At 39.8% G+C, this 259,826-nt stretch overlaps 3 protein-coding genes, 2 long non-coding RNA genes and 1 other non-coding gene across 6 annotated transcripts; 3 read left to right on the top strand and 3 right to left on the bottom strand.

The window, feature by feature from the left end:
- The first annotated feature begins 6,350 nt into the window (after positions 1-6,350).
- On the top strand, positions 6,351-18,969 carry aktip (akt interacting protein). Its single transcript, NM_001292673.1, is given in 10 exon segments — positions 6,351-6,436; positions 12,003-12,112; positions 12,435-12,643; positions 13,251-13,315; positions 13,417-13,517; positions 14,467-14,555; positions 15,836-15,934; positions 17,069-17,176; positions 17,509-17,569; positions 17,954-18,969. Coding segments are annotated over 9 exon segments (885 nt in total). The 5' UTR covers positions 6,351-6,436; positions 12,003-12,070; the 3' UTR covers positions 18,065-18,969.
- A 1,246-nt stretch (positions 18,970-20,215) lies between these two features.
- rbl2 (retinoblastoma-like 2 (p130)) lies at positions 20,216-53,446 on the bottom strand. The gene is made up of 22 exons (XM_007889455.2): positions 53,201-53,446; positions 49,996-50,126; positions 48,502-48,705; positions 47,195-47,259; positions 39,766-39,894; positions 38,476-38,636; positions 37,721-37,785; positions 37,096-37,282; positions 34,678-34,844; positions 34,317-34,429; positions 33,918-34,021; positions 33,376-33,513; positions 32,562-32,726; positions 32,317-32,428; positions 31,661-31,921; positions 30,958-31,235; positions 30,036-30,212; positions 29,519-29,590; positions 25,378-25,480; positions 24,088-24,302; positions 22,528-22,692; positions 20,216-22,195 (listed from the first exon to the last, which is right to left on the bottom strand). Exons 1-22 carry the CDS (start codon positions 53,330-53,332, stop codon positions 22,025-22,027), a joined length of 3,315 nt encoding a protein of 1,104 aa, XP_007887646.1. The 5' UTR covers positions 53,333-53,446; the 3' UTR covers positions 20,216-22,024.
- A 1,479-nt stretch (positions 53,447-54,925) lies between these two features.
- Positions 54,926-152,269, bottom strand: chd9 (chromodomain helicase DNA binding protein 9). The gene is given in 39 exon segments (XM_042340366.1): positions 54,926-58,941; positions 59,978-60,082; positions 61,809-61,946; positions 62,692-63,102; positions 65,541-65,813; positions 66,041-66,201; positions 66,615-67,529; positions 68,022-68,230; positions 68,543-68,750; positions 69,016-69,052; positions 69,320-69,377; positions 69,889-70,018; positions 70,908-71,011; positions 71,752-71,841; positions 72,183-72,285; positions 72,288-72,338; positions 73,315-73,514; positions 74,067-74,263; positions 74,871-74,981; positions 76,325-76,504; positions 77,130-77,297; positions 77,877-78,072; positions 79,472-79,682; positions 80,004-80,259; positions 80,950-81,093; positions 81,582-81,758; positions 82,213-82,456; positions 83,805-83,926; positions 84,573-84,710; positions 85,289-85,375; positions 85,536-85,653; positions 86,526-86,581; positions 87,432-87,500; positions 87,991-88,140; positions 88,560-88,680; positions 90,726-91,069; positions 132,006-133,409; positions 133,611-133,738; positions 152,218-152,269. Coding segments are annotated over 38 exon segments (8,622 nt in total). The 5' UTR covers positions 133,656-133,738; positions 152,218-152,269; the 3' UTR covers positions 54,926-58,050.
- On the bottom strand, positions 146,591-146,663 carry trnaa-agc. Its single transcript has one exon. It is a non-coding gene; the product is annotated as a tRNA-Ala (tRNA).
- A 22,605-nt stretch (positions 152,270-174,874) lies between the features above and the next one.
- Positions 174,875-175,704, top strand: LOC103176091. Its single transcript, XR_487565.2, has 2 exons — positions 174,875-175,182; positions 175,330-175,704. It is a non-coding gene; the product is annotated as an uncharacterized LOC103176091 (long non-coding RNA).
- A 17,513-nt stretch (positions 175,705-193,217) lies between these two features.
- LOC103176090 lies at positions 193,218-199,548 on the top strand. Its single transcript, XR_487564.1, has 4 exons — positions 193,218-193,307; positions 194,639-194,677; positions 194,927-195,022; positions 199,322-199,548. It is a non-coding gene; the product is annotated as an uncharacterized LOC103176090 (long non-coding RNA).
- The last annotated feature ends 60,278 nt before the right edge of the window (positions 199,549-259,826 follow it).

Below are 259,826 nucleotides of genomic sequence, written 5' to 3'. Positions count from 1 at the left end.
AGTCACTGTTCTGTAATTTCCAGTTTTCTTGCACTAGTTCTGCGATGATACAGCAGTACCCACCTTTATGGGTGACATGACTGCATCAGTATTATTATGGGATGCTTCTGCTCTGGTGGTAGACTGGTGCCAAACGTAATCCATGAGTGTATTCAGCAGGTCCTGGAGCCACTTTCCTGGTACAATTCATCATCATTACCCAGGAGCTAGGCTGAACCCAGACTACCCGAGCTTGTGTTTCTGACCTGACCCAGCTTCTGCCCTATGAGATTGCAACATCCAACAAAATAAGGCTCAATTGCAATTCTCAATGTCCTTCAGAAATCTCTACAAATAGAAGTGCATGTGTCTGTACATTGTAACCGTTCAGCATTCTCTGACAAGACATTTCTAACCGTAACAAAACAAGTCAGTGAAAAAGCACCACCTAAGAAATCCTAATCAGCAAGAAAGAAGCCTAAAATGGAAAACTTCTCAAGGATGAAGAAAACTAAATTAGTAAATAAATCTTACTGAGCTTGCAAACGGTAACTGCTATCCATTATTGTTTTTATATCCTGTAATATTCAGTGAAGACTTTTGATCTGTCTTCTTTTAGATAAGCATATGTAAAGGAAAACGTGCTTTGTTCCCAGAGCTAAAAGAAATCCTTTAATCTTTAATGAGTAAGAGGGATCCTGTCAATACCCATGTTCAAAATGAGAATGTTCCATGTAAAAGTTTTCAACGATAGCTTTTTAAAAAATAATTTGAATTAAATATATCGAAAAGGACACCTGAGAATGAGCTATAGTCTATTGCAATCTCGCAGGGCAGAAGCCCTACAGCACGCCGATTGCTAAAACTAATGATGTTTTTGTTAAACCTTCAGAGCAAATGTAACCAGATCTGTCATGTTAACATTGTCAAATGATAGATTTTAATGTCATAAACTGATAGTGTGATATGATTGGTAGCTGGAATGCAACAGATCTCGGTATACTATTAGAAGCAGTTATATTTTAGATCTTAATTGGTATGAAATTGTTGTCTTTATTTTTGCCCTAGGTTTTGGCAGTGATAACTGATATATCGGTGTCATTGAATAACAGTGATAAACTTGCATGCGTACTGAGAATTGAGGACAGCCAGGTCAGTTGAAGGACTTGAACCATAAATCTCATTCTTCAATCTGATGGTCAATTCACAGTTTCCTGGTATAGTACTTGTGCTCATATGTTACTGCCCAATTAACATGTTATGACTTTGGCAAAGGGCTCATGATTTTTAATCTCTTTTTCCCAGTTAAGTTATGTCCAGCTATGGGAGTTGTGTTATCATGGAAAGCTTTGAGGAGAACTTGACCACAATGTCAATCCAAATGTAAAAGCAACACAATGGTGTGTGTGAAAATGACTTGCATTGTGCGAATGAAAACCCCAGCTTATTAAATCAAGTTATATAAATTGAGCTCATGGTTATTTTATAATCCATGCTTAAATACATATTTCTTATGATTTCTCAGCCATCCGCTAAATATTAATATCTTTAGAACAAATTTGTTAACTGAATGTTAAGGGTATTTGGCCACTGTATTTTAGGTGACCATGGGAAACAATTCAATTATACCAACTCACTACTCTATTACACCATAGAATATCACAGTATACTATCAGAAGCTGTTATATTTTAGAACACTGTTTTTTAAACTGCACAGAGGCAGGCTAACAAAAAAGAATTGTCTAGCTTTAAAAATAGCATAGCATCTGTCCTTTGCTGGTTAGATAAAATGAAAATATTAAATGTTATAACTCATTTAATGAAATAAGGAGCCATTGAAAGAATCAGCACATTTATCTTTTAATTAACAGTTATTAACAGTAAGTACAGCAAACATCCTTTTATTTTTTTACCAGAAACGCACAAGGACTCATAAGGGAAGCCAATCACTTGTGATCTAAAATATTGTTGGCGTGATTTTTATTATTTTTATCTGCAGTGTCTTAGTGGAGCATAAACAATGATATAACATTTCAGGGATCAGAAGGAATAGTTATTATTGGGACTAGAAATAAATAGCCCATTGAAATATTTCTGTGACATTTTGTCAGGTTGCTAACAACATGAATTAATATGCATCATCATCCCCTTTATTTTCTCCGAGAGATTTGCAGACTAACTTTATCAACAGTAACATTATCAAGAGCTTTCCTTGAGAGCACTGGTCTATCACATTCACATCTGTGAATCCTCAACACTTGTCACTGTCAATCAAATTGCAATAATGTGCAGTTGATTTGCTCATTTGGTTTAATAAAATCTCATCACTTATTTGCATTGCAGTCATTATACCACATAATTGCTGTACTGAGGTGCAAGTCAGGCAGACGCCCAAGGGGATGAAGAGAGACTATTGCTATATGAACAATTGCTTTTTGCCTTTGACTCTTCCCCAGTCACTCAAACCTAAATTTAATATTATATTTTAAGCAAATTCTTCTCAAACAGGCTAACATCATTATTACTTATTAGCAGGGCCTGAATTGACTTATTTTTTTTAGTCTTGCGTCAAAAGTGTCAACCCCAATTGTGTTTGGAAGCGGTAAGCACCTTTTTTTTAACTGCCATTTTAAATAAATGAAAATTTAAATCTGAGGTGAAAGTTTTCTGGGAAGATGAGTGATATAAAATAATGCTGGATTACAGCCATCTCCAGTGGGAGTACTTTGTCAGATCGTTGTACAATAATGATTATCTCGCAATTGTTCTTGATCCACACACTAAACCAAAGTCTACATTGTGTGGTAGCACACAGCAAACCCGACATCTCAGAGCTGAAGTCACAGACAGTTATGTGTTGTGACAGTGAGGACATAAAAAGATCTACAGAATATGTAAATACAAGGGAGGCAGCTGCAGCAGAAGGATCAATGTGGCTCATTATTTTGGATTTAAGCAGCTTTCCTACTAGAGTTAGTCAGTTAGAAATGTGCAAACACACTGGAAGAGGACTAGGTGAACAATGTGTTAGAAGAGTATTTTTGCTTCTGTCTCTGGAACTTGAGTTCCGATCTCGCCCTGACAGGTGGATGAAAGCTCCTTCCTTCCAAAAACCAAGAACCCAGTTTTCAAGAGTTTGTCATTTTTGCATAACTTTCTTACATCTCCACTTACACTGTGACAAAGTTGTGTTTTTCCACAGATGCATTAGTTTTGAAAGACAGGGTGGTGTCATTTCCAGGGAAGTGACTAACCGGGAAATCTTGTGCTAGTAAATGACAATAACTCAACCCAGTACAATATACACGCTATACATGATTTCACAAACCTCCTCCAGCCCATTCACTTTAGCCTAATAAAATGGCTTGACCTTCTAAATATGCATTTCATCCAATAATAATAACAATCATTGCATTTGATAGTGTGCCTTTCATGTCAGAAGGACATCTCAAGGTCTTTCACAGAATTTATTGTAATGTGTATTTTGTAGGCAACTGCAGTAGCTGATTTGTACATACCAATGTCCCACAAACAGCCATGAATTAAATGACCAATTCTGTCTGGGGGATTATTGGCCAGGACACCGGGAGAAACTTATTTCTCGCTCTGAATAGTACAATGGAATATTTTAATGTCCATTTGAACAGACAGATGGATCTCGGTTCAACATCTCATCCAAAGGATGGATACGGTATGTGTGACTTTCCAGTTGAACCAATGTCCTACAAATACTGCATGACAAAATTATGTACAGCTTAACCAGACTTGAATATACTGTATCACCTACAGCAATACATTCATTGGATAGGGTAGCATATATAAGGTAATAGATAGTTGGCAGTAAGTTACTATGCCCTAAATCCATCAATCTGTTTGATGACATTATAAACTATGAAAGTCAAGTTTGAGTGATTTGTGAATGTCAGGTGAATGATATGAGTGAATCATCACCTTAAACTAATTTCCACAGCAGTTACTGTTCCTTTTTTATAGGGTGCTTTGTAGGTTGTGCATCATGTGAGGGTTACCCACTGCTGAGATTGTCTGCATACAGTATTTAACAAGAAATGATTTCAAACTATGTATTTTGTAGGTGAACATGGCTGCCAATTTGCACACAGCAATGTCCCAGACACAACGATGAAGTTAATGATCACTTTTATTTGGGAGATTGTTGGCTGGATACCAGGAGAAACTCCCTTCTCTTTTGGGACAGTGCCATGGGATCTTGAATGTTCACCAGAAACAGGAGGGAGATAATATTTTAATGTATTAACTAGAGGATAATCCTTCTGATCCTCAGCACTGCACTGGAGTGTCAAGCCCAGACTACGAGCTTAAAATCCCAGTGTGGGGCATAAACTGGTAACCTCCCAACTCAGAAGTGAGAGTCAAACAGGTATATTTCAAATGTCTTGGCATATTTGTTCTTGCCCTATTTGTTCTAAAGTTGTGTGCCTGTTTTGGTTTTCTGTTTTCATCGGTTTATAACTATCAGATACTCTTCCAACAGAACTCTTGAGTGGACTGACGGGAATTAAGTGAATTGGAAGCCACTGTTAACAGGTACAAGATATGGACTTAATTTAGTGATTCAGTATCCAAAGAGATTGCAGCTGCTGTATTATTAAAAAAAAAAGTTCCGTCACCTACATTTCCTTTACATTATCTCTGTCCATCTCTATGCTGCTGTACGGTTCTGTTGGTTATACAATAGTTATACTGTGTGACGCAAGCAGTAAATGGGCTTCACTGCACTCATCTGCTGTTGAGATTGACTGTGTGTCTGTCTGTCTCTTTCTCTATGTGTTCCAGCATTTTAACTACTGAGCTACAGGACGCCACAAACATCATAGCTATAAACTATGTTGCTATTGCATCAGTGTTCAGGGATGGGGTGTGGGATGGGCAGTCTAAAAAGAGTTGGTTTAATTTCTGTGTTGAAGCCTTCGAATTTTCTTTTCTCCCTTCGATTGTGAGAATAAATCTTGAGAGCATAGATTTAAAATTAAAAAGCCTCAAGCAGCACTGGAGCTTTCAAATGTTTTTTTCTCTCACGGTGCAGTGGATAACACACTCACAATAAAGGAGGTTAATGCTGTGTCAATTAACTGAATAAATATTTTCTTGGGACCAGAATTGGAGTGAAGATTTGATAGGTATAGATTGAGATGAACAAATGGTCCACAATATGTAATAGTTTTTGAGGTATTTTACCCATATATGTGGAGGGAAAGAGGGCAGGGTTGAAGAGGGGGAATTATGAAAGCAAATGCATATTCTGTACTTTTGGAATTATTGAGTTTTTCTGTAAAATTAACCTTTAAAAAGCTATGGTCTTTACAACAAAGTATTTGTCAAACCATTTTGCGTGTGTCTGCGTTTCTAAAATGCACCTTTGCTTCATTGCATGTCACGATGTTTGTCATAGGGTGTCAGAATAATGCCCAATTCTTCTGACTCTTTCCTACCTTCCATTCAGTGTTTTCCCAAAAATGTACTGTAGTGTTTATTAAAGCTAAAATTTTCTAGAGGCATATTGTTCTTTCAGTTTTTCTTTACTATTAGGATGAAGATTTTATTATACCATTGCATTTATGTAGCAACTTTCATGGAAAATAAAAAGCATCCAAGGGCTTCACAGCAGAGACATTTTTTTATGGGTGGTGGGGGAATGTGGAAGGTAGTTGGATGTCTGACACATGCAGAAACCATGCTTAAGGGTATCCAAACCAAACTGAGAATTTCATGCGTCCCGTCTCCATGTGGGAATCCCAGAGATAAATTGTTGGAATGGAATGCACACACTCCTAAATATTAGAATGAAGTGAATGTTGCAATGCAGGCAAGTAGTGAGCAGAAAAATAATAATAATCATCCTTGCATTTAAAATAGTGCCTTCTCGCATCTTCCGAGACGCCTCAAAGCTTTTCACAGAATATACCGTAAGTTGTACGTTTTATTGTTAATTCTTATTTGTGGGCAAAACGCAACAAAAAACAATTGCGCACAGCAGTGTTCCCACAAACAGTCGTGGATGGAGTGAGCAATTTATTACACAGCAGTGTCCTCTGGACCTTTGTTTCCTTTAAGCTTTGCCCAGTTAGGTATTGGACAGCGTTTGGTGCAGGAGCTGCTTGTGGTGGGTTCAGCCACTAGGCGGCGCCTCACTGTTTATTACCTGCACAGACGGTGTCACATGATCCACGAGGAGTCACGTGATCCCGCCCCACCCGTGCAGGGAGCAGTGGCTCGCTAATGATTGACAGGAAAGCCGGCCAATGGCGCGGCTGCACCGCCAAGGCCGGCGCGGAAGGAGCCAATGAGCGGCGTTGCGTGGGGGGGGAGAGGCGGAACTTCCGGGCCGGGTCGGGTTGAATCAGCGCCTCGCTGGTCTGGTCGGTGCAGAGGAGGAGATGGTGGTGGTGACGGGTCCGCGGCGCGGGACGCTCAGCGGGTAAGTAAAGCTCGCGGGCCGCGCTGTGCTGCGGCCATGTCGCAGGAGGTACCGGTCGCCGCCCGGAGTCGACGACAATGTTAATACACCGCTGTTTTGACAGGACCTCTCTCTCTCTATCTCCGATTACCTTTCGCAGCCATTTAAAGGGCGGCAGGTTTCGTCGCGAGCGGCTGTGGGCGGGGCCGGCGGTTGACGGACTGGCCTGACCCGGCTGATGGACAGGCGGCTCGGCCAATCGCAGCGCGATCCGCACCGACTAACCCGCTGTCTGAGCCAATCACGCGAGGCGTTGGGGAGGGGAGGGGGGGGGCGGAGCGGGCCGGGCTGCCGGCTGGGTGCTGCTGCGCATGCGCCCCTCTGTCTGTCTGTCTGTGGTCATTTGCCAACCTGCACCTCAGACCACCCTGAATTAGGTAAGCGGGACCCACCCGTCCCTCTCTTGAGGGAGAGAGTGCAGCCCCCAATGCATTCCCCGACAGTCTCTCTTTCTGGGATTTATTTCCACGGTGCCGGTGGGATGCAGCCACGGAATTCTCAGCTTGGTTTGGAGACTCTGCATTAAAGCGAAGCGCGGGGCGGGTGGGGCAGGGGCGGGGTGGGGCAGGGGTGGGGTCGGGGTGGGGCAGGGGTCGGGGCGGGGCAGGGGTGGGGTCGGGTTTCTGCCCCCGTCAGGCGATGACATACTGGTGATGGGTCCTGCCTTGTCGAGACGTGTGCGCTTGTGCATTCCTGCGCTGTCGAGACGAACACACCGGGGCGGCCCCTGCGGCAGCCTCAGCCTGCACCTTGGGCTATTCTGACTGATTTTTCTGCTCGTGCCCCACTCCCCAGTGTTAAGAGGTTATTAAAAAAAAAAGCGCCCTCAACCATTTTACCGACCTGACTCAGAGCAATGCAAAGTTGGCGGCTTTTCAAGTCGTGTGGCAGCTCTGGCGCTCCGGGGCGCTCAGCTGTGTGAAGGGCGAGTTATTGTTGTTGCTATCTTTCGTTCAACTGTGTGGTTTTTTTTGCATTGTGTGATTGCGATTGTTCTCCGAATACGTTCCACATCTCACTTGATATCCGATGCTCCCGCTGTTGCTTTGTGCGTTCGTTCTGCCAGGCTGTCTCTCACCAGAAGTGTCAAGATCCTCGTGCTCACCTACACCTCATCTCCCCCTTCATGCCCTTGAACACCATCAACTCAGTGCTCTGAGATGCTATCCTGCGTGAAGCATTCTATACAAATGTAAATTGTAAAGTCTTTGTGACATCCACGGGTGTGGATTAATGGAGTCCCCCACTTAGATGAGTTGCTTATTTCTCAAAGTATGCCAAGACGGTGGATGTAAATAAGCATTTGTTTATCTTTTCCCTATCACAGTGATTATGGGGAGTGGGCAGGAGGAATGTGGTCGTCGGTTTGCGAGTGCTTCAGTTTGGTATCAGTTCCATTTTGTTTTGCTCAATTATACTGCACACGCCTTGATAAAGCAATACCTGCTTAGAGCAATGCAAAGTTGGCAGCTTTTCAAGTTGTAGTGCAGCTTTGCATCATACTGTAAATATTTAAGTGCATGACTGCAGTGCTTAATTAATCAATCAGCAATTGAATGCTAATTGAGTTTTTCTGACAAGCTAGTAGAACTATCAGTAATGTTAAAAATCTAGAGATATTCTGACAGGTAGAACAGTTATCATCATCAACAACAAAATTACATTTATATGCCACCTTTCACATCAGAAGGACATTCCAAGGCATACCCAAGCTGTGGGGTTGAAATTGAGGGGGGGAGCACATGGGGATTATCTTGAAAAAGAGACCATTCAGAGGTCTATAAAGTGTATTTTGCACTACCTGGAACCCATGCTCTTTGTCTAAAATGTATTTTGATCCCTGGCAAGCGGCACCAAAGCTAATATGCTACCCTAGCTTTACGATATGCTATGGAATTGGTAAATTACTAGAAGAAAATTTAAAGCTAATCTGGGCTGTAAGATGCAGTATAACAAGAGAAACTATTTCCTCTGGTAGGAGAATCCAGAAAAAGGGGTTCATAATCTAAAAATTAGAACTAAGCCATTTAGGAATGAAGTCAGGTTGCAATTTTTCACCCAAAGGGTAGTGGAAATCTCGAACTCTCCCTCAATGTGGATGCTGGATCCATTCAAGTTTTCAAGACTGGGGTGGATAGATATTTGTTAGGTAAAGGTATCAAGGGATATGGGGCAAGGGCGAGTAATTGGAGTTGAGGTACAGATCAGCCATGATTTTATAGAATGGTGGAACAGGCCGAAGGGCCGATTGGCCTACTCCTGTTCCCATGTTCTTATAATTCTGTCGTTTTTTTTCCTGCGATTAGAAAATTTGTGGTTTGAATTTGCATTATGTGTACGCTATTCTGAGGATATCGTTATATTTTGCCTTTTATTTTATTCACCAAATAGGAAGTTAAGAATGACCTTTAAGTGGCTAGTAATGAATGGAATTAGAACACCTATCCCCCTTCATAATTACTGGAGTGGCATCAGAGGAAAAAAATTACCCAAGTGGGGAGAATTGCTGGTAATATATTTAGACTAATGCTGCCTATGCATATCAGTGGTGTGTGAAGATTCTGATAAATTAAAAATGCTGTAATTTTAAAAGGTGTCTGCGAGCCATATTAGCTTCACGTTAACGTAGCAGCATTTTATCGGTAATTTTTGTGGAACAAGCAAAAGCCTCCCAAGAGATTGACAAGTGTGCAGAATCCTGGAGTTGTGAATTTCATGTGTGCCTTGTATAATGCATTCAGCAATTGCAATTACAACTGCAACAAAAAAAAACACACAATTCTGTGTAATTTGATCAGGTAGTTCTCCAACAGTGATTGAGCAGTGGGAGCAGATCCAACTGTTAATTTGCAGTGCTGTAATTTTGTTCTCTGCCTCGACACCTATTACTTCAGGTACTCGCGAAAATTACAAACCGTGTTTTGATTGAAGAATGGTGCACCAACCATTGTCAGCAGTGAATAGGTCACAGCTGTTTTTTGCGTGAGGTAAATTTCCTAAAATGGCTTGAGGCAGGTGCAAGTTCACGAACTTGTGAAATGTGAAGCTAACAATCCATGTTCAGAGCATTAATTCATGCATTGGCACACGGGTTTGGAAAGGAAACTATTACATTATTCTCAGGATGAGAAATTTTATCCAGACTTTGTCCTGACAAGTGGGTGTGAGGAGGTTTGAGTGCCAAATAAAGAGCAGTTAATTGCGTGTCTCCTCCTCCACACGCTAATTCTAAAGGTGTTCAACCTACTCCGGTTAAACAATCTGCTGAGTCACAGATCTGAGCATTGTGAAAAGTGCTCATGATGGGAAACTGCAGCTTCTGATTAAGATGATTTGACCTTGCAGAAATATACTTTGTTAAAGAAAATTACATATTTTGTAACTTCTTCTGCAAGGCAGTATCTTATCTGCACTGATAAGACCTACAAAATAAACCACATCCTTCCAACAGCCTTCCATTTTCCTTCTTGAAAATGGGATTTAACACTAATCACCTGAAAGGATAAGACGAGAATCATTCTAATCCAAAATAGTATCTATGTTCAATAAACCAGGGGGCCTGCAACTCTTTTCATGTTATTCGTATGCTATTTGCAGTGTTATCAGCAGGGATTTAGTGCCATGCAATCTTATGGGGTCGCTTTGAGTCAAAGGCTGTGTGTTCTAGCCACAAATTGTGATTTTGAGCTCGGCCTTGGCTAACACTCCAATCCCAGGGCTGGTTTGTGCTCCCTTGTTGGAGGTCCTTTGGATGAGACATTAAATTGATCTCCTGTCTGCCTGTTCAGATGGACATTGAAGATCCTATGGCATTATTCGTAAAGAGAAGAGACTTTCTCCCAATGGCTTGGCCAACAGTCTCTCAACTAAAATTTGGTCATTCGCTTCATGGCTGTTTGTGGAACATTGCTGTTTGCAAATTGTCTGCTGCGTTCACCTACAAAATAAAGTCACCGCACTTTGCAGTATATTCTGTGAAGTATTTTGAGACATTCTGATATGAAAGGCGCTATAATCGAATGTAAGAATTGTTTTGAGATGTGATCAATATTCTAAATACGTGTGCTCTAAGTGCACTTTAACTACACTCTCTAAAGGTGTCCTTAAATTGTATAATTAACTATGAACTGGATTTAATTATGAAATAAAAAATCAAACCTTTGGTAGTTATTTACATAATTTAGATAACCAATAATATCCTCTTTAGTCGATGCATGCTATGCCCGTGTCTACACATGGTTTACACATGGTTCTCGATAGACTGATGTTTGTGCAGCCTCCACTTTGATATGTGGAAGTTCATTGCAGCCAACAGTGTTTTCATAAGGGGATTGAGTAAACTCTCGCTCCCGTGGAGTACATCTATTGTGGATCCAGGGAGAACGTTTTAGGTCAGTTCTTAAATTAGAGACAAACCTCTCTAAAATGGTTTATTTTTGGGTACACAATAAGCACAGTAGTTGATTTCCCTTATGGCCAAAGAAACAAAATTCTGGCTAATTCTATGAAGTTGGTCTGAATTGTCCGTCTATTGCTATATTTTGCTAGAAATCTACTAACTAAACCTGCTGCTCTATATGCTCGATGACATATTGTACTGCATAAAACCTGTTTGTGTTGCAGAGCATGTTACATAACAAAGCACAGTAAATATATACCTGCTTAAGAAATGAATACCCGTGAATGTATTATAATATTTCAGGAGGTTATCTGAATCCTGAGATCAAATTGAGTATCTGAACACATATTTCAGGAGGTTATCTGATTCTTGAGATCAAATTACAGCTCTGAAGTCCAGATATTTGTGTTGTGTTCTTACTGTTCAGGCGGGGAGTGCTCATCCTAGGTTGCATACATGTTGCTAGAGGTTTATATTTAAAAAAAACAGTTTGAGAAAACACGACATACAGTTTTGTGTTGTCTTATTCCAACCTTTTTGGGGTAGTTTTCATATTTCTGTCAGGACAGTAGCACAATTTCAACAAAATGATCTTAAGGGACAAAACTTCTGTGGTGTTACAGCCACTTATTTTGCAGCTGGTTTATGTTTCTAAACTTGTGTGACTGGAGCACATATCTGGACTGCCAGATGATCCCTGCCTTGCGTGGCTGGCAGCGTGCACCGCCATCTGCTAGAAGTTGTCCAAACTCACTTCCTGAGCAATATGTTTTTTTTGGTGATGATATGACGTGTGCCTCTGAGACTGCTAATGTCCTTCTAGTCCTTTTTCATTTGTAGTTTTCATGCCGTTTAATGCTTATTTCAAATTCCTTATTGGTTTCCCTCTCGTCAATATGTTGTATCGTGTTGCAAAAGTGAAAAGATTGTCTGGTTAAACTTGTATGTCCAATGACCTGATGGCCTGTTTTTTTTAAAAAATCCATTGATTGTGCTACAGGACAAACTTGCTTTGCTGGTGAATCATCCCGGGGCTAACTCGGCTGTGTTTTGAGAAATCTTCGTACTTGACATGTTGGTTGACTGCAATGGGAAAGATATAACAATTTAGATTTTTTTTTCTTCCAGAATATAAAGTGGACTAAAGAGGTTCAACGGGGCGTGCAGTTGAATTGGAGGTGACGCTGGTCCAAGTGATGAACCCTTTCTGGAGCATGTCTACAAGTTCTGCTCGTAAGGTAAGAAGAGCTGGCTTTATTTTCATAAGCTTTCAATGTAAACTGCGAAAGGGGAAGCTGTTTGCTTCTATCAATTTTCAGTAGCTGGAACTGGAGAGTCGAGTGAGTTGAGAGTTGCTACGCTGGCTAAAATTGTCTTAATACCAGGACAAGTAATTCCATGTGTGGATTGCCTTTTAGTTTGTTCGTTGCATCCAGTCTGCACCCTGTTATTAGGTAATACACTTTCTATGTCTCATCCTCTGCTCGCTACCTCATTAGCTGAGATTGAGAAGTTGAACCCTTTATTACTCAACCATTTTGTTTCTTCTCTTTTCTACAGAAATCTGAGAGTGACGAGAGGGGTGCTCCTGGAGAACAGAAAACTAGCCCTCCACGCACTTCAGTAGTCAAAAAGCAATTGCCCGCTATTCCAAAAAATGCAGTTCCTGTTACAAAACCCATTTCTCCTGTCCCATCTGCACCATCGACAAATGGAACGCATGCTTCATATGGTCCTTTCTATCTAGAGTATTCACTCCTCGCTGAATTGTGAGTTATCAGCTTTTATCATGGTCCTTATTGTTAATAACAGTCAAACATTGTCTTAGCTGTTAGGATGTGTTTGTATTGTAAGTTTTATAACAATAATTCTGTGCTGTACTTCAATTATACTTCATGCCTTGTAATTTATTTTGATAATAATAATAATCCTTGTATTTGACATAGCGCCTTATCACGTCGGGAGCACATCCCAAGGCGCACAGTCAATCCACTTTACAATATATTCTACAAAGCGCTTTGAGACACTTCAATGACTGTAAAAATGTAATTTTGTTGTTGTATTTATCAGCAAAACGTAGCAGCCAATTGCACATAGCAATATCTCACAAACAGTCATGGATTGAGTGACCAAATTTATAAATTCAATCTTAAAATGCAAATTAAAACAAGCCTTTCATTTTTAGCTTCCAGAGTACTGCCCAGTGTGCTGGAAGCTAAAATTTCCAACTTTTGTGTGTCTAATCACTTTCCTCCCTCCCATTTACTTAAATCTATATAGTAACTTGCTAAAGTTTAAAACTTCCTGCTATGCACGTGATACTTTCTTTTGAAATGTGCAATCTTGGTGATCTATTCAATTGTTAATATTTTACAGTACTTTAGTTGTAAAACAGAAGCTGCCTGGAGTATATGTACAGCCTTCATACAGTTCTGCTTTAAGTAAGTCTTCAAGCCAAACATTTCATGTACGGTTTAACTTTATATCTGTTTCTTGTCCCCTTTTCATTGCTAGTTATATTGATTTTGTATCTCTTTACCAGCGTGGTTTGGGGTGATCTTTATAAGACATGGCTTGTATCAGGACGGTGTGTTTAAATTTACTATTTACATCCCTGACAACTACCCGGATGGAGAATGTCCGGTAAGTAATGTCGCTCTGAGCTGTGATAAAATGTTTGCTTGTAGCATGCACTATTTGTTTTTTTTAAAAAAACTTGCAAACCTTTTTATCTATAATCCTTTATAAAATAACATTTTCTGCGCTGAATACAGTGATGATGTAGAAATGAAAGAAGCTACAGAACAATTTGTCCTAGAATAGAAAACACAAAATAACTTGATGAAAACAATCGCTTTACTTGCCCCATTACACTGAGGGCATTGATTTCTTCACTCCCTACATCACTACATTAACATGATTTTCAAAAGAAATCTGCGATATGGGATTTAATTGGTGGACTATGGTGGCTCCTGATGAATTATTGAATTGACCAAGACAGTGATCAGGAATATACAATACAAAATTAAATTTGTATAGCACCGTTCACGACGGGAGAACATCCCAAGGCGCTGGACTGTCAGGGATTTGGACCCAAGCTGGGGGTTGGGATCGAGGGTAGGCGGGTGACCGAAGACTTGGTCGAAGAGGAGGGTTTTGATACTCCTTGAAGATTGCAAGAGAGGGAGCGAGGTGAAGGGAATGTGGGATGGAGTTCCAAAGGGTGGGGGAAGAAAGGCTGAAGGGCCGACCGCTGATGGTGGGGCGGGCCGGGCAGGGAAAGTGGAGCAGGCCACAGCCTGCTGAGTGGAAAGCGCAGGCAAGTTGATATGGGGTCGGCAGGTCGCAGAGGTAGGAAGGAGCAAGGCTGTGGAGGGCCTTGAAGGCGAGGACGAGAATTTTGAACTCTATCCTCTGGGGGGTGGGGTGGGGGAGCCAGTGGAGCCGAGTGTTATCCCATCTTTGGTTCACTGCTGATTTAACTTGTGTGGGGGTGGTGGGGAACATCCAATATGAGGAAGAACAGCTTTGGTAAATTCTGAAGAATTGTTCTCTAATTTAAGATGTTTCAACTTTATGTTCTGCATTTTAGCGTTTGATGTTTGATATGCCCGTCTTCCACCCGCTAATAGATCCAGCTATTGGGGAATTAGATGTAAAAAGAGCATTCACAAAATGGAGGTTAGTATTGCAATTTTTTTTAAGCAGCTACAATTCTGACTAATCTGTAACACATGATTTAAGTTGCGATGTCTCTCGCTCCATTAATTCTATTCATGGGAGCTGTGTGCTAGGTAATGGTTAATGTTCCATATGCCTACATTAATAAAACTTGATTTGAGATCAGAAGCTTCTTTGTATGGACTCAGACCTGCAGTTACCGTACAATGTTTTGGCTGTTGTAAATTGTTCACTTTTTTTAACCGAACACTTCAGGTTGGGAGGAAGCAAATGTGTACTCTTGTAAATGGTTAGGTAATGGCTGGAATAAGTTGGGTTGCTGCAGTCTACCCATGTTTTGTGGGTATTTTCTTTGTCTCAGTAGGTGGGTTTATGTCAAAACAAAACCTGAATAATTGAGCCTTCTGTGTAACAGTGCCATTGTTGTGAACTCAACAGGACTTATTTCACTTTGAAGCTGTACCATTTCATGATTAGGATATCTAAATCAAATGCTGAGCTAACCAGGGGGCACTAATGATCACATTAGTAAGTAAGTATTGTACTAAATTCTTGATCAGTGACTAGCCGCACTACATCAATTGTAGTCTGTTCATTTGTACAGTATTTGAGGCTTTCATGGAAGTCTCCCAACACTGCCAGGGTTTCTGGTGATTTGGAGTACATAAACACCCACTTATTTTTAAAAACCTTCATTTACTGGGATTGAGAATAAATTGAAAGACAAAACATAATGGTTTAAGTGTTTTACCCTCCTCTTTCTCTCACCCCTCCCACCCCCAAAACATGCTGATCCCAGTCCATGGAGGTGGTTCTTTCATCAATGCTACATGAAAAAGCTGTCTTAATTAACCGTACAGCACTAATGATCACATTAGAGATGGTTGTATCCATCTGTCTATCATGCTTCCCCATGGTTGATTCTGACTAGTTTTGCTATTTTTGTATGTGTATTTGCTTGGGCAGTTGGGCACTCTGATTTATCAAATTGATTAAGACTACAATATGGGTAGTTCAAAACTTAAATCCAAATGATGATTTTACATTTGATATCCTTGCATTTACGCCGGGACATGTCAAGTACTTCGATACCATGTTTAAGGGCCTATATAATCTACTGTTTTGTGAGTGTGTATTTGTTCCCAGAGATGAAGAAATCTGCCCCTTTTCATATATTTCTTCTACCCTTTAGTTTTGTGAAAATTGAAAATGAAGACATCTTACTGATTACATGAAAGCTTTCTAAGTGCTGTGTTGCTATGGTTATTTTCTTCCCTCAGGCGGAATCATAATCACATCTGGCAGGTACTGATGTATGCTCGCCGAGTGTTTTACAAGATTGATACAGTTAATCCCCTGAACCCCGAAGCTGCAGTTCTGTGAGTTTGGAAAGAAAATCCACTTTTTAAAAACTCAGTTCTCCAAAGGCTTGCTTTTAAACTTGTATGTGACTAGAGGCTTAATATCTCCTTCATGGATACGATTAGGATTAACTGAATTAAATTGTTTCAGATAGAATCAGCTACCAACCGTTAGTATAAAATCTTTTTTTTNACAGTAGGCTTAGTGAGGCTATTTGTCCTATTGTACCTGTGATGTGAACAACATTTAGTTCAAAGGGAAATTGAGTGTGTTGGTATCCTTGCATTGTATAGCAATATTCAATGCTCTTGTGAAGCTAGAAATTAATTCAGTCATCCCTTAACAATACAATGCTATCACAATTCTGTCCATCTTGAAATTCAGTGATATTCCAAAGCTGACTGAGTGTACTTAACACTTGGAATTATCCTGTGACTATAGTAATTTTTTAAAAATGAAGTCCCTTCCTGAACGTTCAGTCCTATGAGCAGAACACTTTTAAGTCGCATCGCAGTACTTTATGTAAGTGCATTATTACCAGATCTCCCATAGTACTATTTTTGGCAATTTAAAGAGAAGTGAAAAAGGGAAGCGTGACATTATTGTCTGTTCTATTGTAGAATTAGTGTCAACTTTGCAGTCATTTGGCAAGGAACTGGTCCAAATGAATTTAAAAAGACAGTTTGACAGCAGTTGGACTGCTGAATGCACTGGGGTAATGTGTTAGAAGAGCTTGTTGGACAACTTTTATCAACCACGTGCCTTTTTAAAATGAATTGCCAGAGTGGGTGGAAATTGTTGTAGAATCAAAACGAACCTGAACTGAGAAGCTAGCATCGCTGGGAAGAACATTACGCTTTGGAAGAGCTTGAAGATTTTTTTTGTTTTGCTGGGGCTTGTGCTGCACTACCCAGGGTGTGACAAGATACCGGATTGCTAGCGTTCCTTAAAACATAGCGAGAATTTACCCTTGTGTGTCATGTATAAAATCAGGGTTTTTTTTAAAACCTTATTTAGCAACCATTCTCTCTTACTATTTTGCTAACTTGCTCAATTGATGAAAATATTAAAAGGATCTTTCTGTTCTGTAAATGACGAGAGCAGCTAAACTGCCAAAATAAATTGATAGAAAATTTATCTTTTGTTTCTAGGTATGAAAAAGATATTCACCTATTCAAAAGCAAAGTAGTCGATAGTGTGAAACTGTGTAATAGTCGTCTCTTTGATCAACCTAAAGTGGATGACCCCTATGCAATTAGGTAAGCTGAACAGCATTGACTTTATTTAATTGAAAATATTGGTTCACTTCCATTAAATATCTGTCAATAATAATTTATGACATTTTTGAATTGTTTAAAGGTTAATAAATACTAATTGTGCCTATAAAAAGTTAAAGTAGTTTCATGAAAACTCAATAAAAAATGTTCCCACTCCCAAATAGTAAATGATCATGTGATTTCAATAACCTTTCACACAGTAATTTATATATGTGGTAGATTCCCCACCCTAGAAACGTGAGGATTTAGATCCTAACTTGTATATGGTTATTCTGAAAACAATTAATTTCTTATAAATAAAATTTTCCCCAAAGCTTTTCACCTTGGAATCCTACAGTGCACGAGGAAGCTAGAGAGAATCTCTTAGCTCCAAAAGTGAGTCATTTTATTTCTTTCCTGTCATATTTTAAAACTTGCATTTATATAGCTTGAACCACATTAAGCTTTGTGCTTGAGCTTTGAGTTTGCACAATTGGGACTCTTGAATTGCAGCATAAATGGGATTATTTTGTCCAAAACTCTGCTTTTTACTCGTAGTTCAAGACTTATATTTTGTTATTGTGGCATAATACATTTTGTAAATATTTGGATTTTTAATTTGTTTTTATTGTGACATTTTGTAATGCTGCTTTGAGCATTGTATAACTCTAAATCAGATCTGAACTACAGCTTTGGGTACATGCAATGGTTTATGCAGTAAAGACTTTATTTGTATTTACAAAAGTGTGTATATCAATTTATAAATTGTTTTTTGCCTAGAAAAAAACTGAAGAGCAGCAGACCAAAACCATGCATGTGTCTGGTCTTTCATGGGTAAAGCCTGGTTCAACACAACCTTTCAGCAAAGATGAAAACACTGTACAAACCTAGTACTTTCTGTCATCAGCACAGCAGGCACTTTCTACCCGAAAAAAGGGATGTGGACAAGGAGAGCTGAGGTGACTGTTTCTTGAGGGTGCAGACGTCTTGACTTGAAGGTTTTTTTTAAAACTGACTGTAAAAATGTAAAACTGCTGAAGAGGGATTCTTTCGTGTAGATTTATAAAATTTTAAACTTGGCAGTTCAACTTTTAACAGTTTGTAAATTGTTGTTTGGAACTTCTACCTACGTAAATTTGGCAATACAACTATCATAATTCTGGTGGATTTGGTTGGTGAATTGAATGTTTTTGTATTACAAGTGATACCATTCTGCATCACTGCCATTGGTGATAGGGAAGATTTTTTTTTCATGTTTTGGGGCTGGTGATGAGGTAAAGATGTCAAGTTTAGACGGTGAGCAATCAGGCAAATCAATGATTTTACATAGCTGATTTTTGACAGTATTTTTGCGGTTTTCATAAGCATCATGTTTGGGTTTTCTATTGTAAATATGTTGGTATGATTCTGTAAATAGCTCATTTGAAGCCCAATCGGCACTTTGAGGTAGAAATGACAATGGTGCTGGAGGTGATTGTGGCACAGTGGTGCTTCCATTTGACAAAAACTGGGAGTTTGTTTCCATATGTGTGCAAGTTGCTCTGTCACTCAAGCACACATTGGAATTTATTTCAGTCAGTGCTGTATATGAATGTGTAAACTAATTTGATTCAGAAAACTACTTCCAATATTAGTTTGTGTTCTGATAATCTTGTGCAATAGACCAGTAAACAAAGTTACATCCTGTTTTATTGCATTAGGTACTTTATTGGGGTGCATTTTAAGGGGGAGGTATTTGCTGCCTAGCAATGAATGTCTAGTGGCTTAACCCTTAAAATAAAATTAAACCTGCAATGAATGGCTTTTTGCATCCTTGTTTCTTTGGATTCATGTACAAGTTGAACTTGGAAATGAGGGATGGCTTCAAATGACAGAAGTTACTCCCCATCACCTGAAATACTCCCCGCCCCATCTACATTCCACAAGAGAAATGGAAGACAAGTGTGGAGGAAACTGACTATGGCTGCAGACACCACTAGGTGGCACTCTGTATGTTAGCTGTTATTTGGTCAAATTGTTTAATATTTGCAGAAGTTGTGGGTAAGGACACTACTTATTGGTTTCTGATGTCCAAAGGCGTTACAATACATTGAGTTTTACTATAGTTTTAATCTTAAATTCAATTTTGGAACATTTGGAATTCTTGTCCTGTGGGGTAGTGGGCATGCTCAGTGTTTAAAGAATTCTTGACGAATAAGTTAACATTTTTTTCTACAGCCTTTTTAAAATCTTATTTTGGTTTCATCATTAAACAAGTCCAGGTGAAAGATAGGAATATGCATTTGGACTCTTCCCATGTTCTGTTAATTTGCTTAGTTTCATTCAACAGCTACTTGCATCAGGATTGCCATCAACAACAGGGGCAAACATCTTGATTTCAATAAGATGTTTTCATGTTAAGTTGGATCAGAATGTATCTGAGGTACTTTGATTCGATGGTTGCTAACCAAGGACATTACAAGATTAGGGTGATGGGGTTACATGTTTGAGACTAAGTGCAGTGACTGAGTGTGGATTTTAATCCTGTGAACACCACAGAAATCACTACATTGAGCAATGCATTCTCTCACCAAAAGGGGCTACTGTGGTCCCATGGTGAGGAAATCTTGCAGAAGCCTACAATCATAGTAAATTTACCAACAATACAATTATCTCCACCTAAACTGAAGGAAGTTTTCATTTCATTAAAACACAAGGCACATGGAGTTCTGTAGCTCAGTGGTTAGAGCACTCACCTCGGTAGCAAGAGACCTGGGTTCGATTCCTGGCAGGGCAAAACCTTGAGCAAGTTTCTTACTCCACACGCCCGATAATAATCCCTCGAAAAAAAACAATAAGTTGGTCACTTCAATCCACGACTGTTTGTAGGACACTGTTGTGTACAATTGGCTGCTGTGTTTCACCCATGAATATACAGTCAATTCACTTTACAGTATATTCTGTGAAGCACTTTTGAGATGTCTAGAAGATGTGAAAAGAGCGATATCAAATGCCAGGATTATTATATCCCCAATAAACATCCAAATAAAACAAGACAACCAGTGATGTTGAAAGTGTTTATGAATCAGATTTGGTCAAATTAATACTCTTGAGATTCAACGTTTCACTTTACAGAAATGCTTAAAGCAGATAATTATATGAAATGACAAAAAATTTCTACTAAATGCTGCTAGTTCTTTAAAATGCTTATGATCGTAAAACACTCAATACTTCATTGAAGCTTCTACTCTTTATAACTGAATCGATGTGTACAATTGAATACATATACAAATATTTGTTTAAAAAAAGATTTCACAACTTTTACAGAGTGACAAGGATGTAACGACTTAATTGTTTTAAAAGCATCAGTTATTTTGATAAACATTTACCTTGTTTTCAGATGTCACTTACCAGAACAGTACTCAACTGATGAACAAATTGTGTACTTTATCCATTTTAATGCAATTTAATTTGAGGTATGGAGCATTTTTCCATTGTTAAAATGTTTGAGAAACTTAAAACAGGAGAATCTTGTTCTATAAAATGGGGAATTTCTCAGATTTAAAATTATAGCATTAGTCTCACACCTTTCCTAAGTCACAGGGAGAACAAGTAGCAAAAAGCCAGAATGAGGGGGTGATAACTTGCAATCTGTTAATTCTTACACCAGCTGAATCTGTTAGTAACGTTTGAATTTGGTAAATATAGCAAAGAACATCCAACATCCACTGAGTAAGATCTGATTTGGCTGGTTGCATTTTTAGTGATCACTTTACCTCAACGTAAGTAAATGTTTGCAGTTTGTCAAGCTCTACCATGTGCTATCAATAGAAGTGCTATTCTATTCCTTCCTTTCAATTTGACAAGATTGACATGCACAAATGCAATCTCACCCTGGAACAGAATCTGTACAACACTTGAAAAACTAAGTGTATTATGTTTCAATCTTGATAGACAGAGAATGTGTTCATAATGTTTTTTAAAAATTCTAGCAAACCCTGTTAATTTTTCACTTCTAACCCTGGATATACTAAGGCAATATTGTTGACTCATGAGGCATCTCAGTGTAACTCAGCTTCAGCAGAAAGCATTTGTCTTAGATAATTCCCCCTGGCATATTTAAACATGTTATGTATGCAGTCAATTTCCTTAGTTGGGCTTTTTTAATACTCAGTTGAAAGTCATCTAAAATACTCATCTGAATAATCAAACAAAACAAGTACCCAATTGTTACATGTCATAGTGATAATATGACTCAGATTTGTATATTAAACATGATTCCCATGAACTGTTTTCCATATATTTCAATGAATATAACTTGCACCTCATGATGTCTCTTCATATGTAACTGTCAGTTAAATCCTAGCAACTTTTTCAACTGATGTAGCTCAAACTGTTCATGAGTCACATACGTGGCTCAGTACAAATCTGGGTTTGACAGCACTACTAAGGTATCACTTTTCATAAAAGCAATAAGCTGTTATAAAAATTGCAGTGAACTAACTAACTGACTGCTTCACAACCCTGCTCTTTAATCTAAAAAGCATTTAAGCGCTTTTGCCTTCAAAACTATTTCATGAACAGCAGGCTGCTATTCCATGCAGGAAATTTGATGGTGGTTCAAAGTAGCTGATCCTTGTTACCCCTTCAATTTTCATTTCTCTGCAGGATGCTTAACACTGTCCCTATAACTTTCACAAAGTTAGGACCCGGCTTGCAATCCAGCACCACTTTTCAAAACGTTCAGTGACAGGTTCCAGGACTTTTGCCAACAGGTACACACTGGAAAAAGTCAAAGGTCAGTACGAGTGCAGGGTTTGCCAAATCTGTACTATTTCATAGCAAGTGATCAGAAATATATACCAGACTGAATCAGTGTGATCCTCTGTCATTGGCTACATCTTGCAAGCGCCTCAACAGTGCAGGGTGATTCTCTTGACAGATCCTCTTGGCTGGTAGTTCACTGCCATCATCCAATGAAAAGCCACGCTTCTTTGTCGGAGTTTCACCAGATTTAATCATGCTATTAATGTCTCTCAGTCTCTGCAACCAAAGAAAATCAAATGAACACCAGCAGTTACACATGGATTGAAAACAGAAAATATGCACGAGTTACTGGAATGTTAGTAGTTGGACAGGCAATAGATTAGTCATTTAAAGCTTCGCTGTGTTGCTAGAACTTTGAGCTGTTTTCTAACTTTATACTTTGATGCACTTGTACCACTTGCAAACAAGTGTATAAATAAAATTCAAGTGAACTAAACTGTCACCCAGCAACAACAGCTTGCACTTATATAGAGCTTTCCATGCAGGGCAGCATCTCAGAGCGCTTAAACAGCAGGCATTAAGATGAGTTGCTTGAAATCAGCACTTACCTTAGATGGACTTCTGCTGAAACAGTAGAACATTTTTTCCCTTGGTGAAAGAGCACCTCCATTCTTATGTGGTGAAATATAAATGGAGTGATGCTGAGAGAGTAAAACTCGCCGTGGTGATCCCATCCTTACAGATGGGAAAGGGGATAAAGATGAAGCTTCACCCTGAGTAAATAAACACACATTAATCTCAGACCTGAATTCATTCATATTCAAAATAATTTTTCATAAATTTGGAATTGGGAATAAAATCCCATTCATCTCATTACTGTGCAGTATTAGGGCAGCTGCAGTGAGACGAGATTGGGGATGCCCTTGTTCTAATTTCAGGTGGAAGAATGGATATTAAAAAATGCAACTACATATCAAGCTGTGTGCTCATTTTACCACACTGCTCTTTGCATAGAATTCATTTGTATAATGAACTATATAATTTAACTGTGCCCTCATGACACCAATAAATCCTTTGGAAGAGATGTTAAATTGATGTCCTGTCTGCCCTGATCAGGTGGACATTAAAAATCATTCACCATTCAAAAAGAGAAGGGAGTTTCTCTCGAGTCCTGCCAACAATTCTCCAGACTAAACAGGTCATTCACTTCATGGCTGAGAGTGCTGTGTGCAAATTGGCTGCCATGTTCACCTACAAAATGCTTTGCAGAGATGTGTCAACGTGACACACGCTATAGAAAATGAAAAGATTATTACTTTAAAGTGTGCTGTGGAACTTGGCAAAAAGTGCTTACAGCACCCTCCTGTGGCAGTAAATGGATTCAACAATTTACCCATTTGTCTTACAGTACTTTTAAATGAGGTGGATGTCAGTGTTTTGTTCCCCAATTTCAGGTGAAGGAATGGACACTGAGAAATCCTGCAAAGTATAAAAGCTTTCTATGATCATTTTACCACACTTCTCTTCAAGATTAAGTGAGATGAAAGATGAAATATAATTAATTTATATAAACACATTCCAACATTAATAACACAAGTTCACTTACAGGAAGCAAACTTACTAGGGTGTGAACCCCAGCATTTGCTGGCCAAGAAACAAACGGCACACAGAAAGCCAGCAGGCTCCATCATGTTTCGAAACATGTCTTTTATGACTGCAGCACATGGAGCATAACGCAGCTGCCTTACGGATCCCCAACTCCCATTTTATTAATGCTCTTCTACTGCATATCAAGTGAAAGGATATATTGGACTTGAGGAATTTTTTCCAGAATTGAACAAGAGAAGCTACACAATTTATACTTAAGAAAGAAGCCCAGCAGGTTGCGCATAACTGGGTCTCAAAAATCATAATGGAAATCTTCACACACAAAATCACAGTCAATCCACTTTACAGTATATCCTGTGAAGTGCTTTTGAGAGGTCTCAGCAATGCGATAATGCACTATATCAATGCAAGGATTTATTATTACCTTTCCACCCAGAATAAATACAGGATATACAAATTATGCCCTGTAGGTCATCAATGTAAGTTTTTTTTAATGATTACACTTAGATAGTGTAACTAAAAATTCTATTCATATAATTGTGAAGAAACCAATATCTTACCCCATTATCTAGATTTGATGCTGAATATTTCAATGCAAATGCTTTGACACGTCTTATATAGATGTTGTTGTAGAATTGAATAAGGTCCCCTCTCTCCTCCTCTTCCATATCACTGTTGGCTCCGGCCAGTCGAGTTGGGGTAGGTGGTGCACTGTTAGGATGTGGTACTGGAAGAGTGCTATTCGACCTCATGTTTGGACTGGAGTCTCTGCTGGCTACACAGAATAAAACGTAAAGCTGCATGGAGTGAAGCAACGACTTGCATTTATATAGGACTCCTGACGCAGGACAGCTAAACAATGGTCCCGTTTGATGCCATGACGGGGATAAAGTGGGGGTGACCGTAGGCACCGTGCACTAGGAAAGTCTTCAGGTGTGATCTGAAGACTGGTAGAATGTAGCATAGCAACTGCTTTCTGACCTCTGCAAATTTTTCTTTAAATATTTTTCAATAAAATGTTGGGAATTTGCAAGCTAGTCTGAGGGTTGGGACAATGGCAAACCTGTTGAACTTTGCTCTTTTGGTTGTATGATCTCTTCCCTTGTACACATACCGACTTGTAAATATGTCAATGTTATTTTAAACCGGTTGCAAGTTACCAGATCATTTTGTAAATGTTAGGATACTATATGGAAAACTAATTTACTTCACAATATAAAATGCAACAAACAAGAATAAAATATCAGAAACCAGACAGAAAATTCAAGGCTGTAATTGCTGCGTCCAGCTGATGGCTGTAAACCACAACACAAAAGGGAGTACACAAGACAAAAAGGCTATACAACACAACACATTTATGAGGAATATTATATTACTTTAGCATGCACCAAGACAGTAGAACAAGAGGACACAGGTTTCAAGTTGTAAAGGGCAATACCTGGGCACATACGAGAATTTTTTATATATAAAATCAGAATAATTAACAACTGGAACAGATAATAATAATCATTGCATTTGATATAGCGCCTTATCACATCAAGATGTCTCAAAGTGCTTCACAAAATACATTGTAATAATTTATAAATTTTAAATATATTGCAAAGATTGCCAGGAAAGGTAGTTGAGACCAGGACACTGGACTCCTTTAAAAAGCAGCTTGATGCTGCTGTGATTGTGGGGTAATCTTGTAATGTAATGATGGTCGCAATAAAATGGGTCTAGAGTTGAACAATGCAATGTATCAAAATGATAAAACAAAATACAGAAAAAAAAATCAAATCAAAATTAGTTTGTGCCAATGCCCAACTAAATGCATAAAAAGGAAAAACAAATAAGTCTGAGAAACCTACTCCGATCTCTGCTGATCTCGGATGGTGAACCCTGGCGGCCACTCCCATCACTACTGCCAGATGTTCGTCTTCTGCGAGCTTTCAACAATACACTCCTGTAAACCTTCAACAGCAACAACAACAACAACAAATTAACATTGTAAAGCACCTTTCACCGACAGAGAAATACAAAGCAATGCACGATGAAGAGAACTGGCAAATCTAATGTTAGAATGGTTTAAATCATGGTGAGTAATTATGATCAAAGGTTTATTAAAACAGAGTAATCCAGATCACAGCAACAAGTTATTACCTTTGCTAACATACTAACTCAAGCACTGAAGAATTGAGCTCACAGTCCACATACAGGATTAGTGGGAAGTATATCAAGAGAACACCTTCATTAAAACCATCTATGTTCCCCGACCCTTGTGTTATTTCTCTACGTACCCATTATTTCAAGGACCAGTTTGTGAGGATACAGAGTAGCAGTGAGGGAAACTACTGAAAGGGAAACTCTTAGAATTTAGCCCAATCATTTCAATGACTCCTTTGGGATGGCTGTCAGAATTCTGAGTCTTTCTGGGAAAGTGAGGCTGGTGCAGAGTTTGTGAGCTACATGCCAGGTTTCTCACAATACCAGAGGTTTGGGGTTATCGTGGATCACTTTGCCATCATCTTTTCAACGTTGGGTAAATTTAGGAGCCATAATACAGTGAAGCTTACGTATGCCATGCTAGACCTCGGCAGCAAACCAAGATCATCTCATAGCCAAAGTGTCACAAATCGGCATTACGTATGCTGCTGAAGATGCACTTCACCCCATCAGGTGCTTTATTCAGTTGCTAGGTGCCAGTAACACTACTACGTTCCTGAGGGTTGCTTTGTCAACTCCCCAACCCCTCACATAGCCTACAATATACAGTATTTTAACTTCACTGTGTTTTATTGCTTCAGTTGATTCAGATCTAAAGCACACAATGGACTAATATGGAAAGAATGTAAATGTGTTGCCAGTGATTTTTCACATTTTATTTCCCCAGGTGTCAGGCTTTTGTGCTTGGTTGGAGAAATAAAAGGCAACAAAAAAAATGATTTTCAGAATTGCAAAACTTTTAAAGCAATAAATAGACAGACAATCTCACCCTCCAAACCCTGGATTAAAATCCATGTTGTATAAATGCAACATGTAAATTTTGCTGGATTTTAAAATGCTGAAATTTACATTATATACCTGGCATATTTTATGATGATTTTTATGTTGCGTTTATACAGCCTGAAGTAAAGATGCTTTTCACACTGATTTCAATTGGGCCAAGAGAGTTTCAATGTAATGCATGGTCGCAGAACACCAACATTGTACATTGGTTTTAATATTACTTAACTAGAAGTAAAATGCAGCTTCCCAACAAATGGAATTCGTTATCTGTTTAGACCAACTAAGAACCTGTTTATACTCATTCAGCAGAACTGGTGAGCCATTAACTGATCAGATTTCAGAGTTAAAATCTTCCACCTCTTTCCCCAAATATGTGCAGAGGATCACTCCAAAGCAAATCAGTAAAATTATCTGAGGCAAATTTTTCTTTGCTGTTTTCAGCCAAAAATCAAACATTCACCAGGCTAATATTTTAAAATTGACAAGTCCATATTTTATCTTTATTCTACATCTTTTGTTACTTTCTCCATTCTTTAGGTCCTCTTGCTTTATGTACTCATCTCCAGATTGTGAATTGAATCTGGCATGTAATATTTCCTGAGCAACTGCTTAAATTTAGTGATACAGCACAGAAACAGCAGTCTAATCCTGGGGCATCACATTCAGTTTTGGTAACCACGATCTGGACGTAATAAACACTCTGGGGTGTGATCAGAACCAGAGTGTGATTTGCTCAAGAACGACAGATTTCCTGCAGAACTTATCGAGTGTGAAATGGAAAAATGCATTAATTTAGGGCACATCATACTTCTGCTAGGATGTGTGGAGAAATGTTGGCCAGAAGAGCAATTCAGCACCTGGAATGCTGGTATCCTCTTGGCAGTCGCTGTCAAATAACTGAGGCTAGCAACGAATCTTAAATTGTAAAGGTTCATAAAATACTAGTTCAAGCAGGCAAGTGTAAACTGGACAGCAAACAAATCTGGGCTACTTTTCCATATCTTCCCATGTTAAGTTACATAATGGCATTTTTAAATAACGTTTTATCAAAATACATGCCCTCACACAGAAAACATGCTCATTCAACCATAAAACAAATTGTAGAGCATGAAGTATAATTGCTTGCACAGAATATATAGAAATACATAGAATGATACAGCACAGAAACAAACCATTCAGCCCAACTAGTCTGTGCTGTTGTTTATACTCCATACAAGGCCCCACCCCTCGTATTCTTCTCCCCTATACCACTCAGCTTCATTTCCGCCTGATGTATAAAAATATAATCATTAAATTTATGAATTACATTTATCAGTTCCATTGGATCAAATGTCAAGGAGAGAAGCGCACACATCCAAGACACTTTTGATCTGTCCTGTTATTATAGTATTCTGTAATGGAAAATAAGCTTTATGTTGGCTGCAATTTCTGGCTGAAAGGCAAGAATTTTGAGTCATGTGATAATACACTACTTTTAGTTCTGTCACCAACAGACTTCTACAATGAAAAAAACCTGGCAATAGGAATCAGAACAACACTGAAGCACCAACAATATGGAAATAAGGCTCAAAGGACCACTGTTACCATTTCTGGTGACATTGCCATTTTTTTAAAATTCATTAACATGACTAAAAGAAGCTTTAAAAATGCAACTAAAACTGAAGGTTATGAAAAATGGCAAACAGCAAAGAGTGTTCAGTTTCCTACAATGTAATTTGTTTATAAAATGGGAATTTGCTGAGATATAGATACATTCTACATGTATTGTATTGGAAATAAAGGTTGCTCTCATGTTCAGGTACAACAGGACCTGGTTTCCGTAGTCCAGATACAAGAACTTAAACAGATCTGCAACTCAACTTTTTACAACGTCCTTGTATAATCCTACAATGATGCCAGTTCTTATGGACTACCCTCATACAAGATTTTGCACTGTAATATACAACAACTTGGATTTATATAGCGCTCTCCACGCCGGACGGCAGCTCAGAGCGCTTCACAGTAACGGATCCTGGGGCTGAGCCAGGGGCAGGGGAGGAAGGTGATCAAAGGCACGGTTGAAAAGAAAGGTCTTCAGCCGAGACGTGAAAGAGAGGCTGCGAGGCGAAGGGAGTGAGGAAGGGAGTTCCAGAGCCTTGGGGCATAGTGGCTAAAGGTACGGCTGCAGATGGTGGAGCGGAGGACTCAGGGGCAAGGAGGAGGCCAGACCCAATACAATAACACAATATTTTGAGATTTGAAAACCATTCAAAAGTGAAGTCTGAATTGCTGTCAGAGACTTCTGATCTGTGTTGTTAGCATTGCCCACATTAACCAAAATTTGATTAAACAGTAATCCCCAAGTTGGAAGAGTTTGTTTGGGCTCTGCAGCAGGGGGTATGAATAAGTGAGCTTCAGGAGGTTTACGAGTGCTTGCTACCAGCTAATGTTATTCCTTCTCACGCACCTCATTTAAAATCTTGCTCCAACTAGCCAAGTTTCAGTAAATCTTGCAAAACCTGAAGGCAAGTTTACTGTCTTACATTTGTTGTACAGCAATCTCGCAGTACTTCACTATTAATTGCAGTCAAAAGATTCTCTGGGGACAACTTTGACCACTTTATGTGAGAAAACATTTGCTGCTTTTTTGGATTATTTTTAAGTTAAATCGTGCAAATAAACAATAACAATTTTAACTTGAAACAAAAGTGCATTTCCCACCCCACCCATCCCAATTGCATGTATTCCTTAAAGATAGCATATTGGATTGTTGAATATTCTCCAAATTCTGAAGTTTTATAATCGAGTGATGTGAAAATCGTTTAAACAGTCGTTCCCCAACTTGTGACAGTTTTTGTAAGCATGGCAATAGTCTGTTCAAATACTTTAAAAGATATAGCATAAATGCAAGCACAAACAGCTGATGTAAGAAAGAATAGTCAATAGTTAGTTTGTCATATCAATCGACTCATCGCACAAAAAAATGCAAGAGTCAGAAAAGGGTAATAAAGTGGTTTCACATACGTTGCTGCTGGCCTGAGGCTGGGTTCTGTAACTGTGCATGATATTCTGAAAGGATTGATCTTCTTTCGTCACCTGAAAACAAACGTTTATTCTCAGTTGGGCTCATTTGTGCTGCTCGAAAATGTGCGTTTTTCCTGATTCTCATTCACTTTTCTCCTCGAAGATGCCACTTATGATATCTCACCCAAGTGACCTCAGGTATATCTTCGGTATGCACCGACACAGCGAGCGTCTGCAGACTATTTAACCACGAGAAGGATGCAAACAAACATGCAGAAACACAACCATCAGGGCTCTGACCTGAGCGGATGTCCCCCACCTCCCCATCCCAGGAGACTTCTCTCTCCAAGCACAGCTCTGATTGAGATGAGTTAACACACCACAGGCCTATACTTGGACCTGCGACCTTCTCACCTGCATTGATTAATATTACAAGAGGTGCCTTTAAGCACTGGGCAATCAGGGAGCATATTTCACTTATCGTAACTTTAATGAGGTACTCAAATGTATAATTTACCTTGGCCATTATATAAATTGCACACATAAGCAGCTGATCTAAGTGCCGGTCAGTCATAAGGTCAGTGCAGTTGACCAGAGTGTATTCAAAACATGTCCAGATCTTGCTCCTCAAGTCATCGGAAATGTCGAGTTTTGCACAGAGATGTCGCAGGCGGACACTTGCCAAATGATAAACCTAGTTGTTCAAAGCAAGATATAAATGTCTGAGCTTGCAATAAATGATCACATACAACTACAATATTTGTATATTACAACATATTTAGTACGAGCTGCTGAATGAGTACTTACTCACAGAAAACAGCTAGTCCTTTAATACAATCTACATCACTTCCATTTGACAGTACCCAAGTGTCTCATTTTCTTAACACATTTTCAGTAAATTAATTCATGAGTGACAAGGTGTCAATTCCAAAACTTATCACCTCTGTATACTGCTGATTTAAGTATAGGGTGGAAGAGTATAAAAAATGATTACTTAAGTTCCAGCAGTTCAAGATTGCTTGTGGAACTCAGAACTTTTAATAGTTATAATCCGTTCTCAGTTGAATATCAGGAAATCACAGCCACAATGAGCAACATTGCTGCATCCAGCAATTATCTTGTAATTAAAGCAGCGTCCCTATTGGAAGTTTACATACAGTAAAGAACTTCAAATCCCGAGTAATAATAATCCTTGCCTTTGATATCTTCACATTGGGAGGACATCGTCACAGGATATACTGTAAAGTGCAGCATATTTTGTAGGTGAATGCGGCAGCCAATTTGCACACATCACGTTTCCCACAAACAGCCATAGTCTGATTAACTGATTTTATTTGGGGGAATTAATGGTCAGGACACAGGGAGATAGAGCTGACAATGGATGAAAAAACATTCTGTTTCTCTGCACTGATATCATTTAAAAAAAAAAAACAACATACCTTTCTAAAGACTAAGGCGATAGAGCCTGTCTTTTTGGGCCTGTTTGCCATCATTTGCTGCTGGTTGTATCTCTGCTGTCCTGGGGACAGGGAGACTTGTTGAAATGGCACCTGGCCTGCGATGTGTACTGGAGTGCCAGCCAGCTGCTGGGTGCTTAGGCTGCTGGAAAGTGTCTGGGCAGTGAGGGTCTGAATGTTACCAGCGACAGCCTGGGTCTGCCCACTGACACTGAACTGCACTGGAATGAATGCAATGCTTCCACTTTCATTTGCGATACCTGGAAAATATAAAGCCAAGTAGGGATCAAAAAAATGTTTCAACACGACTTTTCAATCCCTCGTTGGTAATAAGACGTTTAATGCAATTGTAATGTATTTAGCAGAAATAGCTTTTTAAGCTTGCACAACTCACATAAAAATCTTGAAACCTAACAACACTGACAGGAATAAATGTAAAAGCAATGTAAATATTTGTAACAAGATTTTCAGTTTTCTGAGCTCAGAAGAAGAACTTCCTTTAAAGGGCTACCAACTGGCTGTAATGACACTAATTGCTTACGATTTGCGGGGAAATTCATTCGGGATCTCAGTAATACAACACAAACAAAATCTACATCTGAAAGTCGGCTGCTGAAATCTAACTGAAGTACTCGGAGGCTCAAGCTGTGAGAGGTATTTATTGGAAAGATATGAAGTGACCTGCCTTGAACTGGTATTATGGTTGCTGTTACAGTTGCAGTTGCCATTGTGACTAGCGTTTGCCTTGGGAGGTGTGTCACCGGCACAGCCTCGGCGGTCACGCTCTGCACCGGGACCACACTGCCAGCTTGATGCTGGGAAACCCTCATCGAATTGGTCGAAGAGTCCAAGGTGGTATCAGCATCAGCAAACAGCCTCCGCCTTGCACTCCCTGCGTTGGGGGAGCTGTACCGATCGTGCAACGTAGTGGGTGAAGCAGTCGTATCTGGGGGGGATAAAAAAAACAGCAAGAAAAATGGGTGGTTATATTATTAGCACAACAGAGAAAAAAAACATCAACATAATGTAGTTGTTAGAGGAAACTGGGGTTGCCACAAGGCGCTGTTTATAGTTATTTTTCTTCCTCGCACTTGAGGGAATTGGTGTTTCCCAATTGGTTGCAGTGTTCACCTGCATAATAGTCACCGCACTTTACAGTAAATCCTGCAAGGCGCTTTGAGACATCCTCCCGACATGATTAGCACCATTTCAATTGCAAGGTTTATTATTTGATAATAAATAGCTTGATTCTAGCATTGCATCCCAAGAAAAATTCTCATGCGTAGCCATTCTCAGTGAACGGCAATGCCGTAGCGAGTTTGTTTGAAGCGAGTCACTTACCTTTCCTGCTCCCATCAGCACGGACCTCCTTTAGCCGTGCATGAGGGAGTGGGGAGCTGGGCAGGCTGCTGCCAGTGTGCTCTGCGTTCTCAAAATAATATGATGGCATCACCTAAACCAAAGCACAAATTGTAAATTTGTTTGCTGGCTGAAACCAATAAATCGGCAGCGTCATCTTTCAAAGACAGAGTCAGCGTTTTGTATTTAGGTTAACGCAAAAATCAGAAAGGAAAACAGTCCCTGACCTCCTCACACGTCGGAACCTTGTTTTCAGCGTTTTTAATTCCATCCCAGAGAGGTGAGTCTTGCTTCCATGCCATATTTTCTAGGATTGTTTCCTCAATATGGTTGAGGCGTTTGACCACCTCCCTGAACAGACCGTCTTCAGCCCTAATAAGCACCTCGATCACCTGTATAAAATGGCAGATGCACAGGCTTCAAACAATCAGCTTCCAAAATTGCAACAAAATATTCAAAGAATTCCCCACTGCGACCATCACCTCAGATGACCTCTTACTGTAACCTGGTGCTCTGAGCCCACAATTATCTGATGTTATTATCCACCCATCTGGGAAAGAAAGTTTCTACAAACAGAATCATTTGGGATTGTGTGCAGCACACATTTTGCATTTGGATTGATTTGCTCCTCGTGTTCTGAGTGAGGGAGGTCAGTAAATCACAGGCATTTTCAGATTGAGCAAATGATCTTGGGATGAACATGCGCTTTGGGACATCCTCCCGACGTTAAAGACGCAATATAAATGTCAGCAATATAGATGAGCACCAATCAAAACTGAACCTTTTTTATAATCACCAAACTAACGGATGTAGCAGCAAAAACCTGTGGAAAAATTGAGATCTATTTTTTTNAATCCAATTTTCTTCCCTCCTTTGCTGACGGCAGTAACTCAAATCCTGGGTAATTCCAGGAGATGGCAGTGGTGATCTTGTCCAAGTCGCCATTCATGTGTTTGCCTGGAGAGATGGCTGGAGGGAAGAGAAATCCTTCAGCAGGTCCTGAAGAAGGCAATGCTTCTAGATTGCTATCGCTCTGCTCACCTTGTAAAAATGATAGGGTGGAAGGTCAAAGATATCCATGATCCACATAAAGTCTCCTGGTGGTTTATAGGAAAAGATAACTATTTCAAGGCAGCAGGCAAGAAGTGAACGATGGAATATGTCTTGTTGCAGGATTCCCTGGGTGAGAAGCAGAGACAGATAATCCATATTTATACCACATTTATATATATATATATATATATAACAGTTCAGTTGGGTTTTTCCTATAAGTTATTTTCCTGTAAGTGATGAGATGGAACATCAGGAGAAACAACCTCATTTGTAGTGCAAAGTTTAAAGCACGACATTTTCAATAAAAATGGTCCTGTGGACAGTGCCTACTAGGCAACAAAATTGATCGGGAATTTGTGGAATCAGAATTGTGATTCTGTTGTCACAAATGCTGCATGGCAGGGAGGAGGGAGAAAAGAAATGTAGGATATCATCTCAACGTTGTCCTATTGCACAGGGTGACTACAAGTGGAAAGCACTCTTCATTTCTAAAACATTCAGTGCATTTTTAGCTGTTAATGTACACTTACAGTCAGATCTATCTCTCCCAACCTCCTCTTTTCCTGCTCGATAACCGCTTCCAGGACTTTGTAATAAAGAATCTCGGCGAGCCACAGGTATTTAGTAGCATAGTCTGTGCAACAGTAAGAAAAATTCAGTTATACAGCACCTTTCAGATATTCACAGTTGCAGTGAAACACCAACCATATTAACAGGCCTGTGATGCACAACCAACCAGAAGATATCATCTCTTTGTACAGAAATGATGTACCACATCACAGGTAAGAATGCCCTCCATAACTCAAACTCATTTTGAAGGCAGCAAAGTCAACCAGCATGTAATGAGTTTCTCCCATAGAGCAACAGGAGCAACTACTGGAGGTATACAGTCCAAAGGAATAATTTTGTTTAGTGTAATCTGCACTGACCTATAGAGTAGCCAGAGTGATCCTTGGTAGACTGTGTATAATGGTGACAGAATACTTCCCCCATCTGTTTGACTCTGTGAGCGATCGGCAGTGTGGGATCTCCAGAGCAGGACCTGTTGAAAGGGTAAATGCATCATCACGTATCAGAAATGGCATTCCATCAGAGTCGCTCTGCACAGCCACAAAACGAAATTAACATCCACAAAGCATCGTAATACCTTTACACCACAAAAAAATAAAGAATACAAAGATTCCAGCTCATTCCTCCACACTGATGGTGACAATAATGGGAAAACTACCTCTCATTACGATATGCACTGAAAGGCCTCTGCATTTAATACGCATTCAGAACATTCCTTACCTGAAAATTTGTAGTAATCTCTCACTGGGTGCATTTTTCAGCCCCATTAGCATGGCGTGAAGACGACTAACACACTGCGTTGCAGAGGAAATGGGGGTCGCACATGGGTTGCTTTCCTTCATGTATCTGCGACCAGTCAGTGGTGTTGAAATTGTGTGTGCCTTGGACTGGGGGAGAAAATGCAAAGTTATATGATGATCATGGTCATTCACTCGAATGGATCTGATGATTATCTCAACATTTTATGTGCAAGTAGAATATTGTGCAAAGAGAATGCACTTGAGCAAAGCGGGGCATACTCAGTGAGAGATGAGTGCTTTGAAAGGTTTACTAAAACATGTGCAAAGAAATAGCCCAGAAAGACACAGGTGAACTTAGCAAGTCTTCCCTTCAGATCTGGAAGTTTAGAAAATTTATATAACATTAAGATTGAAATAGCATCTATGACGTGAAAGACTGGCTAAGAACGTTCCACAAATCATGAATAATTTAAACAAAGCGAGTCTTGTTATGCAGACAAATGCGGCAGCTAATTTTACTACCAGCAAAGGCCATAATACCAATTAATCTGATTTTTTTTGGGATGGTGGGGGGTAATTGTGAAATTGGGTTCAAGCGTTTGTCAGAAACCACACCAAGGATATTATTAAAACGTTTTATTAGCAATTATAAAACTACACAGGCATAAACATCACATTACACCCAATGCATTATCATTACTCGTTCCTGCTTAAATGACTACTGAAGCACTATCTTAACAAAATGCACTCAATACTAAAATTATAAACATATAAAAAAATTATGTGATATATGAAATGTGCCTAAATAATCTCTAACAGTTTTGTATGTATGCTGGGTGCATGTTTTAGGATGTAGGAGAGATACTACCAAACAGGCAGGAAGTCAAGACAAAGTTCCAAGGCTGGCACAAAAGTTAAACACCGTCCCTGGTGTGCTGCTGTCTGCAAACGTCTCTTGGTAGTCCACTCCAGCAAGGGCTGAACTTGTCCTCTTTGTGGTCCACTCCAGCAAGAGCTGGACTTGTCCTCTTGCCCTCTAAGCCTCTCTTCTTCCTCTCCGTAGAGGTTCATCCCCTTCCTCTCGTCCCCTTCCTCTCCTCAAGAGGCTCAAATACTTCTAAGTTTTGGCTACCGTTTTTTATACCCTTTTTTGCCAGCCATCTCCTTTCTTCTCATTACTTCTTTCAGTAATTCATTGTGCTCCTTTCTGACTCTGTCCATGTGACCTGCTGATCTCAAGCTTTTCCTCAGTTTTAATTGCTAATTTTGTATACCTACCCACACAGTTGGCCTCCCATCCATTCCTTGGTCCAATTATCCCAGGTTCCTATCTCTCCTCCCCGTAGGTCACATGCCCTTGTAAGCGCAGATGGCCTACCATCCATCCTCCCGATCCAGCTATCCTTATCTTCCCTGACCATGGGTCGCATTCCAGTGTACTCAGCGCCTTGGGACGGCCTCCCGACATGAAAGGTGCTACACAAATGTAATCTTGCTGTTGTACTCCTGCCTAGCTCGGTGTCTCTTTACTCGGATTGTGAGTATGTGTGTGTGTGTGTGTGTGAGAGTGAGTGTGAGTGAGTGTGAGTGAGTGACATGCATGCCATATGGCAGTTTTTATTTCTTTCATTCATTCTACTTAATTCATCTATTCACTACATGATCAATATTAATGATTCGTATACTATAATCCCAACTATTTACAGCATGGGGTGAATTTGGACGAGGAGGAATATTTGTCTTGGGCCAACTGGAAAATCTCTAAGTGTTATGTGAAATACTAGCACGATCCCTGCCTGAATCAGTACCTGGGTTTAAAGATTCACTTGAAAGAAGGACAAAAATTTGGAATAAATTTCTGAATTTAATATAGTAGCTTATCACATCCAAATATCTCAAAGGATTTAATGAAAAGAGTTCAGATTTTACTTTCATGAGGCACTTTATATTCTATTAATCCTGTGGCTGCCCCATTCATATATCTGATGATCATGTTGTATTTCAACCGTTTCCCTAACATCAGCATTGGGTCAAGCACAGAATGCAAATTAAACATTATTTTGCACTAAACTAACAGCCCAGCAAATACTTTTCACTCCATGACAATTGTAGGGAGTACAGCCTGCGAGAGAGCAGAGATCTGCACTAAGATTTCATTAGCGGTTACCACTCAGTTCATTTCTGGGCTCGGCGTCCATCACTGCTTCACAAAAACTGACTAATCCCTACAACTATTCGCCTCTGAAGACAGACACTGGATCATACTGGGTTTGCAAAAGCAATTTGCAACAAAATCTTTTAAACTCCCAGATACAAACTATTGGATGGACCGTGTGTCTATCATTGTGTATACTAATAGTAGCCTTTGATGTTTTGCAGTGTCCTTTCATCCTCTTACCTTTTGAAAGTGGTGCTGAAGATTATGCTTGACCTGCAGCCTTTCGACGGTTTCTGTATTGGACATGCTGCTCAGACACCTGTGTGAGGTTCCTATCTCCTCATCTGCATCGTCTCCCAGGAAAATCCTTTCATCGAGATTTCCCACGGTTAACACATACTCCTCGTAGGCCTTGTTAATGGCTTTGCTGAAGCAAGAAGGGGGAAACAATAACCAGAGGCATCTTGAAATAAAACCAACCCTCTGTGCAGATCTATTTAAAAGATTGTTAATCCATGTCAAACTGGAATTACTCCAAGATATGGTTAGGGATGATTCTGACCCACTCCATCCAGTGAGGCATTTCAGTGAGAGAGAAAGGGAGAAAAAAAAATCAGGTGCTTCAATAGTAGAAAGATACTAATCCTGTTATTCAGGGTCGACTAATGATTCAAAAACAATGCCAAAGGAATCAGCAAATGGTACTTAATTGACCCAAAAACAATGGTTAGATCAGTATATTGCCTCGGCTATTGTTGAACATATTACTTAAAATAATCAAGTTTGTGGCAAAATACTTTAACATCCACGAAGCATATACATATTGTGAAATCCAAACTAGCGTGGAGATCGCTGCATGACTTACAAACTGTCTCCAAAGTTCCCGGGATCCAGAAAACCAGTTAGAGTTTCTCCTTTTCCCTTCAAGATCTGCAGTCAGAGTAATAAATACGCACTTAAATAAACCGCAAGCCAAATAAGTTACCCATTGTTCAAAACAATATTGTACTTTTAAAACCCTAAAATTGTGTAGATGGCACTTGATGATGTTTGGGAAAAAATCTTGTGATGAGCTTTTTTTTAAAGTGTGTATTTTAACAACAATAATCAGTTGAATTATGATAAGACGTGTGGAGTATTCAGCTCTAAAATCAATTAATTTACACAGAGTTTAGGCTCACGGCCTTGAGTTTCCACAGTAAATTCCCAATCACAGTCATGCTCTCATGGAGAGGTCACATATTTCTGTGGGGTCTGGTAGAATGCACAGGAAGCTGTACTGCCATTGCATGGGGAAATATTCAGGAGGAAACAGAGCATGGTATCTACCTTAGGCAGGTGAAAGAGAGAATGTTTTCCCTTACCTAAGAGTAAGATATGTTTAAAAAGGGATAACAATATGGATGTGCATAGAACTGCATTGAGGTTTTATTTATAATGTTATTAATATTTATATACCTTTTCTGCCAGTGCCAAATAGCTGAGCCTGATTATATACCTGGTGTGGATCATTATATACATTATCTGAGCTGAAAAATAGATTTACAAACTGTACAAATCATGATAAAACAGTGAAACGTGCAGGTGATAACCTCCAAGAATAAAATACACTGGTCAAACCTTTCTTTCAAAAAGCTTTCGGATGTATGGCTTCCAGTAATGCTGCTTAATGCCCTTAGCCTCTAATTCCAATCCATCATGCAAAGAACACAAATCGTCAATGATACATGGTGGCTCTGAAGGAGGTTTATAATCTTTATTGCCAAAGTCCTCTGGTAGCCCTGAAGTGAAGAGAACAGTACAGATTACACAATTGCTGCTCTCATCACCACTCTATTGTACTCCATCTGAATGTTCATAATAGACTAGAAGCCTTTGTCTGTCTTTTCTACAGGAGAGGAAAATCCAAACATCTATTGAAATTTACGCCTGACCCTGATGACAGGAACTTACTATGTGAAAAATCCTGTGTTCCATACCTTGTCCTCTTAATCCATTTTAAGAATTAATGTTACTGCCAGACTACGTTGTCTGAATATCGTACTCAGTCTACAAAACGGTTACAAAAGTGATACAAGCTGCTTATACTGTTTAATACCTTCTTGAGTGTAAAGGTCTATATAGCTTCAAAATACTTATTAATGGAACTGTACAAATTTATGTTCAATCCTAATTTGAATAAACTAAATCAGAATTAAAGAAATGTACAGTGCCAAATATTCAGCCAGAGTTTCATTACAAGAAAAATATCCTAAATATCTGCGGACACTGAAATTCTCCTGTGGATAACTGCAGCTTATATATATATTATTAAAAAATACATAAGTAAAATCAATTAAAATATTAATTGATCAGATGGGATGTGACTGGAGAACTATAGTGCTGACAAGAGCCTTCCCTTAGACTTTTATATTGCTGGAAGTGATGGATTTACACTTCCCACCCCCAACACAAACTAAATGTGACCGCACACTACCTTAAATATTAAAAGGAGAAATTTTCCTTAATGTTCTTGGGTGACCCTATTTAAAAGGAAGCATTTTTTCTTATCTGACCTCAGGGAAGTGACAACATGGAGCTGACAATTGGCTTCAGTAACTCTGGGTTATGAAAGAGAAAAATCAGACAGGTTCAACGTCCTGATTGCCATCACTGGTGCACATATATATATATGTATAGGAAATATATATATAATAAATGTGTGAGGGTAAGATAGGTTTGGCAGTTTTGCCATAAGCTCTGGAACCATATCACAGAAGATGTAGAGAGATTACAGATAAATTTGTTAATAGGCAGCTTTGTGACAACAGCATTTCTTCACTTCCCCCCACCCACCCACCTCCATGAATAGCCATAAAGATCTTTGTACTAAAGATCACAGCTTTGCGATTCACAAAAGCTTGGACCTACCTTTGAACGTGGCATTCAGCAAGTCTCTGCGGTTGGAACAGAGCAGTGCGTTCCCAAACACTAGATCCAACGCACAAAGCAGAAGGTGGTACGAGTTAACCAGGTCATCACTGATCATGGGGAAATTTCCTATAATAATAAAAGAGGCACCGTTGCTTTGATGACGTTGATTGCCCACAAAAAGGTGAAAATCATTTTTATGCAGAATTTTAGAGTGTCTAGAATTTTCGCAAATTTCAAAGTCGGTTTTCCATAGTTCTAAAAGCTACAGAAAAACATTCAAAATTAAGGTAGTATTTTAGAATTCACCAAATTCTGGATGCTCTGAAATAATATGTAAATCTAGGCACAGGTCGAATTTCTTCCCCGTAAACAAACTATTCTCACCAATTATCAAATGTTAACAGTATATTTCAATTGCTAATTTTGACCGAACCAATAAGACATTGATGTACATTAACACTTTTGTACTTGTGCTACATGGTATTTTATTTCCTTCCTAAGTCAATGAGCTTATCAATTCATATTAGCAATGTGAACCTACCACCTACTGGGAGCAAAGAAAACGTTTCATTCTGACAAAAAAAGTCTTAATATGTTATTTTGCTCAGTGCCCTGCAGCCAGCTCGTGTCTGCAATACAACGCAATTCAATGGGCTGTCAATCTACATCACATCACTCTACGCCAACGTCCATGATATTTATTTTCAAATTGTTCAAGAATCTAGACAATAATTATAATGCTTGCATTTGATATAGAGCTTTATCATGTCTTCGAGACGTTCCAAAGCGCTTCACAGAATATACTGTAAATTTACTGCATATTTTGTGGGCGAAACACCCATTAGACAAAGTCTAATCAGGCAGTGACATCTGAAGGGGGAAAAAGAGGATGGAATGGACCACTCTTCTGGTATAAATCTGTCTTATAATATTTGCCTTGATGAAATAGCCTGCTTCAAGTGGACTGTAGTGAAAGACTGGCTTACTGAATTGTGGCTTATATGTTTTTTTTAAAAACTACATTTATTATGGAATAACAGGATGCAGCTGGAGATGACTGGAATGACGACAGATGCCTTACGAAATTGAGCATGCTCAAAGCTCCAAGTGACTGGGGGAAAGTGAAGTACAGAATCAAAGAACAAATCACAGATTTTCATAACTTAATGCATGCTCCATCAACCAGCAATTCAGCAATTATCGTCAGGCCAAGAGCTAGAAACATCTGGTTCTTTAAGGGCAATAGTGCACAAATGTAAGGTAACCATGCAAAAATGTAAGGGCAATAGTGCACAAATGTAAGAGATGCATTGTAAAACCTTTTTTCAAGAATTTGTAATGAAAGATTTTCTAATTTGTCACCAACTTGACAGCTTTTTAACATTAAAAATTCTTTCATTCTCCTCCTGCTGCAAGATTTAACATAATATTATAAATGTGAGTTAGGAAGATATTTAATTGATAAGCTTATTCTGCAAAGGGCATCAAAAAAACCCAAGATAATCGACAATAAGTTGGTCATCCATCGATGAGTCAACCACAATGATTGAATATCAAAATCTGATTAACTGTAACAACAATATAGTGTCCCGAAACACTTTGTGGCAAGGATATGGCAAGTATAAACATGGTTTAAACATGAACTGTATGGCAAGCATAAACATGGTTAGTCTTTGTGAAGTCTGAAAAGCTAAACACTGCTGTCCAATATCAATCTCTTCATGTTACCTGTGAATACATTAAACTCCCCTAGCTCTGTGTGCCATCCATTCATTAGACACAGGCCTTCCATGGTGTTGAGCAGAAACCCTCCCACTACGTTCCACCAGTTTTGCAAGTAAAATAATCAATACTGTAACAACATCTACAGGGATGTTACTGTTGTTTTACAATGGGAGAAAAAAAAATCTGAATGACCCACTTGCAGACGATTGAGCAGTGCTTTGATCCTCAGCACATGAAACAGCAACTTGAATACCTAGACTCAAAAACTAACATAAAGGTTTATACACCTCCACCTGACCGCCTTGGGTCAACTTAGGATAATAAAGCAGAACTCAGGCCCCTTTGGGTTTCAATTCAAACAAAATAATTAAAATAAAATCACTCATTCCAGAAAATTTGCACCATTGTAAGTTAATGCAGTATTACATTCCACATTCTATAAGCAATTTGACAATTCATTTAATGAACAAGTGATCTGAAAAATTGTCTCTGAAACAGTGATTTGACCTGAAGTTTAAACAATTTTCATCAAAAATGATAAGGCTAAATTAATTATCTGTCCATTACGTTTCCATTAGTTGCTTGCTGCACAACCTTTGTTTTGTTTCAAGAAACAACACCAGTTTTAATTGAACGGACACAAGAATCAAAATGCGAGCTGCATTGCTGATAGCGTTTGGATTTAGCTGAAGTATTTGATCATTAGATTATTGTGCACGATGATAGTAGGTGGACAGTAGTTACCATAATTTACAATGAACTATGACGCAAATAAAGCGATTTTCAACCAACTTACATGTTGCCGACGGTGGATATCAAAATAATGTGCTGCAAAACCACTCTAATGAAAGGTGTCACTGCTGGGCTATAGGCCACTGGGCACATCCTACAAACAAGCCTGGACTTGTTATATTTGTGGTGTTGCTATGATGAAGCAGAAAAGGGCGGTGGTACAGAAACAGGAAGCCACGATTAGACTCACAGCATTGGACCGTGTTGGTCCCTGTGAACCCTTCGTCACCAGTAAGTGATGAAGAAATTTAGGCCAGAAATTCCATCTCGTTTCAGCCTATCAGACCATTTTATCTTAAAATGTAAAACTTGCACAACATTGAAGAGCAGCATCGCCCCCGATTTGACAACAGCACTGTGGGAGGTGCTGAGACAAGGTCAAGAGATTTCAGGCAGGAAAAGTAGGACTTTTCTGCTCTCTGCTCAGGTGCCTTTGTTGACATAAGATTTCCTTCCATGTTGCTGGCTTAGCTGCGTGAAGCTCTGTGACGTCCACACGAAATGTAAGCTGTTGCAAACATGTAGCAGCGGCGTGGGAGCTGGTCTCGCATCTGCCCTCTGAGCTGCCTGCGAACTGGGGGGGAATGCTTGGTGGACGAGGATCTAAGCAAATTTGATAAGAACGTACATTTATAGAATTCACTTACAAGGAGAACACAACTGCACGGCGGCTTCCACCAATGTAAAGCTTTCCCCTTTATTTACATTTCTTCTATCACTTAACCACCAGCCCTGAACTATTTATTTAGTGGCTCCATTGACGCAATACATAAAGAAGCTAGGATGACCTGTTATTATTATTAATCCCTGTTAATAGACATGCTCACTGAGGAACTTGTGAGTGACAGAGCCAAGTGCTGCTCCACATATTAATCATCAAGTTTCCACAGGAATTCAGCAAAGATTTGAAAATGATAATCTCTTCGACTGGGGCTGAGAGATTATAAAAGCATGTTTTATTTGTTTGCAAATATAGTTACCACTTTGCTCAGAAAACTCTGAAGTACTTTGAAGCATTGTATCAAATGCAGGGATGAAGATAGGATTATTGTTATATAAAGGGAGTATTTTACTCTGAAAATAACATCCATTTTAAGTTGTGGATTTCTAAAACATCTTTAGATAGAGTATTAGCTTCTTCACTTCACCCCAGCACCAGGTTATCAACCCTTGAGAAGTTTGTTTTAAATTTTAATTCAGGTCAAACTTAAGATATCTGAGACTCAAAAACATAAAGGTCCCATGAGGTGAATGTTTCCACAGCTGTACTGCAAACGCAAACATTGACTTTCATGATAATTTACACATGCTTAATAGGGAGATTTGGCAATCGCTCTGATTTCGTACAAAAAAACATCAATTGATGGCGATCATATTCATCCAATTTCCTGCTAAAATCAGCAGGAAATCTCTGACTAGAAATCCTCTTATTCCAAAATTTTCTGTTCTGTGCTCCGCAAATTATTTCAAAACCTGCTGCCACTCACTTTCTCTGCGTTGTAGGTGAAGTGAAAGAACATTTACAACAACAACAACAACAAGATTCCATTTATTGAGCATGTTTAAGATATTTATCTTCGAGTTTAGGATTATTCACTGTAATTTGCTCACATCATATCTGCTTTAGCTCAAACAAGTCTGGATTGAACATGAAGACACGTTGAGAACTGAGGTAACAAAATCTACTCAAAAGTCAAGAGATAAAAGTGATGTCTGTACAATTAGAACTGTGAAAACATGGACTTACTATACAATGGCTTCCCCTTTTCCAAACACCAGCGTTTAGTTTTTAATACAAGTAACAGAATACAACTTACCGGCCCTTTGTTTTGCTTTTTATCGGTAAACATTTAAAATACTTAATTTTACTTTTTCTAAAAAGAATTCAAGCCAAACACTCAAGCCGTGCCTTTTCCCTTTCTTTTCCTAAAAATGCACATCACCACAAGAGTTCTTTAGAACCCCTTTCAATCAGAAGGAGTTGTGAATCACTTCACTCACAAAATACACAGTCAATCCACTTCACAATATATTCGTCAAAATGCTTTGTGACGTCTCAACGACATGATAAGGTGCCAGGATTATAATTATTTTCATCATCAATCAGTAATTAGGCACAAATTGGTACTGTGCAGTAATTTATCTTTTAATACTTGATCTGCACTTATGTAGACTGTTTCTAACAAGCTTCCTTACCTCAGCATTGAGAGCTGCAGGAGGCTTTTACATTCTCTGCAGGATGTTAACATAATGAACTTGAATACTGGAGCTCCGGCACTCCTCTACGGCCAAAAAAAAACTTGGAAAGCTTTTGCAAATCAATCGTGAAGCGGAAAAAAAAAGTTAAAGAAAGGAATAGCTCAAGCTTTCACTGAAGATTACGACTGGCTGAAGCCGAAATAGGGAGCAGACAAGCCTGTACAAGTCGACACAAATCTCTGTCAATACAATCAGCGCTGACTGCCGAGTCCATCCCAGTTACAGCGTGACCAAGCTCTAAGAGACCCAGCTGGAGTCTGTTGATGCTAAAGAAAAGAGCCTGGCAAATGGTAACGAAATGTCATTGTACAATTAAGTCTTCAGCTACATTTTCAGCTGAAACCAGACTCCCTATCCAAAGTCAACAAAAGTGTGACATTCTAATCCCTGTAACCATGCTGATGGGATGGCAAACAATTTTCCAAGTGAGTTTACTGCAGAGAAACCAGATGGATCGTCATGGATAAGGTATCAAGTCTTCAGCAGCAGGTATCCTTATTACAGTGCTAAATAAATAAACACCCTGCGGTGCATGTTTAGAACTCTGATCTGCCAGCCTGAAACGCAATGCTCCTTTTCCTTTAAGAACTTTTTTAAAAAAAATACAACTGCAAAGGGGTAAGTACTGTATTAAGCCCTAGATCGGTCTCACACTTTTAGTTTAAATCCCACAGAGGCCTTTTTCATCCATTTAAATCTGGGGAAAAGAGTGAAGCAGACACACTGGGGCAGAGGGAGCAAGCGTAAGGCAAACACTCTCCATCGGTGACGGTGTGAACAATTTATCTTCACAGGAACCAAGACCTAGTTTTTGGTTTCTGGCCAGAATTTGCGAAAATACTCAGCAGAGCCTGACAGACAAAGAAACGTCTTAATATGTTATTTTGATCAGTGCCCTGTAGCCAGCTCCTGTCTGAAATACAATGCAATTCAATGGGTTGTCAATTTACATCATATCACATCACTCTACACCAACTTCCGTGATACTTATTCTCAAATTGTTCAAGAAGAGCAATTGGGTAACTGGGTGGATAACAAGACAGTGAAAAGATGAGAAATAAACTGGTCCTCGTAGTGAAAGAGATACAAATTTTCAGTCAGTTTACCAACTGTTCTTTTTAAATTATGTAAAGTATATATAAATCAGTCATATCCGTGCTGGTATTTACGACCTTCACACTTCACCCTACAGATTTCTGCAAAGTTCGGAAAATAGGATAGCAATCGCTGCGAAAGCAAATTAAACACCAAAATAAACTCTCCGCCTTTTTATTAACTGAGTAACTACTTCTAAAAAATTTATTTAGTGAGCCGGGGGGGATTTACCCTGCTCCCATAACCAACAAGAAGAACTTGTATTTGCATAGCGCCCTTCACGCCGGGGCAGCATCTCGCAGTAAGCAGCCTCACTTACAGCACTGGTGTCCTATGGACCCATGCAAAACACAGTACATCTGCTGGCGCTGACTAAATGGCTTCCGGCATTAAAATATAACATGGCATTTGAGGTGCTGGACTCAGACGGGACAAGTTCAAACAATGTACTTTTTTTTCCCTCTCAGGTACGTCATATTAAACTATTCTGGTCAGGTTACAGTATATGAAAGAGTAGGATGCTGATCTTCACAGCAGCCCCTCAAAACAGCTAAACTGCATTCTTGACGGATTTCACCATCAGATATACAATTCACTTTACAGTCTATTCTGTGAAGCGCTTTGAGACGTCCAGAAGACATGAAAAGCGCTATATCAAATGCAAGGATTATTATTATTGGCTACCTCAGTAAATGGCAACCTTCACCGCTTTTACGATAAGTTACATTGATTGAAAGCATTAAATAACTTGGGAGGAACCTCATGGACGCGATGCATTATGCGAGAAGGAACAGAGTAGGTTAGGATTTCACTTACAAAATTCCATGGGTTTAAACCACCACAAACACAAGCTCAAAACTCTCAATACAAATTAACAATGATCTTCATTCATTAGCCTCTGCTCCCTAAACAAACATAGCATTAAGTAACCATCAATAAATATGCCACAAAATGATTTACAGACATTCAAGGAAATGTTTCGTGTTTTCTTTGGAAAATTCAATTTAGTTGTAATCCAAAGCCAAAACATTTTACAATAACAATATAAATGTATTTAATTATCACAAGGTAGGCAACTTGTAATAAATTTGTTTTACTTGAAGCAAAGGTGCCCAACCAAACAGGGTCCAAGTATTTTAACCTTGGAGTTAAAGTTAAAATACTCTCACATAATTCAGTAAAAATAATATTAAGGTTTGTTTGGCTGTAAAATATCGTTAACACATTTCACATCAAAACCTGTGAGATGTCCTCCTGACTTGAAAGGCATTACATCAAAGGAAAGACTATTTATTTCATGTGGACATATCTAATTCATTGATTACCTAAGGAAAAAAAACATATTACACAGACGCAATAAAAACCTGAAGTTTAATCACTGGCTGGTGTAGAGTTGTAGACGCTGTCACAGTAAGGCCAAAATGATTCACCAATAAATGTTTAACGTAAACTGTGATGACAAAATAATCTGCTATTCTTATCAAATTTAATAATTTTCTGCTGGAGGTTGACATCAGGTCATCTGCAAGTGGCTCATGATGGGTTAATAACTTACCTTTGGTCTGTACAAACAACACCCAACAGAAGTTAAACACTTCAGAGACTGTACAAGGTTGCCGTCTACAGAGGGAAGCAAAAGAAACATCTTACAATCAGCAGGCTGTACAATTCACTACATGATAAACGAGCACGGTTTTCTAAACAAATCACAACGAGAATTCACTTTTGGTTAAAGACCTCTCCAAATAAACTGTACATTTCTGACTAAAGACTTCACAAGTTTTGTTAAATGTAGCGTGAAGCAGTGAGAACAAAAAGTCCTTGTTATTAATATGGGCACAAAGAACATCCAAAGTTTTTGAGAGTTTTCACAACTATTTATGACCATGGATCTACACTTTATTAAGAATGCCTGAACATAATATTTTATTATAAGCTACATTTGCAATTCATATCCTCCTGCTGTTAAAATACTTTTTATGAAGTGCTTTGCAGCACTGGGGATGGGTTGGCTTATGTCTTCCCGTAAATATAAATTGAAAGATGAATGAAAGATTTAAAATTTCTCCTCATTTGTTATTTTATGTTTTTCAAACAAAACTAGGCATACTTAATTACCTTCTTTCATCATCCTATTAACCTAATAATTTACTTTTTTTTAAAAAAGCACATTGGAATAAATCCACAATTTGGAAAAAATGTTTAATTGGCCCTCTCTTTAAGACATCCATTGCACTTTTTGAAAGTTATTATTTCCCAAATACCTGTCATAGTTTTGTAGCTATTGACAATACTCCTTGCATTAGCTATACCATCCTTGATGTCAGGAGGCTGTGTCCCAAAGCAGAATGGACTGTAGTGACTTTGTTTTGTTGGCAAACTAACTAATACTGATACACAGTTTCATTATGAGTTTCTCTACTGTGTGTTCTATTCAGAAACTCCAATGGCCACGATTCCCTTTCACTGATTGTGTATTTTTTTTTATTTTATTTTTTTATTTTTATTTCTTGTGGGATTTCATGTCAGAGTTTCATCTCTTCAGCTTGTACCAACCCTCATTTACTCATCTTAACAAAAAAAACAGAAAAAGGAATAATTCAATTTGTAAAAAGGAAGCGTCAATTAACCAGAGGAAAGTTTTGTAAATGAAGCAGAGCAAGTAACTGAACTTCAATTTTCTAAAGTTTCATCCACAAAATATACAGTCAATTCAATTCACTTTACAGTATATTCTGTGAAGCACTTTGAGACGTCTCAATGATGTGATAAGGCGCTATATGAAATGTAAGGATTATAAGTTACTTTATAGTTTAGACTTCATTCCCACCACACCCCACAATTGCTGAATTCAGATCTCACCTCTGTTTACGGCCTCTTTGCTGCCGTGGTGGTGGTTCTTCTTGTGGGTCCTTAAAAAGGTGTCGAAAAATAGGTTCGTATTTCTTGAAGATGACAGCAGAGACCGCAAAGTTCCTCTCTAGCTTCTCAGTACGCTCTCGGAATTCCTGCGGCAGATTCGCCATATCTGCCCATTTCTGCATTTTATTGAAAAATGCAATCAAACTGGTACACAAAAAAGAAACAAGTGTGTTTAGCAGTTGCTCAGTTCCTTAAGTCACAGCACTGAAACATCTTGCATTTAGTGTATATAGCACCCTTCATGTGGGCTAGCATCTCCGAGAACTGAACAGGAAAGATTACACTCGCAAGAGATAAGCCTCACTATAAATAGTCCTTTCCACATTTCTCTCTAAATTTGTCAGACACGAATGCTTTACTATTCTTCTCTTTCAAATTTAGCTTAAAAGGTGAGCTTCTCCCCAAAAACTAATGTACTAATCATGTAATGCCTGAAATCTCTCTCTCTCTTAGTGTGGGAATGTGATCTCTGGTGACAAGAATAACACACAGGAATTAAACTAGGCAAGTCTTCTAATTCCCCCTCAGTTAAGTGAATGAAATGACTTGCATTTAATATTACTATCTACACAGATTAGCTGGGCTGGAAATGGCCGATCTCTATGCTGTAATGTTGATCCATGCATTTGCATTTTGATCTTCTATCTCTGCACATTTTCGTTTCGTTTTTTAAGATCACAAACAGCAATAAAAGTCTGATTTTAGCCACAGCCTTTAATCGCAATACATTGCCAATTGCACACTGATACTTTTTGTAACATAGTATTGAAACTTGAGAAGATTCACTTCATGCTCATGACTATCTCTCCTGGGGTGGGAGGGAGAGGCATTATTCAAAAAAAAATTTCCTCCAACTTATTACAGTACTTTGAACTGCAGTTTTCTCTTGTCATTATACTTGTCATTATGCTTCCGAGGCTAGTTGGCAGTTTTCTCAGGGTACTACTGATCAACGTAATTGTTGCTCAATATTGGCTGTTGTAATTCAGAATGTGTAGAACACTCGATTTTGTTTTATAGTTCTTAAAATCTTGGTGCATAAATATTTCATACTTATTTCCTTCACTTCCCTGGATGATGTTAAGAATTTCCTTCCAAAACACCCAGTTTCGAGCAAGTGCTGGACTTTCACAAAATGGGAATTCAAAAATATAAAGCGCTGCAAAGGAAATTAAAACTTCTTAAAAATTTAAGGGACCACTTTAACTTATTTGACTGTAGTAAATAATGTTCCACTTAGAATAACACATATTATGAACATTAAAGCGCAAACAGCACCAGATCCTCCATTGTAAATGCAAACAAGATCTCTCGACGTGTGATAAGACTACAGTTATCCTATCTAGCCTGTCTCTCCCCAGCTTCGATACAAATTTTTAAATAAATCACTGTTTGAAAGAAAAGTCATATTACACACTTTTTTTTGTACTTTACCTGAGTTCAGCACAGTACAGGATCTTCGTTAAGGAAACAAAATTCCCCTCTACAGTTCCTCTTCCCACTGACGGCACGGCTTTTCTGCACGATACATACAAGGCACAGGCCAACCAGTGAAGGTCGTCTCCCTGAAATTATACAATACTTGTCACAAACTCTGTCCCCTGGATGTGGATGAGTTCTCCCCGACCGTCTTGTTCAGCTCGGGTACCTGAACTGACGACATTGATGCCACAGGTTTGAGTGCTTTCTCACAGAGAAGTCACAGCTCCGCACTAATTCCAGGACGATTGCAATTATGGAGACTGAATCAGCCAGTGGTTTTCCACTGGATTTTTAAGCAACAGATAGTCATAGAGATGATAGATTGTACAGTGGGTCTTGGATAAATACTCTCTTTGAACATTAACTAGTATTTTTAACTCATTAACCAGTAGCTTTGAGACTTCTCAATGACGTGATAAGGCGCTATGTCAAATGCAAGGATTATTATTTTTGTAGCATACCAATAATTAAAAATCCTGTTTGTATAGGATGATGACTAAGAGATTTAGCTTTTGTTTTTAATAAAAATATATAGAATAATTTAACAATAAATTTCGGTAGGCTAATAAAAAAATTGGGAATTTAAAACTGGAGATATTAATCTTGCATTTGTTATCGCACCTTCGACATCAGGAAATCTCAAGGCACTTTGAAGGATTTTCTATAATGTGTAGCAACTGTGTGTTTTGTGGGCAAAAACAACAGCCTATTTGTGTATAGCAATGTCCCACAAACAGCGATGAAGTTAACGGACACCAGGAGGAACCCTATTCTCTTTGTGTCCTGGTATTTTCAACATCTCCCTGAATCGGTGGACAGGACCTTGGTTCAACATTTCATCCGAAGAACAATCCAGCATTGCATTGGAGTATCAACAAAGTTCTGACCTGGACTCAGAGAATGAGTGCTACCAACTGAGCCAGGCCGATCAGAGCATTTAGGGAAATGCAGGAACGCAAATCCACAGAACATGCCAATTTTCAGGTTCGTCAACAGGGATATCCCACAGCTGCTTCAAGTCTGTGATCATATACCAGAGTTGAATTTGTTCAGCTGACAAAGAACAAACAAAGCCTAATGTATTAAAGCTTCCTTTTTAGGCACATTACTCTAATTACCTCCACTCGACTCCTTCATTTAGTTAGTCAATCCTTCAGTTAGTCAAATTTTGTTTTTCCTGAAGACTAAGGAATGGAAACAGCCTACGGCTAACAATAATAAATAATAATCCTCGCGCTTGATATAGAGCCTTATCACGTCATCATGACGTCTTAAAGTGCTTCACAGGATACAGTGTAAAGTGGATTGACTCCCAATTTTGTTGGCGAAACCGAGGTACAAACCAAACACTGTATCCCACAACAACATGCATCCAAATTTCGCTTTGCCACAATATTTAATAAGATAGTCTGTTTTCATTGGGGTTCGTGACTGTAAAAGACTTGCATGCTGTTATCCTAGAAATGGAAACATTTTGAAAACAGAGATGAAAGCGATATAACAAGCAAACTGTTCCACTTCCTGGATTTAATCAAACACGATCTGAGCTTACACAACCACTTCCGGACGCAGTGTCGAACGCTGCACCTGGCGAATAATTTCAAACACAATCTCTCAATTTTACTAGACGATGATAGTAAATCTTATCACTGGATCCGCTCGGGGCTCCGTGCAATTGCACGAGCCGTAGCGCCTAAACTGCGGGCAAGTGCGAGCTCTCTCTCCCTCCCTGTCTCTCCCCGTACCCTGGCTGGCTCGAGAAGGCAACAGGGGGGGAAGTAACGCAGATTACGAAAGGTCACATTACAGCCACTACAGTAAGCGTTGGTGGCTGCACACTGAAACTATCAAAAACATTGGTCTGAAAACCACCGTATTACTACTACTACTACTAATAATAATATTCCTTGCATTTGATGTAGCACCTTTTCACGTCTTCGAAATGTCTCAAAGCGCTTCCCGGGATATACTGCAAAGTCAATTGCCCACAGCAGTGTCCCACAAATGTGGAATGGGGCTGCATTACAAGCCTGTACACCAGCCTGTAATACAGCACTGCCCGAGCCTGTACACCAGCCTGTAATACAGCACTGCCCGAGCCTGTACACCAGCCTGTAATACAGCACTGCCGAGCCTGTACACCAGCCTGTAATACAGCACTGCCCGAGCCTGTACACCAGCCTGTAATACAGCACTGCCCGAGCCTGTACACCAGCCTGTAATACAGCACTGCCCGAGCCTGTACACCAGCCTGTAATACAGCACTGCCCGAGCCTGTACACCAGCCTGTAATACAGCACTGCCCGAGCCTGTACACCAGCCTGTAATACAGCACTGCCCGAGCCTGTACACCAGCCTGTAATACAGCACTGCCCGAGCCTGTACACCAGCCTGTAATACAGCACTGCCCGAGCCTGTACACCAGCCTGTAATACAGCACTGCCCGAGCCTGTACACCAGCCTGTAATACAGCACTGCCCGAGCCTGTACACCAGCCTGTAATACAGCACTGCCCGAGCTGTCAGCAGGACCTTGTTTATTTACTGAAGCAGATGTCATGATGTCAGTTCAGGGTCCATCCCGCCAGAGACAGACAGGTACACACAAGGGGACACACACACACACACACACACAGGGGGACACACGCACACACACACAGGGACACACACACACACACAGGGGGACACACACACACACAGGGGGACACACACACACAGGGGGACACACACATACACACACACACAGGGGGACACACACACACACAGGGGGACACACACACACACACAGGGACACACACACACACAGGGGACACACACACACACAGGGACACACACACACAGGGACACACACACACACAGGGACACACACACACACAGGGACACACACACACAGGGACACACACACACACAGGGACACACACACACACACAGGGACACACACACACACACAGGGGGACACACACAGAGTGACAGACACATACACACAGACACACACAGGGGGACACAAACACACACAGACACACACACACACACACAGGGACACACACACAGGGACACACACACAGGGACACACACACACAGGGACACACACACACACACAGACACACACACAGACACAGGGAGAAGTCCCCAAGTCCCGCAATCCCCTCCCCGATCACCTCCAGGGTGTAGTTCTGGCTGATGCTCTGGTAACTGGCCCAAGCCTCGTCCTTGGCGGCCTCGTCCATGTTCAGCTTCTGGCACAGCTCCTCGAACCTCTCCCGACTCCGGCGACAACCCTCGCCCGTCATGGCGGGGCTCCCCCCGGGGCAGCGGGGACACTGCCTCCCCTCCCCTGGAAGCCGGTGCGGTCACCGGGGCCGGGCCCAGGGCCGCCCGCGCTCGCGAACCATTTAAAGCGACCGAATGACAGCTCACGGTCCTCCGGGCCCCCGCCGCTCATTGGCTGCTTGCTGCGTCGAGTTCCGCCTCCTCCCTCCCTCTATTGGCCAGCGCCGCCGCCAATCACCCGCTCTCACCAATCAGCGCCCAGTCACCGCCACCACGTCAGTCCTCCGCCCACCACGCAGCCCCGCCCTCCTGCCCTACGTCAGTCCCACACCCAACACGCAGCCCCGCCCTCCTGCCCTACGTCAGTCCCACACCCAACACGCAGCCCCGCCCTCCTGCCCTACGTCAGTCCCACACCCAACACGCAGCCCCGCCCTCCTGCCCTACGTCAGTCCTCCTCCCACCACGCAGCCCCGCCCTCCTACCCTACGTCAGTCCCACACCCACCACACAGGGGATTGATTGATTGATTGATTATTGATAGCCATCATCACAAAGCATCTGTTTATTTTTAAAGACAGATAGTAATCCTTCATACAGCGCCTTATCACGTCCCGAGAGAAGTCTCGAAGGCGCTCCACGGAATATACAGTGAAAAGTGAATCGACCGTATACATTTCATGGGCGTAACGCGGCAGCCGATGGCGCACAGCAGCGTCCCCGCAAACAGCCGTGGGTTGAAGTGACCGCCTCCGTGTTTTTTTTTACAAAAAAAAGGAATTATTACCTCCCGGAAAAGCGATCCGCCAATCGGCCGGGTTCCCACTCATTTCTAGATTAACAAGCGGCGTGCGGAGTAAGGAAACTTGCCCAACATTTCGCCTCTGCTCGGGAATCGAACCCAAAATCTGGGTTGCGAGGCGAGTGCTGTAACCTCTGACTCCTTAATAGTACGATCAAACGTTTTCTCTAATACGAGCGCAATTTGGTGTGTTGGGAGTTTGCTATGTGCCAGCAGTAGCGAATGCTGTTTTTTTGGGGCGCCACTGGACGTTGTTGCAGCATAATTTGTCTCCCTACACAGCATTTGGAAGGGACTTCAAATCTATCGGCCCGAACTCCTCAACAAAGGCAGATCCCACTGGACAAGCACCGTGATGGAATGGTAAATATATATATATATATTTATATATAAATGGTAATATATATATATTTCACAGTAATACAACTTCTTCTGTTTTCTATAATAAAGAAAATTGTGACAGGCATCAGTAAAGTCATTTTAAAACTGAGTGAACGCCTCTTGTTTTAGGTTGAGCAACTTCTATTTTTAAAAAGTAAAACTCGTTCATTATTTTAACTCAGGACTGACCAGCAAAATACTAGTTTTGTTTGCTGTTCAAAATATTCTCAAAGTCCAATATGTCTTTGTGTATTTAAGTGCTGAAAAACAGTTTTACTCTCATTTAGGACTACTGCAGGTCTTCTCATACGACCTCCCCTGTGAAACTTCCACAATGATCAAAAATAAAGAGCGAAAGACCATCCAACATTAAGTTTTCGTAGATTAAACATGGGATTTAGAATAAGAGTGCACAGACATACATCATGGGTAGTCAAAGAATAGGTTTAATAAAAATAATTAAACTTCCATTTGCTCTATAGAACTTCATAGAAAGTAATTCAATAAATTACAAATGACTTAAGACTCATTGTACTACAGAAAGCCAATTCAGACTACACAGAATACAACCTGCAAGTACTGCAATTGTCCAAAATAAAAACAGACTTTAATCACCAAGCTTCCGGCAACATAATTAAATACATGGTCAGAGCAGCTACCAAAGCTTGTCTTACATAACTACTAATACACATATTCAATTCACCAAATCATCAGTGATCCTGTTAATGGCAGCATATATTAGTGTAATGTTTCGTGGTTTTAAACTCGCTTTGACCAAAGTTTTATTGGTGCATTTCTTCAGTCACCAATTCTTATAGATCTTATATATATATCATTGTTGCCTCCTATAGCTTTAGCTTCTTGGATTTTTTTTTAAATATTGGAAACAGGACCACCAAAAAGTCGTACTATCTGAACACTATTAGTGTGAGACAGTGAAAATAAGGGAAAGGGTTATCAAATATAACTGGAGGCAAAAGGAAACAATGTGGCTTTTTACATACATTTCTGAAAGTTCTGGCCTGTCAGCTCTCACCAGTTTAATAGTGTGATGATACACACTTTATAAGTAGACCTCGGGGGACCCATTTATATACAGTAATGTTTCATTTCCGTCAGAAGGGGCAATTCAGTATATAAAGAAACCAGCAAATATTAATTAGTTTAATGCTGATGAAGTTCAGCAATACAGAATACACAAAAAAAAAGTTTAAAGTATTCTTACTTATCCTGCTTGCTCCTTAAAGCTGCAGTATTTCCTTTTTGGCTGGCGTACATAAATTGAATCAAAAAAAATCTAAGTAGCATCCCACATCCACATATTCCAGCCTTCAAAGCTACCACTAATTGCTTTCATTGTGAATACTTGAATTTCAAACTAGTACTGTAGGAATTACTTACAAAAGTTGCAGTTATCCATAAGTCTTTAAAGTACATTCTTACATCTGTCTAACTGCTTGAGAGGACATACAATCTACACAAGCGTCTAGCATTTTTTTTAAAAAAGCTAGAATTTCTCTATTTATACTCCTGCTCTGTTTAAGTGCACAATGCCAATTTTTGTTAAGTGTATAGTCCTGCAATTCATACTCCCTAGTTTCACCAGTGTGAACAATTAAATCTATTAATTGTTCATCTATCTGTGATCTTTAACCTGTATAGATCTACTCCAAAGCAACAAGCTTCCATTAAATGCTTTTTGTTCTGCAACGCACGTACCCTTCTTAAAATATTTGCTCTTATTTAAGTGCACAAAGACGAAGGAAATCAGTTACACTCTTGGCAGGAGAACAATGTATAGAAAATAGAGGGCTTGGAGCACTGGTCTATAAAGACAGGCAAAAAAAGGAATACTACAGCTTTAAAATGCCTGCATGTTAAACCTCTCTTTGTAAACCGTTGTCTTGTTTTTAAATTAATACATTTTTAGCTGTGAAGTCAATATATATTCTCAATACTGCAAATGGCATAACAGCCTTTGCTTCTAGTGCTCATTTAATTGTGCGTGTAACACTGTCTGATTCCGATACTTGAACCCCAATTTTTGATACCTTTTTCCAAATACCAGTGACTGCAGAGAGAGAGAGAGATACCTTGCCTTGTATATAATATTGTAATAAACAGAATTGTACCGGCAAATCTCAAGAGTAAAATGCATTTGCAATGCACTGACAATAGTGCTATATTCTATTTGTTCCATTTTTCTGGTGAGTTTGTCATGTGAGGAGAGTTTTTTGTTCAAATGCTGTATTCAATAAATGAGGTAAAACTGCCTTTTTGGCATTGATTGGTGCACGGTGCTGGTGGTAAATAGGGGAATCATTTGATTAGCATTGGATGCTCCCAACCCCTTTGAAACAGAGGTTGGCAATGGGTTCTATGGTAAGGTGATGAGATGCATGCCAAACATTATTTCATTGCAGCGAAAAAAAATAATTTACCTTTGCTACAGTGAGCTAATGTACTGCTATGCAATGAAAATAAACACTGAAAACTGTAGAATAAAAGTCATCATTTCCCTCTGTATCCATGTATTAGACCAATAGAGTTGTTCCTGCATTTATTTTTTGGCAGGAATGCAATCTGCCATTTTTATATTCACAAATGGGTTAAGATAATGACGTTTGGGATCAAAGCACCCTTTTTGGACACTATTATCCACTGACTAGCTCTGAAACAGCGACTAATCATTCGCAATGAAATGAATGACCAAGCAGAATATACTAAACATCCTATTGGAGACAGACCCTCCCTTTTTTAAAAAAAATACTTGCAGAAAGAGCAACAACATATGCTTGGTGAAAGCGCTCATTCCAATAGTCCATGCCGATAATGCTCTAAATGACATTTTCAAAAGCTGCAAAAAGAAAAAAAAGCATTTATAGATGTCTATTTCTGTAAGCCATCTAAATTAGCCCAGCTGAGGTAATAAATAAATAGCCTGCTTTGTGGCTGATTGGAAAACGCTTTCTTTCTTCCAAATGACCTGAATCTTAAAAAAAACGACAATGCTTCACAACACGACAGCAATAAAATGTGAATTTCTGTTCTGACTGTTGCCATGTTGTTTTATCCAGATGCACAGTATATTCTACAGTTTCAATGACATTCATTAGCTGCCTGGGTTATTGCTTTGTCTCCTGCAGTTTGATCTGTGTACTGAAATGAGTGTCAAAGAGGTTGTGAATCTATATACAGTAAGTTAATACGATATGCATAAAGGTATTCTCATTTTTCCTAGTTCACACCAAATATATTAAATATACGTCTCTCCTGGTGCATTTTGTTTTAATTAAAATTAATCCCCTAAAAAAAAATTAACAACTAGCACTGTGATGCTCCATTGTGTGTTACCACCAATAGCACACATGGGTCTGTCTTGCTAGCCTTCCAAAACAGCTTTACATGCAAGGTACCATTGAATACATCGTACCTTTAAATAGATACTGAAATTCTTTTCAGTCAATCACAAATGAATGTTTATTTTTTTTTAAAATCGTCACTGGGCTATTTACAATGAAACAATTCCAGTGCAAGCTTAAATATAATTCAACATCAGTCTTCTTCACTGGAATCAGAATCATCTGGATGAGTTGTATCGTCACTTGTGGATAAAGATGCTTCTTTCTCGGATCCATCATCGCCGCTGTTTTCCTGTGACGTGTTCTGCTCTGTTCGCTCTTGCTGTTCCGCTGTCTCTTCGGCAGGCTTCGACGTGGTTCCAGCTGTACTCTTATCAGTCTGTACGTCAAACCTATTGGTCTGAGAAAAACCTGGGACAGATAGGTTAAGGCCTGGAGGGAGAAGTATGCTTGGATAAAGCATGCTGGACAACAGCAGTGGATTAATAGCAAGAGGATTGCTGGATGCTGCTGATGCAGAAGCACTTGTGGCTGGGGTAATCTTCTTAGGAGAGGAAGTAGAAGAACAGCTCGACACAGAGATTTCACAACAACTGTCCACATTTTGCTTTTCTGTCCTTTCATTTGTCCCATCTGTTGGCTTGAAGTCTGTGTTTCCGCTTCCCTTTTTATCCCCATGACCAGTGTCTGAAGGTTTATTTAATAAGCCTCCCATGCCAAACAGGTTGGGCAACCCCGTCATATTAGAAAGCATCATCGGAAACATTGAAGCCAGAGTTTTGTTGTCTCCTGCGGTGGATTGGAGACCGCCGGTGGATTGGAGAGCTCCAGGGAACCCCATCAACCCCGCTGTCAGCTGCAGAGATTGCAGGTTCTGAAGGTTTTGCTGCAAGCTCTGGAGGCTGGTTAGGTCCATCCCAGCAAGGAGTCCATTAGTTACTAAGGGGTTGACTGTCATGGCTGCGGCAGCCACAGCAGCTGCTTTGGTGAGTTCACTTTTTGGACGTCGGCCTCTCCGACTCACTTCCTCCCGTACCACAGGCCCTGTGAGGATTCGATCAAACATGCTTTCTGGCAGGTATCCCTGGGGAAGAAAAAAAATCAGCATCGTCAACCACTTCACCAGTTGCACACTACACACTCTAAGCGATGATAAAAGTATATTCTTTCCACTGCTGTTCAGCTTTCATGTATGAATAAACAGGTTGTTCAAATAGGGAAACCCTTTGGGGGCCCTGTCAACTTGTCATTACAACCACCACAATGGCAATTTAGTCTTCTCTAGCCCTACTGTGTATATTCTGAAAGTGTAAAGATTTCATTTAAATGTTTTTCATAATACTATTAAGAAAGATTTGTGATTTGAACCTGGGACTTTGTTGGGGTTTTTTTTGGGGGTGGAGGTGGGGTAGGTAAGAGAGTCTGCTGAATTTCCCACCTCTTCTTCATCCTTCTCTATCAGAGGCTCCGTTACATCAGCAACATAAATGAGATAACTAACAAAGCAATGGACTGGAAACAGCCACTGCATTGAGGGAAGAACAGATGATGAATTAAGCAGGACTGGTAGCAGTAAAACATACAAACAGGAATAGGATATTCAGCTCCTCGAGCCTGTTCTGCCATTCTATAAAATCATGGCTGATCTGCACCTCAACTCCAATTACCCACCATTACCCAGTATCCCTTTCGTACCTTGACCTAACAAGTGTCTATCCACCTCAGTCTTGAATATGTGAATGCATCCTCTACCATCCACAGCAAGTTGGGAATGAGAAACTTTAGCTCTAATTTTGCGATTAAAGGTATTAGTGGTCTGGGGCAAGAAGAAGCTGACGAGACCTGGCAGACGATTGAAGGGCTGTGAGCCTCATCAACCAATTCAGAATCAATTCAAAGCAAAAACAAAACATGTTCTGCTTATAGGACTTCACTGACAATATATTTTCAGTGTCTAAAGTTTCACAAACACGTGTCAATCAGAAAAAGGCTCTAATTTGGTGGTCAAACTAATGCAATTGTCACCTAAGAGAAATAATGAATTCTCAGAAGATTTTCGAAAGGCAGAAATGTCACCTGTCAAACTTTTGTATCAAAAAAAATCAAAACACACGTCTTACCGACTGCTTCACTACATCGGCCCATTCTGGTGCAATTCCAAAATCCAGATTTTCTTGCAGCCATCTGCCCAGGTCTTTGATTGCAGGAGCCAGTGAGCCACCCACCTAAATTAAACAAAACCTTGCAGATCACAGGAAATTCAACCTTTACGATACGCTCTACTAATCTTTTATATCTCGGTTCCTTGCATGGATATTTTTAGGGAGCAAATGCTTCAATTTTTTACAATTATGTTTAACAGGCTTTTTCAGAAAATATACTGCATCTCCAATTATCTCCTATTCCAATTCCCTACATTTGATTTTTTTTAAATTCCACAAAATCTAGTCCATTCACTTCACAGTATATTCTGTGAAGCGCTTTGAGACGTCTCAACAACATAATATATCAAATGCTGGGATTATTATTATTTCATAGAATTCTCTTTCTGTCCCAAGGGCAGATCATGGAATGAACTTAGGACTCTCAACGACACTCCACATGGGCTAACAGATTTACTTGGCAGGTTGAGTCGTTTCAGCTATTCACACCTATGGCAATTCACTCTATTGTTTCGAGAGGAAGCGACATCAAACAACAATAGAGGTAAGATTTGAAACGAGACCAAGACTGCCTCCTTTAAAACTTCTAGTAATAAAATTGTAAAAATTGCAGGATGTTCTACTATGAATGTTGTACGTAGGGAACTGCTAAGATCCTTTTTTGAAATGTGCTTTAATTCCCCCCCAAAAGGCAATTACCGAAAAATTTACTCCAACAAGGGAAGATATTAATTACTGCACTACATGGATAAGCTACATGGAAGATTAAGCATAAATGAGATGGTCATAAAGTGCAGAAGTACAAGGCTATTTAAAACTCAGTTGCGAGCTTTATATCAGTAACTCCAGTAGCTTATCTGAACACCCTGATTAACCGATTAACAATTGGAAACACATAACAGGTTGTAAATGAGCCAAATAAATATTTTGTGTATGTGTTTGTGAGGGGTGGGGGGAAAGAGATGTAAGATTATATTTGTGAAGCTTACTGTTTTTGAGGTTTTTAATTAGTATACCTTTAAAATATAACCAAACACTTATAATCTTTTTAGTATAGCATTCCTTAGTTATTGGGGCAGGACAAGGCTGTGTGTTTTCAATGATTCACTCAGGGCCCCTGAGAGGGAACATGTACCAGCCAATTAGCGTTAGCTAAGGTAAAGATATATTGTCTTGACCCCGGTTGAGGTCAGGTTCTGATAACTTTCCCTCGTCCAGTATCTGAGTGGATGTCATCCTCCCATTTAAGAATTGAGCACAGATGTGAAAACAAGGGAGCTCAGAGGTAGAAACTCACTCATGGACATCTGCTTCTCTCAAGACTAAGAAACAGGAAGATGTCAGAATCCTCCCAATTAGCTGTCCATATCTCTTTCTCCTTTTCAGTTATTTTCCCAAGCGAAAAGAGCCTGCCAAGATTGCTAGTAGCCTGTGAAGGGTGGGGGCTATCTCTGTGACAACGGGAGGTGGAGTTAGAAACACATAAAAGATGCAACTTTGGAACAGTTGGAGTTGTCGTAGAGGATCAGCACACTTTGCAGTGGAATCTATATTGATTCTACTGTATCTATGGTCTCAGTTTTAAGAATACGTTAAGCTACTTGTATTACTTAATAAACTTTGGATTATTACACAATCATACAGGTCGTCTCCATCCGAATCTCTTATAATAAGAGAGAAGTACTGATAATTGTCAAACAAACCAAGTACCATCAGTTTAGATTTTCATACAGTTGAAACACTGAACTTGTTAGCCAGTCATACTCCCTGCAAATTAGCAAAGCTTTACCTTTTTGGCATTTCTTCTGTTTATAACTGGCACTCTTTCTTCTCCAGTCAGGCTTTTCACATCTATTTTGTTAGGATTTCGGCACCGATGCCTTTTTTGCTTTGGTCGTTCCCCCAAAATCTCAGATCTATCTGTTTTCTGAAATAAAAGTCAGAGGTTTAAACTGTACAAATGCAGCTTAGAGCAACATGCACTGTACAAAGTTCTGTAAAATACAGCACAGGGAAAATGCGTTAGGAATCATGCATTCATCGTATCCTGGGGCGACAACAAGAAAGTCACATTAATCTAGAATAATGATAACTAAAGGCACGTCTATTTTAGTAGTTATTCTGAACGTTTGAAATTATACTCCTACATAGTATATACACTGCTGTGCACAATTGGCTGCCGCGTTTCTCCTAAAAAATATAGTCAAGTCATGTCAAGAGACGTGATAAAGCACTGTATCAAATCAAGGATTATCATCTTTTGCTAACAGGTGTGACAAGGGACCACGAACCAAGTGATTGAAGAATAGCATTGCGGCAGAATTTGAAGAACACATTTTATCTTCACAAGAATTGAACCCCCAGAACGGACTCATGAAGTAAGCTTCATGGAAGCGTTTAAGTGCACCAGCGAATATGTCCCTCCATTGACTTGTGGCTGATGTTCTGCGTTTTCATTCAATTCAGTGCCCCTTGCTGCGGAGGCTATGGGAGATCCAATACCAGAATGGATCCAGGCCAGTTGACCACTGAGAAAAATCCAATTCTTTTCATTCAGGGTTTGACGGTAAAACAGGGAAACTGCAGAATCTCCTTGATCTTTTTCCTCACCTCTGACTTTTTTTTAAATATAAAAAAACAACACTGCAATAGAAAAATATATGCAAACTTACATGTTGAAGTGCTTTATTGCGATTCATAAAAAGAATGTCTATGCCTTCCACGTTCTTTTTCCTTCCTCTTTTCTTCTTAATTATTGGCTGGCCATCCATGAATGCTCCATTTGTGCAGTGTCTGGATATCTGATGAGAAGTACCTGCTGATTTAGGATGAGGAATTGGCCCAGGGGTGTTACCAGATAAGTTAGCATTGAATAACACTGAGGAGGAGAGAGGAGCAGAGCTGCTGGCTACCAGCAAAGATTTGGAAAGGTCTACAGCCATCTCCTGGCTGTTATCAGAAGTAGAATACAAATCATGCAGCTGTGCCATGTAATGCTGCTGATCTGAAGTTCCTTCTTCTGTTTCAAGTGCTCTCTTCTGAGTGAGCCTTTGCTTCTGAAAAGTTAACTTCAATCCACCTTCCTATTAAAACAAATGCTAATATTAAAAACTGCTTTCCACAGAAAAGTGATTTGCTACTGCTGCTAGCTTAAGCATTTACTTGCTTGAATTTAGCGTTATCGACTGGAAACATGTTTAGGCAAAATATGAAAGTGTCATTTGTAACTTTAAAATCTGCACTTAAAACTGATGATATTTATTATTACATACATTTTCAAAGTAGGATAAAATTATTTTAAAGAATATTTATAGAGAGAAGAATGCTACGTCTGGGTTCACCTTCTAAATAATACACAGGAAAAAAATGTTTGTACCGAGCTGTTAATTTTTTGATGTTCAAAATTGTTCAAGTCCACACAATTAGATTTTCACATTTGAAACTGCTTTACACTGATGATTACGACCATTATGGTTTTCCTTTAGACTGCCAAACCTGTCGCACACTGGAGCAGAGAAGCGATCAGTGCATGCAGAAACCTCTCATTCCCTCAGCACAAAGGAGGTACAGAGGGCAGATTTGGACACCGATATAAACACAGTCTGCATGTGTTGAGAAGAGAGAAAATATAAACAGCCATGGGAGAGTCACTGTAAATAGAAAGTCTATTATCTGGGGCTCCTGTTATTGCCTGCTTGTTATTCCCCATAAAATGCCAGTAAGACAATATGAATAGCTTCACAGTATATTCAGTGAAGCACTCTAAGATGTCTCGAAGATGTGATAAGGCACTATATCAAATGCAAGGATTATTATTATTATATGAAAATCTGAAGTACTATACGGTGAGATGATAATTTGTTGTTCGCTGCAAACATCCCTAAGACGGAGAAGAAAAAAAAGAAAAACTACAAACGTTTACGTGCAATCGTAAACAAAAGCTGAAAATGCTGGATCTGAACGGTATTTAAAAGAGCAAAGGCAGGTTGGAAGTCTTATCACACTTCTAATGAAGAGTAACAGGTGAAATGTTAACCTTCAATCCTCATCTTCTCTTTCAGACGCTGATTAACCTACAGTACACTCTTTTATTTATTTATATTTACAATTATTGCTCTCCTTATTTAGGTTCCCCTTGCCATGTGCTACAGGTGGCTTGGAAGCTCTGAAGATGTCCCTCTGCCAACACAGCTTTGTAATCACATACTAGGATGGAAAAGTGCTTGAGAGCTCCTTAGATCGACCCATCCTCCATCTCTGTGGGGATTCATTTATGCTCTGTGCCTCCCCTCTGATGGTTTGGCTGATACTGAGAACAAACTGTGCAGAAAACTTAAGATAGTGGGGAACCATTGGCTTTAGCCAATTGGATCGCGTCTCCATACTACCGCATGCCAATCTACTTATATACCATATCACTATGTATGTTTTTAAACAGGCAATTGAAGTTCAATGAGAAGAGATTACAAACTATATTGGGTTAAAGTTTCGAAGTTACGAAATTATTTATCTGACCACTTAATGTTGACGGAGTGAGTATAGCTCATGGCCTACCTAATTATCAACACAGGCTGGGAGGGGGGAAAAAAATTGATTAACTATTTCTAAAGATTCTTGAGATGAAGTTTGTGCTTCTGGATGTTTTTATGGCACCAACACACCTTCTTCCAGTGAGAACAATTTTTTTCCCAAAAAGGACCAAGTGTATGAAGATATAACTTCTTACCAAGTAAGGCAGAAAATATATGAGCTGCTAAAAATAAGAGATGGGTGATTTTTTGGGGGGAGGAAAGCATTTGCTGATTTACCAATCAGACATCTCAACGTATTCCTATCATTCTCACTTTTGAAAATAAGCATACAAGAATGCATTCATTTGAAGGAAATTCAAAAATGCATTTAAAACGGAATTCCCTTTTTCGTCATTAAATATGCTTTAAAAAATATTAATAATTTGTCTGGCAGATTTTGTCATATTAAAAGAATTAAATGTCCCTTCATCCTACAATTGTTGGTGAACACAAGAGGCATCTGATGTTACTGATGACTGGTAAGCTTCCCACTGCTTATGCAGCAAGGACCATCCTACCTGTTGCAATAACTACCTTCTGTAGTTATTGCAACAAATATTGGAGCATGCTGTGCCAACAACCTTCACTCAATAGGAGATACGTTTATGTTATATTAGATAGGGATCCAAAGTTCAAAGGCCTGCAACACAGTTGGAAATCACAAAATGCAAAGCATTAGGAAAGCACTGCTGCCACGAAAGCCTTGAGAATTGCCAAAGGGAAAAGCAGAAATAAAGAATTGTAAATGTTGTGCATTACAATACAGCTCACGTTCTGATACACACGTACTTTAGAATGTTTTAAAGCACAAAGGAGTAACGTATATAAAGTGTGCGAAGGAAGTAGTTCAGAGTGAAAACGCTGCTGGCAGCCAGATGCAGAGAAGCATGCTGCACACTGCAAAGATCTGCAATTAGACTCAGATCCAACAGTAATAAAGATGAACATACGTCATTGATTTTCACTGTAAACTCCTTTTCTCGCACATGCTTCTTCACCTTTGTGAACTGCGACAAAAGAGAATTATCTTCTTTAATACTATGGCTTCCTGATGTTACAATCGCGGTGTCACTGAAATCTCCTGTGGCTGAAGGGCTATCGAGTAATTTTGTTGTATAAGAGGAGGTCACAGCGTTGTAATCATAACTTCTTCTTGATGGAATCCAGTGCCCTTTCAGCACTAAGTGGCATATGCTATCAATTCTGTTGATTATTACTCGATCCTATGTGTAAAACAAAAACAAACAGCCTTAGAAATTGCTTGCAAACTCCGTCAAGTAGTTTGAATACATAACTTTCTGAAACATGATTAGTACTCCCAACTGGAAACATGAAACAAGAAACATTATACCATGCTTTTCCTGAGTAAATTATGATGATCAGCGACACTTGTCAATTTGCTGCAGAACACTAAATAGACCAAAATGTGGTCATTAATCTTGATGCCTACCTTTGGCCAGCAGGAGGCAGCAAACCTGTGTCTTTCTTGCAAAAACTGAATGTCAGGTTTTCCACCGTCTGGCAGAAAGCTGTCCTGTGTCTCATCGTGCGTGATACTGAGAGATGCTACACTATCTTCGTCAAAGGTCTTCAAGTGCTGTGGTGCTTTGCCTTTTAAAAAGACACAATTGATCTTAAGTTATATTAGTATTTACAGACAGTTCTCACTATCCCTATTGTCATAATGGATTCGAATATCAGCAGTTGCGAAATTCCTCTCGCTCTTAAATGTACTCAACACATTTGCAATAGAGCTTTCCTGTTACAAATGCATGTCATCGAAAGTTACTGCACTCGGGAGGAATTTCTTGTCCTCAATGGTACGGTGCTAAAGTACTTTACAATGACTAGATGCAATCATTTGAACTTCTGAAGATCCATTTATATTGGCAATGCCATTTTTGGAAGGACTGTCTGTTAATAAGTCATTCTTTAGCTGCTGCAAAAATCCTTTTTACCATTGGATGATTTCACACAAATAACTGGCTTAATTAACAAGGTCACACTTCACAGGATGTACTTACAGCTTGCCTTGGTGTGTTTATCATTGCTGTCGCTATCACTGTCATCAGACGAGGACGAGGAAGATGACGAGGACGATGATGAAGAGGACGAGGAGGAGGAAGAGGAAGAGGAGGATGAGGACGAGGAGGAAGATGAAGAAGATGAAGAGTTCGATGACCGCGATGAAGAAGATGATGAGGAAGGTGACGAAGTTGACGAGTTGTCTGAATCAGAGTCTGAATCCGAGCTGGGATCTGAGCCTCGCCGCTTGTGTTTCCGTTTGTTGAACACAGAGTTTGGTGTAAGTGGCTGAGTCCTTGCTGCAACCATGTGGCCGTCCAAATCGGTTTCCATTTTAATCCCAGTCTTCGGGTCTAATTTGTGATGGACTTGAAAGCCGTCTGAGGCACTCCAGTGATCGGATTTCAATTTGCTTTTGACTTCAGCTCGCACGGGCTCTTCGTCATCGGACGAACGCGGCTCCTTTTTCACGTCGGCCGCTTTCTCACATTTTACAGTTTCAGGCTCACAGTGGCTTTTCTTCTCCTGTTGCTTGAGCTGCACCTGAAGAGGCGACGGCAATGACTGGTACTGATGGTGCAGGAGTGGTGTGGAGCTCCTTGACTGGGTAACTCTGCTCTGGCTGAAATTCCTTTGAGCCAACATGAATGAAAGCTCTGGATCACAGAAAATATGATAATCTGTCTTGCTGATGCCATGCTTGGCTGCTCCAGTGAGCAATTCCTTATCGTGCTTTCCGTTCTCCCACCATTCAGGCAGGTCTGGGCTAGGCTGGCAAAGTTTTATCCTCTCATCAAGTTGTGTATGGCGAAGCACTTGCTCTCGCACTTTCCTGAGCAGCTCAATGCGATACAATGTCCGAGAGGCACGTTCCTCTGTAATAGGTTGTATGAAAATAGGTGGGTCGAAAAGTTCTAAAGAATGAAAAGAATGGGGAAGAAATTATTTTCTGCAAGTTCTACTCTTTGTGCAAACGTTTCCAACAGCTGCCAGCTAACAAATGTTCAATACCGCAATCGCAACACTGAATTGAACCAAGGTCAATAATAGTAACACTTGCATTTGAAATAACGCCTTGTCACGCCTTCGAGACGTCTCAAGACAGTTTGATAATTTTTTGCTGAACCTATGCTTTATAATTTCAATCCGCTCATCATAAATTTTCAACACAAGAAAGTTCTTATACAATAATAATCCTTGCATTTGATATAGTGCCTTATCACGTCTTTGAGACGTCTCAAAAGTTTTATATTACTCTTGCTCTGTCCTTTCTTCCTCCTGCAGGATCTGAATTTTTTTTTAAATAAGGACGTTTACTCCTTATTTGTTGTAAGCAACAAGATTACATTTGTATAGCACCTTTCAACGTCGGGAGTAAAGAGCAATCATTCATATTTTATCTATACCTTCTTTCTCTTTTGGTGGTAAACGGCAGACTCGTCTACACATGGCAGTGAAAGCATAAAGGTACTTTTGCAGACTCTCATCTGTCTTCTTATTTAGCCTTGCAATAGCTCGGAATTTGGTCCAGTCAAATGTCTGCTTGTCTGGATCATAAACGACACCAAAAGTGGACACCACTCTATAAAAGTCAGCCTCTTCTCGTCTGGTCCACCTGGTAAAAGAGTGAAGGATTAAGTCACTCATAATCAGTACCTCGCTATTTGTAGGCAGCCCGTCGACACACGTGAAACTTCATTAGGCATGAATGGATAGTAATCAAAAACTATGACGGATTTTCCCTCTCACTAGTAGCACTGAGCCACCTGTTAATATGTGACAACAGTGACCAGCTCCCTCAGCCCCAACCATGGTTTGATATAAAACAAAAACGCTTAAGTGTCGATTGACCTGATGTTATATCAAATGACTAAGCCAATATTCTGTGGTCAGGCCCTTTGTTACTGCAGCCCTTTCTTTCACCAACCTTTGCTGTTTCTCAATCTTAGCAGCTTCCTTCGCTTTAACAGTGTCCTCGCACAGTCGCCTTCTCTTGTCCCCTTTGGTTTGGGCTTCCTGTTTGACCAGTTCTTGCTTGGTGCTGCGCTGATACGCGGTTACGAGCCGGCGCAGACGTGTTGTTAAAGCAGACGGAAGCGGCCAGTAGAGCAGATCACCATTCCCCAAAGGATCGTCTAAGGCGAAAAGCCAAGGATATTTATCCAGAAGCATTAAATGGGAGAAGGGGAAACGATTACAAACCAATAAAGCCACGTGCACATCTTAAAAAAATCTAGATGTAACATTTACAGAACATACTTCGCAGACCATGTTCACACACAATACGCATTTGCCGACAAACATGCACATCGCTTTACACTATATTCTCTGAAGTGCTCTGAGACATCCTCCCAACGTGAAAGCATTATTAGCATTGTATAGAAAATCGTCAATTCCCACCTGTAATCATTAAATCCCCAGGAGATGATGCAGCATCCTAAAACAAACAAAACATTCCAAAGTAATCATTCCGAGCTGGTTTTTAACAGTTTCAGTCAAACTGATAAAGTTGTAAACGCGCACAAATTATCAAGCTGTGCCAAAGGTAAATCGGATTTTAGTCGATTAACAATCTGTTGAACTGTTAAATTTATTATTACCCAGAACGATAAGTTTCGATAGTAAAACCTGTTTAAGCTTTTTATTCCCTTGTTTTTAGGAGTAAAAGTAGCATTATGTTTGAATAAATTTGTCATCTGCACACCTCCATTTCATCCTTGAATAATGGCTGTGCTGGCTTATATTCTGGATCTTCACCATCCCTGTTGGAAAACCCACACATGAGAAGTAAACATTACAATTTAGTCAATGAAACTTTTTAAAAAGAAAAACACTTAAAAAGATTGTTGCAACAAATTATAATGGTATGTATGCAGTATTGGCCCAATTACTCCAAAGATAGGAAAAAGAACACAAGATGAAAGCTGGTCCTATTTTTCTTAAATAAAATCTTCCCTCCTTTGAAGTCATGCGTCAACCTTCACCCAGAAGGGCAGAACGATCTGGCTCACAGCTCGTCCAACGCTGTTAATTTTATTCCATTATCAGCCGTCAAGAGACGTGGTGCCAGTCTCGCAAGTACATAGGACACCTTATTTCTGGGTGGCACTTCTCAGCTAATCACTGATCAAACTCACCCAACTGAGGCAAAGCAAGTCTCAGTGACCGGCAGCCTTGAAACTCAAACTTGTGAGCTCATGGAAGGAGACGCAAGCATTTGTTTTCAAATAATTTCAACTACTACTTCAGCATGCTGACCAAGAACATCCATACCCCTCTGCACCGTCTGCAAAGGTATCGTTCCCCCTTTGTTCTGCTGCAATTGCTTTCTCATCAGGTTTGCCAACCCTTTCCAGGAAACACAGTGCTGGGTCATTGCGCATAGTGTTATACTTTTCGTAACCTGTGAATTACAAACAGCAAAGATCTATTAGGGAGTCTGAACTATAGTAATATGATTTTTTACACAAAAGGTAACTAAAACAGTTAATTCACTCAGGAAATCTGTCTGTGCATTGCTTACACCTTAGGGTTTGTTATTTAATCTCCGTGCTAATTTACGACATGAGCAGGCAAATGCCACTACATTTCACACCTAAAACATCTGAGGATTTGGTACTGAAGTTCCAGGAAAATGTTGCCATTGTGTATTTAACTTCCATAACTAACTTTGATTCTAATTTTTAAATTATTTCGCCCACAAAATTCACTTTACAGAATATTCTGTGAGGCGTTTTGAAACAGCTCGAAGACGTGATAAGGCACTAAATCAAATGCAAGGATTAGTATTATTATTATAAGCATTTAAATATATTCCCTAGAAGAAGCAGTTTGAATAAATGCAAACCAAAATTACATCACACACATCATTCCTGTAAATAAACTGTGCTGGCTGAGTGAATATATTTATACATATGTATATATGTCTGAGTCTGTCAATCACCTGATAATACGTCTATAACATCTTTATGAATCAATGCAACTGTAAATCAGTACTTATCTGCTTATCTTGATAGAACATGTGGTGCACAATTTTGCTAAATTAACATAACCTGCTTTCTCACCGCTGTGTTTGCAAATTCTTTTCAAACCAATACATCAGCAGTTAAAATATCGAGTCTTATGGAAATAAATGTATTATTTTCATGTGAATTATGTGCATGTTTCGGTTTCAGACCGCTTGGCGATTATTTTATTCCTTACACACATTTGGAAACTTCCTCAAGATTACAGCTGTCGGTGTAATAACTACCTCAAGTCTTACAGCTATTTTCCGAAGCTGCGTCACTCACCGTGCTTGAAGACACCAATGAGCAGCGACTTGTCAGCATCTGCATCCCACCAGTCAGCAGGAATCTCAGACTGCTCAGGCTCTGGCACCCAAATGTCAATCTCGCTGATCAAAGAAATGACACATTATTAACTGACAAGTTCAATCAGCCAACACATTATGCTTGGGCAAGGTCTCCAGAGTAAAAACGTGTTCATCAAATCACTGCTTAATCTGCTTGGAAAGAAAGCATTTCTTCCAAACAGATTCATTTGACAAGGTTAACATTTTTTCCATCTAGTTCAGCAAACTTGTTAAATTTCCTCCCTAGGTTTACCAGATGGGTTATCTCTATTTGAATCAATGATTCTTCTTCTACACAATAAAATCCCAAACATAGGGTAGGCAGCCCCGATGGTGTGCTTGATGGAGCTGCAATTTATGGACTAGGGAAGTTTGTTTGTTTGAATCCCGGTGCACCCCAAGATTGCTGGTCTCAGCCACGGTTGTGTGGGGAGGCTAACTTGACCCTGGCTTTTGCAGGGTTAAGAAGGGGGAATAAATCAGCAACGATTCTTGCCCTGGTCACCTCCGCCCTTCGGGTGAGACATTAAACTGAAGTCTTGTCTGTCTGCTTAGCTGGACATTCAAGCTCCCATGGCACGATTCAAAAAAGTTTTAAAAGGTTACTGATTCCTGAAGCATTTTTGGATGATTCAACTCGAGTGAAGTGATTCATAAAAGTATTGATGCAGTACAGGTGAGAGAGTGTGTGAGAATGTGCAGGATTCAAGGAAATGTTACATTGCTTATAACCCTCAAGGTTACAAGTGAAAGGTTTGAACCTCTAGCCATTTGGTGCTCACCCAGCGTCAACACCATCAAGCACCTTCTCCAGCTGATCACCGATTACCTCTTGCTTCAGGTAATACAACATTCTCACCCGCAGAAGAACTCTGAAAAACACATGTACATCAGCTTTCTGATTCAGGTACGCAAGACATTGTCTTCCAAAGCTGTTCAATATCTCAAACTAAACATAAGGCATTTATTTAAACAGTTTCCTCAGATCTTAAGGTGTATAAAACATTTAGTTCTCTGATTACCTTTAAGAAGTTTCCTCAAATAAAATGCTGAGCATTACAAAAAAGACAACTAAATTAGCTTCTCTCGCACAACATCAACATTTTTCATGTTCTCTGGAGGAAAGCCCAACATGCCTTATTGGAGAAGCTACTTCCACTTTATTAGTCTCAAAGAACATTGGTTGTGGAAAGTGTTAGTTTGGCTAATTTACTTATTGCAGTGGTGTTTTAGATGTTTTTTGTAGCCATCGTCCTGCAGTAGGTGCTCTGGGTTGTACTTCCTGAGCCACTCGGCCTGCATGTCAAAAGTGCTTCCTGAGTCTTCACTTTCTTCCCCTTTCGGCCCCTTGGAACTGGTGCAGACAGACCTGATAAAGGGGAACAAACACTATTAACAAGTGTGTTACCAAGAAAGACCATGTTATTCATGCTAAGTTTTAAAAGGTTACTGATTCCTGAAGTATTTTTGTAATTCTGTATTCTAAGTAACTTAACTTAGAAGTCACCCCCTTCATGTATGCTTTTGTGTCTTTTAATTACAGCAAATAAACTCATGCAACTTTCATTGGAGTAGTGCTAGGATTTAGCCAGCTAAAACCACACAGCTTGCCACTGTCCTGCTGCTTGTCCAGCGAGGATCACCCTATCCTTTTATAGATTTGCTTTGCAGGGTCAGCAGAAGCTGATGATGCTGCGCTAAGGTGTGCAGTATCAGAAGTGTTTTGGAGAAAGGTTCAAGCTGGCAGATGCTGCTGGACTGCCTGCTGACATTTCTTGACTCAGAGAAATGAGAACCCCACATACGTATACCCAGACACGTCCACAATTAGACTGGCTGGCTTTCAGCTGCCAGAGACATTTACAAAGCAGAAAATGTCTGACATTAGTCAGTTCTTTTCTGTTACCCGGCAATACACCAGTTCAGTGTAATCTCTTTGTTTTAAAAGATCAATTGGATATAATGCTGAAAATTGGTTATAAAATTCATCCTCGGTCTGTTGTTTTTAAACCACGTTAAAAAGATCATTCCAAAGCACAGAGCAACTGATTCACCTCATTAAAGGCCGCCGTATTAATTAAGCTGGTCGGACCATTGTCACCCAACCAAATAAGTGCATTGTGAAACACACTGAAGACTGGTAATCTAGTCTATAACAACAAGCAAATGCATAGGCTCTGCAAACATTGCCCACATGCAGTGTACTGCATCAATGGTCAAACTATACTTTCCAATGAAAATGCTACCTGATCATAAGAACCTGACTCAGCAAACACTAAGCAGTTTCTAATTTCAAATCAACATGACTCGAATAACCCTTTTGAAACATGAGGCCATTATCTTACCTAGATGGTTCTGCAGTTCCTTTGTCTGTCCATTCTCTGTTGGGGTAATGAGGTCCCAAATAAAGCTCTTTATCTTTTCGTCACCTCTGTAGTGAACGAGGCAGTATACCAAGAGGGCACGGCAGATTGTCTCCACATCCTGCTCAACCAGGCGTCTCTTAAACCGCCCGTGCGATAAAATATCTTTCCACCGCTCCCACCTGCATTACATTAGATATTGTTAAAGATGCTTGATTTGCTAACTCTTTAAAAAAAATTATTCCATCCATAAATCGTAAAGTTGTTTTCAAATTACCTGCCTTAAATCAGAAAATAGTGTATTGATATTTTAATCAATATCTTGCAGTGAGAGCTTAAGACTCCAATCAGAGGAATATATGTGTATTTGTCCCATCAGTATGTGTGTGTGCTGTCTGTCTGTGCACAGGGAACTGATTTAAAGTTTTTCAATATACGATGGGATGGGGCAAAGAAGGATGAAATATTAGCGATTCCTCAATTTGAAAAATGTAGCTACTTAAATTTTTATAGAGTTCTCAAAAGGAAAAAAATATATTTAGTTATTGGGGTAAGATACGACACCATATAATCTGATAATAAGATTGTTCAGACAATTACTAATGGAGAAAATAATAGTTTGTTTTGAGAATGTGAATGGGAGTTAAGCCGAGCTGACACTGACTTAAAAAGTCTATTTCTGGCTTTGACGTACTCAGGTGATTTGAGGAGGTTTGGAGGAAGTTATACTGTACCCATAAATTAGCAGGTTTTTCTCAATTCTGAAGCATTCTGTTCTACCATATCCATGAGCTCGGTCACATAGTCTACGCAGTTTGGGTTTATCCTCTCCATCGCTCTCTGCTTCAGATAGTTCTGCCGATTCATCCTTAGCAGCATTGTACGGCCTGGTTTGTTTTCTTACCCTTGGAGTGTCAATAACCAAGCTATTCTGTTGAGAATAGAAAAGTCAATAATTTTATTTTCTCTGCTTTTTCATGTGCCATGTCCATGGTCACCAATATATACATCATGTTGGTATTTATAGGCTAAATTGCAATTCACTTCAGTGTAATCTCTTGGATGTAATGCTGCAACTTGATACAAAACAAACAAAATTGCTGTCGACTGTAAAGAATTTAACAGAATGCAGAGCCAGCAATAAGCACGTGATTTAAAAAATTAAACCTGCAAAAAAAAAACCAATTAGCATTCTAACGGGAAAACCAGTGTCTGAGAAATGGTTTCTCTTTCCGTATTCATAAGGGAAAATGGTTTTCCCTCACATTCTGCAGAGAAATGCAGGTGGAGAGAACTTTGAAGTCTCCGCAATTATTTTCTATGATTGCACAAGCAAAACGTTCTATCGCTTGATAAAATGTCCATTAGATTCTCTCAAGGGAGAAACGCTGGGTGAAATGTTCCTCTGTAATGCTTCCCCTGCATTGTGCTCACACTGGGAAGTTTGCCCACAATACTCAAGAGAGGTGATCAACAATTGGACTTATTTTTCTGCAAAAAAGAGCGTGAATGTGCTTTAAGTTCAAGCTAAGACTTACTCTTCCGTGAATAGCTTCAAGATCGATTTCTGCTTTCTTGGCCCATTTTTGCCAGAAATTAGGGTCATCCAGAGCGATGTCACTTCTGTTGCCAGAAGCTACAAAGCTTGCCTGAAATGAGTAACAACAAGTTTTGTTGAGGATCAACACGCTTAGGTTTGCCACAAAGTAATGTCATGAGAAAAGTTACACACCATGTTGAGGTGTGAAACAAATGGAAGGAAGAACATTTAACCATGTTATCTTCAAATTATGCAGGAAATTGTGAAGGACTAGATAATCTTTGAAGAACCTGCAACCATCGATTTCTTAGACAATTCTAATTCTTCGGAGAAACGGCCAAACTAAATTTTAAATGAAGCAGTAGAAATTTATTTTGGTCCGCTGTGTGTCAATACTTGCAGAAACCCATCACTATGTTTAAGAGCATCCAAATCAGAAAGAGTTCCAAATATATGTGTCATCTACTCATGAAAAATTTGTGTCTGGAAGGAATGCACACTGTTTCCTTGGAGGGATGAATCTCACTTTCCTAATTCTGTAGAGTATTATGCACAAGTTGGCAAGAGCCAGAGAATCTGTGTTGGTGTACTGCTAGAGTTCAAACTGCTAAAACCACATAGCTTTCCATTGAGAGCCACTGTCGGCTTCTTGTCCAGCCAAGGCCAATCTACACATTGGGGCTTTAACTTGCTGGATTAACAGAAGATCCCTGCCCTCATTCAGCCCCTCAAGAGTCCTACCGATGAGCCAGGCTGGCTGGCTTGTCATTGGCAGTATCGCGGACCCGGCTGGCTCAGGAACTGGAGTACTGAGACGGCCACAGTGGGTGGACTCTGACATTCCATTGCCAAGCAACTCGATGGCAGTGGGCAATTCAATAATTCCCAAATTGGATTCTTAAAGCCACGATTATGAAATGCACGTTAGGCAACAATGTGAACAGCAGCTGCATAAGGCCACAAAATCATTCTGACATAAGACTATCGATGGATTCCACCATACCAGGGAAAGAAAATGCCTTTTTTTCTCACGGATGATCTTTCAGCGTGCAGTTCAGTAAACAAACAAGGAATAGTTAAGTTTAAAAAGCTGGTGGGCCAAATTACCTACTCCTGTTTCCATGTCCTTAGGAAAATGCTGAAACGGAAATTGGTTTCTGTTGACAAATCCGACCAAGATTTGTGAAGAGCTAAAGGTTTGCCATTGATTTTACTGGCTATTGGGATTACACTCCACGAAATGTATATTCACAGCCTGCATTCTGTCGCACCTCAGAAATGCATCGAACGCTTAATTAACTCTATTAAGAAGCTAAGGCAACTGTCAAGACCAGCCTCCAGGCTCAACCTTAGTTCTCTTGTCAGAGTAACGTTTCCCACAGGCAACAAAATCTGATGTCGCAGCAAGGTTATTCTGTAGAATTTTGTGCCGTGGAAATCATGTCAAATTACCTTAGCAAATGTCGAGCCTCTTCCTTCAGATTCAATAGTAATGGTTTTCGTACGTCGCATGAGGATCTGATCAATGTCTTCTTCGCAAAATTTGGAGCCCTCATCTTCCTCATCCATAATTGCACCGTAAGCACCTCTTCGAAGCAAGTCTTCGATTTCTTTCTTAGACATTTGTTGTATCTACAACAGTTATAGATTTATATAAGATTCACCGCCTTGGGACTGACTGTATCACTTATTTTCAAATGACTAAATGTAATAATAAAGCATCAACAGTCAATCATATGGTCTCATTAAACAGAAATATTATTACAGGTTTTAAGCAGTTAATTGCGTGGTTTTTAAGCATTAAGAAATATTTGCCCCAGATGCACTCCTTAGATGTAAGCCACCAAATAGGAAATAGTTGAATAATTGGCTGAATCTAAAACAAATCCCAGATTTGAGCAGAACATATATTGCATTGTTAAGTTATAAACCAGCTTATTAGTCCACAATCTTTTTTGAAGTTGCTTACTTCTCTTCTTCTGGTTTTAGTATTCCACAAGTTGAAAATTATCACAAATAGTTACCATTCGATATTCCCAAGTGAGCAATAGGCATTTTATCAGTTTACTCTGTGACGTCTATTTAAGTGTTGTTGTTAAGATCGGAATTGAATGCTTAAATCAGGCTCATAATCATAAACAAACATGCAGTCACAAGACTGACTCCTGAGCTGCGAGCACCTTGCAATGACACTGCGCAACTTTAATACATGTAATTGTTTACAATCAATATGTTCTCCTTGTGAATCTTTACATACCCCACCAACACTATTTTCTCTTCCGTTCATACTCTGTAACACAGCTTTGTCGAGACCTAGCTTAAGGCTGGCTTTATCAAACATCTCCCGTTCGTACGAGTTGCGTGTTATTAGCCTGTAAACCTTCACCGCTTTGTTCTGACCGATCCTATGGCATCGAGCTTGAGCCTGCAAAAACAAACCCCCAAACACTCACCTCACCTTTACTAACAGCAGACCATAGAAACTGAATTCTGAACCAATCAATACATTTTGCTTCCATCCAATATCCGAAAGATCCCAAAACATTCCAACATTTCTTATGAAAATAAATTGCATTAAATCCCGACCTCTGCGTTATGCTGTGTGACGTTGACTTAAAATGAGAGACTAGGAATTCATTCACTTGAGGGTTTCTTGGAAATATATCAAGTGGTTTAAATCAAAGGAATTTCATGCAGTATTATCTATTCAGTTGATTTCAGCTGTAATGAACCATCACACTGAGCAATAGAATGACTTTATTGTAGTTATTGCTAGCCTGGCAGTAGCTTTCCTGAATGCGTTTGAAGGCACTAACATTTGTTTTAGTATGCTACAAATTAAATGCTCAAAGGGTGCCTTTCCTCCTGATTCTAACCTAAGCATGAATGAGACTATGCACAATATAACTTTCCAATACAGTTTTACAGGAAAAAAAGGGATTGCTAGTTTGTTAGACTTTGTGTGTAGGGCAGAAGTACTGACCTCTGCTGAATCCTTATTTACCTGAAGATCATTCTGAGGGTTCCAATCAGAATCAAAAATGATGCATGTATCCGCTGCAGTCAGATTAATGCCCAGCCCACCAGCTCTCGTGCACAATAGGAAAACAAATCTATCAGAGTCAGGCTTGCTAAACCGGTCAATTGCTGCTTGCCGTAGATTTCCCCGGACTCTTCCATCAATCCGTTCGTAGGGATACCTATAAAAATATAAAAACAGTAAAAATTTTAAACACCGGCAGATTAACAAGATGAGACGATTCTCTCCTTTCTTAAAACGTGCTGCTTCTATACAGTCATGAGCTCAGTTTACATTATAAACTGGGCTGTATGAAGTTATTGCATATATTTGACTTTTGACGGATTGAATGATTTTATTACAACTTATAATACATTTCATTGGCTCGATATTTGTCTCACAAACCTTGTTCCAGGATCACATAAATCATGCTATCCTCACATATCACCCACTACCAAGAGTTTTTCATACAGTATTCACCGTGGCAACGTGACCTGAATCATGGTATAAACACATATGGTACAGTATTGCATAAGCCTTTTATGCAATTAATTTAAAATCAGTTTGTACAGGCTTCAGGTGAACCCGCTCATGATCATTGCCAAGAACACATGCAGACATGTTACCTAGAATTCAGTACATTATGGTTTTGTCTCAAATAAATGCATTGTTTAGTTGCACTTTTACAATTAGGAGAAAGCATCAAATGAAGAGTGAATAACCATGTTTTGACAGCTCTGTCACCTACTGGGGAAGGATCAGAGAAATGTTGGCATTCGCACCATTACCTCTTAATATCTACACTGATTAATCACTGTATAATCACCACACACAAGAGATCAAAGAGCTGCAATTAATCATTTATTTCACGCTGATTAAACAGCCCGTCACAATTGAGCACACCCATCAAATCTGAAATGGAATTTTCACTAAATACACTTCCAACAGCTTTAAATACAATTGCAATATCACAAACTCAACTGGTTTCACATTCAAGGTACCCATTCAACATAGATAGCCAAACGTGACGCACAAAACCCAAGCTCTCAGACATACATGCAAGCTTATTTGATCCAAGATACTGCCTTACAAACTTCAGTACTCTGCTCCAAACCATTGCCCAGATAAAAGTTCCAGTAGTCAACATCCTCAGTGGCAATCACAACAAGTTGTTTTGGCAGGCTGAACGAAATAAAGCGAAAAAAGACAACTGCTTCAGGCTCCACTACCAATGGCAAACCTACAACAGTAGGTTAGGGCAATAATGATCCATGAACAACTGAGAATAGAAGGTAGCACAAGAGCATTCATTCATTTCACTTGGCTACATTCCTATTATAACACCCTACATATAGGCCTTAGGCCTTCCTTTAGACTTCTCTGGTTTTAATATTATTCAGTCTTTCAGACACAAATTGCATATAAGCTTGCATCTGTTTCTACAGTTATGCAGCAATCCCTTTAATTTTGTTTCCCAAACAAAATATTAAAAAAATTATTTCTTTTTTTTTAAAAACAACAAAACCAAGTCGTTTTAGAAAACCAAACTCAAATCAGATTTGCCCCTCTTGATCCTGTACCTTTTCTGGATGAGGTAATCCTCGAGTATGTCCAGGCAGCGCACCATCTGGGAGAAAATGAGTACCTTGTGACCTCCAGCTTTCATCTTAGGAAGCAGCTTGTTGATCAAGACCAATTTACCAGCTGACTGAATCATTGCTTGCAGATGAAAATCTGGGGCGGTTGGTCTGCGGAGCTCTCTGAACTCTCCAAGAATCTTCTCTTCAGCACCTGTTACCAAGAAAGAAAAAAAATCATCATCTAATTTCCAAGCCCGCATATGGGTATAATATCGCTGGGTGATTATTATGAGTTAATGGTGAAAATTTCAGAATTAAACCACATGTTCCTTTTTGATTACCTAAGAAAGGCCTTTCTTGGTGAAATAAAATTAGCGGTATCGCTATCAAAACCTTAATCAGGCAGCATTAATTGGTTATTTACGGCCCAGGGTATCTTTACTCTGTGAATTCTATACCTTTGTGTTGATGGGATTCAATTTTAGAAATTGAAGTCTATCACTTCCGACAACGCAGGAAGATTAAATCTCACCTTTTATAAGATAGGGGTGATTACAGCATTTCCTTAGCTCCATCATAGTGTTGACTAAGTTGGGCACATTTGCCTGACCGGCGCCTTTGGATAAGAAGGCAAAGTTTTTCTCTAGGATTGCCCGATAGTATTTCTTCTGAATATTGGTGAGTTCGACTTCAATAATAGTTTCTTCTTTAGGAGCCAACTTCTTTTCCACATCCTCCTTCAGACGTCGCAGCATCATGGGCTTCAGGATCGCCTGAAGCTTTTGCACCTGAGAGAGAAACGTGGTGGAAACGAGGGACGATAAGAACAGATGTTGTAAATCACTCTCCGGGGATGAGCATTTGCAAGTACAGAGCCATTTACAGTTTAAAACACATCACCCTGAATTACATAACCGATATCAAATTCAATCCTGGACGAAACACTCACTTTGTCCAGGCTTGCACATAGTGGTGTAGGCATTTAAATGCATCAAACCCAGAGGATAGTTGGACACTACTATAATATCCTCTGCACAAACATAATTCTTCCACAGCACCTTTGCCTACAGAAACAAGTATTTAAAAGAAGATTCCTCTGGTCTGAATGTAAATTCTTCACATTTTCTATAGTTCATGCAGAATTTTAAAAATATAACTATGCTATAATGAACTACTTTTGAACATCTATTAAGTAATTTATTTATTTGTTTGTGGGGGCTGGGTGTAATTCATGTAAGAATTCATTTTGTACATTCTTTCCAGGCTCAATTGGCAGTTTTTATATAGACCCCCAAGGAAGGTAAAGATATTAACAGGGCGGTGAATCTTCTTGCTCTCCACTTAATACGCTCAGTGATGTCGTGGCCTGCGTAAATATTTTACACTCACATTTTGTGCCATCGAACAACAAGAAATCTGATTTATTGGCCATGCAGTTTAATCGTGGTTAGTATTGCTGGTTGCATGAATTGTTATACCTGTTCTTCACTCTTCAAGTCCCCGAACTCTTGCATGAATGTGGCTTCTGATGAAAAACGCAAAGGCTCCAGGAAATGAAGCAAACTGAACAACTCTTCCACAGTGTTCTGCAGAGGGGTTCCGGTCAGAAGCACCTTGTGTTCCTTCACCAAAACAAACAATCAGTTCAATCCTGCATCATGAATTACAGACCATTACATCATCACTGGGTGAAGTCACCACATCTAATGGTTCCTCCTCTGCCACCTCTCCCAATTTATCTACCTCAAAGAACTGCTGGTTGTTTAGGTGCCTGTCTGACTCATCAATAAATCTTGGAGTTGTTGTTAACAACTGAGTCATAATGCGTAGAATGACTCAGTCCCATCTAACTGACTTAATCAGGCCAAGGGGGCACAATTTCAGCACACGAATAAGGAGCAACTCAAGTTTAATAAAACGTCAATAATCCCAATATAAACTAGCTGCCCGTATTGCGCTTTCAGCCAATACAACAACAACAACAACAAGATTCCATTTATAAAGCGCCTTTCACGTCAGGAGGACGTCCCAATTTAATACTAATATGTGCTACTGTATTTTTTGCAACGTTACACAATATACCTATGCATTCTTAGTTTTGGCGACGTACCAGATTCATGATTTTCAATCCCTCCAGCAGTTTGCAGTTTTTGTTTTTCAGTCTGTGGGCTTCATCGATGATCACACAACGCCATTCAATCACGTTCAGCTCTGGACAGCCTCCGAGAATCATCTCAAAGGTTGTGATCATTGCATGGAACTTGTATGTTCCCCGAAGGATGCGGCCCTAGGAATTAAGAGCAAAACCAAACCAGAGAGATGAACATACTGTCTTCGGGTAATAAAATATGGAAATGCCCCTTTCCCTCAACAAAGCTGTGAACGTTTCTTTGGCTAACTTTCATTCAGTCATGGTCTGCATAGACATTTCACCGTTTCATCCTCTCCATGAAAGTTGCTGGCTGACAACTGTGATAAAGTACAATTAATCCTCAAAAAATTTGACAATCAGTTAATTTGGAAATTCAAATGGATTTAGGGGTAAATTATTTTCTCACCCCTACTTTGTTGGATTCATACTTTTTATAAAACACATACACACACACACTATCCATTGCCAGTGACTTTAAAGTAACCTAAGTAGTATGCAGCAAAGTACAGAGCAAGAAATTAAAATACAGAACTAAAAATGGTATAAAGCGACTCTCAAAAACGTATGTGCACTTGAGAAATAGTATTACCTCTGAGTCCCGGAAGTACATTTCATATTGTTGAATCATCTGCCTACTAATCATGCTGCCATGATAAACAATGACATTCAGGTCTGTCCATGTGCGAAATTCTCTTTCCCAGTTTGCAATCGTAGACAAAGGTGCAATGATCAGAAAGGGACAATGGATGCCAGTCATAAATATTTCACAAAGGAATGTAATAGACTGGATGGTTTTACCTAAACCCATCTCATCTGCAAGGATGCAGTTTTGCCTGAAATGAAAAAGAAATCATTATTTTTATGCTGTATGCTATAAATTACACATTTCAAATACAGTAGATTCAAACAGGTAGAGATACCTTTATGTGTTCTATCAGTTTGAAATGTTATCAACACATAACTAGTTTGCCAAAACCCATTAAGCTAAGGTCAGCATTTCTACAGAGTTAGAGGAGACAAACCATACAGCTTTGCTACACTGATCTATTTTCAAAGCAGTGGTACATTAATTGGTCCTCCAAAGATTTGTTGGGGAAAAAAAAGTATTTTGACAATCTCTGCTAGGAAATTGACATAAATTAATTCATGCAAATGTTTTTAAATAAATTGATGCAACTTAAGAGATATTCGGATGCATAAGCGAGGGGGAAGAGAATGGAGGGAGTATGGGAGAAGAAAGGGTGGAGGATAATGTGGAATACAATCACTGGCAAAGACAAGGTGGGGTGAATGGCTTGTTTTGATGCTCTGCCATCTCGGTATTTCTATGCAAATGAGAAACAAAGTTCTGAACAGAAGAGTGCATTCAACCCATTAAAGCCTGAGTGTCCAACAGATACATATAATCTGCACTATTTTGAACTTCTTTTTCACTTTTAGAAAACCTATTGGGTGGTAAGTAATTGAGACAAAAATTCTGAAAAGAAAAAAACACAGAAATGTATTTTCTAATAATTTTCAGTCCCATTCATAATCAGACTGTAACCCGCCGCCTTTGACACATAAGTCCATTCCACATAATCCTCCTGCACTGTAAGCAGAATAGAGGAAGGAGGGATTTATTAAGAATTTATCAAGACATTATAAGAAGTATTCCCTCTTCTTTTGAATCCCTCTACCAGAATGAAGTTAACCCCTACTTACTGTGTCAATTAAAACACCTGGACTCATGTTGCATATAGTGCAGATGACCAGCCCTCCTGTAACTTTACTAAAGTGGCTATTCTTCTATTTGAAGCCCAGATAAGAGTGCTGTCAGGTTATTCAACCATGGTGACAAAGGGAAATTCCTCCAACAACACATTTGCTTACTTGACACACAATTGTCAATTCACACAATATTATGATCCATGTACAGTAAACTTCTGATATCTCGTCACTCCGAGGAAAAAAAGGGTTCAGGAACGAGTTATCCCGAGTGGAGAGTTAGACATATGTATAAATACGTAAATAAATGCGGAAGGGATATTGCGAACACAATGACTTAAGTGGCAGTGACCAATTAACCCAGGATCGAGTTATCAGGAGTTTACTATATATTTTGTCCATTTCTTTAATCGCCTACGAATTTAACACGTTATGTGAAAGACATTTTGGATGTATTTTAGAGTCCAAACCTACCTGTTATACCAATTGAAAAGCAGCCAGTTTAGTCCTTCCAGTTGATACTCTCTGAGCTGATTGCCAATTTTATAATCCCGAGATTGTTCAATCTTTTTCCAAGCAGGGGGAGACGGTCGATCCTTTTCAGACAAAATGGAAATGGAAAAAACAAATTAAATTGGATGTAGATGAACATCAAGAAAAAAGATCATTAGCTCTTCAGCTTTTTACCATGTTCAAGCTCATTGGTGTTACATTTTTATTCTTTTTTTAAAATGATGCTGTAAATTTCCCCTTGTTTAATAAAGACAGACAGACAGCTTTTAGGCGGCAGTTTCATTCAAGTTTGTAATGAGCACACAGCACAAATGTTCCTATAATTTAGATATATGTAAAATGTCAAGCTCATTCATAGGAAAGGATGTGTGGGAGATGGAACGTATGACACTAGAACAGTGGACCACACACTTCCTTCTGTTATTGGGAGCACAAACCTTGCTGCATGATTTGAAAGTAGCTCGTGCTCACACTGAATGTCACTTCTTACTTCGCAGCGTTTCTCACCTTGGGACAGCACATCAACCCGGCAAAATAAAACTAAAATCTAAAACTACTGAAGATGATCCATATTCAATCCTAAGATCATTTCCAACACGTTACAAAACGGTTAAAAAAAATTCCAGTCAACATCCCAAACTTTTTTTTAAGATAAATGGAATTTTGTTGCAAAGTTAGCAGATATTTACCAATCTCGTATTAAATGTTATCTAGGTTTATTCAACTCACCACACGCTTTAGGCAAGGCTTAGCTTGTTGCAGCCGTTCAAACTCCTCGATCTTGCTTTGATCTACATCTTCTTTTAGCTCCCATGTACTATCCTCATATGGCAATGAGCACCATTTAACCAAATAATAAACAACAGGCTGCATAAAGTGGAAAAATATGTTAATCTAATGAGAGACATTAAATATATCTAAATCTCTTAATATCACAATGTCTTCTCAGGAAAGTCACATCAGATCCACAGAGCAACTGCATTCTAAGCAGGAACATCCCTCATTTCAATTACAAATGAAATGACTATGAAAAGATGCAGTTTGAAATTGCAGTGGCCAAGACAATAACGCAACAACCAAATTACAAACATGTTAATTATGTAACACTACATGATCACCTTGTAACACTACTTCCACCTCTCCCACCCATATAGAAAAATACATAATGGGTTTTCATCCATATTCTAACGTAGATTGTGTGGGTTATAAACAAATATTTTTATATTGAATGCAGGTAGCCTATTTCATGATTAAAAAGCATTCATGAAACTCAAAGGAATAAATTACAAACAGCATGAAACATTTTGCTTTGTTATTTTACCTTTACTACTCATTACCAGTCATAACGAAAAGATTCTCGACATTCTAAAATTATATTAGGTAAAATAACTGCCTTTACATTGTATAAGACAAGGCATAGCCAGCCAAGAAAAGTGCTCTGGTACCTCACAAGTGTCTTTGTCTTCACAACATGAGTATTCCAGTATTCGATCAATTTCAACATAGTCTGGATTAAAAGGTTCTTCATCCATCTGTAAAGAATATCATATAGCAATGTGTAAAATGACAAGTAATTCTGAAATGGTATCATTTATCTTCCACCTCCCACCCCGCCAATCTCCATAAATCCAAGATGCATCTATTTACAGATTGCACCTTCAGATTGGAATCCACAAGCACTTTGTTACTTACAGCTACAAAGAAATGGCCTCTCTGCGCCTGTTTAATCTTGAAGCGTTTCACTTTTTGATGTATCCTTTTGTCTTTCGACAGTTGAGTTTCTGTGGCCCACTCACAATGCAAATAGGAGCTGAAAAAGTGCAGGGTTTACCATTATAAGCTTCAATTGGAATAGTCATTGCATTATTTTAAACCACGTTTGTCAGTCAAATTAAGCAACGACAACTTTTAAAGAGCAATATCTACGAAAAGTCCTGCAGCTGTGTTCATTTATTTTAATGCACTAATCACAGTACATCATTGTGAGTAAACTGCAAATTTCACTGGCAAAACAGCACATTATTAGGTTATAAGGATGTAAACACAAACAATAGAATTTATATCATGAATCGCGCCTTATTTATACCGTGGTGGGAAGTGATTGTACTTTCAGCCATGTGAACGGGGAAGTCTAATTTGCACATTCTACTCATCATTTTCTTTGTTTAAAAAAACAACCTTGGAGCTCTGTGCAAAACTGAGATAGCTTTTTAATGTTGTTAAAAACCCGGTCGTGCAACCAGTCCGTCAACATAAACAAAAATTCCTTGGAGGTTTCTTATTTTCCGGAACTGGACTCAATTTGCACCACTGTGTTTTACAGTATGGCGGGGGGGAGGGGAGATTGAAGTGGTCTTGAAACAATCTTCTTAAATGCATCTCTTCAACACGGCTCCAGAGGAATTAATTCACAGATAGTGCTCCTCAATCCAGGAAAGACTGAGGTGATGAGAGACAAATAATGTGGTGTGAATGGACGTTAACTGATTTTATACTACTCGTTTACGAAAATTTGGACTTCATGAGCATTGAAGGTTGCCAAATGGCACTTCATTTCTTAACCCTATTAATGAACTAGAAGTTGCAACCAACTTTTAAACAGCACTAAAATTCCATTCAAACAGTCGCTGCTGATCAACAAGGATTTAACAATATCTTGAAGAGCAAGACTGTTCTACTTACTAGTTTTTGTATTTAACGAAAAATTCTTCAACCTCAGCCAGATGTCCAGAGGCCACCTAGAAAATAAAAGCTTCCAATTAAAATTCATCAGAAGTACATTAAAAGAAACAAGCATTTGGAGAAAAAATTCTTGCCAATGGCTCATAACATGGAATATTCACAGGGATGATCTTGGTTTTATTTTAAGAGGGTTATTAAGGGGTTTTGTAATACTAATAATAATCCTTGCACTTGATATAGCGCCTTATCGTGTCTTCGAGACGTCTCAAAGCGCTTCACAGAATAATACTGTAAAGTGAATTGACTTGTCTGTATTCTGTGGGCGAAATGGCAAGAGGGAGACGAGAGAAAACTTTTAAACCAATTACATGTACCCACCCCAGCAGGGATTTTATAATTTTTTGTATATTGTAAAAGTTTCAAAAACTACAATATATTCTACACTTATAAAACGCCTTTCACCTGACATCCCAATGACCTTGATGATTCTAAATAAATAGCACTTTTTCTCGCTAAAAAAAAATAAGGAAAATAAAAGTGGCCTCCCCGGGATTTGCACAATACATGCTTACACATGGTGGCCAACAGAATGTGTACCGAGCAGTTTATACTCGTTTACCTAATTTCATCCTATCATACTGATTAAGCACATAACATTTTTACCAGAGGTTAGGATCAAGCCTGAATCCGAACACTCATTCTCAACCGTTTGTTTAAATAACATTTGTTCCCCCACTTTGTTCTGACTGAACAAATGAGTTGTACATTTCTGCAGCAATTGCAATAACTGTAGGCTAACATTCACACAAAAAAACGCAGGGTTTAATAAGGTTAAAAAAATGTATATCAAGGTAAACTCAGCAAATACAAGAGCAACGTTCCACAGTGAACACAATCAGTCCCCACCTCTTTTTTCACGAGTCTGCAAGCCATAATCTTGTCCACAATTGCAGCATCTTCTTCACTGGGGTTTTCCTGAGAGAAGGAACAGGAAAGAAACATGACAAATTCAAAGCCTTTACTGTAAAATGTATTGACTGTCTATTCCACTGGCAAATGTGGCAGCCAATTTGTGCACCACAACGTCCCACAAACAGCCATGAAGTGAATGACAAATGTTTTGACTGGGGATTGTTGGGCAGGACATCGAGAGAAACTCCCTTCTCTTTGAGTGGGATCTTTTAACATCCACCTGAACATGAAGACAGGCCCTTGGTTTAACATCTTATCCAAAGGACAGTACTTCCGACAATGCAGTACCTTTCCCAGCAATGCATTGGGAGCGTCAGCCTGGACAAAGTGAGTTAAAAGTCCCAACACGGGGCTTGAATCTACATAAAAGTCCCGACATGGGGCTTGAACCTTCTCACTCAAAGGTGAGGGCTACCAACTGAGCCAGGCTGACAAACTGCTCAGAAACATGAATATCTTTGCTGCATTCAACCAAAAAACAAAGGCCTCTCACCACAAACAACTGTACAGAATGCTCAGCTGGTTTATTTGAGCCAGTCTTGGTTTTCCCCCTAGCAGCTTTCCTTTCTTCATCATCCGAGATCTTCATTCCAGTATCTTCATTATATTTCTTCCTTTTTACTTGTCGATTTGAACGTCTCTTCTGAAAGAAGTTTCAGCGTTAAATAAAATGCTATTCATACCAATAGTCAGCCTAATGACCCACTTGTGCTAATGAAAAACTTATGCTAATACAATCGTCATTCTGCTAATCTGAATACCTTTTACTGGCAGTATTTTAATCTCATGCTGCTCCAAGGCTTGTGAACAAATTATGTGTTTGAAGTAAAGAGCACTACAGTAGTGAAAGCACCAGTAAGCATTTTTAAAGTCAAATGGCAACAAACAATACAACTCAGTTTATCATCACACTCTAGAACACCAGAGAACTGAGTGGAAAGAATTATTGGGCTCAATAATGCGGAGCAGTTACCGGGGGGGGGGGGGGGGGGGGGGGAGGAGGGTAAGGAGACTATATTTAAATAGACCACTTACAAAAGGTGTCAGGCACTAAATTCTTACTTGATATCCGGAGATGCTTTCTTTCTTTACACACGGTGTGGGATGTTGCTCAGTATCAGACCCGTCTTCAGACGATTCATTCTTCCTTTTCTTTTTCTTGCCCAATGTGATAATGATTTTGCTGTTGAATCAATGATCAGAACCTTGTGACTGAAGGCTCTCGTACACATACACTATGTAACATTAAAGTCCAACTATTTCATGCAGGACTCTATTTAATTAATTAAACAAGTTAATGAATCAAAATCATTGGCTTTCAACTCCTCAAATCTCCAAACTCAAAAGATGAAGTGATATTTGTGGGATTGGATGATGCTGTTGGTGAAAGAGCTACTAATAGTTGCACGCTTAGGTGATACTAGTGTATCATAACAGTGTAATGTGAATCAAAACACTGTATAGCTACTTTCACTGAAGTTACATTTTTGACCAATTGCAACACGACCGTACTCAGAAATGGAGAAGGCTTTTAAGAAATGGAAGTGGGAAATCAATAAACAAAATACACAATTAATAGCATAATGGGAGGGGGGAGTTAAAAGTTGTGGATTTCTCTCAATAAATCATGAAAAAAGAAACCTAAAAAGATTTGGGTGATTATCACACCCATCTTGAGCAAACAGCTTAACCCCATTTCTGCGGACACATTTTTGCAGGATTTTTAAAATGTAACAGCAGCTTTTTGCCTTTCTTTTAAAAAAGAAGAAAAGCAAGACCAAGAACAACTATACAGACTGAATAACTCAGTTGTGGGGAAAACAAACATTTTGCAGCATTATCACCTCTATCAGTCTCAGAACAAATCATTTCAGCAAAGCTGTTGGCTGTGAGCCAAGTCACCTTTGAAATTCCTTCATTTTGAATAGAATTTCTGAAATTCTTCCACAACAATGGGTCCAATTGGATGAGACATGTTCAGCCTTTACTTGCTGCAAATCGCAATGACTTCTTCTAAACCAATCTCGACACTGACCCACTTAAGTCTTCGGAACTTAAAAGAGACGCAAGCAGTTTAGTTGGGATATTTTTAAGCATGGTGATGTGATTCTGCATGTGTCTGGACACCCGGATGACAAACAAAAAACCTCAGGGGAAAAAAACCAACTCGTAAGCCAGCATATATTTTATCTCAAAATGAATATCACATTATCTGGTCATGGTTTCGTCCTGATCTTGATTTGTGAACAAATTAAAACAAATGCATCTGCTTTTACTTTCAATTCATCAGCTTCCTGTGTTCTCTCAACTTTCCTCAATCAACTTGTATTCCCAGATAAAATTGGTCAATTCACTTCACGGCTATTTGTGGGAAAGGTGCAGCATGGCTTCACATACAAAATATACAATCGGTACATTTCACAGTGAATCCCATGCAGTGCTTTCAGAGATCATCCAGACCTGAGAGGCTCTAATTCAAATGCAAGGACTGTTTTTCCCTTCCCACTTGATTAGCTCTCCATTTTTCTGGTGATCTTCCTCATGCGCTCACATTTCTACTTTGCTCTCGGTCAGTGAGTCAATCGGTTTGGTTGCATTTCCCTATCCCCATCTCTCCGATTCCCCAAGTGGCACTGGCTGCCCATGTTGGTTTCCTTTACACTAGTTCTGGTTATTTAAACATTTTCTCAGTCGTGTTCCTGTTCAAAGAAACATTTTAGCTGTCTGAACAGAACAGAGGCCAGATGCCAACACAACATCCTGGAGGGGCTGCTTCGGCAGACATAATATACATTACTTCACATCTCCTCAGTTCTTTTACGATAGAAATTTAAATTAAACCAAGGCAGATTTTTCATGCAAAATATCATCTATGACATTTGGCCTCACATTAACCAATTGAAAACAGTGATTGTGTATTTGAGCTTAAATGGTTTCAATACTTTGTTTACTTGAAGAATGTTTCACATCATGGCTGTTTGTGGGACATTGCTTTTGACAAACTGACTGACTATTCATCCAGCCAGTTCATGTGGAGCAAATGTCCCACAAAGATATAGTCACTACACTTTACAATAAATCCTAATAAATATTGTCTCAAATTTCCAATAATCAGGCCAAATATCCACAGAACACATTGTTTTGAGTGTATAGTCCATCCATTTGAAAAGATTTTACAAAAACAGCACAGATCAGGCTTGTACATTTCTGAAGTACTGGTCAACGCACCTGATTTTTCGTTTATCCTTTGATTTAGAGCAAGAAGCAGTTTTGGACTTTTTTGATTCTTTATCCTTTGGCTTTATTTTGATCTTGTTGGATTTCTTATCCTCTTTCCGATCAGATACACCAGCCAAACAGGCAGGGTTGACCACTCGGGGAATATTCCGCTCCCCACGTGCCTTGGCCTTTGCAATTGCCTCGGATATGATGCGATTGGCTTTCTCTTGCTTATTCTGCATATCCTTCTTTTTCAGCTGTTTGGTTTCGGTCATCAACTGTGCATTCTGTAACTTGCCAATCTGTGCGGCTTGTGCAGTGGAACCATCAGCAGCAGTCTGAGAGGAAGGAGGCTGAAATAAAAACAGGGACAAATTACTAAGTTGCCTTAGCGTCCTTTTCTTTAAAAAAACAGCATGCAGTGCACAAATTCAGACACGTTGATTCAAAGTATTTCGGAAATGGAGAGGGGGAGAGAGGGGAGAAAAAAAGATGGAAAATGATGCAGCAAACACGGTCCATTATGGCTTTCTGCAGTAACCCACTGCTTTGCCTTTTGCTCACAGTCTTCCCTTCCCCCCCCTCCCCCCGCTTGCTTCCTATCACAAAAAATCTGCCTACATTCTATGCTCCAAGTGGGCCTGCAAACTGCATAGAGAAAGAAAATAAAACTACTCACTCCATAATCAGTTTTGCAATGACTGTGGTTGACACACAAGGATTGGGGAGGAGTTTTTAAAGACCATTACACCCACCAATAATGCAATATAGATAGTCATACACATTATCTACAATTTTGTCAAACAGTATAATTACAGGTTAGCACCGAAAAGGTCTACAGATTTCAAAGCTGCTTAGCAATTTTATGGGACTTGTTATAACCCCCCCCACCATATTCCCATTTCTGCAGATTTCACAATGAAGCTACTCCTCGCCTCCCCCAACCCAAGCTCCATCATTGAATTGACCAGGAAAGTGGGGAGTGTGTGAGCGACTGAATTATCCATGACGACTGCTAATGCTGTTCCATGACCAGCAGACAGGAGGCAAGCTACAGGACGAGAACAGGTTCCAGGTTCTCTGTATCCCACCCTGTCACTGAGCTAATGATTAGCAAGACTTGACCATTATCGGTGAATGACACTGAAGGACAACAGAAGGCCACAATTCAGCTAGAGGCCAACTGCGATCGGAAATTAATATGCTGCTGCTAGTTTGCTGGTGGCTAGGTCAGTTACCTAGTGCACTGCTTTTTTTGGGGGGGGGAGAGGGGGGAGGGTGGTCAGCCGGGTGTCTGACACATGCGGAAACCCATCACCATACTTAAGAGTATCCAAACCTAGTGCATCCAAACTCAACAGCCAGCAAAACCTGAAGCCAACTTAAACACATCGGTTCTAGCCGCTAACTGCAGTAGCCCACCTGGGTCAAAATCAAATCTATACATGGCCGGTATGTATAATGGCACAATGTAATTAACAACCAAATGGTAGCTAAATAATATTCTTTGCATACACGCGTGTGAGTGCCTGCATGCACCCATTCCATAGTCCCCAGACACACACACACACACACAGATCCTCAAACCCTCACATCCAAACACCCACAAACTCATCCTTATTATTTCTCTCCTGCGGGGGAAAAAATAAAATCGAAGCTGTAGAGTAACCCAGTGTTAATTAAAAAAAATCAATCAGGAGTCGCAATAAAACCATACTATTCCTTTCCCAATACATAACTCCGTTCAGTAAATCTCTGCAAACAACGTCTGCTCAGACAACACAAGTTAATGATTTTACTGTATACACAGATATGAACAGTGAAACACGCCAGCATCTCTCAAACAACGCATGAATTAATCGCACAAACCCACTTTAATTCTAACATCGGTACTGTTTTGCTTGAAACCAGTTTCAGTGCATGCAATATTAACCCCTTTGCTTTCCTTTCACTATTTCAGCATCCAGCACAGTGCATGCAACCACAGCAACAATTCAATAGAATCATTGTTTTTAATGCATTTCATACTGTAAGTGTGCAGACTCCCAGCAAAGCAGGATTAGGACAAGCCTATCATATTTTTTTCATCCCCTATTTGTCTGTCAACAAGCACAAAGCAAAGGCCCCCCCCTTTCACAGATACGCACAGTCAAGCTGCCTTTATTACTGCACCAATTTTCAAATATTTTAAGTACGTCATGATAACACACTAATCCTTTCCAGAAATCTGAACAGTTCCCAGTTTAAATACAGTAGGAAGCCACATCTTAGCATTACTGCGTTCTCACCCACAAAGGAGCCGCTGACTACAGCAAAGTAAATTGCCACCAGGCATTTCCAAACAGATTTTCAGGCCAATGCCAGTGCACTCCACTGGATAATATTTCTGCACATGCTTCATCAGCCTAACAGCAGCGCTGCAGCACTGGTAGGCAGAGGCAATCAAACAGTTCCTCTGAAACATTGTGAACAAATGCCACCTTTAGGCCTAAGCTAGCAAAATATACGAGGCGGCTAAAGAAAGCAGCAACAGCTAAGATGGCGATGCATTGCGACTCTGGCACCAGCCAGTAGAAAGGAAGGTTATGCAATCCCATTAGCCTTTAGTCCAAACCCCTCCTCCCACTTATTCAGTCTTTCACTTACCCTTCCTCTAGACTTCCTCACAGAAGCCATTTTGTCATTCAACAAAGGCTAGCCCTCCACTTTTCCACCTCCGGCTTTGCTTGTGGGGAAAGCATTGAATGATAACTGCTAAATGGCCTATTTAGTGTTGCTGCACTGAAGATGCACGCAGCTCTTCACGAAAAAAAAATCATGATTTATCAATGCATGTCCTCCCTGTGAATCAATATTGCCAAGTACATTATCCCATCACATCCAGGCAAGGGACTACTGCACACGATACTGTTTGCATATGAGAACCTCTGAATATCGAATTAAGAGAGGCTTGTAAATCTCGTCTCCTATAAGGCTAAGGAAAATTAATGCAACAAAGCATGAAAATGCATCAGCATGAATAGAGATGTCGTTATGTCGCTGAATAACAGCAAAGTCTCTCTTGATTTGGACCAGCAGATGGTGCTACCCATTGTTACTCAGTTAGACTGTGCATTTAACCACCCCCCCGCCCCCACCCCCAAAAGGACTGCTTCGTATCTGTATCGCTTTCTCCCTCGCTCCTTTTTATTGTAATGGCTAAAATCCTTTTCCTCTCTTTTTTAATACGGAAACAGAATGGATAAACAGAAATAAGAAAACCTATGTTCCACATTATTTTAAAGCAAAATATAGGTTTCTTCTTTGAGTAAAAACAGTACAATAATTTATCATGCACACAAAAAGAGGAGAGATTTGCATCTTTCCTTGACCTGCGTTTCCTTTTTTTTTGAATTCACTGAGATTTAACCAAATGGTTACGCCTCAGTGGATAAAAAACATTTTTTAAAAAAATACAAAAAAAAGATTTGCTGGAGGTGGGGATGGGGGAAGAGATAATCTATAACCGTTGATGCAGGTACAGGTATTATTGGTGTAGCCATGGATGATGCACAGGATGTATTTCAACCTTTGAAACTCATTTACCTCCTTCACTTGTTTATTCTCCTACCAGCTTTCAGTGGCATGGCAATCCAGACCATCTGTACACGCACCAAGGCTGTCTGTAATATGACTAGAAAACAAGGACTCAGAATGCCTGCTGATTTTTTGTTTGTTGTTGGTTAATGTCAGTGCAGTGACATTGAAAAAATAAGAAAAAAGTTTCAGGTTTTTAGTTTTTCATTGTGGGATGGTAAGACACAGGCGATGACTTCAACATGTGGAGTCCTGTAGGTAGTGGTTAGCACACTACCTCGCAAGCGAGAGGATCCGGGTTTGATTCCTGGGCGGGGTGAAACCTTATAACAACATAATAATAATCCTTGCATTTGATATAGCGCTTTTCATGTCTTCAAGACGCCTCAAAGCGCTTCACAGAAAACTGTAAAGTGAATTGACTGTATATTTGTGGGCGAAACGCGGCAGCCAATTGCACACAGCAGTGTCCCACAAACAATCGTGGATTGAAAATGACCAATTTATTATTGTTTTGTTTTGGAGGGATTATTATTAGGCGTGGAAACTTGCCCAAGGTTTCCCCCTGTCTGGAATTGAACCCAGGTGTCTCGCTTGCTCTAACCACTGAGCTACAGGACTACAGGACTTAGGCAAGTTTACTAACTCCACATGCCAGATGTTTGCTCCACGTATTTACCTAGCAGTAAGTAGAAACACGGTTGTTAGTCTATTGGATAGACTGGATAAAGTCAGATCGTTTTTCTGGGGGTAATAACCCCCTGAAGAAAAGAAAGAATATTCTGTGAAGCACTTTGAGACGTCCCAATAACATGATAAAGCGCTATATCAAATGGAAGGATTATTATTGTAATATATGCACTGCAAATACACATTAATTAAAATTCTGGTTTTCAGGCATTCTCAAGACAATGTTTTGAAGCAGTGGGGAGGGGAGAGAGAAGAATGGGCAAAGAGAAAGGAGATTAAAATATAGAGTAAGATGTGGGTATTCTGCAGCAATCATTTACAGGTTATGGTTCCTATATCAAATTTACACCAATAAACCCTGTGAATCTAATCTGCACTGTAAGTGACTCAAAGTAAGATATTGACCTTTACAGAACGCAGCTTGTTACGAATGTCAGACAGAGTTTGTTGTTTGTAGATACATGATTAGCCACTTCAGCCTGCTTACTGCAATTCGTGGAAATTAGTGTCTAACTTTCTCAACAAGCGTTACCTTCAGTGACATCCTAAAACTATCTGCAAAGAGCAATTTCAAATTTTAGCAATTAAGGATATTTAAGTACGTGAGTTATTAAAGTGTGGTCTTTTACGGTTAAACTGTCCTGATGAAAGTGAAATACCGTTCCTTCCTCCCAGTAAATTATTGTTTATGGAATCAATTTGAAAAATGGCCATCAGACCTGAGCAATTACAAAAAGAACCAACATACACATTAAAAACAAATGAGTCTTTGTGCACAAGTATGCAACATTATTGGGCATTTCTAAAATTACACATTTCTAAAAATACAACATCTGTAGGCCAAATAAGAAAGAAGTTTTAGGCACTTTGTAGTTTTTCGTTGTGCGATGGTAAGTCAGAGGTGATGACATCAACTTACACACTGCTTTTGTCTATATATTTTCCATCCTGTACATGGCCTTCAAACCTACTGTACCCTACCCTAAGGGTCTCTAGCCTTGGACTAGTATCTACTCTCAATGTTAATCCACAAACAGTTGCAAGGGGGTGGGTATGGCTCAGACTAACAAATTTGCCCTCCGAGTTAACTGTGAGTGTGTTTGGCTTGCACTCTATGGGTTTTTCTGATAGGACTCAGTGTTATCAGGAACTCGCCATGTGAAGAGGTTAAGAATGCTGTGTTCATCCTGCGTCTCCGCAGTATAACACGTTGCTGTATAACTGTGCTTAATGAAGAAATTCTCAAAAACAAAATCATTGCAATCGTAAAATTAGCTTTGCACAATTAATTGAACGTTTGATCTTCTGAACTCTGCAGATTGGATCAGTAATACTGTAGGCTGTCAAATTATCATAGTTTTGGGGACTGAGGGGCATCCTAAACGAGCTGATAAATTCTACAATATTTACCACTTGGTTATTGCAACGTTCAAAATAGGACTGAACTCATTACTTTCACATTCTAAACAAATACAAAAATAGGTCTGTAATTTTACATCGTTCCATCTTTCATTACAAAGCACCATCTGTTCAGCTTTGCAGTCATTTCATAACAATTTCTTCATGCGCCGCAGCGTAGCTCGACAAATCAAAGGGATCAGACCAAAATGTTGTGGGGCTCCTGTACATAAGTTACACAAAAAGAGATAGTCAGTGCAGCCCAGGGGAATTCACAAGTCTCATCCCGGCACACTTGTGGTTGCATTCTTCGGCTGGATGAGTTTTAACCGGGGCTTGACTGAACAGCACCTGTTGCATTTCTGCTGGAGGTATTTGCCGGGCAAACTAACATTGGAAGCCCATCGTGCACACTTCATTGACACTAATGCACAAACTGTTATTGGTTAACTCAACTGTATCATAGTGTGGAATGGCTTGGAGCTGACTATAGACAGACAAAGCAGTGGTCATTATTTGAAGTAATGGCAGTGTAGCGCAGATAAGTATTGATATCCCAGGATAGTTCTTAAACGGTAATTAACCATGGAAGTTTGTAATTTAGCGTGGCAATGGGCAATTTGTTGCAACGGAACTTGTCTTTCTACCCTATCTAAGACTGCAATAAAATGATATGCCTAAAACGCAGCCCAAAGTAATTTGCTTTAAAGGAAGCAACAAGACGAAGCATGTCCAACGTTGTACAATGTCAATGAATGTCTTATTGTAGCAAAATGAGCGAAGTGAACATTCCTATCCTGAAAGATAAAAAAATTCATCACCTGCCATACCCAAGAAAGAAAGCACTTTGGACAATATCATCTGAAGGTCAGACCCAGAATAATTCTTCAGTATTATTTCCTAGGCATCTATCTGTGTTAAGAATGATTCACAGAGAATGGGGCAGCAAGTAAGCCAGGATTGATGTACGTTGTTTTTGTCAGTTATCAAACAGGCAACACATTAGGATTAACACATGAAAAAGAGAGAAAAATGTTAAATAGTGATGTGACATATCCTAGCAAACAAATATCTGGCAATCAAAGCTAAATATGGCCTTGAAAGAACGCCCCAATCCCAAGATGGGTTTTCTAACATTTGTATAAACCCCACATAAACAAACATGCACCAACATTACTCGCATACCGGCAGATAACAGTAAACTTCCAAATGAGTTCATGAAAGAGTTTCACATGATGACATTTATATAAGTGCCACTCACGCAGGTGAACATCCCAGTGCAAGTGCTCTAGAACGCTACCTTGTGTGAGGAGCGCAATATAAATGCAAGTTGTTGACAATAAAAGTGCAATATGAATGGATCAAACACAGAGTAGTGCACAGAACAAAAACCTGAGGACATTATGCAGGAGGAACCCCTACGATGAGGACGAGTCAGGGAGTTGACAAAACAAGGAAGTAAAATTGCAGGAAGATGGCTGGTAAATCGTATCACGATCGTAAAACTGTTCTACCACGTATTTGCGAAAACAATTATATGTCTGATGTCTCTGATGACCGTTTCCTGCACAGATTTGCAATGATGACTTATCCATCTACGTTCACTAATTGGTTACTTTCAGACTAATTCACAAATTCCTTGGTTTGTCACTTTCTCAGCACGTTATCTGTACAACTCTTCAATCCGCAACATGTGGGGCGGTGCGCTGGGCCTGTGACCATCATCAAAGTGCGAAACTATGACCAAGACGCAGACTGGACTAAAGAAAATACAATACTTGTAACAAGTTTGAATTATTCCAGTGGAGACCTCCCTTTACAGTACTGGTGTGATCAAACCTTGAAATTACTATATGCACCATTTCCCTGAGCCATCATTTAACTCTACTGACAGATTAGACAGTTGCATTTACCACAGGTGCTGGCGGATCAGCCAGTTTATTACATTCTGCGCTTTTGTGAAATGACACTCGAGTGGATCAGTGACTGCCTAAAATCAGTACCACAAATGGTCAATTTTGAGCCCTAATGATGTGAATGAAATGAAAATTCTTGCACGACACAAGGCGAGAAAATAATAATCATAAAGCTCAGTAATGCAGCTGTCCACAGCCGGCAATGATGAAATAAGTTGCCAACTTGTAAACTGAATGGTGGCACATAAATCAAAACAAAACAAAACTACAACACTGACAAAGGGATGATTAACATCATGAATTATTGCCTTCACCTTGACAACTTTCCATTACCATTTTAACCACATTTCATTTGTGTGTCCCTTTGTACACAATGGTGCTCCATATTTCCTAGCAATACAAGATACTCCAACGTCACACCATTATGTAGGAAATTAGAGATAGTCAGAGATTAAAAACCTGCAATTCCATATAATCTTAATCTATAAGACTGCCGTTTTAGAATTGTTGAAAAAAGATTGTAAAGTCAATCTGATTGTCACAGGTCTGAAACAGAACCAGCTCCCGAATTAAAACAGAATTTGAGAATTTTTCACAATTCTGCACGACTGAATTTTTTTAAAAAAGGCAAAAGAGTACAGCAGGCCAAGTCTAAGTGGAATTTCAGGCCTCTGGAAGATATTAGAGGGAGGGGAAAAAGTAAAGAAAGGTGGGCTTGTTTACTTTGAAAAACCCTTGAGGTGATCACAATTATGGTTTCAATACTGTGAAGAAAAATGACTGACAAATTTGACCCAGACAAATTATTCCCAGGAACACAAGTTGAAAGTTAGGAGTAAGAAAGGAAGTCGGCAGAATTTTTTTTACCCATAGGATAAATCTTCTGGAGTGTGTTATACAGGACGGCATTCAAGCGGATTGTCTGAATTGGTTCAAGAAGAGAATTTCTGGAAAGATAAGTGATTGAGGCAGATAAAGTGGGTTGATGATCAAGGTGATGTTTTGTTTTGGACTCCCCAAATTTTGAGGTATTGGTACAGCAAAACACTGTGCCCCAAATGATGGAATGTAAAATTCCATCTGGTAATTCCTATACAGGAGCTGAGAAGAGGCCACTTTTTTTTCCAATGGAAAGGAAAGAAAATAATGGTTTATAAATCAGAGTCCATGTTAAAGCACATTTTTGGCGATGTTCCTCCTGGCAACAATGAACAAGCAGCAGAGTATTGCTCGGGTAACATTATCTGCATAAAATATCACTGTTGTATCCACACCTGTACAAAGGTCATAGACAATTAATTACAAATATTGATCCATGTCCACTTGGCAACGCAGATAAACCTCCCTCCAAAACGTTTTTTAAGAAGATTCTAAAATGACCAACAAATTAACTTATGTAACAAAACTGGTGTTCACTGGATCATCATGAGTTACACACAACCCATCATTTTGGTCAAGGGTCATGGACCCGAAATGTTGACCTTTCTCCATGGATGCTGAGTTTTCCCAGCAATCTCCGTTTTTGTTTCAGATTTCCAGCATCTGCAGTATTTTGCATTTTATCAATTATGATACAATTGTGCACAATTGGCTGCCGCGGTTCGCCCACAAAAATATGCAGTCAATTCATTTTATACCATTTTCTGTGATACGGTGCTAAACCAAATGCAAGGATTATTATTATTATTGCCATCAGTCAGTGACCTTTTCAACTTCTCTCATTTAGCCAATGAATTCGCTTTTAAAGGAAAATGTACTGAAATTTTCCAAAAATACACCGTAGGAAGAAAGCAGAAAGGTAGATTTTAAAACTTAGAAATGAAGAAATGTTTTATGGATAAAATTGCGTGCCTTTGTGTGTGCCTGTGCATGGCGAAATTATATTGTTTCAATGTCATCAGTGCGCTTAGTACTTTTTCAGTGTGCATGTACAAACTGAAATGGTATGGTAAAGTTGACCCAATAAATTCCAGCATCTTAAGGGTTAAGAACTTTTTTTGTTAATGCTCATTGATATGGAACAGATATTGCTTTTTAAGCCGCTGGTGCCTTATGAATATTAAAGGGAGATATTAAATTATGCATGCAGACAGGAAATTCAAGCGACTGGTTTGGCTCATTAGCAATAGGACCTAACGTTACGTTTAAATGAGGACCACCAATGAGAGAATAAAGGGGGTGTAGTTTAGCTTTCTGACAGGAGATCAGTAAGGTTAAACAAGATTATTTTTAAAAAATTCTTACTGAAATTTTTGCCACTTTTGATCCTCCTTCACTATTGCTCACCTCGACAAAGCTCGCTTTCAAAAAAAAATAAACCAAAGCCGTGACAGTATTTAAAAAGGCAAGTGGATAAATAATAAATGAAAAATATGAATAAGCACCGAGAAGCAGACAGGAACTGGATTAGAGGAGATGGCTCCGGTAGCAGACACACACAAACTCCAAATTGAGCCCTCCTGCACTGTAAACTTTCAATGATTCTAGGTAAATATCAAGGAGGCACGTCACAGAGAGGTGCAGGAAATTCTCTCCCTTCCCATTCCCCTCTTCCTGCTTCAGCTGCTTTCCTTTTGTTCCCTCTTATTTCCTTCCCTCTCCACATCACCCAGCCAAGACTGGCAAAGGTAACCCTTATGGAATGCAAGCGTACAAATTTCATTTTGGAAACATTTCCCTGTAATCAAGTTGCAAGAAAACCTCCACATCCCTTCCTTTCTGTCTCATCACTGGTGTCGAGCACATACAAACAAAATGACTGAATTCAGCAAATCGGAAAGGTCATTAAAGAATATTTTATCACGTGGCAAGCACAACCTATTATTTAAACTTGAAATATCTTCTCTAAATCAATGACGTAAAGCAAAGCCACACTATACAAAACAAATGAAAAACATTTACTTCCTATCCATCATTTGAAACAACTATTAAAACCATCTGAAACCATCATGGTTTATACCCTGAAGCCTTCAAAAACATCCACGTAGTTTTTCATGGCACTGAAGCTGTAAATGCACTCCAGGTTGTCAATGTAAATTGCAATTCAATTAAAATTCATGGCAAGATCTAAATGCTGTCACAGGATGCTTCAGAGTAAATGGCTGCTTACCCTTATACACCAGCTACTAGTAGCTGATGAAGCTAAAAGTAGAGTAAAATTAATTTAGCATGAGAAGAGCCTGATCAGTGTAAATTGTAAATGATGATCACTCAGGCACACAATTTTTGGCAGAAACTGAAGAAGGTCCAACAATTATGACCAACCATTATTTGTCTGGCTCAGTTGGTACCATTCCTACCTGTGGGTCTGAATGTTGCAGGTTCAAACCCCAGGCCAGGACTTAAGATCATGATCTAGGCTGACACTCAATTATATCACAAACAATGCTGAATTTTTGAAGGTACCTTTTTTAAGATGAGATGTGAAAGCCAGGTTCTGTCTGTTATGATGAATTGTGTGTCAACCTGGCTCAGGGTAGCACTCTCTCTGAATCAGAAGGTTGTGGATTCAAGTTCTACATCGGGAGTTGAACTTACAAGGTCTGAGGCAGTGTCAGCCGTCAACAAGTGGTCCCACCGATCATTCGCACTAGTCTAGGTAAGTCAATGTTTAGTCAATCAACGTGTTTCCAGTTTTTTCTTGATAGTCAATCAGGAAAATGTATTACATTGGCCGAACAAAAAGGTTATAATATATACTTGCATTTGATATAGTGCCTTATCATGTCTCAAACCACTTCACAGAATTGATTGTATACTTTGTGGGCAAAATGCGGCACAACAAACAGTGGTGGATTGAATGACCCGATTATTATTATTATTATTGGTTTGCCATCATTGATCTAAGATGATACTCCAATGAGTGCTGAGGCGGGTGGGGGGCGGAGGGGGTGCGCCTTTCCCGACGTGAAAGGCGCTCTATAAATGCAATCATGTTGTTGTTGTTGTGTGTGCGTGTGCGCAATGTTCCAATGTTGGAATGCCAAGTTACTTTTCGGATGAAACATTAGAGTATTATAAACCCCAAAATAGTGCCGTCAATATATGGGCCCAAGAGATGGAAGGGAGTTGATGCAGAGGATTCAGGGCTGGAATAGATCCATATCCATAGTTACTTTCAGAATTGTTTTTGTTTGACCATTTGAAGCATTCAAGAGTGAGCAGGTCTCATGTTTCAGGGTTCAGCAAACTACAGAGTTTTTTTTTCTTTATATAGGTAAATGGCTGCAGTACAAAAATGCAGTGAAACAGAATCAGCCCCCATCACGTAATAAGACCTTTGTTCCTCAAAAGTCTTGGCCAGAACAAGTTTCAAAAATGAACAGTTAATATGCAAATCACCTCTGCAATTTGCAGGAAGTTATTTCAGTTCCCCTCTGCAAATTAAGACCAGGTGTTAGTTTCAGTGTGCTATTAATTACAGACCAATCGGGTTTAAAAGATTTTCCCAACTTGAACCAATTTTCACAACCCTCGGGCTACAATTCAGTTTTGAACGCCCCTACCTGATTGCCTGATACAGGATTTTCAGTGATTGGTTTATAGTTTTCCGGCAATAACCCGAAAACACAGACAAAGTCTTAGCTTTTGGTCAAGTCAGGAGAAAAGTTTAGGGTTTTAGGTTAGACCATGTATGAGTTCAGTCAAGTGCTTCCTTATTCAAAGGAAATGTACTACTTCTTTTACATTTAAAAAGTGCTATTATCACCTTATAGGCAATAAGTTACAACAAAAGTCACCATAAAATGTTAACATCATAATTTTGGTACAAGACGAAGAGGTCTCAGGTAGCTACAATGAAGGTTTGGTGCTAGTACTTGCAGTGCCTCCCACAGTTGGCCTATCACTGGTCCAAAACCGATCACTGATTTCACTTTAAATTTCCATAACCTGGTGTTCACCATTAAGTGATATGGGGCAAAAGAGTGTAACTGGACTCGAGGTACAGATCAGCCATGATCTTATAAAATGGCGGAACAGGCTCAAGGGGCTGAATAGCCTACTTCTGTTTTTATTTCTAAGTATAACACCGTATGAAAATCAAGTGTGCATGGATTCTGAAGATGCAGCTACCTACCTCACATTTACTCCCTTGGGCTCAGATACTGTTCTATCAATGCACTCCCTACTTTTTTATTTTTCACGTAGCACAACCTCAAAGCTTTTTCTTTGCTCACTGCAATTGACTGAACCCAAACTGCTGAAAATTCTCTCACCCATTGTTGTTTCTAGACCTTTTTCAATCATACAATGCTTTCCCCTTGCTGCCTGTACTTTAGCAGTACACTTTCATGTTATCACTGTTGTTTCTGGCTGTATTACAAAAATCCATCAATAAAAAGTTCAAGCAAATGATACAAGAAGGTGTGTGCATATAAACAATTGTTGGGCTAGGAATTGACATTTTGTTTTTTTAAAATTATAGATTCTGCATTTCAAAGAATAAACACATTTCCTGCCCAATAAACAAGTAGATCAGGTATCTGTTGCTTGGCCATATATTGGACATTGGGTAGAAGGGCGTTGGATTGTATCCTTCACTGTGAAATGACTGAATTTTATGCATCACATCTATTTTTCTAGATCCAGGGATGAATATATAGGATTTAAATACCCAACTTGTTGGGGGATTAAAACATATTAAGGGAAATGATGGGAAGGGGAAAGAGAGGTGGAATTACGGGACCTTTCTGGCATATGGAATGTGCCACAGTGGACTCTATGCATCAAATGTCTGTGTATCCCTAATGATTAAATTTACTGATAATATATACATGAGTACCCACAGCTATCAATTCAGCTCCCTGACACCACTGAGCTTAAGAATTTCTGAATGCAAGTTCGATTTTCAAAATAAACAAACTAAAATATACCAATGCAAAAAAAAATATTTTTAACCAGTTTGTTTCTTAAAAGGTGCTGTTAGGGAAATTCCCTCTTTAAATTTGAAGTACTGGGTTTTTAGTACACTGAAAAGATTTACATTTTACTCAGTTCTAATTTTGAAATTGATTTTATTCCATTATATCCAGTTTAGTGAAACTCTAGATCTATTGGAACAAAAAATAATAAATCGGTCATTTCAATCCACGACTATTTGAGGGACACTGCTGTGCACAATTGATCGCCGAGTTTCGCCCACAAATGTACAGTCAATTCACTTTACAGTATATTCTGTGAAGCGCTCTGAGATGTCTCGAAGACGTGAAAAGCGCTTTATCAAATGCAAGGATTATTATTAATATTATTAAATGAAATACCAAGATTTCAAAGTGAGTTGCATGCCAAATATGAGATTACACACCTCTTTAAAGATACTTTTTAAAATTCCAAGACACTATCCTGTTGTGAAGAGCGCTCTATAAATGCAAGTTGTCAGTCGTTTCGGTGGCCTTGGGGGGGGAAAAACTGTAAAATTACAATGAAACTTCAAGGCTTAATCACCACCTAAAACCTCATCTTTCAACAGAAATTGGCTTCTAGGTTTGAAAAATTACTTTGGCTCCCTACAATTATACCGCTAGTCGTTCCACAAACCCGCTAAAATGATGCAAGTGTTCATGAAGAAATAAATCTCCATCAGTTTGTCAGTGTGGGGTAAACATGAAGGTCAACAGCTGCTTGAAGCAAACTGAATCATAGCTACAATAGGGAAAATAAACTAAATCAGAAATCAGCTGCTGCAAACAAAGTCAAGCCACTTACATGGATGTCAGTTTACATGACAAAATCCCTGGAAAACAATGCTACCAGCCAGGTTTTAATACCAACCATATTACATTTAACACATCTCACAGTCCTACATTTGACCAGAAGGATTGGCAAGCTTATGACTGGCAGAATACTAAGTAGAGGACACCAGCTCGCATTCCTATTCCGACTCCCCAGGATCCTAGCCTCAATTTTCTACTCAATTCCTTCTGTAAAATCATTGCTGTGCATTACCTATGCCCACCGTCCAGAACTCTTTACCTCCATCAACCGTTCCATGTTATCGCTTCTCTGTATATCTTTAAAAGCTACCGAAGGACCTCTTTCTTTGGTTGTGCCTAAAATAACCCCCTCCTCCTCCTGCTTGGTGCCTGGAGTTATTGATGTTGATTTTACTTGAAGATATACCACATGCTCCCAACCTCACTGCAAAAAAAAAAGTTCCAAGCTACACAAAAAATATTGCTTTTGGATAATGCTCGGTTAACCTAAAATAATACACAATTTGGTCACAGACAGGCTTAGCTAATAGGACACTGAACAATCTGCATTTATATAGTGCCCTTCACACGGGGTAGCGTCCCTGAGCGCTTGACACTGGGGGAGTCTGACCCCGAGTCAAGGGAAGATGACCATAAGCACGATCAAAAAGGAAGGTCTTTAGGTGGATTTGAAAGTGGGGAGGGAGGGGGATCAGAGGTTAAAGCCCCACATCAAAGTTCTCAGCTTATCGTCTAGGTTGATACTCCAATGCTGGGAGAGAGTTGCATTTGTTAGAGATGGTGTCCTTAGGATGAGACTTTAAACTGAGGTCCAGAGAGCGTTCAGGCTCCCATGACCATCTAACTGAAATCTAAAAAGAAAGTTTCTCCCGGTGTTCTGGCTAACGATCATCCAGGTAATCCTGATCATTCATTTCATGGCTGTTTGTGGGACATGGCTGTATGCAAAATGTTCGATAGGTCCACCTACAAATATACAAGCAATTACTCTTTACAGAAACGTTATGATGTTTATGTAACAGGCACTATAGCAGATATAATTTTACGTTATTATTAAAAGCATAAAATTGTGCTTGAAACCTCATTCTTTGAGAAATCTCCCTCTGCTCTGTACCAACCAGATATACCAGTATAGAGGAACCATGGATACATGTCAATTCTCTCACAATTAACCTGATGAAACTCTATTTCACCTCATTACCTAGTTTTAACGAAAAATAAATGTTTCAAGCCAAGTACTAATAATAATTTTGTATATAAACTGAGCTAATTCATGAATTGAGAGGGATGTGTCAAGTCACTTTAAATGGAGTCATCTGTTCTACATTACAACATTACTGCCAAGCAATACAAAAGATTTTTCACGTGGCACAATATCTCAGCAAAAGAATGTACCAGTCCTAAAGTCGAAGAGGGCCCAGGGAGAAGGGAACGGAAACCATCGCTATCCAAAATGATCTTAGAAAGAATGTCGAATCTAGAAATGTGACATGAAACCGAATGCCCTCCAAATATTAGCAGAACGCTCACGAAGATCCACAGACTGCTTAGATGGTCAGATAAAGTTCTGCTCTTGGACATATTCCAATCACCCACCTCGAAATACAATTCCCCCAAAAGTTTATCTTTACTGAGAAAATCAGAAGAAAAATGTAAGACCGGATAAGAGACAGAGGAAGCAAATTATCACTATTTGATAGAGGGAGGGGTGGAATAAAAGAGAGAAGACATATGGCTCTAAATTAAATCAGAAGCATTTATGTCAGAGGCATCCTGACAATGCAGCGTTACCCCAGCACTCCATTGGACTGTTAGCGCGAGACGATGAATTCAACCCTCCTGAACCCACAACATTTGACTGAAGGGGTGAGAGTGCTACCAACTGAGCCAGGCTGTGTGTGTGTGTGTGATGTGCATATGTGTGCACACAGTAAGTGTGCATAGTGTGTGTGGTGAGGGGGATAGGGTGGAAAGAGAGGGAGGTGGGGGTTAAACACAAGAATCACTGAAAGGGCACAACCTGCTTAATTGAAAGGAGGCTTGGACTTTATTTACGTAATTAGACCCGTGTCACAAGCCTGAATCACTGAATCATGATAGTGTTGTCAAAGATACAAATAAAAACAGAATGCCGATGTTTGTTCATTGTGACCAAACTACTTATAATGGACTCATAGCTGCTGAAACCTGAGCATTAGGCTCTTCTATTCACTTACTTGGACATTTAAATTAATACACCTCTCCTCTCCAAATTCAAAAGACCCTGAACAAAGGTGCATCTATAAGTTTCCTTTTTCCAGCCATCCCCCAAAAATCTTGGATAACTGACAAGACAACAGTCAATTGAGTCATAACACAACTCAAAGTTAACCCTCTGAGAACTACACAGGAATTCAGGACTGAACCTCGGTTTTAGCTGTTAATTTGGATAATGGGAAACCAAAACGTAGCAAAAGGATGAGGAGCGAGAGGAAATAATGCAAAGTATTACCCTCTGTAATGTCCCCAAACCAAATCATCACTGTTCGATTTCAGTAAATTAAAAGTGAAATCACTATGAATTCAGCACCCAGCTTGACAATATTTTTGCTTTTAAACAGTTAAGTTGTGTTGCATTGCCGAAACACAAGTGGTTTAAAAAAATCACCAAAACCATTAATTAACACAACAGCTGTGTCACACAATTGCGCAGTTCGCGATAGCTTTGCTCCTGCTGGACAACAACCATTGCCCACACAAACCATGGGTTTTGCCCCAATCCCTTGGCAATTTCCTCGTTGAGATACTGATTCATCATCGTCAAAGAAATAATAATATAATAATAATGCAGCTTTGCTACAAAATTTTTACAAAACCTTGATACTATGAGTGCTCAGGGAGGCGTGTAATGTGCAAGTATGAGCCCAGACAACACCGCGTATGAATCGTGTGTTTGTACAGGTGTTCCTGCCAGAAATTGAAAGGCTGAGCCAAGTCCAGGACAAATCATGAAATTTGGCTTGCCTTCTGCACCCAAAGTTTGAGGCAAGCTAATAAAACAGAGAAATAATCAATGAGGAAGTTAGCCGAATCACCAGATATTTTCATTATTTTACACCCCCCCCACCCCCCTGCCCCGGCCAGAATTACGCACTTTTTTTTAAAAACCCGATTTTCCATCATACCCATGCTTTCCATCATACAGCTCTCACTTCCTCCCTCCATTTGACCACCTTTCTTATTCACATGCACCCCTGACTTCTGGTCCCCCACACACTCCCTCTCCATTGCTTTCATCTTAAAATACTTTTCTCTCCCCTGTGATCGGACACAGAAATGTCTTCTGCCCCCAGTACAAGTGCCACACCCTACACTGCCTACACTGTCAGCAGTAACCTTCAAGAGTTCAGTTTAAATTGCTGCATTTTCACTCCCAAGCACAACCTCCTGAATGACTCGTAAGTTATCCCAGGAAATGCAGTGCAGTGATGCATAGGCCACTCAGCACGTGCAGGTGATCAGTATCTACAGTTGCGGAAGCCAGGCTCATAAACCCAAATGACAGCGGTTGCATCCTCACAGCTGCAGCCTTTGCAGAACCAGCTCGTAAATGATTGGAAACCCATTTAACAATACTGGACAAATATGGTGCAAATTCTAAGAAATATCACTGCACCGATTCCTGTAATAATAATCCTTGCATTTGATATTAGCGCTTTTCACGTCTTCAAGACGTCTCAAAGCGCTTCACAGAATACGCTGTAAAGTGAATTGACCGTACATTTGTGGGCGAAGTGCTTGGAATGTACAAATAGAAGACGTTTGGTACAGAAGAGGCCATTTGACTCATTGCGTGAACTGCACACTGCTCTTTGCAAAGGATATCGAAGAAAAACGAGCAATCATTTCTTATCATTGTTTAATTTCCTATACTTCATTAACATACTGTAAAGAATCATTTTTTTTAAAGTCTAAAACGGGTAAAGCTGTAGCAGAAAAAGGAAACTTGAAATAACTTGGCACCATTCCATTTGAATTTGTGATTTTGGAACTGCAGGGCTAAGAATTACTCAAATGAACCAGCTGGTGGGTACTCTTCTGTACTTAAACGATACAAGGCGACCTCACAATAAGGCTAGGGCACAAGTTTGCTAATAATACGGATATCCTGTGGACCCAGTTACTAAAAATGCCATTTGACAGCATTCAACACATGATCCCGACTGAGAAACACACAGCATTTGCTAAGGTATAAGAGTTTGAGCTGGTCAACGAACCTAACGTGATTCCTGTACCATTGGCTGCCTTAGATAGGATATTAAAAATTATTAGTTTCACAAGAGGCAATGTTTGTAAGGAAATCACATCCATGAAATGTAGTGTTAACTTGAAATGAACTAAAATAATTACACATAGAATTATGAAACAGAACCGTAGTGAAATGAGATCATGCTGGCAGAAAAATGAGCCGCACTTCCATCTTTAAAATAATGAAAATCTATGGAATAGCAAAAAANCCACAAATAATTGATTTATGAGTACTAATCCTGAAGAAACAGGGATACTAAAATCCCGAATTTGCATTCAAGGTGTACAACAGATCTATTAAGGAAGAGAATCATCATTTTATTTAATTGTCTCAGTCCAGGTGCATGGCTCTGAGAGCTCTATTAGTATCTCCAAATAAAAATATTCATGTCCAACTTATGCATCATCACTCCTCGCTCAGTTCAATTCAAACATTTACCGACAAACAGGTCCACTAAAGAAAAGCCAATCAACTTGCAACACTTTTAGCTTAGTGGTTAGCTTCTCTAAACATGGACACCACAGGGTACAATTTAATAAGTAACTACTGTTCATAAAAGTTGAACGAGTCAAGTACGTACATGCATCCAATGCCACTCTGAAGTTTGCAGAAAACAACAGTGAGTAGACTGTAATGTTCAATATCTTCCTTAGGTTTCTGGGCACATATTGTGTTTTGACTGCACTGAACACTCAACTCAGATGTAGACACCCAGTTCATAGCTCACTAAAATCACAACAATGTCAAGTTCCCTCATGCTAATGTGTGTTTCACCATTTACTGCAATTTGTGTAGCTTTCAAACATGGCCCACAGTAACCAACATCGTGTACTCAACTTTGCTTGATGTTTCTGATGGTCTTATTTTCGCAAATCACAGATTAGGTCCAAACAGAATTGCAGTCTACGCCTAGAAGAATTTAACACCACACGTTCAATACCCAAATAATCATCATAAATTAAGTTTTTATTAAACTATTGTAAAGCACTTTGTCAATGTAAACTGTACCTCATTCTTGTGGCTACAGCAATTACCAAGCGGTTCACAGTGCAGCCATCTAATCTGGAAAAAGGGGAGCCCATGCAACAAATGGGGGCATTGTCAGTGTACTTAAGATATCTAGTGGCTGTTATTCCAAACAATTTGTCTCATCTCTGCATTGCCAATAAATTAAAGTTATTCCCAACTGTTTGTAGCAACATTAAGGGATAAAAAGAGGTTTCAAAGCTAAGCAATACTAATAAAGATCCTCCCACCATGTATCTACACAATTATTTCATGAATCAATTATTTTCTTACAGGAGAAAAGGATCTAAAATTATCACCAAAATGTTGCATCTTCAGCAGGATTGCAGTTAGAGTCACTTACTGTGTAAAATTAAGACTTGATTTTAATCAGAATTATTCCTTAACGACACGCTGGTTGCTTGAAATATACAGAGCCTTCCGACTCTAATGACAATGCACCATTTGGGATCTCAGCAAATTCTGTGAGGACCAATGTGGTTGTCTTGCATTTGTAAAGCTATTTCTGACCTATTTTAAACAGGGTTCCAATAAACAAACACTAAGCAATAGAATATCTGCAAATCCTCAGTTGCCCTAATCTTACATGGCATAGAACTGCGAACGTGTAAGTCAAGCAGTAAATAGTCAGTGACATGAGCCACAGCATCAGATCATGTGGTGCTGCAAGCAAAGTTGTGTTTTTACAGGTTAAAGTACAACATCGTGAACACATTATAAAATAAATCTTGCTGTGTGCTATTCAAACCAATTTCTTTAAGCCTCTTGTCCAGATGTTCAATCGTATTGATGCGCAGGAGATGTAAACATAAGCAGGAGCTGATTTTGACTATGGGTGAAGAACGTTGAGGGGGGGGCGGAGAGAAGAGGAGGAAAGAGGTGTCAAATTAATAAATGTCAAGAAAAACTGGATAAGAAGGTATTACACTTTCGAAACTGAATTTTAGATAATACGAAGTGAGGTAGACTGAAATATATACTAGATACAATATTTTTTGTGCTATTAACCTCTGGAGAGGGAATGTTCTGATGTCCCAGATATCTTTCTTCGTGTCCTTCACGGATGGGATTTATCAATCAATAAATTTGATAAACTGCTCATCAAACTGGACTGTGCCATTCAAGATTCTTTGGAAAAAGCAAACAAACATCAGGAAGAGTTCTCTACTCCTGTAACTATTGCAGAATGCTACAATCCATCACACAATGCACATACCAATACCCTAAAACAGACAGAACAGTCAACTCACGTTACAATATATTCTGGGAAGCGCTTTGAGACGTCTCACTGATGTGACAAGGTGCTGTATCAAATCAAAAATTACTACTGTACAGTATTATTATTATGGAGAACTCATCCCTTAATACAGCACAGTGAAGTTAGGCCATCAGCGGTAGATGCACAATGAAATGTATTAAGGCTCAGTGTCCCAGGTGAGTTTTGCATCTATGAAGAACATAGGTGGTCGCATTTTGAAGTGCAGATTGACACTGGAAGAATGGAATGCGTGATAAAATAAAAGCGATTGCTTTAGATTCCGTTAAGGTGCCACTCACACTCAGTTAGAACGTTCTTTCATTGCACGCTGGTTCAGACTAAACACTTCTACCACTGTTTCTACCAACTGTGACCCAAACGCCAAACTGGGTTTTCGAAGAAAATAAGAACATCTGGAAACGATCTTACCAAAATATTTTCCATCCGCTCTATTCAGGACATCTTTTTTCAGTGTTTTACAGCTCGTTCAGAGAAATAAGTCACGGGTAGCTTTGGGGGTGGGGGGGGTAGTCTTTTAACAGCATAGTCAGTAGATACCTTGTACAAGCTTTGATATGCATCCTCTATTGCTTAGTTTGTCTCTTGTACACACCCAGAAACACACACACACACTCAAGAATTTTAGCTGTGACCAGAGCACAAGGTATCTATCTAGGTTCACAATTTTATACAAGTGGGAATGAGAAGGAGGTGGTGAGATCAATGCGGGTATGCCTGAGAGAGAGTGACAGCCACTCACGCACACCCCCGCAGACTGAGAATGAAAGGATTAAGATCCTATGATTACGCTCTCACATACATATGAAATTAACCCTCTTTATGTCTCTCCCATTAACACTCATATTCACATACACAGAAACACATACACACACACACACACAGACACACACATGGAATTACACACACACATACGAATCACACACACAGAATCTCACACGCACACAGAATCGCACACGCACACACGGAATCGCACGCACACACGGAATCGCACGCACACACGGAATCGCACGCACACACGGAATCGCACGCACACACACGGAATCACACAGACACAGAATCACACACACACACACACAGAATCAGACACACACACGGAATCACACACGCGCGCACGGAATCACGCACGGAATCACTCACGCACGGAATCACACACACACAATCACACACACACGGAATCACACACACACACGGAATCACACACACACACACGCGCACAGATAATCCCACAACAACAACAAAATTTATAGAGCGCCTTTCATGGCAGGAGAACGTCCCAAAGCGCTGAACAGTCAAGTATGGGGGTCCGAGCATGGGGGAGGGGTGGTGAGAGAAGGCAGAGAGGTGGGAGGGAGACCAAAGACACGATTGAAGAGAAGGGTCTTGAGACCGGCCTTGAAGGGGGCAAGGGAGGAAGCGAGGCGATGGAGTTCCAGAGGATGGGGGCAGAGAGTCTGAAAGCCCGGCCACCGATGGTAGGGCGGGAGACATGGAGCAGGCCGGAGCCCGCTGAACTGAGGGAGTGGGCAGGTTGGTAGGGAGTCAGCAGGTCAGAGAGATAGGAGAGGGCAAGGCCCTGGATGGCCTTGAAAGTGAGGACGAGGATCTTGAACTCGATCCTCTGGGGGATGGGGAGCCAGTGGAGTTGGGCGAGGGTGGGAGTGATGGGGTCGCGGAGTCTGGGGCGCGAGAGTACACGAGCTGCAGAGTTTTGGGTGATCTGCAGCTTGTGAAGGGAAGAGTTAGGACGGCCGATGAGGAGAGTTCCCATAATCGAGCCTTGATGTGACAAATGCGTGGGTGAGGGTTTCGGCAGCCTGAGGGGTGAGGCAGTGGCGGAGTTTGGTAATGTTACGGAGGTGGTGGTAGGCAGTGCCGGTCATGGCGCGGATGTGGGGGAGAAAGGACAGTTCAGGGTCAAACAAGACATCCAGGTTCCTGACTGGCTTAGTGAGGTTAAGTGTGCAGCCATGGAGGCTGATACTGCCAGCGCCCGGGGTGCGGAGGTGCTGGCGCAAGCCAATCAGGAGGGCCTCGGTCTTGCTGACGTTCAGCTGGAGAAAGTTATCCCTCGTCCAGGACTTGATGTGGGACAGGCAGTCAGTCAGGAAGCCAGTAGTCCAAGAGTTGAGGATGGAGGCAGAGAGATAGTTAGGTGTCATCCGCATACATGTGGAAATTTACCCCATGTCTGCGGATGATGTCACCAAGGGGGAGCATGCAGAGGGTGAAGAGGAGGGGACCGAGAACAGAGCCCCGAGGAACACCGCACGAGACGGTGCAGGGGCTGGAGGAGAAGCCGTTTGCTGCAATGAAGTGGAGGCAGTTTGAAAGATAGGACCTGAACCAGTCAAGGACAGAACCTTGAAGGTTGAGGTGGGAGGAGATGCGGTGGAGGAGGATTGAGTGATTCACAATGTCAAAGGCAGTGGAGAGGTCGAGGAGAATGAGGAGGCAGAGGGCGCCCTGGCCACATATGGTCAGGATGTCATTTGTGACCTTGACCAGTGCAGTTTCCGTGCTGTGGGCAGCATGAGAACCCGATTGGAGGGGTTCATGGAGGGAGTGGGAGGAGAGGAAAGAGCGAAGCTGGGAGGCGACGGCTCTCTCAAGTACCTTGGATAGGAAAGGGAGCTTTGAGATGGGCCAGTAGCTGGATAGCTGTGATGGGTGAAGGGAAGTTTCTTCAAGGTGGGGGAAGGAACAGTGCCAGATGACAGGGAGAGGTCGGCGAGTAGTGGGGCAAGGAGGTGCAGCTGGGATTTAAGGAGAGGGGTGGGGATGAGGTCCAGGGAGCAGGTGGTGGGCTTCATGAAGGTTATGGTGGTGAAGACAGAGGAAGGGTTGACAGGTTCAAAGGTGTGGAAGGAGGGATGGGTAATTTTCAGATGGGTAATTGTGTGGGGTGGGGTTAGGGAGGGGGTGGAAGTTGGGAGGGCAGTAGCAGCTGAACGGATTCTCTCGATTTTGGACTCGAGGAAGTCCAGCATTTTCTCACAGTGAAAGTCAGAGGAAAGAATCTGCGAGGCATGGCAGGGAGAGCAGAGGAGTCGGTTGGTGGTGGAGAACAGGAGCCTGGGGTTGCCCTTCGCCTCCAGGATTAACCTGGAATAGATGGATTATATGCACACACACACTCGCGCACACTCAATCACACGCACACTGAATCACACGCACACACAAGCAATCGATCACACAATCACAAACAGACCCAATGCCCAAAATCCTTCACACCCACAAATGGGGCTGATCCCAATTAGTGTGAATATCAGACTTTCAACTAGACATACAAAAAGTGAGTCAACCAGCAGGATTCAGTCACCGTCAGTCAAATAGCCCAAACCATAGAGGAGTACCAGAGTAAAGCAGAATTCTGTCTGATGAAAACCTCAGCAGCCACAGCATTGAGTAGAATGTTTAGTCTTTCAAACTGCAGTCTGCAGTACAGTAGTACACATTACAAGACGCCCTTTATTTTGGCGAGGTCATGGTTAGGAAAAAAAATCGAATTTAAGAGTTTTCTACATACTTTCCACCATTTACCATTGGCATCGCACAAAATGAATCATTATACTATGCATAGCTGACAGAGAAATTCCTTGGTAATTATCTGCAGATTACATCTCAATAAATCTGCAGTCATTAAAGTCACGATGGCTATGAGCATCCAATTCCCCATGGATATGCAGGACCTTCACCGCCCAGCTCCTGCTTCTTATACACAACATACAACAGTCACTTCACATGCAACTGAAATTGTATGCAGATAAACCCCGGCTAGCGAGACTAATGGGGGGGGGGGGGTGCGGTGGTTTGGGGGCGAGTTCCTGTCCGGTAAGCTGGAATTTCCAGCTAAGCGTAATTACAATGCCAGTATCAACATTTCCCGGCATTTTTCACTACTACTTTTCGTTAAATACACAAATAAGCTAACTTCTGGATTCAAACAATCTGAGTTAAAGTCGATATCCCTGGCCACTGAGAAGACTAGCAAGGACAGTGAGGCACGGGGGTGGTGGTGGTGGGGGAAACATGTTGGCTGCTCAGGGTTGGAGCACACTAGGAGTTGGGCTACAGGGGGTCCTACACTCGAGCTCACGGAAATATGTTTTTATAATTTTCGGGTTTGGATCAGGTGCTTCTTCTTTCAAGTTCCGGATACAAAGAATCCGCTAAGCTAAGGGTTCACTGTACAATTAAAATACCATATACACCAAAAGAGGTGAGTTCAAGACTACCTTAGAGTTAAGACAATCTTGGAAATAACGGTTATAATTTCTCGCCTTTGATCATCTAATAATTGAACCTTTGATGTGGACTATTTCATTCTAATTATATATATATCAGATAGAATGAAAAGTGTTTTTAGTACACAGATAATGATAGTTTTACACAGTGCTATAAACAATGAAACCCACTGAACGAGATTGCACTTTCCATTAAAATGTTTTTAAAATTCCATTCTGCACAGACTTGATAATGGGAGACAAGAAGTGCAATAAATGAATGCACACGAAAGTGAACTCTGAGATGCTTTTCAAAATGAAAAGGTCGTGTTTATTTATTCTTCCTCAAGTCACTATTTTTAACCTATACAATTCGCCGCGTCCACCCCCCCCCCCTCCTTGCTTTGCTCCATAATCTTTGCGCAAGGGCTGGCACACTGGTTGCAAATTGTCTTTGAACTGTCAACAGACTGTCTTAAAACAGAACACAGTAACATAGGAACAGGAGGCGGCCGTTCAGCCCTTCGATCCTGTTCTGCCATTTAATTAGATCATGGCTGATCTGTATTTCAACTAATTCTTTCAATTCCAAGAAAGTACCAATGAAATCTGCTCCACAAGTCAGTGAGTAGCTGAGAATTCATATTTCTGTGCAACCGCCCAATCCCCGGAGATGTTTAATTGCCATCAGGTCAACGAGGAAAAACAAACGTAATAGCAAACTAACAATATTTCCATATTTATTACACTGCTGCATAAGGTCATATTAACAAACATGAGGGGCAGAAATGCAACTTGCCTCAGGCATATATTTTTACACACACGCTATTTTTTCTGATGTCTTTAACCAGAGAATTTCTGATGCAAGCACCCTCTCTACCAAGCCTAAAAACCGCAGGCAAAATGGGATTCTATTTTCAATTCATTTGCTGACCTTAGTGGAACAATGATGTTGGGAGGACGCCTCAAACCACTCCTGATACATGGTTTGAATCCACAACCTTCTGACTGAAGAAGCAAGAGTGCTACAGGATGAGCCAAGCTGACACGCAAAATTGTTAATTCTGTAACCAATTTTGTGTTCGTGAAAAATTGCTTCAAGACAAAAAAAAAATTCCGATGTCCTGATTCACCCAGCCCTTAACTGAATGGAATTGCAGTTAGGAGAAATTACCATAGTCTTATTTGGTGAAAATCTGAACAGTTATTTGGACGCAAAGGTTGGTAGAACAACACAATCAACACTTTCAGACAAACAGCCCAACCTTTATTTCCAGATTTATGCTCACCATCCTTTCACAAAGTACTGAATGCAGGGAGTTTTACAGTCTCAGTTATCTGCCATAATAAACCTTGCATTTGATATCGTGGCTTATCACGTCTTCAAGACGTCTCAAAGCGCTTCACAAAATATACTGTAAAGTGAATTGATTGTATATTTTGTGGGCAAAACACAGCAGTCAATTTCGCAGAGCAGTGTCCCACAAACAGTCGTGGATTAAAGTGACCAATTTTTTATTCCTTCAAAAAAAGTAATTAGTATCAGAAAGTTTATTCTTCTCACCTGCCTAACTCAAGATTTTAATTTTCATATTTGACATCAAAAATTCCCAAAAGTATTAGAGGTGTCAACATTCCTAGAGATTTAATACTGGCATTTTTTTTAAAAAATGCAAACAATATTGATTTTTCTAAGTCCAATGGACCAGTGGAAAACCACGGAATAGATCATAGCGATGCAGTTGTGGAATTTCTGTCTCTGCAATCACACGGCCTGTAATACCAGTGATGAAATACAGCAGCAGCACAATACTAAGCAGACTAGCATTCCAATTACACTATTTCATGCCTCAATTGTACGTTCAGATTTCTCAATGTGACCGTCTTCGGGTCCTGCTATATGTTCAAGCTGCTCGAATTTATTGCCTGCTGAACGCCAAACTATGATTCATATCACAGGATCCGGGAGTGCAATTTAAGAGCACGATTAAAAGTTGAAGTGTGCCACTGACAGGTCTAGAGATTGTGGCATAAACCTGCCAAATTCCCTATGTATTCCATCTATTTTTACCAATCTTTAGATTCACTTAAAAAATAACTATTTTGTGGATGCGGTGCCTATTTTTTCCATATAGGTATTAACATTAGATAATAATTGGATGGTATTATTCTAAATTGTTTTACTAAGATTCCTAAAATATCAAATATTGCAGATAACAATCCACATTTCGATAACAGCTTTCAGGTCAGGAGGATCTCCCCAAGAACTTCACTCAGCTGACTGGCTCCAAGACGCTACCCTGTGTGAAGGGCGCTATGTAAATGCAAGTTGTTGTTGACTGAAAGCCCAAGCTGGGCAGGAGGGGTAACGGTGTCCAAAAGCGTGGATGAAGAGGTGGGGCTTAAGGCAAGGTGGAGAGACTCTGGGATAGAGGTTCAGAGAGTGAAGGCAGAATGGCTGAAAGCTCATCCACCAATTGTGAGGTGGATCAGGCATGGGCCAGAGCTTGCCTAGTGGAAGGGGCAACAACAACAACAAGATTGTATTTATAGAGCGCCTTTCACATCGGGAGGACGTCCCAAGGCACTGGACAGTTGGCTCGGGACTCGAGCAGGGGGGAAATGGTCAGGGTGAGGGGAGGGAAGGGAGGGAGCGAGGAGGGGGTAAAGAGTCGAGAGGAGAGCTGAAGGCACGGTTGAAGAGAAAGGTCTTGAGACCGGTCTTGAAGGAGGAAAGGGAGGAAGCGGCGAATGCACTGGGGGATGGAGTTCCAGAGCCTAGGGGCTGAGAGCCCGGCCACCGATGGTAGGGCGGTTGGGGCGGGGGATGTGGAGCAGACCGGAGCCAAAGGAACGGAGGGTACGGGCAGGTAAGTAGGGGGATAGTAGGTCAGAGAGGTAGGAGGGAGCAAGGCCGTGAATGGCCTTGTAGGTGAGGATGAGGATCTTGAATTCGATCCTCTGGGGGATGGGGAGGCAGTGGAGGCGAGCGAGGGTGGGAGTGATGTGGTCGCGAAGCCTGGTGCGGGACAGTACACGAGCTGCAGAGTTCTGAATGACCTGCAGCGCGTGGAGGGAGGTGCCGGGAAGGCCGACGAGGAGAGTTCCCATAGTGCAGCCTCGAGGTGATAAAGGCGTGGACCAGTTTCAGCAGCGTGAGGGGTGAGGTAGTGCCGTAGTCTGGCGATGCTCTGGAGGTGGTGGAAGGCGGTGCCAGTTGTGGCGCGGATATGAGGAAGAAAGGACAGCTCAGGGTCGAACAGAACACTGAGGTTCCTGATGGCTTTGAGAGGTGGAGAGTGCAGCCTTGGATGCTGATGGTGTCAGCGCCTGAGGTGCGGAGGCGCTGACGCGAGCCAATCAGGAGGGCCTCAGTTTTGCGCAAGTTGAGCTGAAGAAAGTTGTCTCTTGTCCAGGACTCGATGTTGGACAGGCAGCTGTCAGGACATCGGTGATCGTGGAGTTGAGGGTAGAAGAGGAAAGGTAGAGTTGGGTGTCATCCGCATACATGTGGAAGTTAACCCCATGTCTGCGGATGATGTCACCAAGGGCTGAAGAGGAGGGGAGCGAGGACAGAGCCCTGAGGGATGCCGCACGAGACAGTGCAGGGGCTGGAGGAAAAGCCATTAGCGGAGACAAAATGAACATGGTGGGAGAGGTAGGACCTAAACCACTCAAGGACAGTGCCTTGAAGGTTGAGGTGGGAGGACAAATAGTGGAGGAGGATAGAGTGGTCGACCATATTGAATGCGGTCGATAGGTCGAAGATGACGAGGAGGCAGAGGGAGCCCTGGTCGCAGATGATCAAGATGTCATTGGTGACCTTGACCAGGGCGGTTTCCGTGCTATGGGCAGCGTGGAAACCCGAATGGAGGGGTTCAAAAAGTGAATGGGTGGAGAGGAAAGAGCACAGCTGGGAGGCGAAGACTCTTTCGAGAACCTTGAACAGGAAGGGGAGGTTGGAGATGGGCCGGTAGCTTGATAGCTGCGACGCATCAAGGGAGGGTTTTTTCAGTGTGTGAGTGATGGTGGCAGTTTTGAGGGGAATGGGAACGGAGCCAGAGGAGAGGGACAGGTTAATATTGTCTGTGAGAAGTGGGGCAAGGAGGTGGAGCTGGGAGATAAGGAGTGGAGTGGGGATGGGGTCCAGGGAGCAGGTGGTGGGTTTCAAGGACAGGATGAGGTTGGTGACAGAGGGTGGGGAAACGGGTTCCTTTAAGGATTGGGTAGCCAGTGGAGGATGGGGATGATGGGAATGATAAGGTCGTAGAGCCTAGTGTGAAAGATAGAGGTGCTTCAAATGCTTTCCTGAAATATATGCTCTGGCAATATATCTAAGTATTTTAAAGTGTTCTTCACTCTTTTTAAAAAGGCAATTTTGTTGAGATATAACAGAGTAACTAACACCCACGGAATTATCTCAGATGTCGTCCAAAAAAAGTTTTAAAAGTTTTCCTTTCATTTAATATAGCATCTCTCATGTCAAAATGCCTCAAAGTAATTTGCAGGGAAATATTGTCGAGTGTAGTGATGGCACAATTATAGACAACTGCGGCATCAAATTTGCACAGAACCAAGTCCCACAAATATTCATGAAAAGAATGACCAATTAATCTGGAGGATTGTTGGCAAGTACATCAGGAGAAACTCCCTTTTTCTCTATAATGCTTCAAGATTTTTAAAAGATTTTTTAAAAAACAGGCAGACAAGACCTTGGTTTAAACTTCTCATCCAACAATCCAGTGCCCCGTCTAGGAGTCAAAACATCCATAAGGAGGAAGGGAGGGAGAAAGGGAAGGCAGAGAGAGAGGGATAAGCAGAGGCAATTGGAGTGAGAAAAAATTAAAGGCACAGGCATGTCAATCAAAATATTAATTACCAGATTTATTGCAATAACTTTCAGAGTATGTTTATTCGACAGAATAGGGCTAATTTGCCCCCAGCATCGACAAAGAACAGAAATAGATTAAAGATGTAATCAATTTGAACTTTAAATAAAGGATCCAAAATAAACGCAACTTATTTTTTCCAGTCTATGGCTCATCTAAGAAGTCTAGCATTGCCTCCATTTATTACTGCAGCTGCGGATACTGAATATTTTGCCAGTGCACTGAAGATATAAATGCTTTTCCATCAAACCCATTGGCTCAGCATTCCTAACAGACTGAATGACTCATCACGGAGGGGGTGGGGGGGGAGAAAGACAGCGAGAGAAAAGCACAAGCCAGGAAAACACATCCAATCGCAGAAAGTATTTAAACTGTCAGACATACTGTTCAAGCTTGCTCAACTCCCACAAATGCCTTTCATATTCATCCACTAAACCCACCCACCTCCTTTTCCTGTAAACACTTCCTTTTAACCTCTGACTTTAAAGAGTAAACACGAGACCGACCAATAATCTAAAAGCTACTGTTAGAAACTCTGGTTTCTGTATTGCTGGCATTTTATTGGCAGACAGCAATGGCTCCACTCCTTACTCAACGCACAGCACTGCAGTCCAGGGATCATATTTCATTTCTGGCTACGAACTGTATCCAGGTTACGAGCGTCCTTGGCTGTGCTTAGAAGCAGCAATGTTTGGCTATCTCCAATCACTTCAAAACTAGCATGCCTAAAATTAAAACTAGCTGGATTGGCAGTAACCCAATCTAACCGTTTATATCCCCCTGCTTTCCAAATCTTGTTTTCTTTGCCAGTTTTCTACTTTACAGTGCTAACATGTAGCATTTCTACTTTGCTAACAACGAGCATTTATTTATATAGCCCAGTTCAGGCGGGGAAGCGTCTCAGAGAGCTTGACAGTTGCAAAGCACAACACCGGAACGGGGGAAGGTGGCCCTAGGTACAGTCGAAGAGTAAGGTCTATAGTTATGATCTGAAGATGGGGAAAGAAAGGACAAGGAGGAGGCATAGAGGAACAGCGTTCCAGAGTTTCGGGGCGTAGTGGCTGAAAGCACGGCCACAGATGGTGGAACGTAGGGCACGAGGGAATGCAAGAGGCCGGAGCTCGTCGAGCGGAGGAAGCGGGGAGGGTGTTGGGGAGTAACTAAGTTAAAAACATTCGGTATCACTGTCCAACAGCCAAATAGTCCTAGAAAAGGGAAGGAATGGCTATTCATTTTAAGCCATCACATATGATCAGCCAATCAGGTTTGCTTCATTATGCTGTACCGTATACAGTGACAGACTCCTCAAATGTGCAAGTTTGATTGCAATAATCCCTCAAATTCTCTAAGTCGGAGAAGGACCACTCACTTACAAACCAACTTCATTTTTGTCCCATTATCTTTTGCTCCACGTACACATTGAGATTTTTTTTGTAACCGTTTATTTCCCAACATAAAAGCATTTTTTTAAAAAAAATACCCACAATGGCAGAAGGCTACAATCTGAGCTGGGGCTCTCCATTTCCACCAGAGAAGTACCAACAGAGAAGATGTTTTGCTCCAGTAGCGGCTGGAATCTGAGCTTTTGACCGTGGTACCTTCTTTCTCTGCTCTCCCCCCATTACACAAGTAGAACTTGCGCATATCAAGTTTCATTGATCCATAGCAGACAACAGACTGCTCTCATTGGAAGTGGTGCAACTGCAGCTCAATTCACACACCACAAATCGGTCTAACAGATACAGCCACCCAAACAAACAGGAAGAAGCCATTCAGTCTAATAAATCTGTTCCACTAGTTGATTAGATCTTGACAGATGTTTCAACCCTAACCAAGGTACGTGCCCTTTCACTATACCTCTGAATAACGCTTCCAGCTAAATGCCTGTCTATCTCTCTTTCAAATATCCTGATCGATTCTGCCTCTACAACTTTCTGGAGGACAACATTTCAAATCTTTACAACCCTCTGTGTGAAGAAATGCTTCTTGTACCGTCCTGGCTCTGATTTTAAGGCTAATGGGTCATTTTATCATAGGGAAATATTGACCACTATTTAACCTGCCAATTCCATTCATTATTTTAATCTCTCAATCAAATTAACACGGCTGCTCTAAAGAATAGAACCATATAATCTCAGTCTACCCAGTCTCCCATCATAGCTAAACCCAGGTATTAATCTAGTGAACATGACCATACTACTAGTAAACAAGTCAACTACTGGCTCAGAGATGGTGCAAGAACCATCCTAAACTCCCTATGCGATCTATCACAGCTATCATATATTTATTTTTGATTTCCATGATTTTTTTTAAGTGTGTACGTGTACTAACTAGAAAGTCAACCCTGGTTTAATAATAATCCTTGCATTTGATATAGCGTCTTATCACGTCTTCAAGACGTCTCAAAACACTTCACAGAATGTATTGTTAAGTGAATTGACTATATTTTGTGGGTGAAATGTGGCAGCCAATTGCGCACAGCAGTGTCCCATAAACCGCCATGACCAAATTATTTTTAAAATTTATTTTGAAGGAATTATTATGCCCAGAAAAGCGATCTGCCAATCGACTAACAACCGATTAATGCATGCTTCGACAGACAAAATGAATGCAAGCAATAAGATCCAACTCCCAACAGCAATTGGAAGACAGCACCAGAGAAAGTAGGGTCAGATGAAGCTTTGCTATTCTTAGTTTCTAAAGTTTCTGATGTGCTGTAGAATGTTGAGGCATACTTCCAACAACTCATGTATTTCTGATTCAAGCAGATACTTTTGGCTGGAATGAAGAAAAAGTCCAGAGGGAGGAGCTACATTGGGACATTCTGCGATGTACCTCACAGGGAGAAATCGGAGCTGTACTGAGTGTGTGCTCCATGGTGGTACACTACACGAAGGCGGTCTATCAATTTCTAACAAATTGAGAAAATCGGCTGTTTCAAATGGGTAGAGAGTCGGCATAGACACAAGCAGCACTTCAGATGTGCTTGCATTGATCCCGACCAACCCCCTCTACCAAACCCCAATGATACAAATGACCTGTGTAACCACAGCTCAGTTTGGTTCGGATAACCTTTAAGCATGGCAATCGTTTTCTGCACGTGTCAGATACCCGGCTCGTCCCACAGCCCCACTGAAAAAAAAAACTACAGCTCCCTGTTCGCACCACTCCTGAAGTGCCATCAGTACACAACGTCTGGATACACGACAAAGGCAAAAGCATTAGGAGAAATCCTCTGCAGTTAAACTATTTGATCTTTTTTTATTTTACGCATTTTATCTCCTCTAAGCAGTTTACAATAATACACCGTATAAACAGTAAAAAAAACTGCTGTTGATTTTTAAAAAAAAACTTGTGCAAAAATGGCAATTCTGATCCTTTACCAAGGCAAACAATACAGTAAAATACACCAAGACACAATGCAGTCAGCTCCATTCGTAAAAGAACACTGAGAGCATGCTTTTAATGAGGTGGAACAGTGCACACAGCCTGCGCTTGATGCTTTTTCCTGTTGAGTTGAAAAACGTGACCATTTTCCTGCATAGAAACATGCTTGCAACACAATCTTAGACATATTAAATGAATGAGATGACTGCCAAGGCTACATGCAGCTGTCTGCTTCACTAACATGTAGCAGATGCTTCCAGGGTGCAGGACGAGACCTCAAGATATAGTGCTGGCTTTCATCACTGCAGTGGCCACAGCCCAATCAATGCGATTGAGAAGTTCACACAGGCGTCCCCATGCCACCCAGAAAATAAAAATATACTGATGTTTTATTACTGAACAGAGGGTGCATTCAAACAAGAGCTTCATCTGCCATCATAAACAGCATTAAAATTATACAGCATCTGGCGTGTCAATATAGTGAACCATACAGTCATTACTGCATAATGTGCAATGCGTTTACCACACCTCGAGATATGAATGAGTTTACAGTCCATGGGCTCATCAACATCTCAAATTGGTTTGTTTCAAATAGCAAGAAACACCTGAATCCTGTCAGTCTAAATCTAAATGAGGGCTATCCTGATCATCTTCAGGCTGCATTAACTCATGGGAAAGAAGGGTTTGCCTATTTCTTCACAAAGAGAAATCTTTTCAATTAGTGTTCCATGGTAAAACCCAAAAGATAATGAAGCAAGACATTCACACCTTACCACCATCTGCTAATGTATGGCATTGGGATGATCTGCCAGAAAATAAAGACATGGTAATAATTGTTCACCCAATGAAAAATGGCTGAATTTGAACTAATAGCGATTCAGGATCAATTTAGGTCACGTTCAGACTAACCCAATAGCGTTACTTTGTTGAGTTCTTAGCTTATTGGGTGCGTGTGCAGGTTCTAATAATGTCATTTTTTAATATACTATACCATGGCTATTAGCGTTCAGAGATAACCTTACTCTCAAGGCTACATATTCATCATTGAGACTTCTGTTTTTAAAAAAAAAAGTTGATATTTTATCTTCCAGTCTGGCCCCACCCCATCATTAATAATAGTCTGCACATCGCAATAGCTTCGAAAGCAATAACTCACACAACTACCTCACTGCAATTTTTTTAAAAAACAGGCTACAGCACCATCCCCATTTTCAAATCAAAGAACACTAATAATTACCATTATGGCACATTAATAGCTGCCGAATGGAGCATTTGATAATTGCCGTTTTTGTGTCCTTTTAGAGCCAGACCAAAACAACAGACTACATTTGTAAAGCGCCTTCCACATCAGGAGGACATCCCAAGGTGCTGGACGGTAAGGAATCTGCACCTGAGCTGGCGGTTAGGATCAGTAGGGGTGAAGGGCGGGTAGTTTTAAAAAAACTGTTTTAAAAGTCAAACGACCGAACCGCAGCTAGTCTGCTATTTGATTGACAGGCATGTTATACAAGACTCCTCCTAGCCACATACATTTAAAAAACTGTTTTAAAAGGCAAACGACCGAACCGCAGCTACTCTGCTATTTGATTGACAGGCATGTTATACAAGACTCCTCCCAGCCACATACGAAACCAGGCAAAACAAACTATACGAATGACACAGAAGGACCGCTTGAGCAGTTACTGAACAGTTACAGTAGGCTGAACTGGTTGCCATCTGCCAGAACCACCATTTGCTCTGATGCACTGTATTGAACTGGAAAGGCCAGAAGAAAAAACAGGCAAAAATCATAAGAGGTGTTTGGGTGTCTACAGTATAAGGCCTTATTCTATAATTAAATCTAGAAGCACCATTACACACACACAAACACACACACAGATACCTTTGCATCAATGTACATTTGAAGTTAACCTGCCGCCCAAAGAATTTGGCTGATTTTTTAAAAAAGATTGAAATCACTGGAAATAATACTAGCTATCTTTCTCAAAACGGTCTAAAGTGACTCTTTTTTCATAGAACCAAGGAATATTACAGTACAGAAGGAAGCCATTACGCCCACTGTGCCTGTGCTGGCTCTTTGGAAGAGCTACCCAATTAGTCCCACTCCCCTGCTCGTTCCCCCTGCTCTTTCCCCATAACCCTGCAAATGTTTCCTTTTCAAGTACCTATCTAATTCCCTTTTGAAAGTTGTTATTGAATCGGTTTCCACCACTTTATTGTTTGAAATTCGTTTTCAAAATAAATTGTCCCAATTTCTGTCTCCAAGTCAAATCCCACGTTTGGACTATTCCTTCCACCCCTTTGTTAAGGAAGCAGATCTACCCATGAATCGTTCTACAGAAGACCTACCTGGCGGGCTGCTCAAACAATGCTGGGAAAACAAATCTCTCATCTGGCTATCATCTCCCTTCCCTTTTCCACATGACCTAGTCAAGACTATCAAACATGTCCTGTAGGTGATGTTCAATTAAGTGTCAAGACTTGGTTTCAAGTTCAGCGCTCTATGTTAAGAATCCAATGTTTTAAGCATATCTGCATTTTTTGTTTCTCTTGTTTTTTGCATTGATCCTCATCAGACTTCATTCAGTATGTAGATTTACTGCCTGCTACGTGTATAAATGTTGAGCATTTTGAATCGGATTGGAATTAAATCGAAATGAAAGAAGTGTACAAAAGGCTTACGTTTTAGTGGAAAAAAGTTTTTTTTTTGTATTTGGCAGACACAATGCTGGCCAGTGAAGTTCTAGAATGAAACAATGCAACCCATTTGAGAGCATAAGAAAGCATGGAACGACAAGAAGAGGCCACGGCCTCTCTGATCCTCAAGATAAGCAAGCAAAATACTCAAAATATTTATCTATTTCCACATCCATTATTCTTCTCTGGCATGCTTCCCTCCACAGGAACATGCTTTCCACAGCACAGAAACCCTTACTTCCCTTGGAGTGTTTTCTCATCTTGAGTTCCCCATGTCCCTTAATCTCTAATGCTGTTTCAATCAGATGCTTATAAAGGTTTTTGATATAACCAGCTTCTTTGTTGGGCATCTGTTCCACATATGCAGGTTTTTGTTGGGGGGAGGGGAGGGAGAGAATCCTTTTAATCTCTACTCTTGCTTGAGGTTTTTTTTTAATTTTAAATTTACGTTCTTCAGTTCTGCTCTCACAGCCCAAGTCAGTCCTAGCCAAACTACTGCTGGTTCCGCGCCATCATGAAGAACCCCCATGCCACCCCCGAACATTCGAACTAGGTATGTCCGTGTTCGATCGGTCTTGTGTTTTTAGGTTTTTCTAGATAAATAAAGAACATTTATTTTGTCGGCCGACCAAAAAAGATTGGCCATCACTGGTTCAAATCAAATAGTCTGCAAGCATCTGCACCATCTATGTCTCACAAGTACTGGATCGTGTCCCCGTTTCAATCTCATTCTCAGCAACGGTGTAAAAAAAGTTGAGCAATTCGTCTGCTCATAGTTAAGAGCCCTAAGTTCTGCAATTAATCAAGTCAGTCTGCTCCGAACAGTCTTTAACTCATCAATGTTCTCTTGCAGTTCAACAAAGATTGCCCACAATTCTCAAAATGTGGTCTTGCCGGTAATGTAAAGGCCTCATCTTTTGTACGTTGTATTGAATTAACCATATTACATTTCAGATTGTTGCATCTTTCTCCGCTGGTGACTGGCTGTCACCTTGAAAACCACTTGTACTTGGAAAACATGAAATCTGCTGTATGCAACTGGCTGCTGCATTTTCGCCCACAAAATATACAGTCAATTCAATTTAAAGTATATTCTGTGAAGCGTTTTGAGACGTCTCAACAACATGATAAGGCACTATATCAAATGCAAGGGATAATTATTATAAATTCACAAAGCTTTCCTGATTGCAGTGCACCACCCAGAATAGTACAGTACATTTTTTCAGACTCACGATTCAAAAGGATTTTAAAACAAAATCAAATCTTTACTCAAATTAATTGGCAACTGTGCGTCATGAATCAGCCTTATTGCCCTGAAATACGGCAAGGCAGTCAGACAGGCAACACGTTTAGAAATTGTCTGCCATAAAGTGCTCAGATACAGGCTCAAGAGCAGTTGCAGAAATCTTCAGTCGCTGGACAGGCGGTTTCCTGAGGAGGAAATACAATGGGTGTGTGTTTGACGCAAAGTCACGCAAACACTGCTAACAAAACTGAAAGCAAGACCTGGCTAATGCAGTCTGCCAACTCAAGACAACTGGGGGAAAAAAGGTTCAACAGTCAGCCCACACAGACATCAACGAGAGCAACAGTCCAAACAAACATTTAACCCTGTCACTGAAGCTCCTTTTGTAGCAGGCTGTGCTACGCACAAGCCATGAACGAACTCTGATTGTGTCTTCAGAAGAAAAAGCACACACAATCTCGATACACAATCAAAGCCTGGCAAATGATGAAACAAAAACAATTTCATAACTAACAGATCCAGGTCTAAAGTACATTGAATAGCTTAATGCAAGAAAAGCAGAATGGGTACAGAATTATTCACAATAATACTTGTTTACTTGATATACAGTAACGCCTTATCATGGCATCAAGACATCTAAAAGTGCTTCTTCGCCTAAACAGTCACTACACTTTACAGGAATTACTGTAAAATGTAGTGACTGTTTAGGCGAATGCGGCAGTCAATTTGTAACTAAATATCATGACAATTCCCTTAAATTAAGCCTCCAATTTCATTAATCAGTAGCCACTTGGCTTCATGGCTTTTTGTTCAATACTACTTCCATTTTGCAAGCGCTTACACTTTGTTGAACTGTTTATTGTTTTCCCATTCTTTCTCACTTTGAAGTTACAAATGCTGCGCTGAAATTGCTAACTGCTGTAATCTGGGATTTTTTTCACCTTTCTGTAGCAATGTAGTGCAGCGAGATAGCAACAAGAATAAATTACATTTGTATAACACCATGAGTTTCCTTCCCTTGCAGTCGAAATTAAAGCTCCTTTTGAATCATCTACTATTTATTATATCCTGATTTGCTTAAAAAAATAAAAATTATTGGCATTTTGATTCTATTCAATTGAATAGATTTTAGAGTAAATTTTAATACTACGCCATGATATTTAAGCTTTGTGAGCACCATCAGCATGCATCAAAAATCTCCCCCTTCTCCCCCCCGCCACACACCTTTAAAATTCTCTCCTGTTTTCAATGACTCATGTTAGAATCCAGCTAAACAGAAACAAGAAGCTTTACTGTACTTTGTTTCAGTGGTCATTCTTCAAGACTGGACACAAAGGCTCCTTCTTATTGCTGCTTTTGTCCCCTCTTTGCCAGTTTTTACATGCCTTGGAAATGACTTGCCTACCTTTGAACCCATAAGCCCGTGGAGTTTTGAACCTGATGAAACATGTTAATGTTTCACTTTCCATTCCCTGCATTTCACTCTGAAATTCAATGAGCAGCAGGGAGATGTCACACTGAAGACTACAAAAGCACCAGCAACAACATAAAATTACATTTGGGAGTTCAGCTCTATCACCAAGACACAACAGCCCTCCAAAAAAGAACTGCACCACTTTAAATGGGTTTAAATGAAGTGTCTTGATGAACACGTGCCAAGAATGCCCTGGAACAAAACTGGCTCCGACAGCAATCTCACCCGGAAAGGCCTCAAGGAAGGAAGGCTGGTGTGGGAAGAGGAGTGATTCATATTGCTATGTTATGGTTGAGAAACATCACTGAGCCAAGGGAAAGCTCCTTTTGCAGCAGGCTGTGCTACGCACAACCTAGGAACGAACACTCGATGCAGACATCGGTTGTCAGAAGTTGGAAAAAAATAATTCTATTCCTCATCCTTCAAATTGATAAGCACAACATTCACTCAATTAAAAAAAAACTGGGAAGATAACACAACTGGAGCACCTCGCATCAATGATTAGACTGGAGAAAAAACAGCCCAATCCTCATGTACAAATAGAGCTACACCCAGCAAGTTAAAGACTGATGTGTTTAAATTGTTCATCGTGCATATTTTAATATCTGGTTGGAGTCAAAAGTGTTGCATAACCTTCAGCGCCTTGGGACGTCCTCCCGATGTGAAAGGCGCAATATAAATGTAATTTTGTTGTTGCTGTGTTGTTGTTGTTGTATGCCTTAGTCACTGCCTAATCTACAGGCAATTGGAGAATTTTAAAAAAACATGAATCTGAATTTTGTTAAGAGTATCACACATGGGAACAATCACCTTTCAAACTTTCATCTCTGTACTCAAGGCAAACAGGAATTTTAAAGTAGAGCGACTACTTGCAAACAAATGGTATTCTCAAAGGAACACATTTGATAATATTAGAATCGTTTGGATGATTAAGGGAAAACTTCAAATTATAAGAACATTAATGTTCGTGGAGGAATATAACCCACTTTATCATGTTCTTTCTTCCTTAAATCTTCGCTGAACCTCCACCACTGTCAATGTATCCTTCCTAAGTTGAGGTGACCTCACGACCAAACACAAATACTCCAGAGAAAGGCTGACTTGAGTTCTGTATAATAGCAGCAGTAGTTCCTTCCTTTTATTCTATAATTTCCGTAATAAGAGCCAACATCCAATTAGTCATTTTGATTAGTTTGCAGGTGCAAAAAACTTTTAATGATTGATCTTTCTAGAACCCTTAAACTCCTTTGGTCATCCTCTCACTCCAGTGACATTTAAAATGCATTCCCATCAGCTATATTTTCATCCAAAGTCAACTAAGCCACACTGAGTAATTTCAACTGCTATTAATACTTCATACAAGCAACTGTAAATCTCAACCCACTCATTGGATTAACTCTTTTGGTTCATAGCATCAGCAAAATGTCAAGTGCTCAACCCTTACTCTCTTAACCATTCCACAAAGGGAAAAGCTCCTTACTGTCCAATTAGGAAGCAGGGATGCAAGGTATTTGTACTATATCGAGAAGCAAAATAATATGAAACTAATTTCTTCGATCTTGAAGTGATCTTGAACAGAAAAACTGACTATTATAGGAGTTTCTTCCAACCCATCCTCCGTTTCTAATATAATTTTCCCTGCAATACAAGCGTGCCAATCCAAAATAACCAAACTAGCTTCCATTTATTTGATCTGTACAGAATTATTGATTGTGGGCATAATGTTGAAACCATCCTCCAAAATGTGAAACGTTTGGCATTTTAAATGAAATCAACGCAATCCCTAATTCTACCTAAGGAAACCTAGCACCCAAGAAATGTAATCAAGTTTGTGTAAGATGTGCCCTCAGCATTGTGTTTAGATCCACTTGATGAATTGTGGAAATCTTCCACAATATGCTATCTTGAATTGTTGCTTTCAAAACTATAAGTAGAATTCTCGATTCAAGAACAATATTACTGCACAGCAATTGTGCATTAGACTTCAACTGTGCATTTCAGTGTGTGTTTTGGTACTGTTCTCAGCACAATTCCTCTTACATGTTCAGCTCGGATGCTTTTAATCTGGGCAGGGGGAGGAAGGGAAGCAATCATTTTCTGCTCCACAATTTCCAAAGAAGAAACGGAAACAATACAGCTCACGGACAATCATATACACATAAGACAGCAATGCACCTTCATATTAGAAATATCTGTCCTGTAAGATAATCTGCCCAAGTGATCGTTCACAAGTTATGTGGTTAAATTCCATCTTTTATTCTCAGCAGTTAAGTATTCTGACAGAAAGTCCTCTCCTTATCTAGGGTGGCAGCATTAAAATAAAGTGGAGTGTAAATGATCTCAACACAATTAAAATGTTTTCTCTGAACAACTTACTGGAGACGAATAATGCTGAAAGCACAAAAAAAACTTATGGGGAGGGGGGTGGGGGGGGAGGTGGGGAAGGAGTTAATATGGATCAGAATTGTTGAGTCTTCAGTTACAAACCTGCCGCTGTAAGACCATCTGCATGGAACCCTTCATCCGCTGAGGCTGACGAGTCGCAGACAGTTGCCATTGCTGAGACAGGGCCCGGGTGGCAGAAACTGCCTCTGGTCGCATTTGCTGCTGGACAACCATCTCCTGTTGCACATTTGGAAGCAGCTGCAGAGGGGCCACCGACCTCCGGACAGGCACGGACTCCCCCTGGCTAAGGCTGGAACTACCAAACGCCGTCAATAGTTGCTTCTGAAAAACGTGTTCCGGATTCAGTCCCGAGCGAGCCTGCGACTGCTGGTGTGCATTTCCTTGAAGAGATAAAAAGCTAGTCGTGGGTTTCCTTTGTGTCGGCGCATTAGGAAGCTTCACCTGAGAAGCAGGGCTAGTTGTTATCGGTACGCCAGTCTGAACCGAGGACACACTTGAAGGACTAAAGTTTCCCTGAGTGCTTACAGAATGCATAGGCTGAAGAACGCTTTGTTTAGCAGGACTGTTGGGATTGAGCATATGTTGAACTGCCTCCTGGTTGGTGCCCGCTGCCACCGTGAACAGATCACTCGCTGGGAAGCAAGGCATAGTCTGGGATATCCGATGAGTAGAAAGCATTGTAGTGGACGTCAGATTGTTGCCATTAGCTAGGTTGTTATTAGGAAAGGAATACTGAGAAGTAAACTGGTTTGAACTGTTGATTGAGCAAGGAGTCATGTCTTGGGATGGCCCTGAAAAGTTCACGCTCTGATGTAATCCAGGGTGGCTGGCACTACCAGTGAATCTAACAGAGCGAACTGAATTCACAGGCAGGGCTGTTGCTGTTGTTGGCTGGTTAAACTGTTGTACTGTAACTGGATGCTGTTGGATGGATGTACTCACAGCTGCAGTCGGTTGGCCTATGTGAGTCATACACGATGACGTTGAACCGTGGACACCCATGAATTGATTGCCTTGATTTAGAGATTTCTGTCCCGTGGCAAAATGGTTCATATTCGGTTGAGACTGCACTGGTGCAGGCGGTTGCTGCTGTGAACTGGACTGATGCGGTGCAAAATCATGGCGAGTTAAAAAAGGCGTCATCTGTTGCATAGACTGAGAATGTCCTTGCAGTGTGTGGAACGGCGATCCGTTTTGATTTGAAATAGGGCTTTGGTGACCCCACATTGGGCTTCCGTCCACAAATGTTTGTCCGGTATTATCATTGTGGCCAGATGGGAATAACCCATTTGCCTGGTTTGGCTGATGGTCAGGTGAACAGTGAAACTGGGAATGTGGGGAAAGGACATTACTTTCAGTACTGCCACCCACCAGGTTAAAAGGCTGATTCACTGGATGAAGTTTCAATGAATCAAATGTTTGTAATGGTTCGAAGTTAAGTTTCTCTGGTTTCTGTGTTTCCGATACATGGTGCAGAGACTCAACCTGCAAAGGTTCAAAATCTGCACTCAGGTTCAGCTCATCCACCAATGAAACTGACCCCGTTTGTGAAAAGCTGTCATCCGTCAGGCCTTCCAAACCTCCACCAAAAAGATTGGCGTCATCCAAAAAATCCATGATAGGATCAGTCATCCTGAGACATCTACACTCTTAGACCGACCAACAGTTCACTTTGTGTGAGCTTACCTCAGCCGGTCTGCGATGGGGATGTTTTGCAACTTCTAAAAGCATTCAGTAACAAATCCACTGCATCGTTGCATTCAATCCACTTGGTCACGCAGACACCTTGGTGTCATGCAGTCGCTAGAAAGTCCCTTTGGGGAAAGGAGGGGGGGAAAATAAAAGGATTATTAGATAAATTTGAAAAGTGAAATTTTCGAGCATTGCAACCTACACACTGAATTCCCTGAAACCATATATTCAATAAACTATATTTCACACGACACAAATCCAACCTGTATTAGAAATAATCTTCTAACGCCTTCATATGTCTGTATGATTTTGAAGAGTGCTCCTTAACATAACATGTAGGAGCAGGAGTAGACCATTCGGCCCTTCGAGCCTGCCCCGCCATTCAATCATGGCTGATCTTCTAACCTAACTCCAGCTAATAACCTGACCCTGCCTTATCCCCATATACCTTAATCCCTTTTGCAATAAGAAATCTATCTATCTCAGTCCCTCCAAGTTGGGTTAAATAAACCCAACTTGGAGGGAACCCTAAAAACACTAGTTATTGAGTTACAATGGCCAACGCATGGATGTGCGACTAGAATCACTAGCTGTGGAACTAATTTCATTGATCATTCTCAGAGAGAAAGCGTAGTCTCAAGTGGCCAAATTGCCACTTCCTTTGCTGCAGTTTGTATACGATAAGATGCTACACAGTTCTAAAGCTAAAACAATCCCAAGATGTACATTCCTGTTACTGATGCAACTTCTGACTTGTAAAACTAAAATGGCTGATATTCCTATATCTTGTGGAAAAATGCTGCCAATATATTATGAATTGACAACGCAAAACAGGAGAGATTGACAGAACTTGTGTTTTTGTTTTTTCAATGGAAATTCGGGGGATAGGAAGAGAACATTTTTGTTGTTGGAATGCAATGCTTTGAAAAAGAAAAATGAGAATGAAGCATCAATTGAAAGCGATTAGTTCTTATAATTCTTGTCAAAATGGATAGTCGTAATACAACTGGAAATGTAAACACCTGAAGTTCAAGACTTTACATTTCCAGGTTAATGGAATATCACTCATTCAGAAGGTAGTTTACAAGCCTTCCCAATGGATTAGTAGGGAAATGAATGATGGGTTGCTCAAATGTGCCAGAGAAGAAAATCCCAGTTTTGATTCTTACTCTGTGTCAAGTTAGTTGATTATAGCCAATGATGAGGAGCGTAAGGACATTTCTGTAATTGACTTCTACTCCTGAATCCAGTGGCCCCTGCTGCAAATGTACACCAGGTGATCAAGCTCATTCCCACGGTCAAACAGCATCCCAAAGCTGGCTTGCGGGGAGGGGTGACACATGAAAAATAAACAGTTGGCAGAGATACCTGAGGATTGTTGCTTTAACTTTCACTTTTTACAGAATGTCTTTCTCAATCTTTTGACAAATGCCCCAAAAAAGGAAGCGTGAAAAGTTTCACTCAAAAAGATCGTCTTCCTACAGAGCAACTTCAGGCCTGAATTTACCAATTTTAATCCCCCTTACAACTGCAGTTTGGAACCAAATTCTTATCCTGTCACTATTCCTTGATGACTGCAAGCCACAACCTTGGCCTCAAATGTTCTGAAACTCATCTCCTGAAATAATGTTCTCAATTACATATTTTAAATTTAACTTTGTTCTCTTGGCCATATACAAAAAATGCACTTGAGATGTGTATCGATCACTACATAAACTCAAGCCAAGTCTTCATGTATTTGAGGGAGGTTCAATAAGCACGTTTAGAGATCCAACTTGTGAATGTTTAAGTTGGTTCAATTTAGTTTTAAGTTGAGCTCAATGTGGGTAATTTCAGTTTCACTGGATTGTTTCCCAAAAAAAAATTGTACACAGAGGTGAAAGATGTTGCTTTGCACACAAATGCCACTATTTTCCTGAACGATGGATAAGCGGGTACCTTGATACATATATGAAAAGGCAGAGTTCCTAATCTTGGCCATACCATTGTAGAGGAAGTGGGAGCACAGGCTGTGCACATTCCCACAGGTTGAAGGAAATAATTTTTGGAGCACTATTCACTTGATCAGTAAATATCACTTGCTAGTGAGTGAATCAAATGTTGTACTATCCATGAGCCTTATACCACTCAGGGAAACGAGAAAATAATGGCCAGTTGTGCACAGACATTCCTTCACACACACTCTTGTAACTTAAGATATTTCAGAAATTCTAACACTACACAATATATCATGCAACTTCCCTTCTCTTTTAATGAGGAAGAATAGTTTAGTACAGTTCTGAATTTAATACTCAACTTTAAAATGTAATTAAGCAATCACACAATGGACATTAAAATTTATTTAACTTCCACATATTGGAAATGACATATGATCAATCCTAATGTTTGATGTGTTGCCACAACAAAAGCTGTCACAATTAGTAGGTGTTTCTGCTAACCCAAAGGTTTGAATCAAAAAACCTTAATTTTGCAACACATGAAGCTTGCTCTTTAAACCACGTTTTTCCTTTGTACCCTCGTCCTTGATAAATGATGTTAAACACTCTCACATGAGAAGAATTTAGAGTTCCATAACTTTGTCTTTGCAAAAATAACATAAATAAAAATATCTGTTATAAATAGAAAGCCTGTACTGTACATAAACAGTGCAAGGATCAAGTGAAAAATGCTCACAAAGTATTTCTGTTTCCAGAATTTTTCACTTTTAATAAATAATACTCAATTGTAGTCATGAATGCATCAAGATTAATAAGTATCTGGGGGCAAATGAAAATTCAAGCGAAAAATCCCCCAAACAGAAATTCTACATTCTTAAAAAGTAAAGCGCAATACACAACGCAAGACATCTCAAAATTTTCTGCAGAGTTAAAATCACTAACACGAACAGTTTAAAGCTTTGTTCCCACAAAACCTACTCAAGGACACATGAGCTCCATTGTTTAAGGTCAATTACAGTATTCTAAGTAATGGTTCTGGAAGGCAAAGTGTAACCAAAGCGCCAGATAATCGTGTTCATTCACGACCAGTAAAGCTCCAGAATAGGAAACATTCTGATCATCTGAGGGGCAACAAGTGATACGTGAAGTTTCACCAGAAAATTCCCTTAGTAAAACATCAACAAATTCAAGCACATCCAACAATTTTATCATTACTATCCTCAGGTTTTATGCATTTCTTTTTAAAAAACAAGTAAATATAATATGTAATTATTTTATGTATTCAATTGCTGATCACAATTTTTTTAAAAAATTCAACAATTATAATAAAATAATAATCCATGCATTTGATACAGGTCTTCGAAACGTCTCAAAGCGCTTCACAGAATACACTGCAAAGTAAATTGACTGTATATTTTGTGGACGAAACACGGCAGCCAATTGCGCACAGTCCCACAGACAGTTGTGGATTAAGTACGTGTTTTCCAAATTATTGCACACCAGGCATGGTAGCCTCTTTGCCGGTCAGTCACCATCAGAAATAAATGCGGTGAATAAAACGAGACTCAATAATGTCAGATGGTTCAAGGAACCAAAGGTTCCACCACATTGCTCGGTGTGGTGAGCTGGCAAGTCTTTGTTGGGGTAGTATTGCAGGCTACATTCAGCTTCAATAAACCAGAGGAAGGTATGGAGTGGTGAGGATGGATAGACAGAAAGGAAAGAAATATTTCTGCCAAGATTCCTATTCTTGATTTAATGGTCACTAATGGAAATGCACATCTTGACCCTGAGCAAGGTCAGAGATCAACACGTCTTTATACAAGTAATTTAAAGGTAAGTGGGACTCAATGGATTGCTCATCCAAAGAGCCAGCACAGACACAAGGAGCCGAATGGCACTTCTTCTGCACTCTAAAGTCCTATTAAAATAGAACTACTATATATTAAAATAAGCAGCTTTCTCCCATCCATTTCCATTTATGGCAAAGTGTCTGATCTCCACTCGGCTAAACACCCATGGTCAAATGCTGGAAACACAAAGCTCACTGTGCAGAGGATTGTGTGTTCAGATCCACATCTCGATGCTGCAGTATCCCTGAATCATCCCTAAAGCAAGATGTTAGTCAGGATTCGAACACTGCAATGCTCGTTTTATTCAATGCAAACATCTCTATAATTGGGGTAGCAATAACATTTACATTTGCTTTGAATCAGGATGCTGTGGAAGCAATGTTTTATCGGTTTGCTTTGATCGAGTGCTTATCATGTGAACTGTTACAAAACTGGAGGCAGGTACGCAAAAAATTGTTTGAAGTTAAGAAGGAAACTGCCATTGAATACTCAATCGGATACCTTAGCGTCAGAGTACAAGACTGGAGAATCAGTAGATTTGAAAACTGACAATCTTGTATCACTGCCTGATTTTTACCACCACATCAATCCAGGTTATATAACTTTGGTTTGTGGTTAAAAACTTTATTTATTTTGTTGGACCTGTAACCAAATCGGCCAAACTTTGGGCCGGTTTGGTTAAGGGTTCAATAAAAAAAATACAGGGAAAGCACTCAAGGAGGTCAGAAGAACGAACGTTAATACATTTTAAATTGATTTAAAGTTTAAAACCCAAATCTAAATGGTGAAAAGTTCTATTTTAAACGACAATTACCAGCAGGTCAAATGCCTAACACTCAGAACAAGCCTGACATACCAGCTGTCAGTGAAAGCAAACAAAAAAGGTTTAAATGACTCAAACAGATGATTTTAATGAACTATTCCTACCTCATTTTGTATCAAATATTTCACACTACTTCTGCTATCTGCAATAAAACACAATTTTTTTTTTAAAAAATCAGTCATAAATAAAATTCATAGAATTCTCTCCTGCTCTAACTCATTCCTTCAGAGTTCTTCAAAGACTAATTCTTCACTTTGCCTTCTCCAACAACTTGCAGGCTGCTAAATACTGGTGTTCCACGGAATAATTACAGGACTTATCGCACCCTCTCTCCAAATCTTTACAGCCTTGATAGTATCTGACACCATGATGGTTTTTGGCCTTTCACCTAGGGCTCTCAGTAAAGAAAAACTGTCAAGAGCATGACACTACAGATCATAATGATCCTTACATTTGATAAAATGCCTTATCACATATACTGAATCAAATCTTGGTGACATGAGATCACCCAAGAGGGTCAAAGTGGTACTACAGTTAACATGGGACAGTCCTTATTCACAGTGCATTCAAACAACACTTGTACTGAATAAGGAAATGTTGTACTGTACTGTGCTCTCCCCTACAAATGGCTATAGCTTTATGAAAACAAAATATCTACCAATGTGCTTTGATGTACTAAATAAACAATGCTCACAGCTATTGGACATAACTGTCTAGCCACTGCTAGCAGAAAAGTGGGCTGATAAGAGGATTAGGTTTTCAGCGACTTTGCAGTTTCTCTTTTAACATCCTCAATGCGTGACATATTTGACAGCTAACACAGCAAGTTTATAAAAAGCTAGAATGCAGACTAAATTCCTAAACTTTCCATCAATAACAAGCGTTAAATTGTTCTTAAATTTAGGCATATACTGTAATTAATTTGAAGCAAGCATCAGAATGTGTGCATTGTTTTGGTTTAAAACCACTTGGCCTCTTCACCGTGAAAAGTTTTCAGTTTTACACTTGCAGCGACTACTCACCTATTCCAAAATTAGCCTTTTCAGCCAATTTCCTTTCTAGTAAAAAAACATGCTAATCATTCAGTTCTTTATCAAGGCACAGAATTCAAAATCCAACCCATTTCCTGTTTTCTTGGAACCAATCTCATTTGTCATAATGACATAAATGTCATAAATGTCATAATATAGGGCCTGTTTAAAGTTAAAGCACCTAGGCATTTTGCAGCTAAATTTGGGTTTGTTCATTTGCACGATCACAGTAGTCGGCTTTCAATTTATTTCACAATGTTGCAAATCATACCAAATTTGCTGACAAATAATCTTAAACTCAAGTTCCACCCCTTCACCACCTCTTCCCATTTATCTTTCCATCGAGGCCTTTACCACTTGCATTGTGCAGCGCTCGAGATATCTTAAGCTCAAACATGCAAATACTCCCAAGCAAATTAATTCGAGTATGCTGATATAGCACTCTTATTGGATGCGTAGGGACATCACTATCTGCAGAAATGATCTACACTGGGTGGGATCTCAGTTTAACATGATATCCGAAGGACAGAACCTCAAGACAATGCAGGTGCCCCCGCCAACAAACTTCACTGGTGTGTCAGACCAGACTCTGAGTTTGTTCAAAGTCTCAACGTTGAGCTTCAAAACACAACTTTCTGACTCAAGAGATAAGACTGTTACAAACTGCACCTGGCTGATGAAGCCAGCTTCCCTCGGTAAAATATGGTGAACTTCCAAATCATCAGGTCGGCGCTGACATGACTTCCTGCGGTTTGCACAATATGCACAGGAAGTATGTCTATTGTCAACTGCTGTGCAAGAAGCAACAATGACCTGCAGTGCTTAGTATCCCGCCTACTTTTTTGGCACATGAAATCAGCTCTTCTTTCAGCACCAGAAGTACTGCTCATTGACCCGTTGTCAATTGGACAACAGCACTATAAAGGTGGCGTTTGAATAGAAGAGGGTGTCCACGTGTGTGGTTACATGGTTCACCTGAAATACGCATCACAAAAATTAAATAGATAAGAATAACAGCAGAGTGGAAACGAGTGAAGCAATCATGTTGCAGTAATACGATTCTTGAACGTTGGGCATGGGTTTTGCATCAACAGGCCTGGCACATCCCAAGTTGCCAAGCTCGCTGAAGTAAGCCAAGCACACCGTCAATATCTAGCAGTCAGACATGGGTGAACACCCAAGAATGTCTAAGCCAAGGTTAAGGGGAAATAAATCCAAGCTAAGTCAAAGCCAACAATATAGTAACAAACGGCAAACCAAATTTAGTTGAGAAATGGTCCACAGAATCTTCAGTTCTAAAACTCTCTCTCTCACCCTTCTCATCCTCTCCTCCCCCTGTCAAAATAAATCTAGATTTAGCCTGGATGTGAACAGCCTAGACAGTGTGTTTTTTTTAAAAAAAATCAACACCAGGCTGCTGGATTGAGACCAGAACATTTAACAACATCCAGCGACGTTGGGAGTGCAGCTGGGGCCTGTAAGAAGGAATCAGTAAATACATTCCAATGCCAATGATTACTCTGTTCCCATATGTAGGAAGCCTGTTCCTAAAAAAAGTTTACAGTTTCTAACAATCACACGCATAGAACGCATTCAAAGTAAGCTTTTGTGCTGGTTTCTCGCTTCTCCTGAAGGCGCCAAACAAACTCTTGCTGGGGAAGCGTTGTCTAAGCCTCCCCATGATTTACAGCAATTTATCCAAGAGGCTGTTCTACATGTGTGAAGCTAGACAACAGGCGACTCGATCTTCCCTCCTTCCCCCACCACTACCCACACTTTGCAGCAGAGGTTTCTGGAGAAATAAGGAGAGGGAACCCTGGGTGATTTATTTTTCCCTTCCTCATCAAGGGATACTAAGGCCAACTCCATGCCATGATCTCTGCCTTGGCTTACATCAGCTAACACAAGCAAATACCAAGAGTCACAGCACTGTATAGTTCAATGGTACCTTTACCCACTGGGTCAATCAGAAGGCACTCACACAGTACTTCTTAAAAATAGGCTGGCAGACCAGGGTTTTCTTTCCCCCTGCAGACTTGGCATCTTGCTGTCCAGCAATTCAGAACTCTTGTTTTGCTCATGATGAGTGCATTATCAGGTGAACAGCCTTGACCAAAGTACAATCCACATTCACTTTGCCACATTGCTCCAGTTTTTCAGTAGGCACTGACGTATCAAGAGAAGGGAGTTTCTGACGGTGTCCGGGCCAATAATCCCCCAATAATAGCCTTTCCTTAAAGTTGTGGTTGTGCAGTTTTGCTATTTTCTTCTTTCTCGTCGTCGTCAGTGTTCTAACTGTCATCACCATTCAGAAGGTGGGAAAGACCCAGGCCAAAAGTAGCACTGCAGACAAGGTTCTGCACCATTAGGCAGTATACTAGAGCCTTCTGGGTCGACTGCCAAGCCTATTCAAACTAAGTCCAGAACAGGAGCCTCATTCAAACCCAGAACTCAAAAATATGTTTGCTCACTGGCTCCAAACAAAACTATAAGCAAACACGGGCCTCTTCTAACTTGCTTAATTACAGTTGTGCTTATTTCAAATACAATACATCACGATTTTCTTATTCACGAGCTGTGGTGTCAATAAATTTACAATAACTACAACACAAGCGTTGTTTCAGCACAGACATCAATATACACAGAGGATGGCTATCATCATTCTGAAGACAACCACCATTGGTGCAAAAAGCATATAAAAGATTTTTTTAAAAATCTCTGGAACAGACAGACATAAACACACACTTTTTATTGCTTGATTGTCACTCCTAGGTACTCCCCGTTCTCAATATAATTGACTGAACTGTTGCAGAGAACGGATGGCTGGGAGTTTATTTCAGAGCAAGTGAACATTGAAAAGGATCTGGAATGCATTCAGTAGCATGAATTCTGTCTCTTTTTTTATTCTTCGGAGGCCAGCATCCTGAGTGACTGGAATGCACTCACTGGTACTCTGGGATCATTCAGTCCTAAGTCCTTCCTGATCTGTTTGGCTCATATTTACCCATTCAGGGGGGTGGGGGAGCGGGAAAGGGAGAAAATAAATCATAGGTTTTATATTTTATGTGGTTTAAATGATTTGTTGTTTTGAGTTTTCTTGTTCCATTTTTTCCGGAGTTCTTATTCTCCATTAAGGCTGCCAAATTTTACATTGGAAATTCTCATCAGTTGTCTTTCTTTAAAAAAAATTAATGGAAATAAAAATCTATAGTGGGGTACTCCTATATATTGAAATCTTAGAAAAGTACTATTTTCCAGTAAAATTCAGCAATTTAGAACATATTTTACTCAAAATCACCTTTCACACTTCATTTTCTGTGAAGGTTGCTAAAAATCAATCTCATGAAACTAAACTTCATGTCATAACATGAAGCAACTTGCCAAAATCTCAAATTATAATAACCCTTCCCTTTTCTAAAAGATCTGTGCACTAGGCACTAATCCAGTGAGAACTGGCAAGAAATTTAAAACTTTAAAATTTAGATCACTTTTCCTCTGTAATTGGCTTTTAGAAGGTGTGAAGACAAAATTTGTATGAGCCTCTCTTCACATTTCATGTCTTAATTACAATAATCATTAAGATTTAATATAGCACGTTATCACATCATCAAAACGTTCCAAAACGTTAACCTGGACTATGAGTTCAAAGACATTATTTTAAGCTCAAATGCACAATCTACTGACAGAGGCAAGAGTACTACCAACTGTAGCTGACACTACTACAAAGAAGAAGCTTGCCAGGCTTAGCACCTGTCGTGATGGATTGAACTAAACTTGAAATCCACCATGTGGAACACAGCAATTTTAAACTTAGTTCCATAAACAGCACAGCACCAATGTATAATTACAAAAGGTGGACAAGAAAACTACAAAAAGTTTAACTTGGACTAACAAATGTCACTTTCATGGAAAATCATGTATTTTGGAATACGTTATTATAGAATCACAGTCTACCAATTCTTTGAGAAGCCACAATCCCTAAAACTATAAGTTTACAATTTGTGTACTAATACTATATATACACAAAACATCCCTGTTTACAACTCTCAAAAGGCAAGGTTACAAAGAAAATCTCAGTAAATTTCAAATTGACCCCAACAAGGTATATGCATTACATTCCTGTGCCATGTGAAACTTGGTCAACATTACAGTTGATTGCAACTATTCCCTATTGTGAGCAAAATCCTCACAGACCTTGTTTTTCTGCCCTTCAGTTTGTTTATGAAGACAATCGCTGCTTAATGAGGCCAGAGAACAGAGTTAAACTCGACATTCAATGACCTGGATGTTTATTTTAGGTCAGCTGATAGCGTCACCATGCAGATCAGCTGGTAAGACTAAATCCTGAAGACTGACAGTTAAAAGCAATCTCAGCCCTGGCAGCCCAGGACTCCAGCACGCTGAAGAAAATTCACTTAATGTGCGTCAATTGGAATTTGAAGGCCTTCTGAATTAAAAATGAACTTTACTTGTGGAAAGAAAGATCTTAGCAGTATCATTTTACTGCAGCCCCTTTATAAAAGATATACACCCTGGAAATGAAATGCTAACTATAAATAGTTGAGTAAAGGTTTTTCACCACTGCACCTCAATGTCAGTGGGTAAGTGAGTAGAAACTGCTGCAGGGAATCACAGAAGCAACCTGAACAAAAGGGTCCAATGTATTTCTTTTTAAAATGCATGTATACAAGCAACCAACTTGGGACAACACAAGATGCAAGGACATTAGGCACAACTAAGAAACCAAGCCACTTACACTCAATTCAAAGTTTATTTTTGAGAAACTGAATTCACCTCTTTACTTACAACTTAGGTTAGCTGATCTCAGATAGAGCAACAGTTAGGATGCCTTTAACATCCCAAGTTGGCGGAGCGGAGGGGAAGGACAGATGAATCAACCAAACAAGTTTCCTGAAACACTACCCGGTGATTGTACAGATCGAAGCATGCAATATTATTCTGTGGAAATTTATCACTGTGGAACTGTATGTGATTCACTTGATTGTGATTTAATAAGCAGAGTGCTAACCAGAAGCTGCTGCACATATGACAGAGCAGTCCACATCTTGCTTTTTTTTACTAAATTTCAACATTAACCTTACAGAAATTCAGACGTTAAGAAAATTTAAACAACAAACAGAAAACAATGGCAATAAAAAAGTCAGTTCAAGGAGATTGTTGGCATTCAGTGCCCATCACATTCGCTGAGTCAAAAATATTCAGAAATAAGTCACTGTAAAATAACTGTAATGAGTCACCCTTCCTGATAACTCATTTCAGATGTTGATTAGCCTTGATGTAAAAAAAATACACTGGCTTAATCATCCCATTCAACTCTGAACCTGAGACCTCTGATTCTGTTGCCTTGCCATAGCTAAAAAGTATAATTCTTACATTTGATATAGCACATTTCACACTAAAAAAAGGGTCCTCCGCTCCACCTCAACGGCCGTGCCTTCAGCCACTATGCTCCGAGGCTCTGGAACTGCCTTCCTCACTCCCTTCGTCTCGCTCCCTCCCTTCCCATTTTCAGGTCTTTGCTGAAGACCTTTCTTTTCGACCACGCCTTTGGTCACCTTCCCCGCCCCTCCCCTTGGCTCGGTCCTGGGGTCCGTTACTGTAAGGCGCTCTGAGACGCCGTCCGGCATGGAGGGCGCTATATGAATCCAAGTTGTTGTTGTCTCAAAACTGTTCATGGTATTGACTGTAAAGTGTAGTAATTGTGTACTCTGAGGCAAATACAGCAACAAATTTGCGCATAATATCCCACAAACAGTCAAAAAGGAATGAACAATTTTATCTAGGGGATTGTTAAGAAGGACACCAGGAGCATCTATCTCCCTTCTTTTTCAGAGTACCATGTTCACGTAGACTTGGAACAGGTACATGGGACCTCAGCTCACTGTCTCTTTCAAAGGATGGCATCTTTGATAAAACAGCACTGCAATGGATCCGAGTCTATGAGTTCAAAGTCCTGACATGCCACTTGAGCCCCACAACCTTCTGACTCAGAGGCGAGAGCGCCTACCAAATGTCTTACGCTGAACCTGTGCCTTGTCCTGCAGCCTTGACGTGGATGAAAGTACATGCCAGTACCCATCCAACAGTTAGCGCAACTCTGTTCTTCAGCTGGTTGAAGTATTTGCACAATAGAATTAAAAAGCAAGCTCAATACCTCTAAACATTTCCCTTGTAAATCAATGTCTTTCTTCATTCTGGCTTCTTCACTCCGCCTGATCAATGCTGCTTGCCCTGATCCCTCCCAAGACCTCCCATCCTCCATTATTCCTTGAAACAATTTTCATCTCCTGCTTACTGTTCCACAGAGGTTCGCAAGCATCATAAGCAGTCAGATGACTTGAAGTTCCCTCAGAAACATAATACAAAGCAAGAGCGACTAATTTTAAAAAAATTAATGATAAAATGATTGCTATACAACGCTTGATTTCAAACAAGATACATAGTAATTTAAGCATTAAACAAATTAAACAAGTCAGGCCTAGTTAACCCACTCGCCTATTGTACATCCAATGTTAATCTGTGTTTTACTTGCCTCGGAATCCACAGAGGTCCACTGCTATTCTCTATAATCTACCAGAAGCAAAATGTCTTAAGAAAAATTACTGAATAATGTCAGATAATTTTCCTTATCATTAGATCACAACCTCTTCGTAAGCATGTCAAAATAAGCTTTCAGAAGCATTCCCCCAATTGTTCAGCAAGTCTACCTCATGAGCAAATTAGCCATACTAATCAGGAAGATCCAAGGGTCAATCTTCAAGTCTGTGATAACTAATTGATCTCAACTAAGGTGACAATTGCAGTACTATGATTGCTTCAATACATCAGACGAGGGAAAGGAAAGCCCCAACTTACCAGCCCCAAGCTTCCTACCACTAATCACCCTCCAATCGCCTGTTGCAAGTGCCCGAATGCAGAAGTCACTGAGGAAAGATTTCACTCATCTGCTCCGTTATATAACGCGTTATATAAGTGGAGAAAACTCCTCTTGCTCATCTTGAATAATAATAATCCTTGAATTTGATATAGTACCTTATCACGTCCTCAAGATGTCTCAAAGCACTTCACAGAATATACTGTAAGAGTGAATTGACTGTATATTTTGTGGGCGAAACTCAGCAGCCAATTGCCCACCGTGTCCCACAAACAGTCGTGGATTGAGTGACCAAATTACTATTATTATTAGTTGATTTATTTATTGGAAGGGATTATTACCCCCAGAAAAGCGATCCGCCAATCAACTAACACCCGGTTTCCTACTTACTGCCAGGTAAACAGATGTGTGAAGTAAGGAAACTTGTCCGACATTTCGCCCTGCTAGGGATAGAACCCAGGTCCTTTCGCTCGCTAGGCGAGTGCTCTAACCACTGAGCTACAGGGCTCCACACAACTTGAAAACATAGCTTTCTTGACAAGAAAGCATACTTGAGTGCACAGAAAAAGATGCTGAAGAGAGCTTCCTCATCTCAGCTTTCATGTGCATTATTCACAATCTATAGTTACGCTTTCTCACTTTAAACTAGTACGGGTACAACCAATCTATAAACAAATTCTTCCCCCACAACCCCACGCATCTACAAGAGATTGTTATCTCCATAATGAGTCTGTTTCCAGAAGACATTTCTAAGACAGAAGAAAACTATTATACCTAACATCCTTTTTTGATGGTTCTTAAGCTCAGCTCCCTTTCTTCTCTTCAAATATATGTGTATTCTTCAATCCTTTTTCTTCCACACAAAAAAAATCTAATTGCCCCTTGAACACATTCAATAGGTTTCCCTGGTAAAGTATTCCAAAACCATAGAAATTTCCAGCACAGAAGACCATTCAGCCCAACATGTCTGTGTTGGCTTCATCAAGAGTAATCCTTTCAGCCCCATTTACCTGCCCTTTCCCTATACCCCAGTAGTTGACTCTTCCTAAGGTATTTTTTCTAGTTCCCACTTGTAGACCAATATAGATTCTGTAAGTGGAAATAATTAAAAACAAGTAAAAAGATCATTTTACCTGACAACTTTGGTATCATCTAGAGCAGTGGTGGTCAATCTATTTTGGTCAGTCAACAAAATAAATGTTCTTGATTGAATAATTTTTGTTTTATGGCATAATCAATCAAGAAAAACTGGAAACACTGTTGATTTAAAACACACTCACCTAGACAAGTGTGAATGTTCGGAGAGCCACTTCCAGCCCACGGGTTGGCCACCACTGATCTAGAGACGAGGTCACTATTGTCCATGTTGTTCATCTGGATTAAAAACCAAAAGGTCCCAAGGCCAGCCTCATTTCCTCGGTACCCCAGTCAACACAAGGCCTGCCTGTTTTCTGTCCTTAAGCTAACTTTCCAAACAGCATAATTTCTCACTATTTCAATGAGTACTTCTGAAACTAACACAAAAAAATCTGCAGAGCCGTGCAGCTGTTACAGAAACAAATTTGCAGCTGTAAGGCAGTTTTATTGCTGAAAATATACCAGTACTTCTGTCTCATTACCTGTGCAGAATGACTGAGTGAAATGAGTAGGTCATTTTTAAACTGTTCCCATCAATTCTCTCCTCTCTGAATGGTTTCAGTATAAAAATAAGGCAAGTTACAAACAATCATAGGTTTGGTCATAGGGCTTAGAAAATGGAAACAGATTGTTCCAAAATCACAAGAACTGTCACAGGGAAGAAAAATCAAGAATCAACGTGATGGTATACCTTAATATATCTTATATATATTTGTTTTCCCCACTTTATTGAAATAAATTAATATTTCTCAGTCTATCTAGCACATGCCCAGTTGTAAATGTTTTTCATATGAAGCGGTTGTTTTTTTTTAAATCAAGGCTGTCTCTAAATTAAAGCCCTTTAAATCCAAACTGCACATTCTACATTACAACTGAGACAACAGTTGGCAGTGACTTGTTTTTAGGCCAGACGGCCTCATTTCCAGCAGGCAGTCAATAACATTTCCAAAATGTAAACTGATCACCAAATTTCTGTATTTTTTCACCTGTTTATTTCTGCGGAATCATGGGTACAAATTGTCCCAATGCCACATTTCATTTTTCTGTCCAGGAGCTGATGAAACACCTCTAAAAACGCTTAACCTTCTACAGTAAAGACACTTAAGAATGGCTTCCAAAGATTTTTGGCCTTTGTTGGACTTCACAGTGCCTTTGCTGCTCTCTTTGAAGCGTGCCTTTGAAAGAGAGACCGCAGCCAGAGCTTTGGCCAATAACAGTTTTTGGAAATTTCCCAAAATGGCAACTTTACCACACACATCTCCATGGGCTCATGACTTCCGGCAGAAAGTCTTAACGTGTGAAACAAGGTGAATACCTGCTGCTTTTTCCCTTCCTACCACAGTAAGCATATCACCTCTCATGCAGTATCTGATAGACTCAACAGAGATCAGTAACTCAGTGTACGGACAATTGTATACTTATAAATTGTATACTTTTGAAACTACATTGATTGCTTAGATTTTTCCTATATTTAGTTTTCCTCAGTGGATTAATTGCCCATCCTCCATGAAACAATTTACAGCTTAACCCAGTTATAAGGTGGTAGCTGGAGTCCATAAAATTCCATGCCGCCATATAATGGGGCACTATTGTTAAGTCAGCACAACCTCTTCAAGGCATGACCACAGCTTGTAACATCATCGCGCACACATGCAGAAAGTTGTTGACTCAACTGATACACAACTTCACTATCTCTGGATAGGTCCTGCACCCAGCTTCCAGTAACCAGAAATCCACAACAAGCTATTTACATTGACAGAGCATCTCTCACATTAAGAGGATGTCTAAAACCTCTTCCCACAATTGACTGGGAAAATTAAGCAAAATAATAAAAATAATAATAATAATCCTTGCATTTGATATAGCGCTTTTCATGTCGGGAGGACGTCCCAAAGCGCTTCACAGAACACACTGTAAAGTGAATTGACTGTATATTTGTGGGCGAACGCGCAGCCAATTGCGCACAGCAATGTCCCACAAACAGTCGTAGATTGAAAATGACCAATTTTTTTTATTATTGTTTTTTGGTTTTTTTGGAGGGATTATTATTATCTTGTTGATACTCGTCAACAAGTTGATGTCTCACCACTGTAATCATAGACAGACTGCAGACATAGTTGGGAAGAGAGACTGCAGACATGGATGCAGTGGGCATGGAGAGAAGGAATAACATGACCAAATCCAGTGGCAGCCGGTTTCATAGCCAAGACCAATAATTTATATTTTGAAATAGACTGAGAACAGGAGAACTGTCTGCAATTGTTGTAGGCCTACAACAACAAAATGAACAATATCTACCAAAAATGAAGAACCCGTTTTGATCCAAACTAACACATGGATTTCAAGCGGACACAAAAGGTGAGTGAAATCCAATCCACTAACAAGATGAATGGCAAAACTGGTGCACAAATTTGATTTTTTTGGCGGGGACAGGGGGGAGGTTGTGGTTTATTTACAAATAGTTACTCTCCCCAGCATGATTCCACACTACAATACATTGCAGTAATATCGCCCACAAAATAGTCAATTATTTCACTTTACAGTATATTCTATGAAGCGCTTTGAAACATCTCGAAGACATGATAAGGAGCTATATCAAATGCAATGATTATTATAATTACTATCCCCTCTACAATGTTCCTGGCTGGAATGAGAGCATTCCATTTGGGCCTATCAGATCCCATCGCTCTTTTTGATATCATTTCAATGTAGTTGACTGGAAGGGGAAAAAAATGGAAACATATAAACTGAAGATATTGTCTATATTTCAGATTATATACAATTAGTAAATAATATACTACAGCATTTCAACAGTTGTTGAAGCATGTGGGCTAAAAATCAAAAGGGAAACAATGGCAATTGGAAAGCGACTGATACTCTGAAAATCAACAATCAATAAATCAATTGTTTGTACATTCTGTATGTTTAGATTACAACTAAAGACAAAGATTGCCATCTACCTGGCTTCACACAAATACAAGCCATGGGTATTATTGTTTTCTGAATCGGCTCATTCTGGGAGTAGAAATTGTTTTCCAAACAACAACAAAATGAACAATAACAAATCCCCCCAAACAAGGCAACTCAAACCAAAACATATTTTTTTCAACAATGAGTAAACCCCGGTTACAATGAAAATTTAAAACATGTAAAACTCTTCTCAAACCAAGGACCAACATGGCCAGGAAGCAGGTCAATGAGGTGCACTTAGCATATGATCCGGAGGTAAGCAGTGGACCACAATCATACAGCCAACAGGTACTATTGGGTACAGTCAGTGAGTGAAGTAGCTCATTACACGCTGTTAAAATTATTAAATGAACCTATTTCTCAGGAAGGCTTCGACACCCTATTCTGCACATTTAGGAGTCAACAATTAAATGAAATACACAATGGGAATTCACCTGACGGTAAAAAGCATTAAATAAAACCAAGCTTTAGGTTGCCACATAAACAGTGCAGCGGATCATCATCACCACCACCACCACAGGATTCCTCTCTCTCTCTGTCTTTTATCTGTCTGTCTGTCTGTCTGTCTATGAGGATGGCACTGATTGACGGGTTTCTTTAATGGAAACAAAAAAAAGTTTGGCTATCTAAAAAAATTATTACTGTCAACCTTTAAACCACGTCTCGCCGCAGGCCAAATGGGAATAATATAAGACACATACACACATACATATCACACACATTTGCATACATGTACACACACATGCACACATGCACACACACACATATGCACAGGTACAAAAATGAGGTGCTTTACGTTATTGGGCAAAGGTGCAAAACAGACAAAACAAACAAAAACAACAAAAATTGCTTTGACATTGCGAACTAAGATCAACAGCAAAAAAACGCCAGGAGGGAGTTTCTGGTGACAACTTGAAAAAAAAATAGCTCATGCGCCAACATACAGACAACACTTCGGCAGCGCCCGCGATTCACCCCGAGACAGGACAGCACTGGGGCTGACTGTGGAAGCGGATTAAACACCAAATAGGGGGGCGGGGAGGGGGGGGGGAACCCGGGGGGGGGGGGGGAACCCGGGGGGGGGGCCCGGAGGGAGGGGGTGGGGAGAGCCCGGGAGGGGAGCCCGGGGGAGAGGGGGTGGGGAGAGCCCGGGGGGGGGTGGGGAGAGCCCGGGGGGGGGGTGGGGAGAGCCCGGGGGGGGGGTGGGGAGAGCCCGGGGGTGGGGGTGGGGAGAGCCCGGGGGGGGGGGGGAAGAGCCCGGGGGGGGAACCCGGGGGAGAGGGGGTGGGGAGAGCCCGGGGGGGGGGGGGGAAGAGCCCGGGGGGGGGGAACCCGGGGGAGAGGGGGTGGGGAGAGCCCGGGGGGGGGGGGGGGTTGAGAGAGCCCGGGGGGAGGGGGGAATAGCCGGGGGGGGGAGCCCGGCGGGTGAGCCCGGGGGGAGAGCTCGGGGGGGGGGGGGGGGAGGGAGCCGAGGCGGGGAGTGACTCACTGGGAGCCATCGGTACAATGGAGCCGTGACTCATCCGGTCAGAGCAAAAGGCACATCCTCCTTCCCTTTACACTCTCCCCCAACACCCCCCCCCTCCCCAATCAATCCATCCATCCATCCATCCTCCTCCTCACCCTTCCTCCTCCTCCTCCTCCTCTTCCCTTGAGCGACCTCACAAGTGGGCCCCGGAGGCTTTACCCCCCGCCCCCCCTCCCCTTACCCTGGTCCCAGCAAAGCTCTCTCTCTCTCTCTTTCTCCCCTCCCACCCTCCCTCCTTCCTTCCTTCCCTCCTCCCCCACCACCACCACCATCCGCCCCCGCCCCCCACTCCTCGTTCGTCAACAAACACCCCCCGCGACCTGAGTCCCCCCCCCACCCCCTCCCCCACCGGGTTTGGCCCACCAGCACATGTGCGTGTGTGTGTGTGTCCACGTCGCTACTTTCTGTCGGTGTGTTACACACTCACGCGGTTTACAATGGTAGCAAGTTGGGGCGAGGAGATGAAGAAGAAGAGGAGGAGGAGGCGGGTGATGGTGATGGGGGGGGGGAGCAAAGCCCCCCGCGCGCCGGCTGTGGCTGTGTGGCTGGTGCTGCTGCTGTTGTTGTTGCTGTTGGTTGGTGGCGGCGGCGGCGGCGGGTGGGCGCGTACGTGCGTGCGGGGTTGGGTTGGGTTGGGCGGGGTGAGGCGGTTTGGGCGGGCGGCTCCTGGTGGAACGTCGTGGCTGGCGCGCGGGCGGGCGGGCGGGGCGGGGCGGGGCGGGCTGGCGCGCGGGAGGCGGGGCGGGGCGGGCTGGCGCGGGGAGGCGGGGCGGGGCGGGCTGGCGCGGGGTGGGCGGGGCGGGCTGGCGCGGGGAGGCGGGGCGGGGCGGGCTGGCGCGGGGTGGGCGGGGCGGGCTGGCGCGGGGGGGCGGGGCGGGCTGGCGCGGGGCCGCTCCGAAACCCTGCGACGTTTGCTGCCGCTCACAACACGGCAGCGGGTCAGCAGCCCAGAGAGAGAGAGAGAGAGGGAGTGTGTGTGAGAGAGAGAGAGAGAGGAGGTTTTTAAGGAGAAGTTACTTCTGAAACACTATTTCCTGCCCCTCCCCCCACACACACACATTTTACCTGTCAACCCTCTCCCTCCCTCCTCTTCCTCTCTCTCCCTCCCTCTCCTCTTCCCCCCTCTCCTCTTCCCCCCCTCCTCTTTCTCCCTCTCCTCTTCCTCCCCCCTCCCTCTCCTCTTCCTCCCCCCCTCCCTCTCCTCCTCCCCCCTCCTCCCTCTCCTCTTCCTCCCCCCTCCCTCTCCTCTTCCTCCCTCTCCTCTTCCCCCCTCCTCTTTCTCCCTCTCCTCTTCCTCCCCCCTCCCTCTCCTCTTCCTCCCCCTCCCTCTCCTCTTCCTCCCCCCTCCCTCTCCTCTTCCTCCCCCCTCCCTCTCCTCTTCCTCCCCCCTCCCTCTCCTCTTCCTCCCCCCTCTCCCCTCCCTCTCTCCTCCATTGCCCCCCCCCCTCACCTTCTTCACAGTTTGCCAATAACACTGCAAAAATAACCAAACACACAGACACACACACACACACAGACAGAAAAATAATATAAAAAAAGAAAACAATACCCCCCGCCTTTGGGATGATGATGATGATGATTGTTGTTGTTATTATTATTATTTATTACTACCGCCTCGAATGCTTATTTATGTGTTGTTTTGTTTGCGGGGGTGAGGGGAGGGTGAGGGGGGGGGTGAGGGGCGCTTTGAACTTACCAGGAAGAGAGGAGGAAGAGGAGGAGGAGAAGAGAAGAGAAGGAGGGGGTGGGTTGGGTTGGGTTTGGTTGGTTGGTTGGTTGGGATGAATTTTTTTTAAAAAAAGCCCCCCCCCCCCCCCCCCACTCTTTCTTAAAGGAAGTCATCTGTGAAGAGAACGGGTTATTCGCGAAGTTTTTAGTTGAGAGGAGTCGACCTCACGCCAAAAAAACAACAACAACAGCAGCAGCAGCGACCACCACCACCACCAACAACAACAACAACCAAACGCTCCCGGACTAACGTGATATAACATGGCATTTGCATTTTTTTGGGGTTGTCTGATTGGGACTCTCTCTCTCTCTCTCCTCTCCTTCTTTCTCCTTCTCTCCCTCTCTCCCCTCTCCTCTCTCTCACACACTCTCACACACACACACAGGGTGTCAGTGGCAATGCGGTTTGCTTTTATTTTACACATATATATATTTATCTGTCTATTTATTTATCTATATATATATCGATATCTATTTATTTATATCGATTTATATTTATGTATATTTTTTTTAAAAAAGAGAGACTCAGTCGTGGCTCTGTTACTCACAGGGCGTTGGGGAATTATCGGTGGTCGTGAAGGGGGGGAGGGGGGGGGGAGGAGGGGGCAAAACGACACTGTCCTTACTTTTATTTTCCCACCCGAAAAAAAAAGGGGGTGGAATTGGAGGAGGTGTTGTTGGTGGAGGAGGTGGGGTTCGAACCTATGTGTGTGAGGGGAGGGAGAGGGAGAGGGGGAAACATGGCCAACGCAGCCGTCAAAACGCTATCAATGGCCGCGCCCCCCCCACCCCGCCGTGTGGTGAAGCCAATCCGAGGCGGCCTTACAGAGCGAGCAGCAGCCCAGCGGGAGAGAGGGGACCTGTGATAGGCTGCCTGGCAGCGAGCAGGGAAGTGACTGACTGACTTGACATGACATGTGGGGAGGGGGGGGGGAGGGGAGGGGGGGAGAGTGGGTTTTGCTCAGAAATTAAAGTGAGTTTGTAGCCCAAAGTCGAACCAAACGCGACCCCCACCCCTCCCCCCCCCCCCCCAGATTGGCTAATTTACCCCCACCGTTTGGCTCGGGATCTCAGCGAAAGGGGGGGCAGGGGGCACGGGTGGGGAAACGCGGCCATTGCTTGCTGTGCGCCACTGGCCGCCGCGTTTTGCCCACGAAAACTGGTTCGATTCACCTGCCGGTATATTCTGAGCAGCGCTTTTGAGACGTCTCCGGAACACGAACTGTCCGGCGCCTTGGGACGTCCCCCCCCCCGTCCCCCCGTCCCCCCCCGACGTGAAAGGCGCAACACAAATGTAATCTCGTTGTTGTCTCAACGTCGTGATAAAATGCTCCATCGAATGCAAGGATTATCATTATTATTTAGGTTTGGTGCTTTTGAAACCGTGTTAAGGAAAGGTCTTCGAAGGCACTGGGGGTGGTGGGGAGGTGGGGGTGGAGGTTGTTTTATAGGTTTAAGTTAAAATTTTAAAGATTAGGCACCCGCCCCAAGATCTTTTGTGGACGCACAGTACAGCGCAACAAAAACACACCCAATCTAGCAACGTTGCTCGCTGCACGGCAGCACACGTCAAGTCACTCATTCCAACTCAGCTCAGACTTCACCTGTGGTTCTGGTGCGCGAGTATCTTTGATACAGGCTGAACCGTTCACCATGCTTGAAGAGCATCCAAGACAAGACCGAGTTCCGCATTTGCGAAACATACGTGCTGATATCACCTCACACATATGTTGTTCACCCCGTCTGAAAAAAGGATTGAAGGTTACCACAACAAGGGTATTCCCTCATTTCAGCAGGAAACAAAAATTCCAACCAAACGCAAGCCTATCACACCCAAAATCTTTACATTAATTGTCTTTTTTGAGTTGCAAAAAATAAATGTTTCCGTTCCATCACCCCTCTCTGGGCCAAGCATTGTGAAATTCTTCAATTTTATATTCCCCCACCCCCCTCCACTCTCAAATAGGGCCCTGGCTGTTTTCTCCATATTGGCTTTAAGCATATAGTGGAAATGGAGGTGTCACTGTGGATCAGTTGGTAGCAGTCTCTTCAGTCATTTATGAGTCAAGAGTTCATGGGTTCAAGCCTCATGTCAGCCCTTTGAGGTCGTAGCTTAGGCTGACATGCCAACGAAGTGTCCAGCTACTGTTGTAAGAGATTCCATGGCACTATTCAAAAAGAGAAGGCCGTTCTTTCAGTTTCCTGACAATTCTCCAGATAAGCCTGGTCGTTCATGTCATGACTGTTTGTGGATCATTGGTGTGTATGGCCCAAGTTGGTTACCATGTTTGCCTGCAAATGGACCATCACAACATTTTAGAGTATGCCATGTGACATGCTTTAAGATGATTTGTTGATGTGATAAGGCACTATTCAAATGCAGCAATCATTATTACTATAAACACCAAATAACTGGGTATATGTATCCCATGTAGTAATACTGAGACATGCAGACAGGGAAAATCTGGGTTTCATCCTTGGCTCATCTCAGCTGTGGCTTCAGTTCAATTACTAAAATTGTCCTAAGCTTCTCTAAGCAAAATGAGCCAGTATTCCCACTCCTACTCCATATAGTGTGGTTCCAACATGCAGTTATTAAGTGAATGAGGACAGAGCCTGGTTTGGCTACAGTGATGGATTTAGTATGTCAACGTTTACTGTGGAAGTTCACAAATGACCAATAGACACTTGGGAGATCTAACAGAACTTTGCTGACAGCCCATGCAGCTACACCCTACTTTGATTCGCTGCCTCCAGAAAAGAGAAGGAAAGAAATGCAATATCCCCCCTGTGACTATTTAACTTGCAACACCCGTGCCACTGTCAGGGAAATAGAGAGAAAGAGACCCCAGAAAATGAAAAAATATTGAAGTGGGTTTGAATGAGTCAAAGTAAACTTAGAAAAAGCATCAAACTACAAAGGAACCCAAATGTTTCAGCTCATTCTTTGTTTGCTCTTTTAAAACAGTACCAAAGGAGAAGTGAAAATTGTTAGCTCTTCTTTTAGTTATTTAAACATAGTTCTTGAAACACCATTTTATGTTTAACTTGGTTACTTCCTATCACTGTTCTAAAGATATAAATATGTTTGCTGTATAATAAATATAATTTTTTTAAAGAAGATGAAAACCACATGGAGAACAGTTTTAGCTTGTTGCTTTTCTAACTTATGCAAAACGTTCTGAATATATATATATCATACAGTGACATTAACATTGTTCAAACAAATTCCTTCTTTAGAATATATAATGAATAAAGACAGATTGAAATTTCAGTTAAACAATTTTCAAATCTATTGCTGTTTATGGTTTTTTTTGCCAGCACAAATTTGCTGCTTTGCTTTCCTATATACCAATATTCACTTCATTTGTATTCAGTTATATTTTGTTAAGTGTTTTAAGATGTTTATTTTTACATGCAAGATGTTATATAAATGTAATTTATTTTATTGTATATAGTGCAAAGTATAGATACTGCAATAACGAGTGAACAAATAACCAAAAGCTATTGGCAGAAATATTAAAGAGGCACTGAATATCGAAAACTGTTTGGTGTCCCTTCTGTAGTTAAACACCTCAACTCATTTTCATGTTGTAAAACATCACTGCATCACTTGCATGCGATATTGTGACAAATGACAAGTGGCCATTCCAGCTGTTCTCCCTCCCCAGCAATTAAGACTGCTTTCTTGATGGTCACAAAGGAATACTCTAGTCAGAATCTCTACCAAACCAGGAGCTGAAGCAATGAAACCAGAGACACAAAGAGTCTGGAACTAATGAATGCCCTCTAGGTCTTAACAGTTTATTCTACTGGGACAGAAATTAATGTATTAAGTTCTGTCCCAATAGAATTGTCTCCTTAAAGTGTATGGTCACGGAGAGCATCTGTTAAGCTTATGTTATAAGTAGTACATTAGTCCCAGTTTGTAATATTGTTTGCTGATCCATAATGGAAGTTCAAAATTGTTTAAACCTGTGTCGAGCGTGGTGTTAAGCCTTCGTGAAAGGCACTATACAAATGTAATTTTGTATTGTAATTTATCCAAAACATTTCTGGAAACCTGTTCAGATAAGTCAATAACTCATATAATTGATTGCATATTAATTCAACAGCGAAACGTAAACACAGTAAAATTAAATAAATGTACATAGCAGGACATGCATGGAGGACCAGACATGGAAGTTAATAGACCAGTTAAAGGGTTAAATTATGTCCTGATGCATAACTTTTATATGATGTGATGTGACTAATTAAACCTGCTCTGTGGGAGAATGTCCATAAGAGCTGTTAGGATAAAGCAATTTTGCGAACTTAGATAAACAACATAAATAGAATGCAATTTCATCCACTGTACCAACTTTTTTTTGTAACTCAGCCATTCGTCAATCAAATTTTCAGAGACAATAAATCATCATCTAAATTTGACTCATGCGACATTATATTGTTGTGCAGCGATACTAGTACTCTCAGCACCTATGTATGTTTGTAAAACAAATCTGGAAATTATGGGAAGAAATAATTTCTTATTTCACCTGGGCCTACATAAACTCCATGAAGCATTTTAGAACATTCAAAATTTGGCAGATTTTTAATTACAACCTTAATTGTGTATCTGTAAGTTCTTTTAAGAATGTCTGGAATTCGACTTCAAAGTTAAGACTGAATTTTAACAATTTGCCAAATTCTGGATGCTGCCACAATAGAATATATCTAGATGCAGATGGGATTTCTCCCCCTACATTTTTGGTCATTCTGTTTGGATCAGAATACTTCGGGAGGTTATTGTTAATGTTACACTTCTGATATTAAAGTTACCTATTGTTCTCTTGTACCCATTACATTATACCTCTTTTGTTGTTCATTATTGATGGCCTTCTTACCGGTCAGCTCACCCTGACATGCTGTTGGCCCTGTTAATGCAGAAAAAGGTACTTTATTACTCGAAAAGTGAGTGAATTAATTCATGCTTGCAATTATATTTGTGGTTTCCAGGTGTACTTTAGTGAAATTCATGACATTTTGATGGGTTGTGTCCTGTGTTTGCCCGTATGTAACAAAAAATTGTCAATACGCAGCACTACATACATATTGAGGAGTCCTAATAGAGAAGATAGTTGTACAAGAAGTAAGCAAGTTCTAAAGAGGACATTGGAGACTCACAAAGCATCCTATTCATGAAGTCACCCGGAGCAGGCCACATTTCACTTGGAATCTCACTGAACTGCAGTCAGGCAGCCCTCTGCAAGGAATTGTTTGAGTGCTGTGGATCCTTACTATTTTACTGAAACTGAGGGGCGAAGTGAGAGGTGGGTGAAATCATATTGTCCCTAGCCTCCAGACTATCTACTACCTCATCTCCAGCTGCTTCTGGCAGGTGGAGTCCCTTGTCATCCTTCGTCAGGTCACAGGTATGTTCATAGTTGACATTAAATTGCAGTTGCTTCTGGATGGTGAGGTTATGCAGTGGTCCACAATCATTCCGCGTTCTTTGGCTGCCACACATTGTAAAGCTCTCCTTGAGCAGGCACTAAATTTGCTGCTTAGATACTTCAAATGTTTCTCAATGATGACGTGCATTGCCTTCTGTGGCTGGTTCATCTCTGTTGCTGTAGCTGTGTGTTAAGCTTGAGTCATGTTTTCAGGCTGTCCCAAATCCCCCAACAATTAACATTGCAGTTTATCACAGAGTTGAAATGTTGCAGCCAGAGATGACTAGCTCAGGATGAAGGAGTTATATTGATCCAAGAAACAGCTCATTGAGATGTTGGACCCCTAGTTATGAATCACACACACAACTTTCACGCTGATGGAGGAGAAACCTTCTGGTTGATGTATAGCACAGGATTATTGATAGCTCCAAGCGATCTCAATTGTTAACACCCAAGATTTGGGGGAAAAAAAATGCTGCTTTTTTTCAAACTATTGCTTCACACCTTACACAACGCAGTGCATCAGTCAAGTCTTAAACAGAGCGGGAATTTTTTTGTTGGCTAATGGCTACGTTATCTCTTGCATTTGATTGAAATAAGCAAGTGTCAAAAAGGTTTCAGAGAAGTCGTGACCTTCACAGCCACAGAGCATTGATCAGTCATTTTTAAGTACCGTACTACCACAGTTCAGTGATTGTGTAACTGGAGAGCCACAACCTCTTCTGACACAGCTCCTCTGTCAATCCAAGTTAGCGCACTCTTGTCTCCAAAGTCATGTGTCTGTGTGCTTTCACGACCCATTCATTTCACTTCGCTGACAGATGCTACTATAGCAGAAAAATCCACGTTGCTGTGTTCTTGGTGGCTTTCATGAACGATTTGTCCCGTCAGCACCAGCTCGGAGCTTAATTTATATCCGACAACTCCACAGGCTCGACATGGCCCAATTGGATCCAAACCCAGTTAATCAGCTTAATAGGTGCTTGCTGTCAGGTTCAGTAACCCGTTTCCAACATCAAAAACACATGTAAACTAGTAACCTTTGTCTACAACAGTCGAACTATATTTGTAGAATTGTTATTTCAGGGAATTATGCTTTGAAAAACATTTCCAAGCATCAGCAACTTAAAATTAACATGTGCAAAACTTATGAGTTGCTCTCAGATGTACTACACAGTATCAATACATTTAAAATTGAATAATTAAGTAAATTGGTATTTTTTAGTTCACTGCCAGTAATCGTTCACTGCTGTCTTAAAACACTTCAGAATGTGCCAATGTAAACACAGTTTTCTGCAAGCTAGTAGCCAAGCAGTAAAATTATCAGATCTTCAATTCCTAGCACAGGATTTCTAAACAGCATTTAAGAAAAGTTAAGCAAATGAATGAGAAGCTGCAGAAAATGATAGCCAAGCAACCCACACATATCCTCCAACTTGTGTCTTAATAATGAAGTCGTAAACAACAACAAAAACAACAAGATTACATTTGTACAGCGACTTTTACATCAGGAGGACGTCCCAAGGCACTGAACAGAGTACAGCATTTCAGACCCAAGCTGGGGTCGGGGGGGGGGGAGGGGGGGGGAGGGGAAGGGGGGTGGCTGATGGCATGGTTGAAGAGGAGTTTAATAAACACAATTATTAACAAATTCACAGCAAATGCAATGTGGTTTCGTATTGTTGGAGTCTGTTAGGAACATTACAGGAGGAATAATTATTTGGGACTGGGAAGAAAAGTTTTTTAATAAACAAACATAAAATGCCTTTTCTTGTGGGTGGAGTAGAGCTAAAGCAGTTTGCTCCAGGACAAAATAAATAGTTTTTAATATTACTTATTTAAAGATATAAGCAATCTCATGGTGGAGATCAAGGATAGAAGCATACATTTTGTACTTTTAAGAGACTGACCCTCAGTCTTTGACATCATAATTATAACAAAGTCCCACACCTAGGTTAAAGCGCAGAAGTATCAGCGTGCAAATATCATGCTGCCAGCTCCAAAGAAATAAATAATGTTAACATAATGGATTTTTTCATAGGATCAGCTCTGGCCTGTGGGGAAATGTGTACATGAGGCACTAATGTTACATAAGAACATAAGAAATGCTGGACAAAAAAAGACCAAGGTCCATCTAGTTCGCCTTCGATCTTCCTGGCGCTCACATGCACATATGTCCCAAAATGTTTTAAGGAAACATTATTCATTTTTTTAAAAAAGAGCTGCAGCAAAGACATCAGTACTGTATTTATCTTTATGCAACATTAGTATTTACTTTCTCATCATTTTTGAAATAAAGTATTAAGTATCATCAAAACTAAAGTTTTGAATGCAAAAGGAAAGGTATCCATTCGTTACATTTAAATAGAGGATGGACTGCTTTGTGTCTTTGTGAAGATTTAAAAATCTTCAAATGCAAAACAGATTCTGAGAACTGTTGCTAAATATTCCCCCAAATCCAGCACTCAGCAGCGACTGAATTTACATCCAGAATGTTTAAAAATTTATATGCAAGACAGAGTTGAAAATGAGTTCAATCCCTTAATAGTCTAACTTCAAAATAGCTAATTTACACCGAAACAATGATTGGGAATTTTTTTAATGCTGTTAACATAAAAGTCAAATCGTGGCCACTTACCTAGTTCATAAAAAACATTGATGTACAATTTTCTTTGTACTGTATATGCTGGAGACCCTGCTTATAGCCAAGGGCAGTGACATTTTTCCAACAGTGAAACAAGACTCAACCAAATATTATTAGACGGGTCGTGGCAGAATGGGATGATATCACCTGCTCCAAAATGCCTTAAGGAACCTGTGAAGGATGATGAGGTAGGTGTGTCCTCTAATATTAACACTGTCAGTAATGCTGAAGTCAACACAATTTAAAGTGCTGTTCCTTTATGTAGTACAGCTCTAAGAGACGGACTTCAAATTCTATATGTCGTATAATCTGCACAGAAAGCATCCAGCAAAGGGCAATCGACTGAAGTTAAGAAAAAGTGCACCAAATCAAATATATGACATACTGAAAGTACTTACATCATAGTTCACCCATACACCTCGAATTCCTCCCAGTCTTACCCTGTATAAGACCATTTTATCTTAAAGGTGAGAGGGTGCAAAACTGTGGGAACTTCTTCAATCTGAATTTGGAGGCCAATTCTTTTTATGAACTGGAGAATGGGTCCCACAAATTGAGACTGTATTAAATAAGTATCCACAAAATGCTACATGATCGTAAATGTTAAGATAACAATAATAATCCTTGCATTATAATATGGTCTTTAGCACTGAGACTGGGTGAAATCTTTGGCTAACAGAGAATTCAAAAATGTAAAACCTAAAACATGTCAAGAAGTTGTGAAAACTAGCAGATTTTGTTCAAACGAATGAAGACATAGAAATACATCGAATTGTTTTTAAGGAACGTATTTACAGTGTTAAATGTAAGGTGAATCCCAAGGGAAAATAGCTAAATCTCTTTTGCCTACTTCTCTATTCAAAGTGTTTTCACATCTTTTATAGGGAGCTTCTGGTATATAGGCCTTCCCATAAAATTGTAACAAAACGTATAAAAAAGAATCATTTTCACATGAATATTAGAGTACAGTGTTTTACTTCACCTCACTGGGATACTTGGGTTGCCTAGCTTTTGTAAAATTCTGTGTGATTCAGTTAATAAATTCCCAGGAACACTGCTTATCATCAAACCACAGTGTACCAACTGCACAGGGATCAGTGAATTCATTGTTGCAGATGGAAGGAGAGACTGACAATCGTGTTCAAGGAACAGACAGAAAAGTTAAGGTTCAGGACTGATAAAACACAGAGACAGTGTGGCACAATTGAAGGATATAAGTTAAACTTCAATGAAACTTCGAGGTGGCTGCTGTGCATGTACTTTGCATCAGAATCCAGAACTTATTTTTGTTCAATGATAGAGGATAAAAGCAGCTCATATATATGCAGTCACTACCCTTTACAAAAACGTTGTGAAATTAATTTGCTTTCAATTTCAATACAATCAGCTGTTGTTCTCAGGTCAATTATTGGTTCCATGCAATGTACAGTCAAAAGTTTCAAAGTACTGTAGGCTACATCACACAATGATTTATTTTAAGTCGTAAAAGGAAGCTGTGGAAGCGATTCAGCAAACAATGATCGGTAAACATCAATAAACAATTAATCTGTTAGTTGGTTGATGTGGTTGAGGAAGATCACTCAAAATATTACCCTGGGATATTTAACATCCATTTGAATCTCCATATACATCGATAAAGATGTACCAGCAACTTTCTTTAACTTAGAATTTCTGAATTGCAGTAAAATGTCTTTGAAACAAATTCTAATTTTGTCAAAATAAGAGCATTCATTGACATAGTTTAATGATAGAAATTTCTGTTAAGGAAATATTAATTGGAATCTTTATTTAGAAATGATTTATCTGTATCAGTAAAACATATTTGTCTGTAATAATAATAATAATCCTTACATTTGATATAGCGCTTTTCACGTCTTCTAGACATCTCAAAGCGCTTCACAGAATATGCTGTAAAGTGAATTGACTGTATATTTTGTGGGCGAAACGCTGCAGCCAATTGTGCACAGCAGTGTCCCACAAACAGTCGTGGATTGAAAATGACCAATTTATTATTGTTTGTTTTGTTTTATTATTAGGCGTGTGGAGTAAGGAAACTTGCCTAAGGTTTCGCCCTCTGCCTGGAATTGAACCCAGGTGTCTCGTTTGCAAGGCGAGTGCTCTAACCACTGAGCTACAGGACTTTTACGAGTAAATTTTTTCCAATAAACTAAAAATAAATATCATTGACATTTTTGCCCACAAAATATACAGTCGATTCACTTTACAATTTATTCTGAGATATCTCAATGTCACTGTATCAAATGCAAGGATTATTATTATTTTTTATCATTTTGGTTTCTGCCGGGCAAAACAGATGGTGATTCAATGCAACTGATGTCCCTAACCCACTGCCAAGCGTTTAACAAGTCTGTTGATTGCACTAATGCTCAGAAATAGTTCCAAAAATAAAATGCATGTAACAAGTCTCCTGGCATGTTTTTCGTGACTGGGACTGCATTGTTACTGTGGCTCCTTGCATGGTTGACCAGAATTAAAGTTGTACATGTCACCCTTTTTGTTTCAACCATAGTCCTATATCATTCTTTGTGCAATGCATTTCCATTAAGACAACTGCTATATAGATTCAAAGAAAAACTGACTCCTGCTGTAACAAAGAAAAAGTATGACTGAACTATCTTAACCAGAACGTAAGATGACGTCTTCATCTGTAAAGCTTTGTATGCTGCTGTTCTCAGTGTCTGGGTTCACAACCTCAGTCACAGAGCTTCTGCTAATTATTATGATCCTTTAGGCTAAAGTACACCCCGTCTCCCATAAGGACATTGCAGGATGTCTGTTGTGACTGGAATATGCATACGGTCTATTAGGTTCATTAAACATTAGTATAGCATATGGGAATCATATATTTGGAAATATTACTGTATCTGAATTAATAAAAAAGTTTCAAAGTGCTTCACAGGTATTTACAAGTATATTCACTGTTTTTGTAGCCAAACAAGGCAGACGGTTTCTGCTAACAAAATCATATGAACATAGTAAGGTTGGAGTTTGCATGTAGCAGCTTGCTTGTGGTGTGTGTGGAAAATAAGATCCTAGGTGGTATTTAAACTTCATTTTGCATCATAAGATAATTGTGGGTAGTAATGGCTACCATCGAAGTAGCTGAAAACCAAATCTAACCAATAATTATTGGGCAGACTGGCCTTAACTTCACCCTATTACTCCTTTCCTGTCACTTTGTTGAGCACTAAACAAGGGAGGAATTAGAGGTTATTTGAACTAGGATTCATTACCTGCACTCTAAAAGAAAAAATACTTACAGACAAATCTTTTGTACAGATCCTACAACACATACAAGTACTTATATGTTTCCCTGTGGGAAATCATTCCAGGATATTATCCGACACTGACTAATGAGATTTTTTGGTTTTGAACAAAATTTACACAATGCAAAAACAATATACCTTAGTACCTGAGTTCAACCTTTGTACCTGAGTTCAATTCCAGGCAGGTCAGGGTGAAACCTTGGGCAAGTTTCCTTACTCCACACGCCTAATAATAATCCCTCCAAAAACAATAATAAATTGGTCATTTTCAATCTACGACTGTTTGTGGGACATTGCTGTGCGCAATTGGCTGCCGCGTTCGCCCACAAATATACAGTCAATTCACTTTACAGTGTGTTCTGTGAAGTGCTTTGGGACGTCCTCCCGACGTGAAAAGCGCTATATCAAATGCAAGGATTATTATTATTATTATTATTATTATTCCCAAAGGTACGAAAATTAACATTTGATAGAAGTGAATAACACACTCCCAAATTACTGGCACAAAGCTGCCCCTATTCTACTTACACAGTGTAAACACATAGGCACTTGAAACAGAAAGGTATTAGAGATACAACACAGCCCCCTCACATGACAGCTTACATCATTAACTCTTGTTCATCAATTTCATGCAGCGAACGCAAAGAACTCAATGGCGAAATAATTATAATGAGTTTACTCATTACAAGTATTCAGTTAAAAAGGTACATGAAGCATTCCATTTTATCCTGTCGTAGAGTAAAAAGGGAAGTCAGTAGCTAATAATTTATTTTTTGGGTTAAGAGCTATAAAATATCATTGTTTGGAATGGAGTTTGTGAAGAAAAAAGCTCTGTTTATTTGACCTACTGAGTGGAGCAGCAACAAAGATACTGAAGCTCCAATACACCTGTTGAGAAACCCAGAAAGGTCTGACTGGTGAGGTACCTAAACTGCACAAGACAAGGATGTGCAAGTGGTAATATACCATTTCCTACTGATTGACAAGACAACAACAACAACATGATTCCATTTATAAAGCGCCTTTCACGTCAGGAGGACGCTGCACAGTTGGGTCAGGACCCGAGCAGGGGGAAATGGTCAGGGTGAGGGGAGGGAAGGGAGGGAGCGAGGAGGGGGGAAATGGTCAGGGTGAGGGGAGGGAAGGGAGGGAGCGAGGAGGGGGAAGAGAGTCGAGAGGGGAGCTGAAGGCTCGGTCAAAGAGAAAGGTTTTGAGACCGGCCTTGAAAGAGGAGAGGAAGCAAGGCGAAGGCACTGGGGGATGGAGTTCCAGAGCCTGGGGGCTGAGACGCTGAAGGCCCGACCACCGATGGTAGGGCGATTGGGGCGGGGGACGTGGAGCAGACCGGAGCCGGAGGAACGGAGGGTACGGGCAGGTAGGTAGGGGGATAGTAGGTCAGAGAGGTAGGAGGGAGCAAGGCCATGGATGTCCTTATAGGTGAGGATGAGGATCTTGAAATCAATCCTCTGGGGGATGGGGAGCCAGTGGAGGCGAGCGAGGGTGGGAGTGATGTGGTCGCGAAGCCTGGTGCGGGACAGTACACGAGCTGATCCCTCTTCCCAGGCATATGACACTCTGTGAAGCGAAAATTCTTTGATTGGTAATGCAACAGACAGACGAGGAGAATCTGAATAGTTTACTCTTTGTGCCAAGTGTTTGCAAGCATTCATTCCATGTCTCAGACTGTGAGGTCAGGAAGGGCTGAGGGCATGACTCTTGAGTGTTGTGGCTGGTGTGCGTGTGTGTGTGTGGTGGGGATATTGTGTTCTATTGTATTTCAAGTAAGGATTCCTTTTCCTTTACCAATGTTGGGCTCCCAGATATTATTTGGATTCCTTTTGCATCTCTTCTTCCATCTACACTATATCTGATACCACAATGGTGGGTTTTATGGGTTTACCTGTGGAATCTATTTTTATATAACGTTTAGATTTTGAGTGCAGATAACATAGGTCACTATATAGCTAGGGTGACTCACCCAAAGTATATTTGTTTGTGTGAGCAGTGAGTGATGTGGATATTAGTTTGGTAGAAGATATTGCAGTTGTATCAATCAAGTATTAGTCAGGACAAATGGCTTGTTTTCATGTCGTATCACTCTATGTAATTCTACAACACGCTTTGAGAAGTTGCTATTCACCAAGATATTAAAATCAAGTAACATGTCCCAGTTCCTGATTGCCTAGATAGTATATATAATTATCTTTGCATTTGATAGAGTGTCTTATCACATCTTCGAAACATCTCAAAGCGCTTCACCGAATATACTGTAAAGTGAATTGACTATATTGCTAAGACTGAATGAAAGAAATGTTGTGGCATATTGATATTTATGACTTTTGTGATTGACATGTGTCAGCTATTTATACATATCCTCCTGTGTTTTGACCAGTATTTAATGATTATTAGGAAATCTATTGCAATGATTTCCAAAGCAATGTTTTTCCATTTCTTCAGTTGTTTCATTCACACAAAAAAATTGTGAGTTACAGTGAAGAAGTCTGTCGAAAACAAGCAGCCATAATGAACTCCAATAGTTGTATGGGAAAAAATGCTGTCAATTCTTTATTAATTCTTACAGAACTCTCTGTTCATTTGTATGCATGTTGTGCAAGTTCGTATTTTGTTGGCAGGCACGTTCAGATTCTCTGATTCTTATAAATGGTCCTCACTGCCAGACTATGTTAAAGGCCTTCTTGAAGTCAATGAGAATGCCTCAAGCATTTGCATATGAGAATTCTATCTGCAAAGCCTATAAAACAAATTCCACATTGTTGTATGGAAGAATACACCATTTCTTGAATTTATGAGGTTACAGAGGGTTGTAATCCTTACATTTGGTACAGTGCCTTTCAGGTCAGGAGGGAATCCCAAAGCACTTCACAGAATATACTGTAAACTGACTATACTAAACTATACTGACTGTGTGTTTTGTGAGTGGTTATAAGATTGTGAACTAAAAAAAACTGAAGAAATGGAGAAATGGAGAATTGAGTGGCCTGTTATGTGCCTTGAGACATCATCCTGATGCGAAAGGCATTATATAAGTGTAAATTGTAATGTTATCTATTATTCATTTTGTAATTCTGGAGACAGCAGTACAGCTGCCATTAATGTTGTTGTGGCATCTGTGGGGTACCACATTTTTAAACAGATCATGATCTTCACTTGGAGCTAGGCATAAATTTCGATGGTTCGATGGCCGATGGATTATCTTACTTCTAGAGCAAGAAATGCTCACAAAATACATGGTCAGTACACTTTACAGTATGTGAAGCAACAACAACAGCAACAAAATTACATTTGTATAGCGCCTTTCACGTCGGGAGGATGTCCCAAGACGCTGGACAGTGTACAGCATTTCAGACCCGAGCTGCGGTCAGGGGGGGAGAAGGGAGGGGGCGCGGAAGGGGGTGACCAATGGCATGGTCGAAGAGGAGGGTTTTGAGGCAGGACTTGGAGGAGGCTAAGGAGGGGGTGAGGCAGAGTGATTGGGGGATGGAATTACACAGGTTGGGGGCAGAGTGGCTGAAGGCTCTCCCATCAATGGTGGGGCGGGTGGGTTGGGGACATGGAGCAGGCTGAAGCCGGTTGAGCGGAGGGAGCGGGCGGGTTGGTAGGGGGTTAGGGGGTCGCAGAGGTAGGGTGGGGCGAGGCCATGGAGGTCTTTGTAGGTGAGGACCAGGATCTTGAACTGGATCCTCTGAAGGATAGGGAGCCAATGGAGTCGGACGAGAATGGGGGAGATGGGGTCATGGAGTTTGGTGCGGGAGAGGACACGGGCTGCAGAGTTCTGGATTATCTGTAGCCTGTGGAGGGAGGAGTTGGGAAGGCCGACAAGCAGAGCGTTTGCATAGTCGAGCCTGGACTATGCACTTCAAGACGTGAAAGGCACAATGTCAAACACAGGATTATTTATTAAAAAATCTGGAGCAGTTTCTGGTAAACTAGCTGAAGGTTCTAAAATTGATCACTTTTAATTCAGTTCCTTTCCAGACAGAGGGAAAAATAATATTTTCCAAAAATTTAGGCCTATTTAAAACACAATATTTTGGTTGCAGCAAATTAAGTAAATCCTATTAAGATTCCCAAAGTAATCCTGATCTGAAACATCAGAGACCATGAAGCAAGAATTAGATCACCAAATGTTTGCTACTTATCTGGATAAATCATATTAAGTACCATAATGGTTACCGCACGGTGATTAACAAAGAGTTATATGGTTGAATTGGTCATACCCAGAGTCACTCCTCAGAATCAGTGAATATTAACCTGTGTGGCAGTGTGACTCCACCAGATTTCACAGCATTTATTTTTATTTTGTTTTCACATCATGTAAAATTACCTTTCATGTCAATTTTTAGACTGTTGCTTTCACAAAGCGTAACAATCATCACTGAAATATCTTCACATTTTTGGGGCAGAATTTCCCCCCTTATCAAATTAGCTCCACTGCTGTCAGAATATAATATAAAAATCATCTGTGTTTAAGTAGCAAATTTTTAAATTACCCAAAAATGCCAGCTGACATTTTAATATTTAATCTAAAAGATGGTACAGAGGTTCTTGTGTTCAACTTCTATGGCTATTTTGAAATGTGTGTGTGTGTGTCTATCCAGAGCTGGCACAGAACATCCAGAACAATTTAACCTTAATTTGACCCGATCATTGGCACAGGCAAAATATTTACACCTCACCAACTGCTCTATCATTGGAACACTTCAGATATCAGTTATAGCACAGAACACGAATCTCACTGGGAACCAAAGTTCATGTCCCATGAACATTGCTGGATCTTCTTCCCACAGCACTATTGGTTCTTAAAAACTGTTTGCGTGTCCAAATCATTTTATAAAGTCTCAGAAACTCCATCTTTTCCATGACACATGTGTGAGCGTATGTACTTCTTATATTGAAATATATTATTTTTCACTTGTACCATGTTAAGGTCACCAGCAAACAAAAGCATGCTCAATGGCAAAGAAGAATAATGTATCACTTTCGTACACTTTGCATATCTGTGACATGACTCCCAAAGGAAAATGACTGGTACAAATACTTTGCACTAGCCAGCAAAAGTCTTTAACCCGCAGTTCAATATATTAAAAACCCAGTTTTACTGGTTGCATATTCTTTGCTGTCCTCACCTGGAATAATAGCTGAACTGCATACTCCATCACAGAAGAGGGCTTGTGCATAATTACACAAAGATTACTTTGGCAGAAACTCAGAAGAAGAAAAGCTTTAATTGCCCAACAAAACGACCATTCACACATTCTGACTCAGATGTCAGGGAAATATAAAATCTGATTCTTATAATTCTATTTTTGCAGCTAATGGGACTACAAAATTGAAATATTTCTGTTTATTCAATTATGAATAACTATATTCATATATGTTCTTAAATTTGATAAGAACACTTTCACAACATCTACCCTTCCGACCTCCCACTGCAGCATCACACTGTCTTTAAATGAGTCCAGCGCTCTGGCCTCAACTAACCTTACTGGCAAAACGTTCCAGTTGTTGATTACCCTCTGGTAAAGAAAATCCTCCAAGTATCTGTCCTAAAACTGCCCTTAGTAATTCTAAACCTATGTCTTCTTCATAGAATCATAGAATATTAGAATTATACAGCACAGAAGGAAGCCATTCAGCCCATCGTGTCTGTGCTGGTTCTTTGAAAAGAGCTATCCAAATAAATCCACTCCCCTGCTCTCTCCCCAAAGCCCTGCAAACTTGTCCTCCCCAAATAATTATCTACTTCTCTCTTAAAAATTGTTACTGAATCGGCTTCCATCACCTTTTCAGGCAATGAATTCCAGAACCAAACAACTTGCTGCGTGAAAAAATTTCTCCTCCCCTCTGTTTCTTTTAACAACTATTTTAAATTGGTGTCCTTGGGTTACCAAACCACCCACCAGTGGAAATAGTTTCTCCTTGTTCACCCTATCAAATCCCTCATCATTTTGAAAACTTCTATTAAGTAAGCAGAGTTTTGTGAGTGGTAAACAGGGTTTCGTGGGTAGTAAGCAGAGTTTTGTGAGTAGTAAGCAGGGTTTTGTGGCTTGTTCAATTGTCTTGTTACATCCTATTGTATTGTTCTTGCTTCATTTTTTCGATCCCATTTAAATGTTTAAAATCAATAAGCCTGTCTGCTTCCCTATGTCTTTAAGAAGTAAAAGGCAATTAAGAAAGAGTCAATGAAATAGAAGCAGGAAGTATAAAAGGATCCAGGGAACTGTACCAGGGTGGTGGTTTATGGTTGGAGTAAATAAATTACTTGATACACCATTGTTGTGGATTGAAAATCATTATACCCTTCATCCTCACTCCAAGGCATTGTGGGTGGTAGAATAACATGTTTGGAGAGTAATTGCACAATTAAAAAGAACCTGTAAAGTATGAAACTTTAATTTGTTATTTAAAAAAACAAGTCAGTCACAAAATGCTCATTCCTTAATTTTTAATTGAAAGGTATGCCTGTAGAGAAAAGTATACAGTGATGACATGAAGAAACAAACGTGCATCTTAATGGCATGATTTTTAGGTTCTTTCAGATATAGCAAATAACGAGGGCAGTAGATTAGATTTTATTAATAATACGTTCAGTTGAAAAACAATATACCACTCAGGACCGATGCTTCAGTTGGTTCAAATAGGAAAAATTCTGCAATGATCTCGATATCCTTTGCAGAGCTAGCGATGTGTCAAACAGGTTTTGCTGAATCAATCAAGCAGCCCATGAATTCAGCTCCCAACACAGCACTCATAGCCAAAAGGGTGTGACCGTGTCTGCAAATAACAGAAATGAAAAGCATTGTGCGTCTGGAAAGTAGATATTCAGAACTGCAAAAATCCAGATGCACCAATACAGCAAAACAAAAGAATATGTGTTTATAGTTACAAAGAGCAATTTCAGGACAGACACCAAGGAGTGTCTTCTTCAACTACAAGTAATTAATCAACTGGAGCAGGTTACCAGAAAGCGTGGCTGAAGAGAGGACGTGGATTTATTTTTAAAAAAAACAGCTTGATGCTGGTAAAGGACGATGGTGGGGGATTATTCTGGAAGGACGAGATCAGATGGGCCGAAGGGCCTTCCAAACCAATCGTGCATGATCTTATGATATAATCGGTTCCTCAGAGACAGGAATTGATCATTTCAACATATGTAAGATGAATATGACTAGGGCTGTAACATTTACACACCTTAATCCATACAGATATTTAACACCCCGAATGATAGTGCGGATAAAACAAATATTATGGAATTGAAAGCTATAAAATGACGTGGCTGAGATTTAATCCATTAGAGGGAGACCAGTTCAAAGAAAAAGTTAGCAGAGTTTCGTGGCTGAGGCTGATCTGAAGTTGAAAATGCCAGTAACTGCAGTTTCTATCTAAACTGGGAATAGAATTACTTGGCCAACCTAATCCTACGTAAGCCTTGTGACATGACACAACCTGTTTATACAGTTGCAAGGATAGCCTTGTGTACTCTTACCATTTAACAAATACATAGCAACTTGCAGAGTAATCTTTGGGTAATACTGTAAAGTCGCAACTGAATTGCTCAGTAAATGTATAATGTGAAATGGGAAATATCTGGCAAAGATCTGCACGTAGTTTTAAATCACAAGCATTATCAGAGTGAGAGTTGGGTGGTCTCAGATCACACAGGGAAAGTGGGAGAAAAGCCAGACCTGAATTTTACTGACAAAGATACTGTGGGGTCCCTCATGTCCCTGCTATTTACAGACAGGAGCCTGTGCATCCTGAAAAGTGGAGTCAGAATTCTAACAAAGGAGCTTATAAAGCACATGGCACTGAAGAGATCTATGCACTGGACCCTTGTGTGTTGCCTTCTGAAGGAAAGCCCCCCCCAGTGAGTTATTTGAAGATGCGATGTCTCTGAAATGTCCTCCTAGTGAGGATATGGAACTCACGACAGAAGCTGTGGTTGAAGCTAATAAGCATCAATGTATTTAAGAAGAAACCTGCTACATACATGAGGGCAAAGGGTATAGAAGATGGACATAGGTGGGGTGGTGTACCTGGCATGTTTCTGTGCAGTATCTCTATATGTATACTTGTGAACTGTTGTTTTTGTTGTCTTTGGCAATCAACAAAAGGTTAAATATGCAGTTAGCATAACATCTGGTGAGATTCTATGTTTGAGGGCATCTCCTGAATCATTGTGACCTTCTATACATCTCTCTGAGCAAGATCCTGGGGCCTGAGCCATTCTACAACAGAAGCATTGTTTTGTTCTCCTTTAAACACTTTGCTCTGCATTCAGCCTTTTATGTATTGCTGCTTGCTAGAGGCATAGTTTTTCAAGCCAAAGAAAGAATTATAGAGCATATTTTGTTTTGACGTGTTTCTTCATTAAAGTACTTGGTGAAGAGAATAGCAGAGAACAAAGCCTTAGCACTAGAGCAACTCCGGGAGGGGAAATGTAGTGTGCACAAACTCCTGTATAATTTATGCTGATAAACTCATAAGCTTGTGCATATCATATATCACAGTATATTCTGTGAAGCGCTTTAAGATGTCGCGAAGACGTGATAAGGCGATATATCAAATGCAAGGATTATTATATTATTATTATCACACTCACGTGCCAAATCAAAACAATTCCATCTGTGTTTATGCAGAAATGCTATTGATTAGGACATATTCGATACATCATTCTATTTGTATATGATATGAAGGAGTATACAACCTTAATTAGAAGGTATTAGAGGGGCGTAAGAGAGGGGATTAAGAAGCATGGAGACCCATGCGGTCTATAAACACCAGCGTGGTCTAGTTGGGCCAAATGGTGCTGTATGTATCTATGTAATTCTTTTCACATAATAAGACGTGATGATGCCATCAAACCATGAGTTATGTACTCCATTCAGTAATGAATCTTAAACCTTTTGATGTGTTTTGCTTTACTGTATATCCTGTGAAGCATTTTGAAATGTTCTCCTAACGTGAAAGCTGTTATGTCAGATGCATTGCAGGATTATTATTTTTTTATGAACACTGGTTGATCATTCAGTTATCCAGTCAGCTATTCTGCAGAAAGAGGTGGGGACAGTTTCCAGCAATGACACTATCTAGCACCATCTAGCATGCATTTAATGTAGTGCGACTGCGTTCTTTTTTTAAGTTTTGAAACAGGCTTTAATTTGGTGAGCAAAATGGACATACGTGCTTTAAATTCCAAATTAACGTGGAGCACTCTATCTTATTTTAATGCACCATGGCTATTGAAAATGGCAAACATTTTATTTGTCAACACATAATGCCATGACTTTATGTTCCACTAGGGAAATAAATTATTGCATTGTTTGCACACGACAATCTTTGTGAGGAAATTACTTCTATTCTCTCTTGCCCTGTAATTGAACTTTATTCATATGCGTGTGTCATTGTGAGTGTGTGGATACAAATGTTAATTGAACTAGTTGCATTTTTTGGATTAAAATATGAAAAGCCTAAAAGCTATCAAACATATTCCATAAAACATTCCTTTACAGTGACGTATTCAAATCATAAACACTTATTTCCATCAGTGCAAACTTGTGTTGATACTGGATTGTTGTTCCAAGTCAGAACTTATTCAGTGTATTGATAAGAACAAATTGGTTCTATTATTGTTGCATAGCAGTGCCACTAATTCTATAGTTGCCATAGACCCAATTTAGACACTTGGCTAACAAACAACTGGTGATTGTTTACATATAGATCTTGGATTAAACACATCATCTGGTTAAAATTAAACAGATTATGCTTTAGACTGAGGAAAATGTTACCCAATGAACCTGAACAGGTGTTTTATTAATTGGAAGTCATGGTGCAAAAGCAAGCCAGTGCAGTTTGGCTTAGTTTCAGTTGCTAAGACGTCTACCTCAAGCTGTGTTTGATAGACAATGTTACCTGTTACTATAGGAACACTGGCTTGCTCACCTGAAACAACAAAAAGATGCAATATCTAGCTGCGAAGGAGCAAAGAGTATTCAGAAGTCCTGCTACAGGCTTAGCTGATATCATACACACAAAAGTTTGGCAGATCTGAACGCCTGTCAAGCCATTCCAAGAAGCAGAAGGAGAATGGGCTGTACTACGAGTAAAGGTGGTGTGGTGGATGGATCTCACAAACCTGAAAGTTCCTCCGATCAAGAACAACAAAATCAGGAATCTGCCACTGAAACCTCCCCTGAGGCAAACCAACAATGTCAAACCAATGAACAACCTACGGATCAAACCAGTTAAATGTGTAGCCACTCTAGGATGGAACACCCAAGGTTATCTTTATTCTCTTTTCAAATTAATCTTATTCTTGAGTATGTGGGGGTATGACTTTAATGCCTTAAAGAAAAGGAAAGACCTAGGAATTATTTTGTTTTTGCTTTAGGAATGAATTAACTCAGGTATTTTATCCTCACATACAGTGTGGCTTACCATTGAGTGGCTTACCAAAGAAAAAGCATCAGCTGTCTTCATGACCAGAACGTATGGATGTGGCAATACAGTGGACTCAACTTTTCAAAATTGTTTGAACTCAAATCATCACAAAACTTTTGACAGCTTCTTCAATTGAAATTGAATCAACAGCAGTATACTTAAAGCATGTTAAAGCATCTTACAGTATATTTAAAGCATGTTAAAATGAGGTGTTTTAAAATGAAATAATACTTTATTGATTAAAGCAGTTAAAATTAAAGCAGTTTTAAAACAGTTAACACTAAAATGCCCTTTATAATAAGGGTGGTCGTTTTGTCAGTATTGGGTTTTATTTGAATTAAATGAAATATCAAAAGCTTGAAGTGGAAAACTGCTTCCTTTATTCTAGCATTGCCACTCATCCAGTAAAGTTTGTTTCACTACTTCAGTAGACTTAGAGATACTCCGATTACATAAAAAGAATCTAATGGCAAATTGGGTTGATAAGCTAAACGGACTACTGAGTGTTGTGTATACTACTCTATTCAATATAGAGCTGCAGGCATACACTTGATATATGATGAACAAGAAGACAACTGACTTATTTCCTTTAATCAACGTGCATACACTTAATTCTTTTGATTTTAAATGTTACTGACTCTCTCATTTTAGCTGCCTTTTTTAACTGATTCTCCTTATTTAATAGTCAAAAAAACTTGAGTGTCTGTCAGGATCTGACTGATAAAAGATCAGTCACAGGGATGTAATTGTATAGCATTATTACAATTATATATTTGTAGTCAATCAGAAGCAATGTTTATGTGCATGAGGCAACCATATTAAATAAGTGGTAATTCGTAGTATTCTGTGCTTTTATTTAGAATGATTCCGTGTTCCAGAAAAGCACTTTAAAAATGGTAGGAATGTTGAGTCATGTTGGATCTTTCTTGGTCATATATATACACTAAATATTATAAAAAATATTACATATGATTAATGTGTTCCCCTTACAATATGCAGTGAAATATTGAGGAGCTATGAGCCATGATGCATATCCCCTGAGTGAAACTTGATAACTGGTGAAAGATAAGATCACAACAGAATTATGACCAGTGCCACAAATGGGAAAACATATTGCATTTATGGCTCTCCATGATATATTCCATTAAAGACTAGGTTTAAATTTTACGTTAGACATCAATTTATTGCTTTTGTCAACTGCAAAATTCTACTACTTAAGTTTCATTGCATTATTTCGTGAAGTCATCTCAATGCTTGGATTTGCTCTTCCCTTAAAATATATTCTAGGCTGGTGTTGTGCAAAGGTTATAACACTACATCTGAAGGAAAACCCAACTTGTTCTCTTATTATCTGAAATATCCTGACTTATTCCTTTGTTTTCTAAAAAAAAGTATTTAAAATGTTACCTTCATACTGTACAATTTATGTAACACGCTGAAACACCATTTGTTCTGTTTGAACATTTATGCAAAATTGAATCAAAACCTATGACTCTTGCTGTGGAATACTAGATGTGTCCTTTTGTAAGCTTCATGCACATTAGAATTGTCTCTAAATAAAACACTTTGATGGTGATCAAAATTATTTTTAGCCACCATTACCTCTTGAAGACTTGCTGAAGTACCAACCCATGAATTCCAGCTGCCTCGCTGGCCCCAAGTGGCAATTTTTCAAGCATGAGCCCAGACATTGAGTTGGCAGGCTATACAGTTATGTGAAGAAGGTCATTACAGCTATTTGCTATCACAGCGAATACTTCTCCTTTCCGCAGGAATATTCAATTGGGTCATTAACTCACAACTGCCATTATATTTAAGCGAACAACATTTTTCAGTTGATGCAATTTACCTGAATGACAGAGTGAGCGAGAGACATCCAATTGAAGGAAGAAGAGCAATAAATAATACAATTTATCTTCATATCAGTTGAGCTGTACTATTTTCCGTAAGTATTCAATGACTTGAAAAAATGCATTCAATTAGCTGTCAGGTTTACTTTTATAATTACATATAACCTGTAAATTGTAACTAATGTTCTTTGAACAAATCCTAAAAGGAATTGAAGTAAAAAAAATCTATATTAAATGCGAGGAAACGTAAAGGAGTGTCTTGTCTAATTATTTTTGATGGTTCTTTTAATGGAGGAATCATTAAATTAAATCATGAAATGAATACTGAAGCTTTGAAAAGAGAATTTTATGGCTGTTTAATATTGCACACTGTGTGATAATCCCACACTTGATAACTACCAGATTGATCCATTTATTATTCCAGGTTTTAGATTGGAGGAGACAGAGACAAAACTTGTTTCAAGAAAACTTGGCAACTGATTTTACATAATTCATGTTCAATCCTGTCCATCAGAGATCTAACCCCAGTCGTTGATCCTTGTCCAGCTAGTTTGATGAATATAATTATATTGGGTAATTTTAATGAGGTTCAGTCCTTTATTGGCATTTCACATTATTGTGAATTAATCCTTTATTGCTCTTGTGAGAGAGGATTATACTCGTGGCCACAGACAAACCAGATGCAATCACTTTTGAGCACTCCAATGAGTGTTTTATTCATGTGGACATGAATACAAACTTTCACCAGATTAGTAACAGCAAAAATGAAACAGTCCACAGAACTTCAAAGCATCTTTTTCCACACCAAATTAGCATGTCCTTTACCCTAGTTCCTCATCAACTTCCACTGGTTCCCTCTCCACTAAAGGATTGATTTCAAGATACTCACTCTCACCTATAAATCCCTTCATACCTCAGTACCTCCCTATCTTTCTGTCTTCTCTTACCTCACCTCTCTGTTCCACCCTTCTGCTTGTTGTGCAGCCCTGCCCTCTCCTCATCACCATCAGTGGCGAAGCCTTCAGCTTCTAATCGGGGAACATCTCCATCTCACCGCTTCTCCATCTATCTTTAAGTCCTGCCTTAATACTTACCTCTTTGATCATGTTTATGGCCACTTGCCCCTCTCAGTTTCAACCTTGCTTTGAACAGCACTCTGAAACGTCAGCCTACGTAAAGAGCACTATATAAGTGCAAGTTAATTTGTTATTTTCTTTCAATCCCAAGTGTGATATCTCCCACCTCCGACTCTGCCCTCACCCCAGTTTGTTCTTAAATCGACCGCTGCATTCAATTACTTCATTAACTTTTTTGCTTGCATTCTACTGCATTTCTAAAGCAATAACAGTGCTTTAGAAAGTCACATTCACTCTAGTATTTAATTGCAATATTGTCCGACTTCAACTTTTGTTATGTTGAAGACTATTAAATGTTAGATCAACATTTTTAAAAGAAGGCTGCTTTTTCTGTAGTCATCGCCCTGTACAGAAACATAGTATTTTTCTGCGCAGAAAGAGGATATTCAGCCCATTGTATCTGTCCCTCTGGTACATGTGTCTGCATAAATTGTACCCAATGCTTAGCTTGTCATGCCAATGCTGATATTGGAACTTATGGAGCATATAAGTCAGGTCTTAGAATCATAGAATTTTACAGCACAGAAGGAAGCTGCAGGTCCATCGAATCTGTGCCGACACTTTGAAAGACCTCTCCAATTAGGTCCACTCCCCCATAACCTTGCAATTTTTTCCTCTTCAAGTATATATCGAATTCCCCTTTGAAAGTTGTTTTTGAATCGACTTCCACCACCTTTTCAGGCAATCAATTTCAGATTGTAGCAACTTGTTGCATAAAACAAAATTCCCCTTATCTCCCCTCTAGCTTTTTTGCCAATAAAAGAAAATAGCAAATAAAATGCAAAAGGTTTTGTGTAAAACAAAATTCTCCTTATCTCCCCTCTCGTTTTTTTTGCCAATTATCTTAAATGAGTATACAATAGTTGTAAATGTTGTTGCAGCTGTTATTTCCAACAATTCCACTTGAGAGCAGTAAAGTCACAAGAGAAGTGCCCTTAGAAACAAATGCAACAATGATGTAAATTAGCTTCCACACCATACAAGACTTTACCGATGAGCTGGGCCAATAGATAAGTGTGGAAATATTTGCCCAAATTGCGGGGAAATTTTGTGGGTGCTGTGGAAAATTGCAGGGGTTAGTTGGTGCTACTGAGATACATCTTACTTCCAACCTACATTTTTTCACTTTATTGATAAAAACTAAACATGAGGAAATAACACGCATTAGATTGTTGCACCTTTTCAAAGAATTTCTTCTTTAAGAAAGACTGGGTGGCCCATGGGTGGGGGGACACCAGTACAGACTCATAGACGCAAACAGAGGAGAAAGAGACTCACATAGAGGAGAAAGACACTCAATAGACACTCACAACACACATAGAGAGAAACAGACAGACAGACGCAGATGGTATTTGTGGTTAAGTGACATCTGTTTGAAACCAAGAGTGCATTTGACAATAGGAGAAACATTGGACAGTGTGATTGGTGAGCAGGGCTTTTATACTGGAGGGGAGTGCAGGAATATTGCATTACCCTCCCATGACTTCATAGCATATAACTTCTAGAGTGACAATGTCTAATGACTTTCCTCTGGTGGATGATGGCATGTTCTAACATTTACCGAGGACAGACAATTGAAAGGTGAAGCAGATAATGTTTCTCCTTGGTCCAATTCCTCCAACATCCTGCAGTACCTTTTGCTGCCAAATGATCCTTTTTTCTCTTCCATTTGCAGATTAAACTGCTCTGGATTTTCAGCATTTCCACATTTCAAGTTGAGTTCCGATTGCAATTCCAGGCAGGAATCTATCATTCACAGATCCAGATAGCCTTGCAGATTTTCCTGACTGCAATTCCCTCAGCACAAAGGCAGAGTCTGAGGGAATCCCTGTTCTGAAACCTTGTTTCGAAGTTGAATATAATACAAAATTACATTTGTATGGCACCTTTCACATCAGGAGGATGTCCCAAGGCATCCCAGTGCTACAGGAGACAAAGTTCACTGTATTGAGTAGGGTTCCTGTGCTCCTTTGAGTCAAAATCTGCATTCAGGATGAGTGACTGAGCCACAATAAAGCAGTTGCTCATTCCACAATAAAGAGAAAGATAGTGCCTGGGAGATTGTGAATCAACCTAGGAAGTGAAGCTAAGATGTGATTGAGAGGTGAGTGTATGATGGCCATTCTGGCCTCTGATTAGATTGGCATTCAAAATTCTTTATATTGATAATTATCATGAGGAAATGTTTTAAATTGCTGCAAATTTCATTCCTATACTTCATTTCGTACTATTTGGAAAAGCGGCTAATAGGAATTACATCTGTTCACTCTTGTCACTACAACAGCTTTCTAAGAAAATAGCACTAGAATTTGCATTGAATGTAATATTTTGAGAAATATTATGTTGGATGGTGTGCAGTTGTGTTGCTTCTCTTTCATACCTTGTGGGATGCATACCTACAATTTTCCATGTTGTGTGTTTTCTGAGCTGAAGTACGCTGGCTGAGATAACACAGAGCATAGGGGAGGAGAGAGAGATTAGGTCTGGTACATCCTGGACTCCTCTAAATTATCCCTAGTGACTGGTTTTGGAAGAGGCTCTCTGCCCACCCTTTCAGCCAAGGAATGAAGTGGTGTGTGAAGACAACGTAAAATGCTAGTAAAATAGAAATCTAATGAACAATGAATGAGATCCTGGCAAATGCTGTTGTGTGACACGGTTCGTATTTTCCAAGATGGTTGTGTTTCTTGACACACTTTCCAGAGCAGAACACTTGGTTGCTTGTTATTTGGTGATTTGGTACATGAACAGACTCTTAACATGAAGTTGAATAAGTAAATTAATCTTTAGCAGTGTTATGCAGAATCGAGTATATTTTATGGATGTCTAAATGTAAACTGAGAGCAGCTCATTTAGAATAAATTATGACTGCCTTGAAGCTTCTTCTCCAAATGTCTTCTTACCATTCTGTTCATTCCAAAAATGCATTTCACATTTGGTTATGTTAATTTTTTGTTTCATATCAAAACCCAGTGAGTACGTTCAGGTTACATTTTGTCAAAATAAAATTCTAATTTCGGCCTTTATTAAAGCTACACACACCAACTTAGGTTACACAATTAAATCGTACTGTAGTCGTCTGCTAGATGTGTAACTATTTGCAACTGCTTAACTGAATGCTATGGTTTGCAAGTTTGTGTGTTGAAGAAATGTAATATGTTGACTGTTACTTTTACCATTGATATTCAGGTGTCCTGATGTGACCCAGAACTCCAACTATAACATTCAGCATCACTCAATAAGGAACCTCTGGATTCCAGGCTAAGCTACATGATTTCCTCAAAGCTTCATTGCCATTTTGTATGCTTCAAGTGTCTACTTTATGCTGTAACGATGAACTTTAATATTGGCATTACTTGTTTAAAAGCTGATGCTTTCACCATTGTCATGGAAATTTGCATCATTCGTGATACGTTGGGAACAAATTGCAGCCCAATTTAATGTCAACAGAAACTAATTAAACATTAACTATCCAGTTGACCTAGTAACCTGAGTAGAATTACGTCTGTCGGTGCAGATGTTATCAATGTTCACATGAAATATGCAAATATCGTGCCAGGGTTCAAGAGGAAAATACAGCAAATGTGGCTTGTACACTATAAAGGTTGAGATTCTGTGGTTAAAGCTTTGTCTGCCAACTTCAGTGCAAAAACATTTCATAATTTACCACTTCCAAATCTGCTTTCATGTAAGAAATGTTTGAATGTCAAGTGTGGAACGTTCAAAAGGCTGTGAATGTTGGTCCATTCAAAGCTTCAAGACTGAGGTGGATAGATATTTGTTAGGTCAAGGTATCAAGGGATATGGGGCAAGGGCAGGTAGTTGGAGTTGAGGTACAGATCAGCCATAATCTTCTAGAATGGTGGAATGGCTGAATGGCCTACTCGTGTTCCTATGTTCCTAACCATAAAGAAATTAAAACTGCAGATTTATTTTTGTTCTGTTTACACTTAATTTGTCGGTACATCAGTTGGCTTTCCCCCGCCCCAACCACCCTACCATCGGTGGCCGGGTCTTCAGCCTCTCAGCCCCTAGGCTCTGGAACTCTATCCCCCAGTGTCTTCGCCTTGCTTCCTCCCTTTCCTCCTTCAAGGCCGGTTTCAAGACCTTTCTCTTTGACCGTGCCTTCAGCTCCCCTCTCAACTCTCTACCCCCTCCTCGCTCCCTCCCTTCCCTCCCCTCATCCTTACCATTTCCCCCCGCTCGGGTCCTGACCCAACTGTACAGCGCCTTGGGACGTCCTCCCGACGTGAAAGGCGCTCTATAAATGGAATCTTGTTGTTGTTGTTGTTGGCTTTCAAATAAATAATTCATTGTTCAACTTTCTCTTCTAATGGCAACAATAAACAAACAAGCATATAATATAATAAAGCAGTATTATGCATTGCATAGGCAGAGCAAGCAGATAAAGGAACAGAAAATTTCGACTATCTTATAAACCTTTAATACAATCTATACAGTGTGCTAATTTTGTGCTATGTTGGTGTTCTGGTTGAAAATTGCACGTGGAGGTTAATTGAGTAACTTCAAAGAGTTGTATTTAGATTATCGGTTCAAAAAAAAACCATATGTTGTGACTAGATTCCAACACTCAATTCATAATTTGGTGAGTTTGACTGCAGCAGCGTGTTGCTAACAGTGATGGGATAAGCAATGTATTGTAAATGTCAACCATTTGTTGTTGGTGCCAAGTTGACCTTGAAAATGTCATCTATCCAATTGCAACCTAACTAGGTCGAATTTTAAAGAACAAATTAGACGATAGTAAATTCAATGCACACTACTTTTTTTTATAGCAAGCCTGAAAAATTCATTTGTCATGCTTGCTATTGAAAAATACTATTTTCAAACAATCATTTCAAATAATTTCCTGGAAGATTGGATTCCGCCTGAATTGCAAAGTAGATTATAAAAGTAGAGTTGGGTCTTGAAAGTAATGTGTCGTGGACATGCCAGCAGTTATGTTCCAAAATTGTGCTTTTTAACATTTGACAGAAAATATATGGTTTGTTGAAAGTCCAATATAAACTTATGTTTGAAACTCAGTCATGTATCTTGACAAAATGATATTATTTTATGCATTGAAATGATGAAAATTAAATGTGCCTTGAATATATTTTTGAAAAGTGCTCTATCAAAAAGATTAGCTTCTGAATTGTACTGTGCTGCAAATTGTTTTGGAATGTGGTAATTTAAGAGGAAATATAACTTATCAAAACAGTCTGTGATATCCTTTGCTCCGTTTTGCCTCCAAAGTCAAGAGACTCCACAGTAAAGCTTGTGAAGCACTTTGAGAAGTTTTGTGGATGTGATAAGGCACTATATCAAATGCTAGGATTATTATTTTAAATTATTATTGTTATTTCCTCATATCTGGTGCTCCCTTAATGTTGTTCATGCTTTCCCTTAGGACATGCACACTACAGCTCCTTTTCCAAGGCATACAATATTATCTCAGCCAAAAAATACCAACCCATCAAAAACTGGCAAAAACAACTTTAATCTTTCGTTCCTGACTGCAGGGTACATCACTTAAGAAATGTAACAGGAGGCCAGGAGGGTGGGAAGACAGCATATATAACATGTGCAGCATTCGCATTTAATTTATGGAATATCGTAAGGAATCCGAGCCATGTAAATATCTTACAATAACTAGAAAATGGGTCAGTCTGATCAGTGTGAACTCCCTCAGACACAATCTACTTCTGGACCAAAGTGTCTTTAATCTTTTTCAGAAACACAACAAATTAGATTCCGTTAACAACTATAATATTGTTTTGTTAAGTTAAACATTTGTAGTTAATTGTGTTAATTGCTCATGAATGGAGCAACTGCCCAAACCGTGTCATCCAGTTCCGTACCCTCAAGGGTGGATGGATCCAATTTCAGATGGAAGATAAAGAGGCTTATGTTTGGGGCAGTATGAGTAGCCTTAATTTTCCTTCAAGCCTCAATGCAAGGGCAGTCAAGACATTTATTGAGTTTTCAGTCCTGTCTTGTTAGGAATAATGTCATCCACATTTTAAAAAAAGGTACAGAAATATTTATACTAATCTTAATGTATGGTCATGAGTTGTGTTGTATATTATTTACAAATGTATGAATAACAATAGCAATGGCTTGCATTTATATAGAAGCCTTCATGTGGGTAACAGTGGTGGAGCTGGACGTTGAGTCGGGGAGGTGATCGTAGGCACAGTCAAAGAAGAAGATGTTCGGATATGATCCGAAGACAGGCAAGGTGTTCCCTTGCTTTATTTAGTTCCAGTAAGTTAGATATTTCTGGAGTTGTGTAGTTAGAGCACTCGCCTCGCAAGTGAGAGACCTGGGTTCGATTCCTGGCAGGGCGAAACCTTGGGCAAGTTTTCTGACTCCAAACACCTGATAATAATCCCTCAAAAACAAAATTGGTCACTTGAATCCCATGTTTGTGGGACACTGCTGTGCACAATTGGCAGCCATGTTTCGCCCACAAATACACAGTCAATGCACTTTACAGTATATTCTGTGAAGTGCTTTGAGATGTTTAGAAGACGTGAAAAGCGCTATATCAAATGCAAGGATTATTATTATATTTCAAATTCTCAAGGCAATCTGCAACACTTGTTACTTTTTGGCACAAATGCACATACACCCCTTATTAAGCATAAATATAAAATGAGATTAGAAACATCAAACAACTTTCAATTGATGTTGTTTACAGCTGTAAAACTTTCTGGTTAGAAAGTCTTCTTGGAGGAGTTGGATTCTCAAGATTCACATTAACAGAAGTAATATTTATAGTGACCATCTTTAAAGCACAATTTTTTTTAAAAAAAAGCCTTTAAAACTGCTTGCAACCTTATGAGACCTCCTTCTGGCTGACAATAACTTCAGGTGGTGGCTGATGTTTCGTTGATGGATTTCATTTGAAGCATAAATTCTATTTTGCTTTATGTAAAACCTTATATCTGACGGCAGAAGTGAATCATTTGTAGGTACTGATGAATACACGAGTTCCTTTCAATCACTGTCACTGAAGAGATACCACCAGAATTGCTGTGGTTGTAAATCTGTCAAAAATGGACAGCAGTGCATGAAATTTGTATAGTTCTCTATATTGCTACAGCGTGTCATGATTTTCAAGCGCCCCCTTAGGTATTCTTCAGCTAGGAGCAGTTCCATTTTACTTGGAGCTCGTGGAACCCATGGCACAGCGTTCAAAAAAAAATGAAATGGCTGTTACATAAAGTTGATTTTAAACCGATTTCTTTGCTTTCTTGGTACCTTGTCCTGATAGCATTTGTTATGTGTCAGTCTTGACAATGATTGTCACTATTTGGCAGTCGGAACCCCAGCTCACCATTTTTCGCTGACCCCCAAAGTATCTCCCTGGCTAAAGTCAACTGAATCAGCGCAGCCTGGTGATCAAACCTGGGACCTTCCCATGGCACAGATATTCAATGGATAAACTAATTCAGTGGAGAGAGCATTATTATTATTACAGTGGATTTTACTCTTTTGAAATATTGCTTGCACAAAAGTATATCCTGCTTTAAGATTTAAGATTTTGAGTGAAACTCTGCTTTAAGCTTTTGACCAGGTAGGTTGGGAGAAAACGTGCGCACTTTTAGCTCATCTATGAGTAATATATTTCATATTCATCCTTCATCCCCTCTTGTTGTCCCTGTTAAATGCAGCCCCACTTCCCCACGTGTTCTCAGTTTTAGCATAGAATTCTCATGCTTGACGCTGCTATCATTGATCAAGAGGTCATGTACCTTCAAGGTTAGAATGGATATGGTAGAGTAAAATCTTCTCCTGAAGTGGAATCATCCGATTAAGGCAGTCAGATTCAAATGATGCCCAAGATTGGGACCCTCTGAATCAGAACTTCCTCTGTATAACTTTGCCCAACCAGACAACTCGATATTTCACATTGTATCACAAACCCTCATTCCTTTCTTAGAAGTGCAGCACTTTGCTTATGTTGGGGGCAGCGACAACACAATGTGGATTACTTCAATCTGGAAGATCGGTAATCTGAATTTGCCAGTTACCAATCCATCATTATAATGCAACCTGTCGTACCAATTGGGCAATGTGTTGCTTCTTTGTTTTGTGCATAAGGTTGTGTTGTCACTGAACAATTTGTGTCATAAATGATATTTCTATTTCTCCAAGGGTACGCCTGGCCAGGTTTGCATCACTGTGAGAAGCTGCTGCTCTTTCACGACATGCTAATTCAGAGGAATGCCCAAATAAATTTGTAAAGTTATCCTGGATTTCCCAAACCTATTTGTTAAGCAAAGAACCAATTGGCTCATGAGTTCATTTTTGCTTTTGTAATACAAAAAGAGCCAAGTGTACCGTACACTCTGCTCCGTGAGATAATTAATTCTTTGTCACCGCAAATCCATCATTGGCAACCAGAGGGAGAAAATGCCAGGGGAAGTTTCACTTTATGGGCTTTTTTCCTTGTGTGACATTACAGTAGATCTAATTTGAAGTACAAAAAATCCTTATTGGTGTACCTCCATTGTTTGTATAAGAATCTGAATACTGGACTAGCAATAAAGTTATAAATATGTGGCATAACTGATTAAAACAAATGAATAATGGGCTGAAGAGTGGTTTACAAGACCTACTCCAGGATTTTAGTTAATGTCATACATTGTAAAACTTCAACCTTGATTTTCACTGGGAGGTTGTAGTGTCTATAAAAGCATAATTACTGTTTTGTTGAGATATGTAATCACAGTCTGGGCAGCAGTAGGAATACTACAATTGGCCAGGTGAAGAGGTTACCTTTAGCAAAAGAGGGACAAAAAATAAACATTGGTTGAAGAACCTCCACCAAAAAGGAAGACAATGTGCAGCAATCATCAACTAGTTGCAGGATCCTGCTCAAAAAGACTCATCAACAGTCAATGTAATTAGAGGAGTGGAACTTAGTATGTCAGCCTGGCTCGGGTAGTAGCACAGGTTGTGGGTCCCATGTCCCCTGTCCTTGAGTGGTTTAGGTCATACCTTTCCCACCGTCTTCATTTTATTTCCACAAAAACGCTTTTCCTCCAGCCCCCGCAATGTCTCGTGCGGTGTCCCTCAGGGCTCTGTCCTCAGTCCCCTCCTCTTCACCCTCTATATGCTCCCCCTTGGTGACATCATCCGCAGACATGGGGTTAACTTCCACATGTATGCGGATGACACCCAACTCTACCTTTCCTCCTCTACCCTCAACTCCACGATCTCCGATGTCCTGACAGTTGCCTGTCTGACATCGAGTCCTGGACGAGAGATAACTTTCTTCAGCTCAACGTGCGTAAAACCGAGGCCCTTCTGATTGGCTTGCGTCAGCACCTCCGCACCTCAGGCGCTGACAGCATCAGCATCCAAGGCTGCACTCTCCACTTCTCAAAGCCAGTCAGGAACCTCGGCGTTCTGTTCGACCCTGAGCTGTCCTTTCTTCCTCATATCTGCGCCACAACTGGCACCGCCTTCCATCACCTCCGAAACATCGCCAGACTACGGCACTACCTCACCCCTCACGCTGCTGAAACTCTGGTCCACGCCTTTATCACCTCAAGGCTGGACTATGGGAACTCTCTCCTCGCCGGCCTTCCCGGCACCTCCCTCCACAAGCTGCAGGTCATTCAGAACTCTGCAGCTCGTGTACTGTCCCGCACCAGGCTTCGTGACCACATCACTCCCACCCTCGCTCGCCTCCACTGGCTCCCCATCCCCCAGAGGATTGATTTCAAGATCCTCATCCTCACCTACAAGGCCATTCATGGCCTTGCTCCCTCCTACCTCTCCGACATACTATCCCCCCACATACCTGCCCGTACCCTCCGTTCCTCTGGCTCCGGTCTGCTCCACATCCCGCGTTCCAACCGCCCTACCATCGGTGGCCGGGCCTTCAGCCTCTCAGCCCCGAGGCTCTGGAACTCTATCCCCCAGTGCCTTCGCCGCTTCCTCCCTTTCCTCCTTCAAGGCCGGTCTCAAGACCTTTCTCTTCAACCTTCAGCCTTCAGCCTTCAGCTCCCCTCTCGACTCTCTACCCCCTCCTCGCTCCCTCCCTTCCCTCCCCTCACCCTGACCATTTCCCCCCTACTCTGGTCCTGACGTCCAGCGCTTTGGGACGTCCTCCCGACGTGAAAGGCGCTCTATAAATGGAATCTTGTTGTAGTTGTTGTTGTTGTTTCATAGTCAAGGCAGACAATCCAAAGCAGTACTGCAGGAACGCTGCATTCTTTGGAAGGTCCCCTCTGTCTGTTCAAGTAGATGTTAAAAGATCCAATGGCACTAGTCAAAAAGAGAAGGGAGTTGTTCTTGTGGGTTGCTGGGCAATAATCCCCTGAATTAAATTGGTTATTCACTTCATGGCTGTTTGTGAGATTTTGGGTGTTCTTTTCATTTACAAAATAGAGTCACTACACTTCACAGTAAAAACCTTGTGAAGCGCTTTGACAAGAATAGGGGCTGTATCAAATTCAATGTGTATTATTATTTATTAGTGTATTATGTTAAGACACCTACCAATTTATAAGAACAAAACATTTTTAATAAAGCTAACAAACTCAAGCTAAATTCAAGTAAATCAAAATGCCCCACTGAAATCCAGTGTTAAAAATACTGCAGACAGGAGGAATACTGAGATTGGAGCAGAACAAATGGATTCATTCTGTATTGTATTCCAAGCTTGTTTTGCTGTTTGTATGTGTTGGGGAGGAGGGCGTTGTTTCTTCAGATATTGCTGCTAGATTTGGCTGATTTGGCTTGCATCTTCTGCAGCTGCCACAGCTGTAAACGCCCACAGTGGGTACCACAATGTGACAGGGAGAGAGAAGCATTTTGTTTTCAGTGTGTGCCAGGGACAGTCAATGCCTTTTGTATGTTACAAAGACAATTAGAATATGTTGTCGTGACTTATAATTTTCTGCAGTCGTGCCAATAACATTAATTGCAAGTGGCAATTTTGCTTAAAATATTACATTATCAATCTAGCAAAGCCGCAGGGGAACTCGGTAAATATTAAGATAAATAAATCATCATAATAGATAAGCTAAGATAAAAACTCAAAGAATCCCCTACAGGGCCAACATGTTTGTTGCATTTTCTGTCATGGATTAAAACATTTGAGAAAACAAAAATATATAACTATTTTTTAAAAATATTTTTAAGAAGGAACTTTTAAATTGTTGTAGAGAAATGTTATTTTCTGTATTCCGCGTTCTAAAACAAACCGCTTCTCTTTGACTTCAGTTGGTAGCACTCTTGCCTCAGTCAAAAGATTGTGGGCTCGAGTTCCACATCACAACTTTGAGCTCATAGTCCAGGTTGACACTTCGATGGCGTGATGCATTGCATTTTCAGATGTGCTAATTTTCAGATGGGGTTTAGACTAGATCCCACCTGCTTGTTTTGGTAAGTGTATGGCACCATTCAAAAACAGAAGGGCGTTTCTCCCAATGTCCTTTCCGATAATCCCTCAGATAAAAAAAAATATTATTCACTTCATTGCTGTCTGTGCGACCTTGCTGTAAGCAAACTGGCTGCTGCGCTTGCCTACAATTGCACAGTCACCACACTTTATAGAAAAGTCTGTGAAGTGCTTTGATGGCATTGTATCTTGTTAGGATTTATTTGGCCTGCAGTTTTCTTTTCCACTAAAATCCTCGTTGAATAATTGAACAAAATCATTGGCAAATAATGTCAAAGGTCAGCGCTGATATATTCACAACCTGAAACTTATCCTGAGGTAGTTAGAGCTGAAGTGGCCACTATTGCAAGAAACCTGATTGAAGGCCAAATGTGACTTTCATTCCCTTGCTTAGCCATCAGATTAAATATTTTATTCATCTATTGTGTACCATTTACAAGTAGGAGTTTTTTTCATTCTGCCTAGTTTGTCATAAAAGGGTGTGGGTAAAGCCCATTCTAGACAATGAGAATCTATTATCTCCATGAATTACTCTGTTAGAGGGGAGGAGAATCTTTTATTGTCTTGTCTCATTTCAACTGTGAAATAGTATCTTTTGGTTCTGTGACCGCACTTTACATTATGTGTAGTCTTCCAACATGTGTGGCTGCAATGGCAATTCACTGTGTCTATAATTATGTGCCAATTACAAAATGTTATTTTCTTATTGAATAAAACCAAGATCAGTGTTTTTATTGTAAATAAATAAACATTACACACTGGAAGCCGTAATCTATATTAATGAGTTGTCCTTGAGGGTTATAGAGAAATTTCATGGAGCATCTTACTGTCCCTTGGTTTTATAGATTGCACTATAATGTACAACGATCATTGAATGTACCTTTGTATGTGAATCCCTTCACACCCTAGTACTTCTCTATCTCTCTGATATTCACATACCCCACTCTCCTGCTTGCCTTCCCTGTTCAGCTAACTCAGTCCCACTGCTTGTCCCCCATCGCCTCCAACAACAATAACAACAACAACAAGATTCCATTTATAAAGCGCCTTTCACGTCAGGAGGACGTCCCAAGGCGCTGCACAGTTGGGTCATGACCCGAGCAGGGGGGAAATGGTCAGGGTGAGGGGAGGGAAGGGAGGGAGCAAGGAGGGGGGAAATGGTCAGGGTGAGGGGAGGGAAGGGAGGGAGCGAGGAGGGGGAAGAGAGTCGAGAGGGGAGCTGAAGGCACGGTCAAAGAGAAAGGTTTTGAGACCGGCCTTGAAGGAGGAAAGGGAGGAAGCGGCGAAGGCACTGGGGGATGGAGTTCCAGAGCCTGGGGGCTGAGAGGCTGAAGGCCCGGCCACCGATGGTAGGGCGGTTGGGGCGGGGGACGTGGAGCAGACCAGAGCCAGAGGAACGGAGGGTACGGGCAGGTAGGTAGGGGGATAGTAGGTTGGAGAGGTAGGAGGGAGAAAGGCCGTGAATGGCCTTGTAGGTGAGGATGAGGATCTTGAAATCAATCCTCTGGGGGATGGGAGCCAGTGGAGGCGAGCGAGGGTGGGAGTGATGTGGTCCCGAAGCCTGGTGCGGGACAGTACACGAGCTGCAGAGTTCTGAATGACCTGCAGCTTGTGGAGGGAGGTGGCGGGAAGGCCGGCGAGGAGAGAGTTCCCATAGTCCAGCCTTGAGGTGACAAAGGCGTGGACCAGGGTTTCAGCAGCGTGAGGGGTGAGGTAATGCCGTAGTCTGGCGAAACTCTACGTGTGGGCACCTCTTCCTTGTTCAACATCTGACCCTGCCACTGTGAAGCACTCCGAGATGTTATCCTACATGAAGGATGCTATATAAATGCCGTATATGTATAAAATCAAATTTATAAGCTACACCTTCAAATAGAGCAACTGTTCCTGGGAAGCTTGGAAGAAAAGACCTATCAAGAGGCAGTGACGTCTGAGGCACAAAACCCATCAAAGTATTAAGTATAGGATGGGAAAATTTTTATCACTTCAGAAATAGTGTTCCTTCCAAGGGACAATGCGTAGTTTGTCCTTATCTAATCTGAGGAAGCCGAATAACCTCAGGAAGAATTTTTAAGATAAAACTCTCCAATTTCTCCCAGAGCATTGAAAATAAAGGTAGCGAAAACTTCAGGATATCAATTTAACATATCCTCTAACCTGGACTTGATACAGTCACATGATCATTATGGTTATACTTGTCCTTATAGCTTTAATATTATACTTATCAGATATTCACTTATCTTTTTAAAGAAGTTTAATCAACATAGCATTAAATGTTAAGTCTATTTCATGTTATCTACTGTTCTCTGGGGGAAGGGGCCTATTCTAGTTCTTATTTTCACTTGAATTTCGTTAATTCTGACCCCGTGTTCTCATGGTTTTGCGATCACAGTTCAAATGAAATAACTTGCTTTCATCCATGTTATCAACTTCCTTCAGCATTTGAAAGATCTCAATCTCCTTCCCTCTCATTCTTCTTTCTCCAATGACAATAAAGCAATTTTGTCAGGCTATCTCGTATCTTAGCGTTTTGACTCCCTGAATCTCCTTGTCACTCCTCTTTGAACATGTCATCCATGTATCATGTTCTTTTGAAGATAAAGGAGAGAAATGAGACTTTGCTAAAAGCAAGACTGAGCCAAACAGAAGAGGAACACATAAATACCAACTTCAATGTCTTTTAACATTTTGAGTTGAATTCTCTATGAAAAACAAATCTAACTGTTCTGATAGTTACCCAGTGACTGACTGAGGATGTATTGCAAATAAAAAATAAAAGAGTATGAATTGTGTAATGTGAAGATTGATTGATTTCTTAAAGTCTGTAGATGTCTAATTCAAAATAATATTACTCTATCCTACTTACTATAAATAAACCAATGTACAGTGCTGTATGTATTATACATAATATGCAGGGAGTGATGTTTGAAGCAGTTCCTGCAGAAAGACAGCAAACAGGTAGTCATGTCCTTGGTGACCTTAAGACCTAGAAGTAGGGCATAGTCGAAAAGAGTACTAAAAGTCAGAAAAATTCCCCCAAACTAGAGGTAAACTAAAAATCGATAAAATCCGTCACTTTTTAAAAAATAAAATAGCAATAGAAAACTGGCAACCCTGAGTCTAATCAAGCACTCTGGGATGCTACCCCACGTAAAAAGTGCTATATAAATGCAAGTTGTTGTTGGTATAATGCACTATTAAGGGTTTAAGCTCAGATTATGAAATTGTTTAACATCTAAAAAGTATTTTCAAATGTACAGTCACTGAATTGGTACTTGGACATGGTGGTCGTGCAATGGTCAAATCCCCTTTGCAGTTCAGCTCAGACTGTGAAACGAAATATCTCCCACAAATGTGGCCGTCTGTTCTGTCAGTTACTTGCAAATCCTCTTTATCACCAGCTGGCGGCACTGTGACCTCTGCCTATTGAATCAATGTTTCCCTTTGTTGTAGATTTCCTTGCATCAACAGTGGTGAGTAATGATTACTGGGATCAGCAAGAAGGCCATAAAAGCAATCCAAGGATGACCAAAATAGTGGACTGAAATCGATGTCTCGTGAGTGGTCTATTGAATCAATGTTTACTGATGTGCACCTTTAATGCAAAATATATGCGCAGTAGACCTTATACATATTAATGCAGCTACTCTTATAATAGAATGCTTTACAATTATAGAAAAGTAGCAATTTTCAGGACAAAAAGAGGCCGTTTGGCCCATTGCGTCTTTTCAGTTATCCTTTTTGTTATCCAACTTTCCGGTTCTTTCCCCGTATCTCTTACTATTTTTACTTCTCAAGTACTTATCCTATTCCCTTTCAATGACTACATTGATCCAGCCTCAAAAGCCACTTGTAAAAAATTCAACACCCTACAAAATCTCCAAGTGAACAAATTCCTTTGAACCTCACCTCGAGTCTTCTACTAACAATTCTTCAAATATGTCTCCTTGTCACCAATTTCCATCAAGTAATACAAATAGCTTTTTTTTAATATTTTCCTTGTCACACCTCTCCAGAACCTTAAACCTCATATTCTTCACCTAAACCAATATTGTGACCCTCTTTCATTCGCTAGTAGAGAAACCACCCCAATTTAGCCAACCTCTTTTCATAGGTATATTACCTCATACTTAGTATGATCCTTGTAATTCTGAACACTGCTGGGTGCCCAAAACTGAACACAATACCCCAACTTTAGCCTAATCTGAGTCCTGTGCAATTGCAACACAACTCCCTCTACTTGTTCCACTCTTTTTTTCATATGAATTTTTTTTTCTCTCTAGCTAATCCAGTAGATGGCAGCAATTATTTAATTCTGCAAAAAGTCACCAAATAGTCTCTAAAATGCACAACAAAGAAAGCATCGGGTAATTGGGTAAATTAGTTTTGTAGACTTGAAAGATTGTTTACATCTCAATTTTCTTTTCAGTATTCAATTTTCTAATATTACTATAACAAATGAAAGGCTGATGTATCCATTCAGAACAACTCAGATAGAATTTTAGCTGTTTTTACACATAAAACTACCTAACATTGAAAATCATTTTGATATTGTACATTGTAAGAACAACTATGAATTTCTGACCCATTCCAGAGATATTACTGACACTTGATCAAACCAGTTAGAAATATTTAATTTACAATATAAGGTCTGATCAACTACTTTTTCTCAAAACTGTCTAGAATAATTTCAGCAGCAGACCTTCATGAACAATTGATTGAAAGTCTAGTTGGCGTTCCACATCTTGAAATATTTGTTCCTGCATCACAAATCTTTTCTTCATCAAGCCTTTTTTTTGACGATATTTACAAAGAAAGCTAAGTCATTCGATGGCACGTGTACTAGCGGGCCTGCCTATTATGCTAATTTGTCAATATGTCTTTTTAGAAATGGATTTGAAATCTCAAGACTTCCAAAAGAAACATGGTGAGCTATACCAAAGGTGTGATTAAGGATATTGATCAGATTGTGAGAAATATTTTTCCTGAAAGCAAATGCAGAATCCAGACTATAATTCTTTGTACAGTAGAAAACAGGGGGAAAATATTTCACAGTCGTGTGTTCTGGATCTGCGTTACTTGCTGGGGGTGAGGGTTAAGGTTTGTGGTTAACAGTAGGAGGAAGACTTTTAGTCTGCATGAACTTATTGAGGTTACTTGTCTTGTTTCATACCAGGTGATGCAGAACCATAAATCCCAAGGCCTGCCAGGTCAGCTGACAAGTGAGCTGTTGTACTGGGCAATTGAAAGGAAGCCTGTGTTCTAGGTTTCGGTGAGCAACTTTACATGAGGTGCATTTGGTCTCTGACATGGGTAGTTCCGTCTTTTGTCAAACAAGAGTTTAGGGATATGTGTCATTAGTTTGAATCATGTTGCACAAATATACATTGTCTGGCAGCCTGTCATCACTCACTGGCAGCTTCAGAAAATCATGACATCCCAGCCATCTGTGAACCATTTTTAATGGAACAGCTCAAAGAGTTAATCGTCATATCTCTCCCTTAGCTCCGCTGCCCCGTGCTGCAATACCTGATAGGAAAAGATGCAACTTGTGCATCAAAGGGACACAGCCTGCTTACTGTGATCCATCTTATATCCTTTGATCCTTTCATTTAAAGACACAAACAGTGATTGGAAAGACTCAATCCCACTGGGACAACAATAGTTGACTAGTAATAGACTAGTAATAGATAGCGTTCACATTGCCAGCCTTTGCTCAGCATTACCATGCATTGGGGATTTGAAGAGAGGTCCAAAGACACAACAACAACAACAACAAGATTACATTTGTATAGACACAAGTGCAAGAAATGCCTTATCCTTCAATTCTTCCATCAGTGGAAAGACAACTATTTGTTTCTTGAGAAACATGATGTTCTAATTGTTCTTTTAAACTCTTTGTAAGCCAATAATGTTGCAAACAATGCTATAAGTTCTGAAAACAACAATGCTCAAGATAAAAATTTAATAGCTGTAAAATATAAGAGAAAGGGACTATTTTATAGCACAGAACTACAAGGCTTTGTAGTCATCACGTCAATGTCAGTAAGTGCTCCGTGCTTGCTTGGTAGCAATCAGATGTTTCCAAAGTTTATTGGGATTATAGAATAAGCTGTGGAAAATAGAGAAATATAGAAAATCAGTATTATTACTTAGCTCAAAGAAAGTCACACTACAAAATAATTGCTTGTGTACTAGGAAAATAAAAGTACCATCCAAGTTAGATATAGTTAGGCTGAATTAGAACGCAAAATGAACCAAATAAGTATTGCCATTGACTTTTATTTGGATTTAATAACTTTGTGAGCAAGCAAGGGAATTGTTCTACAACACTATGATCTTCTATCTGACAAGCGCAGACATAGTGTTTGTAAATATTTTATACCAACCTACTTTTATTTATCAACTGCAATGGACAGTTTCTTTTGACAGTAACTTACAGGTTTTTCTTTGTCCCATCATAAGGAAAATTGATTTTTAGTCCTGCACAATCTCTGTCCTAAGTACCCCTTTCCATACCGTCCTTCACACTTGCCTGAATTATTTTATTTACCAGCCCCACCAATCTACACTGTCCAATGAGAAACGTCTCTCATACAGTTTGTTTGAGCTGATTTATAATTGACCGTGAACCCAAAATGCAAAATAGCCTTCCAAATGCAGAGTGCAGCTCACAAAGTCTATTAGGGATTCATATTCTGCATAATGAGTGTTCATTTCCTGAAAGGGAAAAAAAAGGTAGAAATGTAACTACTCAAATTAAATAGAAAATCGATATTACAGACAGCTCGATGTTATAGAGCATTTGTCAAGGACAATGTTGGATCATCATGGAATGGAAAATTCAAAGAGGAAATCAATTTAGGCGAAGGAACAGGTTGCCTGTTGTCCTGTTGCTCATTTTTATTTTTCTCTTTCTTCCTCCCTGCACCCTCTCCCATCATGTAATATTCTAGATAAGACCTTTGTTCTCAGTCCTTTGATGGTATCGTTGGGATCATGCTACTGTGAACATGCTAGTCTGTAGGGTAAACAATTGTCTTTGGGGCTGTTTGATCTCTTCCTTAACGCAACCAATTCGCTCAAAACTAGATTGAAATTAAAATACCTTCTTTTCTAAACAGAATATTTCCTCCCACCCTTAAAAGATCAGTAGAAACGAGAGTAGAAATTCCATAGGAACAATTGATAGAACTTTGTATAGAAACAGAAGGAGGCCATCGTGAAGATGAACTAACATATGTAATGAATAAGCCAGGAGGGAAATAACATTTCTGCAGAGGACAAACCATTTGCCTCCAGTTCAGCTCTTCCTTAAGCTCCAACCATCACACCCATGACTTAAACCAAGTTTTTTTGCATTGTACAATGAATCAGGTAGAAGCCTGTCTTCTATCTTTTCTTGATGTAGCACATTAAGGAATTAAAATGCTCTTCACTGCTTATTAAGGTTTTTTTTTGGGGGGGGGTGTTGTGGGGGGGCTGCTTTCCCATTGTTGGAGTGCAAATAGTGGGAAAATATGTAATAGTGTGCATTACATCTGCAATCGTGCATTTGCAACAGAAACATTGTATTCATTTGAATTTGCAAACAAGAACCGAAAACATTTTTTAGTCTTTTTGCAAAAATAATGACAAACGCTAATATTTGAGAATAGTGCCCTAAATCACTATATTTCTAAATAGGTTTTTGGAATAGGAGAATCTGATAAATTCTATTTGTTTGATACTGTTTGCAGTCTTTGAGAAATGATTGCTTCACTGCTAGTAAATTCAACACAATACATGGACAGAATGCTGACAGGAATATTAACTGGGAAAGGCTGGCAATATGGAATATAGATGAGATTTTTAGACTGCAGAGCACAACACACTGATGTATAGACTTCTCGCTTTGTAATAAATCACTAGTTTCTAGACAGCTATGTGCATTTAGGATATTGTTTAATGTGGTATCAAATGTAACAGTTATGTGAATATTAGAAAAGGTATTGTGTAGGTTTGTCTTGATGTCAAGACTAGAAATTAAATTGTATATGACACGGAATATGCATTTAAATTCAGAATTTATTCCTTTTCCTGTACGATGAGTCTGCATTGTTACCTTGATAGAGAGTCAAGTAATATTTAACAAATGAATTATTTTTAATAGCAAGGCTGCTACTGTATGAATGGCATGCTTAACATTTTTATGAATGTGATGATTTTTCAATTGAAAGACAATTGCTTTGTGCAAAACATTCCTAGGATGAAACTGCAAAATTTACGATCAAAATTGTCTGGTTATTTAACCTCAGTTTAGTTGAGCCATTGCTTTGTCAAAACCTACATATTAATTAGCATTATCATTGATTAAACCATCATTCATTATTAAATGATTGCAGCTAAGTGAAATTTCATCTAAGAAGCGCCCAAAATAAGAGGAATTGTTCACAATATGTTTGCAATTTAAATGATTATTGTTAATCACCAGAGTCATCAACTTGAATCTTATAATCTTTCACTCCTCAAAGACTGGAGATGAATAGAACACACTTTCACTTTCAATTTATAGCAGAGCTTGTGCAGCACAGTAATTGTGTGAACCTTTGAAATTGCATCTGCATGGTCATCTGAAGAAAATAACACAGTTATAATAGCATGATTTTAGTTTCATGTTGTCTATGTTTCTTTACATTTCGTCTTGCAACAAGAGTACATTTCTTCAAAGGAAAAAGTTCCAAATGTGATATTATAATTTTGCACAATATAGGTCATTGACTCTTCCTTTCATTTAACACCTCATAATGGTGTCAAAACACCAGGTTTGTTTTTTATGTGAAAAAAACTGCAGAAAATCCTCCCTTATAACTGACCACTAGGAGGTGTGCAAAAACTGCCTGGGGTGAAATGCCCTCCATAATATTCTTCTGTCCTTATGGGGTAGCACCTCTCCCTTGTTTGGTGTCTCCCTCGATCTAATGCTGATTAATGTAATTCTCAGATCAACAACTCACCCTTAGCTAAGAATTCTTAGCTCACCTCTGCACTGTGTTGGAGCTCTGATGCTGATGCTATCCATTCAGAGGTTATTATCCTGGTGTCATGCACTTTGAAGATTCTTGGATTAGTTTTGAATAAAAGCGCAACCGAAAGGAATGCTTTACAATGAATCCAGCTGTAGATTTGCCATTGCCACACATTTGGTCTGTTTGTATTACTGTCATGACTTAGAGAAGATAAGCTTTTTTGGGGTAAATGAGAGTCAATTCTTTGCCTGTAGAGAAATTGTCTTCCACAGAACTTTAGACCCAGATCCAGATTGCTTTAATCCCCACTTTTAAATACTCTTTAATCAGAACTACTACAGCGACAACAATTTCACATTCAAAGCATTTCACCCAGTTGACTGGGAGCCCAAACTGGGGGAGTGCGAGGGTAGTGGAACGAGGGTGGGGAAGTTAACGAAACCACAGTTGAAAAGAAAGGGATTGATAATAGTTAATGGATGGGAATTACTGCGTAAAAGAGAAACACCGGAGAAAACGATTCGGCAAATTTAGTACTAATCGTGTGGTTTCTCTTCTTGAAGAACTTGAAGGTGGTTCGAGACAAGAAAGAAAAAAAATTGGTGATGCAGGTACACACAAGAATCTGAATTAATCTTGAACTCAACCTAAGTGAGAAAACTGCCCACTGACATGTGCAAAAACATCAATCTTTCCCAGTATTTCCCCTCAGTAATTTCTCCACAGTAATACATGGTATTAGCATTCCTAATTTGTCAACCTATTTTGTCAACTTGTTTAAAATATACTGAATTTGAGAATTATTGATTATGTTATCTGCAAGTCATAGTGTCTCGCTGTGTTTGGATTGCAAGTAACTTTGCTCAAATCATAAAAAGTTTCTGGAAAAAATCCAAGACTGAGCATTAGTTTGATTTTTACGATTGACATTGACAACAGAAAGAAAATATAGTCATTTTAAAAGATGCATATGTGAACTCATTAACATACAAATGAGCTCTGCTGCTGTGATCTCCAGTTGGGCAGAATATCTTTTTTGTGCATATGTTGAGTCTTTGGATCAATTTTGTCTCCTCAAATTATAAAAAATTACATTATACTCCTACCTTTGTTTTCAAAATTTGTACTTTGATATGTTTTTACCAAATCTATTAATTGTTTGAATTTTTAGAGCATAGAATACAAGCATTTTAAATTGGAGTTTTTTAAGCTTTTCAAACCATGTTTAATTTTTAATAACTTTGCTGATTCATTTTCCTTTAAGAGGTGGCACACCAGGGTTTCTCTGTTTTTTTTAAATATGTTTGTAAAAAATCTGTCTTCCTCATGGCTGTTTCTCTGTAAGTCACAAAATAACCTCCAGCATGTTTTTCACATGCTCAAGTGAATTGATGCATTTGTTATCGGTTTGTCATGCAAACTAGAACTTAGTAGATTTCCCAATTCCATCTCTACGGTTTGAGACCAGATGATGAAATAACACCCCATGAAAATTGTGTCGACTTTATTGGGCATTGTAATGTTGGCCAGCAATCATTTTAAAAGCAACATTAAATGATTGAATAGACCCGTGTTTTGTGTGTGCCTTTGTGTTTCTGTGCATGTTTTCGAAGTTAGTGGCTTGAAAAATATATCATAGGTTATAGAAAAGGAAGCCCGCAGTCTTCAAGTTGAATCTTGCTTCACTGTGGCTAAACATGAAGTCCCAGCTGTTCATCAATTTAAATTAAGACTTTGAGCTGGGAAGTACTTTAATATTGTTAGGAATCAGACAGAACCCCTGCAGACTGGCTTGGCTGCCCACTGTGCGTAAGTACAGTAACCATCCAATGGCCTAGATTTCAGATCTGATCAAGCAGTGATATATTTGATTGTCATTGGATTGAAGTGAATTACCTCTGGGAGAAAGCTAATTTACGGTGCAAGATGAGTTTAGAGTTACAAGACATCTCAGCTCTGTTATCATAACCAACTCGTTAAATGTAGGACAGTGGAGGAGCCTGTGTTCAGACTTTTGCAATCAATGTATTTACAGTGTTACATTGGATAAATAAAAACTGAATAAGCTTTTCCACCATAAGACAAACTACATATTTTAACCTTTTGATCTTTTCATAGTGCTCAAAAAAAATCCTCAAATTCTTGAAATATTTCCATCCTATTTTGGTACCTGCATGAACCGTTTCACACGGAATGTTTCTGATGCATTGTGATATAAATGTCAGTGTAAGATCTTCGCAGCTACAATCTCATAAAGTGTAATTAAACAAATGAGTGCTTAAGCAGACTGCAACAGGCTGTTTTCAGACATGCCACAGTATTCTTGGTTCAAATGGAATTTGTCTGTGATGTTGGACAAGTCTAGTTACTGAGGTGACGTTTTGGAAGTGGCGAAACCGTACAACCTATAATAAAATAATAAGCCTTGTATTTGACATAGCGCCTTATCACTTCACCAAGATTTTTCAGAGCATTTCTCAAGATTTACTACAAAGTATAGTGACTGTGTATTATGCAGGTGAAACACAGATACATAAAGTGTGAGCAAAGATTTAAGACAACTTTGCTGATCATTGCCAATGTTTGCTCTGTGTATCTGCAAACAAATGATTGGAGTTTCCTGAGCAACTGTCTCATGCACTCGGGAGGGCTGACAAAAACAGATGCCTCTGGTCTCTCCTCCCTCAGGTGCCTTTGACCTCCCTCTCACTGGGGAGACAAGGGGACTTATTGGTGCCCCAGGCACCTTTGTGCTAGTTTTCATTTTTTGGGCGTTCTAGATGATTTCTCTCTCCCGCCCCCCCATGTTGGTATCGCTGAAGCTCTTGTCAGGCTACTTGTCTCCTTGTGATTGCAGTAGCATCTCTGAACATCCTCTTCACCACCACCCAAATGAAGAAACATCAGGTTGCCATGCAAAATCAACCTGCCTTCTTCATTTTGGATTGTCCGCTCGCCACGGCTGAAGTTGATCCTGATGGATACATTTATATAAATTATTACAATGCTCAAGTGCAAAATTGGCGTGTTTACACCAGCAACTAGACACCAGTAACTGTGCACCAGCACACATCAGTGTCACCGTGGGAGATCAAAAGCATTCTGGGAAAAGTGGGTCACAGACCCATAGATGATCATATAATGTATCGGGTCCGTAATTCCATGACATAGCTAAGACTTTAATGCCCAATGTCTTTGACATTGAGGGCAGGCACTTTGTTGTATAAATTAATTTTAATATGGTAATTTTATGCTGATGATTGCTGGAAAACAGAATTTAATTTTCTAGATTTAGGCATTAGACTATGATATGATGGAATTTTGTTGTAATTTTCTGCACTTCAATGTCACACATCCATTGTCTTTCAAAACAACCTGCTGAGATTATTTGTGCATTTCACTTACTCTGACACATTTGCTCTTTTGATATAATTTACTGGGTTTTGTACAACAAAGCAAATACTGAGATAAATTACAAAGGTTACATATATTATTGATTCTGGTTCCCTACTAGTCACAAAACCAACGCAAGACTGTGTATGCATCGTTGATCATCTGTTGTAATTTGAACATGTTGTGTGTTTCTTTCCCTTTTATTTGGATATCTTCACTACATAATCTTGTTAGTGTTGCTTCTGTTGTATTGTTGGCATTTAAGGAATTTACCTCTCTCAGTAAGGAAGTTACAAACAACTGCCTAGTTTGTGATTTTCTGCAGCTGAAAGAGAAACCATTGCAAAGGAAATGCCAAAAATCTTAACCATTTTAGAAAATGAAGCACTGAATAAGAAATTATACATGCTGGTTACTAACCTGTCTTTCTCAGTTACGTCATCCCAGCTCACACCCTCTAATCATAACCTTCCTTTGCATTTGATATGTTGCCTATAATGTTGAAACATCCAAAGTACTTCACAGGTAATTGCTGTCCGATGTACTGATTGTGTATTTGTTGGAAACCTGCGCACAGCAAGTTCTCACAAATAGGCATAAATGAATAATCAATTTATCTGAGGGGTTACTGGCCAGTATACTCTGAAAAATTCAATTCTCTTTTCAAATTGTGTCATGGGATCTACAACGTCCACCTGAACAAAGGGATGGAGCCTTGATTTAACAACAACAACCACAACAACTTGGATTTATACAGCGCACTCCACGCCGGACGGCATCTCAAAGCACTTCACAGTAACGGATCCTGGGGCCGAGCCGGGGGAAGGGGGAGGAAGGTGACCAAAGGCGCGGTCGAAAAGAAATGTCTTCAGCCGAGACCTGAAAATGGGAAGAGACGGGGCGAGGTGAAGGGAGTGAGGAAGCGAGTTCCAGAGCCTCGGGGCGTAGTGGCTGAAGGCACGGCCACCGATGGTGGAGCGGAGGATTCGGGGGACAAGGAGGAGGGCAGACCCAGTGGAGCAAAGGCAACGGGCACTGTTGTGAGGATAGAAGGGGTCAGAGAGGTAGGGGGGTGCAGAGGAGTGGAGGTATTTGAAAACAAGAGTGAGGAGTTTGAAGTCGATCCTCTGTGGGATAGGCAGCCAGTGTAGTCTGGCAAGGACTGGGGTAACCAGGGAATGGAGTTTAATGTCTTATCCAAAGGATAGCACCTTCAACAATGCAGTGCTCTCCCCAGCACTACATTGTAGTGTCAGTCTGGAGTAAGAACTCAAGTCTTGATGTGGGGCTTGAACCACAATCTCTGACCCAGAGGCAATAATGCTACCAAATGAACCATGTTGACATCAAAGTATTTCCCATCACTAAATGTGAAATGGATCAATGTAGTTTCACTGTATATAATAATGCATGTATACAGTAAACATGGTCATATATTTGGGCGTGTAAACGAGTTCCAATTTACAAGTGTAAGTAAATGGTCAGAAATTATAATATACAGTTTTGTAGATAGATATTTTGTAATCATGGTAAGTAACATTGAACCGAGAGGGTCACCCTGTATTTGGGAGCCAATGGTTTATTGATGCTAGACATTAATGCAAAAGTAAAGGCTAGGGTTTGATAACTGAGCAGTTTAACCACTTCAGTAACCATGAAATAGCTTCCATTTCTATCTGTATTAGTACTTGGAGAAAGAGAATGACTCTCTATGCTCTGAATTAGGGTAGCAGAATACCTAGAGAATAGTTCAGCTTTTAGAGAAAAACCTAGCAAAGGAATCAGAAGACGTTATGATGCAGCCTAGGAGGCTCGAAGATCAGCGAGAAAATAAAGAGGAAACATAAGATACTGTTATTAGATGTCAATGTACATTTGAGTTGCCAGCTTTTAAAGTGAAACGTATCACAATGGGAAAAGGAATGCTTTGGAAGGTAAATTACAGATACTGAGTTAATCAAACTTGAACAGATCGAATGATAATACTTGCAGAAAAGTTCAATGGTGTAGAGACCCCTTGAGTAAAGTAACCAAGAGCGTGTGTTGACCAGCTAGAGGCAATTACATGGAAAAACCTGAGAAGTAGCCAAACATGTTGCAGAAATAGCAGAAAGCACTGAAAAAACATTACATTTATCGGGAGAGGATTTGGCATAAACTGACTGAGCCTGAAAAACTTCTTTTTGAAAAACTGGGATAACTGGATCTTAGCAAAAGCAGATAACTGTGTAGGATAATCTAAAGCCATTTGGTCAGTAAGAAGTCTACAGATTTTCTAGCAAAGAACTGCATTTTGTGTCTTATTAAATCAATTTTACAATAATATTCTTCCAGGGTGAGAATCTTAATTCATGCAATATTTGCCTGTGTGTGGGTTCAGTAGATATATGTTGTAGGTTCATTCACAGACTTGTGCCGCGGAAATAATAATAATAATCCTTGCATTTAATATAGCACCATATCATGTCATTGAGATGTCTCAAAGCACTTCAAAGAATATATTGTAAAGTGGATTGACTGTGTATTTTTGTGTGCAAAACAGCAGTGTCTCACAAACAGTCATAGATTGAGGGACCATTTTTGGGGGGGAGAGGGGGGAAATAGGAACTGATTCCAACAGGGAATCGGCAGGCAGGGATTGTTGGGTGGATATCCCTGTGTCTTGATTTATCTTCATTTTAAAAGCAGCTTGATGCTGTGAGAGGGGGAATTGTAGGATGGGGATTTTAGAAGGATGAAATCTGATGGGCTGAAGGGACTTCTTGATCCAATCCAATTTGTGATCCACTCTGAAACAAAAATAGAGAGAGCTGGCAAAACTCAGCAGGGTCAAAGGATCGTGGATCCGAAACGTTGACTCACTTTCCTTTCTCCATAGATGCTGTCTGACCTGCTGAGTTTTCCCAGCTCTCTCTGTTTTTGTTTCAGATTTCCAGCATCTGCAGTATTTTGTGTGTTGTGATTCACTCTATTTTCTTAGCAATTCAGAGCATGCAGAATTTAACAAATTCGTAAATACAAATTGTTGAATTTGGGCTTAATTTTGAAGCCTGTATAAAGTCTTTTAAGAATTTCAGAAAAAGTTAAGACTGAATTCAACAATTTGCCAAATTCTGCATTCTCTGAAATAATACTAATACTAATAACCCTTACATTTGATATTGCATCTTCCACATCAGGGGAATCTCTCAAAGTGTTTCACGGATATATTGTAAAGTGAATCACTGTATACTTTGTAGGTGAAAAGGCTAAGAAACGTTATGAAAAGAGAGTAAGTCTAGACACAGTGGAACTTCTCCTACTTTGAATCCAGAACTAATAAATTCTGCTTCTGTGAGTTCTTGGTTGCTAGAACTGAAAAACTTAAGCTTGGGTCAGGCTTGTTAGCAGCAAGTTTAAAGGCAGAGTGGATACAAGCAGTTTCTTCTTCAATATCTAATCATGTACCCAAGGGCAAGCATAATTTAACAGCACAATTCAAGCCAAGCCAGACAGCTGGCCACTTAAACAAAGCTTGTTTGGTTTTTCTTCTTATTCTTTGCATCAATATTTTCTTGAAAATGTAGTAGAACAAGGATTGCCATATGTTGTGCCTACAGGAATGCAATACACTTGGGGAAGAATTATAAATTTGTCTTGCAGAATTTCCATCTTGTACAGTACATTTATTAGCTTAATTTTAATAACCGTGCACACAAATGATTTGATTGCAATGAGACTTGCAATGCTTTCAATAGTGTTGCTTTATTAAATACACTTAAATAAACATCTTTTAATAAAGAAAATTCTAACCAAAGTGTTGCTATGTTTCCTTGTCACTGGATAGATGAGCTTGCTTTTTTGCGTGAAGCGGAGAATAATAACAGCATTGTATTTGTGTACAGCCAGCCCTCATTATCATTGTCTCAGATAAAATGCTACGCCAGTTACAGTATAGTGCTGCTGCTGGTTGGATCCCAATTATTCTTTTGTTCTGAAAGTAGACATCTGGTAACTGAAGCACAAAGTCCCATTGTGACCCAGTCAGCATAAGTAGCATTAATCCAACTCAGCTGAAAATACTAAATTGAGTTTTCAAATCACATTCTTCTCACTATTTCTACTTTGGATCGTTTGAATGTCAACGCTTTTTGTGAGACAACTGCAATTTGGTATTTCATAGTTGCGATCCTTTTCAAAAGTGAATATTTTCAAGTGAACAATGTGATGTTTTTTTCATACAGAAACTTAACATTATATGGTATAAAAAGTTTTTTTTATATTCAGAACATGAGGTACATCCTTAAAAGAAAGGTCACGTTTTTAGGTTATTAACTGGAGTGCCCTAGCATCGTTATTTGAAAGAAATGCAACAGGAAAAAAATAAATTCTGGTAAAAAAAAATTATGCAACTTGTCTGCAAATGTGCTGATCTCCGTCTGCTCTTTTCTCCTACTTCCTTAGCCACTTGAGAGAAACTGTGCAAACTGCATAGAGGTCAAATGATTTGTAGAACAAAGTATGTGAGATGGTATCTTGATCTGCAGCACAGATCTGCCACCCTGTCTCTCTACTAAATTTTAATTCGCACGGAACAAATCTGTGAACCAAAACCTATAGACCTGGGTTGATGCTATAGTGCAGGCAATATTGTACAGCAAATCAAATGCGTGTGTTCCTTCCTCGCATATCCACCCACTGGTACTACAATAGTCATTGTTCATGGTTGGTTGAAGGCCAGGGACCTGATAAAACAACTCTGATCTCTGCCAATCAAGTTCTAAAACTCACTGAGTAAATGTGCAAGAGTAACACAGGTGGCTCTTCTTTCTCTTGCTGGCTTCTCAATCTTGGGTAAGAGCATCTGACAACCGCATACAATTCTGGTTGCCATGACATAAGGGGGCTGGCTGCCAAAACCCTGGAGGCAGTGAAGAGGAGAGCAATGAGGATGATCCTAGTATTAGAGGAATGAGCTCTGTTCAATGATTAGGCAAGCTGGGGCTCTTGCAAAGAGCAATTTCAAGAGAGACACCAGAAAGTATTTCTTTACCAAGAGGTTAATTTAACAACTGGAAAAGGTTCCGGGGGAAGGATGGTTGAGGCCAGGATGCTGGACTCATTTAAAAAAGTTTGATGCAGTGATGGAAATGTGGTAGGTTGAGTATTCTGGAAGAATGTGATCAAATGAGCTGAAGTGCCTTCTTTACCCTAACCAATTTTGTGAACTGTTTCTCCCACAAAATATACAGTCAATTCACTTTGCAGTATATTCTGTGAAGCCCTTCGAGACGTCTTAACGACGTGATAAGGTGTTATGTCAAATGCAAGGATTATTATTATTATCTGTTCCATATTGTCTTACAGTTGCATTGCAGAGTGGAGGAACTCAGCAACCTTAAGTTGTTCCCTTGATGAATCTGCTTTGCTTTTCTTCCAGTGTGCGAATAAGATGTGGAAAATAAGCTCTATCAACTTTGCTCTGGCAGAATAAAAGGTGCCCTGAAATCACACTCTGTTATTTGTGTCCTTTGTAGGGTGCAAAACGTGTGAGAAAATGGTTTAATGGTTGGCAGAGCAAATATCGTAATGCTCTCAAATGACCACTGTACAGGTGCTGTAGCCACATCTATGGGTGTGTTTCCAACCTGTTGAATTGGAGGACATGCTCATGGTAGTTATCAAACTCTCTTTGATTTTTGGTGTATAATGAGGCAAATAAAGACAAGACCTTTTGAAAGATGTTACGCACCTGCACTTCAAATGGCTGTCTGTATACCAGAGGAACACCGTTTCCCAGTCACAACAGTGGGTTGAAGTTCAGTACAGTGTAGCTAACACTTCTGGCTGCTTAATTAGATAGAATTTTGGCCTTGAAATAGAGTCTCACCCACTTATTTCCATATTTCAACATGATTCTGTCTGTCTCATAAACTAATGGCAACAATCAAAAGCTCCACTGACAAACAGCACAGTGCAAAGCATCATTTTCCGAGATAACAATGACAGACCCATAGTTTTTTATCATATACTTCAGAAATAGAAGTCCAAATCAGAAACACAATGTTTGTATGAAAAGACAGTATAATGTGAGGCTGACCTGCCATTTGTGGTTTTATAAGGCTCGGATCCCACTTTCAGGCAATGGAGAGCTAGAATCACGAAAAATATCTCAGTGCACTGTCTGACCAAAAAAGTAGCCACTGTATTTTTGACTTTCCATTTTACACAACTTGGCTATCAGCATTTTCTATTCAAAAAGATATGTAGGTAATATGTTCTTGGGCCCATGATAGGGGTCTGAGTACAGCTCAGTTTGACTATTCTGCTTTTCCAAATGTGTCAATTGCTCCGGTCAGGTCACACTCAGAGTACAGCATACAGTTCTGATTCCTGCAACATGACTGTACTAGAGGCATTGCAGAGGAGAGTAACAAAGATGATGCCCAGTGTTAGAGGAAGGAGCAATGATCTGGGCTCTTCAGCCTTAAAAAGAGATATCTCAGCAGGGACCTTAAATAATATAGAAAATTATAAAAGGGATAAAGAAGAAACCCCAGAATAATACTTTCAGATACACCAAGGCAGTAGAACAAGGAGGTGCAGTATTATGGTTTCCAAGAGCAATTTCAGGACAGACACCAGAGTGTAATCAACGACTGGAATCAGATAATAAGCCATAGTTTCACAGGACCCCAGAACTGTTTTTATTCATCATAGGGTGGATTACTTTAGCCACCCATCGCTCTCCCCCACCATCCCCTTTTTGGAAGATTAATTCAATGGTTTCTGTGGGAATTCTACAATAATGAACCACTGTGGGCAGGAATAGAGGGAATGAACAATCGGGACAGTTATAGAAAAAATATAACCAATAGTGAAATAATCATTGTCCAGACAAGAAGTCTGCTAGGGTCATTAGACACAGATAATTATTGTGGCTATGTTTACCTGATTATCTTAGTGTTTGGGAAGTTTAACCATTTAACAAACAACTAAGATGCTGCTTTACTGCATTATGTTTACCTGAACTAGGAAGTGATATAATTGAAAGTTTTGGTCTACAAGATGACTATTCATCACATTTATATTTCTATTCACAAATGTGCTGAATTATTGAGATACGTTAGTGTAAACAACAACAACAACAACAATAACAAGATTACATTTGTATAGCGCCTTTCACGTCGGGAGGAATGAGCATCTGTTACAACAACAACAGCAACTTGCATTTATATAGCACCTTCACAAGGGGTAGCGTCTTGGAGTGCTTACCCTAATGTACTTTCATTTTAATTTTTTTGGCTGATCAAGTCAGAAATTAATTTGTAGTGTTTCAGAAACGTAAGTAGAGTTTCTTGGCATTTGACGAGTGATGGCTTGACAGCCAAATGGACTCATTTCAATGTACCTGTTCCAACCAGTCCATTGTTAGAATATGTTTATTCCAAGCTACAGCTAAATAAATGTGGAGCAGATTAACTAGTTGCTTTGGGATGTACAAAAAATAAAGGCTGGAAGATGCAGATTTCTGAAACCTAACCTTTGTAGGTCACACTGGCTCCAATTCCTCAAAGGTTTAAGTTTGGTCATATTTTTAAGGGTGTTTTAATGTTTTGATATGGTACAAACAGAATCAAGGTTTCCAGAATATTTATTGATTCATGATTTACATGCGTATGCACCTGATGAAAGATCACATCTCAAAGACAGAACAAATTGCAACAGCTGGCAAATGATTTATACTTGCATGTCCAGAATGTTAATTTGAGTATTTTATTTTCTTAGTCTGTATCCTTAACATACTGAACTAGGGTTTTGTGCTTTGTTAAACGCTAATGAGTATGCACATATCTCTTTGAAAGGGTAATTACGAATTTGCACTGCTATCCGTATGCTTTCTGCCTTCTTTGCACTCAATTTTTCTTACTTTTTCATATAGATGCAGGGAATTAATTTTCCTAAAATTTTGGCTTAGACTTTGTAATTTAGGGCCCTGTTTTATTTCCCCATTGACCATGCCAATAGATTAGATCCACTGTATCATTTGTAGGAAGATTTTTTGAAACTCTTTTCTAATAAGTAAAGTCTGATGCATTTTATTCATTTGCCAATATTACTCTCCATACATATATATTCACAAAGACAGTCTATGAGCTGAAAAAGTGAATTAAAAGAGAAGTGTTTGTGGATAAGTGTAGACAATTTCAAAGTGTTACAATATGTGGCAGGATTCATCTGTGAATTCTAATGGAGGAAGGTCATTCATTACCCTGCCTTATTCGTGTTGGTTTTGGGCTGTAACTCTTGAATGGTGAAGCCTTATTTGAGGTCAGTATTTTATGTTGAAGTGAAGAATCTGCTTTATGCAATAAGCTCAAACGTTGTTCAATGAACCACTGATATATGAAGGTTTGAACAGAAAATACTGGTGCAGGAGAAATATTTGAATACATTATGCTATGGATCTGAAGGATTCTTCGAGAGCAAAGTAAATGTTGCCATGGTGCATTGTCTCCATGGCAAGATCACCACAGATGTCAGTGTCAATAGAAACATATATTTCACCTTGAAACACATTTCTTTTACAGAATTATCATCCAAAATAACTCTTGACCTGCTATCTTTGGGATATTCAGTTGTTGTACAATAGTTTCTTTTTTGATTCATTTTCTACCTCTGTATTAGTGCACTGAAGTGACAATGTAATCGGAGCTGTTATTGATCTTCACACTTTCATTTTAGAACCTAGAACAGCTAGACCAGCTGTTACATTCCCTTTATCCACTTTCCTCCCACCTGAAAGAAACAAAGATACACCACCAAATAGGGAACAATTATCTTTTGTCAGATTAGTACATCAGAAAGCAAGACGTTGCACAATAGAATAGCAGCTGGAGCAGAGACAATTTTGGAGCCAAATCAGGAGTGCTTTTTAGAACATGATATTAATAGACCTGTGGAGAAGATTGAAAAGGTGAACAAAAAGCTGCAACTTAACAATTATAAGCATTAACGACCAGCCAGAATCCGACGACAAATTCTGAAGAACAAAGTTGTCCAAATTCGCCAAGAGTGACAGCAAATGCAGATAATTGATAGATTCCCCAGGCGTTTTCTTCCACCTCCGACTCATCGCCCGTCTCCACCAATACCTCTCCCCAAAAGCCGCTGAAACTCTGGTCCATGCCTTTGTCACCTCTCGGCTGGACTACTCTAATGCCCTCCTCAACGGTCTCCGATTCACTACCATCCATAAATTCCAAATCATTCAAAACTCTGCCGCCCGCATTCTCACCCGCACGAAACTCTGCTCCCCGATCACCCCAGTCCTTGCCATACTGCAGTGGCTCCCTATCCCAGAGAGGATCGAGTTCAAGATCCTCACCCTTGTATTCAAGTTCCTGCACTCCTCTGCACCCCCCGACCTCTCTGACCTCTCTCCTCAAAACAGTACCCGTTGCCTTCATTCCTCTGGGTCTGGCCTCTTCGTTGTCCTCCTCGTCCTCCGCTCCACCCTCGGCAGCCGTGCCTTCAGCCACTATGCCCCGAGGCTCTGGAACTACCTTCCTCACTCCCTTCGTCTCGCTCCCTCCCTTCCTATTTTCAAGTCTCTGCTGAAGACCTTTCTTTTCGACCACGCCTTTGGTCACTTCCCCGCCCCTCCCCTTGGCTCGGTCCTGGGATCCATTACTGTAAAGCGCTCTGAGACGCCGTCCGGCGTGGAGGGCGCTATATAAATCCAAGTTGTTGTTGTTAAGGCATATTGAAGGCCAAAATGGTCGAGCATGTGCCAAAGGTGGAAAGGTCTGTGTTAAGTGAAGCTGTTACAGACTGGCAATACATTCTCAATCATCAACAACAACCACAAAATTATATTTATGGAGCGTCTTTCACGTTGGGAGGACGTCCCAAAGCGCTGTACAGTCAGGTCTCGGGGCCCGAGCATGGGGGAGGGGTGGTGTAGGGGTGAGGGAATGCGGAGAGGTGAGAGGGAGACCAAAGGCACGGTCGAAGAGAAAGTTCTTGAGACCAGCCTTGAAGGAGGTAAGGGAGGAAGCGAGGCAAAGGGACCGTAGGATGGAGTTCCAGAGTATGGGGGCAGAGAGGCTGAAAGCCCGGCCACCGAAGGTAGGGCAGGAGACATGGAGCAGGCCGGAGCCTGATGAATGGAGGGAGCGGGCAGGTTGGTAGGGAGTCAGCAGGTCAGAGAGGTAGGAGGGGGCAAGGCCATGGATGGCCTTAAAGGTGAGGACGAGGATCTTGAACTCGATCCTCTGGGGGATGGGGAGCCAGTGGAGTTGGGTGAGGGTGGAAGCGATGGGGTCACGGAGCCTGGTGCGTAAGAGGCTATGAGCTGCAGAGTTCTGGATGATCTGCAGCTTGGGGAGGGAAGAGTTGGGAAGGCCGACAAGGAGGGAGTTCCCGTAGTCGAACCTTGAGGTGATGAATGAGTGTATGAGAATACAAGCGAGAATCTCAGCCGATTTTGCATTCCATTTTTCAACTTTCTCTACTGAAGCTAAAAGACGTGAGTAATTGAAAAATATTAATACAGAAAAGGATCTATGAAAGGCTACAGCTTTTCAATTCGATATGATGGTTTTGAATAAACTGCTCAGAATGCTCGAGGAAGTTTGATGAAGAGATAGCAACAGATCTTGCATTTTGAACAAGTGCCAGTGGATCAAATTGCTCTGTATTCTGAATTTGTGTCGGCAAACCTCCCACAATCAACATCTGGAATCTCAAATCTTCCAAATCTTTTGGACAGAAGTTCATCTCAAGGCAACAAAGAACATTTTGGCTAAATGTTACTGTCCATCATCTGCATATTTTTTGCTAACCTGCCAAGCAACAACAGAATTTGATTATCTACTTCAGGCATGTCATTCTGAGCAACCGATTTGAATTATCCCACAGGAAGGTTGTCTATAAACCGAAATATTGCAAAGCATCACATTTCGTTTTCACTCATGAACCACAAGTAATAGCTACGTTGATCTAAATTGACTAATTCCCTTAATTATCAGAAAATATTCAAGAAAACATTAATAGGCACATTCCACCACTGCTTGATTTGCATCCAAGTGACCTTTTTTTTTATATCTGGAGAGAAACATTGGCTAAAGGTTGATGCAACTGGGCCAATTGGAGCCATCTCAAGTAGAAAATTGTTACTTCAGATTGGCATTCCATCTATCAGGCAGATCATATCAAGTACAGCAAAGTGCCGAAGCTCAGCAGAGGCATCACTTCACAGCTCTGCTTTAATGAAAGAGTTTCAAACCATCAGTCAAAAAAATAACAAAATGAGAGATGCCTATTCTGACACAAAGTTCTGTGTAAAATACATGATCCTCAGCCCCTCTTGAAAGATGCACAACCAAATGGAGAACTAGTCATTGCGACACATCAATAAGTCAGTTCACAATGGCGACAAAGTCGGTTTTGCCAGTAATACTGGCTGTCCTTATTCTGAGATTTATTTGTGGTAATAATGGAACCCCACTGAAGCATTGGTAACATTGCATCTCAATTCTGTTAATTTTGTAACCTTGTTGTGCTAAAGCAAGTTCTGAAGTGTTTCTGAAACAATGTTTATTGTGAAACAATGTTTATTTTTATCATTCACTCAACACCAGCCAGTTGATAAGTTTGTAAGCAAACACAAAAAAATGTCTTACTCCACCACATTATTGCTTTGTTTACTCAGACACATCACGTACAATAAGGTATTCTTGCATAATGACTGTCACCCCCTCCTCTGTCTTCAACACGGTAACCTCCATGAAGCTCACCACCTGCTCCCTGGACCCCATCCACACCCCTGTCCTTAAATCCCAGCTCCACCTCCTTGGCCCACTACTCGCTGACATCATTAACCTCTCCCTGTCATCTGGCACTGCTCCTTCCCCCCTCAAGACAGCCACTTCACCTCCAACTTGAAGAAACCTTCCCTCGACCCGTCACAACTATCCAGCTACCGGCCCATCTCAAACCCCCCTTTCCTATCCAAGGTCCTTGAGAGAGCCGTTGCCTCCCAGTTTCGCTCTTTCCTCTCCTCTTACTCCCTCCATGAACTCCTCCAATCGGGTTTCTGTGCTGCCTCCTCGTCCTCCTCGAACTCTCCGCCGCCTTTGACACTGTGGACTACTCAATATTCCTCCACCGCCTCTCCTCCCACCTCAACCTTCAAGATTCTGTCCTTGACTGGTTCAAGTCCTACCTTTCACACCGCCTCACTTTGTCGCGGCAAACGGCTTCTCCTCCAGCCCCTGCACTGTCTCGTGAGGTGTTCCTCAGGGTTCTGGCCTCAGTCCCCTCCTCTTCACCCTCAACATGCTCCCCCTTGGTGACATCATCTGCAGACATGGGGTAAATTTCCACATGTATGTGGATGACACCCAACTCCATCTCTCTGCCTCCATCCTCAACTCCAGGACTACTGGCATCCTGCCCTACTGCCTGTCCCACATCAAGTCCTGGACGAGGTCCAACGTTCTCCAACTTAACATCAACAAGACTGAGGCCCTTCTGATTGACTCGGGCCAGCACCTCCGCACCTCAGGCACTGGCAGCATCAGCCTCCACGGCTGCACACTCAACCTCACTAAGCCAGTCAGGAACCTGGGTGTCTTGTTTGACCCTGAACTGTCCTTTCTGTCCATCCCACAATCCCTTTGCTTCGCTCCCTCTCTTGCCTCCTTCAAGGCACAACTCAAGATGCTCCTTTTTGACCATGCCTTGAACTTTCCTCCTACCCTCTCTGCCTTCCCTCATCCCAATTCTCATCCCCACACTTGGGTCCTGATCCCTGACTGTTCAGCGCCTTGGGACATCCTCCCAACGTGAAAGGCGCTTTACAAATGTAATCTTGTTCTTGCTTTTGTTGCATTCATAGCACTCGTAAGCAATGGCTCAAACCATTCAGCAAGTGCGTTTTTCAAGAGGCTGAGGATAACTTGGCAGATTTTCTAACAAAGCTGCTGGGAAGATCAGATATTATCCAGGATATCAAACTTCATGTAAATTATCATGTGAAAGGATGCAATATTGTCTTGCGAGAAAGAAAGAAATCCATATTCACAACAATAGCTTGATGTGCATATGTGAAGAGGTTACTGATCTGCGTTCCAGGGTTTACGCTGTCAGTAAAAGATTTCAAACCACAGTATCATTAGGCACTGTCCAGAATTGCATTTTCAGGACTTGTGATCTAAATTTCTAAGTATATTCTGCTACTGAAATTGAAAGCAAAGTTGAAATTCATGACCTTTCTTGCAATCAGTAGGACGATAAGAAGTGAATAAAATAACCTTTCTGGCAACACATGTTATAACTGAGTCACCAACAATGCTCAAATCTGTAGTTATAAGTAATAGCACTGTTAGTTGCAAAAGCTGCACTAATCATTTTCCATTATAGCATGTTGTGATTTACGATCAGTGTAAGGTAGCTCCCCTCCCATCAACAATATCATCTAGATCCTTTGCTGTTTTGTAAGCAATTTGGTTTGATAATCATGTAATTAACCTGTGTGTCATTAGAATGTAGCACATCATACTAAAAATGTTGATTGTATGAAAGACATGGTTGGAGGGTCGTAAACTATCATGTTGCACTGAACTGAAGAGAAAAATAAAAAGAACCAGTGAATCACAAAAACTTTAAGTCCTGAAACTTCCCACAAATGCTGAAAATCTTGCCCAGTCCCTATTCAGTGTTAGGTCATGCTGCATCATTGTGTTTTTTTAATTGGATTTTAAGGTGATTCAAAACATTGGCTGTTTTACACATGGTCCACTAAATCTCACTGAACACCTCTCATCTTGTGCGAGTTGTGTCAAGCTGCTTCATAAATGTAAATTTGTTGTTGGTTTACTAGATCTTGAGTTATCTGGGCATATCTGAAGGATATATAAGATTAACCTATAGGTTACCTATGAAAAATATATATCTCTACAGACGGTATGTTGAGTCATGGAATTCCAATCCCAATGAGTTGATTGTAATCTAAGTTCGTGTTCTTTACTCTGCTGATGTGACTCTGTTGATCTTAGAACCAATTTCCAAATCTAAAAGTGGAATTGGAGGATGTGGTTGCAAACAAGCAACCACATCAGTGTCTCCCAAACATGGCAGTGCTTTAATGGTTTTGTCAATTCTGTTTGAGGCATGTTAGCGAAAGTCAATAAGTGCTGTTTAAAAACCCTATCTTACCTACAACGACTTCTGTACCACAAAATAATTTAATTCAATATTTGTGTAAGTTACCGGAGGGGGCGGGAAATGTCATACTACAATATTTGGCAGTCCTATTTGAATAAGATCAGCAGGAATGTTATGCTGGGTGGTCTCTATTTAACTGGCAGGTAAGTTTGAGCATGAGGTTTCATTGTATATTGCTGTACATTGTCTGTTAAATGGAAGACCTTGGTTAAGATTCATAATGTGTGATGGCTGCATTTTCAATTGAGCACAGGGTTTACAACTATTGCTTATTCAAGATTGTTTGAAATTGACTTTTCAGCCAGGAGCTATATCTTGTTACTGTAGCTGAAGAAAAATCCATTACTGTAGTATAACAGAATAATCAGCGATGCATAGCTTTTATATTTATATTTCTTAAAGTTTTTTTTCTGTAAGAGGCATGACAGGATCCTATTGGTTGTATTGATGGAAAGGAAAACAAAAACTAATTGTTGAAAAACTTTAAGTGTAGTGATATGCTTTGCTTTGGGTTCCCTAAACATTAGAAATATCGTAAGCCGTGTAAGAACATCTCACTTCGTTTCCAGCAATGATTTGCATCACCTACAATACCTGCTTTATAATTACATGAATAAATGTAGGAAGGAGATTGAAAGTTAGGAATTTAGAAAATTCTCCTTCCACATCACTTTGAATGTCTGGAAATCACAGAGCAGCACTATTGGTCCTGTGATTTAGCACTAATACACAATATGTATTTCAGCAGCAGGAATGACCTTGTTGTGTCAGAAATGTGGTCCGTAAATAAGAAAAGGCAATTCCATATGAAATAAAAACCTAGACAAAATTGACTCCTTATTTAAAAAAAACGCATCTTGTCTTGTCCTTTAATTACTAACGTAACAAAATAGATATCTTCATATTAAAAATCCAACAACGTGCATTTACATAGCATTGCATTTATATTCCATTTATGCAGAAGCCCCTGCACTTGTGAAGTTACCACTTGTGTACGCAACAAAAAAATGATCAAAATATATCTATGTTAGTCCTCTATCAGATCCCCTATAATTGACACTGGTAGACAAGATCCTCCTATTGGAATTGACCAAAAATAGTAATATTTCTGGAAGCAATAGAGATGAGATCCTTCAAATCCCCTCAGGGGAGAAATTTCATCTGGGTCTAGGTTTACTCTATTTATGGAGCATTAGGGAGTGAAAAGAATGTTGACAAAATTTAAATATAGTCTTAATTTTGAAGCCTGTTTTCTCTTAAGTTCTTTTAAAAATGTCAGAAAACTGATTTCAAAGTTAAGACTGAATTCAGCGATTTACCAAATTCTGTGGGTTTGAAATTCTGCATAAAGTATATCTGGACCCAGATGGAATTTTAATTTCCTGCTGCAGTAAGTGGATATTGAGCCTTAGGAAGAAGCAACAATTATTAAAAAGGCAGTTTCCTTGTGCTCTTATTCTGCAAAGTTTCAAGTTCTTCAATGTACTGTCACCCTATGGAATCGTTCTTAATGCAATAGGTTTAATAATGTAATATTGTAACAAAAATTCAAATCGTTCATAATCCCTTATAAATGACTTTGTTGTCGCATTGTTGTTCCTGTTACACACTGGAGAGAAATTCCACCTGCGTCCAGATTCACTCTAACTGTATTTTTGTAGCATTTCAGAGCATCCAGAATGACAAGTTATTGAATTCAGTCTGAACTTTGAAGTTGTCTTTTCTGTGGAGTTTTCGGGATTTAAAGAGATGTTGGTTGGCATCCTGATAACATTTACAAATACACAATACAAAAAACTGTGCGATGACAAAGAACTATGAACTGGTCAAATCTTTGTTTCTGTAGAAATTACAAAATTAAGACTGTATTTAAAGTATCTGCCACATTCTGGCTGCTCTCAAATGCCACATAAACAGAGAAAATCTAGATCCAGGTAGAATCTTTCCATTTAACAGACTGCAATATGTCTATGCAGGATAGGTTTGTTGTAACTTGTGCATATCTATTTATTTGTATCCCCATGAATTATTGGCTAAATTGTTTTTTTTCTGCCTGGCAGGTTTCGTACCAATCTGCTGCTTGAATGCAATGTTACGCCGAAGATCTCAGTGACGTTGCAGATGCATTACAAAGTCAGTCGATGCACAATAACACATGCTCTTTTAGACCTACAACAAAATACTGTTTTGTTTCAGATCTGTCCACACAATTCATACAGATGTTTGCACATGGACCTGGGGTTGGTATATGTCAGTGGATTATTTCTTTCTAAAATTCGCATGCTCTCCATTTACACCATTAATGTACCATCTTTCTATTGTAAGTCCAGCATCCAGCATGGGAAAAACCTACAGTAATAAGCATATCATTACATGAAATTAAATCTACTTGGGAGTATTTATTAAAACGTGATCCTCTCTATCCCAGGGTTTAGATAGCTGTAGAAAACTGCTTAGATTCTGTGCTTATAGCTTTGACATTATTTATGTATCAATGTGGTTCAGTTGTGCTTCACAAAAGTTTTGTTGTTGCAGAGAAATACTGAAGAACAAAAAATCTTCAATCATCAACATTCATATTAATTATTCACAGCAGAGGGGTATTCACAGTGAATTCATACTTTTGCTCAAATCAAACATTTCACCATTCCTGTAGCTGAACCACATGTTAAGCACGAACAAACATATACACTTACATACAAACACATGCAGCATTTGTATACAAAACCATACAAAACATACAATCATACATCACATACTAGGGTTTGGAGCTGCCTTAGTTTATATTTCATAAAGAATGTCTTGAATATTCACTGAAAATATCTTGTTTACTTTGATTATCGTACAAAATATTTTTATAGGAGATAAAAGTGCAACACACATTTTCCTGAAGGTCGTGGGTGAACTCGTAATAGAAAATTTGAGTAAGTACAATTTTTGTGGCAAATGTACTATTGGTATTCATTTGATGCAAATAAATTAATTACAATACTTTAGACTTATGGAAGTGCTGTAAGTGCACAGTGAATTTCAACTGTTCTTCAGGTAAGCAGCTGCAAAATACGCTAGCTTATTTTAGAAGGTGAAAGATAAGGAGGAATGTAATGATTTCCATCTTAATAGAGTTGCCAGACGTTCTTACGGAGATGGCAGGTTCAAGATGCATGCCAAGATATGTTTTTCTGATAAGTGCTGGTTTGGTAAGAAATAATACAGAGCACTATGTGTTGCTAAGACAAACAACCCTACAACATTTGAAATCACAAGGCTTTTGACTTATCAGGGTGCAAGAATGTTGAAAGTATATGTTCTACATCACAAAAAATGTTAGCATTGCAAAAAATTATTATAGAACATATTAAAAAGATTATTATAGCACATATTAAATTGTCGGTGTCACAAACTTGAGTAAGTTACTTTTTATTTCAATAATTAATTTTGTTTGTCAGTAGAATTTCTACATTGCACATTGTGGCACCAGGCTTGGAAATATCCTATTTAAATTGAAATAGTAGAAACCCTAAAGGGCTTGCTTGGCTTTTAATATATATAGCATATGATGTTCCATGAAATATTGGCCAATAATGGTTCTGTGCAAAGTAAAAACTATGCAGTATAACTAGACTAGGTGAATATGAATATTCCTCACAATGTTTTTAATGAATATATGAATAACACTTAATAAAATATATAATAATAATAAGCTTTGATTTGACACAGCGCCTTATCACATTGTCAACATATGCTCAAGCACTTCACGTGCTTTAATACAAGTTTTAATGACTGTATATTCTATAGGCAAACACAATGTATGTACAGCAATGTCCCATAAACTGCGAAGAAGCAAGTGATCAGTTTTATTGGGGGTGGGGGGGACTTACTGGATTTCCCCACCACACTGTACTAGAATGCGGGGAACACAAAATTTATAATTATAGATTACAGATAATTTGGTGACTAGTTTTTTTGGAAGTCTGATGCTGAATTGAAAAAAGAAAAATTGATGAATGGATCAACTGAACTGTTGAATCCTTCCTGAAAAATATTAAAAAGTTCAGTCTTACAAAGGCCATTCTCAGGCTACAAAATCTGCTGAAATAACAGAATAACTTGCATCCATGTACAGGAGGAGAACACCCTCTACATTGACTGTGTGGGACATCGAGGAGGGAGGGAAGGAGGCGGTAGAGGGGTGATGACCAAAAATATGCTCAAAGAGATAGGTTTTTAAAGGCAATCGAACCTCTTCATGGGCAAAGGTTTAAAATAGTTCAGTCTGGTCAATGGATTTCAGTCAAATTATTGATACACAGGAATGATTATAATGTAATAATTTAATCAAAGAATTTAAATAAAAATGACTGGGACAACAGTCTCAAGTGCTTTATGATGATCATAATCTCTACTGCAATATTAGATAAAGGCATCCTAGGTATCAATTATACTGCACAATAAATGCCGCTTTAGTTTGATAGGGAGCTTTTCTGGGTCTGGTCAGCTTTTATTTGGACAGTCCCTCTCAGTGCAGACATCAGCTGTGTTCATGCTGCAAACGTGTTCCATTTGCTGGATACACGACAGTCATGATTTATGATTGCCATAGGATTAATATGGTTTAGTAAGAAATAATTTGTAACTCATTATCAGGATATTTCATATTGTATTGGTTTAAGTTACAGCATGAGGACAAATCATCCAATTTATCAATAACAGAACAACAAATTGCATTTATATAACACCTTTCATGAAATGTTAACAAAATTCAAAATATAGTATGTTTTTTAAATTTAGAAGACAGACGCAATAAAAGACATCATATTTCTTCTTAGTTAACACATGTGTTTGTAGTTGTCACCTGTGTTCCAAGCCACTGGTCTTCATTTCTATGATTTATGACTGTGTGTGTGTATATGTGTTTGTATGTAGGTATGTATGAGTATGTTTGTGTATGTGTGTGTGTGTATCTGTGTGTGTGTGTGTGTGATAGGGAGCAGAGACAGTGGAATGCAGATTAACTTTAACACTTTTCATTGTAATTTAAAGTTCACAGCTACGCGATTATCCTACATTGATTGCAAAACAACCATTAGCAAAAACAAGGATGGAGACATCATCTCAACCAAGCAGGTTAAACTAGTTTAAACCAATTAACCTGTCCCTGAACAAAATGTTTATTTCCCATGATAAAAAAATGGAAGCAAAATGAGACTTCATAGCAGTAAGTAATTAAATATGATCTGATTCGCACAATTTTCACACACTGCCTTTTGTGCAACATTTTATTTTCCACAAAAGAAGTTCTTGAAAGAACTTGCAGAAAACCAGCTTTAAAATGAAGACTCTGCCACATTCTAGATACTCTGAAATCCTAAGTAATTAGAGTAAATCTTCACCCAGATGGAATAGAGGAAATGTCAATATAGGGTAGAGAAATCCCAATTACTCAGATTAGTCAGAAGGAAGTTCTAATTGGGTGAGGAACAAATTTGCAGGTATTCCTTAAAGTGTTCCATGACTCAATTAACACAAGAAACACAATAAGGGATCAAGTAAAATTTGCCAATATTTCTGAAAAAGAAGGCAACTTCTGCTTCCAATAAATACTCCAAGGTCATGTAAATCGTGGCGGTCTTCAGTGTGTCCCTTTAAGAGCACATTAGACGTTTCTTGCATCTAACCTATATCATATTCTGTATTTGTGACCTTATGACTTCTCTTTTCAATTTGTGTATTTTTCCTCTCCTGTTGACATCAGCCATGTTTAAGTCCTTAGTGAGTATGCATTGCTGATTTCATTTTGGCTTGCTGGTCCTGTGAGAATAAATGAGTTCCACTATCTCTTCAGAGATTCGAGAGGTGAGCTGAAGGCACGGTTGAAGAGAAAGGTCTTGAGACCGGCCTTGAAGGAGGAAAGGGAGGAAGCAAGGTGAAGGCACTGGGGGATGGAGTTCCAGAGCCGAGGGGCTGACAGGCTGAAAGCCCGGCCACCGATGGTAGGGTGGTTAGGGCGGGGGATGTTGAGCAGACCGGAGCCAGAGGAACGGAGGGTACGGGCAGGTAAGTAAGGATAAAACATTGCAAATGTGTTAAAATCCCAGTTCCACTTCTTAGTTTTATGCATTTTAGGTTCCAGTTTTTGATATTAAAAAGTGGCATATGGATATATTGGTAAAACACTAATCAGGAGCCCTTGGATGCTGAAATAGATATATAGAGTTGGGACCTGTATTCCAGCATAATAATATGGTAAAGGTCAGTTGCAAGAAACGTCTAATGTGCTCTTGAAAAGACAGACTGAAGATTGCCATGATTTACATTTTAAAGCAATGGGTGCTCCTGAGTTCTGAGTCACTGAAAAAAAATGTAAGATATTTTTGGGGTGTGTGTAGGACAAGAGTTTCCACTGTATACAGCATAACTCTGTGGCCATTTAAAGCTATGAGAATGTGATACCCACTACCAGAAGCTGTGCTTGAAACAAAAGGCATCAATGCACTTCAAAGAAAACTTGTGCATATTTGAGAGAGGGGAGGGAATAGAGGGGTTAAAGTGAGAGGAATAGAAGGGGTGGGGACGTCTGGTGTGGGGACGTGTTGTTAGAAAATAAAATCAGCCATAATCCGTTTGCAACCAGATATCAGACTGTTTTATTATTATTCGTTCGTTATTCCCCAATATCCCGATGGGTCAGACCAAAGGCCGGTACAATCAACAGATCTTATAACAGAATAATACCACCGTAGATATCTTGAGTTCAACACTGTGTCTTTACAACACACAAGCTTGATTCTTCATGCTTTCAGTCTTCTTGCTTACAGCTTTCAATCTTCCATCTGATATCCTCAGTCTTAGTGTTTCTAGCTCTCAGTCTTCCATCTCCCGTACCCTTGTCTCCGCAGCCCGGGATGGCCCCATCTCCCGTACCCTTGTCTCCGCGATCCGGGATGGCTCCGTACACAAAGTTATCAGAACTCTTATACCAATGTTCGTCCAATCATTAGATCACCTGGTTGAAATCATACTGGATTCACGTGAACACCTCATGGGGTGTACGTGCCTCAGCACACATACACATTGTCCTCAAGACCCCTGTTGTCTGATGCTTGTTATTTTCTTAGGTGGGATCATTAGTACATTCCTTTTAAGTGACTGGTTATTTCTTATCAGTATCCCGGGATGGTACCAAGGTCCTCTTGTTTAAGCAACTTGCTCGTTAGCTGCTATTCTTGAGGGTTGCCTTTTGTTGCTCTTGAGTGTTAATCATGAGTGTCAGTCCAGTTGCCCCCCACACTTAATTTAAAAGTTAACCCGTTCGCAACATCTATTATGATTCTAACATTATACAAAAAGTGTAAATTCTAACAGTATGGAGTGTGAACACCAGCATAGACTAGTTAGATCTACTGACCTGTTTCTGTCTGTTTCACTCTATGTAATCTATCCAAATAAATCAAATGCCTCTAATTTGGAAAATTTATCTGCGGAACCTGAAAAATGTTACCTAATATTTTCAGATACGTCAGGGCAGTAGAAGAAGAGGACACAGATTCAATTGTTTCAGGACAGACACCAAGAAGTATTTAAATAACATTCTCATGCACAGAATTAAAATACAATACTTACTGATTCTCAGTTAACCTAACTGTAAGCAAACACTTCAGACTTAGGTTGTTAGGTTGTGTGAGACACAAAACACTGAGCTCCAGTTTTGCAGGATCTTTGCAGAGCTGAGTACTGGAAGTTGGCAGGGGTTGTTGACTAGTAGCCCACGGAATGACATTGGCCCAACAAGAAAAGCGGAGCATTGTGACGTTCAGTGCATAAGATTAGATTTGAACAGCCTTGCTTGCTTCCTGTGGGCTATTATTTTCCTCTAAATGCCTTGGATAAGCTTGTCTGAAGGCTTTGTGATTTTGCACCAGGCTCTAGTCCATTACAGCACAATAGTTAATCACACTGTTTGGCATATTGAGTAAAATCTAGCAGCCTTATTGACAACTGGCTAAACAATCCTTCCATTTGCTGGTGAGTGTAAGGGTCAGATGTGTTCAGTTGATTATTGGGCATCTCAATCCACAGCAAGCTGCTATCTCCATATCGCACATGGATTCATTCACCGCTTTTCTATATTGCAGATTCAATGTTTTCTGAGGCACAAAACTGATTTAGAAAACTGGCCCTGCACTCAATATTAAAATGAACAGCAAGTTCCAGTCTGAAGTTCAACGTGAATTAATTGAGACAAATTCAAATAGCTTCAACTTGGGATCAGTTCAGCTTTTTAAAGATGAATTTAGAGCATGTCCCTGCACTCAATGTGAATTGTTTCTTTGAGGTTCATTTGCTGCTCGTGGTTTGCTAAACTGCCCCTGAATCAACAATAGGTTTTGCTATAGTGCCAGATGTTTACTGTGGTGCACAACATCTGGATGCACAAACAGAGATGCTTCAGTTTTAATCTGTGAATTGTTCTATTAGTCATAGTCCGGACATTTAATGAAAAATGTCAAAAATTGATTTTATCTTGTATTTAATGGGCTGTGGAAATTGGAGAACTTTTTTTAAAAAATCTTTACGTCTGTTTAATCTTCTGGTTAATTGAGAATTTATCACCAATAAGAAACAATGAAATAACATACACCCCTTAATAATTCTGCATTTAGGAGCTGCACCAAAAAGTACATTATAGTTGGAGGCATCTTATAGAGGCAGTGTTTTATGGGTTTGAATTGATGAGGGAGCAATAAACAACATATGTTGCATCATAAGTTATGCTACAGTCCTATGCCTAGGACTTATTGATGGGCTCCATGAGTTCCATTAAGCAACAGTTGACATATGCTGACAGTGATCACTGTTGTGTCAGTTCAAATGTTTCTTTTCGCAAAATGCAACACCACATTTTTTAAAAAAAACAGGCAGCAATTTTAGTTTTGCTTTTGCATTCAATTACTGCCACCGGCACAAACCTACTTAGTTTTTTTTGCATCGTCAAAATGTCACCTTTCTACAATGTAAATACGGTTACTTTGCATGACTAATGCAAGTGGACAGATTGTTGTTTCAAACAGTAAATTAGTAATTTGCTGTTTCTTCAATTTACCACTTTCCCATGAGTCCAAAATCCCTCTCCAGAGTAATAAATATGTATCAGATGTTCAGTCACATCGAGTGATATTAGCAGTCGGTAACAAAAAGGTTGGCTGAAAAAATATTATTGTAGGTCACAGAAAACATCTTTGAAAGGTTTAAATGTGTTCCTCTACAAGTAATTTCAAACTGCCAACATGATTTATGGGTCAAGAAGAATAATGTATTTGGCTTGAGGAATTTTGTTGCTGCATAATTGGTAGGACTTTCAGAATATAACTTTAGGTAGAATGTTTTCAGCATTAGTATTAATGAAACAATATTAGTTAAAAATCCTGGCAGTTGAAAATAAATTACTACAAATTTTCCAGTTTCTTCTAAATTATACATTTTCCATGGGTAAGTCTATGCTCACCACTTTGCAGGCAGTTGGGACCAATACTAGCTCAAAGTCAAGATAGAGGAGTTATTGGCATATCTAGTTCCTTCCAAAGGGCTTTGAGAACCCAGGGAACTAGACCATCTGGACTGTTGGATTTTCCAGGGTCAAATTCTTGAAGATTCTGTTTAGGCCTTCTACTCATTTTAATCAAAGGCTGAATGAACACAGAGGGTTTGTAGTTCCAAGTTTGGGGCTCAATGTATTGTTTGTCTTATACCCTCTCAATACACTATACACAGCTATGAAGAAACCATTTCGAAAATCAACTCGATGCAATGGCTGTCGTGTAAAGCACGTTAACACTGCTGCCAGTTTCAAAATAAATTAAATTTTAAAATGTCTCTAAATTCTGGGTGATCCACTCCCTTAAGCTTTTTAATCTTGCACTGCACCACTGTCTCTTTAATAACATTAAAACTAATCCGTGCTCAGTGCAGGTTAACAGAGCTCTACTCATCACAAGATCATTTAGTTGCCCATGTACAGAACTCTCTTTGGTGAGAGAGTTTGCAAACATTTGCATTATTTTTCTTCTCACATTAACTCTTCTACTGCAGTGCAGATTCACCAGAATGATGCCAGGGCTAAAAGGCTTAAATTATGAGGACAGTTACGTAAACTTGCTCTCTATCCCCTTGAGTTTAGAAGGTTGAGGAGTGATCTGATTGAAGATTTTAAAATAATAGAGATTCAATAGGGTAGATACAGTTAAACTATTTCCTCTGGTGGAGGAATTCAGAACAAGGGGGCATAATCATTACGTTATCGCTAGGACATTGAGGAGTGAAATCAGGAGAAAGTTTTTCACCTAAAGGGTAGTGGAAATCTGGAACTCTCTCCCCAAAAAGGCTGTGGACGCTGTATCCATTCACATCTTCAAGACTGAGGTTGATAGATATTTATTAGGTCAGGGTATTAAGGGATACTTGGCAAGGGCAGGTAATTAGACTTGAGGTACAGATCAGCCATGATCTTATAGAATGGCGGAACAGACTCGAGGGGTTGAATGACCTACTCCTGTTTCTATGATTCTCGGCTGTCCTGGGCTCACATAAACTAAATTAAAACCAGTACAGATCACATACATTTACAGAGGCGCGTACAGCAGGATGGTGATAGGTGCAAGCGAGGGGCCATAACATCAGGATAAAAATACAGTGAACGTCCTCTGTCTTCCTGCATTCTAGTGCTGGAAGTGAGAAAAGTTAAGAGGTCCAAGACGCCATCCAACGTGAAGGGCACTTTATAGATGCAAGTTGTTGTTGTAGTAGTAGTTTCAGCAGTGTCAAACCGGTTTACAAGGGAAAACTGAATTGCACTGCCATGGAACAAAGTTAAAAATATACCCTAGAGGTGGGAGAGTTTGATCTGCAACAAAATCACAGATGACAAATTTGCTGCCTTCAGAGGAGTTCAAACTAATTCAGTACAGCTGCCACTTCACTGCAAAAGCAAACAAACAGCTGTCCTGCAAACAAGACTGGAGTTTACTTGATTGGCTTCAGGCCAGCAAACCTTAATTGTTAGTTCAACAGCACTGGACTCTCCCTGAAGCAGGTAGTTTTGAAACTGACAAATTCTCTTTACTTATAGTGCAATTAGAGTCTGCTTTCAACTGTGATTGATCTCAGACAAGTCAGGTGTATTGCATTCTCTTTATTAGCATGAATATACCTTACAAAATCATAGGATTAGACACAGACCCTAGCTCCATAGATTAATACAATCTGCTGTTGAAAAAAAACATAACTGCAAGAAAGATTAATAATCCAGGTTTGAATTTGTGCAATAATACGACTTTTGTCAGTCCATTATAGGTAATTGTAGCCACCACATCTTCTAAGACCAGGAATTGTTGTCTCTGCTCATATCATATGCTTATTGTCTTCAAAGATTTTTTTTTGCTTTTCCTTTTTTGGTCTATTCAGAATTTATGTGTGTACCTTTGAGGCCAGCCAAAAAATGACTTGAAAAGTCAAGGTTACATAATGGATCAGACAGGCTACTAAAGATTATGGCAAGAAGTTAATTGTTGCCAAGACCAGGATATGACTCTATTGCCTATTGTTGTTATTTACACCTCTTGTTCCTCATTGTATGTAACTCAAAATGGAAGGTAGCTCAACATAATCATGCAGCTGGTCTCTCGAGATGGCACAATAAATCTGTATAGATACAGTATAAAATAGTATCGCATGGAAATAGCCCATTTGCCCCAACCAGTTTGTGCCATTTACATTTACTGATATCAGCTCATTTATAAAAGTCCTGCAAACAAAATTCTACAATTTTCCCCACCCAAAATAATTCAATTTGTATTTAATAAAATTATGATTTTGGAGTTGACAAATGCTTTAAAATGCAATTCTTTAACTTACAAAATTGAAACTGGAAATTGGAAGGGTGTCATTGGTTCAGTACCAGGGAATGGCTTTTGAGCATCCCTTAAACCTATTGTGTTATAAATATACCAGAGCGATCCTTATTATCTGCTGCTATCAGCCTGATTGCTTCACGCCAGTGCCTCTGCACCTCAGGCTCTGGCAGCATCAACCTCCATGGTTGCACACTTCAACTCACCAAGCCAGTCAGGAACCTAGGTGTCTTGTTTGACCCTCAACTGTCTTTTCTTCCCCACACCCAAGCCATGACCCACTCTGCCTTCCCTCACCTCCGTAACATCGCCCGACTCCCCCACTACCTCACCCCTCAGGCCGCTGAAACTCTTGTTCATGCCTTCATCACCTCCAGGCTCGACTATGCAAACGCCCTGCTTGTCGGCCTTCCCAACTCCTCCCTCCACAGGCTGCAGATAATCCAGAACTCTGCAGCCCGTGTCCTCTCCCGCACCAGACTCCATGACCCCATCTCCCCCATTCTCTCCCAACTCCATTGGCTCCCTTTCCTTCAGAGGATCCAGTTCAAAATCCTGGCCCTCACCTATAAAGACCTCCATGGCCTCGCCCCACCCTATCTCTGTGACCTCCTAACCCCCTACTAACCCCCCCGCTCCCTCCGCTCAGCCGGTTCTGGCCTGCTCCACGTCCCCCGACCCACCCGCCCCACCATTGGCAGGAGAGCCTTCAGCCACTCTGCCCACAACCTCTGGAATTCCATCCCCCAGTCACTCCACCTCACCCCCTCCTTAGCCTCCTTGAAGTCCCGCCTCAAAACCCTCCTCTTCGACCATGCCATTGATCACCCCCCTGACCCCAGCTCGGGTCTGAAATGCTGTACACTGTCCAATGCCTTGGGATGTCCTCCCGACGTGAAAGGCGCTGTACAAATGTAATTTTGTTGTTGTTGTTATTGCTATTGCCTTTCTTGGAATTGCAGACACTTTACTTGGATTCAATCCTGAGTGCTTCTTCACTTTTTAATTTGAATAAACCTATGGATCACACCATTTTAACAGCTCAATGGCTTCAATCCATGCTTAAAGACAACATTATTATTAAATGTAAGGTGGCTGTTGTTTTGTTATTGTTTATTGCTTAAGTTCAATTGTCTAAAAGTATCCAGGAAAGGGGGTGGGGGTGTGTGTGTGGGGGGTTGGGGGGAGAACATGATAAATCAGAGAGTACAGGAACGTTGACTAAATTAACGAAGGATGGAGAGCCTAGGATGAAGGAAAATATAAAATATTGGGGAGGGGCTGGCGGATTCCTCTTGGTGCCTCGATGACATTGCTTAAGAACAATGTGAGTCACAAAAAAGGGCTAAAATCCTTTTAAAAAAGAGTTGGCATTGCACATCTTTGACGTTGTACGATTGTAAGGGGGGGNTTGAGAGAAATCCCATTAGCAATTGGCATCGCCAAAGGTACTGTGGGCAACACCAACCAGAGTTTCAGCCAAGCAGCGTTCTGCACACACTGTGACTCCTATATAATATAGGGCACCAAACATGTCTTACAACTGAGCAAAACACATCACAGGATCTGCGTGTAAAATTCAGCCTGTGATTTCATCTTTCAGAGCGGCAAATTTATAAGCTCAGACTTCCTTGGGTTAGGAGTGCTGTGATTAAACTCCACTAGTGTTCGTGCACTATCATGCTTTTCGTGCACAACTCCATTCTTAAAGAGTTATATCCATAACAATTCTACAGTACTATTTTACTGTGACACTATCTGCGGTACAATGGAAAGAAGAGATCAATATTGCTGTGCCCTGCTACAGCTGTGGGAATCAATGTAAAGACCCGCAATTTTCATTTAAACAAATTATAGAGAGTAACTATAAAATGAATGAAAGCTTTAGTTTTGTATGACTATAAATTAATCTCTGCGTTCAATTTCCTGGACATAATGTGAATTGGGGGCAATTTATGCACCAGTTGTAAAAAAACAATGGTTAAAAGAAAATGCAGCTTAAATAAAGATGTAATTCTCCAGAGTTTGTCCAGTCGGTAGGTGGATGCACACCAAAGCATGAAATGTGACTTGGGAGATTTTGATTGAATTTTTCCATCAAAGAACCCCTCTTGTTTTAAGTATATTTTAAAATGCTACATTTTAATTCACATTCTAATATGCTTGACCCCTGAGAAGTGCAAACCTGGCACAGGCGTAATTTGAATCCCACCACGGACATTGAACACAAATGTATTAACTCACTTACCATTCACTCCCCAAATGAAGACGGCCTCTTCCAGGCATAAAATATTCACTAATTATTCTCCTTTTATGATCAAATCAAATATAGCTAATCCACAACCACCTCCCTGGAGGCATTAAAGCATTGCAGATTGAAAAAAAATGTATTTTTATAAGCATTTGCTATTTTATTTCGACTGACTTGCTGAACACCTGACAGAATGGGTTTCTGTTAAGATTGGCTGTTTTTGACTTGCCCTTTGGATCTCCTGAACATACTAGAATATCTGATTCAATGGAAACATTTCCTGTCAAGTTACTGTATGTTTATCTGATTCAACTGCATTAGTGGAACATCTAACATGGATTTTATTATACAGTACTGCCAGAAATTGTTTCGGATTGCAATATTGATGGTTTGTCACATCTTACTAAAACCAAATGGCCTCCACACCACCTCTTAACACAATGACTTACTGACTTACCAAACATCAATTATCAAAGGAAGTTCAATGTGAAGAGCTTCCACCTTGGTCCAGATGCACTCCACTAATGCAGCATTTTACAGTATTCAGAAACTGATAAATTCTTAAATGTAGCCTTTATTTTTATGTTGTTTTTCACTAAGTTTCTTTTAACTACTACAGAAAAACAACTTCATAATTAAGGCTGAAATCAACAATTTGCCAAATTATAGCTACTTTTAAATACTTCATAAATAGAATAAATCTAGATCTGGATGACATTTCTGCCCGTCAAGCTGGTGAGATAACAGCAATCCATTTCTTTATCTTGAAACGTAAAATTTTGCTACTTATTTCAGCTCAACATTGGGTCTGATTTTTCTTCCAGACCCATTATTCAAGGTCATTAAGTTAATTCTCTACCAGGATCACACTGCACGGACATGTGGAATCCAAAACTACTTAACCTTTTCTTGTAACAAGTCAAATCCAATTCATTTGCTGCTTTTTACGTCATTAAAAAAGTGCTGGTGCAATTATAGAGTGTTAAACTTGTCCGGGAGTAAATAATACAAATAATTAGGCTGAATTAATATTTCAAAACAATTCATAAAGTTCATTTTCATAAAATTTCATGAGTAATATGAGGTGTTCGGAAAATATGAGTGTTAAAGTTAAATTTTCAGCATATAATTGGAGAAACCAGATGGAAGTGATCAATTATAATTGTGGAGTCCTGTAGCTCAGTGGTTAGAGCACTCGCCTCGCAAGCGAGAGACCTGGGTTCTCTTCCCAGCAGGGCGAAATGTTGGGCAAGTTTCCTTACCCCACACGCATCTGTTTACCTAGCAGTAATTAGGAACCTGATTGTTAATCGATTGGCGGATCTCTTTTCTGGGAACAATAATCCCTCATAAAAAACAACAATAATAATTTGGTCACTCAATCCACCTTTGTTTGTGGGACACTGCTGTGTGAGACGTCTAGAAGATGTGAAAAGCGCTATATGAAATGCAAGGATTATTATTATGATGATTATATTCCATACAGTACTTGTATGATACATAGCTATACCTATATATATACATAAATAATATATGTGTGCGTGTATATACAGTACTTGTATCTTGTATCTTGTTAGCTTCAGAAGGGGAGAGCTGTGTTTTTAGCAGGTAAATGGAGAAATTTGGGAAAAGCAACAAAGTGTGTTTCAAATTGTAACATTTAGAAGACACTTCAATCCAAAGCTATGGCTAAAATAACCAGTTTAAAGAATAAGCTGATTAATAGATGCCTTTAGACTGTATTTAGTTTATAGATTAGGCAAGAGCCCTTCTAAGAGAATTGTTTTCTTCAAAAGCCTGAGGCAGCTGGTACCTGAAATCTGCCTGGTTTATTTTGCAAGCTGAAATTCCAGGCACTGGCAGCAACACGGAAACCTCTGCCCACGTGTGAACCTTCGAAAGAATAGTTAATAATAATAATAACTAATAATTTAGTTCTTCCTAAATTGTAACTTCTTTCTGGTTGTGGACCTTTACCAGCCTCTGGGGAAGGACTGGATGAACCAGCAATTGCCTTAGGTCAGGAAATGCATAATGGCTCCAACCAGTAGAAAAAAGAGATGGGAAGAAGAGGAATGACTTTCTGGAAGGGTATCTGTGACAGAAGGAACTCTACTAGAAGATGGGGCTCAGTTTTGAGCAAACATTCAATGCAACATCTGGAGTAAATGAAACATGAGACAACAGAAACACAGGACACAGAAAAACGCAAGTTGCAAAGAACAATATTAGGACAGACACCAGGAAGTATTTCTATTCGCAAAGGGTAAATAACGACTGGAACCTGTTCTCGGGAAGGGTGATTCAGGCCAGGAGGCTGAATTTTAAAAAAAATAAGCTCTCAAAAGAGGATGGTAGGGTAGATTTCTGTAACAGCTTACTTCATCTCTTGTGGTTTTGTAGTGTGTGAAAATTGATAAAAGATTTGGGATAGGGGATTCCACAAATACTCCAATGTGTCCAATGCTGAAAAGTACATTCACTGGTCAAACTTGATGAATCCTTCAAGTTACAATAATAATCCTTGTATTTTAATAGTTAGATGGTGCAAACTGCAACAGCGAAACTGGATGAGTTGCCAACTAAATTTGCCCACAAAATATACAGTCAATTATCTTTACAGTATACTCTGAAGTGCTTTGAAAGGTCTTGAAGATGTGATAATACAATACGAGGCAAAATTACATTTCACGTCAGGAAGACATCCCAAAATAAGGCGCTAAATAATCCTTGCATTTGATAAAATGCAAGGATTATTTATTATTATTATTGTAACTACTGTGTGAGCCAGGAGCCTAAATCACAGCACACAAAATGAGGGCAGTAAAGCATTTCAATCTTTCTTGCTAAAAAATACCATTTTTAAAAAAAAGGTATAATAGGTTACACATTATAGTATTAGTCAGGACAAAAGCGCTTTGAGAGATTGAGAAGACGTGAAAAGCGTTATATCAAATGCAAGGATTATTTTATTATTATTAAAATCAAGGTAAAATAATATGAATCAGAATGGGGCGGTGGCTGAACAGAAGTAAAGCTCCATAAATCTTGAAAATGAAAGTTGGTTAGGTATTTGCTTTACTTTTATAGGGTTGATGATGGAGTAATAAAGCTGCTCCTGACTTTTGAGTAATTTATTGGCACAATATTATTTGTTTCAGTGTCCCAGGTCATGAGTCAAAAAGATAAACATTTTCAGCACAGAGTAGCTGGCATGTGTTAATATAAACACTTACTATTTAGAACCCCTTTGTCATGCTGTACCTGAGGAAGAAATTATTGTCACATAAACTGGAATCATTTAGCTCTTAATGAAAAAGCTTGGTTGGGTTGTATGTAGAGTCTGTTCATGTGTAGACAGAAGAGTACCTCTCGAATTCAGTGCCCCAATCTCACTCCATTACATTTCACTTCCTATTACTTTTCTGCCTCAGCCAATTTTTTGCCATATTCTGCACCTTGCATTATTAGTTACTTGCTTAAAAGGAAACCGAATCAAAACTGAGTTGTGCACATTTCTAATTCTCCAATAAATCCTAGTGAGATCTAACAGGATGTGGAATTTGCAGAATGAACGTGAGTGAATATTTAACAGTTAGACAAGGTAATGTGGAAAATAAAAACATCTTAAAACTTTGCTTTTATGTTTATCTATGATTCATGCCAAAAGTAACCTGTTGCAGGGGTCGCATTTTATTATTAACCTTCCTTTAAAAAATGATGTCTTCTTTGATTTGAAAGAAAATTAGTGGAGGAAAAAATATTTTCCAGAATAGACCAGCAAGCAAAATGCCTTGCTTGTAAATAAATAGTAAGGAGTGAATGAATTAATCTTGTTAATGGAACTGCTGACTCTCATATTTACTTATTGTGCTTTCAGTCTAAAGATTGATTATGTACCAGTGTATATTTTCTTTCAGAAAAATGAATTGCCTGCAGTGTTGAACATTTCCTCTAATAAAACTGTAATATCTCCAAACTGGAATGTTTAAATCATTGCCATTTATTTCTAGTCCTGTCATTTTAGTTAACCCTCTGAATACTGAACGTACATTGTCAAACATTCTGCTATTAAAAGAATATTTCCAAGGAGAGAAATCATAAAAAAGAAAACTCTGGCATCTTGAACAAAAGTCTGTCAAGTTTATGATAGTTTTTTTGTTTCAGACATACGATACGTTTCCCTACAGTTTCCCTCTCCCTTGCACATGTGTGATATTGTTGCATATGAATATTAAAATAAACAAGCATGCAATTAACCAAAGAACATTAATGGCCATAGCCAGATTTTTCACTGTGTTTGAATGCTCTTCTTCTAGCTTGTATTAGATTTGATATTTCTACATTTATCTAACTTCTCCGTGGCTGAGAATGGGAACATTTAATGTTCAAACTCATGCACAAATGGCCAGTATCCCATGTTATATTATCAAAATGTTGGCTTCTTAAATTCCAAGTGGGCCTCACTGATATCTGACTAGGCAATTTTACTTCTTATACTCTGTATGTTTATGCACGTACACGCAAAAGCCTTTTTTTTTCAAATTCTGGTCTTTTTTTTTAATCCAGCAAATCTGATGTGTAATTTGCAAGAACTGCTCAATGTATTCTTCACATGGTCTTTTGTCACTAGTACTTTCAATGGCTTCTCTCATTCCAAGCTTTCCTATATCCTTGCTGGAAATAACTAGGACTGAAGGTTCTGGCAACAGTTATCTGATTCCCATCTGTTGATAGCAGTAACTGTGTGCTTATATAGTTGTATCTTTCATCTAACTCTATAGCTTTCATTCTAGTTTCTTACCGTCTTTATGGCACCCAGTAAGTTTCCTCTGGCAGGCAATACTGTATTACAATTATGGCAATTACCCCAAGGCCATTTGTTTGCATTGGATTATACATTCTCATTGTGAATAACCAAAACACAAGTTAAGGCAATTAGATATGACCTAAGCCAAGCTTTCTGCAATTAAAATCGAGATACAAATCAGGGCATTATTTTTCTTTCTCTCAGACAATTTGAATCAAGTTCCATTCAGCAATGGGCATTACAGATTGGAGGGGAGAGAGGAGGAGAAGAAGCAGGGGATACATTTCTGCCCTTGATACTTCTTTCCATGGGCTGTATTAAACATGCCATTCATTCCAGGTCATTCATCATCCTTGGTAATAGGGTACGCTTGTTCATTTGTGTGTGATATTAGCCGTTTCAATTACAAAAAAAGTTTTTTGCATGTGTCTTCTTTCCATGAGTTGGATATGCTGGTCAAATGTTCTTTCTGTTGCTGAACTTTTTGCAGCATAACAATGGGTTCAGGAGAATCTCTTAAGATTTCCATTGATGTAAAGTTAGACACTTCCCTCTTGCATTGCTGAGACGAGAAGAGATCGAGACTTTGATTTCTTATGGATCTTACTAATGGTTCAGGTATTTACATATACAGTACTCTGAGCTTCTGACAGCAAGAACGATTAAGTTATTTGGCTTACAGGTTTGCAAGAAAAAATAATGTGTAAAAAAAAAAGTTGGCTCTGACTAAATGTAAATGTGGCAGGTTGCTGTAAGGAGCTTTGACTCATTTCATTCAGTTAGTTTAAAGATATTACTGTAATAAAATGAACGCTTCACAAAGCGACACATGCAAGCGTATATAACAATGTGTTAATTCTACACATTTGTGACACTGCAATAACACTTATTTTTAAAACAATGTTTAGAGCAAGATCAGCATTTTGTATTTAATGTAACACGAAAAGTAGATCAAAGAGTTAGTTGGCATTAAAAATGATTTAGATACAGTTATCAGAGGCAGCTGCTATGCTAATCACATTTATGCAGTTGCCGTTTGATCGGCATTGATGAGCCAGCTTTGCATGAAAATCATTATTGGATTCCCATTGTGCTGCATGTTATTTATTACTGTCAAATGGTAATAATGTTTAATTCAAAGATGGGAAATGGGCATCTTCTACACATGGTGCAGCAGTTCATGGTCAGTTGTAACAAAAGGATCCATTGAATGCTTGCCAAACCAACTTCATTTTTTTTAAAAAGGGAATAATAGATTGAATTTACATGCATTTTGAAAGGCTAATGAAGTAATGTGATGTTTATCTTGCTCGAAGAGTTTAATTTCTGCCTGACAGTCCTCCAGTATTGTTGAAGGTATTGTGCATCATTTTGTGTTCACTTGGAGTTCAAAGCTTCTGAAAATGGCAGATGCACATGGGTTGGTGTTTTTGTTCGTGCGAGACAGGACGGGCCCTATCTAAATGCTAAACAGTTAAATACTTATGTTTGTAGACTAACAAAATTGATGCACAATGAAGATTAGTATTGGAAAAATGAAAATTTGTGACACTCTGGCTGATCTTATCTTTTAAGTAGCTAATAATAACTCACAAATGTGTCCACGTAGCTCATTTATTGAGGCTTTGGTTACAATTTGGTTAATTACATGATGGAGCCTAATTTGCTGTATTTCATAACCAAATTCTGTAATAGCGGCTCATACCAGTTGCAGATATTTATAATACTGGAGCATTAACTCTGATCTTTTTTTTTATTCCTGCAAATAATAATTGTAGTTAAAGATCTAAAATTAAATGCTCCCTCAGTGGTATTTAAAATGAATGGTCAAGATCTCTGCAAGACTACTAAATTCACTATTTTTAAAATGATTTAATATTGCCACAAATAATTTTAGAACAGGGATATGATCATTATGTATTATAACTCTTACCCTGTTGAGCAAGGTTGGTTGCAGCAAATGGGGTCCTTGCCTAATCCATTTGACAGCAGTGTCTACACGTGTCAAGTTCCGACAACCTAATGATAGTAATTTTGCTGGATCTAAATTGGATTATAATACGATGTTCGCATTTAGTCATCGCTTTACCAGTGGTTGGATACATTGTAATTGGAGCATAAAGTGAACTAAAAAAATCTATTTAGACATCAGTGAGTGAGCCTATAGCACTAAAGGCTGAATAATAAAGGCCTTTTGGTAACCATGTTACACTATTATGTTTTATCTGTAATTGGGAGAGTGTGTTATGAGTCACAAGTTCCTCAGTGTACAGAAACACTGCTAGGCTCCCTGTCAAGTGTCTCCTGGAGGGAATTAATTGCTATCTTTCAGAAAATAAATGCAAAAAGTGTGTTTGGGGAAATCTAAGGGTGCGCCTGTGGCATTTATTATTGCAATTTAGTGTGGTAGCAGCACAGCTGTAAATCACTGTATAAAAAAAACATGTACATGAGATGAGAGGGAAGCATGTCCTGTTTTATACGTGAGAAGTGGTAATTGCGTGTTCTGGAGATAGAATATGTAATTTATCTGAGAGATGAGAGGACCATCACTGCACCGGTACAAAATAAAAATCACGTAGAAATTCAGCTGTGCATATTCAAAAGTGTGTGACTAAGCTCCTGAATATCACTGTGCCATGATTATTACAGTCCACCACTTTGTGGCCAGATTCAAGCTTTAAATTAGTGGCTGGTGTGATGGGATTACCTTTACCCAACTGTTGACACATTTTATTACCCTTAACTTAAAATGAACGAATACAATAATTTTAAGAATTAACAGCGAGCAATTAAAGTCTTGAAGCATGTAGACCTCATTGTTAGATGGTTGACAGTAAATTACAGCTTGAATGAGAGCAATTCAATCACATAGCCGACTGTAGAAACTTTAAGATAATACTTTAAAAGTTATTGCGACGATAAGAACAACAACAACTTGCATTTATAAGAAGTCATGTGCTTGACAAACATGGTGAGCACCGAGCAGGGAAAGAAAAGAGTTAAAGATCTTGACCAAATGCGTAGACAAAGACCTACGCTTTTAGGAGGTTTTTAAAGGCAGGGAGAGGTAACCAGGCAGAATGCTTTTAAGACGTTTAATTAAAAAGAAATAAACCATACAAGGTGTCTATATTGGACTTAGCAAAGTGAGGGAATGGGCTACTTTTCCACCTTCTTACATCATTTATTTCTAATTCAGTTCTAGGATGGTTGAGATATCAGGTAAACTCCAATCACTCCAAGTACAATATGTATTAATCTGCAGGCACCTTCCATTCCACTGTTGTGACATTTCTATTTGACAAAGCCCATATCTTTGAGTAAGCCAACAAAGTGCCAATTGCTACTGAGTGAGGGACTGGTTTTGCTACAGACTCTTGCCTACTGGGAACTGAGTCGAGGCTTCACAAGTGCTTGTCTCTTAAAGCTCTCACAGCTGTCAGACAGAGAAGTCCATCTGATCACTAAAACCTCATTTATTGTGCAGTTCTCCTGAATTCTCACTTACTTCAGGACCATGTCCATTTACAATCTATCTTAAAATATTTCTAATCAATTGTTAGGCTAAATGACAGAGTGTACCTTGATCGATCAACAAAAGGCCTTTGACAAATGCCACACATAGGAGATTTCTTCGCTGATGTTACTGGATATCAAGGGTAAAATATGGACACGAATTAGTAAATGGTGAATGGGAAGGAAACGCAGGGTATTTATAAGGGAAGCTGGGTCAAAATGGGAGGAAGTGTTGAATGCAATGCCTCAGGGATACCTTGCATACATAAGTGATCTGGATTTACATTTCGCCCTATTGAAATCAAATCTGAGAAATGCTCTAACACCTGCTTTGTGCAGGTTCCCACAACCATCTCCTTATAACTTTAACCCATTTGTTGTGGAACAATGTTTTCCTACATTATAGTAAAACTTTGCCTTTAATTTGCTCTCGGTACCTATTGTATCAGATTCGAACATAATAACAAGAACATAAGAATTAGGAGCAGGAGTAGGCCATTCGGCCCCTCGAGCCTGCCTCGCCATTTGATAAGATCATGGCTGATCTTCAGACCTAACTCTAATTATCTGCCCTATCCCCATATATCCTAATCCCTCAATTTTTAAAAAATCTATCAGTCTCAAATTGAGTTTCTTTCCTACTTGCAACTCCTTTTACAGTTCCTCCATTGATGGAAAGGTGGGATAGTCTGGGTCACTGATGTATTTCTCGGCATTCACCATCAAACCCACTTAATTATCGTTCCCCTTCCTTCACCGACTGTGAGCTCTGCAAATAGAGAGCTCCTTCAGTGCGCTGATTCCAATATTATAGCCAGACTGGGAAATAATGGATCTGGCTTAATGATGACTGGTAAATCTGAATGCCAGTAAGGTTTAAGATTAGTTCATCAAACTACTTTAATTGTGTTTGGTTCCCCCCACTTGAAATTAATGTATTTGCCTTATATCATTAAACAGGTTAAAATGAGTGTCAGCTTGGTCTGTTTCCCTCACTACTGCACCTACATGCTTTTCTTAAGGACTCACCTTCTATTTTACACACTTAATAAAATATACGACAAACCAGTGAGAGAAGCAATCTCTGCCTGGTCAGCAGAAGACTGTTAAGAATGCTGCTTGTTTCTCAAGCCTATTTTTGACAAGAATTATCTCCGTGATTCAGAACTTGGTTATAAAATTGTCAGCGAGCTACGGTTTATTTTTTTTATCTTGGTAAGACATTTGTCATGGTGAGAAAAATATTTCTCAAGCCAAAGGAATTTTGTATTTGACTGACAAAAAAAAATCCGTGAACATGTCATATTCTGCACAATCCTTGTTTGTTAAAAGATGCAGTTGGAGCAAAATTTTGTTGGGCTTATTTTTAAACAAAAGAGATAATTTGATTTTTCATGGCACAAAGAAAACATCTAAAAAGAGTACTTGTTTCTCATTTTTTATCATCAGAAGGATGGCTTTGCCTCCCGCCATTGTGGATTAGATGCAACTGTTGCAATTTTGCTGGTTGTGTTGTGATAAATACCTGATGATGTATTGCCTTCCCTTTTACAGCCATCCAAAGTGTTTAGACTTGGCTGTAGATCAAAGATTTTTGGTAACATACTAAAGGCACAATGTCATCTAGTTTTCTATATGAAATATGGAAATCCAGAAGGACCCAGGATTGCACTGAATTAGCTGATCTCAAAATCAGGGAAGAAATTTCTTGGGATCACAAGTGGCAGATAACTCACTACGGCTGCAAGAGCAGAGGCTATGGACTCTTTGATGAACGTTCACTTTATATCTTCTACAAGGTTCAAGCCCATAGGGTGATGCAATGAATATTCATCACTTGCCTGAATAGATGAGGTGGCAATAATTCTAAAGTTCAACACCACCCAGGAGAGAGCAGCTCACTTGTTTGGCGCACCCAACCACTCAGGTCAACATCCAATCCCTCTCCCGGAGATGTCTTGTGGCTTCAGTGGGTGATATCTACAGATGGCATCTGTTGAAACTCACTAATCTTGCTTCAACAGTAACGAGCCTTGAAATCACCATCATCCAAACAAATGAGAGTCCTCATTGAGGCATCACTCTTCCATGTTCTCCTCCACGTTACTCCCCATCGTGACTCAAACATGTACCAAGATCGAGAACTTATTTAAAAACAGCTTGATGCAGTAATGATACAGTGGGCATTTTAGAACAGACATTCCCAAGCTGGGGTCTGTGGACCCTTGGGATGGTGCAAGATCATTTCAGGGGGGCTGCGGAGCCGGGAGACTTCCTGCAGTCCAAAGGCTACAAGGAGGATGAGATCAAATAGGCCGAAGGGCTTTTGTCATGAAAACCAATCTTGTGATCTCTCCTTCCTTGTTACTAAGTCAAAATCCTATACCTCCCTTTCTAATACCTGCAATTAATAATGTAAATTAGGGAACTACCCAAAATGACCCAAGTAAGGAACTCTTTCTTTGTGCTAAACTCAGAAAATTGGTAGCAATTGGGATTTTGTTCCCCCAGTAGATTTTAATTAACAATGATCGTGATGGTTTAAAATGACACTATGCCACATAAAACCATCAACTCCATGCTGCAAGAAATTTACTGTTAATATGATGGAGACCGTAACCCTAACAACAAATATAAAATCAAGTTAGTGGGATAGTGCGTAGATCACAATGCATTTATTTATGAGCCTATTATTGAATATGGCTCCTTATTACTTTGGCTTCGGGTTTATTCAAATACTGTGGGCATGGTATTCTGGATAATTATGTAACGAAAATTACCTGGCAAGCAACTAGCTTGAAGTAATTCACATTTTAAGTGCGTTGTAGAGATGGCATGGCTTCAAGAGATATTAGTTGACCTAAACAGAAGATTAAGTCCCCCAGTTAAAAGCAAACCTCTCGTTCAACTGCATTCAATTCCAGTGCTTAAAATTCATGATATTGCAGCACAATGTTTCTTCCATCAGGTCCTTTCTAATAAAGTGGCATTTAGAGGCCCCCAGTTATTTTCTAGTTCTCCATTAAACCACTTTTGATTTACTGAGCTAAAGAGGTCCGTTTGGAAATAAAACTAAGCCTCATTGCAGGAGAACTGTACAACAAAAATAAATGACTTGAGTTTGCACTAATTATGGACACTGCTGGAATCGGCGCATAAACATGGCTACAAGCATCTGTTTAATTTTCAACAGATTGCATTATTCTAAGTAATGTGCATTCTGCAAAGACATTACATTTTGGGTACAGTACAAGGGTATGCGATTCACAAGATGGCATGATTTTTTTTACATCCAAACCATGATTTTTTTTCTTATCTTTCTGTATTTATGTACCGTGCAATGTCCAAACAATGAAGGCCGTGTAATTGTCTGATTTTGAAAGTAAGATATGTATTTGATAACAGATGGCGGTTCATTTTGCCAGTGCTGAGCTAAAGTGCTTCAAGTTGTGATGTGTTTGATTTTATTAGAGATCAGACTTAACGCATGCATGCCACATATCTGAAATTGCATTCCCATTTCTCATTCGTGAAAGGAAATGAAATTGTGCTGAAATGTAATATGCTCACCCTTAGGCTAAACCAGTGTGACTGGGAATTGCAACATTATAAATCTAATGGCTGTGTCTCGACCCTGAACATTCTCTGTTATGGCATGAATAATAGGAATTTTAATTTGCAATATTCACTTTCATTTTTGCTGGCGTCATGACTATTTGATATTTTAAATTACAGTACTTTTTAAAGGCCTACTTAATAACTATTAGAATCAAAGTTAAATGCATTCTTTTTATTATGACTGAGCAAATTTGCAAAGTTCTTGTATGTGAAACCAATTCTCTAGATTTTTTTTCAAAACCAGGTGGAGGAGGAGAGAAGAGCAAGGCTGGGGAATAAAAATAAATTCTCTAAAGCTGTTTGTTAGAATTTTTTGGGACTGCCTGGAACTTGCATTGCATGGTCTCAGTTGTCCCAAGGTTAGAACCAGCCAATTTGAATATTTTGTCTTTTTTTCCTGGTCATTAAATTGAAGGATGGTGATGCTGAGGAATGGGTATTTTTATGTTTACATCCCACATAAATGTCAAGCGTTCCTCCGTAACACATACTATTAAGAGCCAACAATCATCCCTAACTCATTGGCTTCGACCAGTCCTTTTACCAGTCTTGTCCCCCCACTGCCCACCTGCCCTACTCGATGCTGAGCTGAGATTGTCTGCCCAAAGCTTCAAACCCAGTGAATTCCTCACTATGTTGAGGTATTTGAAGCTGCTTTATTTTGAAGATTAAGATTGATGGATGGTGGCGGAAATCAAAATGTAATGTTTAGTCAACGTTGCATGTTTTATTGTGTTAATAATGAACAATTCATGATGTTTGCTGTATTTGTTTTGTTTTGTTTCCACCGATAAAAAACAACTTGCATCTATATCCTTCATGTAGGATATCTCAGAAAAGCTTCATAAGGATGGATCGGACACTGAGCGAAGGTAAAGTGAAAAGTGGAGCCAAGGTCACAGAGGTAGTTTTCTGGTTGAGATTCAAAGCCAGATAGAGAGGGAGCTAGGACGATGGGATAGAAGAAGGGTTGGGCCTAGTGACTGAAGACACAGTAACTGATGGTGGAGTGGAGAGGCCAGGGAAAATAAAGTTAGCAGAACTGATGGAGAAATATGGCATAGGGAAAAGTCACATAGATGGAGAGGTGCTAGTGGATGAAGGGATTTATCGGTGTGGGTGAAGTACTTGAAGTTAATCCAATGGGAGACAGGTAGCCAGTGATGCCTGCTGAGGACTGCGTTGATTTTCGTTGATGGGCACAATGATTTATCTTGTTTTATTGCTGGCTCCAATTGGCTTCCAGCATTCGGTGGGCCGAGGTCATTGTCTATGTTGTGTGATGGTGTCAGTATTGGGGACATCACCCTGCCTCCATGGCAGGGACCCCTGTGTGCACACATGGAGATCTCAGCATAGAACTGTCATAACTTTAATAAAGAAGCTGAACCAGGAAGATCGACTGTCAGCCTCTCTTTAGCTTTGTGCAGCTCTTCTTGCCTCTGGAAGCAAAAACTAACTGAGGCATTAATCTACTCTTGTTCTCAAATTCCAGCATGATGGCAGTGTCAGACTGGCTCAGTTGGCAGCACTCTCTCCTTTGAGTAAGAAGCTTGTGGCTTCAAGCCTCACATCAGAGCTTTGAACTAATATTGTCTAGGCCGACATTCCAATACAGCACTGGGGGTGTTTGCATTGTTGGAAGAGATGAGATGAGATGTTAATGAGATATAGTCAATATAGTCCAGCGCTTGGGACGTCCTCCCGACGTGGAAGGCGCTCTATAAATGGAATCTTGTTGTTGTTGTTGTATCTGCCTGTTTAGGTAGACATCAAAGATCCCATGACACTTTTTGAGGAAGAGAAGAGAATTTCTCCCAATGTCCTGTCCAACAAACCCCCAAATAAAATTGGTCACACATACATATGACTGAAACACAGTAATGGCAAATTTGATTACACTGTTTCATACAGGAAAATAAAATGACTTCTCTTATGCCTTATTGCGATATTCTTGATTGACTAGGCAATTTAGCTATAAATACAGCCGTGCTTGACAGATATGATTTTGAAACCAAAGAGTTAGAGCAATAGAATAGACTAAGCTTTGTTCTGGGTAATACCTGATTTAACCATGCACTGTGTCAGTCAACAGGGATGTGTAATTAAATGTATCCTTTTACCAATATAATAAGTGATATCACAAGTAAGATCATTGTCTTTAGTGTTAGTGTTAGTGTTAGTGTTAGTGGGATGTTAGTGGGATGTTTGCTTAATTTTGTGTGTCATGCAGATTAAAACAAATGTGACAGATTAGCAGTGGAACGGGAGTGTTTATGATGAGGTTTGAGATTGCAATATGAGCCCAAAGAAATTTCATTGGGTTGTACCAGTAGCTGTCTAATGCATAATTAATTTACTAACCGTTATGGTCAATAGTTTTATTAAATGTATACGGATAAAATTGAACATGTCTGCAGTAATGTTTTTCAGCTGAAATGATAGTGCACAATGACAATTCAACTCAGGAGGCAATTATTTTTCTCTTTCCACTTGACATACCTAAGATTTCTTCAGCTATCATTTGCCTGTGACTGTTTAAATGACCTCATTGGGTCATTGCGAATTGAAGTCCAAAGGTTGTCGGGATCTTGAGTAAATAATGTATCTACCTGCATGTCTGAAGCCTGCATGTTCCAATGTGGTGCTTTCTGTCAATGTTAATATGTTCTGAAGAGGCAAAATTCTTCCTCTTCTTCATTGGTATGCAGCAAAAGACCCTTTCTGTCAGAAGTTTGAGTAACGAGAAATTGAATACGCCATATTCTGTATTCCAGTCTCCACTGTAGAGTGAAAGATTTCAAAATTCAACTGATAATAAGTAATGCTATATATACTTAGCAATAATTGCTTTTTGTAGTGAAGGCTTCTTCTTGCATTCATTTACAGTCAAACGCCAGTAATGTTTTGTGTTTTTTCTTAGTTTTTGACTATTATTGTAAACTCTACCTGTTCGATCTTGCAGGCCTTTTATTGTTTGTCCCCTCCCTTTACTACCCAGCCTTTGTATACCTGGGCTCCACTACCATCATGCAGTGAAACATGGGCAGCACTGCATTATCTACAGCTTTTATGATTATTTTTAGAGGAAGGTCAAGTGCAATTTATTGATCTGGGAGATAAAGATGGCAGATTACAGGACAAGCATTTTAGAAGCTAGAAGTCACAACCTGTGACAACAACTGTTCAGACTGACATTGTTGCGGTTCTAACAAACATTAACGGTGCAGACAAACTGCAAATATATTCTATTGGTCCCCTTTAAGGGAGCCCTCTGTATGGGGCGTGCCAACAGTTATTTTATGTTTGAAATAGTTGCCAGTGTTGTAGTGCAATAATTTTTCTTTATTTTATGGGTTGAGGTATTGACTCTCTGAGTGCAACCTTTGGTCTCTCCACCAGCTTCAACCTTTGCCTCCTCCCATGAATTTTCAAAATTTCGAATCCACAAAGGAGAACATCACAACATGAGGCTGTTTGCAGACTTTCTAAATCATGTTTTTTTAGAAAGGTGCAGTGAAGTACTGGGGGAAGTACTGCATTGCTACAGATGTTGTCCATGGGATCAGATGGTAAACCAAAGTTCCCTCTGCACTCTTTATTAATCTAGTATTTTCCTGAAATTCATATCAAGCAAGATACAAACTAAACATGTTTGCAGAGATCTCATCTCTGGTGATTGTGATTAAAATGGTGAAATGCAGAGCTCTGCACATGTGTATGCGAACATCTGTATGGACCTGTGGTCACCACTCTGGTAACCATCAGTGAAAGTTGCCACACTTGAAAAGTACCGGTGGAATAGTCCTTCCTGCTGGTGGAAGAATCCTTCTGAGTCTTTTATAAACTTTTAAGTTTAAGAAACAAATTTAACAGCTGCTGCAATTATACATGGTATGACCAGCAGTGCAGAACTGCTTCTGACAAACAATGCCCCAAGCTCCAGCCCAATCTCAGACAACAGAATTGTGCTGTGAATGATGTGCTGTGTAAACCCACATTACAGCAGAGGTGAAATTGTCGGTATCGTTTTGCGAAGTAGCCCTCAAAAATTAAGAAATTCTTCAATGGATTGGAATTCTAAATGTAATACTCGTAAATATTCTGAAGAGGTATGTGTCCTCTTGTTTTCTCTGCCTCTTGCTGATTTGATAATCGCCATGTCTATGCTATCCTGCACAGGCAGATTGGATCAGTCTTTTGCATAATCCTCTCTTGTACTCGAGTGTACTTTGCAGATTAGAACTGCTAGCTATCAAATCTATATGGATGCTACCACTATAATTTATAAGAGATGATCGTTTCGCTAAGACAAGGGCAGTTCCCCTGTATTTCATGATGGTAATTTTAAGGGGGCAATTGATGCTACAGATAGTGGATTCCTGTCTTTATCCTCGATTCAGCAATTCTTTGCCAAGCAGGGGTACATATCAGTAGCTTCCCACAGCGTGTGCATATCAAGTGATAATGGGGAGGAAAGAATCTGATCCTAATACTGAGTCAGTGCTGATCTTCACCGTGATTTCTCTAGAAATTGACCTAGTGATAGTCTGTGATGCTCTACCATTGTTGTCCTTCTTTACTATTCAGGTCATTGTTCTCTTCCTCAGTTTAGAGTTGGCTTTGTCTGTCAGGAAAACCTCTGGATCTCCTCCTTGCTAGGCACCACATCCAGTTACCTTTGCAATTGATGCATTCCAAATTTGTAAACTTAAATTGTATGTTAGACCTTAGTTTTATGTCATGCTTCAATCCTCCTCAGTTCTGGCATGGCACTGCCTGTTTAACTTTGCTCAGATCCCTTTGGCATTCTCCCATGGGTTTGTAAAGCACTTTGGATTTAATGAACATTGAAATCAGCTTGAGGTAAAACAATTCCAGTTAGGTCTGGATTTACTCTATTAACTTAACATTTCAGAGTGAGCAGAAATTCGCAAAATGGTGAATCCATTCTTAACTTAGAAGCCTGTTTTCTGGCTTCAAAGTTAAGAGTAGATTCAACATTTATATTCCAGATCACTCTGCATCTCTGGCACTACTGGGCAGTGCTTTATTTTTGGTTAGCCGGGTGTCTGACACATGTGTTAACCCATCACCATGCTTAAGAGTATCCAAGCTAAACTGAAATTACCATGCATCCCACCTACACCTGGAAATCCCAGAGATAGATTGTTGGAATAAAATGCACAATCGCACTCTGGACAGACTCATCCTGCTTATCTAATTCTGGAATGTATTAGGCTCAGGTTGTCAAGAGCCTAGGCTCAGATTGGGGTAGTGCTGGAGTCTAACCTGCTAAAACCGTACAGTTTACCATTGATATTGCTGTCTGACAAGCTCTCCCGCTGCTTATCCAGCTAGGACCATCCTACCTGTTAGGGCTTTGGTTTGCAGAATTAACAGGAGCTGAGTGGGATGACTCCCTGCCCCGAGTGACTGTTCTGCCCTTCCAGATTCTACCGATAGCCAGGCTGGCCATGTTGTCAATCTGGACGGTGTAGTTCAAATATATCTGGGAATATATTCTCAGTTATATTTTTCTACATCTGTCTGGACCCAAGACATATACCCCTCTTGTGTGTCTCTGTCTCTGGTATGTAGCATGGGATTGGGATGGAAAATGTGTTAGCTGCATGTGGAGTGTTAAAGAGACGGCTTGGATCCAAAATAAATCCGTAGCAAGCAATTAAAAATATTGCCAATAATTTTTTTTTAACTTTGAAAAACTGTTGATTTTTCAATTCAGTTTTGGTAAGGTGACGCACTGCTTTATCTGAAAATGCTGTCAGGTCAGGGGCTTGTACCATAGAATACCATAGGGTGTTCAAGTCATTTTACTTGTATTTGTAAGGTAATGATTCTCTCCTTTTGTCTTGTTCAGCTTCTTGTCCATGCCTCCTTGATATTATTGCTACATTAAGAGGGGGAAACGTTACTGAGGATGAATGCATATAATTCTGCACCCCCACCTCCCGTAATGTTGGGTTTATGTGTGGTCAGTGTCACTTGATTTAAATTTGACCACTGTTAACATTTCTGCAGTTTTTCTGACTGAATTTAAAAAAATACTATTGGTCTGTGCTGAATTAGCCTGGGTGGATGATAGCACTGCAATTAACCTTGTTATCTTTGGGTTAAGGAAGGGAAATATTTAGCTGGGTGTCCTGTTCTTATCATTCATTGAGTGACCGCTGTTAGAAATGTATGTTTGCTCTTTGGCTGGATGGAGTTTGCTGCCTATGTGCACACATAAATAGTGCTGATGACTTGGGTAGCAACTGGAGGATGGTTGGCACTTATACACTGTTCAGTGTGAATTAGTGAACAGTGGAAGAGACAGACACAAATAATATTTCAGTATTTCTGATATATTAATGCAGGTAGATCAAGTTATATTAAGCAGCCCATACTTTTGGCCCTGTGTCTGAACCATTTGTCCATTTGATTTATCACGACTGTGAAAAAAAATGTGGGTAATTCACATTACGCAGTGGGAATTTTATTCCAAAAGAGAGAGTGATGTTGTATTTGAGAAGTGCTGTGGCTATTCAGCAATTGTGAACCAAAAAGATTTATTTACTAACAGCATCTACAAGAGAGGTTCCTTTCATGTGCACCATTGGGGAAGGTGTATGTTTGTAAAGAATTCCTTCATTTTAAGATCATGCAGATGACTTTCCACAGCACTGCCACGTTCAGCAAATATTTTAGTTACACTGTAGATCAGTATTTCCAATCCAGTATTTTATCATGTATATCAGTCAATAAATGTATTAATTCAACCGATTATTATAGTCTTTCTTCACGACGTGCATTGTACATAAGCAACATTGGATTTCTGTTTGGCCAGCTGTCAGTAAAGCATTGTTAGATGTTTCTAGGAAGCTGAAAGAATCATTTAGCTTTAGTTATTAGAGATGCTTAAAAGGATTTGTGCTGAAATGTAAAAGAAGCCACATTGACTTGAGGAGAACTGTCAATGAGCAAACAATGGACTTCATCTCCAGTCATGCAGCTTGACATGCGATAGTGTCTCTGAAGCTGTTGTCATGGCAGTAAATGTGTGGGTTTTATGCATGCATTTTCTGCTGCAGGAATTTGATTAATAGCATTTGTTTCATGTCTGAAAATGTGTGTTTCTGACATTCTGCTAGAATATGCAAATCACACAGTGACCTCTCAGTAAAAATAAATCTTCTCCCAAAACCTAATCTTTTTGATTTTCTGTTTAAATTTGAGAGGCATTATGCACTTTCTGTTTATTGTCAGATGTGGTTGGTAACATAGTTTCACACTTGTGTGAAGATTATAGTCTTCAGTCCTTTTTTTACAGTGTCACACTTGATCAATGAAATCTGAATCAGGCACTGAGCCTGTATGAATGGCAGTTTATTCAAAGGACACAATAGTTGCTGTTTGCACATAATCAGAGGGAGTCCAGACAAGCTCACCAACTCACAACAGTATGTTTGAGGTAAAAGAGTAAATGCAGAAGCAAATGGTTTTCAGTAGGGAATATTGAATTTGAGTTCAACGAGAGGAACATTTCTACATTTTGTATTCTACTTGATTTTGCTTTGAATTCATGTCAGATCTGTTCATTAATAATCTGTCTGATAAAGTAACCAAGCAGACAATCTCCTTGAATAAAACCCAGCAATTGTGTTATTTCCATATACATGGTTGCATTCAAGCTTCATTTTCATCCTGCTTCATTTGAAGTCTACTTATTATTAGGTCCTGCCTTTCCGTTGAAGCTAGCAATCTGCATTGCACAATACAATACATTGCATAGCTTTACTGATGTCAGCCAGTGGTTGGCTCAGTTGGCAGCACTGTTTGTTTCTATTTCAGAAGGTTTTGAGTTTGTGTTGACTTGGTAATGGGTCAAAGTCTAGGTTGTCACTTCAGTGTAATTCTGTCTTCGGGATAATACCCCGTCTAAGGCATACAGATTTAAATTGAACATTAATAGTGCTACCTGTTAGATTTAACAACGTTTTAACAATGGCAGTTTGAAAACATTAATCAAACCGATTATTGGAAAAGCGATTGAACACAATTAACCTGACCCAACTGCAATTTTCAAGTGTACTCAACTGAAGATATGAAGTCTTACGCAAAGTAGTTCTCTTGGTTTTGATATAAACACAGAAGTCACCGGGAACATGCAGCAGGTCAGGCAGCATCTACGGAGAGAGGAAAGTGAATTAACATTTCAGGTCAATGACCTTTCATCCTTTAAATGTGTTTTACACGATTTCCAGCATCTGCCTCTTGGTTTCGATGATGTCTGCCCTTTCAGGTGGATGTTAAAGTTTGTATGGCACAATTCAAAAAGAGAAGGGAGATTCTCCCAGCCAACAATCCTGGTCAACAATCCCCCAAATAAAAAATTGGACACTCATTCCATGGCTGTTTGTGGGACATTGCTGTGCCCAATCTAGTTGCCGTATTTCACCTACAAAGATACAGTCTATAAAAATACACTTTACAGTACGTCCTGTGATGTACTTTGAGACGTGATAAGGCACTATCCCAAATGCAAGGATTATTATTATATTGTAATTGCTTTGCCAATCTAAACATTCCACACATTGATTGATGGCTGGGCACTACTTGATAGTCACCAAATACTGCTACTGATCAAGGTCAACTGAGCAGTCTTGAAGACAGGTTGATGTCCTTGAGCTGCTTGCCTCATGTCTGTGCCATCTTGCAGTTTGCCAAAAATCACAGACAAGGTCTTAATTTAACACCAGTGATGAAAAGCCGGTGCGGTAAAAGCCAACTTTTATTTAGCTTAGAGAACGCCTCAGTGAAAGATTGCTCACACTATACTGATGGGGTGATGATTGTAACGCTTCTTAACCAATTAGCTGTGTTAATTAATACATCAATTCTATGCAGGAGCATTGCAATTTTCACCTTACAAATAAATGACATTATGCACCAGTGACACATTTTGAACGCTGCTTTCTGTGCTACAAATCAACCTTCCATTAGTTACAGTGGTCCTCTGTGTCACCATGGGTGGCTGAGCCTTGAATACTGCATCCCTAAACTCTGGAACTCCCTCCTTCTACCCTATCCCTTTGTCCCTTCTATATTTGTCTTTAAATGTCTCCTTAAAACCTATCTCTTCAACTGCGCCAATGGACACCTCCCCCTCCCCTTCTCCCTTTGCACAGTTTATGACCCCGCTACTGTGAAATGCTCTGAGACATTATCCTAGGTAAAGACACTATAAAAGTGCAAGTTGTTGTGCCATTAATCTGCATATACTACTAATAATAATCCTTGCATTTGATATGGTGGGTTTGAATGCATATTAACTGAAGGGCTATACTGTATGTGAGAGTTGCAATTTGTTTCAATTGTCACTAATCCAGACACTCACCAGATGAACATTGTAATTTTGACAGAACCCTCAGTGGCAATGGAAGATACTGCTGTGCAAATATAGCATCTTTCTTACTTGGGTGTTAATTGCAAAAACGTACTGCCAAAACACTTTACATGAAAATTATTGGTTTCTCTCATTCAGGAAGGTTTGATTTATACAGGAATTGTCTGTTTCCAGATGAAAAAGATTTTGTTTCATTCCGGTTTTGTTCCACTGGCTTATACTCCATTTACAACTACTTGCTCTGCACAAATATTGACTGTTGCTAAGTGCAATCGTGTTAAATTGTTGCCCAGATGATTTCAAATGATCGGTGCCAATTTTGCACATTTCGGGTTGGTATAACCTGGAGGTAAATATTTTAGCATAGTTTTGTGCTAAGTACAACCGGGTTGAGTCATCAGGTTTCTAATTTTGAAGTGGAAAGTTTGGGTATTTGGAAATCTGATCTTTAACCATTGACTGTATCCTTCACATCACAGCACTAGAGGAATCAGGCCTGGCAAGCATCTCTGCTGTCATTCCACACTAAGGTGCAAGGAAATACAATGATTTCAGCTCCAAACTCACAAAAAATTACAATCTACTGACTGCTCAAAGAACATGAAATATCGCAACCAATTTCTTTTGGTGATTGGTTTCTGTCTATCAGTAGGTTTTATCTTGGATTTTTTAAAATAACTTATCCATGATCCGTAGGAATCTGCTATTCTTCTGGTAGATTATGTTATTGACTGTTTTCTATCGTAGGTACTTTACGATCATAACACAGAATGGAGATTTGTCATTTTGATGTGTTGGTTACATCGCTAACTGTTTAAAGTAATAACGAAAGAATTTTCAGTGGAATTTCACTGAAAAAAATGGAAATGGCTTCTGCATGACAGCATGATACACTCGATCTTGACTGATGGCTACATAATTTATATGTCAAAGAAAGAAGATCGCGATTGGTATTGATATTTCATTCAAATAGTATTATACTACTGTAATATGATATTGAATATATATTTTTCAGTTAGAGATTCTAGACAAGTTCCATTTTTAACAGTATCATTTTTCAAAGAATCTAATCTTTCATGATGCACAGTATATGAATGTCTAGTAAATGCTTTTGTTAGTGGGAACCTGCGTAGGTCTGCAGCAAATATTTCTGGTTGACTGAACATTCTATGAATGTCACAGTATATTTTCCCTAGAATGACAGACTAAAATGATGCAATCTAGTGCATTTTGAAAGGAAAATTGCTTGCTCCAAATACACACTGTCTGACAACTGATAGTATTTCAAGTATTTCTCCCCACAATATTGAAAACCTAAGTCGGGAATGTGTATTTTATACCACAGATGTTCCAGATCAAATGCAAAGCCACTGAACTGTATCCATCTGATATTTAGATAAATACATTATAATAATAAGATCATTAATAAAATAATTAGTCAAGATTTCAATCTGTATTAGTTGTGAGTTTTACCAACCAACAATCTCATCAGTTTGGTAAAAAGCAACCAAGATAGATAGTAATGTAAATGGAAAACATGTGCCTTGTAATGTAAGGCTGTGGATGGAGTAAATCAGATGCCTGCCCTCTATCAACACCCTTGTGTTATAGTTTATGCCCTATGTAGACCATTGTATGGATTGATTTATTGCTGGAAACCAGTCACTGTATCAAATGGTTCAAGACTCATCTTCACATGTGAATTTAAATAACCCTGTATTGTAATTATTAGCATATAGGGAAATGTACTTTGCCGAGCTGCATGATAGATTTAATTGTTATCCTTCTGATTAGGCGAGGACACATAAAATGCCTTTAATTGCTGTTTTAAGGGCTATATCACTATATCAGAAGAACTTTATAAAGACCTGATTGAGGAACAGAATGAAATAATTTGCATTTCAAGCTCTGCAGGAAAGATATAGCCATTTGCATTATTTTGACTGGACTATGCACAGAGCAGAGCACATGCAATAAGATGTTTGAGACAACTGCCATTAACAGTGCATCTGATTTCATAGGAACATTTTAATGTGCTTTTGAGTAGCAACATCGTGTCAGTGAAAGGTAACAAAAGCTTTGCTTAATTGCTTAGAACAATGAGCATTAAAATGACTAATGCTGCGGAAGACAGGTTTTAATTGAGAATGATACACACATGCATTTTACTCATCCATCAGAGTAAATGGGTGATTTATCACAATTTCAATAGTGCTTGTGGATAATGCTTTCTGCTTGGTGAGATTTCCTAGCAAATAGCTGATGTCAATATATATTTAGACTTTGCATAATTCTGCAACTATCCTGTAAATTACTTGTTACACCAAATACTGTGGATTCAATTTCCATTTGCTTATACAGGTCATGCTCATTTTACATTTAATGGATTACTTATAAAGATGAAATGGTTGTAAAAGAGTGGTCTTGTGATTTTATTTTTACTACAGGTGTGTGGCAACAGAGGATATATATTTAATGGTTTCTAACTCTGGACATTATTTCCATTAAATTGAGTTAGGAAAGGCAGTGATTTATGATAAAAAAAAGTTATCAAATTTCCGCTCAGCATTACACTGCAGATATTGCTAAACTGCCTTTTATGGTTCCAATTTTCCTTGACATTATTCTTTATTTCTTGATTGTTTGCTCTCTGACTGTCTCTCACCAGGTGACGCATGAATGTGTTCTCTATCTGGACTGCTCTGGGGGAATTGTTTTTTAACCCTAAAAGCGCTGGTATATTTGTCATTCAAATTGTATGGATTCCTGGTTTATTTAGCAGGATATCACTACTTAGGGAATGAAGGTCTCCACAATTAAAGTGAGCTTTAACCCAGAGTCGTAGCTATCAGACTCAAGCCCTCTTCTTACCAATTTTCATAGCTCAATCCCTTCACCTTGCCCCCACTCTCCCCATTTTCAGGTCGTGCTTGAAGACATTCCTCTTCAACCATGCCTACAGTCACCTTCCCCCTCCTCCTGGATCAGCATCGGGCTCTGCAATTGTTAAGCGTTCCGAGACACCTTCCGGCGTGAATGGTGCGATATAAATGCAAGTTGCTGTGGTTGTAGCTTCACCGCCTCATGCTTATCTGAAGGTTATTTGCTTATAGTGGCATTCCGTCTATGAGACTGTGACAAAGGCGTTGTTTTGTTTGTCAGTAATACTGTTGTTGCATGAGATTTCAACCTGCGTTCATTTATCATGAAGGCACATCTGTTAGCGCTAAACCAACATTACACCAAGCTGAACATGCACTTCAGAAGCACAGGATTTTGTGTCTCAAACACAGAACCTGCAGCATCCCCTTCACATTTAGCATATGCTTCATGGAATACAGTGATAAAGAAAATTACATAGTCATTTTAGTGTAACATAAATAAAGATTAATAGGTTAATGAATTATTTTCCTTTCATTACTCCAGTATTGTACCTTATTATAATTACTTCCACTCATTTAATTAAATTTGAACTGAGGCCAATAAAAGATAATTCATTTTCCAGTTAAGAAACAATGAGTTTGGAGACTACTATGACTTACATGCAATTGAATGCACTGAGTTTTCTGAACTGTGTATACTGGCTAATTTCTATTGCTCCAGTTTGATTATTCTGCTTTTTATTAGTGATTTTGTTTTTCTAATAATAATAATAATAATTCAGATGTTTGTCAGATAAGAAGCCTTGGAATATTTATTTCAATGTAAGTTGCAATTAGCTTCATTTTTCCAATTGTTCAGCTGTGCAAAAATAATGCCTTTGACCAATTGTTTTCCACATATTGTATCTGGCAACGTTTGCATTAATTTTGAACACAGTTGGTAGGACTCTGGGTCAGAAGGTTGTGGATTAAAATCCCGAATTTAGGCTGACATTCCACTGCAGTGTTGGAGGAGAGGTGCCATCCTTTGGATAAGACTTCAAACCAAAGACCTAGTTGCCTGCTCATTCTGGCCTTAAAGAACCCATGACACCCAGAAAAGGAAAGGGAATTCATTCTGCCAAACAATCATCTTTTTAAATTTGCCTATAAAATACACAGTCACTCTACTTTACGTTAAATCTTGTAAAGTATTTGATGCATGCCCTGACAAGAAAGATGCTATATGAAATGTAAGGATAATTATTTCTAATGAAAATGGTCATTCACTTTCTACTTGTTTGTGAGTCATTGCAGTAGCACAAATCGGTTGTCACGTTCATTTGCCTAAAAAACACTGGTGATATACTTCTCAGTAATTACTGTGAAGCACTTTAAGATATTTTAATGTGATAAGGTGCTGTATCGAAGGCAAGGATTATTACCACAGTAAACAAATCTGCTCAGCATTATTGAAGCCAAAGAATGCATTAATAAGGGCCCATATTGTTAATACTGCTGCATGAAATGTATTTGCTTCAGTATTACACCAGTGCTATGAGTTGCCATTGATATAAACCAGCTTTCAGCTTGTCTTAATATCTGAACTATATAAAAACACAAGTTTCTTCCACTAATAGGATTACTCTAGCACTGGGGGGGTTTGTGAAATATATTCTCATGTCTGTGGCAGCTAAGGTAAGAACGAAGGAGCAGGTTAGCATTTCCTTCAGAGCAGGCTTATCACCCTAACTGAGATATAGTGGCTCTTTGAGCAAAGCAATTCAGTTGTAGATTGACGCTAAAGAAAACTTGGTTAATCTGTCTACATGCTGACAAATTTAGAATCACACTCAATGATTAACACAGCCTTGCCTGTAGCTTTGAAGTTGAATGTAGCGCTTACATTTGATATTTTAGGATGATCACAACATTATATTTTTGCTGTTTGTTTTGTTTAGGATCATGTAATCTGAAATGCTGTACACTGTCCAGCACCTTGGGATGTCCTTCCGACGTGAAAGGCGCTATACAAATGTAATCTTTTTGTTGTTGTTGTTGTTGTATTAGATTCCCCATCGCTCATTTTCTACAGGTAGATGCAATGTGATTTTTATGAGCTTGCAAAGTGCTGTTGAGCGTTTTGCAACATATTCCATTATTTGTCTGCAGGTTGATTATGTAGAATACTGGCATAATTCCTGAGGGAAGATTCTGAAATCAATAGAGGTGTAATAGAGGTGTATCTCTGAAACTCATGTACGGATGGGAATCAGAATGGTGATGTGTATCCTGATGTTCTGACTCGGGCAAAGGCACAGACCTGCTCGTTCCATGAAGATAATAGCTTGAGCCACGAGGTGTTCATTGTCACTGAGAGAATCCCATAGATTCAAACCTGGACATCCTCAAGCCCATCCTGAGTACCAGTTTAGATGGAGTGCTCCAATCGTGTTCAGATAGAAATTGAGGGAGATCATTCCAATTTGGATAGTAATTTGAGTGAGCTCCATTTCAGACTCCATTGATCTATGAAACTATCTTTGATCATTATGTATCCAGGTACAGAATGTGCGAACAGACATTCAAACAAAATATCCATGGTCTTATTAACTCCAACATGTGCTCCATGTTAGAGATGATTTTAGATAACTGATTTGTTCCTCCTGCCTGTGGATCACAAATTTTAATGAAGTTGGAAGAAATCTGCTGGGAATTATTCACTCCTATTGGAAAATAATGTATAAAGACAAAGCAATCATCACTGTACTTAAATAATTGAAAACACCCAAAAGTTACTTGTCTGAGCACCTTAACTCCATAAATACTAATCTGCTAACATGTGTGTAACTAATGTAATTAGTGCTTCTTGATGGTTTATCATACTGTGCTTCTGATTTCTAAGTGGACAGGTTGGCTGACAGCTGTCAACTGAAAAATACAATGAGGAAAGTAAAGCACGTTCCTACCCTAATCCTTGTATCACCCTTCAATTGATGAATCTGAAAAATGCAACTTGTGCTAATTATCGTAAGATTTGCCGGTAGCCTATTTGATAATTATCGACTAGTTCTTGGGTGTAACCTCCACCTCCTGAATTCAGCACAATGTTTGGCCCTTATCAAGTTAGGAAGCCATCTCAAAGCGCTTCACAGGAATATACTGTGAAATGTAGTGATTATGTATTTTTACATGAGTGGAGCAGTCAATTTACTCACAACAATGTCCCACAAACAGCCAAGAAGTGAATGAGCAGTTTTAGTTGGAGGTTGTTGACAATGGGAGAAACTCTCTTCAGTTTTCAAAAAGTGCCAAACTGACTATCAAGTCATATTGTCTTAACTCTGATTTATCTTGCATTTACCCGGGTGATTGTACTGGTGAAACGACTTGTTGAGGTGGAAAAGATATAGGAGCATAGGGTAAATCTCCAACTTCCCTCTTCTTTCCAAGGTCCTGGAACGAGTTGTTGCTTCTTTGCTTCATTCCTTCTTCTCACGCCACTCCCTATACAAACCCCTCCAATTGGGTTTCCGTGCTGCCCACAGCACAGAAACAGCCTTGATCAAAGTGACAATGACATTTTGTCCAACTGTGGCCAGGACTTCCTTTGTCTGCTCTGTTGCTGTTGTGGTTGTTGTTGTAAATACCTCAGATGCTTCTTTTTCTTCCATTTACAGACTTCATTGAGGAAGTCCATTTCAAGTTGCTTAAAATCCCTGTGTGTACTCTGCCTGCTGCCTGCTAGAGAGGTTCTTCTGCACTGGCCTCACTTTTGCTTCAGGGCAGGACTTTTTGTGTCACTTGCATCTGATTTCCATACATCTGTCATTGATACACTTGTTATTTCTGCTAATGGAAAACCCTGCCAGAAGAATGTGCTTTAAATTGAAGGAAAAACAACTTTATTCCAAGATTAGTTTAAAGGCCTGCTCCTGATTATTATCAGTGACACCCACCCTCTCCACTCTCTCTATAAAGTACATTTGTTGGACGTGTGCATGTTGGACGAGGATAGGTCTGAATTCAAACTGTGATATTCCTTGTTATCAAATAGCCTGCCAATGTACATTGCCTGAGCACCACAGTGAAGATTAAATAATAATAATCCTTGCACTTAATATAGTGCCTTTCACGTCTGGTTGATGCCTCAAAGAGCTAAGCAGGATACATTATAAAAGTGCAGACACTGTGTACTTTGTAGGAAAACACTGCAGTCAATTTGCATGCAGCAATGTCTCACAAGCAGCCCATGAAGTGAATGACCAATTTTATTATGAGAATCTTGATCAGAAACTACCCTCTCAGTTCAAACAATGCCACAGCATATTTTTGGTCAAGATTCTCATGTGGGTAAGGTATCGGAAACTGCAATCGCCTATGAAACCTTGCCCAAACATAACCCCTGCCTTCAGGAGTGGAAGGGAGAAAAGAAGGAAGGAAAATTTGCCAGAAAGAAACATTAGATTAAGTTGGACAGCAGCAAATGGTGAAATCTAGTCCAATATGCCTTAAGTTAGAAAGTCTTTCATTTTGCACAAAAGAATGAAATTAAATATATTGCTGGAAGCATTACTTTATATTGAATGTCCATTGTTGAAAATGTTTCAAAAATGCCTGAATACACTGAAGTTAATGCAATAACTTACTAGCATAATTCTATGTGATCAATATATTTACAGAAAAATGGCCTACTGACAACTATGGTACACATGACCTTTCTAGAATATAATGTAATGTATTGTTAATAATAATACGCTTATACTGTCAAATACAAGGATTATTATTATTATACGTGTGCTACTAACGTGTGCAACAACCGTGTAAGGGCCTATGTGCATTATGTGGCATAGTAACATATTAACACATTTGCTAACTGCCAGTTAGCTTTTAGTACATGCCTGTTTATAATGTAGAAATTGAAGCTTTTCTTAGTATTCACAAGATTTGGCTTTAATGAAGTGTGAGGAGTTAAGAGGATCTGAAAGGTATCAGAGTGACACAGATTACACCCTTGCCAGTGCCCACACTTATTCACTGTGCCTTAAAGCATTGGTTTTCCTATTTTGTTTGGCTGTGAAAAATGGCAT

The sequence above is a fragment of the Callorhinchus milii genome, unplaced genomic scaffold (genome assembly GCF_018977255.1).
Source record: "Callorhinchus milii isolate IMCB2004 unplaced genomic scaffold, IMCB_Cmil_1.0 Scaffold14, whole genome shotgun sequence".
Classification (NCBI taxonomy): Eukaryota; Metazoa; Chordata; class Chondrichthyes; order Chimaeriformes; family Callorhinchidae; genus Callorhinchus; species Callorhinchus milii.
Note: the sequence above shows the minus strand (reverse complement) of the source record. Positions and strands in the feature narration are given on the sequence as shown.

Bases quoted from the DNA above. Each gene is read 5' to 3' on its own strand.
- rbl2 (XM_007889455.2), bottom strand. From the start codon at position 53,332: ATGACGGGCGAGGGTTGTCGCCGGAGTCGGGAGAGGTTCGAGGAGCTG. The intron at 47,260-48,501 runs GTGAGATCTGAA...TTCCCTCTGTAG, and splicing joins CAAAGAGGCCGTAAACAGAG to ACGGCAACCTTGTACAGTCT. The intron at 39,895-47,194 runs GTAAGTTATTAA...TTATTATTATAG, and splicing joins GTTGTTTGTACAGACCAAAG to GAAATTTCCCCATGATCAGT.